This window comes from Tamandua tetradactyla, chromosome 1 (assembly GCF_023851605.1).
Source record: "Tamandua tetradactyla isolate mTamTet1 chromosome 1, mTamTet1.pri, whole genome shotgun sequence".
NCBI lineage: Eukaryota > Metazoa > Chordata > Mammalia > Pilosa > Myrmecophagidae > Tamandua > Tamandua tetradactyla.
The window spans coordinates 179655241-179910427 of NC_135327.1; the positions used below are offsets into that span (position 1 = coordinate 179655241).

Here is a 255187-nt window from a genome sequence, read left to right on the forward strand (position 1 = left end):
TCATGTATTTGTGTCAGTTAGTGGAATATTAGCTGATGTGCTTTTTCAAGTGGATTTGTCTATTCAGTAATTCTGGCATTTCTATAAAAAGAACATACCTTGGTTACCTGTTGACCCTCCAGCCTGGGTACCAGAGTGAGATATGTACAGTAGAAATGCCCAACCTTAATACAAATGTGCAACCTGAGGCAGAATCACCACAAGAAACCGCAGATGCATGAGCAAGAAATAAATGCTTACTATATACCACTGAGATTTTGTGAATGTTTGCTACACAAAACTGCTGACTGGTATAGAAGTTGGTATGAGAAATGGGGTAATGCTTTAACCATAAACCTGAAGTATGTAGCCTTGGTTTGGGGCACAGGGAGCAGACTTTAAAGAAATATTATGGGAGGCTATAAAAATTGTGATGTGGGTTATGTAACAACAAATATTTGGCAAAACCATAATCTGAGCAAACTTGGAAGTCAGAAAATGTTCCTAATAAATCTTGAATTATTCAAGTTGCAAGTTTTGAGGCAAAATACTGAAAGAACAGCTGGTTATAGCCAGTGAATTTATTAAGTTACTAAAAGGAAGAAATGAGCTTAGAAAGGAATTTGCCAGGTTGAAAGTGGAATTTAGAATATAAAGGGTCTAGAAATCACAGGATAAGAAAATGAAATTGTTTCTCACCAAATTAAAAGTATACACATTAAAATAAACTTCAGGAAAGTTTGGTCTTAGAATAAATGTCAAACCAAGCATGCTGCTGTAAAATCTTTTAAAAGATATTTGAAAAGAGTAAAGGGGTCTCTAGTATATTTTTTCAAATAGGTGAAAGCACTTTCAGAAAGCTTAAAGGCATGATCCTATAGAAGCCGGGCGTACCCAAATTACCCATAATTAAGTGTAAAGAGAAAGGCATATCTGGAAAATTGTAGGTGTAGCTTTTGCCACATGGTTTTGACTGAAATTAGTTACATAGAAAAGTTACAAAGTTCCTGAGCAAGATTTATTAGTAAGAGTGCTGCTAGCCTGGACTAAAATTGACCAGGACTCTGAGATGTAAAAATACCTTTGTGACCTTAAATTTTTAAACTTGGTACTGACAGAAGGAAGCTGAATAAGCAGCTCAGCCTCCATAAAGAACAGATTCTTCAGTGCTCTCTTCAGAAGTGGACAAGGAGGAAGATGAAAAGAAGTGAATCTCCAGTAGAAATGAGTCGTGAGGGACAATGTACTAGGGAGCTGCTTCTCAGGGGAGAGGAATAAGCCAACACTTGCCCCTCAGGGTTTCTGAGTTGCTGTGATCCTATGATGGTACATTGTCTCCTATTCCATTATTTTTGAAAGGGAGTGATTCCCGCAGCTCTCCTGTGTGTATTCCAACATTATATTTGGCTGTATGTCTGACAAAGATATTGTCCTTTTGGTTTACAGGTCTCTGTGTCAAAGGGACCAACATCCGGATCTGACGTAGCTAAGTAGATCCTTGATTGAGTTGATGCCATGATTGGATGAGAAGATTTTGAAGAGTTTGGGGATAAAGATCAGTGGATTTTGTATGTTCCTCCCATTTATGAATAATTTTGAACCAAAGGCCAGACTGTGATCAATTGAATTGTTGGTCCCAATTCTCTAGCCTGTGAGAATATCATGCATTTTGATATTTGTCTTCACCTCCTAGTGTTCCAGAGTACTCTCTTGCTCCATGACTTTGGGTTCAATGTATCAATTTCTTTGGCCAATGGTACTACAGCTGTCCATTTCTGAACCTTTAGAATCTACCATATTAGACATTCTATACTCCTTCAGTATCGATTGCCTAATCTCTACTCTCTTTTCTATGTCCTGACAAACTGTGCTCTCAAATGTAATTTCAGAGCCTGGTCATTATAGTTTGCTCATATTAGTAAGACTATACAGTAGCTATTCTTTTGTCTCTGTCTTATTTCATTCAACATAATTTCCTCAAGATTCATCCATGTTGTTGCAAGCATTATGATTTCATAAACTGCATAATATTCCATCGTATGTATATACAACAATTTTTAATCCATTTGTCAGTAGATGGACATATGGGTGGTTTCTATCTATTGACAATTGTAATGTTGCTATAAACACCAGTGTGCAAATGTCTATTAATGTCCATGCTTTCAGTTCTTCCACATATATACCTAATAATGGGATTGCCAGATTATATGACAGTTCTATTTTTAGCTTCCTGAGGAACTGTCAAATTCCCTTCCAGAGCAGCTGCACCATTCTACATCCCACCAACAGTGAATGAGTGTGCCCATTTCTCCATATCCTCTCCATCACTTGTAATTTTCTGTTTTTCTTGTTTTTCAGCACTAGTAGGTATGAAATGGTATCTCACTGTAGTTTTGATTTGCATTCCCTAATAGCTAATGAAGTTGAGCATCTTTCCATATGCTTTTAAGCCATTTATATTTCCTCTTAAGAAAAGTGTCTATCCATGTTTTTTGCCCATTTTCTAATTGGATTTGTCTTAAGGATTCTGTCTGTGGCTTTAAAAAGACACTTCTAAATCACTGCCCAGTTCTGGGTTTCTTTGGGGGAATCATTCCCAAAGAAAACCCTTCTCTGGGCTCCATGAGTACTACTCTCTTTCCTCTTATGGATATCTTTGAACCACAGGCATCTTCCTTCAACCAATGACAATTAAAGAACCTCCTTCATTTTTACTCTAATCATAGACCTTGGTATAATTTTTAGTTATATGTTACTTTTACATTATATACAATTCCAGTTTTATCTCCAAGACTTTAATTTTTTGCCTTTTGCTTGTCTATCACTTCCTCAGTTCTCTGGACTGAGAAATTATGCAAGTTCTTTAAAATTGGTAGATTAGACAAGACTACAACCCTGGTCGTCTGATTCCTAAAACCACTGATCTTCCCACAGCATGATGTTTCTGTAGGATGGCAACAATAAGAATAGGTCCAAATATTGTTTCAAACCAGTCTGTAGAGCATAGCGAGTACATCATTAAAAACATATCTCCAAATAGTTTCCTCTAATAAGGAATAATTCATGACACATAAGACTACTATGATTTATAAGCTCTTGAGATAATTGCCTTGTGCATCTTTCAGACATCTCAAACTGTGTCTAGTGAGCTGAAAAACTTCAAACTGAAATCCAATTCAGCTGGTCTTTTGGATTATGCCAGTGTCTGCAGAGGTTCAGTCTGCCTGATCAGCTGAGTGAAGATGAATTGCTGAGGATGCATATACATTTGCCTGGGACATAGGTTCACTTCTAGATGTGTTGTTCATGGTTGAAACAAGGTAACTGAAAAGTTTGAATTTAATCCAGAGATTCTCACTGATAATTCTCTTTGACAAACAAATAGAATATTCTGATAACTGTCAGTTGGAGAAGGGTATTTTTAATTCATCTGACACATCTCCTCACCCAGAATCCCTTTAAAAACAATTTGTTTTAGGATTTGTGAGGATACCAGATCAAACAGGTACTTCTTTGAATTCATCTTTTGTCTCATAACTAAAATGAGACAGAATAGCATATTGGAAGTAGAATGAACCTTTGTAGAACTAGATTGGTTCTCTTTTTTTTTACAGATGCAAATACTAAGACCCAAATAGATGACTTTCCTTAGAGCCCTCCAGCAATATGCACAGTCCAGATGAAGAGTCCTATCTCATAATCCCCAACAAAATGCTCTTTCCCCTATATTCTAATTGTTGGTCTGTTTCAAAAATTTCCCACAGATTAGAAAATAAATCAATTATATATATTTAGTCTTCTGACCTGTTCTAACATGATGTCTGAGTCAAACACAACAATATAACATCCAAAAATGACTGAACAGGTATTTAAAATTTAACTAGACTTTAAGTGAAATTCCTCTCCAGGGTTCTATTCATAGTACAGTGCAGTACTTCTTAATTCTTCTTTTTATTTATCCATTTTCCCAAATCACCTCTTTTGCTCCCTCTCTGTCCCTTAGAGACACTGTAAGACATTGTAAGACCTTCTCCAGTGTTACACCCAGCACACAAAGTCTCTTGCCTTTCTCATAATTTCCTTCTTATTTCCTCTTTCTTCTATAGCATTACTACATTTTTCCAATGTAAAGCAGTACAGCCAATCCACCCCATTGCTAATTCACATAGTTCAGGAATATTGCACAAAACAGAGGTACTCATTGTTTTTGTTTTGTTTTGATTTTGGTCTTCGGTTTTGGTTTTTGGTTTTACAGAGGAAAGGGATAAGGGTGTGAAAACAATGATGTTAATATTTTTTTCTTTCATAATCATTTTAATCTTTTCTTGGAATGAGACAAAGTATATATCCATATATAAATCATGATTCTATATTTTTGTGTTTCTAAATCTCTGTTTTTTCACCTATTAATTACTCACTATCAACACCTGTTCCTGGTAAATTTTGTGTGAAGAATTCAAGGCTTTAATGAATTCTATAGAACAAGGCAAGATATAAATTCATGTATAAAATAAATACAATTTATGCGTTTTGAGTTTCTATTTCTCTATTCTCAAATCTCTTTATCTTATATCTGTGCACCAAAAACCTGATTAAGAAAAGCAATAGAATAGATAAGGACTGTAAAAATAATCATACTGGGCAGACCACTGTGGCTCAGCAGGCAGAGTTGTAGGCTGCCATGCCAGAGACCAGGGTTCAATTCCCAGCGCCTGCCCACGCGAAAAAAAAAAAAAAATCATGCTGTGTATTTACACAAATGGCAACACTAAAACCATTTTCTGATATTATTTAAATGTAAAAAATACAATATAATTTATTCAAGTGCAAGATTCGAGAAAGACACACACAAAAAATGATTAATAATGCCGTTGATACAATTGGTTATACTGTTTTGACCACCACAAATTCATTCTCTTACATTTCAAAAATTCTTCTATTGCTAAAAAAGTTTTATTTCTTAAATTTGAAGTTCAGAATTATATTATTGCTGTCACTCTGTGTCAAGATGTATTTTCCTAAATGACAAAAAAAAAAAAAACACCTCCATCTTCTTTCCTTTTCTTAAGTAAGACTCCATCAATCTCCCCACTGAAAGGTAGGGTTTATTACTTCCTATTAAATTTGGGTAGGGGTCTGTGACTCCTCCAACCAACAGAATGATGAGGTAACACTATATGACGGCTGAGGGTAGGACATAAAAAGGATATAGCTTCCTCCATATTTTTTCTCTCTCTCTCTCAGGTCATACACCTTTGCATTCCTGAGGCACTGGGTTAAGAAGTCTGACTATTCTGAAACTACCATTCTGGAGAGACTATATGGAGATAGAGAGCCCCAGATGCTGCTTCAGATATTGAGTGTTTCCAGCTCAAGCATCTGGCGTATAAGAGAAGAGTCCTTCAAGATATACTCAGCCCCAGCTACCATCTGACTGCAAATGGTAGCTGGGGCTGAGTATATCTTGAAGGACTCATCATGACTGTTCATGAAATGTGAACCAAGAACAGAACCAATATCCAAGCCATTCCTAAAATACTGATACATGAGCTAACATAATAAATTACTGTTGTTGTTTAAGCCTCTAAATTTAGGGGTTATTTGTTGCTCAGCAATAGATAACTAATATACAGACCTTGGTGTGTGTGTGTGTGTATATCAAGGAGAAATGTTAGACTGTATAGAGTAACAGAATAAAATTTTTTAAAAAATCCATGGTATTATACTACGCAAATAGTGCAACCTAAGTTAAACCAAGGACTTTAGTTATTTGTACAACTATAAAAATGTGTTATCATCAAATTGTTATTGGTAGGGTGTTGTATGGGAATCTTGTATTTATGCATGATTGTTACATAACTTTTCTAATAAAGGAAGAAAAAAAATCCCATTCTTTAAGTCAGACCATTGTATGGTATTTATTGTCACAACCCTGGCAAACTAAAGCAGCTGTCTTTGGTGTCATGACAAATTCTACAATTTGACAATTACAGCAAATCCAAGAATACTTTCCATCTTTGTATACTTTTTCTATTGATTATTTTTTAAACTGAGACTTCCATTGTTAAATTACTTGTTCTTTTTACATTTGAATATTGGTATCATATTGTCCTATATTCTTGATCCTTTTAGTACCTTTCTGGTTCCCAATTTTTTTTAGTACTTTATATTTCATATAGTTTCTTTTTTGTCCTATATTGACAACTATTTTTCTATCTCAAGTCTATCTTCATCCTCATTTCTAATTTTTGATCATAAGTTTTTGTTTTTTTTTTTAATGGAAAGTGTTTTTTGTATAGTGTTTCTTACCTCTTTGTCTTGTACGTTTCCCAACAGACTTCTTTAATGTGATCTTGGATGGCTACTATTTCCACTGAAATTTCTTCATCTTCGATTTTTTGTCAATGTTCTCCATTAATTCATATATAGCTTTGACCCTTAAAATCTCTGACTTTATTCCTTCTTTTAGGAACTTCCTTCACAATTTGTCCTACTGTTCCTTTCATGAAAGGGAAATGTGCTGCCCCATCTGTTGATGATTTCTCTCAGCCTTTTAATTCTTCTTATTCTAAAAAGAATGTATTATACTACCAAAGTTTCAATCATTAAGAAATCAGTTTTAACAGCCATAGAATAAAAATGGTAACATCTTTATTTTAGTTTATTTTCCTATTTCTTTTCTCTTAAATGCAAAATATTTCAATTCTACCGGTAAATATTCTCACTTTCATAAATTTTTATTTAATTTTGAGCAAGATTTTTAAAAAGGCTTTTTCTATTATTTATTCCAGTGGAATCTATGACCTATTTGTATGTTAAGCCATATTCTCTAGTTCTCTGCAAAGATGACTAATTAATTTTCTATATAATTAAGTTAAACAAAAAGTGTGAGTTTTTTTCTAAAGATGCAAGGATGTCCTTTAGAACTCAAACATGGAACTCAATTCTCTCTCTTCATCTTTAAATTTACATATTTTTTCACATCTACTTTATGTTTCTCTCAGATTGCAGGCGGGATTTCTCCACTTCTCAAGTTACTTTGTGAAAAATGGATGGTGAAAATGAAAAAATTTCAAAATCATCTTCTAGCTGAGAGATCAGCAAAGTTGGCAATAAATTTCTTGGTTTTACTTCCAAAATATCCAGGTAAGACAAACATTGTGTCAGTTTGAATCAAATACTTACCCCTAAGTTAATTAATCATGATGAAGAGGCAGAGACATTTTACAATATGGCATCCAGAGAAACCAACTCTATAACCATGTGGACTATGTGGAGAGAATGATATTTTTTTGTCAATAAGGTCAATGTGTTCAATACATCTCTTTACCGGGATAGAGTTAAAGAAACTTCTCAGTAATTATTTCTTATATGTTAGGGTTTGCTACATTTAAATTAAGTTTCCTTTCATATATTTTGAAGAGCATATTTCTATCTTGTTATCTCTTTTTTATCCAAAAGACACACTTGTGATCATAGTTCTTCCATCTGATCAGGAAAACCAGATAGGATGTTTTTAGAAGTGATGAAAAGGTCAACTGGCTGTCATGCACATAAAGAAAATCATAATTGCAAAGAAAGAAGTGAATGGGATTGCTAAAAGAAAATATGAATAAAAGAAGAGAAGAAAAAGAAAAGTAGAACTTTAGGTGTGAATATCCACCTCAGAAAGGAGTATGAAGAAAAATGACAGAGAAAAAGATCATCAGATAATTGATATATTGCAATGTGAAATGAATGGGACTCTGGGATGCTAAAAACTAAGGGCAGGATATTAAATGTTTTAATTGAGACATATGAAACAATCTGTCAATTAAGAAAGTGATATATTTAATCAGTTGGTGATATATTTATAATAAAGGACATATTATAAAGGGTTAAATTATTATTTTTCCTTCTCAAGTATCAGGATAGAAAGGATCATTTTTAAAATAGTAAATACATAACTTATTAAGCATGATAAAAATCTAAGTTGTTAGAAAAGGTAAATATGCAGGAGAGGAGACAGTAGATAGGGCAAGTTCCCACCATAGTAAGATAGGGAACTATCAGAGTGGAAACATCCCTTTACCCAGAAAGATGGGTACTTACTTGAATCTGTAGTGAAGGTTGAAAAACTGAGGAAAAATACAGAAAAATTACTGAAATTAAAAAAGAAAAGTTGACCAAGATCCATGTGATTGTTTCAGTGTTCAAAGGAAAGTACAAACCTAGGCCATACACTAAGAATGAATAAGAGGAAGCAATGGTTAAAAGTTCAGAGCAAAAATAACAAAAAATAAACAAAACAAAAGTTCAGAGCAACAGGAGGTCAACAAACAATAAAGAGGGAAATGGATAATCATCAGTTAAGAATACAGCTGAAGTTGCTTAACATGAATTTTGCCCAAAATTAGTTGACAAATTCCTTTTAAAAAATATTTGGGTACCTGCTATTATCCGTCAGTTAGATCCGAGGCACACAAACTTGAATAAAATAGCCTTTGCTTTCCATGTCTTGGAGATGAGGAGACATATTTACTAAGATAAAATCTTTACATCAGTGTTTACAAAAATTTAGTGAGCTGCACATTCAGAGTTTCTGATACTGTTGGTCTGGAGTGGAGCCCAGAATTTGCATTTATAACAAGTACCCGCTGTGACGATGCTATGCTTCTGGTCCCTGTACCATACTTTAATAATTGCTTCACAATACAAACAGTAAGAAGTTGCCTCTTCTGGTGATACCCAAGCTCTCTTTTCCTCCATTTCTCTGTCATGTTCCTGTGCTATTTCTTACTCTCACTCACTCTACCACCTTTTATATTATCTGCTTGAAATGCAACACTCCTCTTCACCATGGATCTCTATAGAGCATTCTATTTTTTTCTTATGTGTACTTAATTGCACCTCTATGAGGGAGGAAAGGCAAATAAGGAAAATTTTGGTAGCTGCAAAGTTTAAGTGGCTTGCCCAAAATTACATCATTTGGTTATTGGCATCACTGGAATTCTCTGTACTTCCAGCCCCGAGTCCTTGCCAGTGTTACAATGCTGTGATGGCCCATAAGTCTTACTCAGCTGAAACTTTGGAAAGGTATAGATACAGAGAACGACGGAGAATGGAATTAGGGCTTTTGAGATTATTCTGATTTTTTCCTTAGGAGATTACTGGGTTCATTTTCTCCCCCATTTTATATCTTTCCATCATTCTTTCTTCCCATTTGCAATCCGATATTAAAATTCTCAGTGTAAGAACACAACTAAATGCCAAAGTGGGTAAAGTGTTGTTTTGCATCAAGACATCTGAAATTAGCAGCAGAAAGGGGCTGGGACTGGAGAAGCTGAGCAAACAACACTCCTTTGGAGGCTGTGGCAAATCAAGTTTCTGGAGAGAGGAAAACCATAAACAGTTTCAGATTATCCCTGAGAAAATTCTTCTTTTTACAGTTCAAAAACATACCTAGGTCCAGGATATTCCATCTCAGAGCAGAGTTCACTTAAGTTAAATTTATCTAGAGACTATATCTATCCACTAGTTCTTTAATTTTACATCTGTCTTGAAGGTTCTAATGACAATCAAGTTACTGTGATGTTAATTAAGAAGCAGCTGCTATCTCTTTTTCTTTCTCTCTTCCTCTTTCTCTCAACACATAGTATCTTTTGCTAGAAGGTAACTCTTATTTCGCATATAATTAATTTTAAAAATAGCTGTGATAATATCTGCAGCATAAGAGGAAAAATAGTATTCAATGCTAATGTACTTTTGGGAAAATACCAGAGGCCATAGATGTTTTTGTGTGTTTGCATGTTTTTGAGTTCTCAATAAAATTTAAGAAAACATGGGCTCTAAGAAATGAGAAAGGAAAAAGAAATTATAAGACTACAGTGTGATATGAAAAGAGTGTTGCAGTTGAGGTAAGAATAAATAGTTGGCTAAATGATATAGTCAGTTTTTAATAAAATTAAAAATGCAAGAACAGAAGGAAAATATACATTAGAACAAACAAAAAAGAGAATAGATACTTCAGAAAATTAAATTAGTGATGATTAAGATGAACTTGAAGTATTCTCAAAGAGGAAATGGAGGAGGTGAAACATAATAAAAATAGCTAAATGTCTTCCATCTTTAGTAGTATAACGAACCAGGTGCTCTGAGAAACTCCTGCTGCCCCTGAGTAATTAAATTCTGGGTCGGACGCATTTAAAGAATTATATTTGGATTCCTAATTTTACTTAGCCCATCAAAGAGCAAGGTGCCGAGGGTGAAGAGCAACAGGCATTCTGAGAGCCAGAATTTTCACTCACAGTTTCCTATGGCAGCATTGCCATCATGAAAGTGATCCTGAATTTAGATCAACAGAAGTCTCAGCGATTAGGATCAAACAGTGAAATCCAAAGATTTTAAAGTAAGACAGAATATCATATGCGAGAATCAGCAAAAACAAAAAACAACAGCTATAGAGCACAAGAATTGAAGATACTATACTTGTCAGGTATACATAGTAGAACAGTGATATAGGAAACATTTAAAGAAAAAAAGAGAAGAAATACAAATACATAAATAACAAAAGAAAAGCAAGGAAAAAATTTTAAAATGGAACTCCAAGAAATGAAAGATATTTGTGAAATCTAAACCTCAGTTGATGGTTTAAACATCAGATGCATGTATACACATTCATATACACACACACCTCTAAGAGGTTAAAACGAAATAGCATATGTGTGTGTAAAGATCAAATAAATAACAGTAAAGACAAGAAGAATATCTCAAAAGCAGCCAAAGAGAAATAATAACCCTCCAAGGAATGCCAATTAGACTGACAGCAGACTCAAAGGCATGATTAGACCCCAGATGACAGTTAATTAACAGGCTCATAGTGTTTAAAGAAAATGATTGTCAACTACAATTGCATACCTAGCAAGACAATCTTTCAAGAACAAGGAAGAAATAAAGATGTTCTAATTGAAACAAAAATGAAAGCGTTTACCAAGTAATGGAAATACTAAAAAGAAGCTTCTACCTATCAATAACAAAACAACAGTCCAACACAAGAATGGCCAAAAAACATTAACAGACAGTATACAGATGAGGATATATGAATAGAATATAAGCCTACAAAAAGATACTCATTGTTACCAAGTTACGTAAATTTAAACCAAAATGTGAGGTAATTTCAAACTAACTTAATTGTCCAAAATTGGAACTTCTGAAAATATCAAAAGAGGCTATGGATCAGCTTGAATTATAATAAACAGGTAGTGGAAGTATACATCTATATAATTAGATTGAAGATGATTTGGTATTTGTAAAGTTGAGTGTTCATATTACCTATGACGTAGCAATTCTATTCCTAGATGAAACTCTAGAGAACCCCTTGAAAGTACACAACACATGTGCAAAATGTTTATGAGAGCCCCTAGTCACAAAATCTGTAGGCAATACAATTGCCATTGTAAGCATAATGGAGAAATAAAAATAGCATATTCATACAGCAGCTTATCCTATCATTCAGCAAATAAAATGAATGAACTAGAGCTTCATGTAACTACCTGAAAAATTTTAGAAATGTAATATTAGATGGTTGGGGAAAACATAGGTATCAGAAAACTATAAGCAGTTTGATACCATTTTTATAAATCTCGAAATTAAGTAAGATTAACCAATGAACTTCCAGGAATATAGATGTATGATTAAAAAAAAACATTTTAAAATGCAGAGTGAAGAGGAAAATGAAATTAGAATGGCTCTTCCTAGAGGAGAGAGACAGGATGTGGTAAGAGAGCAGAGTATCACACAAGAAGATTCATGAGCATAGTAGTATTGGTTATGTTTTAGTTATGGATTCTGATATTTTGTATTATGCTTTAAAAGCTATGTTTATTTAATATATATTTTTGCATTTGCCAACTATTATATTAAAGCATAAAAGAAAATAAATATGAAAAAGAACAATTGGCAAATCTGTTTCATATTGTATATAAATAATTGATAGTCTAGCTTCTTAAAGAACAGACAATATGGAAGTGAGGCAATATCCGTAAATAGAAAATAAAATCTGGAACTGAAGAAAACTTGAGTCCATAAAAATAACTGAAAATAAAATATCATGATAATATTTTTTCACTTAAAAATGTACCAGGAAATAATCCTACAAATATCAACATTAAAAAAACACTCCAAATAGCTACAATGAAAATAAACAAAAGTAGCCCATTACTTACAAATAAAGAAGACTTAGATCCAGAATAGAAATCATTTTTTTTTCTTTCTGAGGTCACGTGGTAAGAGGGAGAGGGAGTTACACGTATAGTCCTGCATGCCAAGGTGAGAAGATGCATGAACAGGGACCGTAACAGTTTACTTACAAAGAAAGAAAATTAAATCGGGTTAAATTCAGATTTATCCTCTGCAGTAACAAAGTTGGGAGGACATTGGAGCAATTTTTTTGACAGAAATTAAAATTGTAATACTAAAAAACGGAAGGAATTAAAACAACCAATAAGGCAAATGTTAAACGAATGTGGATATATCATACCAGGAATATCATCTATCCTCTAAAAGTAAGTTTGTAACTTGACCAGTACTCTTTAAAATAATCAAGGTCATCAAAAAAAAAAAGGGAAGTCTGAGAGACCATCACAAGCAAAAGGAGCCTAAGGAGACATGACAACTAAGGTAATGAGACATCTTGAGTGGGACCTGGAACAGAGAAAGACATTATGTAAAACCTAAGAAAAGATGAATAAACTATATACTTTAGTTAATAAAAATGTATTAATATTGGTTCATTTATACTAACAAATATACCATATTAAGAGAAACTGTGTCCAGGGAATGCATAAGAATGCTCTACACTACTTGTTCAATTTTTCTGTAAATTTAAAATTGTTTTAATTACAGTTTTTAAATTAATTAATTAAAATCTAATTAAAAATTAAACTTATTTAATTACAAAAATAAGTAGAAGTATTCTTAATGATATGGAAACATTAATATGATTTGTGAAGTAAAAATTATCACTTGAGATGCCTTTGGTTAACAAGATAATAAATTAAATCAAAACACAAGAAAATGCAGATTGTGTTATAAAATAACCCATTACCAAGTAAAGCAATTGCACATAATATTAGGTAACAATAAGTGCTGTTAGAATAATTATTTCACGCAATTATTGAAAATCATACCTGAAAGAAAAGACAGATCATTTAAAAAAACAACATTAGCAAACTAAATCCCATTCCAGATTAAATTAATAAAAACTGAGGTATTATTGTAAGGGAAAATACTATGAAAATCATTTACTCAAACTGATTTAATCCCTGTAGATTAAAAGTTAACGATGGATGAATGAATAAATTGCAAAAGATGTAATACATGTGTAATAGAAATACCAGAAAGAGATGAGACAACAGCAGAAGAGATATTTGAAATAATAATGGATGAGAATTTTCCAAAATCAGCAACCACAGATCCATGAAGCTCAGAGAACACTAAGGATAAATACCAAAAACCTACACCTAAGCATACTGTTTTCAAACACCAAAATATTAGGTTAAGTCATTTGAAATTGCTATTTTAAGTAAAAAAAATGGTGTTAATTACAATTTCATGTGGTTTAGCCTATCAAATTAAAAATAGATAAAAGAACAAATCATAGTAATGGTAGTCGATACTTTACTGAGGAATTAATCCATTCCAGGCACTATCCTGAGTTTTATATCTTTTTGTTTGCATTTAATCCCAATGAAATGAGACTATTATGCTTATTTATATATGTGGTGAGTGAGGCTTAAAGATGGGTGACGGGGTGGACCACGTGGCTCAGCAGGCAAGAATGCTCGCCTGCCATGCCAGAGGACCCGGGTTCGATTCCGGGTGCCTGCCCATGTAAAAAAAAAAAGATGGGTGACGGGCCTATAGACACACTTTATAGATATTAAATATAAAAAATTACAATAAAATTAATTAGAATAAAAGATGGATTTTTCTAATCGCAGAATAAGAAAAAACTTTCCAAGGATAAAGGGAAAGATACAGCATGTTCAAAAATACTGATGCACTTGACTGTGTAATATTAAAATCTGAAAGTCAAAATACTATGAACCAAGTTTTTAAAACTGGGTGATATTTTCAATATAAAGGGCAGATCTAATGTTGACAATATTAATAATCTTAAAATATTAATAACTTTGCAAATAAGGGAAAAAGATGAACACCCAGAATTTTTTTTTAAATGACAATGATTACAGGGAGGCAATTCATGAAGACATACAAATTGCCGGAAGACATATAGTAAATTGTTTATTTTTGTCAGAGATCAAGGAAATCAACTCTCCCAGTCCCCCTTTTATTCTGCAACAAATACAACTTTTATTCAACAACAAATACACCTTTCAAATGTCAAAATCTTCTTCTTTTTAACTAATAGTATCTAATATGAAAACTTTGGTATAATGGGTACACATGCTGACATTGCTGGAAGTAGAAAATGGAAAAGCTTTAGATAAGCAAGGCAATATATATTGTGGGTAATTTTTAACGCATATGAATTTTATACCCTTACTCCCAAGCAATAATCCAAAATGTGAAAAAAGATTTTCAAATACAATTAAACAGAATTTCAACATTATTCATATAAAAATATGAGATCTAAAAATTTAGTAATAAAGTTGAAATATTGATATATGCCTACCATGAAGCACTATTCAGCTATTGCTAATCATGTTTTATGACATCAGCGAATTCTCATTTTTCACTTAGCATGAATCATTTTTATACCAACTGAAATGGCAGGCTACAAAACAATACATGGCATAGTTTTAGCACCAGTATGATCTCAAAATATTTGCCGTGCTTATGACTCCTATTTAAAGGTTTCTTTTTTCCCACACGAGTCTCCTAATGACCCGGATGTACCAGAGATGACCAGCCACCCTCCATGTCACCCAGGGGACTAGGGCGTGGTTGATATGAGGTTTGGCCTTTCAGGGGTAATGAACACTAATCAGATCAATTAGATTCACCTTGTTAGGGGATTTGGATTTTGAAACACAGAGTGAGTCGAGCAGTTTTTAGTAGATACATAAGTCAAAAAACACGTGGAAAACAGTCAAAATGAAGAAAACACCCAAACCATAGAGCTCTAGGTTAGGAAACTAAGAAATGTTGCTACTGAAACTTGATGGCTAGAACTACTTTACAGTCTGAATGAGCTTCCCATCCCCAATCCGTATTTTTTTTCTCCATAAGGATGAGTTACATTAATATTCTTGAGTTCCTGTGAAATCTGGCTTTATTTCCATGTATATATATATATATATCCTTGTACTAAGGCCTGCATTACCTGAAGCTATTCTGTTCCTTGTAACCAAAGAGCCCAACGGATGCAATACTGCCCCAATTTTGTAGTCATCTATTTTTTGGATTGTGTATGTCTGTATTGCTCCCCACCCCCCACCCCGCCACCATACACACATTGAAGGTAAACTGGAATGAAATCTTGACATATATTTATTCAAATATGTACTGAGTGCTTGCTATGTGTCTCACACTGACATAAGCACTAGGACTTCGCAGGGTTAATACCTGCCTTCCCTGAACTTACTTTGTGGGGTTATGACTGTGGTTGTTCTCTGAATGTTGGTCATCCGGTACATTTTTTTTTATTTTATTAATACACTTTATATATTTCTATTTTTTTCTACAATACAGTGTATTCTTTCTTTTTTCCATAAATCAACATTAACTTAAAATATCAGAAATATTTCTTCTCTGAGATTTGTTGCTGATTTTTCTCAGGAAAAACAAACCAAGAGGAAACAAAAACCAGAAGAATAATGTGTTTTTCTTTTTTTTTGCCTTGGATGGAATCAACAGAGAGAACAGCATCCTGTGAAGAAAATATTTTATTCCTCTGATACAAAAATATAATAAAAATTAGAACAACTGCATGAGTGAGCAGGCCTCTCAACTGCACGGATAGTCTAAGCACTAGTAGGCCATTGCAACAGCTTATGCTGGAAGAAATTTGCAGTTTTTAGAGGAATATTCCCTCTAAAATAGTTTTTAGAGGAATATTCTCTCTAAAATAGAGGAAGAATTTCCCTCTATTATTCTATTATTTCCTTCCTTTTCCACCAAGTTTGGAAGGCAGGCAGGCTAGCTACCATTATTTCTATTTTGTGGAGCCATTGGAGGTTAAGAGAGTTTAAGCCACTTCCCCCTAAGTTGCACAGTCCAGAGCCCAGACTGGAATCTTTTTTTTTCCTTAAAATTCTCTTTCCACCACACTGCATACGCCTTGTATTGTAAATGGTCTTTGTTACAAGTCATCTTGATTATACTACTTTGGTGAAAATTATAGTTATAATGCTTGGAATTATTTTCTAAATGAGTTTTGAGACTTCAAACAGGCTCTCAGAATCACTGTGCTTTGGTGGAATAGAATAGCCAGAATATTGAAAGAACAGAATTGGAAAGGGTACAACAAAATAAAACTTCGTTCTTTCCTGTCATCGTTCTTCTGAACCCAATATATGGGCTTATGTTTTTTTCACCGTCCTTGGGTGGATTGAATACTCTTTCATTCTCTCTTAGATATTAAAAAGTCTTCTAGTCTCATTAATGGCAAAAAAGTTTCAATTCCCGTAATTAAAATGGCTAAACTGATTTCAGCATCATGGACTCAAAGTTTTATTTAGGTTAAAGTTCCCCTCTCTCCCAGTTTAATATTGCTCCAAGCCTGGAAGCCTTCAATAAAGAAAGTATGTGCGCACAACACAACTTCTCTAATTCCTTGCCTTTTGCTTCTTCTAACCTACCACCGCCAGAGTGTTCCTGGGTTGAAGATGTAAGTGGAGTGGTATGGAGGAAAAATGGGGACAGAAAAGATATTACTTAATGTGTCATAGCAAGGTGTTCTCTCTCTTCTTTTTTGATTTTCAGGTGTTTAAAGCTGACTTTCCCGTGTAGTACTCTATGGGTACTTCAGAGCAGAACTTCCCCACTGGAAATATCTCGTTTTTTTCTTTCTCAATGTGGACGGTGATTCTCCTGTAGCCAGCCGCTAAGATGGGCACTGAGGACCGCCCTTTCTACCTCTTTATCTCAGGGTGCACTACAGCCTCATTCTGCTGAAAGAAGCTCTCCATGGAAGGAAGTCCTCTAGGATGAGATGCCTTTTTAAATAACCCACAAAACTGCTCCTTCCTGAAAGGCCCTCACAAGATCCTAAACAGACAATCTCTGCCTTGCTGCTAGGCAAGAAACTTTGCTGATTTCTACTGTAAACTTCTCTTTCCTTCTTGTGTCAGGCAATCAGCTCCAGCCATGATTTTTGCCTTTAAATTTCTACAATATGAAACTAAAATATATCCCTTGTATTTCCTCAAATTATAAGGGATGTATATGACAGGGCCCTCTTACAACCCCTCTCTCTTGGCTTGAAGTGAGGATGAAATGCCCTATTCTCTTTCCTCATGGGGAAATGAGGGAAAAGATCAGCCTTCTAAACTATGGACCCTCAAAAACTCCTTCTGAGAAGAATCATAACTGCTTTTTCATAGCCTGGAGGCGGGCAATAGATGAGAGTCAGTAAATCGTTTCTGTACCTCACTTGTTAAGTCCAGCATGGGTGGTTTAACACGTCTCTGGAATGGGCTAATTAATTGGTCCATATTGTTTCCTTTGAGGTTATAATAAACACATAGATATGAAGAGCTCACTTTTTTTTTTTTTAACATGGGCAGGCACCAGGAATCGAACCCAGGTCCTCGGGCTTGGCAGGCAAGCATTTCTTACCTGCTGAGCCACTGTGGCCCACCCTTTAGAGCCCACTTTTAACATCCTGATATTCAGGAATCCAAATGAAAACTTGAAGTAGCACCTGTACTTGTAACCGAGAGTTTTTAAAAGCTCTCCAAGGGAAAGCAGTGAATTCAGAGAAAACTCTCATAAAACTGAAATATAAATAATCTATATATACCTGATTCCTTTGGCATGAATTTGCCAAAATAACACTATTTGATATATTAAACATTTCAGCATTAGAATATGATCATCTTTTTAAAAGCATAAATAGACTTTTCCAACTTTCACACTTACACCCTACTGCCTCTCCACACATTTGCCTCTGCTCATTATATGCTGCCTATAAACCAGCGGTTCCCAAACCAAAGGGTGCAAAGGGGCTGTAGTGCACCCTTAGATAGAGGTGAATATATGACCTAAGGAGGTTTTTAAATACATCTGGCCCCATCCAAAACCAAGTACCTCAAAATCTCCTAGGATAGGAGCTGGTTTTCCACCGTTCTAAAATCTCCCTTGCTGATTCTAATAAGCATTTAGGTTTGAGAACTGTAACTTTAAGCTCTCAAAGCTTGGAAGCATTTTAGAATTAATCTTCATTCAATCTTTTAATATCCACATATAAGAATGGATACAGTGTATCTTTCAAAAGTGATTCTGGTTCTTTTCTTCACTTTCTCCACCCAGATGGGGTCATGCTTCAGTAAAATACAGAAACATGGATGGATAAGGAAAGATGTCTAGATACTTGGTCCCTGGTGCTTCTGCCTTTTCCCCTGGAGATTTGTCTTTGACCCAATTTGGAGAAGACGTGGATGGAAACTAGCTTTACTCTCTGAGTATTTGCCAATGGGATATGAATGTCTTTCACATCTGAGTTTTAAAAAGCACTAGTGTACTGGAGCCAACTCATAATGTCTCAGGAGAAAAAAAATGCTTAATTTTCAGGAATTTTGGAAGTCACTTGTCACACTAGTAGTTTGAAATTGTCCACGATGCGAATAGCAAATGCTATTTATAAATGCATCAGGGCTCCCCCTACCTACATAGAACCTGTTATCAAACAGATACCAGCAGAGCACTGGCTGTAAGTGTTGTAACGTTGCTTCTCAACTTTGTTATTAATTTTGAAGTTTGAAGCAAAGGAAGGTTTGCAGGTGTTTGGTTCCCTTTCCTCAATAAATCTGATAGAACTTAGCTCCTTGATAAGGTTTTATAGGACTGGAGAAGAGGTGAGCATAAACCAAAATTCACCCAATAAATTATATTCCACTTAGATTTACCAATGGGTGTTTTTTATAAAAAAGATAGAAATGTACCATAGGTGTTTCTCATCTTATTGAAGTTAGTTGGTGCCCTTAAAACAATTCAGCTTTACTAATTAGTGTCCTATTTCTGTGTTTTTCCAATCTATGCATGGGGAGACAATGGTTTTGTTTTTCTAAATGCCATATTTATTCCTTTATTATTCATGTGGAAACGTGTTTAGTTAATTTTAAAAATTGTTTCAGAAATTGTAGATAAATAGTATCTTTCCTCTGTGGAAGAAAGTTTCATTTTAAGGGGAAAATACTTTATGCAGCTTTGAAATACTTTGTAAGAACATGCCACTGTCACAAACAGAAAGTGAAACACAACAAACACTGTGGTAGAAGCATCCTGAGATAACTGTTTTTTTCTCCATTTTTTCCCATCTATTATCTCCCTCAGTCTTTTGTCTTCCATCAACTGGACTAAAAACATAAACTTATCTTAAATAACACAAAGTCTCAATAAGTCCAGGGTCTAGTGGTGTCAACTGTCTAACATGTAAGTAATGATAGCTATTGTGCACCCCAGAGACAGATCAAAAGAAAACATCCTTGACACTGACTTCATTAACCTTGAACACTCTGTTCCCCACTTCCTCAGCAGTTGCTCTGTCCTCCTGCCTTCATCTCCCTCTTTGCATGGAATTTCTTCTCCCTTTGTATTTGTATGTCTCACATGTTCACTTTTCAAAGGATTACATAAGGATTCCTATTTCACCAGCCCACTCTTCTTATAGTGCTCAATGATACCTTACCCTTATATCCCTTCCCTTTATTCTACTCTCCAGTCCCCATTAAAAGGTTTCATTTGTTATCCACTATCTCAAGGATTTATATAATGACATATCCATCAATTAAGATATAAATCCATTGCTTCACTCCGTCTACTTTAGTGCTTAACACTTGTAATAGAAGACTTCCTAAGTCAGCCAATGCCAAATCAAAACATCAATCTGAAGATTGAGAATTTCAAACAAAATCGTGGACAATGTTAAAAGAATTCGGAGGCAAAAAAATCATTTGTCAGATCACATGAAATTGCATTCAAAGTAGAGGACAGCTTCTTAACCTTTCTCTAAGAGAAATCTTTGGTTAACTCACAGCTTGATAGCAGGTTCTTTGGTAAGATTAACTGTTGCTGGTAAATATCTTTGCCAGTTTATCTAAACTGCTTTTCTAGCAGTATATCCAGGTCTTGAGCTTGATATATAACAGAAGAGTAGGGTTTATTAGGCCACCTCACCTGGTCACCACCCAATATACATATTGGGCTGTTGTTAGAAGCCTCTGAGAGGGCAGGCCATGGTGAATCAACAGGCAGCATTCTCACCTGCTATGCTGGAGATCCAGGTTTGATTCCCGGTGCCTGCCCATGTTAAAAAAAAAAAAAAAGCCTCTAAGAGATTTGAATCTTGTTATTATTTATTTATTTATTTTTATGACATATTGGGTATCAAATGCCACTTGATTTATTTTTATGCAATTCTATTGATATATACTCACATACCATATAATCGTCCAAACTTACAATCAATGGTTCACGGTATCATCATATAGTTGTGCATTCATCACCACAATCAATTTTTGAACATTTCATTCCTCCAAAACATAAAAAAAGAATAGAAATAAAACTAAAAAGGAATATCCCAAATATCCCATAGTCCTTATACCCACCCCATTATTTATTTATTTTTTGTCTTTATTTTCTTACACATTTGTCCATTCACTTGATAAAGGGACTGTCAGTCATAAGGTTTTCACAATCACACGGTCACACCATGGAAGCTATATAGTAATAAAATCATCGTCAAGCATCAAAGTTACTGGATCATAATTCAGCAGTTTCAAGTATTTCTTTTTATTGATTCTAATGCACTAAAAAGTGGCATCTACATAATGCCTAAGAATAACCTCCAGAATGATCTCTAGACTTTATTTGAAAGTTCAACTATCCTCCCCAATATCTCAAGGGGATTTTGCAAATACTTTTTTTTTCCTGTACAGATTACTCTGTAATGTACCAGAGTAACACTAACCTGTGCAAGCCAACAACATATCACTCCTTATTCAAGGTTCCATGTACTTATGGTGTTCAAATAAATTGAAAAATAAAGTTAAATTAAATAGTGTACTACAGAGAATATAAATTTTGTACCAAAGAAGCAGCACTTTCTTTGGTACGCACAGAAGTTGAAATTTTAAAATATGGTCAATATCATCTTTAACCCTTTAGTCTGATTGACCTTAGCCCTAACTAGCTGAGCTTCATTCATATCTCTAACTGAAGTCTGATCTCTTTTTCAGCTTTTTCTAACATTTACTGTAGGGGATAATGACTTTCATAGCCACAGAACTCCAGCTCTGAGTCTCAGATGTTCTACAGGTACTCGAAGTTCCAGGGAATGACCAATTTATACACATTTCCATTTCTTCTGCAAAGAAAGAAGAGGGAAAAAAAAAGAAGAGTAAATAGTAAAAAAAAAAAAAAAAAAAAGAAAAGAAAAAGAAAAACGAGAAACAACCATACCACCAAGAATCCCACACCCTTCCCTTAATCCCCTTTTATTGACATTTAGCTTTGGTATATTGTCTGTTTTGGTTTGTTAATGCTGTGGAATACAATATACTTGAAATAGAATGACTTTAAAAAAGGGAATTTATCAAGTTACAAGTTTACAGTTCTAAGGCCATAAAAATGTCTAAACTAAGGCAACCAAAAAAGATATCTTCACTCAAGGAAGACTGATTTGTGAAGGTACGTGGCTGATATCTGTTGGTCCTTATTCCTGGTTCTAGCTTCCAGCTTCTGATGTCGGTTGTTTCCTCTCCAAGTATCTGTGAGCCATCATTTAGTTTCTTGGGGACACAACTCTGGGTTCTAGTTTGCTTAGCATCTCATGGAAGGGCACATGGACTATCTGCTGGGCTCTGAATTTCCAAAAGTCCATGTCTAGGTATCTCAGTTAGTTCTGAAGCAACTATGTTTCTCCAAAATGTTTACTCCAGTAAACAAATAAAAAAACACCTTTATGGGGCTGAGTCACATCTCCATCTAATCAAAAGGCCACACCCACAATTCAGTGGGTCAATCTCCATGGAAACAATCTAAACAAAGGTTTCCACCCTACAATATTGAATCAGGATTAAAGGACATGGCTTTTCTGGGCTACACAAAACATTCAAACTAGCACATTGCCTTTGTTACATTTAAAGGAAGCATATTACAATGTTACTGTTAACTATGGACCCTAGTTTGCATTGATTGTATTTTTTCCTCTATAGCATCTAATTTTTAACACTTTGCAATGTTGATATTCATTGTTCTCACTCATGTAAAATATTTTTATATTTGAATATTTAATAAACATCATTGTCCACTCTAGCTTTGGCTAAGTTATATAGTCCTAGTCTTCATCTTCAATCTTTCCTCCTGGTCTCATACATGGCTCTAGCCTTCCCCTTTCAACCATACTCACCCTCAATTTTGTGCAGTGAACTTACAATATTGAACTACCATCAGATAGTATTGTGCTATCCATTTCTAGATCTTTACAGTCAATCCCATTGGACAGTCTGTATTTCTTCAGCATCAAATGTCCAATCTCTACCCTCCTTCTATCTCCTGATAACCTGTGTTCTCAACTTTAGCTCTCAAAGTTTGCTCATTTATGTTAGTTTGTATTAGTGAGATGATACAGTGTTTGCACTATTGTTTCTGGCTAATTTCACTCAACATAACATCCTCTAGGTTCATTCATGTTGTTGTGTGCATCATGACTTTATTCTGTACCTTTACTAATAGTCTTCATTTCTACACTCTTCTCCAAACCTCTCTCTCCTGTATTTCCAAACTGCCTATAGTGCTCCCTTCAGTATTTCCTGTAGAGCAGATTTCTTATTCACAAAACTCTCTCATTGCCTGTTTTTCTTTTTTAGATATGTTAAACTCTCCCTCATTTGTGAAGAACAGTTTAGCCAGATATAGAATTCTTGGTTGGCAGTTTTTCTCTTTCACAGTCTTAAATATATTATACCACTGCCTTCTTGCCTCCATGGTTTCTGCTGAGAAATCCATACATTAAGTTTCCCTTTAATGTGACATTCACTTTTTATCTGCTGCTTTCAGAATTCTCTCTTTGTCTTTGACATTCAACAATCTGATTAGTAAGTATCTTGGAATAGGTCTATGTGGATTTATCCTGTTTGGGGTATGCTGTACTTCGTTGATCTTTGATTTTATGTCTTTCATAAGAGATCAGAAATTTTTAGTGATTATTTTCTCCATGATTCTTTCTTCCCCTTTTCCCTTTCTCTTCTCTTGCTGGGACACCCATGACACATACATTCATGTAATGCATGTTGTGACTTAATTACCTGACACCCTGCTCATATTTTTCCATTCTTTTCTCTATCTGTTTTGGGGGGGGGGAGGGTAGAATTTCAGGTGCTATGTCCTTAGTTCACTAATCCTTTCTTTTGCCTCTTCAAATCTGTTGTATGTCTCCATTGTGTTTTTTCATTTCTACTACTGTGCCTTTCATTCCCATAATTTCTTGTTTTTTCAAGCTTTCAAGTTCTTTTTTATGGTCATCCAATGTCTTCTTTCTGCCCTTCATCTCTTTTGTCATATCTTCCTTCAACTCATTGATTTGATTTAGCATATTTGTTTGAACATCTTTAATTAGCTTTTTCCACTCCTGTATCTCATTTGAAATGTTAGTTTGTTCCTTTTACTGGGCTATATATTTATGCTTCATAGTATGACTTATTATTTTTCGCTGGTTTAGGCATCTGAATTTCTTGATTAGTTTATTCTGGAGGTTGTTTTCCCTATTTTAGCTAGGGCTTTGTTTTTGCATGTCTTTGATTCCTATCTGTTCTTTTGCATTCAGTTCAACTTATTCCAGACTTCTAGTCTAGCTTCTGTTTAACTGATCAGAATTTTTCACTCTTGTTTTCCTGGTTCTTGTCTGGCATTTATGGATTTTTTTTTTTTAGGAGGGTTTCCCCAGATATGATTGACCTCAATCAGATGTCCCCAGACCAGACAGGCCAAGGTCTCAGGAGGAGAGTGTAATCAGTATCAAGTTTCCCTGAGGTCGAGACCCAGCAGATTGTCAGACTTTTTTGTGAAGGCTCTTGGTTCAGTGTTTTTCCTATCCTGCCCAGCAGGTGGTTCTTTTCAACCTACAGCTCCCCATTGGCATAAAGTGGTGTGTTGCCTTTAATTCTAACAGACCATGTCCTTGCCAGGGCATGATTGAAACAGAGGCTAAGGCTGAGACATCTTGGGTCTGAATTTTCTGAGCGAGGCCCATTATTTGAGCTTGGCCTGTCCCCCTTTCCTTGGGGAAGATACACCCTTTAGGGAATTATCTCCTTCACTTGACTAGTTACTTTGTCTCTCAGACCTATCTTACTTATCACTACCTAAATCAGTGCTGATTATTGAAAGTGCCTGAGGCCTTCTCTAACAAGATACTTAGAATAGTTTTTAAAAAATGTATTCCCCAAGTTTTGCCAATCAAGAGCCAGAGTTGGTACCAGTTCTATGTGCCCCCTTTCTCTCCAAAATCTATTCTGAACTCACCTACTCCAAAAGCCTTCCTTTTATTTTTTCCATTAGCTCCTCTTCCTCTCGGTGACCAATTCTAGATGGTATATGATGCATTGTCTAGTCAAGGATGTCCTCCAAACAGTTCTTCCAGACAGTTTCCAGTTATTTAGCTGCTCTAGAGGACTAAATAATTTCCATACCTCTTTATGCCATTTTGCCCTGCCTCATTTCTATTTGATAGAAATATTATCAGTAGTATGAGAAGATGGTTAGAATATAATAGATGAAAAAAAAAAGGAGTTTTAAAAATTATGCACTAGGTTATAGCTACTAAAATATACAGGAGGAAGCAGGCATTTCTTTGAGTGGTGCATTTCCAAGTGAGTGATGTTTATTCTTCTCTCTGATTTCTTCCTGCATTTTCTAAAATAGAATGCATGCATAGATGTCATTTTGATTTTTGAAAATCATTATTTGAGAGAAATTTTATGAGATCTTGAAAATCCATTCAACTAATGATCATATGTAATTAAGTAGGTCATACAAGAAATGAGCTGAGCTTATACATCTGTGGTGTGTTATTCATGAGAGCATGGGAACATGAGTCACCCTAAATTTTTCCAATTAGCTCATTGATACCTGATATTCCTTAAGAAAGAAACAGTTATTTTTGTTCTATATTTAGAGCAGCTGAAGTCCAGTAACAATCTGTCAGAGGGACAAACAGATAAATTAACACTACAGTTTGGATACTGACAGAAACTAAATCAACATAGAGGCTTTTCATTTTCTTTGAGTTAACTGCATAATAAATAGCACTTCAAAATACAAAGTAAGAAAGAGTGAACATCGCCTTCTCCTTACATTACCCTATCTCCCAATTCCCTGGGTGCAGGTTTTCGTTTTAAACAGCTATCTTTCTAGTATATATTTTTGCCAGTGTGGCTGCAGTCTTGTCATCTTTCTGGAACTCATTTCATTGTTTCTCTTTTAAAAATTTTAACTATGATGTTCCATCTGCTGTCACTGAACTAGAATGTCCCCAAAATGTAAAGCCGGTCCCTTTGGGAATTGCCTGAAAGAATTTTTTGCCTGATAAACAGCAAATTGTAAAATGGGTTTTAACTTCTTTCAATTAACAACAAAAAAATTAAAAAAAAGGAAAAATAAGAAAGGAAAGAAAAAATAAAAAGAACAACGCCTAGGAGACAAAGGCTTGCTCAGCTTGCATCTTAGGCATGTCTGAATCTTTTATTCTTTATCCTATGAATGAGAGTAGCTGTTGAAGGAGCCAGAAAACTTCACGTCACATTTGGGCTTGCAGAATAGCTTGAATTTTTCCTGGGGAGGGGACTGAACATAATGGAGCTGCCATTTTTCTGCTTCATATGATGAAGAATCTAATTGAACCTAAATGCTCCCCTCTTTAAAGTTATGTCCCCATAAAATATTTATAACGAGGATGTTTTGCCTGCCAACATGTTTGACAAAAATGAAAGTGCCCTCCATCCCTGCCCATTTGTGGGAAAGTTGTAAAATGATTGCAGATACTTCAATTATGGAAGAGACTAGATCATTTATTCAACAAATATTTGTTGAATACCTACTTTGTGCCAGAGACTTAAGGAAGCATTGGTAAAGCGTATATAGCCCATGTCTTAATAGAATTTACCACTTGAGGAAAGAGACAATTAATAAATAATTATGCAAATGAACAACTGTAACTGTGATTTGGGCTGTCAAAGAGCCTAAAGTGATAAAAGTATATATCACTTCAGCTTCCCTTAGTGAGGGAGGGCTTTATCTGAGAATTGAAGGGTATGCAAGAGATTACTAATCTGGGAAGGGAGGCCAGAACTTTAACATCAAGGTAAATAGCGTATGGAAAAGCCTCATAATAAAGGAGAACATTCCAAGTTGTAAAGACTGAAAGACAATTGGGTTGGCTACGGCAAAGTGAGATGGGCTCAAGTAGATAGGGTCAGATTTTGCCATTATGAAAAGATTAAGGGGTTTTGGTTTTGCACCTTTTATTTTAAAATACTTTTGGATTTATAAAAGCCTTTTAAAGGTCATATAAAGAGTTACCATACACCTTTACCTAACTTACCCTAAAGTTAACATCTTTTATTAACAGGGTAACTTTATCAAAACTAAGAAACTAACATTGGTACAATAATATTAACCGAGCAGCCTTTATATAGATTTTACCAGCAGATCTACTAATATCCCTTTTCTTTTCCAGGTTCCAAACTGGGAAGCCCTGTTGCTTTTAATCTTAATGTATCCTTAGCCTCCTTTAATCTGTGACCTTTTCTCTGTGTTTCCCTGTCTTTAATGATCTTGACATTTTGAAGAGTACTAGTCAGGTATTTTCAAAATCATCCCCTTAATTTAGGTTTTATGATGTCTTCTGATAATTAGACTACTTTCATGGACTTGGGAAAGAATTCTACAGAGAGAAAGTACCCTTATCATTGTGTCATATAAAGAGATAAGTGATATTAACCCAACTTATTACTGATGCTATTAACTTGGATCACTTTACCGCAGTGCCTGGAAGGTTCTTCATGTAAAGTTACCATGTTTTTTCTCTCCATACTCTATTCATTAAAAGTGAGTTACTGAGTTCAGTGAAGAGGAGGAGAATTAAGATCCACCTCTTGGAGAGAGTATAGTGAATAGTTTGTGGTTCTCTATTAAAACCATCATGGCAGGGGGACTGCAGAGAAAGGAGGAAATATTCAACTTGGCCATCTGTAGAATTCCTGATATTCTTGCAAGCAGTGGGGACAACCAAATCAACAGGCTGAGCCCTTGATCTTGGGTTTTACCTCCTTTGAAACTTATTCCTGCAAAGGATAGGCTAAGCCTACTTATAATTATGTCTAAGAGTCAACCCCAGAGAACCTCTTTTGTTGATCAGATGTGTCCTCTCTCTCTAAGCCAACTGAGCAGGTGAACTTACTGCCCCCTACCCCCCCCCCCCCACACACACAGAGCACATGACTCTCAGCTGTGTAAATCTTCCTGGCAACATGGGTCAGAACTTCCAGGATGAACTGGGACCCAGTATTATGAGACTGAGTAAGCCTTCTTGACCAAAAGGGAGAAGAGAGAATGAGACAAAATAAAGTTTCGATGGCTGAAAGATTTCAAACAGAGTGGAAGGTTATTCTAGAGGTTGTTCTTATGCATTATATAGACATCCCTTTTTAGTTTGTGGTGTATTGGAGTGGCTGGAGGGAAGTACCTGAAATTGTTGAGCGATATTCCAGTAGCCTTGATTCTTGAAGATGATTGTGTAATGATATAGATTTTATAAAATGACTGAGTGATTGTGAAAACCTTGTGTATGTTGCTCCTTTTATCCAGGATATGGACAGGTGAATAAAAAAATATGGACATAAAATAAACAACAATAGGGAGAATAAGGAGTAAAGTAAATTGGGTATATTGAAATACTAGTGGTCAATGAGAGGTGGGGGGTATGGAATACATGAGTTTTTTCTTTTTTCTTTTCATTTCTTTTTCTGGAGTGATGCAATTGTTCTAAAAGATCATGGTAATGAATACACAACTTTGTGAAGATATTGTGAGTCACTGATTGTGCACCATATAAGAAATGTATGTATGTGAAGATTTGACAATTAAAAATTTAAAAAAACTTGGGGAAGAGAGAATAAATACAATGTAGGATAAATACAATGTAGAATAAAGGTCATGAAACTAGATCCTGTTAGATGTGAAAAAGTAAATTTAGCGAAGTCGACTACTCAGTATAAATTAATCAGTCATGTGTTTATAACTATGAATGCAATTAGAAAAAAAGAATTTGTAAATGACAACTTATAATGGTATCAGAAAACATCATATACCTAGGAACAGTTATAATTCAAGAAATCTTTAGATTCTCTAGAAATTGAAAGTCTTTTCTGAGAGAAATTAAAAATAACCTAAAAATAAGGGCAGTATAATCTCTCTGGAAGAGATTGGGTGGAATCTCCAATATGTTTTCATATTGGAAGACTCGATGTAATAAAGATTTCAATTTAAAAAAAAATCAAAACACATGGTAATTCAGACATATTTGGAAGAAGCACTTTCAGTCTGTGCATATATCTTGCTTCTTAAAGTTTCAGCCACTAATTTTTGCATGCATTACTGGACCTTGTCCAGATCGATTATTACTCTGGTGGATTTTTAAATTCCTATTCCTGCTATATTTATTATTTGGAATTATTCTGTAAGGAATGTTTGTCATTGCTCCCCAATTTATTTATGTATTCACTCATTTATTTTTTTTTTTTTTTTTTTTTTTTTTTTTTTTTTTTTAAAGACAGAGAGAAGGAAGGAAGGATAGAAGGAAGGAAGAGAGGAAGAAAGGGAAACATCTTTTAAACATTTTCTTGTTTTATTGTATTTTGTTTCTCCGTTTTCGTTACATGGGCTGGGGCCGGGAATCGAACCGAGGTCCTCCGGCATAGCAGGCAAGCACTTTGCCCGCTGAGCCACCGCGGCCCGCCCACACTCATTTATTTTTGATAGTATGACTCATGGATGTTTATTTTATTTGAGGGGTTATAATCCCACATTTTGATTATTTTGTTGCTTCAATTGATCCATCTTTGGTTATTGGGAGTGCTTTCAGATTACCTCCTTTGTTCTTTTGACTTGCTCTGATTTTTTTTGTTTTTTGTGTTTTTCTTTTTGAGCATGTCCTCACTATCTGGCACTAGAAATGTTGAATCAGTTTTGCATTTCTGTGAGATCCCCAACTCAGTTGCACCACATTAACTTTTTTAATGTATTGCTGTTCTAGTTTGCTAGCTACCAGAATGCAATATACCAGAAATGGAATGGCTTTTAAAAGGGGGAATTTAATAAGTTACAAGTTTATAGTTCTAAAGCTGAGAAAATGTCCCAATTAAAGCAAGTCTATAGAAATGTTCAATCAAAGGCATCCAAGGAAAGATACCTTGGTTCAAGAAGGCCAATGAAGTTCAGGGTCTCTCTCTCTCTCAAGTGAGAAGGCACATAGTGAACACAGTCACGGTTTCTCTCTCAAGTGAAAGACACATGGCGAACATAGGGCTTCTCTCTCATCTGGAAGGGCATATGGTGAACACAGCATCATCTGCTAGCTTCTTCTCCTGGCTTCCTGTTTCATGAAGCTCCCCAGGAGGCATTTTCTTTCTTCATCTCCAAAGGTCGCTAGCTGGTGGACTCTGCTTCTTGCGGCTAGGTCATTCTCTGCTCTCTCAGAAGTCTCTCTCTGAATCTCCCCAAATGTTTCCTGTTTAGCAGGACTTCAGAAATTAATCAAGACCCACCCAAATAGGAGGACACATGTCTCCCCTAATCCAGTTTAACAACCACTCTTGATTGGGTTACATCTCCAGGGAGATTATCTAATTACATGCAGTATTGAATAGGGATAGTCTACCTTTACGAAATGGGATTTAGATTAAAACATGGCTTTTTTAGGGGATGTACATCCTTTCAAACCAGCACAATTGCTGTATTTGATTTGCTAACATTTTGATTACTGTGAATATATGTTTATGAGATACAGTTTTCTTTCTTGTAATGCTTTTGTCTGGTTTTGGTATTTGTGTAATGTTGGACTCATCATGAGTTGTGATGTGTTCCTTCCTCTTCTATTTTCCGGAAGAGGTTGGATGGAATTGGAATTACTTCTTCCTTTGAAAGATATGTTCTAAAGACTTCAGCTTTTGTCCAAGATAGAGCAACAGGGACCTACTTTACCCTCTCACCTTAAGGAACAAATAAAGCAAATATGTGAAAAAATCATTTCAGATATTGGACAAGCATGGGATAGTGATTCCTGGGAAAAAAGGGAAAGGGATCAGATGAGCCTTATGATCGCTCCAATATACAGCTAAAGAATGGGAAACCCGAACACAGCTGAGTGGTCTCCCTGAAAGGATCAGACATAATCAGAGAGAAAAAAGCAAAGAGAGAAAGAGAATGACAGAGGTATTCAGAAGGAATCCATTATGATTTTTATTGAGTACTGGTTGGAGCATGCATGTGAGGAAATCACGTCACCTAAGGAAAAAGCCACTGGAAGGGAACAGGTGTAATAATCGCAAGCTCACACAAAAAGAGGAGTAATTTATTGTAGAATATCCAAAATATTCTATAAAAAAAACTACTAGAGCTAATAAGTGAGTTTAGCAGAGTCACAGGATACAAAATTAATATATGAAAAAAAAATCAATATAATTTGAAATACTATAATTGAAAATTGAAATGGAAAAAAGTTTAAAATAGCATAAAAATGAAACCCTTTGGAATTAATCTAACAAAATACTTGCAGAATTTGTATGCTTAAAGCTAAAAAATAGTGATTAAAAAACTAATAAAAGACCTATACCAAACTCTGAGATCTGTTCTATAACTACTTGTTACAATGTACTTTGAAATTTATTGCTTTTCTGTATATATGTTATATTTCACAATAAGACAAAACAAAATTAAACCTTAATAAAATTATTCAATTAAAGATAAAAAAGATCTAAATAAATGTTGAGTGAAATTTCAGACCAAAAGAGTACATACTGCATAATTCCATTTTTATAAAATTCTAGAAAATGAAACTAATCTATAATGACAGAAAACAAATAAGTGGTTTTCTAGGGGCAGAGATGGTGGTTGGAATGGATTCCAGACGGGCATGAGGAAAATTTGGAAGGTAATAGAAATGTGTGTCAACTCGATTGTGCTTATGATCCTATGAATTGGCATGTTTGTCAAAATTTGTCATATCGTACAATTTAAATATGTAGAATACAGTTCAGCATACATTAGCCCCCAATAATCTCATTTTAAAAAAGCCATGTTCTTGCATAGGTCAATGTGTAAATTAAAACTATATTGATCGCTGTTAGCCAGCAAATCTTGTGAATGTTGCATTTGCTTATAGACTTTGCAATGCAGAGTTAAGGAGACAAAAATCTAGCCTAAACATTCAATTTCAAGAACAATCTTTGACCCTACTGTATACAAAATTCAAAAGTCAAATAACAATGAATGATGGAGACAAGTAAATGAAAATTTTAAAAAAAAAGACTTCTGATTACAGAAAAGGTCAATCGCTGGGACGTAATACTGCTGACGCAAAGATTCTATGAAGTTAATTAATCTTCTGGCTTCTTCCCATAAAAGAAAACTTGCCAGAAGCCCATTGCTCAGTTACAACTGACTCAGAATTATAAGAAAACAACTTAATACCTTCTCTTTGATTTTTTTTTTTAGCAACATAAATCTTTTGTGTGTAGAGGAAGGGTTGCTTAACCTCAGCTGGCTATCATCAGTAGAGACTGTGGCATTTTTCAAAATTTTCCAAGATATACCCACAGATGTCCTAAATCAGTAGGACTGTCATCCTGCCGAAATAGCTGGAGTTTTAAAATACTCCTTAGAGATGGTGATGCCTTATCAGAGTTGGTAACTATTCTCCTTGAAATATCAAAGACCCACAGACTCACTAGAGTTATCCAAATCTGGCCATCCATATTGGAGCCTTCAAGGCACTCTAGAGAAATTTTGACTCTCCACAAGCTACTCAAGTATGGATGGAAAAATAGAAATGAATAAAATAATAGCTAACCCTTGAAGACTGAGGAAAAAGTAAAGAATTTCTGCTTGGCATATGTCAATTTTTATGTAAGTATTTCATCATTTCATCTTTTACTTCATGTTTATGCTTTGTTGTTGCTGAAGAGATTTTTAAAATTATAACCAAGCAGACATTCTTTCTTTTCTCTCTGTCCATCCCTTCCCTCTCCTCTTTTATTCCCTCCCTCCCTCCTTCTCTTTGTCTTTCATGATCTCCTGTGATGGTTAATTTTATGTGTCACCTTAGTTACACCACAGTACCCAGTTACAAAGTCAAATACTAATCTAGAGGTTATTTTGCAGCTATGGGTAGCATCTACAACTAGTTGACCTTAAGCAAAGGAGATAAACATCCATAATGTGGTGGGCTTCATCTAATTAGTCGAAGGCCTTAGGAACAAAAGACAGAGGTTTCCTGGAGAAGAAATTCTGCCTGAAGACTTCAACATATACACCTGCATGAGTTGCCAGCCTACCATCCAGCTGGTCTGCCTGAAAGATTTCAAACTTGTCAGTTGCCACAATTGTGTGAGTTAATCCCTCAAAATAAATCTCCTTATATTTATGTATTTGCATAATTTTTTGGTTTCTCTGAATATCCCTGATTGATATATCCCTTTGCTGCATACTCCAGACAACTGTTGCTTAATAACAAAACACATCAAAGGAAGTGTTATCATAATGGACAAAGAGGTAACTGCAAAAACATTACAAAAGCGTCACATTGCAACAACATCAATGTTGTCATTGAATTCTGAATTCAAACACGTGTATAAGATGAGAGCATGTTCTCCGTAAAAGTAGTTTTACCTTCTATGATTATAATTAAAAAATATTCATTGGAAAAATAAAGCCAAGGCAAACAAATTTCTATAAAGCAAAAACATTTGTTTTTGGTAGTTTCTTAAGAATAAGTATAATAAAGTCATCACCATCACACTATGAAACAATAATCACAGTCACCATTTTGGTATACATTCCCCACATTTTTCCCCATGCAATTATGAAAACATGTGTGGAATACTTCATAAAAATACAATCAAACATGCACAGACTTGGCCTAATTTTCACTTCTCATGGATGTCTTCTACATCCATAAAAATAAATTGATACTCTCATTTATAAAGGCTTTATGGTAGTCTATTGAATTGGTATTGTATGATTTATTTAATTGGCTATTCCCAATGTTTTGCTACTGCAGACAACATGTCTATAAACATTCTTGTAGGTGAATTATTTGTATACCTAACTTATTGCTTCCCTAGGCCAGCGTCCTAATAATGACGTATCTAGATCAACAGAAATACGTGTATTTTTAATAAATACTTCTAAAAGTGAAATTACACATCTCGAGTGTACTATTAGATGAGGTTGATAGACAGATATACCTATATTACACTCCCATCAGATTTAAAACATTTCCATCACCCTAGAATGTTCCCCAGTTCCCCTTTTTAAACAATAATTGCCTCCTTTTTCTCATTTTAAAATTTCATATAAATGAAGCAATATAATATATATATAATATAGATATACATATATACATTGTATATATATATATAAAAAATATATATATAATAGTGGTATACAGAGGAAAGGACAGTGGGAGCAGTGTGCTGGTTTGAAAGGATGTATGTACCCTAGAAAAGCCATGTTTTAATCCTAATCCCATTTTGTAAAGGCAGCCATTTCTTCTAGTCCCTATTCAGTACTGTATGTTTGAAACCTTAATTAGATCATCTACCTGGAGATGTGACTTATTCAAGAGTTGTTCTTAAAATGGATTAAATGGAGGTGTGTCTCCATCCATTCTGGGTGGGTCTTGATTACTTTACTGGGATCCTATAAAAGGGAGATTCTGACAGAGCAGAGAATGCCACCGCGCCATGAAGTGCAGAGTCCGCCAGCCAGCAACCTTTGGAGATGAAAAAGGAAAATGTCTTCAGGGGAGCTCCATGAAGCAGGAAGCCAGGAGAGAAAACTAGCAGATGATGTCATGTTCGCCATGTGCCCTTCCAGCTGAGAGAGAAACCTAAACTTCATCAGCTTTCTTGAATCAAAGTATCTTTCCCTGGATACCTTAGATTGGACATTTCTATAGATTTGTTTTAATTGGGACATTTTCTCAGCCTTAGAACTATAAACTAGCAACTTATTAAATTTCCCTTTTTAAAAGCCATTCCATTTCTGGTATATTGCATTTTAGCAGTTAGCAACTTAGAATAAGCAGTCTGTAAAATTGCTCTCAGTAAAGGAGTGCACTATCAGTAAGGAATTTAAGAACAATAATAAAACTGGCGAAAGTTTGGTTTGCTTTTTTTTTTACCAACACATGCTGCAAATCTAAACAAATACATGGTAAAATACTTATCTGTGAAAAAATCTTTTGTTGGTCTAACTTCTAAATAACTACTCTGGTCAGTGCTGAGTTTTCATAATAATAATAAAAATTTTTAAATATATGTATATAGTCTTCAAGCTTTTATTACTTTTCATTTAATAAACATTGTATTCTAATGAAAGTTAATTTGAAGAACTTCCATTCATACAGTTTGCTCTGGCACACGATACCCACAGATTAAACTGCGCCATCATTTCCAGAGTAAATTAGAAAAAGTTTGGAATTATTTGACCTTTCTTCTAGTACAGTTAGCATCTTCAAACTCAGTGGTACTACATTTCCCTGCATTAAAACAGTGAGGTTAAAAAAAACAAACTGCAAATTACATTTAGAAAAGATAAAGATAGAAAACAAATAATAATAGCATAGTGATTATAAATGCCAGAATTCTGTCATTCTGTGTGACTAGATATTTTTAATTTAATTTTTTTGACTTGCAGATATTTAAAAGCTGCTAGAAACGACGTGCTGGTTTGAAGCTGTTATGTACCCCATAAAAGGTCATGTTCTTTTAATCCATTCCTGTGGGTGCAGAGCTTTTATGGGTGAGACCTTTGGATTATGTTGCTTAAATTGAGATGTGACCCACCTGATTCAAGATGGATTTTAATCCTTTTTTATTGGAGTCCTTCATGAGAGGATAAAGGACAAAGAGAGCCCGGAGAGCTCAGAGAGAACCACTGAGAGAGAGAGCTTAGAGAGAAATGCTCCAGAGATGCTAAGAGAAGATTGGCAGATGCTCAGAAAGAGCTCACAGAGAAAGAGACACCCAAAGAGCTTGGAGAGAAAAAGGAGAAACAAGCAAAGACCCACAGAAACTGAAGGAACCAGAACCTGAAAGCAATGAAACCCGGCAGAGAAGGATCAGCAGATGCCAGCCATGCACCTTCCCATGTGACAGAGGTGCCCTAGATGCCATCGGCCTTTATTCAGAGAAGATTTCATCGTGTTAATGCCTTAATTGGGACATTTTCATAGCCTTAGAATGCAAATTTGTAAACTAATAAATCCAACTGGAAAGCCAACCCATTTCTGGTATATTGCATTCTGGCAGCTTTAGTAAACCAAAACACAACCCCAAAGAAATAAAGACTTTGCAGTAGTGGAATTTCTGGAAATTATTTCAAAATGGCATTTTTATGAATCACTGGAAAATTTGTCCTTACATTTAAACTTTTCTAAAATCTTTGCTTCACTTGAAAAAAAAATTTCAAAATTAAAATTAATAAAAATCTTCTTTGACTCACAAATTTGGCTCGATTAAATATTAATATGCAAAGGAGAACACTTTTGACAACACCATTGAAAACATTCACAGATTAATGTCTTTATTATAAATGTTATATTAATTACTTATAATATATTAATTATACATTAATTTGAAGAATAATGCTATTATTCATTACTGAGGTAGCTCCATATGTGGATTTGAGAGTTTTCAAAAAACTTATTATTTTAAAAAAATACAGTACTCAATATTTATTTTAAATTATTATTTTTTACTAACATGATTTTATTATTTATTTTTGCTGTTTGCCTTGTTCTTCCTCAGTCACAATACTTTTCACTTTATTTTTGGTTATTACTAAAATTGTATTTTCTTATAGAGGAGGAGATATGTTAAAAATAATCCACCCCAGTTTTCAAACATACCACCAACATTGAATGTATTCTCGATGTCTGGCTACTTTTGCTCAAAAGTAGTTCTGTGAGCTAAACTGTTGGATATCAAAGTTAATTTATTTTTATTGCTTAGTAGAATTCTGTTGTTGAATATAATAAAGAGTTTTCTTATTCTTACATTTAATATTTTAATAAATACTGTTAAAGGTGAGGAGGAAAATAGAGGAAATCATTAATACTTATTGAACACTTATATGCCAAGTGCTAGACTTTGCAATTTATATGCTTATGTCATTTCACCACCACTACAAACCTGAGAAGCAGACATTATCATTGTCCCCATTTTCAAATGAAATAATTGAAGCCAGAACACATTAAAAATGTTCTAATTAGTTACTGATCCTAGGTTTGACAATGTACTGTATTAGTTCAGTGCCCCAAATCTTGACAATCATGAAATACTGCTTCTTTACTCGCTGTTGTCCTAGGCTGCTGAAAACAGATTCCATGAAATGAGTTGGCTTTAAACATTGGGAATATATTAGCCTACAGGTTGAGGCCATGAAAATGTCCAAATCCAGGCATAATCACGGCGCTGCTTTCTTCCTGAAGACCCGCTGCTGGCGCTCCTTGGTTCCTCTGCCACACGGCAAGGCACATGGTGGCAACTGCTGGTCTCTTCCTTCTCTGCCAGGTTTCATTGCTTTCAGCATCTTGCACTCATGATTTTCTCTCTCTTTCTCTGAATTTCATTCTCTTATAAAGAAATCCAATAAGAGGATTAGGACCCACCATGGGCACACCTTAACTGTAAGGACTTCATCAAAAGATCCCACTCGCAATAGGTCTACACCTACAGGAATACATTAGCTTTAAGAACATGATTTTCTGGGGTACATTCAGTTCCAAACCACTGCATGCACCCTCCAAAAGTGTGTGACACTGTTTCCATAAAAAATCACTACCACTATGCTGAGAAATGGTAAAGAATTTTTAACTGCTAGACTTGGAAACTTTAACCTTACTTTGATAGCAAAAATCATAATTTCAATCTACAGAGTGTAGCCGTCTGCTTTGAACATATCCAAGGAACAATGAAATTATTTGTTATCATTTCCATAGTATTTCAGTATTCTCCCTTTCTTCTCTTTTCCTTTGTCTTTCTAACTGTTTGGAGCAGAAGCAGCCTGTTAGTCACAACTTCTCTAAAATTCCAGCAGCAGAGGAATATTAGTTCAATCCTAATATCTGAACTACAGATGCCATATGAAGCAAATGAGAATAGGATGCCTAGTTAAATTAACTTTAATTTCAAATAACCAATGAATACTTTTTTTTTAGAATAAGTATGTCCTATGCAATATTTGGGACAACATATAAAAACATTTTTTCTTTATCTGAAATAAAAAATTAGCTGGGTTTCCTGTATTTTATCTGGTAGAACTAATCTAAACAACAGCAATATGGCTTTAGAGACTGTCCCCTGACCCTGATGAGAAGTAATTCTGCATGTCCCAGATAAATGAAAATATAATTCATGTTCACAAATATTGCTTACCAAGTTTATTTGTATAAAAGGAAATCTAAAGTCTACACTTAAAAATATGCCCTCTCTTCCTCCAGAAACTTTACTTACTAAACTCCCTCCCAAATGCTTTGAAGGGAAAAAAAACAAAAATAAACAATGCACCTGTCATAGAACAAATAAGGTACCTTAAAGTAAAATGCTTATGTTTGGCTGAACAAAGGGTACCCTTATGAAAGTAAGTTCCCACAAATAGGGGCCAAACCTCTGTAAATGGACACAATATATAGGGGACAGACACTTCCCCCATCTTTTTCTATCCCCTTTTCCCACTATATTGCAATGATGGAAGAAATCTGGAGGCAAGTGCCTTGCAAGGCCAACCAAACTGCTTATAAGCACTGGGAAATTATAATGAACTATCCATAAAACTAGTAAAGAAGCTATTAAATGAAGGCAATTTGAGACTCCTTTTCTTCCTTCTTGGCTTAGGGCTAAGCAAGAATGCTGAGAAACATTTATTTCCCTCTGGTGCTAACCCCAAGCCCCCGCCTGGCAGGTTGATGATGAGGCTCTCCTGGATGGTGTAGTTATTCAAAGTTAGTATGCCATTTGATGCAGTCTATTTAAAACTTTATTAGGAGTTTGGGTGTTTCCTCCCCTATAATTTAGAATGCAGAACAGAGAGGCAGTTTGCTCTTAAAACAATGCGATTGTGAGCTCCTGAGCCCTTGTCAGACTGACTTTCCTTTCATGGAAAGTAACTCCCTTGATTTGTGCCAGAGCTCTATGTACCTATAGATTAATGAGAGAGGGTTCACACAGCTTATGCTTAACTTTGGACCTTTAAAAATGGTGAAGTGATTGTAGTGGAAGCACTGTGGAATAGAGGAAGGAATCTCTGTGACAAGCAGAAGACTTGGATCTGGTTCCTTTTATTCAATTTTAGTATACATTAGTGATGTGACCTTACAAAACTTACTTATCAACTTTGAGCTGCAGTATTCTCATCTATTAAATACTGAGACTGACCAGTTTATTGTAAAGATCCTTTTGAAACTAGAGGTCTATGGCATTTTAGATTAGCTTTTTGTTTCCCTTGAGATTCTTATGTTTTGCTTAATTCTTCCAGCTATGCCACTTCTTCAGTAATAGTTATAAATCACAGAGCTTGCTGGCTTTCTAACAACTCTTTTGTAAACCTTTATATAACCAACCAGCATACGAAATATCAAGGGCTGCTGCCTAAAGGGCCTTTGGGAAGAAAGACAAGGATGTATAATTCTTAAAAACTGCAACAACCATAGAACTGAACTATAAATGAGAAGAGGGAAGGGGAGGTATATCAGAGAGAACTATTCAGATAATTAGACCAAGGGATGAGTAGGAGAAAAAACGCAAAGGAAGGTTATAATAGTACATGATTAGAATGAGATGCTGTTGTTGCAAGACGCAGCAAAAGTATGACAGGGAAAGAGCGAAAAGATCTCAATGCAAAGGAATGGGACAAGTTCAGGCTACAGAGCTAGAACTGTATTTTGGTGAGCAGAAGGACTATAAACTTTCCCTAAATATTCTCAAGAAATAAAACATGTAGCATTAAATATACAAGTACCAATTTCTCCCCCTGGGATGGCTGGGGCTATATGACAGAAAAGGGACAGGAAGGCAAGGTAATGAGTGGGGTGGAATAATCGGGTAGCGATTCGTATTATGGAATGGAAGAAATTAGTCATGTGGGAGTGGGGATGAGGAGGAAATGATGGGGCAGAAGAGCAGTGATGTGTGTCTATAGTTCCTGGGAACACTGAGAAGCAGCAACCTACTCAGGAACTCTGACCGTGTTGGAGAGAACTCTGGATACTGAACACGTAAGGAAAGACTGAAATTTCTCCCAGCTCTACTCGTTGAAAGGTATGTAATTCAGTGACCAAACAGAAGGAAGATTCAATTTGACAGATATTTTGGTTAGATTTCATGGATTTCTTCCTTAGACAGCTGATTGGTAGCTGCTTGCTCAGTTGCATAAAGAAAAAGGTTTCCCCTGAGCTGCGGGGACAGCTGGCACAAAGAGACTAAGCCTCTCTTTGAGATGAGCAAGCTTCACATGGTTAGGGAAAGGATGCCAGTTATGCTTGCTCTGCTCATTCCACCCAGTAAGTTTATTTATTTTGTTTTATTTTTCATTATCTCGGTTGTAAAGAATGGGACATATTCTCATCTGATCAAAAGGAAAGGAAATAAATGGGGCTTGTGTCTATGAATATTACCAATGAGTGTTAAGATTCATAGTTCATGTTTTCTACCAAGAAAATACATGAATTGAAAACATGGGGACACTAAATAAGAGCTTTAAAATGTGCATGGATATGGAGTGGAGAAGGATCAAGGCAGTGGAATAGGACAATGAAGAAGTTTGTTGTTTTTTAAGCAACTATATCACACCTCCTTATAAGCCAGTTGTGTGTATAACCAAGTGTCCCAGTCAGTAGACTCTGCTCTCCTGGTTCTAGAGACACCAGGTTGGATCAGACAAACCCTTTGCTGCAGGTTTTCTCAGCCCCAGAACGCAAACTTACTTCCCTTGGTTATCGCTAATTTCTCTTCAATTTAGCTTTAAAAGTTGATAACTAAAAAATGAAATAAAATGCAAATTAAAAAGAACAAAAAATAAACAAAAAAATATTGATAGCTAAGCAATCTTCTAAAGAAAGCCCAGACAAGCCCTTTTATAAGCATGTGCTGAACAGCTGCTCTGCAAGTTCTATATTAAAAGCTCTTGGGGAAACGAAGGTGGAAAGATAGTTCCTACCTTGGGGACTCTCATTCTAGCTTTATGGGACACACATTTGACAAAGCTGATTCATAGCAAAATAGATAAGAGGAAGCTCACAAACAGAATGAGAGAAATGTTGATGTGGGTGAAATGATAGGATAATGCACAAAAAAACCCACATTGCCCATGAACAGATGAAAAGAGAAATGTATAAGTTAGTTTACAATGGGTTAGAACTTTTAACATATCAGATAGGTAAAAACTGGAACTACTCAGATTGGTGAGGATGAGAAAAACAAATACTCATGCATTTTGGTGAATTTTGGAGGGAAACTTGAAAAGCTATATCTAAAATTGATGAGTGCACATTTTATACAATTCCTCTTTGATAAATACCTCCTATAAATATTAGTTTGAGTTCTTTATATGACAGCAGAAATATTCATTAACAAATTCCTTGTCAGAGAAGAGCACTGGAAAAATATAGAAGTGTGTGTGTGTGTGTGTGTATTATTCATTCAAAAGAATGAAGAATTTTATAGGCACTCACTGGGAAGAGGTTCATGAGTAGTAATAATTGAAAATAAAAGCAAATGCGCACAAAAACGAGTTTCAGACTAATCTCTTTACTATGATCACATTAAAAATACATATATGTGTGTGTGTATTTGTACACACTTATGAGAGTAGAGCAAAAGAGAAAATGTGAACTCTATAAAGCAATGACTGGTTCTTTTTCCAGTACAACTGTTTATATGTCAGAGAAAAAAAGTCTGAACAAGAACAAACTTTCTTAGCAGTTGTTATTTGTGTGGGGGACATATAGGGAAGTTAGTGGTCTTTCCATTTTCCCTTTTTCCATTTCTGTACAGTTTGAACTTATTACAGCAAGCATGTACTACTTTTGTAATCTGCAAATCAATAAGAAACATCATAAAGCACCACATGGTTAATATTCCAGAGACTTACAGAGACAATATAAGTGCTAAAGAGATTCAGAAAAGATAGAACAAATTCCCAACTGGCTTAATCATGAAGGATTTATGAAAAGTGTCTCATATAAGCCAAGTCTCAAAGGATATGCGTTAGAAGCCATGGGCTTCTAGTTGCTAATGCACAGTGGGTCGTCCCCTACAGTGGAAATAGCACAGGCATCAGATATCTGAGATGTGGTTCTGAATTATGATGCTTTCACTTCTAACAACTGAAGCTGCCTAATCTTTCTGTAGCTCAGTTTAAAATAAAGGGTGTTATATTATATGCGTTGCTACAACAAAATGTATTTTTTTGAGTGGGGGCGGGGGGTGGGGAGAATACCTTGGCTGGATATCTCTCAAGACCACACCAGTTCAAGAATTAAAAGATATTTGAGGGAAAGAGCATTTTTGTGGGGAACAAGGAGGTGGAAAAATGCAGCCTAATTTCTGAAACTTTTAAGTAAACCATCATTTTTACTTAAATGATAAAGAGTGAAAGATAAAGATGGGTAATGGGAAATATTGCTGACAAGGTAAGTTTGAATCAGATTGTAGGATTGTAGACAGCTTAGGATGTCAGGTTAAAGAGGATGAGCTTTATCTAATGGGGAATCTGATGATTTCCAAGTAGGCAACTTATATTGCCAAAATGATGCTTTATGAAATGCATCTTGGCAGTTCTGTGAAGGTGGAAGGGACTAGAAGAAGATCTTCTATGAGGTCTTGTCAGTAGATAAGTGTTAGGTAAAAATAATGCATTCGATAGTGGCCATGGCTATAAAAAAAAAAAAAAGAAATCTTAGACCTGATGTTAGAACAGATAAGGAAAGTCAGGAGCATGAAAGATGTAACTTTGATGCTGATATTTCAGTTTGGGGAATGAAAAAATCAAGCAGAAATATGAATGTCACTATAGGATTCTGCTGAGGAGAAAAGGATCCGAATTTAAGCCTGTGCACTATTTATAAGTGCATTGGTCACTAACTTACAAAACTATTGGAGGTACATTTAAAAATCTATATTTTAGCCTGTAAATTGAAATGGGAATGATACACTTAACATTAGCTAACTCTCACACACTGCATTAAGAGTGAAAACAACAAAGGACTTGTGAAACACACAAGACAGATCTCAGAGAGCTGCCTCCCATGTTCAATTTGTGCAAATTTTGTTCTAATAAGTGAAATAATACTGGAAGGTTTAAATTTGCCAATTTTATGAAATAGAATTTTGTAAGAGAAAAAATATATTCTTGTACACCCTTTATAATCTACAAAGTACTTCTAAACACCTTGACTTCTTTGGTATATGCAGCGTTTTGAGGTAGATACGCTGGGTATAACATTTTTTTGCATGAAGGGACTTTAGCTAAAAAAGCCTGTGGTGACTTGTCCAAAGGCCCATCCATAGCTGGCTAATGGTGGAGCTTGGGTAATTGCCTCTGTCTCATGACTATTCCTCTTTCAATGTACTTATTCTGATAGCATGTCCCAAGATACAATACACATCAAAGAGTAGATCCTTTACTGGAACATCAGAATCAATGCAAAGGGTTTCCAGAAAAAAAATGGTTTATTCACCATTGAATTTTAAGGCTATATTGTAACTAGCTTTATATAAAAGTACAACTGCTGCATGTGTCCATCTCTGCAGATGCAGGCATTCACTCAGAAGATATATTCTTCTCTTCAGCATGCCCAGCAGGGGCATTTGTCTGGTAGTAATAATGATTTTCCTAGGCTGACATGGTGGACATGGCCTCACCATTCTCTCACATCTTTGTTTATTGATCTATAGCACAATATAAATTTTTCCTCTCAAAACTAAGAAAGATAATATTCCTTTTCTACATATAGATACACATCACCCAACAATCTCTATAAATCTCAACCCCAGTTATTTTTCCTATGACAACCATGCCAAATAATTGACCATGAAGCATTACAATATTAGAAGAAATATTCTCTTTCTATATCCTGAGGATGAATGTAGCAATGTGATGGTTGGGATTTCACCAGTGTGACTTCTGCATATCTCTTAGACACTTAATGAAGAACAATCAAACTTTTCTGTGTTTTTTGTTTTGTTTTTTTGTTTGTTTGTTTTTGGTTTTTTGAAGTGGTAGGATGGGGGTGAAACATGATGCAATATATATCGTCTTTATCATTTCATCAGTTTGGTTCTGTAGAGAGACAGATACAATGTAGGTTTAGAAGTATGAGATATTTACTGGGGTAGGGAGCAGGAAAAGATAGAGAGAGACTTTATATAGCAATGTAGGTCTAACATTTTTGGAAAGTGAGGGGAAGGATGATTGAGTAAAAATAATCTTGGACTATAGCACATTTCCAAGAAGAGTTCGGCCAGGTCACTAGGGAGTCCTGCAGTCAAAGTGATTAGTAGGAGCAGTCCCATGTCTCACCAGAATGGGTCTGCCTTGGCACCTCTGCCATATCCAGTCATTGGCTGGGAGCATTCTATGCGACATATGGCCTCAGTGGATCCAGAGGTACAGCAGCCTGGGCCATAAGCAACTGTGCTCATCACAGCAGTAGATCCTAATAGCATATTTTCAGGGCCACTACAACATTGATATTACTTGTTCCCCTATAAAGCTATGGTATCTTAATATTGTTAGTCATTCTCAGTCTGATTGGCCGTGAGATTCAAATCATCCATTATGAGGTCAAAACTACTGAGTCTATTTTTTAATTACTTAGCAAAAATTATACATGTCTTGGTTGAATGTATTTCTTGCTTTGTGTTTTTATGCATGGGTGCACAAAAACAGATCTCTCTATAAAACATAATCTTTGATAGAGTAAATATTTTGTATAATCATCTATTAAAATTAAAGCTTTCTAAGAAAGCCACATTGACAAGCTCTATTGAAATCTCTGTAGTAACCAGACTAATTGGTGACTCTCTGAGGGAAGACTTCTAAAGATCAATGACTTAGTGATTACTATTTCCTGCCATGTGTGCTAAAAAATTCACAAGTGAATCTTAGAAGCATTAGAAGCTGTTTAATTTTCCATTTTTTCAGCTCGAAAGAGGAATTTGTGAGTCCTAATCAAAGAGGACTCACCTAGTCACTTGAAACATGGGAATTAAGTTTTAAATAAAGCTTGGAAAAGCCAGATGTGGGTGTGTGTATGTGTGAGAGTGTGTGTATGTGTGAAGATATTTATATTTATATTTATATGAAGTTAATTAAGTCATTAATAATTGGGCTTGTCCATAATTTAAAAATTTAATGGAACATAGCACAAAAATTTAGAACACCTGAGTTTGTGTTCGTCCTATATGTCCTAATAAATGTTTTCAAGAAAGTCACTTTATTTTTTCATATAGAAGATAGGGATAATTGCACTTATGCCTTCTTCATAGGGTTGCTAAGAAGATCAGATGGGAGAATCACAATGGACTGAGTCCAAGTGTCTATGTGAAAACACAAAAAACTAGAGGGTGTGATATAAAAGGTAAATTACCCATGGAAATTGTTATATTGTGGCAGCATTCCTTCTTTAAAGGAGTTGAATAAATCTCCTGAAAGTTGCTACTTTCTGCCAATGAAAACATAGAAGTCATCCATGTCCATACATTGTCCTCTGGGAGGAGAGATGCCTGTCTTCTCATTCATTCATTTTTTTCAACAATTATTAACTGGATCCCTTTCAGGCACTGCTCTGGGCACCAGGGACACAAGAATGAATACGAATGAATCAGACAGACAAAGGCCTTGCTTTCATGGAGCTTATGCTACCTGAGAAAATAAATATGGTGTCTGAGCTTGTATTTCCAGCAAAATAGATTCTGAGATAGAGATTTCTGTGTGGAATATTGATTAGGGTTCAACACATGTTAGATAGTAAGTGAAGCAGGATTGGACAGAGGGAAAGCTTGAACGGAGATTCTTTTGCATCAAGGGCTCCAGTCAACCCCATAGGTAGCTCTGGAGATGGGATGATGATTACACACATCACGTATTTCATGGAGCTGCCCTTAGGGAAATGCTAAACCTTGGGTGAAGCTGCTTCCAAGAGTATTTCGAGTGGGGAGGATTTCTAAGCTGTGCCTGTCAGCAAGCAACACTTTTCATAGCTACAGGATTTTCAATCTCTAGTCCCTAAAGGAATATTTGGGTGGTGTGCAACATCTAATACAACAGGTAATTATATGCTATTTCAGTTGGTGTCTGGTGCTATGAAGAAAAATAAAGCAAAACAAGGCACTACAGATTCTCTTGAATAGGAGATACAGGATGTTAGAAAAAGTTACACGAAGTATTGAGAAGTGACTTGAAAGAAGCAAAGAAGTAAACCACACAGTGCTGTGGTAAGAAATTTCCAGTTAGAAAATAGGGGAAAGTAACAACACAAGCTCTAATGCAAGATGTGGTTGGTGTGTTTGAACAACAACAAGGAGAATGATGAGGTTTGAGTGGAATGGATACAGGGGAGGTTTGTGGCAGGTGAGGTCGGAGAGCTGGTACAGGGGGAGAAGGGGTGAATCATGTAGAACCTAACTCACCACATATAGATTGAGTTCTAATTATAGCCAGGCCAAATATAAAAGATCATTTCCAGTAGTGGTCAGCACTTAAGCTAGAAGTTTAAAACTAAAAGTTCTGAAAGGATAATAAGATAGATAGAGAATGAGGCAGAGAAATATCTTTAGATTGCTTGAAAAGAGAAGTTAGTTTTGAAAAGGTAATGTTAGAATTGAGATTCCAATCACCTAAAAAATGAATTCAGAATCTACCTGCAAGTTAATAAGCCATGTAGAAACTATATACAATTTACATATATTCCCATTCTCCTGTGAATAACTTCAATTGTGCCAATGTCACTAACTGAGTACCAGTGATACTAGACTGACTCTTGTAAAGAATTGGACCACCCAATGCTTGTGATCATATTTTTTATTCAGGGTCGAGGCCAGAGACCTGTTCTACAGAAGCATGTTAAAATCACTCCTGGCATGCAAAGCCAGTGAATGTGCAGAGAACAAGATAGATGGAATAAGTTTAATTGAGCCACCGTTTGTCAATTTTTCACTAGTTCATTTAATTAATTCTTGGTGAATGAGACTAAGGCAATCACCTATGTGAGTCAATTAACTTCTCCCAGTTCCGTGGTCATTGGGGGAATTTTTAATCTCAACTAACATTTCAATTTAATTCACTTCAAAAAATACTTATTAATGACTGATGATGTACAAATCACAATGCTAGGTGGAACAAATATGCCAAGATGATCGATATGCAGTCCTTGCCTCCAAGATTACAATACAATTAGAGTAGGTGATATATATATGAAAGAAGAGACTGCCACACAGGCTGTGATAACTCTTATGGAAGCACAGTGGCTAACCATTAATTATTAAACATTGCTTTTGATCATAAGGCAAAGAAGACAAGTGAATTTAAGGCAATCCATCAGCAACGTTAAAATAAAATTTAAAGAGCATGTTTTTAACCAAAATTTACAAAAGGCAGAAAACATAACATTTATTTATTTATTTACTTTGAATTTATTTCACATGGATAAAAAGTTTAAAAATGCTTCTGGCTAATGTGTTAAAGTAAGACTATTAGCTAATGCATTGCTTAGTCTGTGCTTATATATTTATCCCATTCACAAGAAAATGGTTTTCCAAAAAAGATTAATTTTCAAGATGTCTGAAGTTTACCCCTTCAAGTGCTGCAATGTTTTTCCTTAAAATAATCTAAAATACACGTAAAGTTTTCTGCCCACTTCCCCATTGTACTTAATACACTCAACCTCAGGGCCATCAGGATGACTCAAATTATTTCACCAATTTAAAATACAACAAAGACTTCAAGGGTCAGGAGGTCTTTGTGCTCTAGTGTGGCCCTAGGAAGCTCTACTTTCAGGTTTTGGGATGGTATTTTCTTTTCTTTCCTCTTCCCTTTTTTTTTTTTTTTCGCTTCCAGGTTTCTAGTCATCCATTCTCCTTACCACCTATATGCCTGATTCCAAGAGTCTTTAATCCTTACAACTGGGTGTATTTAATCTTCCATTGGTTGGGAAATCAGATAACTGTTCTGTAATTGCTTTATATAAAATTAAAAAAAAACAGATCTGTGTAAATGTCTGAGGCATTCCTCCAAAAATATATTTTCTGGTCTTTTTAAATCATCTATTATAAAAAGCTCAGGAGCTATCTGTTTGCCTGTTTGCTTTTCTGGGTTTATAAATATGTTCCAAGTGATGCATTTGCTGGATGTCTGTCTTCTGACTAAGTAGGGTATTGCTTTATTTCAGTTCTAAAATGAAGGTGAGCTGGTCTTCTGTTCCACCAGATATGTTGGCCTTGAATGCACTACAAGTTCGGGATGTCCATGTTCATAGAATAAGTCTCTGAGTCACTGACCTCAGTGCAACTTGTGAACAATAAAGCAATAGCAGCTTCTGAAGGATTTTGCCCTTTATTCCATAACTCAAATAATCTGGAAAGACTGATTTATGAAGTAAATTGTCTCATGGAGAACTTGTGTATTGGGGCACAAATTTTCGCAACCTTACTACAGACCATGGTGGGCAGAACCCAAACTTCCTGACTATTGTCCTGATTCAGCTCTAGTTCTAACCCCACCTGTTCTCCATTTGCTCTGCTGATTCCCCTTTATTCTCCCTGGCTTCCCGCCCTTGCTTCTCTTCACCCTGTGATCTCTCCCTAGGCAATCTCAGCCTTGCCCATGGTTTCAATTACCACCTAGGAGCAAATGACTCACAAGGTTATATATCTAGCTCACATCTTTATTTTGAGTCCCACATCTGTATTTTCAAATGTCTACTTGTTACCACCTCTTGTTTGTCTCAAAGGCCTTTCAAATTCAATGTGCCCAACCTGAAACCTCCTTTGAAAGCTTTGTTCTCTTCCAGTGTTTCCAGTTTTAGTGCTTGGCATCATCATCTCAAATTGTAGGTTGTCATCCTCAAAATATCTCTTTTCCCCCAAATATATCTAATATGCCACTGATTTCATAAAGTATATTGGAATTAATCACTTTTCTTTATTCCTACCATTATGTATCCAGTCAAAATTGCCATCATCTTTTAAGTGGACTTAAGTGGTTAAATGTGGTCAAGCTAGTCATACTAACTCCGAAAAAAATTTTATTCTACTCACCCTTCCCCACTTCATTTAAATATCCCAATGGTTTGCCACTATTTTCATTGTAAGGACAATGTTTTCAAGCATGTTGTACTGTGTTGTGCATAACCACATTTCTCCCTAGCCCTATGCTACCCCTGGTCCCCTTTCTCATTCCAGTCCAGCTCCATTTGTTGTCATGCAAAACACTCCATCACTCTCTTACTTCATCCATACTGGGGTATTTTAAAAATTCATTTTATTCTCCCAACTCCTTTTCACAATAGCCCTGATCTGCTGGTTAACCTTTCTAGCAAACATTTTTTGACATGTCTTTGAGATGTCCAGTCAGGCTCAAGAACACCTTTCTGACCTATCCAGCTGATTCAAATACTCCTATTATGTACTCTCAGAGAAACATGACCTTTATTCCAGTTCATTTAGCTTGGTTGGAATTTACTGTTAAAGATTTATTATTTGATTAATATCTGTCTCTTTAATTATACTAAAGGTTTTATTTTTTATCATTTTACCCAGTGTTTTGCCCACACTCTGGGATATTGTAGTTGCTTAATAAATATTTATTGAATTAATGAAAGAATGAATAAGTGAATGAATGAAAAATGATAGCATTGTGATTCAGAGATTATGAGAGTTGAGGCAGGGTAACAAAGAAATTATAAGAAGAACTTGGGCAAGCATGTAAAGATAGTGGCAAAAAGGTGTCGACACCTGATTGGAACAGTTGTATAGGTAAGAAATAAGTCAAGTCCTTAGCTGTATGCTCAGGGTTGGATTTATAAGAATTACAAGATACTAGTTTAAACACCTACATACCATATTTTTAAAGATAAATATTGCATGTGCAGAAATATGCATTATTAGCCAAGAAATAAATGTGGCATTGTTCAGAGTTATGATCCTTGTTCAAACCCAGAATTGGAAGCTAGGTTCAGGGTTGTGCCACACTTTGGTGGACCTGGCTTATTCCTATCTCAAATTCTTTACCTTAGCCATTTCCTCTGTCTGGTGTGCTCTTGCCCAAGAACCTCACATTCTTCCTTTTTTCCCCATCATTTACTTCTCTGCTCTAATTTCTACTCAGTGTCATGTCTTCCCAAACCATCTATGTAGGTCAAGATAAGATAGATTATGTTGTGGAAGAAAAGAGAAAACTTTTGTTGCTTGAAAACAGCGAAGTTTTATTTTACACTTCCACTACATATCCATTATGGGCTAGCTGGAGTCACTGGGGTATCCATACTGGTGGATTACTACCATTTTGAATATTGTTAGGTGCTACACCAGAAGAAAACTTGATAATGAGGCCAGAACTATTCCAAAATGGAAGCTCGCTTATTCTTCTTTCTCAGGTAATGATCAGCATAGTCCTTCCCCAAATCTCAAAGATCTTTATAGATGCAGACACCACAGAATAATTGATCATTTTAGTTTATCTTGATAAACTACAATGAAAAAAATGTGTCATGTCCTCTCTCCAAGGTACTGACACAGAACTGGTGAACTTGGCTGAACTGTCCCAAGTGCTGAATATTTAGTATTAATTTACTGCTTCCTCAAAATTTTCTGCACACTTGCTAGACCCCAAGATGGCTATTATAGCCACTTTAATTGACTGAGAATTTAGGGCACAATATTTGACACAATTAAATTGCTACTAATATAAGTCACCCTCCTGGAAACTTGCACAAGCTACATTAATGTTAACAGTAGAGTGCCTAAATTTTTCCTATGCTACTAGCAGAAACTAGGTATATTCATTTCCTATTGTTGCTATAACAGGTTGCTGCAAACTTGGTGGCTTAAAATAATGCACATTTAGTACTTACAGTTCTTTGGTTCAGAAGTCTGTAAACGGGTCTTGCCTATCTAAAATCGTGGTGTTGGAAGGCTCTGTCAGGTTCATGTGTCAACTTGGCAAAGTGGTGGTACCTGCTTGTCTGGTTGGGCAAGTGCTGGCCTGTCTGTTGCAATGAGGAAATTTCATAGAATTAAATCATGACCATGTCAACTATATCCACAGCTTATTCCATTTGTAATCAGCCAATGAGTGATTCTGCAATGAGTGATGCTCAGTCTAATCACTGGAAGCCTTTTAAGGAGGATTCAGTTGAGACAGGCTCTCTTCATGCTTCGGCTGGCAAGCCTCTTCTGTGGAGTTCATCCAGACCCTCCATCAGAATTGTCAGCTTCACAGCCTGTCCTGCAGATTTTGGACTCTGCATTCCCACTGTCATGTGGGACACTTTCATAAATTTTATATTTGCAAGTGTTCCCTGTTGATTCTGTTTCTCTAGAGAATCATAACTAATACAGACTTATTCCTTCTGTGATCTCTAGGGATAAATGTGTATTCTTACATTGTCCAGCTTCTAGAGGCTCTCTGCATTCCTTGGCTTATAACCTCCTTCCAAATACAAAGCCAGCAATGGCCACTCAAGGCCTTCTCATATCATATCACTCTGCCACTGACTCTTCTGCCTCAGTTTTCCACTATTAAGTACATTCGTGATTACATTGGGTACACCTGCATAAGGTAGGATAACCTCCCTAACTTAGAGCCACCAGACGAGCAACCTTAATTCCATTTTCATTATAATTTTTTTTCTATGTAAGATAACACATTCACAGATTACAGAATTAAGATGTGAACATTTGGGGAAGACCATTTTTATGCCTGCCAAACTTGGTGACTATAAGCATTGCAGATTATAAAACCTGTCTTAGAATTTACCCGTGAAGCATTATGAATAGTTCTTTTATATATTATATTGCAATAAATCTTGAAATATTAAAATATTTTTAAATGACATGAAATCATTTAAGATGAACATGTTACTTTATAGACAAAGAAAGTGAGGCATGCAATGAACACTAATGCAAACCATGGACTATTATTAATAGCACAATTATAAAATATTACTTCATCACTTGTAACAAATGTACCACTCTAATTCAAGGTGTTAATAATAGGAAGGTTTATGGGAACTTTGTATGATTTTTCTATAATCCTATAACTTCTCTAATAAAAAAGTGAGGCACGGATGAATTAAACTACTTACCCAAGGCCAGCCATATAACCCTCACAAATTTTGGAGAAGCATCCAGAGCACTTTCTATTACAACAGTGCTGTCATATTCTACTTAAGTAGCCAGCTATTTTGTAATACAATTTAGAAGAAATTTATCAAATAGTTCACATTTTTAATTATTAGTGTAATTTGAAAACACAGAATAAATGTATTCTTTGATATTGGACAATAAAACATTTGTCTAAGAACATCCTGTAAGGAGTATTCTGGTGCTCAAGTGGTCTAGTTACAAGACATTGATATGGCCAGATGATATTCACACAGTTTGTAACCATTGTAATAGGGTGACATTAAGTACAACATTCATAATTTCATTGAGAAGCTCAAGTTTGCCATTTGCTGATCTCATCAAAAAGAAGTGTACACATAAGTAGATAAATGTTTGGGAGGTTAGCTTTAAATGAGTCAGGATGATCACTATAGAGGGAAAATATAAACATTCATGGGGAGGGAGATTTGACAAAAGGTGAATGGAAACTTGTGACCTACCCAAGTACAAACATTCATCTACAAATCCATATTGTTTGGAAATTTCAGTTTTAGTTTTCAGAACTAAGTGAAAGCTAAACAAATACTCTGCATGATTATATGCAGTCAAACAAAATACTTCAAAAATACCATCTCCTTAGCACTGCTGTGTTTTGTAAAACTGGCAAAGAAGATGCTATTTGTACCCTTCATAAAGCATTTAGATTAATTTCTCCAGTTCACCACAGATCCATTTTGAGAGACACTGTGGCACACTGGTTTTAGATATTAGACACTGACTCTTATTCTTAGCAACTAGACTGCAATATATTTAAATTCTATCCTCCATTTCGTTAACCACATCCGTGGACTATTTTGAATAAACTGCATTAAAGAATCTGAGAGCTTTCAGCATAGTATGAGAGCTGTGCTGTAGTTTCTAGCAGTTCAGTGAAGGAGCCACAAAACAACAATGATTCATTGCCTTTTCCTAGTAGATTTTAGTTTTCCTTACTACTATGCATGTATTTTAGGGCAGACACAGGGCAGGGAGCTGTCTGTTAGTTGTCTTTTTTTGATTATGAGAGCTGACCCTGGTAGGATAAATAATTTCACCTAAATACATTTTTTCATGATTTCTTCTCTTTTTTCCTTCTTCCACTATAATCTCTTTACACATGCTGCTATCATTCTCCAACCTTTATTCTTACTATCTTCATTAGTGTTTTAATCCAATATTTTCCTTTTAGTTCACAAATAAAATTCACCAGAGGTATTTCCAGATTAGAAATAAGAATAACAATCAGAATTTCTTGAGGAGAGAGTACATAAGAAATTTTGCCAACTGTAACATAGAATAAATAAATCATCATCATCAAAAATTAATAGTAAAAGTTATTTTTAATATTATGGAATTATTTTAATTGTACACAAATAGCACACATATGTTAATATGTACATTAGTATCCTAGCCAAAAATAATAAATCCAGTGCCAAAGATAACTCATATGTTAATGTCAGTTTTAAAGTCTTCTATGAGAATTATCATGCTCTTGCAGGGGTATCTGAGAAATGCTCCCCAAGAGTTGTTCAAGATGTTAGCAATTACCAAAAGTAAAATAGAGTTGAGATAGAACATACTTAAACAAAATGGACATTGTGATTTGGGAAAGGGTTGGTTGTGCTTCAGTCCAGCTTCATCCTAAGTACTATAAGAAGTGTTACTAGGTACAAAAAATTAAAATAGCAGGAGCATGATTCAATCCAAAAATAACTTTTCCATTTAAGAGTGGGGAGTCTAGGTCTAAATTTACACAGAAGCACCAGAGAATAGAGACTTTAGGTCAAGATTATTCAGTGAATCACAAGCTAATCCCTAGGACATATAAAAACAGAGCAGCAATTGGACCTGAGAGAAGGTTTAGGGCAAAAAAGACTTGAAATGAGAGGACATTTCTGAATTAGGTGGGTCAGGAAGCTAATCTGAGGTTCTTCTATAAATGCATAGATTCATTGGGAGTTGGTCCCTATCATTGTGCTATCAGAGAAGACTTCTAGCTGAGAGATTTAGGAGCCAGTTCCTTTAGTTAATTGATATCACAACTCAAGGTTTTGGAAGTCAGAGCAAAGTAACTGTTAGAATTCTGCATTTGATATAGGGCAGAACAGGCCTTTTCGCTCTAGAGTAGAAGTTGCATGTTTCTTCACTGAGTGTCACATAAGGAAAAATGATATTTAGATTTGATATTCCTTACCAGAAGCTGATAAAGATGAGAAGATAAAGAGAAGGAGGCACCAATTATTCTTTCATCTTTCTCATAAGTTTATACATATATACTTTTCTGGTGTGGTTTGAGGGGACAAGAGTAACTCCCTGCCAAAAATGTTCCCTTTCCTGCCACATACACCCCTAAATAGATATTATTTTAATTAATATGGAAACAAGGATTAAAAGAATCAGTCACTTCTAACATGATTTAATCACACATTAACAGTCGATAATAATTCACAAATTTTTTTTCACAAATATGGTTAAATTTAATTTAATCCTCACAATAGTGGAGGGCCAAAATTTATGTTATTTATAAGTAAGGGAATTTAAAATTAAGGAGGTTAAGAATTTTGTCCAAGGCCACATATCTCAGCAGTGGTGGCTTGGCTGTGCCCCGTTTTGGAGCCCGTCGTTTCCATGTTTTGGCCCTAAAACAAGCCTACCATTTGTCCCTTAGTAATTTTTCATCTTTGTAAATCATGTACCCCACAACGAACATGTCCACTTCCTAATCTGTGTACCTGTGGATGTGAACCCATTTCTCAATAAAACTTTTGAAGATGTTATTATCAGTTAAGATGTGGCCAAACTGAAAAGGGTGTGTATTGATGTATATAATGGGAGGCCTTGTAAAGAAAGGAATTGCAGATACAGTCAGAGAAAGCCATAGGAGGCCATGGTACAGAGGCTCACCATCAACAGAATGCTACAGACCCTGGGAGAAAGCAAGCTTTAACAATTCCCTGATTTTGGACTTCTAGCCTCCCAAACCACGAGCCAATAAATTCCTGCTTTTAAGTCATACTGTATAGTATTTGTTGTAGCACCCGTGGAAAACTAAGACACCTTGTTTTTGAAATGCTAGCTCAGAAGCTTTCTTACCAGCACTACTCTTGTTAGAGACTGGTGGGTACATTTCCCCCTTTCTTCTTGAAAGTTTACATCCTTTCTCCATTTTCAGTCCCACTCATTGCTCTGGGCCAGCTCTGGAACAAGATGCACAGACACCTGAAAGAATATTCCCAGCAATAAACTTAGTATTATTCTGCAGACTGAAGGTATGAACTGTGGTAGTAAATGGTTTTCCATTGCTCTCAGTCCATCTTCTGAGTCCAAGTCTTAGCTACATCATCCTCATCCCCGGTGCCATTATATAATTAGAACAAGCTGTACCAGCCAGCCATAGCCAAGAATTTTCTTCTCAAGAAATTATAGAAATGTTCATGTGCCAGAAACACTCCTTCCTAAGTAGGTTCACAGTCAGCTTATTACTTCAAAAAACAAAACAGAAAAATGAATAAAAGAAAAGAAAGAGCTATAAGAATTTTGAAGTACATCTTGGAACATAACACCCTGGACAAAGACTGAGTAGGGGTGCCCCTGGCCTATTCCAGACTGCTATGTTAACTAAATTTGGAAGTTGGACATGTTGTTCAATGATTTTTTTATTTTGTTTGTCCATTCCAGTTACTGTGAAGTATGAGTCCAAAGTTATCACCACCAACACTTGTCTTTTGTTTTATTGGTACTTTTCTGGTGATGGCCTTAAATATTTTAAGAGTTCTTGCATCATCTACAGTATTTCACCACTGACTTCAAACTTGTCATCACTTCTGAATTCCAGGTAGATTGTAACGCAGCTAGAATCCAGTTCAAGACTAGTTTCCTGATAGAGACATGTTAAGACTTCTCCCTGAATCAACCATGGATTATGAATCAAAAGCTATATCAAAAGTGCCTAAGAATGACATTTCTGTTTAAGTTTGTCCTTTCCAATTTGGTCTAGCTTCTAGATGGCATCAATTGTGTATTTGTTTTCGTATACCTGATGTGATGAGAATTTTGAATAATAAATAAATAATTTTGAAAATTAAGTCATATTTGTTGAACCAATGTTAATGCTTCATACTCAGTCTATGGTAGGCTTCTGAAAAGCACTCAACTCCCAAAGAGAAGCAATCTGGCATCCTTGGAATTGTTATCTTCGCTGTAGAAGGAAGCAAAGCCATGGCAGTTTGTTTACATGAGACTTGGCAGTTGAACTGTTTAAGAAAGAAATATTTCCAGGGTATCAGTTCCCATAATGCGGGCAGTTCTGGTATCATCTGATATCAATAAAAGGAAAGCACGTTGCGTCAGTTGTGGCACTCTAAAGGTGAACTTTGAGTGATTGCTATTGAAGACACTGAGCAATTACCATTATGTGCTTGTGGACATTCTTTAAAAATTAACTCACTTTCTAGGAGAATGTTTGTCAATAAAAGCCTTGTAGGAATGTAGCACATATATTGATTTTTCCTGGGGCCTCTTCTCATTCCTTTCTGCAGAAATTTATAGGATAATGCCCAAGAATTTTTATAAATGAATCCTTTAAGCTAGATCAAATTTAGTGAGGAATCTATCCATGTCTTGGTAGCTTCCAGGATATGCTGCTTTGGAATGTGTTAGCATTTCCAGCTCTTCCTTGAAAGATCATTTTAGTTAAGATATTGGTAAGTGTGCGATCTAAGAAATTATGTGAATTCCCATGAATACATAATTAGTTCATTCTAAATTGTAAGTAAAATAGATCTCCCTACAAAGTAAAAATAAATTGTAGGTATCCCTAGACAACTTTTTTGAGCACAAGGAGTCACTGATTCAAATAATCTGGGGCCCCAAGTTTATAGAAACATCTGACAAAACTTTCACTTTGAACTTGGTAGGCCCTTATCTCTACCTCAGGGAGTCCAACATCTAACTTAGCCTTTGAGAAGGGAAAATTTAAGCTATCTGTCACAATACACTCTTAGGTAGCTGTTGCTGAAACTTTAAAGTTGACCTCATCCTATAGGTTCACTTTTGAAGTGAACTTTCCTCATAGCAGGTAGAATGCACATACACTACTTCTTTAAGTAAACAGGCACTCTGTGTGAGCTTTTCCTTAGGCATCTTAACACTGATTTATCTACATTGCAGCTGTTTAATATTTTGCAAGGCAGTGTCTTTTCTTTATACTCCCCCCCACCCTCATCTTCATATTCCCTGTTTGAAAGGGAGCTCTGTATTTTAAACATTTTAGACTCAACAGCAGTAAATGTTTTGAGGCTTCGGTTAACACCACCACTGCTAGGAAAAGAATAGTTTAAAACAGCTGTGATGCCAAACTTCAAGAAAACGGTAAAGAAAAAAAACAGAAAAGCATTGTTTGTTATGTCAGACTGTCACTAAACAGCATCCCTCAGAATCATTCCCATTTGTATATGAAAACCCCTATTGTAGGGTCTAAAAGATGAGCTTAGGATTTTCTAAGAGAAAAAAAAAGATACTCTTTTTTTATCTAAGGAATGAAGACTTTAAAATTATTCTCTGGGAAGGTTTGCAAGGAAAATAAATAACTCCGAGAAGAATAGCATGTCTATTGTGGTGCTCTTATTAGGACTTCAAAACAGTGAGGATACTGAAGTGAGGACACTGAAGAGCCCATTTTGATCAGTGATTGCCATTTAGTAGAGGTCCACTTTGACCCAGGAATGTTATATTTCAAAGAGAGGTCAAGGAAGAGAAAAAATTCCTTTGGCATACATCAGATAAATTAGCCCTCCTTTCCCAAACCTTAGGCTGATAAATGCTGTTTCTCTGATTCAATGCTTGAACAGTTTGTGTGAGAAGGAGACAAAGGGCAAGGGCAAGATCTCCTGCTCTTGGCTCATTTCCCCCTCATAGGCAAAGCCCTCAAGTTCATTTTCTAGGTTTCTTTGAAAATAGGGGAAACAATGTTATGACCACCATACCTGGTGAAAAATCACTTAAGTTGAACTTGTCACCCTCTTAATCCACTTCAGGATGACAGTAGTGCTGATTTGTGCATCTAATTGCTGAAGCGTAATTATTGCTGCACTGAAATCAACGTGGCACAATAAAATATGCACTGCATTCTCAGGAATGAGTCCTGTCATCCCTTTCACTGCACGTTAGTGGCGACCTTATTTACAGTCTTATTCAAAAGAAAGCTTTGTCAAAGATTCAAAGTCATCCCTTACAGGCATTTGGAGCTCTTCAGCACATGCCTAAAACCAGCCTTATGAGGTTGTAGGTAATGAAGTTTGACTTCACAAGTGGAAATTACTAATTTATTACAGTTCTTTGAGGTGCAAAGAAAGCATGTAGATAAAGGGAAATCCATAGACGCATTCTACAAAGTCTTTAAAAAGCATTTTTGAAAATGTTCCACACCAAAGGTTACTAATAAATGCAAAAGCTGTAGTGCTGGGATGGGAGAGTACACTTTAATCTTGGAAAATGAACTGGCTTAGGACATAAAAATAAAACGTTCAGAACATACATGATACTTTCTTATGTAGTAAAGGGAATTAGAAGGGGGAAAGGATGGGGTTTCCTGGGGTCAGTGGTATGATGTATTTCATTTAACATGCTTGTTGCATGATGTTTGCAAGCAGTGTCATTGATATTGGCAGGACTCCAGAATATGGGATTCAGTAGATCACAGGCATGGCCCAGGAGTCTGCATATTTAACCCTTTGCTGAGAAGTCTTAATTTGAGGTAATTTCCTACTTGCCAAGCACTCTTCTGTGAACTTCACATGAATTAACTCTACTATTCCACATAACAGCCCCTCTTAAGGGATATTATTATTACTATTGCTATCCCATTTTACATGCTGGGAGACTGAGGCACAAAACAGTTTAATAATTTCTCCTAAATCACAAAGCGAGTGGCACAGCTGCAAGTATGTACATAAAAATATTTTCAGTGATGACCAAGAAGAATAAAATTGACATCATTGCTGATCTTTTTGCTAAATATGCTTCTTCTGTTTGTTGTTCCTCTCCAAAAGGCTTTTTATATAGCGACTTCTAGTGAACAGATTATTTCACTTACCTATGGACTCTGTTTCATTAAGGCTAAGAAAATTGCTGTTAGTTTTCATTGACTAATTTATTGTTCTTTTATGGAATTACAGCTCTTGTCTTTAAAAAGGTATTAATAACATAAAAAGAACAAAATAGCAACAAAATGCTGGGTTTTGTGCTCTATTGCTGGTCAGAGGCCCATTTCCCTTCACCTTCTTCTTTGACGTGTGTGTGTGTGTGTGTGTGTATGCATGTTTTCAAAAAGATTCAAGCAACTACATGGATTTCTGCAAATTTAATGAACAGAAACAATAGAATAAGGAAGAAAAATATGAATTAATTTTCAAAAAATCCTCTAAGGGAGAAGAGATCATAAAATCAGATTTTTAATATAATGAACCAAATGCTGAGAGAGGCTGAGGATCAAGACTGGACAGAGCTGTCTCTTGATTTTCTAATGAGCATCTCATAATCTTCCAAAAGACTCTGGTGTATTTCATATGCCTACTTCCATTCAGGGCAATAGGGTTGGTGGGCTGTGACAGTGTGGAGGGCGAAAACTCAATGCTTGTATTTTAATGCTTTCTTTTAGGGTGATTTCAATCAAGCAGGACCAAGTGGGCATCATGTTCTACTCTGTGGTAGATATGAGTTCACAGAGAGGGCAGAAACTTTCAACTACAAAATTTCTATTCATGAATGGGATATATATTGCTTTTTAATCAATCACCTTGGTTGTCCATTGTTATATAGATGTTTCATATGTATGCCTTTCCTAGCCAATGAGACTGGAAATCATAAAGGAAAGGAGCAGTGGCTTTGCTATTCCGTATGGCCTTCAATGTCTAGTAAAAGACGGCGTGGAGAATTATATGGTATTGAATTGGACATATTAAATTAAATCGGTGGATCCTTAACTTGCTCTTTTCTGTGTCTGATACAAATTGGTGGATCCTTTACTTGCTCTTTTCTGTCTCTGATACAAGAGGCAATATATCTATTCAATTTAAAGTTCCAACTTATTGCAGAAGGTGGATGAGACAAAGTGCATATCACGTTATCATTTTTGCATACACATATACTTTCACAAAGCAAGTCTTCTCTGCAACTATACTTTAGAATCATATTATTGAACCTTTAAAATTAGAGAACTTAATCCAATTAATTAGAAGCAATTTGTGAAACAATGGGGTTAATACCTAAAAATAATGGATACTCTTCTAAGAAGGAATTTCCCTTAAAGAAATAAAGAAATAACAAATCCTAGGACTGGTGCAGACACAAAACGTTTGCATCCTGATTTTTTTTTTTCATGGAGCTCACAAGTTCCCTAAAGCACAATAAATACTCTGTACTCTAATACCTACTAATTGAAGAAAACATGAGCACTGACTCCTATGTAAAAGAAGAAAACATAATTACCTCTCCTTCTGACACCTTTGCCAATGTCCCAAAGAAACAATCCATGACTAGTTCAACCCGATTATATGTTTACAAAGCATAGTGGATTTATTCTAACATTTCCCCACCTGGAAAAACTAGGCTCAAATACCGTCCGCAATCAAAAAGCAACATCGAGTTCTTCCCGATAAGTCACGTCACCTTTCTAGCAAGCATTAACTTGCAGGAATGGGATTAGGTGGTGGTGGTAATTATACAGATTCTGAAGTAAAAATTGCAGATGGAGAATCGGTCTCTAGGATGGTCGTGGAGAGGGGCAGAAAGGAGCCTGGAGAAAAGGCCGTCATATTTGCTCAGAAGAACCGCCAAATCAGAGAGCAGAGAAGATTTCATTGGAGGAGCGCCTTCAACAGCAACTAATCCTGTCATATTGAAAGAAAATTGTAAATGTTCTCTCCAGAAATTGTCCGCCCCATTGCAGCTAATCGGACACACAAGCACGAACAACGACAGGCTCTCCTGCCATACCAAAGGCGCTTGGGCGCGGAGACCCGCTCCTGAGAGCGCGCGCGCGCGGTCACACACACACACACCCACACTCACACACTCATCCTGCGGGTTGGTCAGAGCCTTGAAATCGCACTTCCCACCTGGAAATAGCCAGGGGCGCCCGGAGAAGGTGTTGCCCCCCTCACTAATCACTACTTCCCCCAAGCACTTTGGCGAAGAAATGAATCCTGCCCAGCTCTTCGGTCCTTTCAGGTCTCGGGTCTATTTTGCTCTCCAGACTCATCTTCTACGTGAAAGCCAGGTTTGAAAGTCCGGTTGGCATCTCCTTCGGTGGTTTGGTGTGGAGGGCGGGGGCAGCGTCAATCTAACCCCAGTCATTAACCGCGAACGGGTTGCAGACTCGCCCAGTGGCTGAGACCGGAGTGGATAGCGCTACTTGCTGGCGCGCGCCCGAAACCCGCAGCTGCCCGTTTGAGCCTTTGGGTCGGTTTCCTCCCCGCCTCCCCCTGCCCCACCCCTCCGAGTGCCGCGGCACCAACTAATCTTTTCTTTTTCTCTTGCAAGATCAAGGGAGACGGCGAGCCGGCTGCTAGCTTCTGACTCCCGGCGGTGAGCCGTTCGCGCCCGACCCGGTGGGCTTTCTGCCCCTGGCAGCCTTTGCCAAAGAAATCGCAGCCAGTGGAGGCAACTAGAGCTTTAAATCTGCGGCAGGTAAGAGCAACCCTCTACCCAGTTCTCTTCTCGCTCGTGCCAGGAGCCCTGGCAGTAGCAGGGTCGCTCCCAATCCTCCTGACCGCGACGCGGAGGGGTCAGAGATTGGGGAAATTGAGGAATGTTTTTTTTTTTCAGGTGTAAATTCTCAAACGGAAACTTTGGCTCCTGGGGCTTGGTGGGCTAGAGCAGTGATGGCGGGTCTGGAAAGAAGGGGCAAATGAGGCAGTGCGCGCGGCTGGGGTCACTGCGTGCGGGCCGCGGGTCACTGAGTCCCGCGGAAAGTGGCGAAGGTTGCCTGGGAGCTGCCTCTGTCCAGATATTGCTCCCTCTTCCAGCCCGCCATCTGCTCCACCTTCACTGGACACCCTTCTACCCTCCCTCTTCCCCGAGATGCCGTCAAGGAAAAGACAAGCAGAGCTTCTCCCTCTCCCATAGCTCACGCTCCTTCCTGCCTGGGGTCTTGCTGTCCGCGTCTTGCGTGCGTTTGGGGTTGAGGCCGGGCTAGCTCCGGCTGCGCGCTGTTCCCCGGCTCCGCCTTTGGAGAAGCCCCTCGGGAGCCCTCTCTGGTTTGCTGAAGGGACGCTTGGTGCTGTGTCCCTTGAATCATGGCCAAGAGGAAGGGGTGATAAGACTAGGGAAAGGGTCCCAGGACAAGTGAGGGGGGAGTCTTCTGGAATCCAATCCCATTTTGGCCCAGCGCACGAGGTCGTGTCTACACTCAGGCTTTGGGGCAGGGTTTCAGCCCCGGAGCCCGCGAGATCTCGAACTGTGCCTGGGTTTCGCCATCCACCCCACGGTGAGCCTTGGGCCACATCCGCGGTGCCCGGTGCGGTAGATAAGGTCCCTGTGCACCCCGACTCTTCTCTGCCATCCACCTGCGGATCTGGGCGATCGCAGTTAACTTGTAGCTTGCGGAATTCGAGTCTGGCGCAGAAATCCACCTGTGCCTTCTGCCCGGAGCACTGGTGCACCCCCCCCCCCCCCACGAGTCAGAAGAAGGTTCACTTACAAGAGATCTCAGGAGGTGAAAATTTCCCCCAATTACTGACGGGGAGGTGGCAATGTATTTTCCGTCCCATTTCTGCACTCGCATCCCTTTCTCTGCCCTGGTGCCTGTTGCCGCCTTTGAGACTGCTCTGAGCCACAAAAGCCTCCAAGAGAGGGTCCCTGTGCCCCCTCCAGTGCCAGACAGTGAGAGCAAGGCACTTGCATATATGGAAATATCGGCGGGGATAGACTGTCAGTTCCCAGAGGCGGGAGGAGGGCAGAGAAATGGAAGCAAATGCTTAAAGCAAACAGAGCTTTACGCTCTCTCACCCATGACGCCCCCTGAACCCGTGTCCCTATGTCAGTTCACACCCACGGCATGGCTGTGACTGCGGCCCCAAAGGACTCCAAGTCTGTCCTCAGGCGCGGCGAGCCCAGCAAAAGCGCGGCGCCTCCAGGTCCTCAAGCTCCGGAATCCTCCACATTGACTTTCTATTTCGCGTTCTTCTTTTCTTTTCTTTTTTTTTCAGCTTTCCTTACTCTTTTTCTTAGCTCTCGGTGGCCGTGGGTAGGTGACAGTTGTGTGATTTCTCTGTTCCTCTGCTCCACGCAGCCAGGAACACAACACACATCCGCACGCTATGCTGTACTTCCCGGCTCCACGGCTGTTGGCGCCTTGTGTCGGTGGCCTCTTGGCTCCCCAGGGAGCAGCCCAGGAGACTAGGACGCCAAGTCCGGACTTAAGAAAAAAACCCTGGGTGACCAGAAAGGCCTGCGGCAAAACCTAAATTTGGGTTGGGGGTAGTCAAGAGGCTCTGGGGAAAACCGTCTGTGACACAGCAGACCTCCACCCCCACCCCCGCCATGCGGCCCTGCCAGACTTTACCCAGCGGCAAAGTCTGGATACCCTGGCCAGAGAGGAGGGGGGGGGGCGCCCTGCACTCCAATTGCGGCAATTCTGATGTCCCTGGATTAGGAGGGTTCTGAAAGTGGAGTTGCCTTGTAAACTCCCCAGTAATGAACCCGGGGTCCCGTGGCAAAGGCTGTGTATCGTATTTTACTGGCATTCGGTATATGTGAATACATTATATTGGTAAGCATATATATATATGTGTGTGTGTGTGTGTGTGTGTGTGTGTGTGTGTGTGTGTGTGTGTGTTTATATATATATACATATATAAATGAAAAGCATATATGGTAGTGTTTTGTATGTATTTATGTATATATAATACATTTTCATTGATAAACAAATTATAGGGATGACAATGCGCTTAAGTAGAAACCACAAATGATTAGGCATGCACTGTTGTTGGGGAGATAAGGGTCCTGATGATCATAGAAGTAAAACCAGTCATTTTGGCCGAGGAACAGTTTCTCCTTGGAAATAGTATTAAGCAAAATTTATAAAGTGGGCTTTTGAGACTCTTGTCAAGTGGAAGGAAAAATGTTGTGCCCCAAATGTCGCAGTGTAAAGGATTTGGCAGTTAAGGACTAGAGATACAATAAGTTAATGCTGGATGAATTTTTACTGTTATTACTATTATTAATTATGTGTTCCAGTTGTGGCAATGACAGTAGATAGCTCCCTATTTGCTTTACTTGATTAAACAATTATACCAATTAAAACTTAAAAAATAAAATTTGATCCTAAAAATATGTGAAAAATCCGGTCTAGTCAGCTTGCTGGCTTTTAGGTCTCTGACTGTGGTGGTGAGAGTGGGGAAAGGTCTTGGAACCCAATATGTGTGGGGTGGAGGGGGTTCAGTCTTCCGACAAAAGAAGGAGGCATATTTGTGTAGGTAAGTGTGCCTGAGGGTGTCTGGAAGGTGAGGGGAGGGTGGTGGCATGAGAAAATAGGTTTGGTTTTAATATTCTTTCCTAGTTCAAGTACAAGAGAATACAAAGAACATGTTTTCAGCCCTCTACTTTTGGGCTGAGACCCCAAAACAGTCTCAGAATTTGGGAGAAGGGGAGACAGAAACTGCCATCTTCACACAAACACATTGTTCTAAATGTGGCCCCATCCCTTTCTTTGCCCAGACCACCCCCAAAGCCAAGCAGCTGGGATTTATGTCCAGCTGCAATTCTACAATTCCAATTTCAAGGCAATCAGCCTCCAGGGCCAAAACCTGGAGGGAGGGGCAGTTTCAGAGGGCCCCAGCAAAGAGCATTTACAGCCTCTAGGCCAGCAGGGAAGGCATGGCTCTGCCTTCAGTGAACGAGAGGCTGGCTGGTTATCCCTGTGACTCACTGCAATGAACAAAGTTACAGCCAAGTGCATAAGTGGAAGAAGAGGGGAAAGTAGAAAAGGAAACAAAGAGGGAATGAGAGGAAGAAAAAAATAAAACAAAACGAGGACAAGAACCTGGGTGTGCATTAATAGCTGTCTTAAGTATTTGGTTGGCCCTCCATCACTGATGTCAGCCTTTCTTTGGCAGATACCTGTGAAAGAATGCCTGTCAACAAACGTCTTAACATGACCACCCGAACTCCATTTTTAATCTTGTCTTAATCTTTCTTGAATACGATCAAGAGACTGAGAGAAACATTTTGTTACATGGTTCCTTTTAAGAAGGTTTTCATTCGAACTTCTATTTGAGTTAACTTGGCATTTTATGACGTGGCTTCCCTTGTCCTTTTCCTTGGTGAACTCCTCTAGTCACATACTTTCAATATCCTCTTTGTGGCTATTATCAAGCAGCTTTCATTCTCTATCAACTGATCCCCACGTTGTCTGCCTTTTTTCACAGAGCAGGTGTTGGGGCTGCTTTCATTAAGGGGCCCTACAGCAAGTGCACTGATTGCATACCCCAAAGCTCATCTGGGTCACGTGTGGGGAGGGGTGGGGGAGGGGGGTTCTGCGAGGGAAACAGGTCAGTGTTCCCTGTTGCATTTTCATTGAGTGCTTTCTAAGTCCCTAACACTGTCCTAAGCACTTTCCATGTATAATTTTATCTGTTTTGTCAGTGCTTTATCCCCAGTATTTAAATCAGCACCTGGAAATTCCTAGGAGCTCATTAAATATTTGTCGAATGAGTGAACAGATGAATCAATTTTCTCATTGCAATGATCCCCAGTAGATGACATTGTCCCAAAATTACAGGTGAAGAAATCAGCATTCAGGAGAGTCAGGAAATGACCCAAGGTCACACAGCTATTAAGTAGTAGCACCTGGATTTAAGTACAGGTCTGTTAGACTCGAGAGCCTTTGCCCTTATGCTGTGCTGATTGACTGTAAGTTGTAGCCTTTGTTTTCTCTGTGTTTGGGGAAAGGAAAACTGTAGTGTTCAGGATTCAATGATATTCTCCCCATGTGTTAAATTCAACTCTGCATATCCTTGTTGGATCCCCTAAACCACGAGCACGGAAGATTTAGTACTGAGGAGATTCTTAGTTGGCACCACATGCTTGTTCTGCTTAATTCATGATGGTCACCAAAATGTGGTGACATTTTGGCAGATACCATTTCTATCAGCTACACAAACATCACTAAATGGATTTTCTTTTGTCTGATGCAAATGTATGCAAAAGAATTTTGATATTGTCCAGCTTAACTCATAATAGGTGTTGGAGTAGATGAAGGGACTTTTCTAGGTCAAGCAGCTAACCAAAAACTTGGATAAGAACACATCCATCCCAACTTGCAGTTGCTTCTTTATTTTGCCATGTTGAGTGGAGATTGTTGGCACTTTCTGGTTCTGAATTTCCATGGCAACTTTTAATTTTAATTAGAACGTATTACTGCTTTTGCTTTGGAAGGCATAATGTGACTTTTTGAAACTGATATAAGCAAAGGGTGAAGTAGATTCCAGCTGGTTTGTCTACTTCCAACTCTTCATATATTCTTGCCTTCTTTACTTTCTTTTTTCTTCCCCCCCACATGTTCAAACTTCTTTTATACTATGACCTAAATATACAATCATCTTAACTGGTACTGTTACCATGGCAATGCCTCCTGGTGGATAACAGTACACCCTAAAAATTCAGTTTCTTTCATTAGCAATGGAATCTCTCTCTCTCTTTTTCCCTCTTCCTCCCCCTCCCTCCCTCCCCCCCACCCTCTCACTCACCTCTCCCCTCCTGTCTCTCTCTAAACCAGTCTTTCACTGGAATGATGCCCTCTGGTGCTCAATAAGAGAAAGCACATTATTTTGGATGGGACAAGAACATTTTTTAAAGCTAAGAGGAAATTTCAATGTCAATTACAGTTTGAAATGGACATAAGCCAGAAAGACCTTTACTTAATCTATTTCTAAGCAAAGAGATTAATAGAAGCATTTGTTGTCTGGGCATAAGTGCTATTTTTGCCATGTAAAATTCTAGAAAGAAGAGAAGGGGGATATTTATACTCTTGTATGTTTAGCATTGTTGTGAAAACGTTTCAATGGGAGAGAAAGATGATACTGAGATTTCTCTGGGAGAAAAATCTACTAGACTATTCCATAGGTTTAGGCCGTTAAGACATCAAAATGGAAGTCTAGCTTTAGAATAGGAACAAGTTTCTTGCGGATCATATGTATTTTTTTCATTAGGTAAGAATCTTCAAAGTATTACTCTATATGATGATGTGAATGATACTAATCTGTACACTATTATTATTGGCAAAGTGTGCAGCACACTAGTAGTGAGGTTGATATGTTGTCCTTCTTCCTCTTTCCAGAATCTAACCCTGCACCACCATCTCTATACATCTAATCAGTCACCAAGTCAAATCAGTTCTATCTTTTGGGCATGTCTAGAATCCATGCCCTCTTCTCTATCCGCACATGTTTCTCAGACCTTTAGTATCTTGTGTATGTACTATTGCCAGAGCCATATGTTGCTAACTGGCCTCCACTCTCCAGCCTTTCTCTAGTACAATCTATCCCTCACACTGTCAGAGTGACCTTTTCAAAATGCAAATCTAAACGTGTCGTTCGCTTGTTAAAAATTCTTCAGTGTTTCTCAACTGTCTCGGAGAAACCCCAAATCAAACCCACATGAAATCCTTCATAACTCGCCTGTCTTCTTTGCCAGCCATAGCTCTAGTAACCATTCCTTCATTCCCCTCCTACACAAGAAAATGAGACATATAAATAACTTTAGTGTAATGACTGGTGCAGAGTAAATGCTGAATAATGAGTTAATATATGTCTTTCTTTTTGCTCTTCTTCCTTCTCTTCTTCTTCATCTCATTTATTATCGTTATTACCAAAACACTATGGTCTAGTCACTCCCAAATAATAAAAATAGCTAAGAAGAGCTATGATGTGACAGACATTTTTCTGAATATTTTATATCCTATATCTCATTTAATTCCCATAATATTTCCTTCCCTATTTCTAATACATTGCCTGGCACATATTGAGCTCTCAGTATATGTTCTTTTGATATGCATACCTAAAATAATAATAATGAGATTTTGTAAATTAGTATTTACAGCACAGCAATTGTGGAAGGTGAAAACGTGGTTTTCGTTTTCAATGAGCTGTGTGGGTTTGGTTGAATTATTTTGCTGGATACGAATCTGAACTATTTACAAAAGGGTTGAGGTGTAATAAAAATGCTAGGCAACTTGGATAATTGTATATGGTCCCCGTAGTAGAGCAACAGTTGGTACTTATTAGGGATACTGATGAGTTCTAAAATGGGAATAGAAGATGTGTTTTTATGAATTGCAGCAGTATAAATTTAAAATGTGTTAGCAATACAGAGAATTAGTTTTTAATGGTTAACTTTCTCTTTTTTCCCCAATATCCTGCATAAGTAATGTATAACCCTTTAAATATGATTAGCCCACCACCTATTTTATTGTATCAAACAGGTTCTAAGCATCTCCATCGTTTAAACACACTTTTATATTCAAGTTTCAAACTCATGGATAACATACAACAGCAAAAACTACAAAACTGAAGGACTATATTTTTACTATTCTAAAAATGAGTGACAAAAAGAGGGTGATATCGGGGAGTATTTAAAAGCTATCTATATTTATTGGATTCAGAAAATCAGGATGTTCTCTTTTCTGAGGCTGAGAATTCTATATTCCCTTGAATGTTGATCACATTTGACATATAGACCCACTTCTTTTGCAGTGTTTGCAGTCATCAGCTACAGTGCTTTGAATGATGAGATTCTGAGTGATTTAAATCACTACTGTCTTCTAAGAAGTCTTTTAAAAGAGATTAATTCACAGGTTAAGTACCTGCAATACTCTTTTCCTCCTGCAATTATTATGATTCATCAGGCTTAGGGGCAGATCCAGGAATCTACATTTTTATCAGGCACTTCAGATGGACACAGATGCAGATGATCACAGGACCACATTTCAAACAATTGCAGATTGAAGAGTTAGCAGCTAAAGGGCATCAAAGAAAAAAGGATACAAAACAACAGGAGGATGCCCAACACAAATGTTGCTGAGAACATCATCATATGATTTTTTCATTTTTATTCAAAGTCATCCATGCCCAAACTGAGCTTAGTAGTGGCCAAAGACTTTGGTTTCCTAAGCAAATTCTACTGTAGGTAATAAATAACAATTCCGGAGGCGAGATGATTGAATGTCTGTTTATTTAAATGGACCCAATCCCATCTGTTTATCTCATGCCCTTAGAGGTAAATTAGTCCTGGCCATTTCAGAAATAAGTATTTGGTTTCTTTTCTATACTTTGTTTTATTTTCCCCTCCATAATTATCCTTGTTTTCCCTGACATCTTCACAGAGCACATATATCTTCATGATCTCAAAGCTCCTTCTGTGTTCTCTTCTACCTGGCACTATGTCTAGGCTTCCATTACTAATCTAGTCTTATCAAGCACTTGACACTACCTCTTCCCTTCTCCCAACCCTAGTGGAGTAGTTAGCGAGAGTAAGCGAATTGGCTTAACTGTTAACAGGGATATGTTTCACTGTTGCAAAATGTTAGTGCACTGTGGCAATCCCAAATAAGAGCCTTTTATAATGCCTTTTCTAGGAATTGGAACACTGCAATGATTTTTCCTGATATTATTGTTCACTCTCGATCATTCAGATGATTATTCGCATGCGAATAAAGCAAAGAAGCTTTCCCCTACCTCCGTACTCAGGCCAAGTAAACAAGGTATACATAGGAAGAAGAGCCTATTATTTCTTCATAATTTAATTGATTACTATGGAGCTCTTTTAGAAGGAGTGAGCTGGGAAGTAAAGAGTTTCCTGAAGGCTAATTTTGTCCACTTTTGAATAAGAGCTAAGCATGGATACTTTGAGTGCTACAGAAAATAAATTTCACATGCAGTTTCATATTGTTGAACATGATGACGATTTTTGAATACACTATGCTTTCTTTGGCACCATTACAGAGCGAAGAGACTTCTCCCATAACCAGGGTGAACATAGGAAATGATATGAAAACTCTACTTAATTGTGTTCTCTGGAGAATATTAGGGCATTTTTTGTTCCATTTTATGGAGAAGATAAAGAATGACTCTCAGGCAAAATCATGTTTCCCAGATCTGCCCGTTGTTTTCTCGCTTTATCTTCAAAATTACTTTTCTATCAGATTTTATCAGTGCAGTGGGCAGCTGTGTTCTCACATGTAAACCTAAATATTCAACACTTCTCTTTGTGCCATGTACTGGGGTTACTAAGGCAAGCAGAAGAGAGGATGATGTAGGCTTATTTTCGGTCGTCTCTGGCAGCTGGGTATCATTTAAAAGGGTACAAGGAGTTGCAAACATGCTTTAATTTTATAATGAGCATGACTGGATATTTTCCCTGACTTTGACTATTAGGGTTAATTTCAAAATGTTGGACAAGATCCTTTTGTGTGAAAATAATAATGATTTTTGTGTGAAAATAATAATGACAAAAAACAATGAAGCAAAAGCTACTTTTTCTTGATTGTGTACCAAATTTTAGGACCTGTGCCCATTCTTTAAATACATTATTTCTCAACCTCACAACAACCCTATGTGGTGAATGTTTGTTATTCTTTCTTTGTGAGTCTAGTAACTGAGGCCCATTGATATTAAATAACTTAATTCTATGTCTAAGATTGAGTTAGTTACTTTGAATGTAAGTTCCATCTCTAACGTCAAAGATCAGTTTTTGTTTTGGCTTTGTGTGGTTTACTATAACATAAAAAGCTTCTTTAAGAGAATATCCCATTATATTATTTGGTATCTATTCCAAATAAAGCCAAGGAACATGAGAGAGGAAAGTGAAAAAAAAAAAAGGAAATAGTTGCAGGTCACACTTTAAATCAGGGTTCAGAAAGTGGAGTCATGAAAACAGTTTATGTTAGAGGAGTTGGTGGTGTCATGTGAGATTTAGAATGTTTTTCTTGGTCACTAACCTCCTTGCTTTGTCTAATTTACAGGTTTCACATTTCAGAGGGCCCCACTAGTTCCTTTTAGTCCTCTGGGGGCTCTTTTTTAGGCAAAAAGTGGGGAAAAGTCTCAGCAAGTCTTCTATTTGCATATATGTTGAGACATTTCTGTTGACTAGGAAAACACTAAGTGTTAGTAAAATATTATTTGATACTCTATTTCATACTTTTATTTCTATTCCCTTCTTCTGCAAAACAATAACTATAACTTAACGTTAGTCTCTGTATTACACATGCAGAAACAAAAGGCCAAAAGAGCTAATTGTTCTGAGGAATGAACCATCAGTGGATTAATTCTGTTCCTGTTTACATGTCAATGATCAACTCTAATCATTTGTTTATATGCCTCAAGTCTCCTGAGAATCATTAGTGTCTATTGGAAAATAATAATTCTAGCTAATTTTTTTTACAATTAATTGAAATTTTACATTCTTACATTTCAACATCAGTCAATATTTTGCACCTGACACTTTTAATCAAGGATTATTTTTCACAAGGGAGCTACAGCAGGGCCCTAATTAATTAAAGTGAGAATTTCTCCCTGCTTTTGTAGTTTGTTACTTACATAACACATTTCTCAGGAAATTCACATCCTAAGTATTCCTCTTTAAAATGCCATCATTTATAAAGAGACTCCTTAGTTACTATCTCTGAAAGAATTAACGAAAAGTTCACATTATTTTTATTTTCTAGAAGCAATATAGAAAGGAGGTCATATTTATCTTCCAGCAAGTTTCCATATTCAAACAAAATAACGTGACATGTTTCTACTATTGAAGCATTTGGATTGATGTCCCAGGGGTCATTTTCATGGAAGAAAGAAAGGTTGTCAAATGTCTCCTCTTTGATTTCACTAGCTTATTTTAGCTTCTTTATCACTGTGCAGTTTCCCCTGGTTCATTCCTCTCCAATCTTTTTTCCATTTCTCGGTCCCTGGCTACTTAATTACTCCTGACTCTCTTTAGCTTTTCCAGCGTAAAGTTTGTTATATTCTCCCTCTGGATGAGTCCCGTTATTTTAGTAGACATTAAATCTGGGTGTTGACTCTAACTGGCAGCCCTGCTCTCTTCTTTAATAGATATTGCTTCTCTTCCTATATTTTGACACCTTCTAGTGTGAGATGCATTTTCAGAAACAGTTGATGGTGATTCTAAATCTGTTAGCTGATTTACCTAAGATATGGAAATATAGACCGTTGAAATCACTAGCTATCTGCACCAGATATTGTTCAGATTTTCTAAAGGTTATCCTTGTTTACATCTTTTAAATTAAGAGAGTATGACATTCATTTCACTTGCAGTAAACATTTGACTACATTTTAAAAATTATTATTTCTCCCAAACTCTCATGTGCTCTTACTCTATTCTTCTGACATTATTGAAAATGAAACTTAATATCAATATTTCCATTATCTAAAATTCAAGTTCCTTTTATTTTCCATTACTCTGTATAATCATTGAAAGATACCGTTTCCTGTTAAACTAGTTTACCCCTTTGTACTTTATTAAATCAGTAAACATTTTCCTTTTCTCCTTTAAGACAAATTTTAACTATGCATTAGAGATTTTTTTCCTTTTCACCATGAATATTATATTATTTATTTTCTCTAATCTTATATTTCCTTGTTCTTAAACTCTGGAACTTTCCAATAATACCCACCAGAATTCATATCCTGAATATGTTTAGTCTCTTTTTTTTTTCCTTCTTCTTTTACTTTACCTTACCCACATTTCAACACTTAGTGAGAAAAGAGCATCATAACTTGGCATCATGTGGTTTTCAGTTAACTACATTTATTTTCCTTCTACTACCTCTTTTACAAGATGTGTTTGGTTCTTTTTGGTAATTCAGACAATAAAATTCTCTCACTTCTCTATTGAGGGATTTAAATAGTTTGTTTTCTCAATTCTTCTGCTTCCTTGAGACTACAAATACATGAAGATGGGAAGAAAGGACAGCGCAGAACTAATTTTCCATTTATTTTCCTTGATTGATCTTCCAAGCGTGGGCAGTCATGGTCATAAGGAAACTAAGTAAAAAAGACCTAACCAAGATGCTTTTACTGACCCCTAAGTGAAAGTCCATAAATTTTAATTTGTCATATAATAAAACACAGAATATTCTTATTCTATTTGAGAAGAGATAGAAGTCCTAAGAGGTATTTAGTATTCCTCTGAGTTATGCATTTTCTCTGTTCTCTGCCTCTGGGAAAATTGATACTTTGAATATATTGATCTAGTCATTCCAGTTATTTAGATGTGGACTTTGCATTAGGCAACTAATATTACCCACTTTTCTTACTTGTCTTTTAATGCCTTCACTTGGGCCCACCCTCTAACTTATGCTTATACATAAATTCAACTCATTTATACAATGAAATCCTTGTTGTGATTTGTGCATCTTTTTTTTTTTTTTGTAGTCTTGAATCTCTGATGCCTAACTCTATTCTTGCCATAAAACAGAGATCAATAAATATTGCTTTAATAATGATTTTATGCCACTACTCTGCTAAGAGTCCCAAGTTTACTACTACCCCTGTCTTGTTCTACTATTGGTTTCATAATAGCAAGTCATCTTTTTCTGAAATTACTCAAAGCAATTCTCTTTTTAGGTAAAATTTCCCTTTCAGAATAAATCTTCCCTTCTATAAATTCTTTTACTTTTGAAACAGACTTTTCATCTAAGCCTGAGCAAACTTTTCTCTGGCCTGCCCTTGTAAGCATATGATAGTATGGATTTCTTTAAGCTGAATTTATTTAATATCCAGCACATGAACTTTCTAAAGGGATCTGACTTCACTTCTTTTCATATACAACAAAAGTTAAAACAAATTAAGCTACAACAGAACACATGCAATTTAGAGAGGCTGTATTTTACCCCCACACTAGGGATGGTTTATAGTATCACTCGCTGTTTTTGCTGGACTTCATCTACAAGGTGGAGAACAGTTAATGCCATGAAACTAAGCATCTGTTAGATAACTTGGCCGACCGTATTCTTGGCCTTATTCATACAGCTAGATCATCATTCATTTGTTCTTGTGTTCATTCTTTCAACAAATATTTGCTAAACACTTATTTTGTTCATAACACTGTGCTTGTACCCCGACTGAAACCTCCTGCCTGGCCCCTCTCTTTTCATCACAAATGAGCATCAATAGAGGAAGGAGAGGTGCACTACACTCAAATGACCCATTTCACCCACCTCTCCTACACAGGGCTTAGTGTTCCTTCATAATACTTCTTCTGCAGCCAGGCAGGTGTAGTAGAACTGTGCTCCTTGGTAGGGAGAATCTTCTGCTGGCCTTTAGCAACTCCTAGGGAGCTTAGAGAGAGGTTTAGGCATCTTTTATTGTCTTAAGCCTCAGATGCAGCATACATAACACCACCAGAAATTATTAGCAGGAGTGGTTAAGAGAATGCACTTTGGAGATTATTTTACCATTGTCCATTTACCTGTCATTCCTTCACCTCTGCAGGACTTGCCATGGTGTTCAGTATTTTCTAGTCTGACACCTTTGTTTTACAATTGAAGTCTGGGGCCAAGAAACAAGAGTGGGTTGTCTTGTAGGTGACACTGATCAAAGGTGATAGAGCCAGAATTTGGCTCGCAACATCCTGACACCTAATCCTTTGTCAATTTCATCACCCCACCCTTACTACCCTTTATTTTTAATTACTACATATTTCATTTTAATTTTGAGCTTTAATTTCTTGAAAGAAACATCTGAGTTATAAAACCTCCTTGAAATTCTTGGCTTATTTATATGGAACTTCTGATTCTTTTTCTATCTCCCCTCTTCTATTTCCCTGCAGCTTTGCAAAGGCATCTTATGAGTTAGTGGTAAGATTTTGCATTAGAAAGGCTGGGGTTCAAACATGAATGATTATCAAAACTTTAAGAATATGGGCGGGCCGCGGTGGCTCAGCGGGCAAAGTGCTTGCCTGCTATGCCGGAGGACCTCGGTTCGATTCCCGGCCCCAGCCCATGTAACAAAAACGGAGAAACAGAATACAATAAAACAAGAAAATGTTTAAAAATGTTTCCCTTTCTTCCTTCCTTCCTTCCTTCTCTCTGTCTTTCCTTTAAAAAAAAAAAAAAAAAAAAAAAACTTTAAGAATAAGTATGACAGGGGTGCCAACCTCTCAGAACATGGGTAGACCGTTATGTCATTCTGCTGGGTGCCTGCCAATGATCATTCCTGGTTCAAAGAGCTACTCTAATCTTGACAGTATATACTCACCTACTTTCCAAAGGTTTTGGAGAACTTATTCAATAACTTGTGCATGTATTAGTGTAAATAATTAGGGTTTTCATTAATTTTTGAAACATCTATTTGGACCAACATTAAAAAAAATAATGTTGATACTTATAAAAAGAAATCAATTCAATCTGAGTACCAGGTGACTGTGAAGGCTCTATACAAACCTAAATTGTCAATCTTTAGCTTTTTGTGTGAAAGAAAAGTAAATTTAACTCACGTGTGAAAAATAAATAAACTCAGTCTTATAATTTGACATGATCAAGAATAATTGAAAACAAATTACCTGATGTATTTGTTCCCTAAAGATGTATGACAACTTTTAAAAAGTGGAAAAAAATGATGGGTGAAGCCATTTACAAAACAACATCAAAACCCACTTCTTCTACTTCTCCTTTCAATGAGGTCATTAGGAAATTCTGTTGTCACATCTACTGCCAAATTGGCAAAAATTTTTCATGCAGTGTCTTCAGAGACAAATTGGAAAGCTGTCTTTTGATGTCATCTCTCCTGATTCTGTCAATGTACTTTTCCTCCAAATAGCAGATTAATTCATCTTGTTAAGTACAAATGTGATCAGTCTTGCCGCTAATGTTTTCAAAATGAAATACCAATTTTTGTTTTCTTTTGCTGTGTTTTATATCAGGGGGAAGTGCTGAGAATGAGCAATTGGTGATGAGTTGAGGAATTGGTGTTGTTGGAGACCCTGGGCATTTCATGGTCCAGAGAAATTTGCAATGAGGTGATAGAATGCTCTCACAGACCACTGTCACTTACACTGAGAACCTGATGTGCTCCTGGGGAATGCTGGGAAGGCACTTGTAAAGCTATTTTAAGAGGCGTCTGGAACTGTGAGCGGACAAGGAAGTATAGGAGAACCTGCCAGAAACCTTGTTTGTAAATATTATATTCTTTGTAGTGGCAAAATCTAAACGGGTGTTTGCCAGAAAATAAAGCTGCTTATCTAGCCCCACTAGAACAGAATTCCACGATAAGTGAAAACCTCAAATTAACCTGAAACATTTCAAAATACTGGCAGGAAATCAGTTTTTTGTTTGTTTGTGTTTGTGTTTCTCCTATGTGAACTCCTTGAGCTTAGGGAAGATATATTGGTACCAGGAATTCATCAGAACCCAAATGAAATTATGGTTTCAGAAAAACTGGGTTTGATGAGGCTGAAGGCTATTTTCCCTCTCCCTTTTTAGAAAATCTAGTATTCATTTTCATAGAGATAACCCCCACCCGAAAAAGAAAAAGGATTTAGACAGGATTGGCAACCCTTCTTAGGAAGAGTATTCTTCTCTAACAATGGGAATGTGGATAAATAAAATGGACCCCAGATTTTATCCATATTCTCTGTCTATGGCACACCTATGGATTACAGAGAGCTGGAGCACAGCTTGCTCTCCAGGATGAGGAGGTCTAAGCTACACACTTCATTCACTTCCATCCCCCCTGGAAAAAATGACACAAATCTCAGAGAAATCATCTTTATATACCTATAATGAGGATATTATTCATATTTAAAACTCATAAAATCCATCACTAACTTTACTGTTATTGTGCATCTTAAAATCTCTATCTTCAGTAGTATTTGTTTTAGGGAGAGCACATATAAGTGCTTTTAAGGGATCACTAGTGTTACAACAGAAATATTTGGTTACTCATTTATTCTTTCAGTATTCATTGCTTGCAAAATTAGATACAGGGTGGTGTGAGAGTGGCTTAATGGCAGAATTCTCACCTGCCATGCCAGTGAACCAGGTTCGATTCCCAGTGGCCCTCACAGTCTAGCCAAGGAGATAAGGTGAAGAAAAAGAAATAATACACGATATGACAAGTACTATAATAAATGTGTTAGGACCTCTAAAATCATAGAAAAGAAAGGTAGGACACTAATCCAACTAACACTTGATTTTGTAGAGCATTAAAGGATGGGTAGAGTTTTACTGGGTTGATGGGGAGGAAAAAGGATGTTCCAGAAAAGGGAACAATATGTACCAAAGCTTAAGAATCAAAATATTTGGGGTCCTGCACTTTATCCACAGTGGCTATAGTTTTAGGGTGGGCATGGGAATAGTTGAAGAGATAGGTTGAGCCAACATAAGAAGTCAATATGCATTCCTAGTAGTCTAGACCTATCCTGTTGGCCGTAATGAGCAAAATCTTTCATCAAAGGGAAATTTTTCTTTTCTTTTCTTTTCTTTTTTTAATTTTATGCTCTACACCATGCTATTTCAGCCAACATTTACCTAAGTATGTGGTAGAAAAACTGATAAGCCCACAGCAGAGAAGAGGAATCATATTGGTCAAGTAGCAGCATCCATCTTATTATGTCTTCTAACACTTTAGTGTCTGTCTTAAGAGAGAATATATGTATTAAAATCAAGAGCAGCAGTTCTACCTCCCATTCAAAATCTCAATAGGTCTGGTTTGGGGTAGAAGAGTGGGTCTACTTCTACTAAAAGAAGCCATTAAAGACACTGAAGGAAGCATAAAATGCATCATATTTTAAAAATATATATTTTCTTGAAGGACCTGAAGGTATTCATTATTGCTAAGACTAAGACTCTAAGACCTTTTGGGTTAAGCAGTGGATAATTTAATTTTTCAAATACTTTCTTTCTGCTTGGCATTAAGCATCTAGTCTGGATTCCAAAGGGCTTGTTTATGGAGAGAGAAAAGAGATGACCCCGCTCTCGAGTCAGTCAAAGACAAGTTTATCTCAGACGGCAACCAATTAGAATATGTCAACATAACTAGGTGGCCCTTCCAAATACTTAAAATAGCAAATGGTTGATGGACTTATGTGCTTTTATCCTGGTTATTTGTTTCTGTTTGTTCTGGAGCAGGACCAGGCACCCACACTAAGATTGCAGGTTGGCTCCACACTGCATGAGAGAGGGGATAGGAGAGGAGCCAGCAAGGGTACCATGTGCCCTTTCTACCATTTTAAAATTGCCTTTTTCTTGCTTTGACACTCACTCTGCTACTACAACCCTTTAACTGTTTTCCAAAGTTCTGAGGAAGAAGGCTTTGCCAGTTTGTGTTAATTGTTCAAAGATTTTTTGGGGAAGCAGAACCTTGGAGTACCTCATGTTACCAGCCTGGTCAACTAGAAGTGTCTACTGGTTGTTTTGCTGTGCAGGCATGGCTATATAACTTGACATACGTAGTTCAATGAAATGAAACAAAAAACATTTGTTATTGATCTCGTGTCTTATTTGGTGGAATGAATAAATGAAAAATATCTAACTTAGATGAGGATAAACAATTCTTTATTAAATAAGACCAGATATTATGGAGATAGGCTCATACATGAACATCATCTCATTTAGTCCTCACAATTCATTGATGTACATAAGAGGAAGAGAGGTTCAAGAAGTCAAGTAATTTACTCAAGATCAAGCAGATAGATGGAAACGCTTGGTTTTGAATCAAGCTGAATTTAACTCAGAAACTACAAGTCCTTATAAAACAAGATCTTATAAGGTACAACAAGTAGGGTTTAATACAAGGTAATGCATTTTTTCTTTGTTGGCATTATAAGTGAGTGTTTATATACAAGATAATTTGACAATATAAAGATATATAAAACAATCCTATATGTGAGCATGTATGAGATATGAAGGAAATCTAACCACTTTGTTACAATTTTCAAACAATGGCATGAAGACATATCAGAAGATAAAAAGTATCAAAGTATATAAACTTAGGAGGTCAGAAAAAGAATAGTGTGGATTGGGTCTATTAACCCCTTATATTTGCATGCTGTTTAGAATTCCCAAAGCTCTTCATTGCACTATATTAGAGCATGAGTTGGGGGCAAATGCAGCCTTTGCCCTGTTTTTTGTTTTTGTTTTTTTTCAAATGGCTCTCTAGCTAAGAATGTTTTTGCACTGTTGAAGGTTTGTAAAAACAATGTGCAACAGAAATCAAATGTGGCCTTCAAATTCTGTGGTGTTTTCTTCCTATATGGCACCTTACAGAAAAAGTTTTCTTACTCCTTCTTTATAAAAAGCCTGCACTGATGCCTGCCGTGTACTTTAAAGTATAATTTCTTGTGTAACTAAGGCAAGGTGGATGAGGGAAAATGCCCCCAAAATCATGTGGAATGGATTAAGAAAACTGGATTTTCTACGGGTCCTCATAGACATGTCCTCATTGACAAATTCTTTGTCCCATTGTCCCATAAATGTGCCTAGTGGATCAGATGTCATGGTTTGGGTTTCAAAACACATGCCCAGCACTTCATTTTTATGCTTGATTCCTACTCTCTTGAAAAGTCTTATTTGTGGATTATTTCATGATGTTTACAAATAAACAATACTGGGTGGGCCATGGTGGCTCAGCAGGCAGAGTTCTTGCCTGCCATGCTGGAGACCAGGGTTTGATTCCTGGTGCCTGCCCATGCAAAAAAATAAATAAATAAAGTAGAATAAAAAATGAACAATGTCTTTTAAAAAAAACTTTACAACAAATTATCATATCCATCACCTAATTTAATTTTCACAAAAACCCAAAAAGATGAAAATTATAAATTGAGGAAATTCAGAATTAGTTACCTCAAGTGACTTGTCCAAGGTGACACAAATTGGATGAGAATTCAGATTGCCCATTCCTATACTATTGTGTTTTTCATCCTTCCTCATGGAAAAACTCATGTTTTAGTCTGCTAATGTCACCTGAATGCAGTATACCAGAAAGGCAATGGCTTTATTTTTTCATGGTTAGGCACCAGGAATCAGACCCAGGTCTCCAGCATGGAGGCAGGAATTCTGTCACTGAGCCAACATTACACAGCCCATGGAATGGCTTTTATAAAGGGGATCTATTAAGTCACAAGTTTACAGTTCTAAGGCCAAAAAATGTCCAAACTAAGGCATCCAGAAAAAGGTACCATGACTCAAGAAGAAAAGCTGATAGCATCTGGAACACCCTGTCACCTGGAAGGGCATATGGCTGTTCCTTTGGCTTCTGGTTCCGAACAGCTTCCCGGGGGATATTTTCTTTCTGCATCTCCAAATGCGTCTATCTGTGTTGGCTCTGAGCTTGTTCCAAAATGATTCCCTCTTAAAGGGCTCCAGTAAGCAGATTAAGACCCACCTTGAATGGGCAAAGACACATCTACATGGAAACCACCTACTCAAAAGGTCCCACCCACCATTGGGTGGGTCATATCTCCATGGAAACAACTTAATAAAAGATCCCACCCAAACAATACATCTGCCCTTACAATATTGGACTAGGAAAAACAACATGGCTTTTCTGTGGTACACAACAGCCTCAAACCCACACACCCCACTTTGTAAAAATGTCCTCAAGTCTACAACAAAAATCAACTGGAAACTCATATGTAATAAATCTTCTTGATGGGTATGCCAGTTTGAAACCATTATGTACTACAGAAAAACAATGTTTTAATCCTGATCCAAACTTGTGAGGCCAGACCTATTGTTAAGGGTGGGGAAACCTTGACTAGATTGTTTCCAGGGAAATGTGACATACATAGTTGTGGGTGTGAAGTTTTGATTAGATTACTTCCATGGAGATGTAACACACCCAATTGTGGGCATGGCCTTTTGATTAGATGGAGATGTCACTCCACCAGTTTGAAGTGGATCTTGATTAGTTTATTAGGGTCCTTTAAAGGGGAAACACTTTGAAGAAATGTCAGATGCAGATGCTTAGAGAATAATTGCTTCAGACCTGGTAGAGACATGGATGTTTGGAGATGTTTGGAGTTCAGATGAAGAGAACAGATGCCTAGGCACAGGCAGAGCCCAGCAGATGTCACTATGTGCCTTCCCATGAGATGCTAAGCTATGCAGAACCCAAAGTTGTGTTCTGGAGGAGCTAAATGAAGGCCCGCTGACCCTTAGAGAGGAACCCACTGGCATCAGAAGCTTGAAGCAACAGAACCAGGAAAAGAACCAGCAGATGCAAGCCATATGCCTTACAATGTGACAGACACTGGCCTTTCTTTGGAGTTATGGTATCTTTTCCTGCATGCCTTAGGTTGGCCTTTTTATGGACTTAGAACTGTAAACATGCAACTTATTAAATTCCATTTCTAAAAGTCATTCCATTCCAGGTATATTACATTCCAACAGCTTTCCAGAAAATCATAACATTGGGTTATAGGGAATTAAATTATGAATGATGAGATGAATCCAAACTTTTCTCTTCAATTGACTCACCCCCAAAGAACAGGGAACTCATTGTGGAACCCAAAACAACTTGGACCCTGCCTCAGGAATTATTTTGTCTCCCTCCTGAGGAAACTTATTGTCCATGTTGGGGATAAGGGAAAGAAGTTGAGGCTGCTTGATCTTAGAGAAGCAGTTTCTCTTTCTGCAGCACTTAGGAAATTTTTTTTTCATTTTACTTGAAAATATCTTGTGATCTGACTGTGGCCCCATTTTGCATGAGAAGAAACATAATTGGAGAGGGAAAATGCTTTTCTGGGAAAAGCATTTTTTTGTCTGGGAGGTCCTTTGATTCACTGAGGATGTCCAACTCCTAGAATCTTGGGGCAGCAATACAGAAGGAAAGTTACCTATAGGCTTCATAAATCCTCAGGTTGGAATTTAATGTTCCCCCAGGGAACCTGAGGATGGACTCCCTGGTCCAGAACAGGATTGACAATCCCCATTGTCTTTTTCTTCCTTGCTCAGGTTTGCTGAATATGTTGTTTTGCCCTGCTGCGTTTGAACAGGAGAATTTTAGCTATGTGTTGCCGTTCTTCAGAGAAAGCCAGAGCATCAGGGAATAGCTCAGTGCATGGGCTCCTAATATGAAACCAAAGAAAGGTACTTATTGTCTTAGAGTGGACGGGGCCTATTTACCCTCTTCCCTGTAAACGTACACATCCTTACCCATCTCTGTCTCGGTGTGGGACGCTATGGGAATGAAATATTTTAGCTGGTTTTCAGAAAGGAGTTACATTTATGAGTAGGAATAATTTTTCAATTCACACCAATCATCAGTCTTCAATCTTCAGGGAAAAGCCCCGTCTGTCACAGAATGAATTTTGAGAAATCAGGGATTAGCATTTCCCGCACAGTTTGTTTCTCAGTGAACCCCATGTCACACAGTTTCCCTTAATTTGACATGGGACTAGAATCTGTTTTATTTCCTCAATGGGAAAGTCATAAGAATAGTTTATTTCTTATTAATAAAGTGGCTTGGGAGCTCAGAGGAATGTTGCTGTGCAATTATTCTAATTAAAAATAGTCACCTATTCAAAAAAATAACTTTTAAAAATCAACCTAATCTGTAACTGTTTCAATTTCTATCTGAATTATTATTCTTGGATATTGGCACAAAATTCAATATTGGTGGATAAGTGTGTTCTGAAGAGAAAGGCTACCAAGGTGAGGTATGCTCAGCCATCACCGAACGCTGGCCCTATGCAAGTAGATTTGAGTACAGAGCAGGGCTGGGGAGTAGGGAATCATTCCTTCTTACGTAAAAGTGACTTGACTTTGAGGCATGCTTAGCCCTTCTTGGGCTAAGAAAGAGAATACTTACACCTGGTTAGCTTTTGCTGCTTTCACAGTTATTTTTGCATCTGTTTCCTTACAATCTGTGAGTACATGCTAGTACTCTGATTTTCAGGTGAAGAATATGAGTATGTTTAAGACTTTCTCCTATTTCTACTTCAAGATTATGACAGATGCAGAACACAAATCAATTTTTTCTAAATCAAGTACATCTCTTCCATAGAGGATTGAATCATAAAGATTGATTCCCAAGACAGCACTCAGTCCTGCAGATTCGTTTGTGTAATGGGTATTACCAATACCCATTCTCCCTGCCTCACAAGATTATTCAAGGATCAGAAGAAATGAGTTTGGAAGCATTTTATAAACACCTAAAAGGCTATACAAATTAAGTGTACTAAAACCACTATTATGATTTACAATAATTTAGATTCAGGTAAAACACTATAACTGCATTTATTTGATTTCTTTAGCTTTATAATACTGTCCCAGGGATCTTATTTTCTCTACATTTATGGTACTTTTAAATTATATTCTTTGTTTGTTAAACTTACTTTCCATTTTCCCAGAAATATGTCATAACCGTAAAGCACATGAACCTTGATTGCCTCCTCTGTCATCTAGGATTAACCAGAATGGAATAAACACTTCTCCTTATCCTAGCATACCTTACTATAATTAATTTTCTTGCAACTCTTTTTTTTCTGACTCGGGGTTATAGGTTAACATCATTGCCCTTATCAAAGAAATACCTCCAAAGCTGAGATAATATATTGTTAACCTTGGTAAAAGTTAAGAAGTTTTTAATTTGTATTTCAATATAATTTCTGGAAATGTCTATATCCTGCTGAGATGGATTAGAAAATGGGTAAGGGAAATGGAATTTAAGGAAAGGAATGGGTACATGGAATCAGAGCAATGATCTCAACACTCTTTTATGTCACTGCCTCTAATATAAGGCAAGGTACTTGTTTGTGTGCACAGCTAAGAAGAACCGATGATATTGACCATTCATTCTGTTATGATATTGACCATAACAAAGTATTCTGTGACCTGTGGCTACTATTCAAATTAAGTACTTTTCTTCTGTAGAATCCCCAAAGGATGTCAGTACTCAAAATAAAATTGCTGTGTTCTGCAGTAGAGAGAATTTGTGACTCAGAGGCAGATAGATCATGATTAGAAACAATCTGTTTACCAGCGGTGTTCTGGGGTAAGGTCCTAGAGGACAGTCTTCAACCCTATAGCCACAAGTCTAGAGTTCTGCGTTCTTCTCTAGTGAGTAGTAGAACCATGTCTGGAGGCTTCTGGCCTGAAGAGTGCACAGGGTTTGCCAGTCTGGCTTTGCCATATGAAGGACACTATGATGGATGATTCGATACGAAGATGCTGTTTAATGTAATTAGAGCTACCTTTTTTTGAGTATATGTTAGGGTTTTATATATATATATATAAATCATACAAAATTTCTCTTTGTCTTGTTTGTAAAGTTTTGGAGAAAGTTTGCTCGTGATGGTAACACAATATTTGAGTGTAATTAACAGCACTAAATTACATATGTGAATGTGTTTAAAGGGGAAATTTTAGGTCTCATATATGTTACTAGAATAAAAATTAAAAGATAAAATATGCATATATGTTCTTATTATATATATATATTCTTATTCAGTCTTCCCAAAGACTTGCAAGATATTATCTTCATTTTATAGACAAGGAAAAAGGCTCAGAAAAGTTGAATAACATAGCCAAGTTCTCACAGCCAGGAAGCACTAGAGCCACGGGATTTAAATGCAAGTCAGTGTCCTTGCCTTTAGGTGAAAATGTCACTTATAGGAGCAGTCTTAGAAGGACAAGCACTGTTTAGAGAAAGGAGGTCTATAAAGAGCACATAGGAGAGTCATCATTTCAGACATTCTCCTGGATCTTCTTTCTAGAATAAGTACCCATCTCAAACTTTTTGGTTCTTTTCAGCACTTTCTTGTGTCCTTCTCTGTTCTTTATTTTTAAGATTAAAATATATGATAAAGTTAATACTCCTTTCCCTGCCACTCAGAGCCCTTTATTTTGTAGTTCTCATCTAGACCTCTATTTCTACCTACCTGACATCTCCCTTTGGATCTTTCACCAACATCTCTAACTTAAGATACCCCAAAGTAAAAATCTTTCTTCTAATGGAGCTTTGTTACCCCTTCCTATTGCATTCACCTGGACTTTGCCTCTCTGTCATTCTCATCTTAGGAAATGGCAACATCATCCACCAATTTGTTAAGTCCAGTAACCTAGGACTCATTTCTTGCTTTAAAAAAAAAATTTTAATTAAGGAATTTGTAGGTTTACAGAAAAACAGTAAAAAATACAGTGTTTCCAAATACCTCCCTGCCCATTATTCACTCTTTGCATTAGTGTGGCTGCAATTGATGAAAAAATATTATAATTGTACTATTAACTATAGTCCATAGTTTACATTAGTATGCATTTTTCCCCATATGCCATCCCATTGTCAACACCTTGCATTAGTGTAGCGTATTTGTTATAATTCTTGAAAGAACATTTGTATAATTGTACTATTAACTATAGTCCATTATTTAAAACAGGGCTCATTGTGCTGTACAGTCATATGTTTTATCTTTTAATTTTTATTCTAGTAACATATACAAGACCTAAAATTTCTCATCTTAACCACATTCACATATATAATTCAAGGCTGTTAATTACACTCAAAATATTGTGCTTCCATTACCAACAACTATCTCCAAAACTTTTAAACAATGCAAATAGAAATTTTGTATAACTTAAACGTCTTATCCCCATTCCCTAACCCCAGTCCACCCCCTAGTTTATATCCTAGAGTCTAACTCTATTAATTTGCTTATTCTAATTATTTCATGTCAATGAGAAATACAATAGTTATCCTTTTGTGTCTGACTCAGTGTCTTCCAGGTTCATCCATATTGTTGCATGAATCTGCATTTCATTCTTTTTAATGCTGAATAATATCCCATTGTATGTGTATACCACATTTTGTTTGTCCATTCATGGGTTGAGGAACTCTTGAGTTACTTCCATCTTTTGGCAATTGTGACTAGTGCTGCTATGAAGATTGGCATGAAATATCTGTCTCAGTCCCTGCTTTCAATTATTGTGGGTATAAACCTAGCGCGGGGATTGCCAGGTCATATGGTAATTCTTTACTTAGCTTCCTGTGAAACTGCCAAACTGTCTTCCACGGCAGCTGCACTATTTTACATTCCTACTAATAATGAATTAGTATTACTATTTCTCCACATCTTCTCCAACACCTGTAATTTTTTTTTTAAATAGTAGCCATTCTAGTGGGTGTGAAGTAGTATCTCATTATGGTTTTAATTTGTATTTCCATAATAGCTAATGATGTTGAGCATCTAATTGTGTGTTTTTAAACAATTTATATATCCTTCCTGGAGGAATGCCTAGTCAAGCCTTTTACCAGGGTTGTTTTTTAAATTGGGTTGTTTGCCTTTTTATTGTTGGGTTGTGGGATTTCTTTATATATTCTTGATGTTAAACCCTTATCACATATGTGGTTTCCAAATATTTTCTCCCACTGAATAGGCTGTGTTTTTACTTTCATGATAAAGTCCTTTAATGTGCAAGCATTTTTCATTTTGATGTGGTCCCATTTATCTATTTTTTCTTTTGTTACTCGTGTTTTTGGGTGTAAAGTTTACGAAACCATTGCCTAACACAGGATCCTGGAGATGTTTCTTCTAGGTGTTCTATAGTCCTGGCTTCTATGTTTAAGACTTTGATCCATTCTGAGTTTTTGGGGTTTTTTGTTTGTTTGTTTGTTTTTTATGGTATGAGATAGAAGTCCTACTTCATTCCTTTACATATGGATACCCAATTCTTCCAACACCTTTTGTTGAAGATAATATTCTTTCTCAATTGAGTAAACTTGGCAGCCTTGTTAAAAATCATTTGGCCATAAAAGTGAGGGTTGATTTCTGAACTCTTAATTTGATTCCTTAGGTCTGTATAGCTCTCCTTGGCCCAGTGCCAGGCTATTTTGACCAGTATAGCTTTGTTATGAGATTTAAATCAGGAAGAGTGAGTCCTCCAATTTTGTTCCTCTTTGTTAAGATGGTTTTGACTATTTGGGAGCATCTTACCTGCCAAATAAATTTGATAATTGGCTTTTCCACGTCTGCAAAGTAGGCTGCTGGAATTTTGATTGGGATTGCATTGACTTTAAAAATTACTTTAGGTAGAATTTACATCTTAACAATATTAAGTTTTCCAATCATGAACATGGAATGCCCTTCCTTATATTTGTCTTCTTTGATTTCATTTAGCAAGGTTTTTTGTCTTCCTGTATAAATCCTTTACATTTTTGGTTAAATTTATTTGTAGATATTTGATCCTTTCAGTTGCTGTTGTAAATCAAATTTTGTTCTTGATTTCCTCCTCATTGCTCATTAGTAGTGTACAGAAAAGCTACTGATTTTTATGTATTGATCTTGTACCCCACCACTTTGTTGAATTCATTTATTAACTCTGGTAGCTTTGTTGTAGTTTTAGGAGGCTTTTTATATATAGGATCATGGCATCTGCAAATAGTTGAAGTTTTACTTCTCTCCCAATTTGGATGCCTTTTCCTTTCCTAAATGCTCTGGCTAGATTTTCCAGTATAATGTTAAAGAACAATAGGCATCCTTTTATCATTTCAAGTCCTAGAAGAAAAGTTTTCATTCTTTCACCACTGAGTATGCTTTTACCTAAGGATTTTTCATATATGCCCTTTATCATGTTGAGAAAGTTTCCTTCTATTTCTATATTGCAAAGTGCTTTTAAGAAAAGAGTATTTTGTATTTTGTCAAATGCTTTGTCTGCAGTAATTGAGATGATCATGTGTTTTTCCCCCTTCATTTTGTCAATATGGGTGTATTACATTAATTGATTTTCTTATATTGAACCTCTGTTACATACCTGTCATAAAACCTATTATATAATGTTGCATAATTCTTTTAATGTGCTGTTGGATTCACTTGCTAGTATTTTATTGAAGATTTTGCATTTGTATTAATAAGAGAAATTGGTCTGTAATTCCCTTTTCTTGTATTATCAATTTGACTTTGGTATTAGGGTGATGTTGGCTTCACAGAATGAGTAATGTAGTATTCCAACCTTTTCAGTTTTTTTAGAACAGTTTGAGTTAGGATTGGTATTCTTAGAATGATTACTTACTGTGAAGTAAGTAATCAAATTACTTACTGTGAAGTAATTTGATCCTGGGCTTTTCTTTGTTGGGAGGTTTTTTTTTTTTTTTCCTTTTTTGATGACTGACTTAGTCTCTTTGCTTGTATTTGTTCTGTTAAGATCTTCAATCTTTTAAAATCAGTGTTGTTTGTTTGTGTGTTTCTTATAATTTGTCCATTTCATCTAAGTTGTCTAATTTTTGACATATGGTATTGATAGTATCCTCTTATAATCCTTTTTATTTCTTTGGGGTCAGCAGTAATGTTCCCCCCTCATTTCTGATTATATTTATTTACATATTCTCTTTCATTCCTTATCCATCTATATAAGGGTTCCTCAATTGTATTGATCTTTTCAAAGAACCAACTTTTGGTTTTGTTAATGCTCCTTGTTGTTTTTATTCTCTATTTCATTTTTTTCTGCTCTAATCTTTGTTATTTATTTTCTTCTGTTTGCTTTGTATTTAGTTTGCTGCCCCCTTTTTTTTTTCTTGCCTGCATAGCAGGCAAGAATTCTGCCACTGACCCACCATCACACCACCCTGCTGCTCTTTTTTTAATTCCTCCAGGTGAGGGCTTAGGTCTTTGATTTTAGTCCTTCCTTCTTTTTTAATAGAAACATTTATGGCTCTTTCTTGCTGACTTTGCCGCAGCCCAAAGGTTTTGATATGTTCCAGATATTTACTAATTTCCCTTGTGATTTCTTCTTTGACCTATTGATTGTTTAAGAGTGTGTTATTTCTTTCACATATTTGTAGATTTTCTTGTTCTCTGCCTGTCATTGATTTCCAACTTCATTCTATTATGGTCAGAAAAGATACCTTGTATAACTTCAATCTTTAAAAATTTATTGATACTTGTTTTGTTACCCAACGTGTGGTCTATACTGGAGAACAATCCATGTTCACTTGAGGAGATTATATCCTGCTGTTTTGGGGTACAATGATCTGCGTATGTCTGCTAGGTCTGGCTCATTTATCATCTTATTCAGATTCTTTATTTCCTTGTTGATCTTCTGTCTGAATGCTCTTTCTGTTGACGAAATTAGTATATTATTGTAGATGTGCCTATTTCTCCCTTTAGTTTTGGCTCATGTATTTTGGGACACTGTGTTTAGGTGCATAAATACTTTTGATTGTTATTTCTTTTTGGTGGATTGACCATTTTATTAATATTTAGTGTTCTTTTTTGTCTTGTAAAGTTTTCACGTAAAGTATATTTTTCCCAATGTTAGCCTTTTATTGGTTGATTCTGAGAGGAGATTTTTCCAGGGGATATCTTGTATCACCCTATTGATGGCATCACAGGACTAATTTCTTTTTAAATGAACTTTTTATTTTAGCATAATTTTAGATACAAACAAAAGTTACAAAGGTAGTACAGAGAGCTCCCATGTATCCTTGTAATTAAGAACTTATATTAGGATGACACAGTTGGCACAACTAAGGAACAGGTATAGATAATTAACAGGTATAAATTTTATAATATATTTGAGTTTTCTTAGGTTTTAGCCAATGTCCTTTTTCTGTTCAAGGATCCCATTAGAGATACCACATTGCATTTAGTCAACTTTTCTCTTTAGGGTCCTCTAGACTGTGCCAGTTTCTCAGACTTTTCTTATTTTGGATGACTATGGCAGCTTTGAGGTATACTGGTCAGTTATTTTGTAGAATGACCCTCATTTTTGGCTTGTCTATAATTTTTATCATGGTTAGGCTTGGGTTTTGAAGTTCTAGGAGGAAGACCAAAAAAGATTAAGGGTACAGATATCAACATAACTAACCACTGATGATGTTAAGCATGATTACATGGCTGAAGTAATATTTGCTACTATGAATAAGTAATATTTGATAATAACCTCCCTTCCTTCAGCACACTGCTTATCATGGACCTCAAGGTATTACATGAGTTGGAACTTCTCACCTCTCTAGTTTCATCTTCAGCTGCTGCAGTTTGCCTTAATCAATTTTTAGCCACAGTTTGTGTTTCAGTTTCCTGAGCATGACCTGCTCTTTTATGTCTTAAGCCCTCTGCTAAAAAAACATGCAATATACTGCTCTCTTCATGTAGAATGTCCTGTATTTCCACATGCCCAGGTTTAGCATGGTGAGCATCTTCTCATTCCTCACTCTTCAGTCTGCTTATCTACTACCCCTCAGAAACCCTTTTTCTGTGAATACAATCTAAAATAGTGACCTTGCTTCCTAAGCCATTTTAGCCCTTTGTCTATTTCCTTCCTAGAATTTAATGCCATAATTTATCTAACTTCTACTTTATGTTTTCCGAATATCTCACTAGAAGGCAAGGACAACAGTTTTCTAATTTACCAGTGGATCACTTGGCCCTAACATGGTATTTGACACAAGTAAGTGTTCACACTTGTTGAATGAATCAATCATATTAAATTAGATAAAACCAAAGTTGGTTTTGAAATATGCATGGAAAGAGCATAGCATTGTATATTTCTGATGATAATTTATATTGAGGATAAATCCTTGGTTTAAAATATTGACAGTTGGTGGATGATGCTTCATTTAATTTATTTAATGCCACTTGTCTTCCTTGATTTGATTCATGAATTGAGAATATACCTGAAGAAGATAGAGCAAAATTTATTTTCTATAATAAATAAAGGAAATGCATTCTATAACTTTTTCAGTGATATGGCATTGGTCTTGTGAGACCATAGCCGGTGGCCCCAGAATATCAAGATATCAAGACAGCACAAACCCATGGATAAAGCCCAAGGGAAAGAAAAAAAAATCCATTCCATGGGCAGATTGAATAAGTTTGGCCCAAGCCTAAAACCAAACAAAACATACAAATAGGTATCAGTGAGTTCATTTGGGCCAAAATATGATGACGGTCTAAGCATCAAGGTAGAGAAAAGTTGTACATATTTAATTATGTCCAAACGTGATACCAAGGATGAAAAAATAATAAGGGATTCTTATTAAAACTTTTATTTTTTTAAGTGGAATTTGATTACAGGTTCATTTCTCTTCTGTCCTCTGTCCTATGAAGCAAATAAAAAGTTCATCTATGTTGATCTTCTTTCTTCTTAAGCTCCTTCTTGAATCATTCACTGAGTTCTTTTAACTTACCATCATATTTTTGTGAATAATCTTTTATTATTCTCACCATCCCCTTACTACCTGACCTCTGTCCTCCTCTATGCTATAGACGGTGGTACCTACATTTTCCCTAATCCGGTGGTCTTTCAAGGGCTGCATCCTTTTAGGTTGGGAGGGGAGCAGAAGTCTTACAAAGATTTATCTGCAAGGCAGGAACAGATGTCATCTCTCCATTATGCCCCAGAACTTTAAGGGCTCCTTGGAATAGTCAATTTCCTGAATTAAAGTAATCTTTCCATCAGTTGATCATAAAGACATGAATTTCAAGGTAATGGTCCAAACTCTTTCTTTCTTTCTACCACTGGCCCACCCTTTAAACCATGGAGTCATCCTTTAATGTTTACCTGGAGTGAACTTCTCCCTAGCTGGGAAGCCCCCTTTATGCATCCAGAGGATGCACCTCTCAGTTAGGGTCACTGAGGCCACTGCATATTATGGTTCCTGACTCCAAACTGAAGGGACAAGACTAATCTCTGCTGTCCTTCAATCTTCTATAGGAGAAAGACCTTTAAAATACTACTGAGAGGAGCATCAACAAAATAAATCAAACTTTTACCTGTTAATACAATGATCTCTCTCTCTCAGCTTAATTTCCAAAGTGTTATTATGTGATAGACCACGTTTCTACATGAGATAAACAAGGTATGGGCTGAGGGCTTGTTTAGATCTGGAAGCTTCATCATTCCTGAAAAGAAAGAAGATGGATAAGGGAAAAAGGAACTCATGGAAGCACAATGAAATGATTGCCATTGAATACTGGGCCTGAAATACTCATCTCCATAAACGGTGCTCTTATTTTATACTTCCTGTTTTATTTCACCTCCAACATTTTCCCTTCTTTCTTTCCTTCTTTAGCTTCTTCCTTTCTTTCTTTTTCTTTCCTTCCTTTCTTCCTTCTTTCCCTCTCTCTCTCTCCCTCTCCCTCTTCCCCCCTTCCCTCCCTCCTTCCCTCTCTCTCTTTCTTTCTTTTTTTCTTTTTTCTAACAATATGTTCCCACTGGTCTTTGCTTTTAGAACAATTCATTATACTTTTCTCCCATGCTAAAACAGACATATTCACCAAAGACCCTCCTTTTTCTTCTTGGTTCTATAATCATCAAACTATGATCAGCTTGGAGGCTATACCACTTTACATAAATCATTTTCTCAAAATTATAGGAAATTACAAAGTATTTTAGAATGATGAAAACAAATGCATCTGATCTCAAAATGTCTTCCCTGAGCACTCTGCGTATTGTATGTTACCATTTTTCGTAACCTGATCATCATCATGTAAAATGGTGGCATGTGAACAAAAACAATCCCAAAAGATATACAGAAAATGTAATATTGGTCATCTCTCAGGAGGAAATACAATGGATTTTAACTTTTTATTGTTTGGATTCCTATATACTCTAAAAACTTTTTACAATATGTATGCATTTATTTGGCAATTGGAAAAATAAAATACTCAATGTTTTTTAAACTAAGGCGTTATGTTCCAGGAGCATCCAACATTTAGCTGTGAATTTCCATAAATCTCCAAAACTTTTTCTCAATGGAAAGTGTTTCTTAAATAGGGCCCTGATTGTCACTGTTGTCAGGTAAGGGCATAACCTGACTAACTGAAGGCTATCATTCAATGAGATTTAAATTTCCACTTCAACTCATTTAAAATATTCTTTTGCCATGAGTCAGAATTCCATAATTCACATTGCTTTGGAATACCTATGAATCGTTTTGCATGCTGAGGTTGGACATTTTTCTAGGATCAGCAAAGGTAGGAGCAAAATATTTTATCTGTGGAGATTCAAATATTCCTGGAAATAATAATATATTTACAAAATGCTATATAGTTATATGAGCTCTTTTCAAAATATTTTTTTATTTGATCTTAACTGTTAGACTGTGGGTGGAAATACAAAGGTATCTGCTTAAATAAGCCTCATTTTCAATATAAATAATATTTTGTGTCCCAGACAGCATAATTTGGAGCATGTATGATGAAATATTAATTCCTAACATTAGTAGGCAGATTCAATGAAAATTTTTGATGTTTCTTGTCTTCTGGCCATGGCATTTCTATCTCTGACTTAGTTAATACTTCTTAGAATGTGTTCCCTAAAATTAAATTTAATAAATCACATAGTAAACAATTGGGGTTATAGCCTTAGCTTGCCCATTCTCCTCTGTTTGGACATGGTAGGAAAGCATCCTGTTTAATCTTTCCTGCTCCTTACTGTACCCTCCTCCTCATACCTCACACCCCTAAAATGATATTTTTTTGGAAATCATTTTCTCCATCACATAGCCATCACCATAGAAAGTATAGATTAAGTTTCAGTAATTTCAGATGTATGAAGTTCTGCTTCTGGCAATGCAAATCTTGAAGCTAGAACTTCAATGAGATTAATTAATTGGACGCTTCTGTCAGGAAGTTGGGAGAACATGTGATTAGTGTCAGGCTGAGAACATTTTGGTGGGCTGTTCTTGAAAACAACATTTTAATCTATTTCATGCTTTTTATAACCCCAGGGCTTCTTTGGTATAATAACTGATTTCTTGTATCTTAACAGATAATGCTAGAAGGAAAGAAAAACATTTGAGAAGTGGAAAAATTACCTCTAAATCTTTCTAAAAGAGAAAAAAACAAATGATAATCGACCTTTTTCCAGCCCCGCACTACCCTAAGATCAAAGAACAAACTAGACAGAAGATTACCAGTGAGTTCAATTAGGAGCTTATGGATAGAAGGAAGACTTTCCCGATGGTGGCCGGTTGGGAGAAGACAGTTTGCACTCCACCCAAAGCCAAGAGAGAAAGAGAGTGGCATGCTAGGGAATGGCTTATAAAGTTTACCAGTCTTGTGAGATTTGGTGACAGTAGAGTTTCAGCAGACTTTCAAGAGATTTGGTTATTAGGGGAGGGGGGCATTACATTATTTGAACTTTAACATCTGTCCCCGATCATGTAGGCACCTGTGTGCAGTGATTTGCTCTCAAAATGGAATAGGAGCCTGTGACCAGGGCCCTGGATCCTCACAGACCCATTTAAAGAGAGCATAATATTCATCTAGGCTTCAGTTTTCTTATCTGAAGATGGGAGGATAGAACTAGAAGACCTCTGTAAGATCTATGAGATGATATTGATCAGAGGCATTGGAAAGTCAGTCTCAGGTTTCCTTTATAAGCAAAATCCTGCATGACAAGTGTCTGAAAGTTGGGACACTATTTCTCAGTGACTGTGAGGTTCTGGAATATATGCTGCCTTCCTGAATATCCATGGCTCTAGGCAAGCATTATAATGAATCTTCCAATATATTTAGAGGTAATGTTATTCTCTTCACCTTGAGAGATTATTGTCCTATTGGAATGTGGTGCTGTTCAGGCTGGAAGAACATTCAGTAAGTTGTAAGCATATACAAGACAGACAGAAATAAAGCCTCATGGTGTTTAGATGGGGTAATTATGTATTGCCTGGGGTCTTAGTTTGCCAGAGCTGCTATGATAGATACTATAGGTCATCTTAAACAAGAGGAATTTATTGGCTCACAATTGGAAGTTAGAAGTCCAACAACATGCTTTCCCTCGGAGGCTAGAATTTTGATACCAGCTTGCCAAGTTCCTTGGGGTCCCTTGTAAGCATCTCTGCCTCTGTCATATGGCAATCTGCCTTATTCTATCTGACTGCATCCAAATTTCCTCTGATTATAGGGATTCCAGTCATACGGATTAAAGTCCACCCTGATTCAATTTGACGCCACTTAAATAAGATCTTTGAAGATCCTATTCACAAATGGTTGCACATCTTAACTAATATCTTCAAAAGACCTATTTAAAAATGGCTTCACATCACCATGGGTCCAAGCTGTAGGACTTGATGTCTTTTGTGGAGGACATGATTCAATCACCAATACACAGTGTGTGCATATGTGTGTGTCTGTATATTCAGAGTGGCTCTAGCTAAAAATGAGAACACAAAATTGTCCATAAGATCACTCAATCTCAAATGCATAGAAGATTCACCAGATAGGAGAACATGATATGTTTGCTAAGGTAAAGTAGTTGAACATACCTGTACATGTGGAGTGAGTTACCAAGTGGAGAATCATGAAAACACAGCTAACAACACTACAGAGACTTTTAGCAAATAATCTCTGTTACTTGCATAGCATAGAGTTCAGAAGGACAAATAACCTCTTTGTCACTTACATAGCACAAAAAGTCCAAAAGAACAGGGAAAGAAGTCCCATCACATTTGTCTCCAGGGGTGGCTGAAAACTGCTCCAGATCAGTGTTGATGGCTGGCAGCTGCACATGCACTGCTTTGCACAAGGGATGACAGGCCGATTTGTGTTGCGTGGTTTTTATACACCTCTAGATAAAATTCCTGTCTTGATTAGAATCTGGAGCTCTTGTTTCAGTTCCAGTTTTGGGTTTAAGGTCTGTCCAGGCTTTTCATTAGATTTACCATTCCCCTGTTGTGCAATGGCACAGAATGGAAAAGGAAGTAGGGGGTAGCTGAAGGCCAGACACACACTTAGAATGTGTTTGTAACTTTTCCAGAAGAGGAACTGGGAATAGGTGAGGTCTGGGCTATGACCACTTAACAGGTGCCTGTGATTCCCTAATAAAACTAAAGTATGATTGGGAAGTAAGTGGTCAAGTGCATAGGATAGCAGGGACAGATTATCAAGAGACTTTAATGCTACCTTAATAAGTTTGAATTTAGGGAAGCAGATTGTCATAAAGTGTTAATCAAGGAAGAGATATGTTTGATTTGTGTTTAAGAAAGATGACTCTGGTTGAGGAATGTAAAATGATTTGGAAAGAAAGAAAAGTGAAAGGAAGAAGGCTAAATAAGTAATTTAAGTGAGAGATAAGTAATTTAAATGATAGCCTCTGAACTAAGATTAGAGATATTAAAGAGCTATACATAGTTGGCCTGGTTGGTGTGGGCTGATGGTGGGAAAATCGGCCACAAAAAAAGGAGGTATCAAGGGCAGTTAGGTTTCTAATGTAAGGAATTGGGCAGGTAGATGGTGCAGGTCTCATAAAAAGGATGATTAATTCAGTTGTGAACATTTGAGTTTGATGAAACCAATGCATATCCAAGAGGAGTTGTTGGATTTGCATTCCAGTCTTAGTAGAGGGACTAAAGGTACACATTAATTAGTTATCCTAATGGTAATGGCAAGCTGATATCATCGTGTATGTCTATTCATGTATAACCAGTTTATTTGCAATGCATATTTGTTCCCAAGTAAAAAGCTTTCAAGTTTCATTGCTTTAGCAATAACATTGCCAAATAGTGACAAAGGCAGATTTGTAATAAATGAGCTCCTGAACTAGAAACAGTTAGGTCACTTTTCTTAATTGAAAATAGCTTTTCTTTTATTCCTTTCCCTGTTCTTTGTTTTTTCTGTTTGCCTTCCGTGCACCATAGGTGTAATTCAGAGTATAATTAAAGGGTCGTGAATTGCACTATTATTAGAGCCATTTTTAGCAAGCATTAATAATAGTCATGAAAAATTAAAACAACATGGCTTTTGTGGTCTTTCCAGAGGAGCACTCATATTTTCATATGTGTAAATCTTCATTTATATTTTTGTGTACACCTAATCATTATTTCTCCTCGTTTTTTTTCCCTTCATTTATGTCTCTCCTCAATTGTGTTTTTTAACAGTTTTTTTTTCTTAATAAAAGTGCTGGTCAAGAGGAAATAAAATTCTAAGTGCCATTTCTATTCAAAATACACATCGTTTAATATTTTTACTCATTTCTGTAGTGTAATTAGATTAGCCAGCTTACACGGAGGTACACATTCCTTTCTTAACAATTATGGATTGCCACTATGTCAGCAATGGCTTCACTTTTGTGGCAATAAATAAATTCCAAGTAACCTCATTTCTGGATATTTAAATATTTCAGCTGAAGTGTAGAAAATTAATGAAACAGAAGGCTATAATGTTCATTTAATGTTAAAATGGAAGAACATGAAATATATTTCTCAGGAATTATGTATTTCTCATAGCCCAACAAATAATTTCTGGAATGCTTGGCTGATAAGCTCATGTTAGCCTCATGTGCTTACAGAAATTATATATAGACATACATATGTATATGTATCATTTGCTAAGTGCTCTCACTGTGATATTAAAACTAGAAAATACTCAATTTGATGTAACCTCCATTGACAAGTACTAAAATTAACTAGAAGGGCTTATTTAAGCATTATCAATAACCAACTTTGGTACATGATTCTATAATTCAGGCAGTTAATTATTTCACATTGTTACATTTAGATTGAATATTCATTTGCATGTGTACATGTGTATTTATGTGCATGTGTTAATTGATTGATGGATTCAGTGAAAGCTTTTCTGTGACCCTCTGTTAGAATAGAGTGAGAATAATTGTTCCAGTGACTAGTTTACTTTCAATGTTAGAGGAAGAAGTAGCTGACTAGAAAGGATGACCCATACCCTGGAATGGTAAATGGAAGGCAGAATAAAGGAGTTACCCCACACAAATTGAATGAAGTAAATTCTAAAAGTATGCAAAGTGATGCTATGGAATGGCTACATGAACTGGTAAACTACAATGAGCACTGTTTTATTTTATTTGTTAAAGAAACCTAACACTGTTAACGACCTAGAAGGACACAGAAGTAACAGACATCCAAGGAGCTTCAAATCTCATAGCTAGTATAAAAGCATGTATAAAACAATTACAGAAGAACAGAAAATATTAAAGAAGGAATAATCAGGTACTAACATACCTGGAGCACATTTAAGTGATAACATTGAGCTGGTTAATTTGTGGTTTATGATGTATTGTACTACACAAATTCAAACCATGACAGTACTTTTTATTCTCAGAAATCAATTCCTAAAAATACATAATTCTCAGTTTCAATATTTTGATTACAATTCTACTTATTTCTTAGATCTACTTACCTGTTTAATTCCAGTAGTAGGCTGGTGGGCATCATCGATTGTTCTCAATGTCATTTTGGGAGGGTTCTTACACATATATTACACTTACTATTTAAACTGCATGAAATGTCATCATTTGGCAAACTGAAAATGTCTCTCAAATTGGGTACCCCAAGACAACTTCCTAATTAGAGCATAGACCACAGATGCTAACCATTGACTGCTCATTAATTTAGAAATGTGAATAATTTGCTTAGCCCCAAGAAGAATCTCAGCCAATGATTCAAAATGTAATGATTTCTTTGTAGGGGAACTTTCAGGATATTCTTACTAATTTTGCATGATCTCCAGCTCTCAATCCATTAGATAAACAATGTGAAACTTTGTCTGTTAAGCCATGCCACATTTTTGCATTTCTGTTGGCTAAGAAGTATGACTTTTAAGGGTATTTTATGTCACTTAGAAGCAGAATGAATGTCATTCAATCAAAATTAAGAAATTAAGAAGGCATTCATATAAGGCATTTGAGGAGTGTGCCACTACTCCCTTCAGAAACGATGCAGCTGAAGTATATTAAGAATATTAAATATTAAGAATATTACATTCTGTGTTCTCCTCTTTAATGGGTTGATGTGAATTCTAAAATATAAAATGTAGTCAAACATCTCTTATTTTACATTATTTCTTCCTTGAACTCAAAGACCTTTTTTGGAAGAAATCAGTATTTTCTCTAGAACTAATATCTGGAATGAAAGGTAGGATACAACACATCATTTTGGATTAGGTGACAAACAGTAGAGGTCATTGCACTTCAGGGTTTAAGGAGTTTGTTTCCATACAAATATCGTCAGCAAACTCCTGGAAGAAGATAAATACTGGAAATGATCTGATGTAGAAGAATAATTTTCTTTAAAAAAGAGTGTTTGGCTTTTATTATTGTCATTCTTTTTCCCTTTATTTTCCCAGGAGGCATTGACGACTATTTAAATCAACAGAAACACAGAAACCTAAGAGATTCCTGATTTTGTTTGCATTAATAAACAGGAGAAAAGTAATCTGACCATAACAAGAGGCCAGTTTGTTTCTGCTACCGTTGTCTCCATAGACATCAATACTACCCCCTTCCCTAGACTTTGAGAATATGAGACTAGCACAATGTGTCTATTAGAGATTCTGATGAAAAGAAACTGGACTGTTAAACATGTCTCAGGACTAACTTAATGTTTTGCTGCCAAGGTAACTTTTTTTTTGGGGGGGGGGGGGGGCGGGTATTATACCACATTGCTAGTATCCTAACCTATAGGGACAGGTAAAACAAGACTGATTTTTCTGTGTCAGAGATTGTGAGCAGATTGCCTTGTGAATCAGTAAAATGTGACTATACCTTGGGACATTAGTGTCTAAATGATTTTGTTTGTGCTTTCCTTTTAGTTTGAGTTCTCCCAGGAGCAAAACCCCATGTCTATTTGGGAAGTATAGGGAATTCTATAGTAACGTAGGGAAGTGAAATAGGGAACAGGAGGCAGACAATAGAAGATTTTCTATTAATCTGAGCACCACAGAAGGTGACTGGTGCTTAAACACATGGAAAACTCTGAAAAAATATGTGAAAACACTAGTCTCATATTTATTTTGCCTGAGGGTGGAAGGAGCTGGAGTATATATATGCCAAGAGCTGAGGGAATCATTATTTGAAGGCTGCTCCTGGAGTTGTAAATTCCTAGGGCAATTTAGGCTTGCAACATGGGGTAGGGAGAACAGCCAGCCTCCTAGGTTCCTGAAAAATCTCTTAGACAGAGAAACAGATCTGGAAGTGAGCAAAAGCATGCTGAAATACCCACGGGATATGGTTGAAGCATTGAAAATGTTTGCTGCATACCTCTAATCATGACAATATTTTGAACCCTGATTAATGAATGGATATTTTTTATAACTCACTAGGTAGAATATATATATATGTATATATGTATGTATATTATAGCAAATGGATTTTTTTTTTAAGAATGAGATAGAAATAAGTGAGAACAGGGCAGTGCGATGGTGGATCAGTCGCAGAATTCTCGCCTGCCGTGCCAGAGACCTGGGTTCGATTCATGGAGCCTGCCCATGCCAAAAAAAAAAAAAAAAAAAACCCTCACCCAAAAAACAAAAATAAATGAGAACAGGCTTTCTAATGTTTTCTTCCTTGCAACCAATGGATTATCTTGCACAGTTGCTGGAGTGTGGGCACTCCCATATGGAGACCCACTGCTCTGGGAAACTGAAAAAATCTCTTTAAAGAACCAGCCATTTATGAATTGCATGTAAATAAAAACCTAGACTGGTGACCTCTTGTCTTTGGAAAAGTAGAAAGGTAAAATGTGTTTGCATCTGCAATCAAGTGGTGGAAATGGATCAAGGATATTCAGATTCCCAGGCACCTGAGGGGCAGGTTACCAATTTTACCATGTTTTGCCATCTAGCCAGATTTGGAAATAGACACATTAAATACTGGCCAAAAGACAAGAAAGACATGCATTAATTCATCACTCAAGTACCTATTTTGCATCTATCATGTATTGGCTCTTGTACTAGCAGGAATCAAATAGACCAGCAGCTGCTCACATGGAGCTTGCAGTGCAGTCACATGAATATCAATGACCTTTTCAGTCTGATGAATCCAACTTTGGCCATTTGCTTCTGTCAATTTTTTTTCCTTCATCCCATTACTATTATTAGAAACATACCAACGCCTTTTGATCTATTAACTGTAAGAATTTAGCCTTGCTTTTTGATCAGTTGCATGTACTAAAATAACAACTTTAACAATTTCTTAAATGTCTATGCAGTGCAGCTTACAAATAACTTGTACACAGTCCTCACAAAAACTTCTATTCTTATTTCTGAATTATTTAGAAAGAAGTATATACTCTAAGTGACTTGCCAAGATGCCACTGCTTATAAATTATTAGAGCCCTGAAACGAAACTTAAATCTAGTTGTTGCAGGAGTGTGTGCACATCTTTGGTTTTGCTAATGTATTAAACAGTCATAGAGGACCTGTCAGGTTCTGATCAGTCTCTTCTCTTATAATAAAATGGCATAATTAGTTGAGCTACATGAGATAAATGGAGAGTCGTCTTTACCACGTCCAGCCTCCCCTAACAAGATCATTGTTCCTTCCCATGGCTTTCACCAGGCTCCAGGATCCTACCTTCACCATCAATACCTACCCTTTGATCAAAACCTGGTAATACTCATTTGCTGCTAAAATTCATGCTGTGATCTTTCTTTTAAACTTAACTATAGTTTTATACTTTTGAAATTGGCTTAGTTATTAAAATCATCCAAATCATTTTCAGATTTATGATTGGTAGTTTCAGAAGTCGGACTTAGATAGCAAATTCATCTAAAGTGAGAATAGAACTTATAGTATTTTCCGAAGGTATCTGCATCTTAATCTTTATCCATCTCTTTGTAATTCAAAAGATAAAAGACCTAGTCCTAGTTATATGCATCTAAAAATCAGAAGCAGGTGGTAGAAGTCTATTTTAAACACAACCCTTTCCAAGTCTTATGAACTCATGTCATATGTGCAGGCACTTTCTCCTACAGGGACTTTGCCTGTGAGAGAGATGACTGAGGGGCCAGAAGAAGTCAGGGTGCTCATTTGTGGGAAACTTCAGAGCAGAACAGAAACAGGTAGAGGACAGAAAAAGACTTTGAGTGTCCCATGCAATGTGACCCCCAAGGGACCAGAACAGGCCACGGCCAGGATACAGCAGCTTAGTTTGGGGGATTTAAATAGAGCCTGAATGTAGAAGGGCAAATCGTAATCACCAGGCCCTTGAACCTGATTACAGTCCCAAGTCTAGGTCAGCTTTTACACATGACTATTAGCTGGGCGGCACCATCTTTTTGTCTGTGTAGGTGTATACAACAATAGTCATTGATCTCTGAAAGTCCAAAGTATTGTAAATATTTGGCTACCAACAGTTTAATATGTTTGTTAGATGGCAACCATACGGTCCCAGATTTTGTACTCTCTGGACCTTTCTGGTAAGGTAGACGCAACCTGCTGTTTTTGGTGGTTCCCTTCTTTGTTCATTTTTCTTTATTAAAGGCACAGTTTTCAAGCATGAGATTAATCTGGAACCTGGGAAGAATACATCAGTGGCTGGGAGCTAAAACAATGGGCCAGGCCATGGGCAATGGATGGAGGAAATTCTGAAAGAGAAGACAGAGGAGAGAAGTTAATTTGGGCTAGAGTAGATGTAGGTTGTGTTTTCTCCTACCAACGATGGTGAAGAGGAGCTCCCCTCACTTTATGGAGACCTTACGGGTTTGGAAAGTTCATTGTTCGACACCATGGATCTCCAGGTGGGTCACGTTTAGAGATACACCAACCTGGAGGACTCCATGCTGTTGAGCTGTTCACAAGCAGCGGACACTTCTAAGCTCATCTTCCTGGGAATTAAATTCGTATCTTTCATAAATATCTATGTACATCCTTTTTAAAAGGAAATGCTAATCTTCCTTCATTCAATGATGGGGACAAACATCCAATGTATATATAAACTATATGCTATTTGTGTGGATAATATTAAAACTATTGTCACAATGTACTCTATTAGGATGAAAATAATTGCAAAAATTATCTTTAAAAAAGCTAATTAGAAATGACAGAGATATTAGTAAAATACCTACTTTTGTGAATTTTAATTGTGTATAGATATGGTTCATAATAGGTGAATTTAGCGTGTAAAAACAGAACTCATCTTTTAATTTGAATTTATTTCTAAAAAAGAAATGTAAGTACGTTATTCAAAAATAATGCAAACATGTCCCTTGATTAGCAATACATGTTTCTCTTATTTTCATTTAACATCTTTTTGAATTAGCTAGATGTTTTATATCAATGTTAAGTATGAATGTTGAAACGGATTTTGTTATGTTTTGATAAGAATTCGGCTGGTCTTTCACCATTAATTTGATTTTGATGTTTGGTTTAAAGTAGGCATTCTCTGTAATGTTAAGGACTTGAATTTTATCAAATGCTTTATTTTTAATGTATTTCAATTATATTTTTTTCTTTGAGGACTATTATATGATGTATCATATTATTTAACTAATATTAAAGTATTTCTAAATTCATGTGCTTTAATTTTCATGTTACATACTCTTTAAATGTACTGCTGAATTCCATTTGCTACCATTTTATAAAATATGCATAAGCATCTATATTCACAACTGAGATTGATTTCAAGTTGTTTTAAAACTTTTGTTTCATGTAGCACATATTTGTTTCAGAATCACTCTGACTATATAAAATTAATTGCATGGCTTTCCATTTTTCCTTATTACGTTGAAGAGTTTATGTAGTATGAAGATATCTTCAAATTTTTGAAAGTCTCCACTGGTAAAATGTTAAAATTCTTTATTTTTTAAAAATATTAAAATTGATTATCATTTATTTCAGATATTTGCTTTTCATATGTTCAATTTGTTCATTAGTTGACTTTGATAAATTTTGGCCTCTTTACCAATTTTTTTTGATAAACTACTTAAAAATGTTAGCAAATAACTTTGCATATGATTTTGTTAAGCTCAATTGTACTACACATCTATTATTATCTTTAATTTCTTCCTTGGGGATTTTTGTTTCCCTTCTTTTTATAATTGCTTGAGTTGAATGCTAAATTTCTTTATTTTTTATCCTTCTTGTTTAATAATGAGAACATTTGCAACTATAAATTTGTCTCTGATAACTTCTTTGGTTTTATCTCACAATTTTACAATATATTCCGGTTAATAAGAACATTTGCTTGGAATGAGGCAGACAGGTTTAAATTCTGACTAAGGAACACATAATGTGCAAGGGACCTGAACTCCATCAGCTTCAGTTTCCTTATTTGTAATTTAGCATAATAGAACTTACCATATAGTGCTCTGTGATGCTCAGAGATGACAGAGTATATTTCTGAGGGCTTTTTTTTTGTACAATGATAGCAAAATCAAATGTTGAATGGAAGCAGTAATGTATGTTGAACATTGTAGTTTGACTTTTTAAACTGAATATTAAATATTAATTATAACTAACTTTTTTCACTGAATAATCTAAAGTGTTTGTTATTTTTGTTCTAGTTTAACATTTTCTTACACATTTCCATTTCATTGCATTTTGGCCAGAGGTTGTGGCTTTTTAAAAAAAAATTTCTGACTCTTTCATTATTTTTGTTACTTGTTCACTTGAGAATATTGTCTTTTTTATTGAATAATGCCAAGTTACACACACACACTCATTTTATTTATAATGAAATCCCATGTTCATTACATTATTTATTTCCTTTTGTCCCCCAATTTTTTTTCACTTTCTTTTTTCTTTTGCATGGGCAGGCACTGGTAATCGAACCCGGGTCTCGGGCATGGCAGGAGAGAACTCTACCTGCTGAGCCACCCTGGCCCGCCCCAATTTTTTTAATTCTAATTGATTTGAAGCTGTATTTGCATTTGTTAAACCTTTACATTTTAATCAATTTCTCATATTTCTAGGACTTTTTCCTTTAAATGCTTTGTTTTTTGTGCATAATTATTATTTTCTCTGTTCTGCTTAATGCACTTTGTAATTTTAACTTCCTGAATCTCATATTACATCCTTCTATATCTTCTCTTTTATTTTGGCTGATAAACATTTACCATTCTTTTATTTTTATATTCTCTGTGCCATTTTATTCAAGGTTAGTCTCTTTTAAGTAATATATAATTGGATTTCATTTCTTTAATTTTTTGATCCTGCAGTCTTTGCTTTTAAATCAACTGTTTAATCCTTTCATATTTTCTCTTCTCCCATTTTTTATGTTTCCTTCATGTATCATATGTTCTCCATGTTTTGTTTTATGAACTTTCACTCTCTCTGTCAAAATAGTGATTTGGAGAGATACGTCATTTAAAAAATTTAGTTGGTTCGTAGTTTGCCTTTGCAAAAACATGTTTATCATCTTTTTTTCTAGCAATTATGAAAGTCAAAAATAAAATATTTTTGAATTAGAATTTATTATTTCACTCTAGAGTCAAATATTAAATTAAATATCTGTAATTATATTATTTTGTATATAAACCTACATATGCTTTCTTTTAATCTAGTCATTTCAATTGTACTTTACAATCATTACTTTAACTACCTGTCTTAGGTGGCTTTCTATGATTACAATTGTAGAGTTCTCTATTTTCAACATTTGTTTTGACTCAATCTCGTAGACAATTGTTTTAAATACTGTTGTTCTAACGAAATTAATATTTCTTGAACCAGTTCATATCTGTGCATATCTTTCTATTGCCTTCACATATGAATGTTATCTTAGGTGACTATAAGCATCTCAAATCCAAAACTTTCCATCTCTCAAGATTGTAAGTATTTCTTAACCAATTCATATGTGTGGAGTCAGGAATAATAATCACTTTGTCTTTTCTCTGGCCAAGAAATGTACTATATTCCTGGTGGCTCAGTGCATGTAGTTGGATCTCTTTTGTTTTTTTTTCCTTTGTGTTGCTTAAGTCAGCTTTATCGGTCCTGACATTTTTGAAGTTTCCTCCCAAATTCCTCCCAGAGTGATAGCTTATGTATGTGTGTGCACGCATTTTATTAGTGAGAAGTAGGAGCACAGTGCCGTTTACTCACTTACTGTTGTGGGTACAGCATTTTAAATCCCAGAGTATAATTTATTTAAAGAGCAGAATGGCAATGGTTTGGGGAATTATTACATGGATTTATTACAGGAACTAAAATTATTCATCCTAGGAAAAGAAAAAGATAGAGACAAAAGAATCTGTCAAAGCTCTGCTACAAATGAGGAAGGTCCTCTGGTCGAATGGTTTCTTTGTTCAGAGTGAAAGTATGACCAATAAAGAAAAATTTCAATTAGGCCTATTTTAGTCCAATTATACAAAAAGGCTTTCCATCAAATACATTTTCCAAAATAGAGTGGATGATTTGACAGAACCTGAGGACCCACCACTTTATTGAATGGACATTTTTGTGAAATACTCTATTTTGCCTGACAGATTATCAAATAGCATCAAACCAGGAGTTCTCTAGGACTATCAAAGTAATATTTTTATTCCTGGTCTCCAGCCTGAATCCCTAATTTTTCATGTCTGGGAAAATAATAGTACACTTTAAAAATGACATTCCAAGTGTCCCTTGGTGACTTGAACCTAGAGCCGGTCTGCTTATCATGCTTGTGTTTTCACACTCTGCTCCAGTCAAAGGTGCCTAAAAAAGAAGTACTACCCAGGCCAAAGAATAAAAGAGAAATGGGGAAGATCCAAAAGTTATAACAAAGTACCTCAGTCTTACATGTCCTCAAATTTTGCAAACCCTTAATTTTAAATTTGCCATCCCATAAATTTCTTCTCCCAGGTTGTGACGCTGCCACAGGGGAGTCATAAAAGGCGCAAAGCCCACCCTACTCTCACCTGAAATGAGTATATTTGATTTCTTATTTAGTTTTTCTTTTTCTGTTACCACTGCTCTTTTCCTTTTCTGTGGTTATGCTTCCTCATTTCTCCCTGAAGAATATCTTTCTGAATTCCTTGAAAACCTTGTGAAGGATATACAAGGGAATCGCTTGAATTAACACTCGAAGTAGAAATATAGGTTTCTGTTCTAGCTTACTAGCTGCCAAAATGCAATATACCAGAAAAGGAATGGCTTTTGAAAGGGGAATTTAATAAGTTGCTAGTTTACAGTTCTAAGGCTGAAAAAAATGTCTCAATTAAACAAGTATATAGGAATGTCCAATCACGGGCATCCAGGGAAAGATACCTTGGTTCAAGAAAGCCAATGAAGTTCAGGGCTTCTCTCTCAAGTGAGAAGGCACATGGTGAACACAGTCAGGGCTTCTCTCTCGGCTGGAAGGGCACATGGTGAACACGGCGTCATCTGCTAGCTTTCTCTCCTGGCTTCCAGTTTCATGAAGCTCCCCGGGAGGTGTAGTCCTTCTTCATCTCCAAAGGTCACTGGCTGGTGGACTCTCTGCTTTGTGGTGCAGCAGCATTCTCTGCTCTCTCCAAATCTCTTATTCTCCAAAATGTTTCCTCTTTTATAGAACTCCAGAAACTTATCAAGACCCACCCACATGGGTGGAGACATGTCCTCACCTAATCCAGTTAAACAACCACTCTTCATTGAGTTACATCTCCAGGGAGATGATCTAATTACAGATTCAAACATACAGTACTGAATAGGGATTATTCTGCCTTTACGAAATGGGATTTGTATTAAAACATGGCTTTTCTAGGGGACATACATCCTTTCATCCCAGCACAGTTTCCTAGCTGGACTTTGGAAAAGAGCATTCCAGGTATGGAGAATAATAAAGACAATAGCAATTAAATGTTTGAGAACTCAATATATGCTTAGAACTCTAAGGCCTTTATTTTCATCATCTTAATTCTCAAAACAACTGTCTGAAATTAAAGTTCCATCATCCCAATTAATGGGTCAAGACGGTTGAACCTTGAGTAATTCTTCTGAAGATTGAGCATTTAGGAAATGAAAAGGTAGAATTACAAGATGCATTTGATAAGATGCTTATCAAATAATGCCTCAATACTTTAGTATTTTTTAACTATAGACATGATTAGGATTGTCTTTCTAATACAGACTATAGTGAAGATTTTACAATCCTATAAATTAGAAAACTGAAACATATTGGTGGTAGATGTTATTTACTCTGATACATTAGGTAAGAAACAAGTATTCTGAGAATTAAGAATTATTGAATAATTTTAATTTTTTCTCTTTGACCATGATAGTATGCTTATGTGTATAGACTAAGTTTTGAATAATCAGGTTCACAATAAACGAGTTCAAGCTGTTTTAAAGGAACATTTTTGAAAGAATCAATTCTCAGAATCAATCTGAGAATTAAAGTTATTATTGAATGTCCTGTGAAAACATTAGCAAAAAATTTTTTTCAGTACCTATAAATCTCTGTGTTAGTGAAAGGAAGTAAAGGAGAGAAGTGAAATGCATATGAGAGAGTAAACTTGGAGGACCAAAGATAAATCTGCATCTCTAAAATATCTGTAAGACTGCTTTAATGCAGAATTTGAAATGCATGATAGACACATACACCAGCATTGAACGACAGGGAAAATTGAAAATTATTTTAAATTATGCCTTTTGGAGATTTATTTCCTAAGTATTTGAAAAATATTTGCTTTTATTTGCCACTTAATTTTGTAATTGTGTGCTAACCTGCTGATCAGCCAGGCATACACATGCTTCCCACTGGAATTTCATCTCATTGACTCGGGGATTATTCTGAGCTCAATGATTGCTTCTTACAATTACTCTATTCTCATGATGGAAAAGACATCAACATTTGTGGGAGGATAAAATGAGAAGATAATTCATACACCCAAGGTATTGACAGTCTTGTTCTCTAGCACATGCATGGCCTGTACAATTACATTTATCATATCATGTAACCTTTTATTTGGGAGATAATATAAAATTATACTTATTACTCTGTACCATGTCTAAGCATTTTAATCTTTATTAAAATTCTGCAAAGTGTTTTTATACCGACTGTTTTAGTTTGCTAAAACTGCCAGAATACCATATACCACAAATGGGTTGGCTTTTATAAAGGGGATTTATTAAGTTACAAGTTTATAGTTCTAAGATCAATAAAATGTCCAAAATAAGACAGCCAGAGAAAGGTAGATATCTATCACATGGGAAGGCATATGGCTGGCACTGCTGATTCTTGTTCCCAGTTTCATTGTTTCCAGTTTCTGATTATAGTGGCTTCCCCTCTAAGCCATCTGTGGGCCTTCAGTTAACTTCTCCTGGGCGAAACTCTGGGTTCTGCCTTGCTTAGCATCTCACAAGAAAGCACATAGTGAGATCTGTTGGGCTCTGCATCTCCAAACATCAGGTCCAAGCATCTGCTCTCTCTGGCAGCAAACTAAGCATCTCTAGAAATCTGCGTCTTTGTCAGCCCTGAGTTTTCCCCTAAATGTTTCTTCCTTTAAAGGACTCCAGTAAACAAATGGGCAGAGTCAAATCTCTATCTAATCAAAAGGTGACACCCACAAATGTGTGTGTCACCTCTCATAGAGACAACCTAATCAAGAATCTCCAATCTACAATTCTGAATCAGGATTAAAGGACATGGCTTTTCTGGGGTACACAACAATTTCAATTCAACACACCTACCATAGATGAGAAAACAGGCAGAAAGTCAAAATAACTTGGCCATGATCACACAGCTTACAAGTGGTTGTCCTGGTATTCGCATGAAGAAAATCCATCTGCAGAGTAGAGGTCCATAATTATGCTAAACTGTACCGCAAGGAGATACATTATATGTATATCTATACATCCACGTATACATACATACACAAGCAAAATAAACACACTCATGAAGCTCTTACTTAACAATTCCATTACATCTATGGAAAGGCTCATACGCAAATCTACCCATATGCTCCTTCAATATCTTTCCTTTTTCTCTTTTACAGACATACATTTATACTGTATCTCACATCACTTATACGGATATACATAAATATGCATGGATAACATTTGTAGCATGTCATTTTTTTTTTTTTGCCAGAGGGGGTTGATTTTAAGGCACTAAAATGATCTTGCACTAGGTCATTTGCAGAGAATAATCAATGAGTGGTGAAAGTAATTTTGTTGTTATTGAGTGGGTAATGGGAAATGTGGTGTTTAACTAAGTTGAGGGGTTGGATTGGGGTAGGGGTTGAGATAACAGACAAGAAAGAGAGTAATAACAACATAAATAATAGTGAAAATATATACATTGATCCCTTTAATAATATTCTATGTTTACATGACCCCAATGCCTCCTCTTTTGTACTGGAACCTAGAAATTATTGTTGCAATAAGACAGATTTTATGACAAGATTTTGAATCAAATCATCTCTTAGAACTTTAAGATCCTACTATGGAAGCACCAAATGATCTCTATCGACCCAACTACTACACCTGCCACCTTTGTAAGATGTAAAGTCTGTGGATCTCTTCTCATAAGGCTGTGGATCTCTTTTCCTGGCTGCGATTCCCAGAATAAAATTTCTCATATTTTCTGAAGTAGAACGTAAAAAGGATAATGATTGGAGGTGGGCAGATACTTATGCACCGCTAAGCACACTTTCAGCTTCTCTCTTATATTTCAACAGCATGTTGCCGTCTTTTAAAACTGGAACCTGGCTTTTTTTTTGTCACTGTGTTACTGTGTTACTCATGTTTTATTAGTGATGAATAGTTTATAATTCATGATTGAATCACCCTAAGGTTTTGGTGTGGTCAATTAAAAATTAAGTGGTGTGTGTGTGTGTTTGAGAGAGAAAGAGAGAGAGAATTTTCATGCCAATTAAACCATTCAAATCACAGTAACTCAGTTGCTATTTCAAGTGGCATGTTTTTAAATTACTCACTGCTTAATGATTTAGTTATTCCAATATACCATTTCTGTTCCTGACAACTTACTGAGAAGTGGAATTGGTGTTTCATAGTTTCTGTCATCTCTAGAGACTACTTTAGCTAATTCTGATAAATCCCATCCAAATAGCCTTGATTTAAGAGTAAGGGACAGGAATAACACCCTTACTATACTTTGATCCTAAGTTATTTGGGAATAAATTTGTTTTTATTCAGGAAATTAATAATGACATGGATAAAAAATCTAATATTTTGTCACTTTATATAACTAACGCCATAATGGAACATATGACATATGATAGAATAACTATAATTCAATAATACCCCTTCACTTCCTAAACATATTAACACCAAAAAAAAAAGGAAAGCTAAACTTGGTTTTGTGCTTGGGGTACATTTGGTATTTGGCTAAGTACCAAATAAATTAGATGCCATTATTTTTTTTTCCAATTTAATTTGAGGAAACTAAGGATCAGAATACTTCCTGAGTAACTTGGTCAAGGTCATACAACTAGTTTCTGACAGACTTGAGACTCAAAGTCGTCCTCCCTGCCACCACAGTAAGCTGACTCCAATTTATTTCGATCCTCAGCTATATCTTCACCATCACCTCCATACTGGTTTGGAGTGAGTGTTTGTACTTGGTAAAAAAAAAAAAACCCACCTGGTTCCTAGTTAAAACTTAGCTGTAAAATGTAAATTCAATTTATTTTCTTCAAACCGGTTTGTGTATTGAGTTATTTCATCCTTTTTTAATGTCGTGCTTATGATTTAGGCGACTCTGGATTTTTTTCTTTTCTCCTCTGTACAGATTATCATATTAGTAGCAATGTGGATTAGGACGAGTGTTAAGGCAGCTTAATAGATACAATGTAGATAAAGGATTCTGCTTTTTCAAGAGTCCACTCAATTTTCAAGTAGTTTTCTATAAAATTCTTCTATTTCTTCCACTTATTGCAACTGTATTAAAATATCTATCACTGTGGACAATGGTTTCAAAACGTAAATAAGAGTATAGGTTTATGGTGATTTTTTGTTTTTTTTTTCCCTTTGTATGCTATAAGGCATGGCGGGGTTTACATTTCATTCTTTTTTCCATGTTGTTATTCCCTTATTGCAGCACCATTTGTTGAAATTTTTTTTCCTTTTGTTTGCTTGTTTATTTGTTTGGGAAGTACATAGGCTGGGAATCGAACCTGAGTCTCCTGCATGGCAGGCACCGCACAACCCTCACACCCCCCCTCATTTTGTTTTTAATAACATCTTTGATTGCTGTCATAACTTCATGTTTGCAATAAAAATGTTTGCACTAAAACACAGATCTTAACGTTTATACCATCCTATAGGAGTCACTTTATATGTAAAGGAAAATTTTAAGATCATAAAAAAGTAGTAATAGTTTCTGACCCCTCTTCCCCAATACCTTTATAGTTATCTTTAAGCAAGATATGCTTACATATTTGCTTCTCTGATATCAGAAGCTGTCAAGAATCAAAGCAATGATTTTTTGCTTCTTTCCATTCTTGCAAATACATTCAATTAGGCAAATGTTTATTGAGTACATTCTAAATGTTATGTTAGATTCCCTCTTGTAGTTCTATCAATTTTGACATGTTTCACAAGTAATTTATTGACAATAATATTTGAAGGATAAATACCAGTGAATGATATCCTTTCTTAGTAAGATAGAGAGGATCTATTTTAACATTTGTCACTTATGATTTTGTTTACTTACTTGAGTGGGAGAAGAAGCAGAATTGTATTTATTGCTCTGTTAATTTCCAGGTACATCCATGGGAGTGCCCCTTCACTGACCCACGCTTATCATGGCAGGAAAAAATACTGTTCTGAGAGATATATAGGTAATAAGTCTTGTTCCCTTCTGTGAGGGAGCTCAGACCCTGTGCTCACTGCCCTTCCTTCCACTGCAATGCTGTCACCATGCTTAACAGTACTTTCACTCTATGCTGGTAAGAACAAATCTTGAGTATATTAAAAAGTCCTTGTTCTAGTCTGCCAAAGCTGCCAGGATGCAACACACCAGCGATGGATTGGCTTTTAATAAAAGGGTATTTATTTCGTTAAAACTGTATAGTTCTTCAGAGGAAAAGCAGCTAAATTTCATCTGAAGTTCTCTATTGCACGGGAAGGCACAGGGTGATCTCTGCTGGCCTTCTCTCCAGGCCTCTGGGTTCCAGCAGCTTTCACCTGAGTGATTCCTTTCTGCCTCTTCAAAGGCCAAAGCTAGCTGCGAGTGCTGAGATGAGGTATGCTGAGCTGCCTCGGCTGCGCTGCATTGAGCTCTCTATTTTAAGCTTCCTATGAATTAAATTAAACATCACTCACTGAGGAAGGCACTCCCATTAGAGACTGCAGACATTATCAGCCATAGTTGAGTTTCACAAGCTAATGATTCAAATCCTCAGTAACAGAACTTGGCACCATCGCCTGTCCAAGTCAAGACCTGAACCTAAATACCACAGTCCTTTTTCTCATCAGTGGCTTAGAAGAGCTGAGATTTGAGTTCAGAGCATCTGACTCTTAGCATAGCTTATTTAGTGGTAAAGATTTTACTATCATAATTTTTAAATGAACAGTAGGACTAGAGCCTAAGAAGTCCCATATTTGTTTTCCAGGATGCTATGACAAATAGCACACATTGGTCTGGCTTAAATAGCCGGGGTTTATTGGCTGACAGTTTCAGAGACAAAAGGCTTTCTTCCCCCTGGAGTAGGCAATGCACAGGCTCTGCAGCCATCCCTGGTGCTTGGGCGTTCCTGTCACAAGCCTATGTCCTCTCTCTTCTCTAGAGGGCTACATTGACATCTGGCTTCTCCTCATGGCTTTCTCTTAACTCTGGCTTCCAGTTTCTTTTTCTTTATAAGGCTTTTAGTAATCTGGATTAAGATCCAAGTTTATTCTGTTGGGCCACACCTTAATTAACAATCTTCGAGAGTTCCTATTAGAGATAGGTCCACAGGCAGAGAAATATAGATTAAAATTAAGAACATGTTTAAATTGGGGAACATAATTCAATCTACCACATTAATTATAAAGGATAATTAAAACAGACACGTTGGTAATTGCTACTACAAAGCAGTTTCAGTTGATTACTCATAAATTGAATGCCAGTATACGCAGAATAAATTTATTTAAGCCTCTAAGTTTTAGTTTCATTTTCTGTGAAAAGGGGCAATAATGGGAACTATCTCATAGGCTCATTGAGTGGGGCAGATAAAATAATCCAATAAAAAGCTTACTCTCATGTTTGGCACATGATACACTTCAATAAGTGGTATTATGTTACTGCTATTATTGTATTGTTAACATGTTATTATTATGTAAAAAAGAGGAGAAATACTTAGAATGCAAATGGGAACTGTTTTTATTTCTCACTTTATAATGAATAAAGTTGTAATTGATACATTTATAATACATGAAGTTTGAGACAAAGTGTCTTAATGAATTTTCAGCATCTATCCAAATTCTTTTCTAATGTAAGACAGACTGTTATATTAACTTATATGATAACTGTTTTTGAGCACCTATAAAAATAAAATAAAATAAATAATGGATTAGTTTACTGATTATTCTAGGTGGCAGAAAGCCAAATATCCATTTCTGCAAGTTGAGTTATAAAAAGAAATCTTTTCAGAAACAAAAATTCCTTGGAGATCTTGCTTAGGGAACCTTTTAGAGGATGTCTCCATAACACACATTTCTCAATTTTGAGGACATACTCCTTCCAAGTTTATCCCCACAAATATAGTTGAACTGTCTCAGTCCTACGAGACTGGACACCTGTTCTAATGTAACTTTGCTGAAGATCTGCTAATCAGCTACCATTTATAAGTACATACTAAGTGATCATCATTTTAGGAACCTTTAATTTTCAAAATAATGCTACAAAGTGGATATTATTTTTGAAAGATGATGAAGTCCAGAGAAGTGACAAAATGTGTAGATAGCAGATATGGGATTCTGACTTTAAAAATTCCTTCTTTTTCCATTACACTTTGCTACCCCACTTTAGGCTATTTCCCCAAACTTATTTCTGAATGCAGGAACTATAAGCATTGGGATTACATTGTACCAAGAACAGTGCCATGCATTTTCTGGTCACTTATTAGATGTCATTTAGTACACTGATGTTATTTTAAAAGACTGTGAACCCGACTTTGCCTCCTTTTCTTTCACACCTAATTCACTCTCCTATTTTTGCATCAGGATTCCAGAAATACAGAAGCAATTGCTTATCTCTGTTTCCTTTTATTTCATTTTATTATCGTTCCACTTGTTACTCTTGTTTCCTGGTTCCTGCAATTGTTCTCAATTGATTATGCAATCACTGAAGTAGCAATCTCAAACTCACCTACTCTCCAGCTGAATGCAAAGGATTCATAAAACCACATCAAAGGAAAGGTTATATTTGGAAGAAAAACAATTACGGTTTTCATTCCTTGTTGCATATTATAGTGGTTAGTAAAAGAACAGTGTCAACTTGATTATTTTGGAAAAGCAGTGCACAGTTCTGAGAGGGTGCTTCAGGACATCCAAGCTGAGTTCCTGCCTAGGAAGGATTTCACTTCTTTCTACTCCTGGAGATGAATAATATATGCGCATCATGAGTCTTTACCTGGCGTGGCACATGAATTGAATCAGAATAACCCCTTTTAAGATAGATAAAGAAACAAGGCAGCATTATATAAGAGAAGGAACATGGTGTTCAAGTGCTACTGGAGAATAGGTTTTTGCAACCTTTGATAAGCAAAGGAATTTCTGAGCCTCAGTTTCTTCATTTGTAAAACAGAGATATTAATCAAAACCATTTTTCTCCCATACAGATCTATTGTGGGGGAACAAATGAGATAATGCTAATAACAGGTTTTGGCAAATTGTAAGTTACATACTCATGTTTGTTTTTATAATGAAGTAGACTCTGCTGAGCAAATGGCAGATTAAGTTGTTGGGTATTTTTAGCTCTTTGTGGAGGCAGTAATTCTTTCAAATAATTGCTGACTTATTTTGGGAACAGAAAGCATTGAAATCCCATGTAATACCCTAGTAAGACTAGAGGGAAGGGTTTAAGGCACCCACCAGTGCAGCTATACCCAGTAAATGACTAACTGACTTTTAAGGAGTTAGCATCATTAATGAATTTATAGATTTCTGCTCCAATGCTTCCATCATTCTTATAAGAAATGTACTTGGAGATAAAAGAGATATATTTCGGAAGAGACATGTATGGATATTACAAGGCTCATTTTAATAGATTAGAGAGCAAAAAGCAAGGAGAGATGCCTTAGTATGACATATTACTTGCTTAAAGTCACAAAGTACAGTCATGCATTATCCATCTCAAATTCAAAGGGATTGATTAATTAAGGCTGTGAATGTTCACCATCAACTTAATTTACTGAATAATTCACTGAGAAAAGCCTGTTCAATTTTCAATTTCTGAGACTATAATGAATCATTGATGTGGCTAATTTCACATTCCCTGAATTGATTGATAGGTTTTAAATTGAAATGATCAGTAGTTTGGGCGTATTGATCCCATTTCATATCATGTATATTATTAAGAAATCCCTAGACTTTTGATGGGCTAGAACATGTTTTTCTTCTTATTAGGGAAGTTGCAGAATCTCACAAATTCTCGATTAGAATTTCTTCTCTAGACCCACATATGTCAACTTCTACCTTGAATTCCTGGTCACTGTTGCTAAATTGAGAGAGAGAGATTAGGTTGGTGGCAGTATGGAACATTCTTAGGAACTCTGGGAGGAAGACAACAGAGAAAAGCCTATTGTTACTTTTTGTGACAGAACTCCCATCTACGTTGCCAAAGTGCGAGTTCCAATGAATCCACACAGCTTGACGTCAAACAGTAGAAAACATGGCAAGTACAAATTAAGTTTTCCAAATCAGGAGACATATTGAAGAGGAGAAACTCATTTATTTTGGTTATGTGAAGTAGTCTAAAACATACTGGAGGCTCGTACTTATTTTACCAGAAACAGAAGGAGTCAGGGAGGAGCTCTCTATAACTTAAGGACTGCATCATATTCATATTGGTAGAAGTATGTCCCTTTGGAGTTGAGTAATGGAGTTACGGATGAACTAAGCCAGTGGTGGGGTTCTAACCACAGGTAAGACTACTGTATTATTCCCAACATTTCAGCTGAAGTCGGTACCTCTTGTCAGGGAGAAGGTTGTTCTAACTTTCCTCTTACATCATCACTAAAGTTGCGTTCTTAGTTTTTATATCAGAACCATTATTAGTGGGAGCAGTATAAGCATATAAATGAAATCTGGTCTACCTCTATTTAGTATGTCAATCTGGGAAACAGCTGCATAACTTTCAAGTCAGATTTAATCTTAGAAAGAAGAATAAATAAGGATTAGAATGAACACGTTTTGCTAGACTTTAGCTAGGGTTTCCTCATCTGTTTTCTAATACTCACTTTAGAGACTACATTATTCTTTAGAGAGAAGAAATCATTCTATATTAAATACATTGGAATTCACTGAAGAGCTATTTTTAAGTGTTTAAAAAATTCATTTTATCTATGCTGAATCATGGTATGGATTGTGGGGGCCACATTTTTAATTTAAAGATTTATTTCATATCTAATTTCTTTCTGTTCTCTTCTCTACATGGGTACTACAGTGAGCATTCTCACGAGAGTCTCTTCCATATTCTTCTGTTTTTTTATTCTTCTTTATTCCCATTCCATTTTGAAGTTTTATTTTTTCCTCCCAGTTTTCCCTTCATTTATTGTGATGGTTCAGTTCATATGTCATGTTGGCTAGGTTATGGTGTACAGTTTTATGGCTGAGCAAGTTTTGGTTTGATGATATTTCATGGATTTAAATGATTAGTCAGTTGATTGTGTCTATGGTAGATTATGTCTATATTCAACAAATGAGATTGTCTTCAGAAATGAGGGCAGTCTCATTCATCAGTGGAAGGCCTTAAAAGAAGTGATGATTTGAGCAGAAAGAAATGATTTCTATCTACTTTAGTTAGCCAGCTTTTCCTGGAGGGGTCATCAAGTTCACAACTTGTGGCCTGCCCTAAGGAATTCAGACTCACCAACCCCCATGGTTATGTGAGTCAATTCATATATATATATATATATATATACACACCATATATAATATATATATGGTATATATATCCTGTTGGTCTTATTTCTCTAGAGAACCCTGACTAATACAGATTTTGGCACTAGAAATAGGGTAACCACTGGGGATTGAATCATGTCCCCCAGAAAAGGTATGTTAAGGTCGTAAATGTTGATCCTGTGGGCGTGAACCCACTTGTACATATGCTTTTTAAAGATGTTATTTGTAGAGGTGTGCCCAACCTGAATGAAGGTGAGTTTTAATCCAATAAGGCTGAAGTCCTAATCAGCGAATGAAATTGGACACAAAGAAGAAGCCACAGAGAGAGAGCTAGCAGCTAGGAGTCCATGGAACCTAGAAGTGAAAGACAAGATGCTGAGTTATGGATTGTCTTATGACAGAAAAGTGAAGCACCGAGCAGCTAGCACCAAAATGCCATGGTCTTCATGAAGGAAGGCATGGCCTTGCTGCTGACTCAAATTAGACTTTGATTAGCCTCAGAACCATGAGTCAATAAATGACTATTGTTTAAGCCAACTCATGTATGGTATTTGTTTTAGCTGCTGGAAAACTAAACCATTTATTAATCCCCTCTTTCCTTTGTTTATTTTTAAACTTTTTGTGATTCCTAGTACTACATCATGTAATGTACCTGTGTTTTTGTAAGCAACCATTGAAAATATTGTAAACCATGTTATACGACGTTCTTCATATAAGGGTAGGTACATGAGCAAAATTCCTATGATAAGTCAAGACTAGGGGAAATTGGCAGCTTATCTCCCATCTTTGTTAGTGGAAGAGTGGGTATATGTGTGTGTGTTTGGGTGTGATTTCTTTAACTGTCTTGAAGCTCAAGCTTAGAGCCAAGGTTTTATTTCAGTTTTGGAAATTTTCCTTTGTCTGGACTTTTTAAAAACTGTATCAGTCTGCACTGTTCATGACTGCTGTTTCCTTGACACTTGTTTTAGTGTTCCTAGTATATGCTTTTAATTTATTATACAACCTCAACTCCTTTATAGAAACAGGTATGCTATTTAATTTGAAAATGGGATACCATCTACATTCACTATTTTTAATTTTCAGTATTTTTGTTTTGTTTTTCTTGATTTGTGAATTCATCCACCTTTCATCTCTTGTTTAACTCTTTCTTTATATCTTGCTTTTACTCTCTTCCTTCCTTAGATGTTCAGATCTCATTTCTGTTCATCATTAGTCCTGTCTGCTTCCATGATCTGAGTAGGGAAATTTTATGCATCTGTCTCCTATTGGCTTAAAAATGATGTGGTAACATATTATGCTTGATTTATTGAACAGAGGTTAGTTGCTGGCTTCCTGGAGTCTCAGAGTCATAAAGGAGTCCTGAGAATTGGTTGCATCCCATACAGCTCCATTCTGTCATACTAAACTCATAAAGGTATTTTGTACACATTGACTACTTGTCACAAAGAGAAAATGAGGTACAAAAGCATGGGTGGTGGATGGCTGCCAGCTTTCACCAGAGTTAGCACGCCATTTTAGACAGCAGCCCCAGTGGTAAATTACTGTCACCAACTTCCTAAAAAATATAGGACCAATCTAGGAAAAATATATAAGATTTTTTTTTAATCTTAATTTCCAACCTGTCCTCTCAATTAGAATCTTTCTTCCTTCATAACTAAGCAGTTAGCCAATTATCAGATCAGTGTTTTTAGAGAGAGAGAATGGGTAGGACCCAGCCTAGAAAAAGCAAGTAGAATCAGATAGGACATGGATTTGGCTAAAGAAAGCCAGTGAGGAGAGGCACATGCCAGGCTGGATTAAGAGTATTAAAGTCGTTTTCTCCACCGGCCCGTCGCGCGGCGCCCACGCCCCGCAGCAGCCGAGCCGCCCGCCCTCCTTCTCCCCTCTCCTCCCCCTCCTGCTCCGGCTGCTCTCCAACCACCACGGTGCCCTCTTCCCCCGCCTTCACCGTGCTCCTCTGCCACCAGCCTCGACAGCCTTGCCGCCCTCACCTTTCCTCCTCCAGAACAGCTACTGGGGGAGTGGAGATAATACAGAGCAGCTCCCGGAACCACGAGGGAGATCAAAGGGACAGCGTACCCCATCCTGGAACGGCTGACTATCTGGGAGAACCAGCTCCGGTGAGATCACCAAGGGGCACGGGCTTTCCTGGGTGGGACGGCAAGCGACCGGAGTCCCTCCCTTCCACCTTCCTGGGCCAGCTGGTAGAATTGGACAGGCGGTCCCTTTAGGCCACGGCAGCTGGTGCCCCCACCACACGAGGCCCCCTGGAACAACTGAGATAGTTGGGTCGGAAATCCCCAGACTGCGGAGAACAGTGACCGGGGGATCCCTTCCAAACACGTGACTCCCCCGTCGGCTGGGAACAGTGTACTCTCCCGGGCTGCGACAGCTGGCACCCTCCCGCCACGTTTGGTGCCCCGGGCCGACTGGCTAATTTGGCTGGACGCTCTCCTGTGCTGCGACGGCCGGCGACCCTCCCCGCGTTTGGAACCCCGGGCCGGCTGGCATTCTTCCAAGACGCTTCGGTTGCCGAACCTCCCCTACGGCGAGAGTTTTCCAGAGTTGAGGGACCCACAGCAACTTTCGCTGGTGGAACCCACAGACAGGCGTGTGCCACGAGCACCACCTACTGGGCAGGATAGGAAGAACAGAACCCAGAGATTGCACAGAAAAATCTTTCAACCTGTGGGGTCGAACACCCGGGGAAATCTGACTAAATGCCCAGACGCCAGCAGAAGATAACGGATCACGCTCAGAAAATTGAACATATGGCCCAGTCAAACGAAGAAACCAATAGTTCAAATGAGATACAGGAGCTGAAACAACTAATGCTGAATATACGAACAGAAATGGAAAACCTCTTCAAAAACGAAATCGATAAATTGAGGGAGGACATGAAGAAGACATGGGCTGAACATAAAGAAGAAATAGAAAAACTGAAAAAACAAATCACAGAACTTATGGAAGTGAAAGATAAAGTAGAAAAGATGGAAAAAACAATGGATACCTACAATGACAGATTTAAAGAAACAGAAGATAGAATTAGTGATTTGGAGGATGAAACATCTGAATTCCAAAAAGAAACAGAAACTATCCGGAAAAGAATGGAAAAATTTGAACAAGGTATCAGGGAACTCAAGGACAATGTGAACCGTACAAATATACATGTAGTGGGTATCCCAGAAGGAGAAGAGAAGGGAAAAGGAGGAGAAAAACTAATGGAAGAAATTATCACTGAAAATTTCCCAACTCTTATGAAAGACCTAAAATTACAGATCCAAGAAGTGCAGCGCACCCCAAAGAGATTAGACACAAATAGGCGTTCCCCAAGACACTTACTAGTTAGAATGTCAGAGGTCAAAGAGAAAGAGAGGATCTTGAAGGCAGCGAGAGAAAAACAATCCGTCACATACAAGGGAAACCCAATAAGACTATGTGTAGATTTCTCAGCAGAAACCATGGAAGCTAGAAGACAGTGGGATGATATATTTAAATTACTAAAAGAGAAAAACTGCCAGCCAAGACTCCTATATCCAGCAAAATTGTCCTTCAAAAATGAGGGAGAAATTAAAACATTCTCAGACAAAAAGTCACTGAGAGAATTTGTGACCAAGAGACCAGCTCTGCAAGAAATACTAAAGGAAGCACTAGAGTCAGATACAAAAAGACAGAAGAGAGAGACATGGAGAAAAGTGTAGAAAGAAGGAAAGTCAGATATGATATGTATAATACAAAAGGCAAAATGGTAGAGGAAAATATTATCCAAACAGTAATAACTCTAAATGTCAATGGACTGAATTCCCCAATTAAAAGACATAGACTGGCAGAATGGATTAAAAAACAGGATCCTTCTATATGCTGTCTACAGGAAACACATCTTAGACCCAAAGATAAATATAGGTTGAAAGTGAAAGGTTGGGAAAAGATATTTCATGCAAACAACAACCAGAAAAGAGCAGGAGTGGCTATACTAATATCCAACAAATTAGACTTCAAATGTAAAACAGTTAAAAGAGACAAAGAAGGACACTATATACTATTAAAAGGAACAATTAAGCAAGAAGACATAACAATCATAAATATTTACGCACCGAACCAGAATGCCCCAAAATACGTGAGGAATACACTGCAAACACTGAAGAGGGAAATAGACACATAGACCATAATAGTTGGAGACTTCAATTCACCACTCTCATCAATGGACAGAACATCTACACAGAGGATCAATAAAGAAATAGAGAACCTGAATATTACTATAAATGAACTTGACTCAACAGACATTTATAGGACATTACATCCCACAACAGCAGGATACACCTTTTTTTCAAGTGCTCATGGATCATTCTCAAAGATAGACCATATGCTGGGTCACAAAGCAAGTCTTAACAAATTTAAAAATATTGAAATCATACACAACACTTTCTCAGATCATAAAGGAATGAAGTTGGAAATCAATAATAGGCGGAGGGCCAGAAAATTCATAAATACATGGAGGCTCAACAACACACTCTTAAACAACAAGTGGGTCAAAGAAGAAATTGCAAGAGAAATTAGTAAATACCTAGAGGCAAATGAAAATGAAGACACAACATATCAAAACTTATGGGACGCAGCAAAGGCAGTGCTAAGAGGGAAATTTATTGCCCTAAATGCCTTTATCAGAAAAGAAGAAAAGGCAAAAATGCAGGAATTAACTGTCCACTTGGAAGAACTGGAGAAAGAACAGCAAACTAATCCCAAAGCAAGCAAAAGGAAAGAAATAACAAAGATTAGAGCAGAAATAAATGAAATTGAAAACATGAAAACAATAGAGAAAATCAATAAGACCAGAAGTTGGTTCTATGAGAAAATCAACAAGATTGATGGGCCCTTAGCAAGATTGACAAAAAGAAGAAGAGAGAGGATGCAAATAAATAAGATTAGAAATGGAAGAGGAGACATAACTACTGACCTCACAGAAATAAAGGAGGTAATAACAGGATACTATGAACAACTTTACGCTAATAAATACAACAATTTAGAAGAAATGGACAGGTTCCTGGAAAGACATGAACAACCAACTTTGACTCAAGAAGAAATAGACGACCTCAACAAACCAATCACAAGTAAAGAGATTGAATTAGTTATTCAAAAGCTCCCTAAAAAGAAAAGTCCAGGACCAGACGGCTTCACATGTGAATTCTATCAAACATTCCAGAAAGAATTAGTACCTACTCTCCTCAAACTCTTCAACATAGTCGAAGTGGAGGGAAAACTACCTAATTCATTCTATGAAGCAAACATCACCCTCATACCAAAACCAGGCAAAGATATTACAAAAAAAGAAAACTACAGACCAATCTCTCTAATGAATACAGATGCAAAAATCCTCAATAAAATTCTAGCAAATCGTATCCAACAACACATTAAAAGAATTATACATCATGACCAAGTAGGATTCATCCCAGGTATGCAAGGATGGTTCAACATAAGAAAATCAATTAATGTAATACACCATATCAACAAATCAAAGCAGAAAAATCACATGATCATCTCAATTGATGCAGAGAAGGCATTTGACAAGATTCAACATCCTTTCCTGCTGAAAACACTTCAAAAGATAGGAATACAAGGGAACTTCCTTAAAATGATAGAGGGAATATATGAAAAACCCACAGCTAATATCATCCTCAATGGGGAAAAATTGAAAACTTTCCCCCTAAGATCAGGAACAAGACAAGGATGTCCACTATCACCACTATTATTCAACATTGTGTTGGAAGTTCTAGCCAGAGCAATTAGGCAAGAAAAAGAAATACAAGGCATCAAAATTGGAAAGGAAGAAGTAAAACTATCACTGTTTGCAGACGATATGATACTATATGTAGAAAACCCAGAAAAATCCACAACAAAATTACTAGAGCTAATAAATGAGTACAGCAAAGTAGCAGGCTACAAGATCAACATTCAAAAATCTGTAGCTTTTCTATACACTAGTAATGAACAAGCTGAGGCGGAAATCAAGAAACGAATCCCATTTACAATCGCAACTAAAAGAATAAAATACCTAGGAATAAATTTAACCAAAGAGACAAAAAACCTATATAAAGAAAACTACAAAAAACTGTTAAAAGAAATCACAGAAGACCTAAATAGATGGAAGGGCATACCGTGTTCATGGATTGGAAGACTAAATATAGTTAAGATGTCAGTCCTACCTAAATTGATTTACAGATTCAATGCAATACCAATCAAAATCCCAACAACTTATTTTTCAGGAATAGAAAAACCAATAAGCAAATTTATCTGGAAGGGCAGGGTGCCCCAAATTGCTAAAAACATCTTGAGGAAAAAAAACGAAGCTGGAGGTCTCGTGCTGCCTGACTTTAAGGCATATTATGAAGCCACAGTGGTCAAAACAGCATGGTATTGGCATAAAGATAGATATATCGACCAATGGAATCGAATAGAGTGCTCAGATATAGACCCTCTCATCTATGGACATTTGATCTTTGATAAGGCAGTCAAGCCAACTCACCTGGGACAGAGCAGTCTCTTCAATAAATGGTGCCTAGAGAACTGGATATCCATATGCAAAAGAATGAAAAAAGACCCATCTCTCACACCCTATACAAAAGTTAACTCAAAATGGATCAAAGATCTAAACATTAGGTCTAAGACCATAAAACAGATAGAGGAAAATGTTGGGAGATATCTTATGGATCTTACAACTGGAGGTGGTTTTATGGACCTTAAACCTAAAGCAAGAACACTGAAGAAGGAAATAAATAAATGGGAGCTCCTCAAAATTAAACACTTTTGTGCATCAGAGAACTTCATCAAGAAAGTAGAAAGACAGCCTACACAATGGGAGACAATATTTGGAAACGACATATCAGATAAAGGTCTAGTATCCAGAATTTATAAAGAGATTATTCAACTCAACAACAAAAAGACGTCCAACCCAATTACAAAATGGGAAAAAGACTTAAACAGACACCTACCAGAAGAAGAAATACGGATGGCCAAGAGGCACATGAAGAGATGCTCAATGTCCCTGGCCATTAGAGAAATGCAAATCAAAACCACCATGAGATATCATCTCACACCCACCAGAATGGCCATTATCAACAAAACAGAAAATGACAAGTGCTGGAGAGGATGCGGAGAAAGAGGCACACTTATCCACTGTTGGTGGGAATGTCAAAGGGTGCAACCACTGTGGAAGGCAGTTTGGCGGTTCCTCAAAAAGCTGAATATAGAATTGCCATACGACCCAGCAATACCATTGCTAGGTATCTACTCAAAGGACTTAAGGGCAAAGACACAAACGGACATTTGCACACCAATGTTTATAGTAGCGTTATTTACAATTGCAAAGAGATGGAAACAGCCAAAATCTCCATCAACAGAAGAGTGGCTAAACAAACTGTGGTATATACATACGATGGAATATTATGCAGCTTTAAGACAAGATAAACTTATGAACCATGTAATAACATGGATGGACCTAGAGAATATTATGCTGAGTGAATCCAGCCAAAAACTAAAGGACAAATACTGTATGGTCCCACTGATGTGAACAGACATTCGAGAATAAACTTGAAATATGTCATTGGTAACAGAGTTCAGCAGGAGTTAGAAACAGGGTAAGACAATGGGTAATTGAAGCTGAAGGGATACAGACTGTGCAACAGGACTAGATACAAAAACTCAAAAATGGACAGCACAATAATACCTAATTGTAAAGTAATCATGTTAAAATACTGAATGAAGCTGCATCTGAGCTATAGGGTTTTTTTTTGTTTTTGTTTGCTTGTTGGTTTGTTTGTTGCTGTTGTTTTTTACTATTACTACTACTTTTATTTCTTTTCTTTATATTAACATTTTATATCTTTTTCTGTTGTGTTGCTAGTTCCTCTAAACCGATGCAAATGTACTAAGAAACAATGATCATGCATCTATGTGATGATGTTAAGAATTACTGAGTGCATATGTAGAATGGTATGATTTCTAAATGTTGTGTTAATTTCTTTTTTTTTTTCTTTCCGTTAATACAAAAAATAAAAATAAAATAAAAAAAAGAGTATTAAAGTCATTAGCAGTAAAAAATAGTGGTGCTTTCCCTCATCACACAGTTATTATGAAAGTCAAAATAAATTAGTGAAGTAGAGCTTATATATAGAGAAGGAAATGCCATAAAAGTTATTTTTGTGATATCTTCCTTAATACATCTTTGTGAGGAATCGAAATATTTTCTTCCATTCACGTGTGTGCGTGTGTGTGTGTGTGTGGTGTGTATGTGGCAGAGAAAGAGAGGAAAAGAGAGAGAGTAAGAGAGAGAGAGCCAGAGAAAGAGACAGAGAGAGAGAGATTTTGTTTCGTTTTCCTGGAATTTTAAACACATGCATAATCTACCTATTGGGTAATCCATCACAAAGTAGAAGTGGTAAACTTGAAAATTCTTTACCGGTAGACATATAACATATTAAAACCTTTGTTTTAGTGCTTATATGTGGATTCTGATGATAAAGAAGAAGGGAAATACTTTAAGATACAGGGGCAATAAATGGAGGAAATAGGAAAGAGCATGTGTGTACTGGGTTGAAAAGATGCCCCTCAAATTCATTTCCACCCTGAACCTCTGAATCAGACCTTATTAGGAAATAGGGTCTACGCAGATGTAATTAGTTAAAATAAGGTGTACTGACATATTCAGGGATTGTAACTGTTATTTTTAAATTCTGAGATACAGAGCTGTTTGTATAAAACCTATTTGTTCCCAGAAACCTTGGGTATTTATAGGACACCTGAGACACAGAGTTAGAGCTCTGAAGCTATGGAGGTCGGCAGTACCCCATACAGGAACTGTTTAAAAAGCTGAAAAAGTGATTAGACTTCAACTAGACACATGAATAACACTAATCTGAATAGGAATAAGGTAAATCTGAATATGGGGTAAAGGATGATATGGTCTATATTTTAAAGCTTCAACTTCTGTGTGAGGCTAAAGGAAGAGATGTTTATTTGGTGCAAAATTTTATATTTTGGGCAATGCATTACCTAATTTAACTTGTATGGTCAGTTTAATTGAACACCATAATACATAGAATCTTGAATAGGGTGTGAGATCCTGTTGGTTTGTACAGGTTAGTGTGATGTCCTGATGTATCCCAGAGTAATTTGGGCAGTGAATAAAATCCCCTTGGTGGACTGGGTAGAAAGAAGGAAATATTCAACTTCCCCATTTGGAGAATTGCTAATATTCTCACAAGCAGAGGTGACAGCCAAATCAACAGATTGAGCCCTTGATCTTGGGGTTTGCCCTTATGAAACTTATTCCTGCAAAGGAAAAGCTAAGCCTATTTATAATTATGCCTAAAAGACACCCCAAGAGAACCTCTGTTATTGCTCACATATGGCCTCTCTCTCTAAGCCAGCTCAGTTGGTGAACTCACTGCCCTCCCTCCTATGTGAGGCATGACTCCCAGGGGTATAAATCTACCTGGCAATGTGGGACAGAACTCCTGTAATGAGCCAGGACCTGGCATAATGGGATTGAGGAACCCTTCTTGACCAAAAGGAGGAAAAGAGAAATGATACAAAACAAAGTTTCAGTGACTGAGAGATTTCAAGAGTCTAGAGGTTATCCTGGAGGTTTTTCTTAGGCATTATATGGATATCCCTTTTTGATTTATGGTGTATTGGAGTGGCTGGTGGGAAGTACCTGAAACCATCGAACTGTGTTCCAGTCACCTTGATTCTTGAAGACAATTGTGCAACAATCTTCATAAAAGGCATAGCTTTTACAAAGTGACTGTGATTGTGAAAACCTATGTCTGATGCTCCTTTTATCCAGGGTATGGATAGATAAGGATAAACATAAGAATAAAAAGTAAATAAATAATATGAGGGGGATAAAGCGTAAAACATTTGGTAGATTGAAATACTGGTGACCAATACCCAGCGAGAGGGGTAAGGGGTATGGGATCTATAAGTTTGTTTGTTTTTTCCTGTTTTCATTTCATTGCTCCTTCTGAGTGAAACAAATATTCTAAAAATGATCATGGTGATGAACACACAATTATATGATGATATTGTGAGCCATTGATTGTACACCATCTATAGACTGTATGTGTGCAAAGATTTCTCAATAAAATATTTTTTTTTAAAAAGAGATGTACTGGATTAGGATAGTTCCTAATCTAATGAGTGGTGTCTTTGTAAGAGGAGAAAACAGAGACACATGGCATACGGAGAGTAGAATACATGTGAAGGCAGAGACACAGATTGGAGTGGCGCATCTACAAGTGAAGAAACACCAAGGACTCCCAAAATACACCAGAAGCGAGAAGAGAGGCATGAAGAGATTCTCTCTCAGAACCTTCTGAATGAATCTTCCCTGATAGCACCTTGACTTTGGGTGTCTACCCTTCAGAACTGTGAAAGAATAAATTTTTGTTGTTTTTGTTGTTTTAAGCAAACATGTTTCTGATGCTTTGTTACAGTCAGCTCTAGGAAATTAATACAATATCCTTATGAAACAACGCTTTCTCTTCCCTCCCAGATTATAAACCACTTGAAGTCAGGTGCAATATATCATAAAGCTTCACTTCCTGACAGAGCTTTGAAAGGAATAGGCACTCAAGCAGAATTTAGTGGGTGAATGAATTATATAAGGATAATTATATAAGGATAATTCTGTCACTCCTAGGAGAGAAGTTCACCACTTCTGCTCATACATCATGCCCTTGTGTTTATATATGGAGATTTGATGAAAGTTTGACCTAAACATTACTAGCTACCAGCAACTAGTATTTTGCTTCATCCTTTTAGATAATAAAAAACAGTGAAGAGTTAGGTTTTTTGTACTTTACTTTAAGATTATACTTAAAATTCTAAGATTCATATTCTGTCTGTGAGAATTCATGCCCCTAGTTTCATCCATCTCGGTGTTGTTACACTTAAGCTTTCATACTCATAAATCGGGGTCATAACCGTTTGGGGAAAATATTCCCCTGAGGTGAGAATTTTGACATCGTCAATGTTTTAGAGAAATATCCAGCATACCAATCATAGGTTATATTTCTGTGGGACCTTCATGGGCCTGTGCTTCATAAATAATCTGTAGGAAACTAACAGCACAGAGCAGATACCATGGAAAATTATCTTAGGCCATACTCACAGCACACTTCATTGGCGCTTCCTATTCAATGTTAGATAAATAGTTTTCATTGTTGTTGGTTCCCCAGCATGGAGGGGGGGCATGAGGGAATGGACACACACACACAACACTACTAAAGTCCCATGATATCACTGCATAATGAGATGTGAATCTGAGAGAATCCTATTGAATGGTGTTTTATCAATGTGGAAATCTGGATGTATCAGGAGATCAATGACCCAAATACACTGCCCAGGCTATAAACATTTATTACTTGTATGTAGTTAGCTATTTTTAAAGTGCAATGTGGCAGAAAACAGTTGGCCATTTCCTCTGTATTATGCTGAATGGACAACATTTTGAAGAGCCTAAGGCATTCCATATGATTTTATCTTGCCTGTTCTTTTTCAGTTTATTGTGCTAAAGCAATAACTTATCCAGCAGCTTTGTTGGGGACAGAAAGATGCTTATATAATTGAGTTTCCAAAAAATGGGTGTATATTCCTTTAAATATAAAATTTTTAAAAAGGACCATATTAGGATCAAGATTTTTTAAAAAATGTAATCAATTAGAGATACTCCTTTAAATGTTATGCATATCCATACTCTCCAAGGTTACAATCAATAGTATCCATTTACATTATTTTGGTCATTAATCTTTATTAGAATTATCAATTAATATTTAATAGATTGTTTTAAATCTCACATTCATATTCATAATGAAGCCAGGGTGCTTTTTCTAAATTGCAAATTCAGTCAAGTCATTCTCCCACTTAGAATTCTTCAATAATTCTTCATGACCTATAGAATATGGTTCCAATATCTAATACATTCCAATATGTTTTTCAAAATAATATTTCTACTCCTCACTCCCTATCTTTGTGTCTGTAATTTTACAAAAACAGTTTAAAGTTCCCCCAATGCATCACAGTGTTGTCCAGGTCTGTGCTTTGATTCTCCAGTTTCCCAGAGAGCCCTTTTTATCCATTTCTAGCTGGTAATCACCCACTCCACTTTCAACATTTTGTTTTGTATTGGTTCCTGGACTGTCTTTCCTGATCAATTACCTCTCTTTCCTCTAATTAGTTTGGCCCTTTGAGCCCTGTTGAGTCTTGTGTGCATTTCAGTCATAGTAGTAATCAATCATTGGGCTGCCTAATTGTCTAGATGTTTATCTCATGGTGACTTATTCTTTGTGCAACTGGGATTTCCTAATGCTCCAGACATGCTTATAGGATCAGGGACTGCGTCCTAATAATGTTCCCAGGAAATTCAGAGACATGTGGGAATCTCCTTTCTGTTAACTAAATGACCCTGGCTATCTGTCAGTGTGGGATTTTTTTTTTTTTTTGACTGATTTTTATGTTTGTTTGTTTTTCCATCTCTTCTCATTTTGCCAGGTCATTGTTAGTGCTTTAGGCAATTTATGTACTAAATGCATACTTTAAGATGCCAACAACTTCTGTACGTCAATTCTTTCATCTTACAGCTATTAGTAAAATAAGCAGGAGGAGCATAAAAAAGTGATTAAATGGTTGACCACCAATGTTTGCAAGTAATTCAGAATTGGATTTAAATGAGGGCCCACATCCATTTAGAGAAGTTGAGAAAATAGCATATGTGCCTCAATTCTATATTGTAAATTCACATATACCACATCTCTGAGGATCTTCATAGCATTTAAAAGCATTACAGCTTAGAAAATTTCTGGTGGAAATATGAAAGGGTTGCCCCCCAGGGGCTTTTGTTCTGACACTCTTTGCCCTTACAGACTAGGCCACACTCCTTCCACTCTCCCAACCCTGATCATGCATGAGCTAGATTTATGTATTAATCATTTTGTAAACATATATAGGCACCTAGGTCCACCACTCCTTACAACCCTAACTTTAATTCTTACACCCCAATCTGTTAAACCTTCTGTTGATTCAGCTTCCTCTGTAGTTAAAAACTCATAGTGCCCAGAGATTCATTTTCCCAGAGTTGAACTTCTTGTCATCCTACATCTGTCACAACTTTCCATCATCCCCTCCACATTTTTCATTTCTATCCTGAAAAAAATGTCTTATCCCACAGCTCCTTCCCAGAATATCCCCACTCCCTCCTGAACTTAACTGACAAAGCTGTGGTATGGGGTGCACCACTTTCTAAGATCTTTATTCTTTCACAATCTGAGGATCTCAGGATCTATATGTAGGCTTTGGAATCATTGGATCCCCCAGGTTAAGGCTTCCAGACCATTACTACTACACAGCAGTATGGAAATGTGGCTAATGCTGCTTCAGTGCCAACCCTGACTCTTCTAATCACTGCCACTTGCCAACCGCCGGATCATCTTGTTTCCTTCACTGAAGTTTCAGTTCCCAGTGTACTCTCTTTATCTCTACTTCAAGATGTCCACCCATCTAATAAGTTAGTCCCTCAGTCCACTCACCTCATTGTGTCCAGTGAGGTTACCTTCACCTCACTTCTATCACTTAAACTTAGAAGACTGTCATCATCTCAAACAGATCCATGCCCTCTTAAATTCCTAAATTCAAAAATTCTACTCTCTGACCACAATATTCCATTCTCATAGCTCTCTTATTCCAATTATACATGTGCCTCAATATAACAGGGAACTTCAGCAATGTTAACCATTTGACCTAACCAGATTATTAGCTTCCTTCTCTCTCACTGATTTAGATTCCACAACCAATCCCTTCAATACACTTATATTCATGCCCATTCAGAAAGCCCTGTTTCCTACCTTAAACCAGTACTCTGCTTTCTCTGATGCCATATTCTGTCTCACGATGGTACTGTAGAAATCGCTCATTCATGCAGATTGGTGCCACTACATAGACCTGGCCTCCAGTTTCAACTGGGCCCTTGGAGATACTCAGGAGTGTTGTTGCCACTGTAAGCATCATTATCTGTTCTATATTCTCCTAACTACCATTTTCTCCAGCAACAACCTTGGTGTCATCCTTCATTCTTTGCTTTCCTTCATGCAATATATCACATCAATCAAAAAGACTGTCATATTTTGACCTCAAAATCATTTCTCACATGTCTCTGAATTTGCAGTGTCGCTACCTTATTCCAGGCTCATATCATATTTCCCCTGGATTACTGCGATACTCTTTTTCACCATGCTACCTCCCTGGTCATGCTCTTCTCCACGTAGCAACTATTATGATGTCTTGAAAATGCAAATCTGTCCACTAGCCTAAAGCCTTTCTTCTTGTTCTTCTTAGTATAGAGGCAAAACTACTTTGTATACTATTCAACAACCTGCATGATTTCCTTCCATTTCTTCTGCTATGGTTTACTATCCCCATTGATGAATTTCAGGTCTCTACTATTTACATTTCTATGAATGCTCACCATCCTACCGTCGCTAAACTCTGCAGCCACCATGTCGTGGCTTTCCTCTGCAGCCTGGCTACTCCCTATCACTCCCTATAATTGACTTGTATAATATCGATTTATCTTTCAGTTGTTGAATTTGATGCCATTCCTCTGGGAAGCAATCCTTGACTTCCTTGACTAGGATCATTTATTGACATTCTGATATTATTACCAAACTTCATGTATATCAAGTTATAGATTCTTCTTTCTTTGCAATTTTCTGCTATGGGATATCTTGGGGGAAGACTAATATTTTTTTTTTCCAGAAGAAAATACATTTTACAAAGGATTGAGGAAGTGTCTCTGTTATATACTTGCAAAATTATATATTTTTATATATAGTATATAATTATATACTCTCTGAGCCTCAGTTTAAATATCTCCTGAATGGAAGTATAGTAAAACCTACACAAGAAGAGTGAACTACCACCTGTTAATTGCCCAACAAATATTAACCCTTAAATAATCTTACATACAATGTTGTTTCATGGACTTTGTATGGCAAAGCATTTTTAGATCGTTATCACAAATCTGATGTTAGATTTTATGGAAAACATTCCTTCTACATCATCTAGTCATACATTTAGCATCTAAGGGGAAAGTACTAATGCTCCATACAAAAATAGAGGTCACTTTTATCTAAGTGATAAAAACCATATGCTACCATGTTATCATTTTTTCCACTATGGTCAGTAAAGATGGAACTTTTCCAGATCAGATTTTGAGATCTGGGATCCACAATAGGTGTGGAGTGGACTGTGCATAGTCCTCAGGCTATCCCAGGAATGAGCTTCCCTGCCTCATCTACATAAACTGATTGGACAGGCCAGGGGTGAAAGTTCCTTATCACTGAAGCAATTGAAGAGTTATTACAAACAATCCATTGTTGACTCTAATTTAACCAAAGATAGGTAGGCACTGAAGGAAGAGTGACTTTTTAGAAAGAACTGGTCATGGCATGAGCATGACATGACAGAGACTTGCAGTGCATTAGGAACCCTAAAAGCTACAAAGTTGGATCTTTGGATCAATATCTCAATTAGCCCTTGCTTATATGGACTACACTAATGATATCTCCATTAGTGTTACAAGTGACCTTTATGTTTCTATAAAAATAAGACCTTAATGGTTTAAATAACAAAATGAAAAGACTTCCATTTTTTTTCTTATTCTCATTTCTACAAAGAGGCATATCACAAATAATTTCCCGTATGTTTACCTGAATACAAGCTTCTTAAAGGAAAAAGAGTGTGTTTGTGTATGTGTGTGTGTGTGTGTGTGTGTGTGTGTGTGTGTGTGTGAGAAACATTGTTTCTAAGATCCTGTGAAATTTTACCCATTGATATTCTGGCAAGAGGTCCTGGGTTTACAGCTACTTTTACATTTTGGAATCAGTGTTCATAAAATCATAGACTTGAGCCATTAAAACAACTCAAGCATTTATGTAGTCAGATTCTCATACGATGCGGAAATCCTCTCTGCTGACTTGGAACTATGGTCATTTGCACCCTGCTTGATCCCTCCAGTGCAGTGTTCACCACTGTCCATGCCAGACAATTCTTATAATTATGCAGCTCTTTTATGGTGAACCAAATGTGGTTCTTCATAACTTCCACCGGTTAGTCATGGTTCTGATTTCTCTAGTAACATATAATAATCAAGAAAAACTATTAATATTATACCTTATTCTTCTCTGAACCCAACATCTGTACCAATGCCTACTATGCCAGAGTTTTATGATCATTTATTTACTCGTCCATTCATTAAGGATTTATCAATCTTTTGCTAAATATAGGGCTTTGGGTTTGCTGCATTAAAGGATAGAAAAATAAATAAAGAGCTAATGCACGGCAATTTTTAAATGGTCTCTTAAGATGTGACATGCTGCATTGAACATAATGTACTTTTAAAAGAGCAAAATACAGTAAGACCACTATTTCTCATTATCAGAACTTTGTATTTCTATTAATGAAGCCTATGTTTGCATTGGTCATCACCATAGCTGATGAGACATGGTTTTGTAGATACATAGATACTCATGTTTCTGTATCTCAGATAGCTGCCAACTCCATACCATGTGTTCATAAATTGTATCTAATTCTCATAACTATCCTACTGTATGAGTCCCAGATTCTTTATTTAAGGCTCAGTAAAGTTGTGTAACATTCTCAAGGTCGCAGAACAATTCAATAGTAAGTAAAAGGAGGTCTTCCCAGTGAGTAAGTTAATTGACAGACTCTCATGTCCAAAAAAATAGAATAATGTGAAACTATAAGCAGCTTCAAAAATGTTCATGGATCATACATCAATATTAGGAATTAGGGATGTTTTGAGCTATGGCTTTTCGTAAGCCTCCAGCAAGTTCTAATTATGATCTTTGGTGGCTTAAACACTCATTCCATTGTTGGGTGTTGAGAAGCTAATCATTGGCACCTGCTATATCTTTATAAACATTTGGGGCTTTTTGCCTGAGACAGCTTTTGCTTACATTCAGGTCCCCTGGTCTTTGGCTCATTGCATCTCCTTTTCCTCCCTGATTGCATGTCTGACTTTGAATATTTCCTTGTCCTGACCGCAAGTTTAACAGAGTCATATCACACTGAATGCTTGCCAGATACGTATACACCGTTTGTTCATTTTCTAGGAGGAAATTTCCTGCACTTCTTAGATTCTTATTCCTGGCTTTGATCCGATTCTCCTAACCTCTACTTGTAATACAACTTATTCAAATGTATTCAACATGTATCTCTGAGTATCTAGTATGTGTCTGGCAGAGAAAAACTGCTGTCAAGGGTAGGTGAATTTATATACACCTTGTTGCCAGCATCTAAGACGTTATATTGAGCATTATCTGCCCCAGCGTGGAAATTCGTATCCTATTCCATTGTGTAGATCTACCTTTATGATGTTCAGATCTTGGACTTTACACAATGGAGTTCTTCTAACAAAATATTAAAGTAAAGGAGATGATATGTAGGAAAAGCCTTATGTATGCAGTGGAGTTTACATCGCTTATGAAAAGTCATAGCATGAAATGTTTCAAAGGTGAAAGAAATTGATTGTATGAAAGATATTATCTATTTGTGGAAGAAAATTGAATCCCAGGAGACTGTAGTATCTACCTGCCTTCCTCTGTAGTCTTTAGTTTGCACTCCACAGTGAGTGTCTAAGAACAAGGCACTTACTGTGTTTGCAATGCCTCCTGATGGTGCTCCTGCTGCAGCTGTCAGATGCATGGAGACATAATTGATGAAATTCTATTTATACCCAGGGATAAACTTAGAAAACCAAGCTATGCTGCCTAAACTAGCATATTTAGTAGATCCCCTTGTTGTAGCCTCTATCATCCAAGTGACGATATCTAGAATATATATATTTATTTTTTGCTTTAAAGTCACTAATCGGTCCACATCTTGGGATATACTAATACAGTAATGGGTAAAAGTATAGCTTCTGGAGCCAGATGACCTAGGTTCAAATTCTGGCCTTATTCACTAGTGATTTGATCTTGATCAACTTTATCAACTGCTTCCTCAGTAAAATGAGTATTGTAATAGCCCTCACCTTTTAGTGTTGCTGTTAGAATAAAACAAGGCGTATCATATAAAGCTCAGAACAGTGGCTGGTACATATATATAGTAAGCACTCAATACATATTGGTTGCTATTTTCATTCTCATTATTATTATTTTGTCTCTAGTTCAGACAGGTGAATGAGTGGTGCACAGGCAAGTATTCTGGACTAGAAGAAAAATCACCTGGGTTACAATCCCAAATTTGCTACTAGCAAGCCATGTGATTATGTGACCTTGGATAAGTCATTGAACTCGTCCAAGCTTCAGTTTCTTCTTGTGTAAAATGGTGGAGTTGGGGAGAGGGAAGCATATAGTATTTTAAATGCTAAGGATTGTTTTCATCACAAAAACTAATCATCACCATCAGTTGATGTGTCTCTAGATTATACAATTTATGAAAAGAAGAGATATATAACTGAGAAAATCATATTTTAAAGACCACATAAGGAAGCACTAAGGCCCACAGGAAATTCTTTCTTTCTTTCTTTCTTTCTTTTTTTTTTTTTTGCATGAGCAGGCACTGGGAATTGAACCTGGGTCTCTGGCATAACAGGCGAGAACTCTGCCTGCTGAGCTACCATGGCCCGCCCCATAGGAAATTCTTATGCCAGAATATCCAAATTACAGAAGACATAGTCCTATAACTAAGCAGTTATGAACAGTATTTCCAAATTAATGTTTTTACTCAATTGACAAGCTGCTTGAGGTCAGTGCGGGAACAAGATCAGTAGAATTCTCTCCTTGGAGGAATCAGGTACAACCCTCATTACCATTCTCAACATTACTAACAAATTTGAATATAGGTACTGGGGTGGGGAGGGACCTTAAATTTTCTGTAGGGAATTTCATCATGTCACAAGGATCTTATTTTAAGCTAGTTATTCCTAGGAAGGAGGCTTATGATATGAAGACTGAAAAAAAGGATTTTGAAGTTCAAGGCATTTATCTGATATGCTTAAGAGTCTGCAATAGAAAGGATTTTCATTAGCTTGAATAGAAATCAAAGTTTGTATATGATATCTCCAATCTTTTCTGAGAAACATAATTATTTCTTGCTCTACACATTTTTAGAGAGAACTGTATACCGTGAAATGAGAGTAGATCAGGAAAAGAAAAAGCAAATGTGTAAGAACAAGAAAACAAGTTCTAAAAAAGAAGAAGAAGAAAGAAAAAGTTGCTATAACAATTAAAAGCTGATATCAATTTCCCATTCTTCATCGCTGGCTTTGTGACCTTGGGCTATTTAGCTAACCTCTCTGAACCTCATGGTTCCTATGAGTTGGTTAAGGGTAATAATATCTGCTTTATTGGATAGTCACCTAAAGTAAATGAAATATGCTAGGAAAGCATCTAGCATGGAGCCTGGAAAGTGGTAGATGTTCAATAACTTCTAGGATTATTTTCTGAATGTTAAGGGGGAAAGTTTGCACATCCTATACTGTGTTGATCCTGGAGCATAGTCACAGGCTTCATAATCCTTCCAAACATCCAAGGAAACAATGTTTTTAATATTCACCCACTTTACTTGTATTCATTGTAAATAATGGAACTGATTGACTGAGTTAGCAGTGAGGCTGTTCCAGCTGCTGTTTCTTTCTAAATGAGATTATTCAGTAAATATTCTTCAGAGAATAATTCACTGATGATTTCAAGACTGTGGAGCAAAGACTGCAGCTATACCATTCTTGACAGTGTGATGTATTGAAAAGATGCTATCATTTTGAATCAGATATCCAATCTGAAGATCCACTGAATCACCTACTGGCTTCTGTTTCATGGGTAAAGCATTTAACCTTTGAAAAGAAGATTCTGTAACTTGAGGTGGAAATGAAAACAAAAATATCCTCTATATCAAAGGGCCGCTATGAGGATTAAATAGGAAGATAGGAGTAGATGCATTTAGTGAGTATGTAGATACTATAAATATTGTCAATATCACCTTCTTTGATCCAGAAGCACAAGTAAAAAGGTGTCCGCTCCTCATAGACTGCTGAGTGCGTGGAATCTGGGATGAGATGAAAGATGTGCTTTCTTCTTTTCCCAAGACCAATGCATCGAGGTATATAACTTTTAGTTGTTTCATTTTAACCTTATCCACTTGTTCTCTGAAAGCAGCTCCAAATTTACTAACTAAAATTAAGTCAAATTTCTTAATTTTGGTCAAAACTTTGAAATGTTCTTGCCTCTGTAATCATGATAGCTCTCCTGAGCAGACCAAGAAGAAGAAATGTGAACCTCATCCCTCAAGTTTTGTGAATTCAGTCATTCATCTATGATGGCGGTTTTATATTTGGTCTCAGACAACCCAAGTTTTTAATGCCAACACAGAAAGCTGAAGGAATTGAAGAGGAGTGGCTATTCACTGCTCCCAGTTTCACAGAAGGTCTCCAGGAAGCCCAGGCTCAGGCAAGAAGATAGAGGTCTCCTTTGATGGATCTTGCTCTTTCTATTCCATTTCCTCCCTTTTACTTCCCACACTCACACTTACTTTCCCCCAGACCATAGCTGTCAATAAGATGTCAGCATGAAGTAGAACAGTGTAGTGGATGGGATATGGTAAACTGTGGGTTAATTGAACAAGAAACCTTGAATAATAGAAAGAAGAAAGTACTTATTAGAAACTGTGGAAGATTGTGTAACTAAGAAAGAGAGCAAACTGGGGAGGGGGAATTAGTTGATATTCAAATTACAGCCGGAAACTATGTGTCTTTTATCCAGGAAAAAAGAATATAACTAATTAGATAGGTAAAGAATCTCCAAATTCACAAAGTGAAAAATGGAATGAATAGAAACTTGATCAAGCCAGCAAAAATAAGAAAGGGGAAAAAAGAAGAAGTCACAAAGCAGAATACACAATAAACAAAATGGAAGGATTAATATCAAATCTATTAGTCATCATACTAGGTTTGAATGGACTGAATTTTCCATTATGATAGAGATTGTAAAATGTATTTAAAAAGGAAAGCCTAATATACGCTATATATTAAAACAGTGTAAAACAAAGAAATAAAATTGTTAATAAAGAATTGGTAATAGTGGCACTGATAATATAGTTACATTTCCTTAAAAATTAATTCTGTTCATATAACAGAGGTTGAAAGGAGTACAATCACAGATTACCTGATCTATAGACTTTCTGGACTATATGTTTGATATTTTGCATCCATTCTTTTATTCTTTTATTGAACAAATAAATAGTGACTCCCACTTTGCAGTGAAATAACTGCATATTGTAACCCTCTGAGAGGCTTAATTTGTTAACCTAACTCATATTTATGATTCACTCAAATTACTGCTCCTTCACTCTTTGTCCATACCTCTCACTGATATGTGAAAATGCAATCTATTCATGTGAACTGATGTAATATTTTATGTGCCATTCCTATAGTCTGCTCTTTTTTTGTACTAACCATATTTGAAAATCTTATGTCAAACGTATGTTAAAAACCTTAATTGCATTTTGAATAGGGAAGGACATTATTAATATATTAATTAAAATTCTAAATCATTTGCTATTTGCTTTCTTTTTTATCATATTTAATTTTATGGCTAAACAAAATTTGCTGTATTGTGTTTTGCTGAACTGCTTGCTAATCTGGGTGTTTTAGCAAGGGATCTCATCGGTTCAAAAGCAATGCCTCAGTTGCATCCGGAATCTTGCTGGGAATGCACTTGTGCAGGCTACAGACCCCCTGAGTCATAGCTTACATGTTAATAAGACCTTCAGGTGATTTGTTTCCACATTAAAATTTAATAAACACTTTTTAAGTAGATTTTTTTGGCTTATGTAATAATTATGTAACTAATATTATCAGTGATTACATGGTAGAAAAGAAAATGGCCAAAAATGTCTTTTGCTTCATTTTCTATCATTGCTTTATCTGCAGGAGTCTTGCAGTCTACTAGTGTGTTCTGTCATAGCAATTATCTTATCCTAAGTTTTCTGGTACAATTATCTCTTTATTTACATTACTAGGATCCTATGAACTCATTCTGGCTTTCAATGGCTTAGACATTATTCAAACCTTTTGGGGAGTGGATAAATAGCAGAAAAATTTTCAAAAATGTCTCTTTTCTCATAAGAGATTTTAGGCATGTTGGAAGAGCTTTCAATTCAGTTGAACTACTTTGGATACAAAGACAGAAAAGTATTGTTGTTCTTGCATAGCAGGAAAAACTAAAACCCAGGAAGAGATAATGCATTCAGTATAGCAGTTAAGTGACAAAGATTTTAATTCCTAAAGTGGCAAGCCCCAAACCTCAAAGCAGCAGGAACAGCTTAAGACAGCCAAGAGAAATGGCAAGGATCTCCCAAAGCTGTGATGATGCCTTTGGACATTATAAGAAAGGAGGGGGAAGAAGGTAAATACTCAAGGGACAGATAATTATGATTGTAGACTATTGACTGTAGATCATACAAAGCACCGTATTATATTCAGTCCCCAGTGTCTCCCTAGTCACCAGACCTAATAGTTTTTGAAATTATTTCCTGTTATCTCTTTAATGTTGTGTGCTCCTAGCCCCTCCACTTTGCATTTTTATTTTTGCTGATCAGTCTTACACTGTCTTAGCCAGCCTCTTTGATCTGACCCTTCAAAGACTACATTTCATCTTCTTGACCATTTAAATATGTTCCTTCAATTTTTAGTCCTAGAACGGTGATTGAAAGATTGATCTTGAGTACAGAGCCAGATCCAAAAACAAGAATATCTCATACACATGCATACACACAAAATTCAGTAGGTTGAGGGGGTACAAGAGTAGTTTGGTGGTTGAATTCTTGCCTACCATGCAGGAGACGTGGGTTTAATTCCAGGCCCATGCACTTGCCCCTGACCCCCCATTCCACCCCCCAAAAATCATAAATGGTGCTGCAATAATGGGATACTCGCATGGAAAAAGAATGAAATGTGACTCCACCCACACAGCAAATAAAGTAAAATTCAGTAGGTTGATCAAACACAAAAAAAATCAGATTTATAATGATTAGCCATGCATACAGCACTTTGAATTGTGTTCTTTGGAGTCACAGGATTTCTTAGGGGTGCTTAAGAAGTAACCACAGAGGGAAGAGAGGACCAGCCACCTCAGGTTTATGGAGAAGGTCCACTTCCATCTATTTTCTAGATTGGTGAACTTGGTAAGATTGCATTTGTTATAATAATCATAATTATAATCATACTAATATGCTTTGCAAAATTTGTAGAATTACATTGCCTTTGTTAGAAAAATGAAAAGGGTTATGAAAAATACTATGGACAACTCTACGCCCACAGGTTAGATAACATAGATAAAAGGAACAAAATCTTAGACACACACAAAGTAGTGAAACTAACTCAGGAAGAAATAGAAAATCTGCATAGACACAGAATTAATAAAAATATTGAATTAGTAATTCAAAACTACCTATTCCCAAAGAAAACCTCAAGCTCAGACGGCTTCACTGGTGAATTCTAATAAATACTTAAAAGAATGAATAATACCAAGTGATGTCATCAACATGGTGAAATAAGCCATCCCCTGGAAAACACTCCCCTCAGAATAAACTAAATAAAGGACAAATCCCACTTGCTTGGAACTCTGGAGTATGATAGGGTCTGAAAAAGGACTCCAAAAATTCTGAATTGAAGAAAAAGGGTAAAAATAAAAAATAAAACTAGGTAGGAGATTTAAAACCCAGACCCACTAGTCTGGGTCCCTCCCACTGCCTCAGTCTTGCACAGCTTAAAACTCACATAAAGACAGAAGGGCCCATATCCCTCCTGCCATGAATGAATATCATAAAGCCACTCACAACAGTGAGTTAGAACCCCCTTACATATCTAGGACACCGGGACCCAAGTCCACAGACATCCAGGTGGAATACAAGCAGCTGAGGAGAGCTGCATTCAATAGGGGCCCAAAACATAAAAGAGACTGTTCCAGAACTGTTGGCAAGAAGTGCACACACTCAGTCTAGTCTCTCCTGGACCGCCTAAATGTAAAAACAAATGTTTTTGGATTGATCCCTTCTGGCTCCCCAGGGAGAGATGCCTTAACAGGGAAGAAACTGGAAGTGGAAAAACCTTACAGAAAAAGAAAAAGTGGGAGTAGGGGTAGGGGACCTGAGCTGCTAAAAGACAGGATGGGTCCCAGAAGTGAAAAGTGTAATGAAAAGGGGATACAGACTGAGGGAGAGTATTATGCAAATCATAGGAACTGGGAAGAAAATTGTGTACAAAAACAAAAGGAATGAGTTGATTCCAGAGAAAGTTCAGAGGAAAGGAAATATTCTCTTGGAAGTGAAACAACTGCAGATGAAAAGATACCCACATCCAAGGGCAAAAATCAGGTTAACAAGAGCTGAGAAAATCTGAACAGTTAAAGATGGGCTACACTAAAGCTCCAAAATTAACACATAGCCAGTCACAATACAACTCTAGGCAAGAGAAAGAAACTGTCCTTCAGCATTAGTGCATCAAAATAATCAGATGCCCAGACATCAGCAAAAAATTATAAATGATGCTAAGAAACAGAAAAATGCATCTTAGTCAAATTAAAACATTAAAACTTAAGAGAAGACACAGAATTTGGAACAATAAAAGATGTTCAAACAAATCTCCTAAATCAATGCAAGGAGATAAAGGAAAATATGGATAGAAATGAACTAAACATGGATATTAAGAAAAGAATATGTGAGCAAAAATAAGTACTTAGAAGTTAAAAAAGAAATACAACAGAAATTATATGGATGAAAGTCACAATAATGGAGATTAAAAATACACTAGAAGCATAGAACTGCAGATTTGAACAGTAAGAAGAAAGAATCAGTGAATTAGAAATGAGGACAGTCTAAATCATATAGTCAGAAGGACAGATGGAGAAAAGAATCGAAATATTTGAACAGTGTGTCAGGGAATTGAGTGAAAGCATGAGGATTATAAACCTATGCATTATGAGTGTCCCAGAAGGAGAAGAGAAGGGAAAAGGGACAGAGAGAATATGTGAGGAAATAATGGCTGTTCATTTCCCAGCTTTTATGAGAAATGTAAATATACATGTCCAAAAAGCAAATCATACTCCAAGTGGAATAAACCCCAATAGACCTACATTGAGATACATACTAATCAGAATGTCAAAAGCCAAAGATAAAGAGAGAATTCTGAGAGCAGCAAGAGAAAAGTGATTCATCATATACACAAGATGCTCAATATGATGAACTGCCAATTTCTCATCAGATACCATGGAGGTGAGAAGGAAGTGGTATGATATATTTAAAGTACTGGAAACAGAAAAACTGTCAGCCAAAATTCTTTATTCAGCATGATTATCCTCTGAAAATGAAGGACAGTTCAAAATATTCACAGATAAACAGAAATTGACAGAGTTCATCAACAAAAGACCTGCCCTATAAGAATTAGTAAAGGTAATTCTGCAGATTAGATGAAAAGACAGGGGAGAGTGGCTTGGAGCGCTGCGAAGAATGAAGCTCTTTAGTAAAGGTAACTGAGGGTAAATGCAAACTCAGTGGTGAAAGACTGAACGCTCTCCCTCGAAGTAGTCAAGACAGTGTGGTACAAGGATGGAAATACAGATTAAGACAAGTGAATTGAGAGCCTAAAACTTTTATATTTGTGGTCACTTGACTTTGACAAGGGTGTCAAGAGACTTCCATGGAAGAAAGCATAATCTTTTTGACAAACAGTGCTGGGAAAACTGGATATTCAAAAGCAGCAGAAAGAATTGGAACCACTCCCTTACACCATACATGGAAAGTCACACAAATATATGATGGGCCTAATTATGAAAGCTAAAACTATTAACTCTTAGAAAAAACATAGGTGTACATCTTTATGATCTAGGGTTTAGACAGTGGTTTCTTAGATATGAGGCAAAAAGTAACAGAATAAAAAATATACATTGACTTTCATCACAATTTTAAATTTTTGTTTCAAAAGACAAAAATATTAATAAACCCACAGAATAGGAGAAAATAAACACAAAAACAAATATTTGATAACATATTCAGAAGATGTAGAGAACTGTTTACAACTCAATAATAAAAAAGATAAATAATCCACTTACATAATGGGCAAAGATCTGAACAGACACTTCTCCGAAGAAAATATGCACGTGTTCAAAACATTGCAATAATAATAAGCAACCATGATGCTTAATATCGTTAGCCATAAGGGAAATGCAAATCAAAACCACAAGCAGCCACTTTAGGAGTGTGACCATAATTAGAAAGACAGGTAATGCCAAGTGTTGTCAAGAATGTGAAGAAATTTGAACGTTCGTACATTTTTGGTGGGAATGTAAAAAGGTGCAGCTTCTCTGGAAAGCAATTTGGCATTTCCTAAAAAATTAAGATACAATTATCACATGACTCAGCAATTCTACTCCTAGCAAAATTGAAATATGCATCCATGCAAAAACTTGAAAGTGTTCTTAGACGCATTGTTCATAAAAGTAAAAAAATATCCGAATGTCCATTAGTTTTTATCCAACTGATGACTGGATAAAAAATGCAGGACATCTATACAATGGGAGGATGCTATTAAACAATAAATAAGGATGAAGTACTAATACAGGCTACAACATGGACGAACCTCTGAAAGCATGCTAGATGAAAGAAGCCAGTCACAAAAGATCATACACCATATATTTCCTTTTATATGAACTGTCTAGAATAGGTGAATCAAAAGAGACAGAACCTAGGGTTAGTTGGGGATGGGGAGACGCAAGGAGATATTGAGTAAATGCTAATGTGCATGGGTTTTCTCTTGGGGGTGATGGAGGTAAAAATGTTCAAAAATTGATTGTGGGATGATTGCGCAACTCTACAAATATACAAAAATAGCATTGAAGTATACACTTTCAATGGGAAAATTATGTGGTATACAAATTATATTTCAATAAGCTATTTAAAAATATATATATAAGTTGGAAAACAAAGTCCTAAACCCTTATGGTTCTTTATTTTTTCTGTTGATATCATTATTCTCCAAGTCACTAAACCTTGGAAGTATGGAGTATTTTTCAGTTCTTTCCTCTATTTTCATTTTCTAGTTTCATATTTTTTTTCCTAAGCCCATAGCAGCACCTCATACCACTATCACTTGTCATCTGGATGGCTGAAATGATCTCCTAACTAGACATTGCCATTTCCCTCTTTAATTAGCCCTATACTCCATTTAGCACTTCCAGCATGTCTTTCATCTCAAAAGTTTTTAGTAGTTTCCCACTGGAATATGGTCCAAATCTATGTTTTTGTTTTTAAAAGTCACTTTAACCTAGTCTTATTTTATCTTTTTCCAGCTCTTTTAAATGATACTGCTCTCTGGTCAAACTCATCTAAAATTTTCCTGCCCAAGCAATCCAATTCACCATTTTTTTAAAGTCCAGTTCTTCATTTCTTGTATTTACCATCAACTGGCGTTTAAGTTGCACAATCTAGAATTCTTTTTGTCTATATGCCCAGACTCCCTGACTCTGTAATTTTCAGTTTTGCCTACATATTGAAATCACTGGAGGAGCTTCAGACAATCCTTTCTAGGTCTCGTAGTCTTCTGATCCAACTCGTCTGAGGTGCAGTCTGTGCAAAAAAAAAATAAAAATTCTAAAAGATCCCCCATGTGATTTTAATACACAATCAAGGTTGTGAACATTTCCTTAACTAAATAGTGAATCCTTGTAACTGTAATTCACTCTATAATTCATTTTATTTTCAGCCCTGAACTAATCATTGCTGAGCAAGAACTTTTTATTATGTTTTTTCTATTTTATTCCTACATTTATTTCTTAAATAAAAATCATCAGACTCAGAATTTTGAAAAAGTTATGATAAAACCTAAACAAAAAGTCATTTATGAAAGTAAGGTCAAGCACATTCACTTTCTGTTACTGTCCCGAATCCATTAAACAGGAAGAACAGAGCAGACACAGTTCAGTCAATATTGGAGGCTACAATCTGGGTTGGTGGCATCATCATTCCTCATGATCATTACTGGTTTAAAGGTCATTCCTGGTTCTATAAACTTATTTTCCTATGCTATGCAATGCATAAATAAGAACATGCAAGAAATACCACTGGTCTTCTACTAGCTTGCAGTCTAGTAGAGGAGATGGAATGCAATGAGTCAGGTGCAGCTTCTGGTGGCAATGTATTTCAGTAATGCTAAAACTAACACTAGAGGTGCCTTCCCATGCTAAAAACGAAACAAACAAACAAACAAATAAAACCAACACTAGTAGCATGTTTTACATTTTTTGTTTCTTTTTCTTCTAAATCAGGAATGAGATAAGGATTCCCACCATCACAATATTCCCTTTGACATTGTATGGAGATCCTAACCAGCATTATAAAACAAGAGAGAGATATTGGAAGGATAAGGTTTGGAAATGCTGGGTCATGCGTTCTATATAAATCTGTTCAGTCTAGTTAGTTCAGAGTTTCAGTCAAGTCTTGTACTTCCTTATTGATCTTCTGTCTAGATATTCTTACTGTTATTAAAAGTGGTGTAATCTTAGGATGGATTGTATGGTGTGTGACTAAAGCTGTTAAAAAAAAAAAGACAAAAGATTATAAGTGCTTGAGAAGAGGTGAAGAGAGAGATATGCCTATTCACTATCCGTAGGGAAGTTGAACAATGCAGCCCTTCTGCAAGGTAGCACGTTGCTTCCACAAGAGGCTAGGTATAAGTTTACCACATAATCCTGAAAACCCATTTTCAGACAAAGACTTGGAAGAATTAAAATCAGTAATTTCACAGTGGTATTTATGGCAGCATTATGCAGAATTGCAGCTCGTGGAGGAAGCCTAAAGTTACTTCTACTGATGACCAGAAGGGCAAACTGTGGAGTAATCATACCATGGGATGTTGAGTAGCTGCAGGAAGGAATGAAATCATGTGGCATGCAACTAGATAAGTGAATCTTGAGGCTATTATGATGAGTGAAATAAGCCAGAAACGAAAGGACAAACAATGTATGGTCTCACTAATATAAACTAACTATAATGGACAAATGCAGAGAATTGAGCTTAGTGCATAGGTTATCAGGGAGTTGAAAGTGCGCAAAGATTGGGCAATTGATGATTAAGGAGCACAGAATGTTCAAATAAGGCCCAGTGTACAGGTTAGATTGTAAGCTCTTACAGCAGTCACATCTATTCCTGAGTTTTAACTGCTATTTCTAACTTTCAAGATGCTGTGCTCTTTGTCTATAACCTGGTAATTCCCTAGAACATTGAGTATCTGTGTGACCCTGAGACTCAGTGTTAGAGTACTGCAGCTCTGAAAGTCAGCATTACTTCACAAAGCAACAATTAAAGAAACTGAAAAAGAGATCAGACTTCAATTAGATATACACATAAAATGGACCTGGTTAGGATTAAGGTAAATCAGAATACAGGGTAAAGGATAATATTGTCTGTGTTTTAAAACTTCAACTTCTGTGTGAGACCAAAGGAAGAGATTTTCTTTTTGTCCAAAATTTAAATTTTCTGTGGTATACTATCTAACTTAATCTGTCTGGTCGGTATATTTAAACAACCTAATTGCATGGAACCTAGAATAGAGAATGAGATATGATTCTGTACAGGTTAATATAATACCCGGATACATTCCAGAGTATTGCATGCGGAAAATAAAAATATTTGCATAATCCTATTGACATCCTGGGGAAAAATGTAGAACTATTAAACTTCCCCACCTGGGGAATCCTTGATACGCTCTCAAGCATTAGGGCTCCCAATTTAATAAGCCAAACCCTGAACCTTGATTTTTGCCCTTATAAAACTTATTTCTGCAATGGCAAAGCTAGGCCTGCTTTCAATTATGCCTAAGAATCATGAGAGAGCCTCTTTTGTTGCTCAGATGAGGCCTCTCTCTTTAAGCCAACTCTGCAAACTCATCACTCACACCCCTTACCTGGGATGTGATGCCCAGGGATATTAGTCTTCCCGGCAATGTGGGACATGACTTCCAGGGATTAGCCTGGCCCTGGCATCATGGGATTTACAATGCCTTCTTGACCAAAGGAGGAAAAGAAGTGGAACAAAATAAAGTTTTACAATCATTTTCAAAGACCACGGCTACTGGATTACAGTTCCACAACTTCAGGTATTTCCTTCTGGCGATTCCTAAACACTAGAATGAAATGCCTATGGAATGTCAGTAGTTAGAGTCATTTCTTAATGCTAATTTCTCAGTTACACCTCCCACCTCTCATTTGATCATTCTCTCAGTTTTCAGTGATATCTTGACCATGACCATTTTAACCTCTTTGTGCTGGAAAGGAGTGTTGGCATTATGGAGTAGAGGATAGAAACTGGTTGATGTTTCTTGGAAATTGCAGGGCTTATCTGGCATAGGATCAGTTTGGAGGACTGAGGTTTCTAAAAAGATAAACTTATTAAGAAATATCTTTATACAGAACTAGATAAAGTCTAGGGCACTCCCTAGGGTTTTCAGGAATACTGTTGGTTGAGGCTTGGCATACTGTGATAGTTTGTAATATCTGACTCAAGTTGCATAAAAATAACCTCCAGAATGCCCTCTCAGCTCTATAGGAAATCTCCTAGCCACTGAATTTTTTTCTTTTTTCTATTCTGCCCATCTCTGCCTTTTGTCTGAGACATTCAATACATTTACATTTAAAATAATTACTGAAAGGCAGGATTTTCTTCTTCCATTTTAATATTTAGTCTTTGTAAATCATTACTTTTTGCCCCTCACTTATTCCATTAATGCCTACTCTCATATCTTTATTTTTTGTATTGTTCCATATTAAGTCCATTCTTATTTCTATCTGGATGTATTTTTCATGTATTTTCCTTGTGGCTACTATGGGATTAAAATTTGCTATCCTAAATATATAACAGTGGCTTGATTTAATACCAACTTAACTTAAATAGCATACACATACACAGTTTGTAAACTCCTCTGTCCTGCCACCATTTTTATAGTTGTTATATATTATATTTTTGTACACTGTGTATCCAAAACCATAAATTCATCATTAATTTATATGCATTTGCATGTAGGAGGTAAGAAGTGGAATAACATACAAAAAATACAATACAATGGTACTGACATTTATATTTATTGAAATTATTACCTTTCCTGATATTCTTTATTTCTTTATGTTTCTTTGAACCACTGTCTAGTGTCCTTTGCCCTCAGTCTGAAGAACTCCCTTTTATTTATCTGGGAATGTTTTAATCTTTCCCTCGAATGAAAGGTTCATCAGATATACGATTCTTGGTTGGCAATTGTTTTATTTCAGCACTTTAAGTATTTCCACCCACTGCCTTCTTGGTTTCTGATGATAAATCAACACTCCATCTAATTGGGACACCCTTGTACTTAGCACACTGTTTTTCTCTTACAGCTTTCAGAACCCTTTCTTTGTCCTTTGTATTTGACAGTTTGATCAGTATGTGACGGGCATATTTTCCTTCAAATTTATTCTGTTTGGTGCTCTCTGGGCTTCTTGGATGTGCATAGTCACATCACCAGCTAAATTTGGGAAGCTTTTCTGTCATTATTTCTTTGTAGATTCCTTCTGCTCCTTTCTCTCTTTTTTCTCCTTCTTGGACTCCCATAGTGTGTATATTGGTATGCTTCACAGGTGTCTTAGGCTATTTACACTTTTGATAATCATTTCTTCTTTCTGATCCTCAATTCAATTTTTTTTGTCTTCATGTTCACTGTATCTCTCTGCTGCCAGCTCTCATCTGTTGTTGAAATCCTTCTGGCAGTTTTTCATTTCAATTACATGGTCTTTAATTCCAATAGTTCTTTTTGGTTTCATTAAAAAAATTATTACTCTTAATTGAGATTCTCATATTGTCTATTCATTGTTTTTCTGAAATCCTTCAGTTCTTTCTCTGTATTTTCCTTTTAATTCTTGCACATATTGAAGATCTTTCCTTTTTAAATCTCTGTCCAGTTTGTCCACGGTCTGGTCTGCTTCAGTGATGTTTTCTGAATTTTTATCCTCTTCCTTTAGATGGACCATGATTTCTTATTTCTTTTTCATCTTATGATCTTTGGTTGTACACTGTACATTTTAATGTTTTAAATTGTTAGATTTCTCAGACTCCCATAGTGTGTATATTGGTATATTTCACAGGTATCTTAGGCTATTTACACTTTTGATAATCATTTCTTATTTCTGGTATTTATTCCCTGAAATATTGGTTTCTTGAATTTGTAACCAGCTGGTAATATAACAGAGATTTTATTAAGTGTCAAGAAGCCCAGAAAACCAAGCAAACCTAAGCAAAAGCAAATTTCATTGTCTTTGCAAATTGGTTGTGTGTTGGCTGGTGCTTTTTGTCAGGATTCAACCCTACTATCAAGAAGGTCATTCCCTACGTAAATACAGTGTGTGATTCTTTCTATCTTTTCTGGGCCTGTCTTATCTAGGGCATGTGCTTGCCAGTGGCCTTCAGAGTTGCCTAGTTTATAGGCATTTGAATGCCCCCTCTACTTCATAGAAAACAGACTTTTTCACTGAAAGTGGTGTTCCACTGCCAGACTTAAAGCAGTTAAAACTTTGCCTCTTGCCATTCACCTCAGTTGTTTCTTACAGTGCTTTTGTTATCTCAAGCTGATTTTTCAGGGCTGGGAGCCTCAGAGGGGGCAATTCTGGAAGTAAGAATTCTCCAGAGAGGAGTTTCCAAGTCAATCTTTCCCAGCCATAACAAGGCGAGTGACCTACAAAGTGAGCTCCAGGTGGTTCCAAACTGCCCTGGGGAAAGACAAGGAAGGGTGCCAGGAGCTTCTTCCAAGACTCCCCAAACCGTGCCTTCTTGGTTTATGCCCTACTCTGCAAATGCAGCCTTTCAACTGTTCCCCAGAGCTCTGAGGGAACATAACCTCTTTAAGTCTCCTGTGCTTTCAGAGCCAGGATCCTGGCAACCAAAAGTAGCTAATCAAAAGCAGTAATCAGTGATAGGCCCTCATCCCTCCCCCAATCTTGAGGAAGTGGATTTTTATGTCCCTCTCTGGCACCAGGAAGCTACCCCAAGTGCCGGACCCCAGTGCCACCTGGCTGTAAGGATGGGGGATGGGCACCAGTATCCACTGCACAGAGAGCAATTTACTGGTATTTACCATAATTTAAAGCTTCTGTCTCCTACTCTTCCCTGGATGCCTTTCAGTATTCTAATGGACCTCTGGAGTTTTGAAGTAGTTAATTCAGACAGTTTCTGCTCTTCTGGTGGAGCTACTTAATCTTTCACCTTCCCACAATCCTCCATCTCTAATAGCAATTTTCATGGAACTTGAAAAGCAAATTCAAAAATGTAATGGAAGCATAAGGGCCAGGGAAACCAAAGATTTGTGTGACAGCTGCCTTATAATCTGCTATATTTTGAACAGGTCAAAGTCACACAATACCTTCAAGTCCCAAGATCAAACCACTTCTATCGAGCCGGTCAATATGAATAGAGTTTCTTATAAGCACAATGATTTAAACTAAGAATACATCGCACTTCATTACATTCAGAATGCTAATATAGTGAAGCTTATACCATCTTTTTTGGACGCAGATTTTTTGACTGGAATGAAAACAGGTAGTTTCAATATTTTTCTTATTTACTCAGTGATCTTTGAAAGAATGATCAAAATATTCAGTGCAGACATAAATGAAATTATCACCCTCATTGACTCTAACATACCATCTCAGAATAGTTAGAAGAAATTTAGAATTAGGGAGAATTTTAGGTCACTAAGAAAGAGTCATTTCCTTTTTTTTTTGTGACTCTTTTTCCTATTTGTGAACAATAAACCAATCTGAGCATAAGAATTCATTTCAATTAATTTCATATGATTATAATTGTCTTTCTCAATGATTTTTTTCAGATCTATCTTATATCATAGTATAATTATCACTTGGTTGCCCCTTTTATTTAATAAAGTAAAAATAAGAGATGAGTCGTTGATTGTGATTGCATTGTACTTTAGTTTCCAGGGTAGATTCCAAGCAGTTTAAATTAACATTTGTGTCATTGTCAAAGCCAACAGCTTCCCACATCCATTGGCATTAAATATAACAACTGGTTCAGTATAACTGGGTTTTCAAATAAGTTGATGAATGAGTGAGCCTTATACACTTACCCATAAAAGCAGTGTAAAGGCTTTTCTTTCCGTTGATATAAATATGTGCTATGAGGTTAAATAAAATGGAGAATGAGATCTTGAGAAGATATCTATAAACATTTTTCACATCAAGCATGACCATCCATATCAAATAGGAAGGTAAAATAGTACCCACATTTTCCTTCATCACCAAACACGTGTTCGACGGCTTGGTTACCGGCATGAAGTGTAACAAGGAGAGTGTCTCCCATGGTGATTCTTCCCAGAAATAAAGAGGAATTGAATCTGATGGTTTACTGATTGTGAGTACAAAAGCATCGATATTGTTGCAAGCAGGGATATGGATGGTCCTCCTTCTCCCTGGAGAAGTGAAGGACCATTGGACTTCAATTTTTATGAGAGAGTGGAGGGCATTTCTGGAGTTGGGGGAAAAGCCAGTGAGGTGGTGTGGAGTTAGATGACCTGGCCCTTTTGCCTCCTCTCCTTGCCGGGATCTGAATGCTATCTCTGTGCATACTATTCTTGAAACGTCCATTACATAGAAAGTTGCTTCTCCCTAAGAATAACTATAATTGGGACTTTGGTTAAAGGTTTTAGAAGTTTTTGAAAAAAGAGCACTTGTTAAGCAGTTTAATGTTTAAATCATTGCAATTATAAGAGTTAATTTATGAAAACGTCTTTGCTGGTCTCGCTTTACAACTTCAGAATGAAGCTATCTCCCAATTTCAGCTCCACATGGTCATCTCCGACATCAGCCTGCTTGTTCCCACGAAACACCTGCTGCCGAATGGAAACTTCCCCACAGGCCTTTCTATAAGAGAACATGAATCCCATGACTCTTTTCCCTTCTAGGAAAAGTCATTTGTTTTGTTTTAGAAATAATTCACTATTTTATCTCTCCTTTTATAGGCTTCCAGAGGTATGGAGCCTGTAAAACTTGTAATTTCATTCAGGACTTAATTGGTTTAAATAATAATAATGTGTACTTCAGGTAAATAGATGATCTCAAGTTCTAGTTGTTCACCTTCTAGCAATGTGGATTTGGGAAATTCACCTCTTGCGCTTAAGTATTTTTCTGTAAAATAAGGATAACATGATTTACTTCACCAAACTAATGAGTTGGTGGGAGGATTAAATGAGAAAAAAAATACACAAAAGAACGTTTCATGTTAGCATCCTATACAAATGTTATTGTGTTTTCCTCTTTAAAATAAGACTGTCGGTTTGAAATGTCAAAGAAATAGTTTAGATGTTCTTTAATTTGACCCTAACACAAATTTTTAAGGTAAGGAAGCAGAGTTTCATTTAAATTAAATGAATTAAGTAAAGTTTATACAACTGGTAGAATGGAGTATAACACACCTTTAGTATATTTTGAATGGGCATTCAGTGAAGTTCAACAGGAGAAAGTATAATTGCAGTGAAAATTAAGTACTGTGAAATGTAAGATAATTTATTTAAATAAATTCATAGGCAGTCTAACAGTTTTATCTGGTGACCAGTGATTTTGCATCTGTGATTGTCTAGGACTAGGTTTCTAGTTGCGATTTTGTTCTTTACTTGGTTCCTATGTTTTGTAATAAATTGATTAATGACTTAGATGAAACCCAGAAACTCCAACTTAATATATTTGTGGATAAAAATAACTGACAGGATAATTTGAAGATTTAGAATTTAGAATCAGAAAGCTAAGTGACTTCAGCAGGTTCAAATAATGAGCCAAAGCCAGCTAGATGATATTTAAGAGAATAAATTCAATATTATGTACCATGCTCTTTAATTTTTTTTTAAACATAACATACAAACACCAACATTCTTACCATATGATCATTCCATTCTTGGTATATAATAAGTAACTCACAATAACATCACATAGCTGTATATTCTTCACCATGGTCATTTCTTAGAACATTTGCATCAATTCAGAAAAAGAAATATAAAGAAAAAAGAAAAAATCTCACACCTACCATACCCTTTACCCCTCCCTCTCACTGACTGCTACTATTTCCATCCACCCAATACATTTTAGTCTTTGTTTTCCCTATTTTTTTATACTCCTTACCACTCCTTTTCATTGATTACTAGCATTTCAATTCACTAAATTTATTTTAACATTTCTTCCCCTTATTATTTATTTGTTTTTAATCCATTATTTGTTTTACTTATCTGTCCACACCATAGATAAAAGGAGCATCAGACATGAGGTTTTTGTAATCACACAGTCAGGTTGTGAAAGCTATATCATTATGCAATCATTTCTAAGAAACATAGCACTGGAACGCAGCTCTACATTTTCAGGCATTTTCTTCCAGTCTTTTAACTGAAAAGGTGATATCTATATAATGCATAAGAATAACCTCCAGAATAACTTCTCAACTCTGAAATCTCTCAGCCATTGACACTTTATTTTGTCTCATTTCTCTCTTCCCCATTTTGGTCGAGAAGTTTTTCTCAATCCTTTGATGCTGAGTCCCAGCTCATTCTCGGATTTCTGTCCCACATTGCCAAGAAAGTTTATAGCCCTGGGAGTCATGTCCCACCTAGAGATGGGAGAGGGTAGTGAGTTTGCTTGTCGTGTTGGCTTGGAGAGAAAGGCCACATCTGAAGAACAAAAGAGGTTCTCTGGGGGTGACGCAGGCCTAATTTTAAGTAGGCTTAACTAATCCTTTGCAGAGATAAGTTTCATATGATCAAACCTCAAGATTGAGGGCTCAGCCTATTGCTTTGGTTGTCCCCACTGCTTGTGAGAATATCAAGAATTCTCCACATAGGGAAGTTGAATTTTCCCCCTTTCTCACCATCCCCCCAAGGGGACTTTGCAAATACCTTTTTATTCACTATTCAAATCACTCTGGGATTTATCAGGGCATTTTGTAGGACAAACCTACAAAATCTCATGCCCTACTCAAGGTTCCATGTACTTATGTTGTTCAATTAAACTATCCACATAAGTTATATTAGAAAATGCAGTAGTCAAAATATAAATTTTGTACCAAATAAACATTGTTTGCTTTAGTCTCACACATAAGCTAAAGTTTTAAAATATGAATTACCATCTATTTTCAGCTCCCTGCACTATTAACATTCCTTTGTTCTTCCTCATGCAAAAAGATTTTTTAATTTGTACATTTAGTCACTATCATTATACACTCCAGGCATTCCTAGATTATACCATCTCAGTCTTTGTCATCTATCTTTTCTTCTGATTTCATCTGTGTTCCCAGCCTTCCTTTTTCTATCATTCTCATATTCAGCTACATTCAGTGTACTAATATTATTGTATTACAGTTAGGTAGTATTGTGCTATCCATTTCTGAATTTTTACAATCAGTCCTGTTGCACAATCTGTATCCCTTCAGCTCCAATTTATGTACCATGCTTTGAAATATTAACCAAATGGGTAAAGGATATAATAATTTGTATGAAAAAAATCACTTAAGGCAATGACAAAAGTCCATAGTGTGATTCAGTGCTATGAATCCATGAATTCTAGCTTAACTGGTAACCTGAATAAATATCAGCAACAGTACCACTCTCTTTTACAGACCGTGCATTGAGAGGAAGCCTAGTAGAGTGGTTAAAAACATAAACCTTAAAATCAGACACTCTTGTTAAAGTCTGGTTTTGTGACCATCCTTCAGTTGTGTGACCTTGGGAAAGTTACTTAATCTTTTGGCACTTTAGTTTCCTCAATTGCAGTATGGAATTAACAACAATAGTACATGGTTTGTAGAGTTGTTAGAAGGTTTAAAAGAGAAGCCCGGTGCTCACATGGGGTCTGGTACACCATTTAAACATTAGCCATTATGATTATCAGTGTTAATTCTGAACCACAAACTAAGAAAGACAAACTATAATGAGATAATTGATTAATAATAATAATGAATCACCTTTAACTGAACATTTATTAAGCTCCAAACCCTGAGCTAAAGCATTTGATTTCGATCTTTTAAAGAAACACTGGGTGGGCGGTGTGACAATGGCTCAGTGACAGAATTCTCACCTGCCACACTGGAGACCCAGGTTCATTTCCAGTACCTGCCCATGCAAAAAAAATTTTTTTAAAAACCCTGGGTGTTAAGTACTATTAACTTCATTTTGCACACAAAGAAATGGAGAAATGGGTAGGTTATTTCATACAACCAATAAGTATTTCTACTTGACTTTAAAGTACTTTTACCCATTAAGTTATGTTCATTTGAAGATGAACTGACAAAATTGAAGAGTTTGATCTGTACGTGCCGGGACTAAATAGAAATATATTGTCTCCTAATATTTGAAAGATTGTCAACAAGTTCTTGACCTTGCCTAGCTAATAATATAGTTTTACTCAAGGATTCGAGGACAGAGCTCTAGTTCATCCTTCCATCTATTCAGGCCTGAGTTTACTGCATTAACCTCTTATCTAAACTTCATAAAACTAAGCTTTTCTTGGAATAATTCGTCCTGCCTCCTATTATGAGGTCAATCTTCCAAAAATACTACTACTATTATATCAGCCTCTGGCTGAAAACCCTTTATTGCTTCCCACATGGTATGCAGGATAAAGTCCAGATACCTTAACTTGGCCTTCACAATCTTTCATGACCTGGCTACAACCAACATTGAGAATCAATTACTTTTAGCACTGGAAGTTATCTGAGATATAATGTAGCCCTTTCCTATCATCATCAAATAAGGAAAATGAAGTCTCAAAACTATTATGATTAACAAAAACCTAAAGCTAGTTAAGAGAAGAGCTTAGATGAATCTGCAGGTCTCTATACCATAATTGCAGATAAGACATTCCAACCAACAGCAATAAATGAAGTAAAGCACATGAAGTATGTTATTCTGGACAGCAAGGTAGGACGCCTACAGCCATTTCTTCTAGAGAAACCAGAGAGAGGTTTGTCTTTTTATAGTCCTTTCTTATTGCTTTTTTGTTGTTTTCTTTGAACCCCTAAATGTGTCTGGACTGATTTGATGAAACATACATGTATACTCCAGGAAACTTCAAGCAAATTACCATATTATAGTCTCTGAGATATTTTTGCTTTTTGTTTTCATTTATCTTTTGTCTGAGTCTGCTATAAGGAAGAAGAATATCCCAGTGGTAGTAGACTGCTTCTGGGTAGTTTCCAAACTATGTTTGTGGTTTAGAGGGCAAAGCACAAATTTTGGAGTCAAAGAAACCAGTTTTTACACCTTGGCTCTGTCCATTTCTACCCCCATGACCTTGAGCTAGTAACTGCACCTTACCGAGCTTGAGTTTCCTAGGCTTAAATAGGGACCTTTGCATCTGACTTTTAGATGTGTGTAGTGTTTTATTAAATTAATGAGTTGAAAACACCTGCTCAACCTTTAAAGTGTACCAGGTCTCAAGAGGAAGTGAGGGAACAAAAATTCAGCTATTCTCAGTAGCAGTCTTTCGAACATCCAGAGCAGATCTTTGCACATTGACCTAGTAGGATAAAGACATTAAAATTGCAATTTTTAAGGTCTTTTGCCTTTTTCTGGCACCTCCCTGAAAGTCTGCAACCACTGAAGTAAGGGGAAGCTTATATGAGAAGGCACCTATTCAATCAAATCACAGAAAGTGATTTCTCAATTTCTTCTTTGTACACGGGGAAAAGCAAGGGTTTGTGTCCCAGCAGCTTCCAGGAGCACACCCCACCCCTTCCCTTAGGAAGTGTTCCTGACCACTGGTCCCAAAGGATCAGTGCTAGTCCTGTAACTAAAGCCCAATAGCAAACTGGGTGACCCTGCAGGACTCAGTTTTTAGAGAGCCTATTTCGAAAGATAAAACATATTTTTTGTCAGGGGCCCAATGTGCTATTCTCTCATTCTTTTGGAACTCACATACTTTCTTTATGATGTCTGGCATTTTCAGTTCTCCTCTTGTCCCTTTACCCTTTCATTTAACATGTCACACTTTGACAGAGGCTAACCTTCACTGTCGGGGAAGAATAACCCCAGGGCAGGCTGTTTTCTCATCATACTCTGTACCCAAGAGGAATTCAGAGAAATAATTTAGTTTTTCCTAAATCTCTTTATCCTCTTTGATTTTTCTCATGCTTTGCTGGTTTGCAGACACTCACTGGGGCACACATAGACAATGCACGAGAGAATTTTTTTATTTAGTTCTTTTCCTCTCCCTTCTTTTTGTTCCTCAAAATTGGTTTTTGTACTTTAAATCATTTTCTAACCTTTTATTGTCAGTCTCCACTCCCTGCTAGCAGTTTCATATGTATTCACATTTCCATTTTAATCATAGCCTCTGAGAATTGAAAAGAAACTTAGAGGTCACTTATCCCAGCTTGCACAGGGGCACTTTTTCCAGCTAACCTAATGGGCAGCTATTCAGCCTGGTTGGACACTTGTAGTGTTGGCAAGCTCACTGTTCTTCGTTTGGTACAGCCCACCCCGTTAAGGGAACACTCCCATCATCTTTCTTATTTTTAGCCATTACTATCTCATGCTGACCTTCAACCATTGTTGAGTTTCTTTCTAGAGCCATACAGAATAAATGTGTCAACATTTGTGCATGTTCTCTCTTCTCATGTGCTCCTTTTATTCTGTGCCTCTGTTTCTCATAGAGTGTGGCATCCTAACTTGTTTCTTTAATTTTTGGAATTTAGCTTATAATTGCTGTTTCCCCCCAACAATTGTCAACAGAGAACTACAATAGGAATATAACTTTCAGTTACTAGAATAGTATTTTTTAAATTAAGCAACCTGTGAGTCTTTATATTATGATATAGATTCTCCAATTAAGTTAACCTATACATGTATACAGGTGTTTCTATTAGGCTAATGACAGACTCCAAGGTGATATTACTTTGACCAATAGCCTCTTCTTGAATCCATGATTCCTGAAAATGATATTATCTCCTGGGAACATTTTGAGGCAAGACAAAAAGAGGTTCTTATAAAGATCTTATAAACACAGAAAAGAAACACAAAGACTTTCAACGTAGGACTATGCTTTAAATTGAAATAGTTCCAGATGATCTCACAAGAACTTAGTGGAAGAATGAAATAGAGACTAAGAAACTCCAAGAGAAAGTTTTTTGCACAAAGTGGAAAGTACAAGAAGTAGTGTGTGTAAATAGCTAGAGGGAACTGGATTAGAGAGAGGACAACTGAAAGATGCAAAGAACAGAGAACTTTCCTGGAGACTTTTTTTTTTTTTTTTTTTTTTTTTTTAAAGGAAAGACAGAGAGAAGGAAGGAAGGATAGAAGGAAGGAAGGAAGGAAGAAAGGGAAACATCTTTAAACATTTTCTTGTTTTATTGTATTCTGTTTCTCCGTTTTTGTTACATGGGCTGGGGCCGGGAATCGAACCGAGGTCCTCCGGCATAGCAGGCAAGCACTTTGCCCGCTGAGCCACCGCGGCCCGCCCACCTGGAGACTTTTTATCCTTGATATTCTTAAATACGATTTCTTACTTTTATTAATATTAACTCATTACTCTTCAAAGACTATTTATTGATCTCTTACTACATGCCTAGCAAAATGCTAAACACGTACCATAGTGTCTTGGTTAAACTTCACAACTTGATAAAATAGAAATTATTATTGATTTGCTACTGAAGAAGAAACCAAAGATCAGAAAGGTAAAATATGTATCCAAGATTACACTTCTCACAATTCACAATTCAAACCCAGCTAGGTAGAAGTCTAAAGTATTTAAATTTAAGCACCAAAACATGATAGTATGTGGCTGTTATTCCACATTGTCACAAACGACCTCCAAGATTCAGATAGATTATTCTGATCTTGCATATATTGTATTACATGCAATGAATAAATCAAAGTGTTGGGACAGAAAAGAACCAAACTGAGAATGTTAAGGCAGAGAATGTTATCCCAGTTTTGTGCCTAGCTAAATTTATGTTGCAAAAATCATTCAGCTCTTCTTAGGCTTTAGTATCTTCAATGGCAAATGGGAACAGCAACCTATCTCATGGGTTACTCTATAAATCAAGTTATCTAATGCCTGTAAGTGTATCATGTCATCAGAGACCCTTCAAAGACTTTGATACTGTTTGTAATATCAATAGCCATGATATAAGCTAATTAAATTATAGTAAACCATTCATAGATTAATTTGAAAAGCACTTATTTAGTGCCTACAGGAGTATATACAAAGATACATAAAATATAGCTCTTACCCTCAAAAGGTTTGCAATCTAAAAGGCTTATGCTAGCATTAGTTGCTATACATCAGAGATGCAATTTCATTGCCAGCATATATTTATTCTTGTAGCAATAAACTATACTACTCTTTTTGGATTTCTTGATAAAGAAAGCACAGAGGAGGAAATTGAGATTTTTGTTTTTATCCACTCCCAATAGAGAATGTATATTCTAATTTGGTACCCCTAGTTTCTATGACAGATAATATTCAAACTTACTATGAGTAGCATGATGATACTCACTTATAAATACCTTTATAAATCACCTGACTATGGAAAGGCATAGTAATTTTAAACTATTCATATAATAATCGGTCTCCAAAGTCAGAAATGTATGAAAATGTCTGAGTCTAAATAGCCCTTCCTTGTGATTCACTTTATCCTTAGATACAAACATAGAGAATGGTGATCCGTAAAAATAATTCAATTACTTTCCAAGATGGATAATATACCCAGGTAGTAACAAGTTTCATCACTGCATTCATTCTATTGAAATTTCTGATCAAACAAAATCCTCCATTTTATGTTAGCCAATTCGTTTTCACTCCTCATCACCAATTATACAGTCAGGCAAATCATGATTATGTCAGTAGCTTGAGGAATGATTTCAGCACCTTATGTCCAAGGCCAGTAAATGATTGACAACACAATGAAAATATCAACTATGAAAGCATTTTAGGATTTTTTTTTAAGTGGAGAGGTTGGCTTCAAATGAAAACATAAAAAGAGACAGTTATTTGATCTAGAAAAAATGTGTGTGTGTATCTTCCTTGAAGTTCTATTTCCTTAAGGTCTAGGGATGGAGAGTATTAGAAAGGTAAAAATGAGGTAACAAATCGACTGTGAAATTGAGGATTACCAATGCAGTAATTGAGGCATTTCTTCTTTCTACTTTAATAATTACAAAAGTTAATGTAGAAAATCAATGTAGTGATTATGCCTTTTCATCTATGCAGAGAAGCTATGAAGTCTTCTTCTCCATCATTGTTGATTTACCGTGTGCCTAGGAGTCCTCTTCAGCAACAGTAGGTACCTGTTCACCTGATAGGGATTCTTCCTATCTGAGGTCGCTGCTAAAATGCTCTGTTTCTTTAAAGGAAATCAGTGGCCCCCGGTAATGTTATTACCATTTATAATTTACAGAACAGGAAATAGAAATTAAGGACCTCAAGGAAGCTGGAATTAGTGGGACCTGGTGGTGGGGTTAAGTACAGATAAGAGAAGTTGCCTTCCACAAGCGTCAGGAGAAAAGAATGGGGACAATTGGGGGAAAATCAATAGGTGGAAAGTGTTGATGGTTGCGGTTTTCTCTCTTGAGAGCCTCATTTTTTCCTAATGATGTAGGAGGTAGGAGACAGTTATGAGAAATGTGGAAATTTGGGAATAGTGAAGGGTTGAAGTAACTGAAGGAGTTTGGAGGCAAGATGACTAAGAAGGACCCTTGTGAGGTTAGAATCCTGTCTTAGTCATATTTCAGTCTCATGGCTGTATATTTTTCTATAGTAGCAGGCTACAGTTAACTCTGTCACTGGGGCATCTGCTCACAAGATGGAGTCGGCAGAATAACAGTGGGTGAGTGATTCAAGTTTACCAATTGAAGAGGTCTGGGGAATATTATTAGCCTTGGACATTAAATGGATCAACTGTGAGGATATCACCCAGGCAGTAAGTAGGATCAGAAGTACAGAAGAATAGCATGAGTCAAGAAGGAAAAGTTTCTGCAAAAGTGATTGGTTAGTCATGGATTTGGCTAAGGGGAGGGCAGCAGAGATAAGATTAAATGACAAGGAACCTCAAGTGGTTTTTATTTTTTGAGGAGGAAATAGTTTGATCTATTTCAAGAAGCAAGTGGAGTCGCCCACAGATGACTTTCTGTGGTGCACAGAGAGTGAGAAAATGAGAAGTCTCCAATTGATAAGCTAGGGGAGGCAGCATTCAGCCCTAGGAAGGGAGGCAAGTCCATTCAGTGGATCCATGGTTGTTGCAGGGCAAGAAAGGGAGGGAATAGCAGTGAGAAGCAACCATGGTGGAATAAAAGAAAGCTGTAATCAGAGCAGCTTGGATGTGATGCAGTGATGAAGGATGGTAAGGCAGAATTAGCTGACTGGAACACTGAATTAAAAATGTGTCTGGGCCAAGGCACAGAGACACTGGGTGGTGTCTAGGAACGATGACCTTTGTTGTCTGTTGCTCATTGCAAAGAGGCCTACCTTAGAGAAGGAAGGTAAGTCAGAAGCTAATATATATCATACTGTAAATAAATATTCTCATTTAATCTTCATAACAACTCCAGAATATAGATTTAATTATCTCATTTTTCAAGAAATGAAGAAACAAACTCAGAGAGGTGAAAGAAACTTCCAAGGTTGTTAAAGCCAGTAAATGCTTAGTACTAAGATCCAGACCCAAGTTTGTCTGAATATTCTTTCCTGTATATCAGTTTAGAAGAATTGTTATTTAGCTCCAGATTGGCACTTGCTCTGAGTCAATTTTTAACCAAGATTCTTTATCCTGGGAAATTAATAATAACATTGACTTTGTCTATATAGTATTAATTGACTTTTTAAGTGATCAAATGAGATATTTGTAAAAACAGTTTGACATGAACAAAGTATAAATGCATATATTAACTCCATTCATGAGTATATTCTTTACCCTACCCTTAAATCTTTACATATACAAGTAAATACACTTACTCTTTCATTTATTAATTTATAATGTAGTGATCTTTCTACAGTATAAACTTATCCTCTGAGAAATTGCTAGGTTCAGAATATGGAAATATTTACATTTATAAGATACAGTTAGATAATTTTCCATAAAGGAACATTTCTCCTTTGTAGAGAAATGTTTCATGCTGATTCACATTCTCTTCACTACTTGTCATTGTCATATTTCTTAGTCATTGCTAAGTCCAGTGAGTATAAAATGATATCTCATCATGGTTTTAACTTGCATTTCCTTGATTAATTATTAGACTGGGAATCTATTTGTTTACTGGTCACCAGTATTTCTGCTTCTGTGGAATGTCTGTTCATGCATTTTGCCTATTTTTCTACTGGGGTGGTTGCTCTTTTCAATTGAATCCCTCTCCTTTTATAATTGTAGAGTTTTCATGAAGAGGATGAAATATTGTACCCAAAGTCACGCAGTAAATTGGTTTAAGAGCCTGAATTAGGACTGACCTAGTCCAGTGCTTTAACACTGTCATGACCTCCTTTTTACCAAGACTTCTCTTTCTTAAACTTAAGGAGTACCTGGGCAAAGTCATTTGCACAGGACTATGTGGAATTTCGAGGTTGAATGGCTCTTATTACCTCAACTTCATATCCTTGCAACAGAAAAGAAGCAAACTGTGCCAGGCACATCAATTATAAGGGAACCAGGTCAATTTGATAATGCATGAAATTTGTTGTAGCACAACCACTAACATAGATCTTTTAGTCTGGAGAGAGGTGAGGTTACATGTAGATTTGATTTGAAACCTTGTGTAAGATATATGACAGGCATTAGAAATATGACACTTGGAAGAGAAAATAATAAAGAGTGACTTGTTGGAGAAGCTGACTGGCCAGCCAGCTTTGTGAGATTTTATTACTGCAGTATACTTCCCCTTTGTTTCATGGTAATAATAATGTTCTTGTCAGTTTGTCATTCTTCCCTGTCTGACAGTATTTGAGAAAAGAGAAAGTGGGGACTAGCGTATCAGAATACAGAAAAGAATACAGGGAGATATTTTCTGTCATTTCCTAATGATATCCTCAGAGAATAATTTTGGATCAGCCATGAAAAAATAAATGTACAAGTAAAATATTTCAGTGAATTCGTTCATTTCTTCATTCTCTCATTTCTTTGCATCCCCTCATTCATCATTTCAAGTACAAAACATTTTCTTCAAACCACATGCTGAGTAAAACTAGTGAAGAAATTCACCTTTTTCTAGTGAAATGGCATCCTGTGGTCTACACGCATTCTTTGTCTTTCCTTGTTATCAGCTTCCCAGTTTCTAACACCAGTCTTTCCTCTTTGCTCTTTCCTTTCTCTACTTCGTTCAGTGTCTCTACGATTGAGGAGAAACTCACGTCTCTGGAGGTGCTCTTACTTGTATGCATCCTCAGATTATTCACCTACCAGATGCAGCAAGTTTGACTCTCTAGTCCCGAAAGTACTAAACTAAAACCACAGGTCTTCATGGAGGGCAAGAGCGGAACCCTGATCATTAACCCCACCAAGTTCCCTATGAAATGAATTCAATGGCCAGGACAAAGGCAGAAATAGATGGGAGGTCTTGGGAGAATATGAGAATGAGAAAGGGGCAGATAACCCAGTAACAAACCTTAGAAGACAGCCCATAATCTCTTTCCAGTATTTGACGTGGGACAAATAGTTATTTGTTTCAAACATCACAATAGAAAAAATTATATTTGTAACTGTGCCATGTCTTATCATTACAGAGTGGAAAATATTCTGCCAAAAGCCTTAATTTAATTCCCTTCTTCATTACCTCCCTCAATTGTTTCTCCTCCTTCCTAGCGTTTTTCTCATATTTGCTTTAATTGTAGAGTTAATTGAGCCATTATTAAAGCTCTTATAATCCAATCCTGCTGTTTTACACATAAGGAATTGTTGCCCAAGGGGCATTGTGGAGCTTGTCCAAGTTCTTAAAACCTGAAACTCTGGTTTATTGACTTCTCGACTGGTGTGTTCTACCAATTATGACCAGAGTTTCTATTCTTGGAATCTACTTCTGAAATACCTTCTGACAGCATTATAGACTGGCTCTTTCCATTTTTCTATTTCATTTTAGTGAATTTAAGATATAACTTTAATATTCAGAAATTGAGCATCCAGAGGTCCCACATTTTGTAGATTAATTGTCAAACTAACAAATATCCTACAGAGAAGAGCTGGTTTTTCAGGATTGATAAATGGGCCTTGTAGAGGCCTCAGAAGAGTCAAGTTATGCTCTGCTGACAGTTTAACAAAATGCAAATGGTAAATAAGTATATAAATACTTTTTCTGGTGGACTTGTTTCCTGGGATTCTCCAAGAACACAAAAATGTTGGTTATATAAAGAGTAGAATTTATTTCATTATCCTAAGAAACCCATATTTAGCAAAATTTCACATAAAATGTGACATTTAGTTATGTCATAGGAACAATCATTCATTCAACAAACATTCATTGAATACCTGCCACTTGCAGAGATGAGTAACAGGCAAAGAAAATATAGAGGACAGATACAATTCTTGCCTTCAGGGAGTTCGCAGGGCAGAAGCAGGTATGCAAGCCAGCAATTAAAATCCTCTGTCAGAGTAGACACCATATGCCCGAAGATTTAAAGAATGAGCCGAGCTTTTTCAGACAGTCAAAGCAAGCTAGGAGAAGGCATTGGCAGCATCAGAAAAGCAGTGTGCATGGACTCCTACTTTTACCTCTCCTTCTCCCTTAGAGAAGATTCCTCAGCACTGAAGACTGATAACAGTGGCAGGAAGACTAATCTAAGCAGCAAGATACTGCCTAGACACTCTCTGCCATTTTCTTAACCAAAATCCCTTTTATCCTTTCCCCAACATGATGAGGGAGTAGTTTGGGCCAGAGTTGGATACACAATGGAAAGCACTCCACAAGAAGGACAAACTTTTGCCATGCTGATTTACATATTCATAGCAGAGTTTGGCATGGAAGCAGGAAACCTTTAGTCAACAAGAGTTTGTAACAAGGAGTGAATCTTGATGGAGAAATGGCCTTTTAATCTTTTTTTTGGGGGGGGTGTTGGTGAGGGCTGCTCCAGAGTTCAGTCACTTCCATCAGTGAGAAACTTTGTGTTCTTCCTTCAAGTTCACCCAGACCCATGAGCTGGCCCCTTAATACACTACCAAAAAGGAAGAGGAAATGATCCTTCAATGCCAACCAGATTTATCTCTCCTTGTTCTTTACTTTATTACATCTATGTTGTCCCCACAGTTTGTTTGTTGCTTTTTTTTTTTAATGTTGGTGACCTGTTCTTGGAGCAAATAAATGAGATACACATATTTAGCTTTGGTGAGATCTTAAATTTTCGCTTTTACATCTTGTTCATGTTACTTTCAATGTCAAAAAATGTAAATCATTTTATAATTCCACAGCTTCTTCCTATATATTGCCTGTCTTTCTACAATGTGCCGCTGATATATACATGACCTTCTAAATATATTAGTTTAGCTTACTTTTTTTTAACTAACCCTCAAACATTTTCCTCTTCATGTTCAATAGATTCTCTATCTGAACTCCCTTTCTGATTATCCGTACCCAATGAACAGGAACCAGAAGCAATATAGGGAAACCAAAATATAGGGGGGGAAATGAAACCTTTGAACAAAGTTAGGTGTGCTGGATATATTTCATTTGATATACTTTTCACCATTCTTAGTGACCTAGGAAACTGACCCATGTGGACTTAATCATTGGGTTCTCTTGCTGTTTGGCTGCCAGCTGGGTTCACCCCATGGAAGATACCAGAAGATGATTAGAAAAAAAGAGAAGAGCTATATTAAGGTGTTTATCCTCATTTTTCCTTCTGCCAGGTCATCACTGGTTGCTGTATTCATGTACTGTCAACCACAGCTCTTGTCAGGCAACCTTCTCTAGAGAGCTACAATCCTACCTCTGGGAATCACTTTTTTCCCCTTGGCACTTAGGCCCTAAGGACATTAATAACCTGCTGTTGGTATTAGCCCCAGGGTATTGCACTTTCCTTTCTTGGTTCCTCAAGGCATTCTTACAGTGCTCCGTGGCAGGTGGTCAAATATATCTGGGGCTTAGGATAGACATTCTAGGATAAAAATATAGATTTCATAGTTGAAGTCAGAGACAAAATGCAAAGCAAGAAGGGAACATGCCTGAAGAGAGAAGACTAGAAAGAGAGTTAGTGGGATTCCATATCTTCTTCTTCCCTTAGCTTTATCCATGGATTTTAGCTCTATTATTACCCCCTCATTTCATCATTTATTCAAGTTCTTGTATAGCTTTACTACTGTCTAGAATATACAATGGATAAATGATAGTAATGAAAAAGAAAAGAGTGATTCTTTAATGGGCAAAAATGTAACTAAATTTAGTGTTTAATTCTGTTAAGTAAAAATAAGTCATGGCATATTTGAATCTTTATTATAACAAGTTACATATAAATGAGAACCTTCTTTAATATGTGTTAACTATTTGCTCTATGAAAAGAAACACTTCAGCCTGAGTTCTTTTTTCTTTACCAACATTTCTCACAGGCTGCTTCAATTGTTTTTTTTGTTTTTATCCTCTTTATGGAACATTAATTTAAATGGAGCAGATCTTCATCTCTATGGTAATTTTCACTTAGTTCGATGTTAATTATTTTCACAGGTAGAGGAACCGTAGGATAAACCATTTTTCACAGCTCCCCTTATTGCTCCTGTAGTCCCAACTTCCATTTAGCTATAAAAGAGTTTTAAACATTTACATTTTCATTATCTCTGGACAATTCATTTTGAATGGAGAGCAGTCACCTTTTCTCCCAGTTTCTCATGACTGAATTCTAAAATGTGTCCTGGCTGCTTCCTTTCTAGCCAAGTTATTTTATACTGCATTCATATCTCCACATTAATTAATTCAGGTCTTATAAATCATGTTGCTGATCCAAATAATAATAGGACTGAAATGGAACATTTTAAAACTCTTCCTTTGAAGTCTCAGCTTGTTATTTGTTTACTCCCTTAGAATATTCCTGTCTTCAGCTTCTCACTTCCTACACAACTTTTTATTACTTCCCAAATGGTAAAGTCTTAAATTCAATAGGAGAAAAAAAATAGAATACATTATACTTTGTACACTATCACCATATTACTTAGCAAATTCCAACCATGAATTGTATATCCCTTGCCATGATCAAATGGGATTTTGCTTGACTCTTTTGTCCCTTCTTTGGTGTCCTAGTGTTTTTCTCTCTATGTTCGTAAGAAGGAATGTTTCACCCTATAAAGCCGGTGGAGTCTTAAAGACATGGTCCTGAACTGAGCAGTTGGCTGGGCACCCTCACACAGTGAAGTGAGGGAATTCTCTATGCCCTTTGGTACTAACTTGTCACTATTTTCACAAAACTAAGATGGTAACAATTAATGGGAACATGTTCTCTGGGTACCTGAATTTCAACTTGACACATAAAACATGTCATCTAATGCAAAGAATTATAAATTACTATATGACCACTAACTACATTTGCTGTTAGTGTTGTATAAATATATAATATTTATCTTAATTTATTTTTCACACATTTTTATTTTCCTTTAAATCTACTAAATGAGAGTAATTTATCAGCTGACGTTTATGGTTACCTTCTCTCATCCTTATATCCCCTTGGTATTAAAGTAACACATACGCACAAAAAAACAGACTCCCAGTTCACCCTGATGTAGATTTTTGTTCGAGAAAGTGGAGATACTACCATTTTTATCATTTTATTTTTGCACCCTAGAGAGTAAAATTTAAAAAGAGTTTTGAATGAACAAGGAGGGTGATCTGAGGAAAGATGGAGTCTATTTCAGGACTCTGGGATGGCATAGAAAATAGCACATGACCTTTATGATAGAAGACAGGGAAAGAACAGTTTGCTATTGGCCTTTTTGTTTTGATTCTTCCTTGGTTTTTTATAGTTTGTTTTTTATGTACAATTTACTTTCTTTTTGAACTGTTTTGTAGATGAGCCTTAATATAAATGTACTGTGTAAGGGGAAATGCCAGCTCTTAGTCATCTAGAAAAAAATGCTTCGCTCTGACCTAAGATTAATAGGTATAGATAGTAACAGGGGGCCCAGATTGGAAATAGATCTGATTTCTGAGTCTTCCAGTATGGGATACCAATATGTAAAATAAATACAAGTGGTGCTTCTCAGTTGTGAAAGGAGATGGGAAACTTGCACAATATTCCTGTCACCCACTGCCAGAGGGTTTGAAAACTACTGGCATAATTCTTTTCTGTTCTTAGAGCATCATACTATTACCCTTCATTATTAAATAAATGGGGACTGCTGACACATTAGCTATAACTCAAGTCCTTTTGCCTGTGGCTGTGAAGTCTGTTGCCAAGAGGGTTGTTTTATATAAATTGAAGTAGCAAATCAATGCAGACAGGGAATAGGGAGAGAGACTGGTATCATATGAAGTTTACTTTATTGTTTATAACCATTTTACCAAAGGATGCGTTTAAGCAATAGAATAATGGCCTCTGTTTCCACTGATCCCTTCAGCAAACACTTAGTATACACTATCTGGAGGCCACATTTGAAGTGAGGTTAGTCCTAGGAATGCTGAGGGAAATGCTTCCTTCTTCAAGAACCCTCAGGAAAGCATAATGGAGGAAACAGGTACTTTGGCCTGATGTGACAACCATCTTGGCTGGCCCAAGTGCCAAAACTCCACTAGTTTGTGCTCGGTAGGCAGTACAATAAGTCAGGAAGTCACCCAGGGCAGGGATTCTTAGCTTTTAAGTGACTCTGTCTATGCCATACCCAACATGTCTTTTTTATGTTTTTTTGTTTGTTTGTTTTGTTTTTTTGGCATGGGCAGACTCCAGGAAACAAACCTGGGTCTCTGGCATGGCAGTTGAGAACTCTGCCACTGAGCCACTGTTGCCCGCCCCCATATGTCTTTTAAACACAGAAACTGTCCAGTGTTTTTCTTTAAAGTATCTCTGTAAACTAAGGAACCACATAGATTCATTATTGGCAAAGCATTCAGTGGGTTCTGATCTCCAGGTTGTTGATTTACTCACCTACTCATCTACCGATTTGATGTTTATACAAATGAACCAGACGTATTAGAGTTAAAAACAAACTGATGCATACAAAAGTAAGGGAAAGAAAATGAATATATTTACATGCTGTACAACGCCATTCTTAATACTATGAAAATATTGCATTTTCTCATTGAGTAATATTTACTGATACCTGAGAGGTGGTTTAGACTCTCTAGCAAATGGAGAGCAGCCACGAGAAGACCAATGCATCTGAAAAAGCACGACACATATACACATTCACTGTATATTTTATTAAGACCTCTAGTATCTAGTCACCCCTTAGTCAATTGAAAAGTTTTTTTGAAGACATAAAATGTTTCATAGAATTCTGAAAGTAATTGTAAAAAATTATGACCTTTCAGTGGCTTTGATTACTGCATGAGAAATCTTCAGACCTAGACTCAAATATGCAAAATATTATCGAATCCACCTTCCTAATTAGTCAAAACGTTTTGTAAAATCAAGAAAGTTTTATTCATTCACTAAGAAATTCAAATTGATTTTTCACATTTTATGAATCAGCAACATGTTTAATAACCAAGTATTTTACTATGTGATTACCTGATTTGGAAACAGTGCACTCCTTGTGACTGTTTGATATTGATCAGTCCTTTTGCTATTTTACTTTGTGTACATATTTTGAAACTGTCTACTCTGTGTCATTTTTAAATTTCTTACATTTTTCAAAGGAGAATTTGGCAAGTTATTAACATTTTTAGGCTAATTGAGCCCATTTTTAAGCCAATTAAGAGGAAAGTAAAGAATGGCCAAAGAAACTTCTTCATGTAGTATGAGAAGATGGAATGTAGTGACAAGGAAAGAGGTTGTCCATAGCTTGGACATAGAGACTTCATCCATTGTGGCAGGAGGGAGGGCAGTATTTGGGTCCTGGTCTTTTGTTCTGTGTAAATGACATTATGAAAGTCTTTGGATCTTTTCTTACATTCACTATTATCTCTGTGAAGAGGAAGGAGCAGGGTCATCTGCTAAGAAGAATGGGTAAGCAAGTGCTGGGGATTGGAAGAAAAGTAAAATTATATGAAATCATTGCTTAATGGCACTTCAAGATGCCAGTGATATAGTTCCTGCCTGTGATGGGAGAGGTCTTAAAATAGAGTGGACTAAATTATAGTAATTGAAAATGGCTGGAGTATCCTTAAAATAATCTCAAAGAGAGATTTGAACAAGCATGATAGAAGGTAATGATTAATAAAATATTTATGATTTAAAGTTATAGCTCACTACTTTGAGAGTCAATTAAACAATCACACATCTATAGAAAGAACTTATCTTGGAAGCAAACCTTCAAATAACTGTATTATAAAAGATTAAACTAAGATAATTTGCAAACAACACATATTCAACCAAATTCCCCCTGCTAAAATTTTTTTTTAATGTTTTAGTTAAAAACTATTAATTTTATTGAAAACAGAGAGCTTTCTGTTCAATGAATAAATAAAATAATATTATAATATATATATTATTTTATAATATTTTATATTATTATTCTTTTCTCATTCTTTAACATTTATACTTTGTAGTATATTTTAATATAAAAATGAGTATAGTAGTAGATGTACCTTCATAAATTAAAAGTTATATAAATTTATTGATGAGAACATTCTCAAACTTTCTTAACCAAAAGGTGTGTCTAGAGAACATTTTATTAGAGGAGAGAGGTAAGAAAACAAGTCTGGAAAAGGAAGGCAGGAAGAAGGTAGAAGGAATGGAATTTAAGAGAAGGGAGGAAAAGGACCACAGAGAAGAACAGTCATTTGTGAGTTGAAAAGAGAAGTGGGGAATGGAGAGTAAAAGGAAAATGGGAAAGAGGGGGAGAGACTTGAGGATGGCTTGGGTTACTTACCTTTGCATGACACCAGTGCTTATTCCTGAAGAAGTTCAGGGTCTCTAGGGCACAAACATATAAAGAGCCTCTGAGCCACTTTTCCCAGACAACTTAAAAGGGAAGGGGACAATTGGAGGGCCTGAGACACTGAGGAGCATATAGCCAAATTTTTAGAACTGGGTTAGCAGTATTACCTTCAACTAAAGAGGCAATCCATGGTGTCAATGACAGAACTGGTGGCAGGGGTGGGTGGATATCAGGGAGAGAGGAAATTAGGTAAACTCTAAATAAGAGCAGATAGTACTGCTCTATTCTCTAAGGTCGTCACTTAGGCATTTTATATTAACGTGAAAATATCCATTTCTCTCTCTGGAGAAATGTTAATTTTGGGAAAGACTAAGAATTTCATTTACTTATAATCAGTTTGAAAAATCCAGTATAAACTTTAAAAAAATATGCTTCACCTGCTAGAGAATTACATCATATGGAGAAAAAACAGCAGCAACCACATTTCAAAAGCCAGAAAAAGGTCTAATGAAAATACACATTTATGCAAAGTACTTTCTGTGCTGCCTAAAAACCGCCTCAAAATGACTCAGAGTTCACTCACAGAAAAATAATTAAGCCCCTGAAAGTCAACAAGTATTTATTAAGGGCTTAAAATATGTTCTACACTGTAGGAATTAGGTTGGATATAAGATAAAATTTTTGCTTTCAAAGAACTTATCTACTTTCTAGAAGTTAGAACTTGCAATGTAAGTTTGAGATAGTTGTCAATAGTGATTGCATTCGTATTTACAAAGAGGGAATGCTAACCAAATTTAAACAGAAAAGGGTTTGTGATGTTGCATGAAAGAATGAGAGGGAAACAGAGCAGAAAGGGGAAGAAAGAGAAAAAAAAATTACCCTGAGGCAAAACAGTGTGAAAGATTTCAAGATAAGCAAAATAAAAGAGAACAGAGAGTAAGAGACAGTAGGAAGCATGGATAGGAAGAAAGGAAGTAGAAAGAGAAGTGAGAATAGTCAGAATAGTCAATACAGTGTTGCCTGAATGTCCATTCCCCTTTTATTTTCTTTGTTTAATACATTTATTTAACAAGCATTTATCTCATATGTACAAGGTACAGTGCGGGTCAATGATGATATAGAGTTAAAGAAGCCATGATCTCTGATCAAGAGAAACTCACAATTTAGGGGGGTCAAAGCAACAAAACATTGAATAAATTGCAGTGGGTCATGGATGCTTTGGCAGAAGGAGAGGGTGCTCATGGGAGCTCAGGAAGAAGTTAACATACCTCCAAGATCTAAGGGCTCCAGGGTCTCAGATGCTTTGTTTCCGAATTTGAAACTGAAGAGTAGGCTGAAGTAATGGTAATTTTTCTGTATTCAAGATACATTTCCCTAGTAATCTAGTTTAGTTGGTTCAACTGTGGTTCCACTCTTCCCACCTGGAGACATAGTACTGCTAACCAGGAGTCTCAGCCCTAACTTCGTGTTAGAATCCCATGGGAAAGCTAAAAAGAATACAGATGTTAGAACGATTAAATAAAATCTCTTCAGTGGACACTGGGTGTTGGCATTATTTAAAAATCATCTCCAAATGAGTCTAATTTGCCTCCAGAATTGAGAACCACCAGCCTATCCATAGACTTGGACTGACTCCTGCCATAGCAGAAGTTTATCAAAAGCTTCTGGGTTGGTTCCAATTTTATAAACAGAAACAACCTCTTGTTTTGGTGGCACTACGTCCTCTCACTGCACTGCCCTTCTTAAGACTGCATTATCTGGTTGAGGCCATACGACATTTGGCTGCTGATGAAATAAATTTTATTTGAAGAACGTCCTCGTCTTGAAATTTTTGTTATTTCTTGCAGGTCAATTTATTTTGGCTAAAAGGTGGCCAGCAAAATAATTTTTTAACTGGTTATCTAGTGATAATTGCAAATTCTCCCAGTATGTGTTCATGTGAAAATAATTTTCAAAAAAGTACTAGTGCTAGTCAATTGCTCTAAGAACTAGGCAAATATATCTAAAACAATATATATTTTAAAGATAGTGAAGAAAAAAATAAAGAACTTTTATATGAAGTAAACATATATTAATGCTATTTAGCAGGAAATTTCTACTTCAGCTTATTCCAGTACAGATTTTAACTTTTACTATCCAATAGGTTTTGTAGACTGTTATAGGTTGAATCTGGTTCTCCAAAATTGTTGAAGTCCCAAACTGTGCTACCTGTGAATGTGACCTTATTTGGAAATATGGTCTTTGTAGATGTACTCATGTTAAGATGAGGTCCTACTGAATTAGATTGGGCCTTCATCCAGTTTGACTATTGTCCTATAAGAAGAGGAAAAGAGACACAGACAAGACACCAACACATATAGAAGAAGGTCATGTGAAGATGGGGTCAGAGAACGGGGTTTTATGCCCCTACAAGCTACAGAATTCCAAGGGTTGCTGGGTACCACCAGAAGCTAGGAAGAGGCAAAGGACTGCTCTCCTAGAAATTTCAGAAAGAGTATGGCTCTGCCAACAAATTGATTTTGGACTTTTAGCCTTCATAAGTGTGAGAGAATGAATTTCTGTTATTTCAAACCACCAACTTTGGGATGTCTTGATACAGCATCCCTAAGAAATAATACATAGGCAATGAAAAATAATCCAAGTCAAACTCTCTATCTAAGCCTTTTGAATTTTGCCTGGAAACTTTGTATCATGGTTCTCAGACTGTCATGACAATTTAATTTTTCTCTGCCAGAAAAATACCAGAAATATTTTGAGACTATGCAGCATAGCTGAAATACTTCTTCCTTTGTTCAGATGCCCAAAGGAAATATTAGATCCTTCCTTCTTTTTCCTTTTGCAGTAAGAATAAAAGAAGGACAAGGGCCATTACGGTAGAATCCCCCTGCCTTCACAGGCTCTCAGAATATCCTGTGCACAGAAGTCTGTAGCACAGGTAGCAATGAAACTATTCTTTCTTTTGATATCTACTCAATTTTCTTACCTCTCTTTTCTGATCAGTGGAACAGCTAAATTTAATAAAATTATTAAAACCAGTTTATTTGATGTGACTGAAACTAACCACAACTCTCTACATACCTTAAAAGAATCAAGTTTTTTTCCCATCTGAAAATTTTTATTTTCCAGGTACTACACAGTCTTACAGACATTGCAAAAACTGTTGAATAGGACTCATGAGGGATAAATAAAATGGGTGTAATATTCATGGTGGAATTTCTATGTTAAGAATTATATTAAAGTGTAAAAATCTGTGAATTAGTGGAGGGGGCGCTGTGATGTGCTTTTAAGTTATAATAAAAGAGAGGGTGGTGTGATGGTTGTTCAACTGGCAGAGTTCTCGCCTGCCATGCCGGAGACCCGGGTTAGATTCCCAGTGCCTGCCCATTCCCACAACAACAACAAAAAAGAGAAACAGAGGTGATGGTGTTCTGGGTAATGTTTATAGATTGCCTAGTCTAATACTTTCTAATACTTTCTTAAACCAACCAGGCTGGTGGAGGAAAAAAAGTTTATTAATGCTGATGGAATTATAATATCTCCAATATTGATTAGGAGCCAGTTTTTGCTACATAGAGACTATCTGAAATCAGAAAGGAAACGTATCTTTTTTTGCTGTTGTTTCCACATTTAAGAATTTGAGGACACAATGAATAGAATCACCACTATGTATTTATTTCTCACTGACAAAAATAAATTTAAATATAAGCAAAGAGAAATTGTCAGAGTGCCCAAGCCATCTTTATGTGCATAAAAGTAATAACACTGTGCAGAAGAAATTTCAAGGAAGATGATAAGGAAAATTTCATCTCCAGATACTCAAAAAGAGGAAATAACTGAAAATAACAATAAGTGGAAAGTCCCAAAATGAAACGATGAAAATATAATTATAAACAATACAAATGAAGAAAAAACACCTATAGAAATAAAAATGATTCAAGAAGAGCTTTTACCCAAATTGATATCCTCATGCTATCCTCTAAAATTAATCTCCCAAGGGTTAGTTACAGGAGCTACTATGATGAACTCGATATTAAAACTATACATATAAAAATCAGGATATGAAACACATAGACAAAGGAAAGTACAAAGGAATGATATGTTAGAATGACTCAAATAAAATTTGGATGGAAAATACCTAAAGGAGACAAAGCATTTTTTTAAAAAGGCTAAAGTTACGGAAAAAAATAACCTTAAACATTTACTTGTAGAAAAAGCACAAAGAAAAATCTGAGTCCCCTGCCATTAGAATATGATATAATGTTAAAATATTAGCAAAGAGAAAGATAACTAAAATATTATTTTGCTTACACTCTATTCCATGTAGGAGAATACACTGTAAACTAAAAATAGAAGAGTTATATTTGATGCCAAAAAAGGGAAAGTTATTATAAAAGGATCTTTTAGTAGTTTGAATTATTGGTTCCTACGTGTTTATTTTCTACAAAACAAGAAAAATAAAAACAATTGGGTGAATTTATTTAATAAAACTATTTAATTTAAAAGAATGTCTTTTCTTTTGATATTTTCTTCATTTACTTTCGTGGATGTCACAAAATATTGCATACAAAATATATATATATATTCTAGAGTCAAACTTCTGCTTTTTGAAAAATTGGGTGAATGTTTACATCTCTCCTGAGTTATGACACCACTTTCATCCCATAGGATTCCTCAAGGATTGTCAGCACTGATTCCAAAAGCATATTAATAAATTATTTTTAATATCTATATTTAATTTTAACTTAAAAGACATTAAAGTAGTCAGGTTCTCATGTCCTGGGATATAGACTCAGTTTCAAGATATACAGTTCTACATGAAAAACAATGTTATAAATCAGTTCTGTCTACTACTTTTTGTATAGAAAATACAGGGAACTTTTACACAAATTCCTCTATGTGCAGAATTTATTACAGTTGCTTTATGGAGGGAAACTGGCTGGAGGACAAAAGTGGAAAAAACACTGAATGACTATATACACTTTTTCTATTTTGCATCATGTATCTACTGCTTATTCAAAATACATTTTTAGGTTGAAAAATAATTTCAGTTGCTTCCAGTTTGTTGTATTTTGTCAACCAGTAAAACTCAAAATTGAAACTAACTAAATTTTGCCAACTTTTAATTTCATCATAAAAGGCATTACAACTAACTTATACCTACCATCAACACTATTTCATTAACAAAATAAAAGAAACTTAGAGCCAAAAGACAGGCTAAAGGAGCATCCCATGTTCCTTCCAGGTTACAGGATTATTCAAATCTGCATATTTCCTGTTAATTTCTAAAGGAATAGGCAGTGGTAAAATCTCTCACCTTCCTGACAGTGGTTCAACCAAAACAAATATTTGAAAACTGTCACTTTAGTTACATGATTCCAAAAGAAGCAAAATGGTTTGGTGCTCCTATTACTGATAGATCGTTGGACATTGTGCACATAGAAAAGCAATCATTTGGGGGGATGTTAGCATGACTCTTTTCCCTCCTGGCTCTCAATAGAGGTCATCTTTCATGATCCCATAAATCTACTTACAGAAAAGAACAAAGTAAAGATTTATTTTCTTTATATGAAAGTAAAGTACTCATTTCTTAAAAGTCTCCTCTACCTTCCACCTTGGGGAAAGCTTCTGGTATCTGTGTTCATTTTGAGCCTGTCTCATCTGTCCTCCTTTGACTTTTGCCTTGTTTTGTCCAATCTGGAGGATAACAGCATCTATTGCTTTATACATCTTCTTTCCAGAAACAATGGCCTGTGGCACTTCTATTATTTATTCTTTCTCTTTCTGTCAGTGACACAGCAGTCAGCGGCTCTGCTGCTTGCCAAGAATTCTGCTTTTCCAGGCCAGTGATTCCATTCCCTCTAGCATTTTCTCTGATTTAATTTTTTTGTGAACGAAAATAGACGTAGTAAATAAGATGGTGAATAATTCTGCCAAATGGTGAACAAGATTTCAGTTGTTGATGACATTGGTGTTGATGGTCCTGATGGTGATGGAGGGAATGGTGGTGATGCTAGGGGCATGATGGTTGTGCGATGGTGATGGCGCTAACGGGGGTGATGGTAGTGATGGCAGTGGTGGCACTAACGGGGGTGACGGCGGTGATGGCGGTGATGGCTCTAATGGGGGTGATGGTGGTGATGGCGGTGATGGCGCTAATGGGAGTGTCGGTGGTATGGATGGTGGTGATTGTGATGATGGCGATTGTAGCTATTTGTTTTTGGTCAGGGTATATTTCCTTTTGAAGAGTCAAATGGTTTATAGGATATTTGATCATGTTGTCGAATAATAGGGAAAATAGAACATAATTTATTGATCTAAAATGATGGAAAATAATTTATAAGTATTGTACTCTATGTCCAATTCTCAAGAACGAAAAATAGTTAAATTGCCTTTCTGGAGAATAGAATATTTTGCATATTTGGTCACTTTTATTTTCTGCCTTGGATGAAGTCTCTTGACTTTGTTAGCTTCTGGTATTGAACATCCCATCATAACTATAAGCGTTAAAATTGTAGAGTGTTTTCTGTTTAAATCAGCTTATTTAATAGTAGGTACTTAATAAGCCTCTGCCAAGCCCTCGATACTATTTTTAGCACTGAAGGGTTTTCATGGTCTTTGTTTTCAAGTGGATATATTTTAAGTGAGAAACTAAAATTATTTATTTATTCTATAAATATTTATTGAGCACCTTCTCTGTGCTAGATGCTGTGCTAAGTCAGTGGAGATGTAATGCTTGCCCTCAAGTTCAAACTGATCACAAAGAATTGCAAACACTGTAGCATAGCAAGATATTTGTTACAACAGGAACACAGGAATGTACTGGGAATTAGAGGACTGATCATCTAAGTTTCCCTGTAGTGGTCAGGGAAAGCTTACTTGAAGAGGGAGCTTGTTAGCCAAGATTCAGAGGGAGTATTTTATCAGCTAGGCATTTCAAATGGAAGAAACAGAATGTGTAAAAACACACCAGTTTCAGCGCATATGGCTTATAATGATATCTGTAGCTAATTCAGTGGAGTTATATTATTCATATAAGAGTACACTGTAGGAGAATAAAGTACTGATTTGAGGTGAGGCTTGGCAATTAGGCAGGAGCCGTTGTATGAAAGTTCTGGTAGGTTATGTCATGCTGGGATTTCCTTCTCTGTGAAGGAAATTTCCACAGCTGAATGACACATTCAAGTTTGTAGGTTAGAAGATGTATTAGAGTGAGTAAAGCTGCAGGCAGGGAGAATAGTTGGGTGGGCTTTGAGAAGAAGAACTGATGAGATCCTGAACTAACATAGCTATGATAAGAATGCAAAGGTGGTGACTGATACACAGATAAAAAAGAAATAGTATTTACAGAGGAAAAAAGTTAAGAATTTTAGGAGGATTTGAGGATGATTTCCTATTTTCTGGCTTAGGATAGGAAACAGAACAATGCAAGGCAGTGTGTAATTAGTTGCTAACCTATGCAGTTTCAAAAATAAGTGCTTTAGAACTCAGGAATGAGCAATATTTGAAGACAACTCCTTACAGAAGGTGTCAGAATGTAAGCTACGAAGTGATGCATACTTAGTTTTTATTAACCACTCTCTTATTTCCTGTTTATATTTTGGAGTATCACCTGACCCCCATGGGAGAAAACATTCCTCCCCCTCTCTTCTGAAATTTTAGGATAAATGGATTTAGACATGGTCCACAGCCTTTTCCCAAATAAATTTATATTTCTAATTGGAGATTATATAACTTGAAGAGTTATATTAATGATAATATAATAAATATAATTAATTATATTTCTATTGAAGAGTCAAATGGTTTATAGGATATTTGATCACGTTGTTGAATAATAGGGAAAATAGAATCCTCCAGAAAGGCAATTTACTCAGACCCCAACAAAGAAGGGCAGAACAAGAAGAAAGGAAGAGTAAATGATCTAAATTAGTAATTATTCTAGTAATTATTCCCCATATCTAGAAGAAGGAGAACAGTCAGAGAGTAAGATTTTACTTTTTTAGGTTGGGAAAAACTAACCTACCATTCTCCCAATAAAACAAAACTCCACAATGATAAAATCACTTTGGCATTCTCAAATATTGAAGTCATTTGGTACTGACTTCCAACACAGTTTCTAATATCTAGGGGCAGATCTTTGGTAGTTTATTAGGAATGCTATAATATTCTCATTTATTTTATCTTATTCTATTAACTTCAGTTTCTCTAGTTGGTGTAATGTTTGGGAAAATGCCTGTAAGATTATTGTCTATAACAAAACAGCAGTCGGGCAAAAACAAATCAGGAAAAGATAATAGGGCAGTTCATCACTTTCTCAAATCACATTGTGGATAGATCAGGATAATTCCAGGTCTCCCAAGGATAACTGTGCTGATATATTTTTAAGAAGAAAGCATGAAATTATGCCTATGTGAAATACATATCAACACCTGTGTGTGACACAGTGCTCAATTTTGTTTGGTTTGGAAAATAAAGTATTGTGGTTATAGAGACAAAAGAATGATCTATCAAAGTTCTATTAGAGCTCAATCCTGAAGAATGATTAGAAATTGGCTAGTTAGAAAGAAGAGAGCGATAAGAGGTAACTTCAGGTTTGGGCTAGGGTTAAGAACGCTTGAGAAATGTTTAGGAAATCTCTTGGCTGACCTATAGGCTGAATATTAAGGCATAGTGGGATATAAAGTCATTATATGAGCTGCAAGACTTCCAATGCTAAGGTTAGGAATTCAGACTTAGGAAGTTTTTGCAAGATTTTGAATAAGAGCAGGAGTTAGTATAGTGATTGCTTTATGAATGATAAAATAACTACATTTTTATTAATAATGAAGTTACTAATAGCTAACACTTAGTGAGTACCAGACAGGTATTAGCTCGTTTAATCCTAAAGTCAACTCTATCATGTAAATAATACTATTCTCATTACTGTTTCGAGATTTGTAAATTGAAAAGTAAAGTCGCTAGGGGATTTGCCCAAGTAAAACATTTAGCACATGATGGGGTAGGTTAGTGAACCAGGCACAGCCTGGGCTCTTAACCTCTGCACATGTGTGATATTTGTATGACAAAAATGGAGGGGAAAAGAAAACCTGAGAAACTACTTAGGTGTCTATTCATGTATCCGGTCTGGGATTGTGAGTTACTGGGCCCTAGTGACTACAGAGGTGGACTTTATGTGAATCGCTGTTTTTTCTCAGAGCAAGATCGTTATTCAGCTGAAATAAATTTAAGATTATTTTAAAAGAGAAGCTCATTCTCTGTTATAGAAATGGGTCTTACAACCAGGCCTAAATCAATTTAGTGCCTACAATGATACCTTAATTCTCTAACTGCAGCACTAGGGATATTTTCTTTCCCTCAGGGACAGTCATTTTGATAATTCCACTCCTAGTGTTTTGGTTCTGGAAATGTTGCAGTCTACTGACTATGTAAATGGTGTAGCTGCCTTTCCATGAAAATGCATAAAATTCCTACTGCAATATGTATACTACTATTGGCTCTTAGGGAAAAGAAATGTAAGTGCTCTGCACCAATGTGGGAGAAAGAGCATCTGTTTGCTTTAGGATCCAAGAGAATCTCTCTTCACATGGCTTCCCTTTAAAGCAGATTAGTAAGCAACTTGTGAATGCAATTATCTCAAAGACTTTCTTGTCCTCATTTTCTCTGAAATAGATTTCTTATAGTGCAGGAAAGCTGCGAATTCCCAAACTTTTATCTTATGTCTAATTAGGATATGCTTTCCCAGAATCTCTTTTTATTTCCCACTGATCTTTACCAAATATCTGTTTATCATCTCCCACGCACCAGGTACTATAGTGGGCAGTAGTCTACAATAGGGAATAAGACACTAGTAAGAGAAAAGTGAAATGATTTGTTAGTGCTGTTTGTAGAGCGAGTACACAGTATTATGAAATGTCAGGGTCAGGAAGGGCATCCAATGAAGTCTTGAGGTGTCAGGAAAGATTTCCCACAGGAAATTTCTTCTAAGCTGAAAGTTGAAAGATATATAGATCTTGTCCAACATAAGGGCAGGGCAGGGGAATGAGTGTATTGCTAGTGATAGACTATAATTTTAGGAAGATGGAGTAGTTATGTGCAAATTTAAGGAGGTAAAATAATTACTAGATTGTTCAGAGAACTTGAAGTTCTCTTTTAAGGAGAACTAAATTTCTTGATTCATTGAAAATAGTATTCCCAAACTGTGTTCCACGGAATATTGGGTCTGCGAGATATTAATATGTATTCTGTGACAATAATATCCTTTGCTCAAATAAGTTTGTGAAATCCTAAATGATCAATGTTAAATGATTCTTTTCCTTTAGCATCTTTAATACACTAATGTAGATGTATTTTTCTCAAACTTATTTGAAGATGGAATATTTTATACTACAGAACATCTTTTAGCAATTTTCGGAACTAGTGTTTGGAACTAAATTTGGAAATGCTGGTCTAGTATCAAGATAAGTTGTTGGAAAACCTTCAGCCGAATTTTAAATATACAGCATTGAGGTGAAATATGTAGTTGTGAGAACATGTGCATGTCAACCATGTTATTTTTACCAGGCCACTAGGATTTTAGAGATTGCTAGAATCAAGTTTGAAAACCACTTCTAATATTTGCTCTATCTAGAGTCATGATAAAGAGAAACCAGTGGTGCTGTTAGCAATCTAAGACAGTATTACATTTCAGATACCGAGAGTATTTCCAAGAAAGTACCTAGGTAGGCATTTTAGGGTCAGTTCCACTGTAACCTAAATTTTTTTATCTATATATTGTAACATATTGTAACTTGGGCATTTCCTTAAGATTCCTGTGTAGTATTCCACTAGAGAGCAACAATCAAGATAGAGTCAATGAGTTACATGGAACTCATACGCAGAACATGTATGGCTGCATTGCTATTTTCCATACTCATTTGGCAAAGACCAGCCATCACATTTCACACTGCTGCGATTTTTTTTTTTTTTTTAATATATATAAGCAGGCACCAGGAATTGAACCCGGATCTCTGGCACTGCCGGCAAGAACGCTGCCTGCTGAACCATCGTGGCCTGCCCTACTGTGATTTTTAAGCCAGAGATTGAGACAACAAATTATACTAACAGCTTTTCCATAACACAAAGGTTATAATTAGGGAATTGAGGAGATAGGAGGATTTTGAGGAAAAATGACGTTCTTTAGTTGTTCTCTTTAATATAAACAGATGTATTATCAATAATGACATCAATGGCCCATCCCTCCACCATCCTGGAAGTACTAAAGATGAAATCAGTCAATTTATGACTCACATTAATGTAGTAATGGAAATGGAGAGGATTTTTCTTTCTAGGAAGCCCTGAACCCACCCCTCAGCTGTCTTTTAAGTTGAATCCATAGCTATAGAAACAACTTCCCTATTTTGTTATTTTTTAAAAAATTAAATATCTTTCTCCTTTTATCGCTCTAGATACTCCATTTTTTTCTTCAAAGACTAAATTATCTTTAGTGATAGACTAAATTATCTTTAGTGATACTTTCCTTCTCCCTAATTCATTCTTCAAAAAACTGAATTTCCAAGAAATGTTTGCCCATTTGCCCATTTTCAATAGATTCTAAGCTATGGGCTCTAACTACAATATAAGAGCAAAGGAAAGCCGATTGTACATGCTGATGCTTTAACATCCTGTGGACAGATTAGGTAGATTCATTGTACATTTCTCAACTATCTACCAGACAGGTCTCCTGGCACTGTGTTTCTTTCCTTCATCAACTAAGGTATATTTGCCCTTTAATAACTGGCCTGACCATGACCATAATTTTTGACAATGTTTATCTTTTAAAAAATTGGCTCGGAGTGTGTTATGGATTCCTAGGGAAATGTCAAAACAAACAGAAAAAATAGCAGTGGTTTTCCTCAATTTCTGATGCAGGCCAGTTGTTGAGCAGGGTCAGTCAGGAGCACTTGCATCATATATGCTTTTCCCAGGCCCCCTTGTCTTCTATAGGGGCTCTTCCTCTTAGGGTTCTAGGTCGAATAGATGATTTTTGTCTGTTTAAAATCGCTGAAAAGTGGGCGGGCCACGGTGGCTCAGCAGGTAAGAATGCTCGCCTGCCATGCCCGAGGACCCGGGTTTGATTCCGGGTGCCTACCCATGTGAAAAAAAAAAAAGAAATCCCAGAAAAGCTTCTTTCAAAGACACGTGTCCAGAAAAATTCAGATGTAATCAGTTACCATGGGTCTCAATACAAAGAAAAGAAAGGGAAGAAGAGGGACAAGAAAGAAAGGAAACAGAAAGGAAGAGGAGGGAAGGGAAGGGAAGTAAAAAAGGAGTTGCATGACAGAAAATGTAACTTGGGCATCTGTAGAAAATAGAATTTAGAATTTGTTAAGTGAATAATTAATACTTTATTGTACTAATAGCTAATATTTTTGATGCTTACTATTTGTTGCCGTACATGCTATACACTCTACAAACATTATCTCACTTAATATTCATAATAACTTTATAATTTCTACATTCAGAGAAGAGGGAACTGAGGTTGAGAGAGGTTAAGAGAGCTTTTCCAAGTTTGCAGAGCTGAGTTGTGATCCAATGATACTGTCTGCTTCAGCCTGCATTCTTCACTCCATTTCTTACAAGTGTATCAAATAGTGGAAGATAAATCATTTAGTAGTCAATGAATTTAACTCAGCTCTGAAGCCATTGCTTGTCTGCCTTCATCAAAAAAGGGATAAGAAAGTCACTAAATACAAATTTATATATATTAGGTCAAACTATAAGAAATTGCCATATTTCTAAGTCAAAAACTGTTGAATATTGGCAATTTCATGTAGTTCAGCCTCATATATATGCCTAAATGCATACATATATTTTATATACGTATGTACATAAATTTGTGAATTCACAATAATAGTAAACATTTATTCAGTGCATTTGAAATTTATGGAAATATTCTACATGTTTGACATTTATCACTTCACGTGATCTTACAACCAACCCTATGAGGTTTAATGTTACTTTTTAAAAGTCACACAATTTAGAAAATGATAGAGTCAGGATCCATTTTTTATTGTTCTAATTTTAGACCCCTTCTCATGCTACACTGACTCCATATTTTATGTATATATTTCTAAACATGTTTTAGGAAACTCTATGCTAAGGTAAATGATTATTAAACCATCTTAATACTTGTCTACTCAATTTTTTTTGTATCTTGCCTTCACATCTCTCTTTCCATTTAATATATCTTCCTTATTTGTGTTTAGCAAGACGAAAGTTATACTTGTTTCCCAGGGCTGCCATAACAAATTACCACAAACTGCATGGCTTAAAACCACAGGAATTTATTCTCTCAGTTTTGGAGACTAGAAGTCTAAAATCAAGGTTCATAGCAGGGACATAGTTCTTTTGAAGGTTGTAGGGGAAGAAATCTTCCTTGTTTCTTCTAGTTTCTGGTCATTGCAGGCAATTCTTGTTGATCTTTGGCTTTTGGCAACATAACTACAATCTCTGCTTCTTTCTTCATGTGGCTGTCCTTCTTCTGTGTGTTTTTTCTATGTCTCTTTTTCTCTTCTTAAATAGACACCTTTCATATTGGATCAAATATAATCTCAATTTAAGACCATACTACATATTACATAAGGTCATACTGTATTTTATGGCTGCAAAAACTCCATTTTCAAATAAGATCACATCCTGGGGTGGCCCATAGACATGAATTTTGGGGGAGCACTATTCAACCCAGTACAATCCATGTTATTCTCCCTCACCCAAATGTACGTCTTTCCCATGTACAAAATGCGTTCTCCCCATCCCAACATCCCCAAAAGTCTTAACCCAATCTAGCATCAGATCTATGTCCCAACTGTTTTCTAAATATCAACTCAAAAAGGTCATATGTCATCTAAATAATCTATGGATAAATAATCTAAATCAGGTATAATAAAACTGTGTATATGGTTCTTTCTGGGGCAAAATTCCTGTCCACCCATAGACCTGTGAAACCAGGGAAAAAATTATCAGCCTCCACAACACAACGGTGGAACAGACATAGGATAGGCATTCCCAATCCAAAAGGGAGAAAGTGGAAATAATAAAGGGGTTATTGGTTTAAAGCAAATTCAAAAACCTGCAAGGTAAATCCCAGTATATTCCACCTTCTGAGAGTAAAATCTTCAGTAATCCTTGCTGTGCTCTCTGGGCCTTCTGGGACAGTGATCCTACCCTCTCCAATCTCTGTCTCTGTCTCTGTCTTTTCTGTGTATCTCTGTAACTCTGTTTTTCCTTCTAATATGGGCAGGAGTCACTAGATTAAGGACCACCCTAATCTGGTATGATCTCATTTTAGTTTAACTCATTTTATCTGCAAAGACCCTATTTCCAAATAAGATCACAATGTAAGATTCTTGGTGAATTTTGGGGAACACTATTCACCCAGTACAAAGGGTCAAAGCAATTAACATATTCAAGGTCACACAATGACTGTGAATTTAGATCATTCAACTCTAAAAGCTCTTTCTATTTTGGAGTGTGATGCCTGGTAAACACAAACCTCAGAAAAACTAGAAGCTTAACTGAGAAGCAGTTAATACTGAGTGAGAGTAAATTCCTAAATCATTCCCCTTGCCCACTGCTAAAGGTTTGCATCAGTGACATCTACTGTGGTCTCAATAATAGCCTTGTGTAAGGTACTCAAGTCCTTAGTAGCAGACCTACCTTCTGCCCTCTGAGGGTTCTCACTAAAGATAGAAATGTGGATGCCATGTTTGACTACTTCTCCCTCACCTCCTACATTCATTCACCCATGTAAAACCTATCCTCTTCTTTCCATCCCTAGCATTTCTACTCTAGAACTGCTGTCCCTGTTTTTGACCTTGTCCCTCCAGATTCATCACCTTCATAATTATTTCAGACACCTAGTTATGGTTGCATCCTTTTTTAAGAATCCTTCATCAACTCCCTATTTGTCGTCAGGACATATAGGGTAAAATTTGAGTTTCTTAAGCAGGTGTAAGTATAAGAACTCATGAGTATTTATTGAATAATTCTTTCAAACTTCAACCAACTCCTTTCATCTTTCTTAGTCTCAATTACACACTCCAGCAACACTGAACTTACATGTTCTACAGTTTCTTTGTTTTCCAAATTTGCTCAGACTACTCTCTATCATATTGTGTTATAATCATATTTAATTTCTACAAGTCAGTGAGCTAGGTACCATAAAGCTCCCATCCCAGAACACTGACAGGCTTGGGTTATATTTCTGTGGTTAGGGATGAGGAGGAAAATATGCTTTTTCAGAGATATTTATACAGATTTGAAATTTTCTCCTGGTACTTTTTCTCTCGTGGAAATCCTTCCTTTCTCATGTAAACCACCTAATAATTTACATGTATAGTCAGTCTTCAGTGTTTCTCAATGAAGGAAATTGGCAAATACACACCATATCTTGGAGGCAAACCATGTATTCAGATGCTCACTACTAAATTAGAGCCAAGATTACAATGTCCCTCATTACCACACCCCTTTGAGGCTGCAGGTCTTTTCTCAAGTCATGTTTCTCAATTTCATTTCTTTTTAATACACATGATTCTATCCCTATGCCTAGGTGAACTGCCAGCCTGCCATACCTGGAGAAATAAAGGTTTGTCTTAGTGAATTTCAAACACACATACTTTAGGTTTTAGTTTCTAATTGGAGCTCCAGAAGGCTTATCTCCTGATAAATCCAGGGCAGGTTCTATCTTCATGAAGACTGAAATGCTCCATTTTCCTGTCTATGGGCAAATTGTAATTACTTTTATTGCCTTCCATGCCTTTCTTGTCTCTGCTTTCCCATCAGGTCATTAGCATCATGAATGCAGGGTATGGAACTTATCTGCTTGAGAATGTAGCTCCAGCACCCAAGGTCTGGTATACCGTAAGTGCTCAATAAAGTTTTTAAAAATAAATACCGTAGTACATTTTATAGACACAGCTTTAAGTTGTTATGAAGTCATAATAATTCTTTGGGAAGGCAAATTTATAGGGTCAGATTGGACATCAAATACTGCTTACCATAAAAAATGTAACTGAAACTAGCAATGAACTCATGTTATAACGTGAGGACAATTTTGTTAACTTTGACCTAAAGAGGCCCAGTGAAGACCATAGATACGCTATTCATTAAGATGTGCTTGCTATTCCAAATCACGATAATTCAACTTCTCAGGAAGATGGTGCACACACTAAATTTTCTGAATTTGGGCATTCCTTCTGTGCTAGTTAGATTCAGTTGTCATCTTGGCCAGATGAGCATACCTAGTTTTGTTGCTGTGGACATAAGCAAATGGTACGTGAACCTCATCTGTTGCTAATTACATCTGCAGTCAGGTAGGAGGCGTGTCTGCTGCAATGAGTGACGTTTGACTTAATTGGCTGGTGCTTAAATGAGAGAACGCGATGTAGCACAATCTAAGCAGCTTGGCATTCCTCATCTCAGCACTTGCAGCTCAGCCCAGGCCTTTGGAGATGCAGAAAGAAGTCACCCCGGGGAAAGTTGTTGGAACTCAGGGGCCTGGAGAGAAGACCAGCAGAGACCATCCTGTGCCTCCCACGTAAGAAAGAGCCTCAGTGGAAAGTTAGCTGCCTTTCCTCTGAAGAACTAACAAAATAAATCCCCTTTTATTAAAAGTCAATCCATCTCTGGTATGTTGCATTCTGGCAGCTGGCAAACTAGAACACCTTCTTAGATCCCCAAAATGTAATTCTATTCTGATAACTTCAAAGTCTCCTGGCCCTTAAATGCCATCTGCTTAAGAAATAAACTTTATTTCAGCCTTTAAGAAGGAGGCATTGTGGGAGAAAGGGAGACCGGAAGAACCTATAGCACAGAATATCTCATTTATAAGGAAAAGATAAAGAGAAAAGGGAATGAAGATGTGGGTAAGATTGACATTGAGGAAATATCATTTTAAACATTTTACTTTAGGTTGCAAAAGTTTTAAATGACTGCTATATAATATTGTGCATATTTTAAGTTTTCCTTTATGTATTACAGTAATGTCAGTGCAACCCCATATCTAAAGCACAAGTGTATACTCACCTTACATGAAATACATAATTGAAAATAGAGCTAACAAGAATGACTGAAGCAATGCAAATTAGTTTATCCAGGGCACAAACCAGTTCAAGTACAGTTAACATACTGAAAAATAAAATCAGCCTGTGATTTTGAACTTACATTTTACAAATAACTTAAATATTTTCCTCATCTGATTAGATCAACATATGATAGCCATAAGAATAACCTGTCTATATAGTGACAATTCAAGTGCACACTTGGCAATTATTTAACTAATTCTATTAAGCTCTACTCGTAAATTAGGCAGAATATTGATATTTTTCATTGGCCTCTGGATTTATTTTCTATTTTGTCTCAATAACTCATAATACAAACAAAATGTTTTAAAAAGATATTTATTTGGGATTGGGTTGATGTGGCCATGGCAGATATTATTGATGTTGAAGAGAAACCAGTTCATTGAGTGATGTTTTTATTTATAGGAATGCAGAACAGCTATCTCTTCACACATACTGGCTTCAAGTCAAAGCTCTATGACTTACTAACCATCACTTGAAAATTTACTTAACCAATATAAGCCTTAGTTTCCTCATCTATAAAAGTGAGTTTGTTAATAGTTCTACGATATTTAAATGAAATAATGTCCATAAATCCCTTGCCATGTCATCTATTCTTTGTAGATATTTAAAACTTATTAGCTCTTCCAAGTACTAGATAACTTGGGGATGTGTAGAGAGATATGAGGCAGTTCAGGCAAACAAAATCCTTTCAAGGTAAAGCCTTTGGGACATGTAGAGACGTGTCAGAGATGGCCATAGATGGGAAACAGCCAAATTTAGCCCAGTGGCTTTGGCTTGTCACCAAACTAAGCTCAGTTTAGGAACAGTATAGTAACAGGGCAGGGGAAAGCTTTTGACCCCACTTCTACAATAGAAACACTTTCATATAGGTTTGCCATAGAACCCTTATTCCAAAATCCTAGGGTCAAGGAAATCCAAGCCCAGGCAGGGAGTAACAGGAAACACAGGAGAGGGGAAACAAGGAGGGACAAGTCCATGCTTAATTTCTTTTTAAGAAGAGGAAAATACTCACAAAATCAGTTGACCTAGAAGAGTAGAAGTCATGGCAAACAATTGAAAACTTAAAAAAGAAATCTATTACCAATGCTAAAAACTGGGGTGACCATGTTTCCATTATTTTGTTTAAAGGCTGCTCACTTGCGTGTGGTTGTTGTGATCCATGTATTATAAATGCAGAAGATTTTATGGTAAAAGGTCGACATCATGACTTTGCTATTCTAAATGCCTGTCTCCCTTTCTGAGATTACCTGCTCCCATGCTCCAACCCCTCCCTGACCTTCCCATCACAAAATGACAACCTCAAGGAGAATGAAGGGACACTTTAAAACAAAAATAAACCTGTCATTTTTATAGTGAAAAGTGTCAGAGCTCAAACATCAATGGTAACTCAGAAGAGCCAGTAATGTATTTTGTCTTCTTACTTATTGACAGTTAGTGGTTATTCCATATGAAAGTTATTCTCAAATTACTCTTGGATTGTAATCCAATTACCAGTGTATTTGACTTGAAAAATATTGTTTAAATCTCTTATTTTCCTTGCTGGGCCATTGTGTATAAGTCATATCAACTCCTTATTTAATACAGAGGTATTTGTTTACTTAGACAATACTTACTTTGTAAAGGGTCATCTCTTTTTTACAAAGAAACATGTGTAGCATTATTGTCTTTACTCAAATAATTTTCACAATTATTTGACTATTATTAAAGTCATATGTGATTAAGACAAATATAAATATTTTGGAGCTGATATTTTAATTTAAGAGTATCCAAAATTTTATGATAAAAAATTACTTATGAACAGAATGTCTTTGTCTGTTTTGAAATTTATCTACCTAGAAATAAAGCCTTAATATATGAGGTTAAATTTTAACTAGAAGGAAAGTTGAATAGGTGAAAAGTCTAAAGGATAGATTTTTTTTAAGTAAAATTTTATTATATTAAAAATGATATATGTAATTATTGGAGCTAGAATATGGCAGTGTTGAATAACATGGATTCTTTTTTTTTCAAAAAAATGCTTTAGGTAATCAGTAAATAAGCAGAGTAGTATTTGGGGACCTGTTTTATACTAAATGTTGTGCTGTGAATTGTATAGTGTGAAGGCTGGAGAAGGGCAGTGTCATCTATAAAAGGGAATGAGTTATATTGGATATTGTCTCAACCTAAAAATCACATGGGGGATGTAATGTATGGATGAGAGAAATAAGAGAATAAAACAGTGCTAATTGAATTATATATGACATGGATAACCATAAATTCGTTGGGAAACATGGAAAAACACAGGGGAGACAACTTTCACTAGTACAGTGTTCATGAGAGTTCCTGGTGGAAGAGATAGTGAGGAGATGGGAATTAGAAAGTGGGATGGCATCCTGTATGATCTGAGTTGATTAAAGATTGAGACCATTAGTTTAATAGGAAAAAGAGACTGTGCAAATTTATGTGTTCTATTTATCATTTTGGAACAATTACATTTCTATACTGGATAGAATTAGAGACAAGTTACTGCAACAATCTGCATTCAGAAGTGAGCAGGCTGTGGAATAGGCTGAAGCTCAACAAATAGAAGAACATGACTTTTAATTACTATATCAATTATTTATACATGCAGCCAAAGTAAAATAATAGTTTTCCTAGGGGAATACATCCTATATACATTCTGAAAAAGTAGCCAAATACAAAACTAATAATTTTGCTAACACATTCTACACAGGGTTATGAATTATGTACACATGTACACCACAGTTAGAAATATCATGTTAAAAAAGTATTCCATTCATAGTGCAACTAAAAATAAGTAACGTAAATTTAGCAAGATATGCACAAACACACATACATAACCATATATCTATAAATATTTCACGTTAGATGTATGCTTTAGTTTGAAAATCTTCCAGAATGTAAGATACCAGAAACAGAATGACTTTTTAAAAAGAAAATTTATTAAGTTGCAAGTTTAAAGTTCTAAGGCCATGAAAGTGTCCAAATTAAGGCAAGACTATAAAAATGTCCAAACTAAGGCATCCAATAAAAGATACCTTGGCTCAAGAAGGCCAACAATGTTCAGGGTTTCTCTCTCCGCTGGAAAGACACATGGTGAGGTCTGCTAGCTTTCTTACAGGCTTCTTCAAAAGCTGCCCCAGGGGCATTTTCTTTCTTCATCTCCAATGGTCTCTCGCTTTGTGGATTCTGTTGGTTCTGTTGGCTCTGTCATTTCTGATGTTTCTCCAAAATGTTTGTCCTTTTAAAGACTTTAGTAAACTAATCCGGACCTACATGGAATGGGGCGGGGGGGTCACATCTCCATCTAATTAAAAGGTCACACCCACAATCGGGTGCATCACATCTCTGTGGAGATAATCTAATCATAGGTTTCCAATATATGGTATTGAATCAGGATTAAAAGAAATAGCTGTCACCACAAGATTCGGTCAAGATTAAAACATGGCATTTCTGGAGTACAAAATAGATTCAAATTAGCACAACGTATTTGAAGAAAACTACCAGACGTCACAGAGGGGAAAATGGGAAAAGTTGAGTGAATGGAAAATATTTCTGAAAAGGAGGGGTCAATATTAGAAAGATGCCAATTCTTTTCCAATTGAGTTTCTAACAGTTCCAATAGAAAGTCCATAAAAATGAAGAGGTGCAAAAAAGACTGTAACGTTTATGCAAAAATAGCATGAAAATAAAATAAAGACAATTTAAAACAGAACACTCATAAATGAGACTTATAATTAGAACCCTTCCTAACCGGGGCTTATTTTGTTTGCAAGCAGCAAGCCACTAAGCTAGAGTTGGCTGCTAGATCTGAATAGTGAAGTAGCTGCCAGCTACTCCAGTTCTCACTATGCCACAGCTCACCAGCCTGTCAGTGCACACATGTTCACTTGTATCCAACCTGCTTCTCTCACCCTTCTCCACTCCCTATCTGGCCCCAGTGAGCTGATGAGTTGCTGTACACAGATGATTTAAAAGTTTTGAAGAGTATACTACATGTGTTTTAGGGTATATACAACACATACTTATAAATGTGTGTAGAAAGGTATACAACTAGATTTCAATAGCAGTAAAAATTCACAGGTGCCTCCAACCATGCTGTAAAGTCTTTGACAACAGAAAACATGACAACAGTGTTCATTGTTGCATCCCCTCAATTTAGCCAGGAGAAAATTATCTGTTAAATGATCAAGTAAAGCAAATAAGGTCTTGTGGGTCAGGTGTAAATGATTCAGAAAAGAAAATTCACAATAATTTTTACTTTTCAATGTTCAAAAGCAGAGAGAACTTTGGAAGCAGAAAAGAAAAAAATATATGTTTTTCTTTTTAATTAAAAAACAAAACAAACCATTCTCATTTGAAGTCTAATGCAGAAATCCCTTTTATTGAATTTTGAGTTATAGCTAAAACCATAAGACAAGAGGCCATCTATTCTTGTCTGATCTTTGCAATTCTGCTTAGGTTTTTGTCCTCCAATGGAAAGTGTCAAAAAGCAAAACAAAACAAAAGGAAAATCTTTCTTAACCTTTGCAAATCATTGCATATCTCAATCACATCCTCTCCAGGGGCTCTCCCTTCATTTCCCTCCCTTCTAGCAGGGATACTTAGGCCGTGATTATACTGATGCCATAAAAGCAGCATGTAAGTCACAGGATGACTATTTCTAGTCTGTCCACTAAATAAGTCCAGGATGAAATCACCAGCAGAGAGGTGCCAGTTAATTGTGGAATCAAACAGTCAGAGAGACCAGCGTGGGTGAAAAAAAATGCCCTTCTCCCAAGGACAGACCTCTGCTATGACATTCTAGAGAAGACACAAATGATCTGCCTTCTCTATCTCTTGCTCCAGGGGTAAAATCATGTTTTAATGAGTTGGTAGGTAAATATGGAGCTAGATTGAGAGAATTAGTTCATGGTTGTAAGCTTTCAATACTAAGAGTTAAATGAAGATACAGATAGCAATTTGCAACTAATTTTCAAGCTTGCATGGATGAAGGGTCACAGAGGGAAGCTGAGATGTACCAGGATTTGAGGGTAGGAGAAATGGAGATGATGACAAAAAAAAAAAAAAAAAAAAAAAAAAAACAGATGCACAAAGCAGACATCTATTCAACAGGGCCAGTAGGACCCAAATGGTAAGAATTCAAGAGAAGACAGCAGTGACAGTCATTTCTCTCTCTGACCTCTCATATAGATCCTAAGAGAATTAAAGCAAAATCTGAATCCTAGAATGCTTTTAGAGCTGAAAGAGACTTTAGAGTTGAACGTCCTCGCTAACCACTGAGGACACACAAAAAAAGAAAATTTAGACAGACTAAATAACGTCTACATGAGAATGCAGATATATTATGATCACAGACCCCGGATCTTTCCATGAATTTCAACCCACACTACTGTTTAAAAACAAACAGATCAATATGAGAAATTGAATGCTTATGTGAGTGGACAATGTGTCTACTGTCCATCTGCTTGTATTCTGGAAAATGGTACCATCTTACATGATTAAAAATTTTATTTTTAAGATAAACTATATTTAATATAAAAGAAACCCTCCAGGGCAGTGTGATGGTGGCTCAGTGGCAGAGTTCTCCCCTGCCGTGCTGGAGACGGTTCGATTCCCGGTGCCTGCCCAGGCAAAAAAAAAAAAAAAAGGAATAAAAGAAACCCTCCAGATAGTGTCATCAAATTTCTAAATTAAAAAACAAAACAAAACATACACATTGTGGCTCAGGAAAAGAATAGGACAAAATATCAGTTAAAGAGGATCAAATAGGTAGCTTGCACGGAAGTGAGAGGGTCAGTAAACCCCTTCAGATTCATGCAGCTGCCAATATCAGGCAGTATCAAGCCCTGAAATTATAGGAAAACCCTCATTTAGAAAACCTGGTATTTTGGGCCTGAGGTTTATTTCACATGCATGTTTGCTTAACTTAGGTGTTAAGATTTCCCATGAACTGAATCACCGATTAATAACTGCCTTTTTCACCCAGTTTTTTCACCATATAGCCTGAAGATGAAAACCACTTGAGTCAACATTAATAATGCTGTTTACAATTTATCATCCTTTGCAAATGTATTAATAGCTGAGCAGAAGTCACACGTGACACATTTTTGCTCTTGATATTCATAACCTGCCACCGTTTGTTCTACATACAGGATGTGTAAACTGGAGAGATAGCACGTGTTGCCTTCCCAATACATGCACTGCCTCTATCTGACAGCTAAGGGTCAGTTTCCAGACATTGTTAATAAGCAGGAAACAATCATTAGCATATTTATCTCAAACAGCCCTATTGCACAGTTGACCATTTTACAAACTGTAAATCATTCTCTTTCCCCTCTTCTGCCAAACTAGCCACAGTCAACTTCATGTCTTTACTCATATCAGCAAAAGTTATCTAGTCTGGACTGTGAGTTATTAAAGTCCCTTTGTAAGTTTCAACACATTTAATTCTTGAATTGGGTCTGCTGGGCAGATATTATCACTACATAAGCAATGAGAAATCTTGGAGAATTTAAGAGACTTACTAAAATTATGGAGTTTAATGTTGTCAAAAAAGGGTTAGTACAGACAAAGAAGTCATAGAAGACTGGGTAAGCCAGGACTGAAACAGAGAGAGAGAGAGAGAAAAACATGATTCAGGTAATGAACATGGGGGATTGGAAATTGAAATCTATTCGAATATTCTGATCCTGGTCAATGAAATGGCTCTTGATATCATTTCGATCAATGATATCAATAGTTCATTTTAATTGCTGACTTTAAGTGGCCGTCACCACCATGGCCATCCCAACTTCTATGACTACTGAAGTCCTCTACCTTAACCTTCCCACCTCATGATCAACAAATGACCTTTGGGAAATTTCCCAACAGCCCTATTCCTTAATACTTCCAAAACTAATTAAATTTGCTCTCATCCTTAACCTCTTTCCTTTGATTTGCAAGGAAGACATTAACTCTAGGCCATTCTCTGCCCCTGTCCTCCAGATATCAGATATCTTTCTCTTTGGCTTCCTTAATCTCTTGCCTTACCAATGATACCTACTGCTCCTCAATCTGTAGTTCAGAAATCACCAGGATTTCCTGGTCGCAGCCTAAGATTTTCATGACTCACTGTTATCTTTAACAAAATAAAAAGCCAATAAATCAAATCTTTTAAAGGGCTCCCACAACCTACCTTCCTCTTAATCACTTTTCTTTTTCTACTTTGCCTTGCCCATGAATTACAATATAGGATTTGTCGGCCCACCTTGTTTTGTTATCTATCCCAAATTCCGAGCATTATAATGGCATGTGACCACAACTGCATTTAATGAGTCCATATTCACTGACTTTTATATCCTTGTGTGTATTTTATTGAGGGTAATTCACAATTTTCCAATTCATTTAACTCAATGAATGAAAATATTCTTCTGTAAATCCATTAAGTCTTTTAAAATAACCATTTAAGGGTTTTGCTTTTGTTTGAGAAGGAATGTGTAGTTCATACTAAGAATAAAGGAGCTAGCCTCTATAGTTTATAAAACTTAGAATGATATCTAAAGGGAAACTAAACTTGATTAAAGTGGCTTTCAAACTGTATTTTAAAGCACAGTTTGGAAATTTCAAGATATCCTGGGCATTATGCCAAACATAATGAGATATCACCCCACCTCACTTCATAATCCCTGCCCCTGACAATACCTGTTTTTAGTGTTTCTGTAGCCTCGTTTCTTCCTCCTCCTCCTCCCTTAGACAGGGCTGTACCACTGTAACTTACTAGTTTATCCCTTGTTTAGAGAAGTCAGTTTTATGCACAAAGTCATTTATTTTACTAACAATATGAAAGCCAAAAAACAAAATGTGAAACAAAGAAGGCCAGGCTTTCAGTTTTACAGTGGGCTATGAAAATAACCAAACAAGACAGAGACAGGAAAGACTGCTCTGAAGTTACATTTCTAAATTCAGGCACAGAGCTGAGGGTGTTTTGTCATGAAGAGGGACTAAGGGGCAACCTAAAAAGGAGTCTGTCTTTGGAACACATTAACTAAGTACTCCCATCACAATAGCCACACATGAACCATAATGAAAATTGACTTCAGGGCTGTTAAGATCTCATATCAGGCTTAGGATGAGAATGGACCATAGCATATGCAAGAGGGCCTGCTCGGGAAGTCGTGGTGTACCATCTTATTCCCTAAGGACTGTCAATACAGTAAGTCTGTATCTCTCATCTTGCTGTTAAAAGTCAACTCCAACTTAGTTATGATGCTTTGTCTGCTATCTATGGAATAATATTGCAAGATAAATATTTTGTAGTCACCATCTGTTTTATTTATATTGCACCAGAATGCAATATACCAGAAATGAGATGACTTTTGTAAAGGGACCTTATTAAGTTACAAGTCTACAGTGCTAAGGGATTAAGAATGTCCAACCTGAGACATTCTGAGGAAGATACCTTGACTAAAGAAAGGGCTGATGACATTCGGAGTTGCTGTGTCAGCAGGGAAGGCACATGGTGACATCTGCTAGTTTTCTCTTCTGACTTCTTGTTTCATAACAGCTTCCCCAGGGGCTTTTTCTTTCTACACTCCAAAGGTCTCTCTGTTTGCTCTGAAGCTTTTTCCAAAATGGTTCCCTCTTAAAGGACTCCAGTAAGCAACCCTTACTTGAAAAAGTGGAGACATCTCCATGGAAACCACCTAATCAAAAGGTCCCACCCACAATTAGGTGGGTCACATCTCCATGGAAACAACTTAATCAAAAAGATCCCATCTAACAATATTGAATCAGGATTATAGAACATGGCTTTTCTTGGGTACACAACAGTTTCAAACTAGCATACCATCTCATAAATAAAGTTATGTTTCTTGCTTCTAGACAGTCATGGTAGAAGAGTACTATAATATGAGATATTGGGAATTTGGCCTCTTGTGGTAATTCTTTAGACAACGTTTCTATCTTCTACATGATATACTCACTGGATCAGTGATGAAATGTGTAGATGATGCAGACTTACATAAATAATTGGAAAGTCAAGAGAAATAAACCTGGGTAATAAAGAAAAAGCATGAAATAAGCCACACACAAAAAAACTAGTTTTTTGCAGAATTATTATTCTTTATCTTCATTACAAGATGTTTTCTTTCAATTGCAGAACTGCTAAAATTTAATTTTAAAAGAGTTGTTTCTTTGAAAACATTGCTTAGGGTGATATGGTAAATGTAAATCACTAATTTTATGCATATTCATAGACCATGCTACCATGTTGCTCTAAGCATTCATAATGTGTTCTAAGCATTCATAATTTGACATATAATGGAATTTTGCTATTTTTATATTTGTCAACAACAAATCTCTCTTTTAGCTTCATGATTTGTTCTAAATTTGCATAGAGGCAGAAATTTGTCTCAGTCCTTCAGAAAGATCTTATCTTTCTACAAAATAAATGGAGATATTTTCACCTTAAATTTAAATTCAGAATTACTAAAAAAAAAAAAAAAACTTGAATATACAGTGAGAATTTTAAATAGAGATTAACTTGTCTCTGACCTTCAGTCCTTTTGTTTAGGAAGATAATTAGCTACTAATTTTTAGATTGAAGGGATCATCTCAGGGTAAGAATCAGGATACCATAGAATGATAATAGAATTTATAGTATCCTTGAGAAGCATGGAAGTAAATAATAAACATGGCATAGAACAGATTGATATAAAATAAAATGTTGCTTCCAACTACTTTATTTTGGGGGGAGAAATATAGAGCACACGTTTCTGTCCCTTTTCTTTCCTTTTGTTTTTTTAAAATGCTCTACTTCTTGGTTAGAGCCACTTGTTAAATTATTATGAGCTTAATATTAGTTACAGTTAATGAGCACCTGCTAGGAATCTGGTACATTGTGTACATTTTAGATTTGAAAAGGGGTTCCACAGAGTTAAATTCAGACAATCAGCAAATAATAAAGCCAGGATTCAGTCCCAAGTTTAACTCCAAATTTCTATCCATTGCATCCTGAAATCCAACATAGCTATCTGTGCGAAAAGTTTACAAATAGAAGAGCTAGACTTCTCTTACAGAGCAGGGAGGCTTGCCCTTCTGCTATCATATCTCTCAGAAGGATATCTCTATCCAGTGGGTCTTTGCTGTTCTCTGGCTCAGTAAGAGTGTGCAAGTGATAAAATACCATTTTACAGGCTTTTGATGATGGCTTATGGCAGTCCAGTTTTTCAAATTGCAAGTTCCTTTTGCACAGCATGTTATCACATTGCACAGTGATACCTCATTGCAAATTTTCCCGAGACTATAAGCTTTACAAGAGCAGAGACATTGTTTCCTTCTTTAGTTTCCTCTCCCCTCAACTACCACACTTGGCACACATTCACATGCACAATGGTTAGTTGAAAGAAACTAGGGCAAATTCTCTTGGGTTTCTCTTTCTTTTCATTTTGAAGTGTTCCAAAGATTAGATAACCATTCACATAATCCTACTTCAACATGTTCTCTTAGACATCTAGTTATGTATATTCATGCTGAAACTGCATGGCTGATGGTAGAGAAATGAGTTGTGTTTAAAGGAAATAACATCTTCACTATACATCTGTGCACAAAACCCAATCTGCTTATAGGTTTTTAATGTGAACTACTCAAAGTAAAATTTAAGTTGTCATTAGTACATGGCATGCTGGAGGTGAGACATACCAATTGTGCTGGGGATATTCACTACAGTTCAAGAATGGTTGTGCCTTTTGCGTGAGAGCTTCCATGTCTGGGTCCAGTCAGCAAGAAACCTACTCCTAGTAGAATGGAAAGGTAACGGTTAGCACTTAGTGGTCATTAATAACCCAGTCTGAATGAGAGATTTGGCTTTTCAAAGTGTTTGGAGAATTTGGAGGTGAGGAGGAGTTGGGGGATTTAAACATTCAAATAAGTTTGAATTAATTTTATTAGAAGAGAAGTAGAGGAGGGAGTATGAGAAAGAGAAAGCTGTGGCAGAAGTTTATGGCATCTATTGAGTTATGTTGTGCATCCCCCATGGTTCTCACCAAGAAAGTATTTTTATTTCAAGCTAGTTGGAAAGTTGACTATCCTGATTTACCCCTTAAAGCCCTTCATTCTTCCAAACAACTTGCTTTACTTTAACTCTAATTTGTGCTTTAGATACAAAAATCTTTGCTGAATTGCTGCAGCTTTTTATGTTTCCTCATCTCAATTGCCCTTGGATCATTTAGTAAAGACTTTAATCTTCTCCATGCTCTCATTTTTCAAATTTTAGTGGGATAGCACTGTGGTCATTTTGCTCAGTTCTATAAATAGGCTGCAATCAGACTCTGAGGAAACAATCATTTGATCTTGCGATTGGACACAATAAAAATAGTTGCTGCCCATTACTCTCTACACTTCATTACTATTTTATTTTTATAGCTTCATTGAATCTGGGGTATGAATCATAAGTATATGAGGCCTGTGTCATTTCTGTCATTGACAAATTAAAGTACCAAAAACTTAACCCTATGGAGGGGAATTATTTTCTCTGGACTCTACAATTACTCTCTAAGTAGCTGCTACCCGAGGAATAGTGGTGTCTGTTAAGCTTACACTTGTGAGTGCATCTGTTTTAAGATGTGATAACTGAGATGCTTATGTTGTAAAATACAATCCACTTATCTTTGTCTTTCTTTTAAAAATGCAATTTTTTATGAAAAGAGCAACACATTATATGTATAAAACACATTAACTTTTCCTGTCTCTCTAGGCAATCTAACCTTAAGTAAAGAATGCTTAAAAGAAACATAAATCCCTAAGTACAGTTATGTGTACTTTACTTAACTGTTATAAAATAGCTTTACCTAAATTTGTATTTTCTTTATGCTCAGAAGGATGAATTTCACTTCTGTGCACCTCCTAATCTTTTCACAACTTCTGACTCCATTTATTCTTATCTATTCTGATGGAAAGATTAGCTTCTTCTCTTTAGCTTTTCTCTAAGCCTAAGCTGATTTTCATTCCGTTCTTCAATGCTGTCCTTGACTTAACATCTAAACTCCATTTTGCCATGTGCTCATCTCAGTCTCCAATGGAAGGCATGGGCACCACGGAAAAAATTCCAGAAAGGGATGTATTGTTTGGAAATGCTCAGCTTCTCTAGAAGAAGTTTTCATTTTAGACTTTTTGATGAAAGTCATAACCATCCTCAATCCCCATGCAAATGTGATTCACATATTTTATGCAAAGCAATAAATTAACTAATTTGCAATTATTAAATGAGCAGCATGCAGACTTTTAGAAAAAGAAAACAAAACAAAATATTAAAAAGCAGACTGTAAATTTTTATCTTTGCAAGAGAGTTAAGAAAGAAACAGACATCGATCCAAGTACATTTCCCTAACAATCTACAACTTTCAGTAGTCCTGCAAAGATTGTCTCCATTTTCCTTTTATTCTTCTTCTTTGTGAAGATATAACAACCTTTAGACAAAGAAATTTCTGCATTGTTGATGCTATTCCCTAAAGGGAACACTATTTAGTCAGCACCATTTACTAGACTATATTTATCATCAATATTTGAATTCTGTCAAATTCTTGCTATACAAAAGGAAAAAAAATGCCACAGTCCTTTCTGAGATGGAATTTTAATTTAAAAAGTCAAAAGAATGGTTTATTCTAGTTTTGTCTTCTTTTTAATTTTACAGACTCCTTTTCCATTTTTGACAGGTGGTACATTATATGAATAAATAACTAAGATGTTCTTACAAACATGGAGTTTGTAAGAAAGATAAAGCTACTAATTAAATTACTTCTAGTTCTCTTTTCCCCTTAGTCATAAAATTTTTCTAGAGTAGGTGGTGTATGGTATATGTTTTGAGGAAGGGAAAAGATAGCTTGGCCGGCATGGAATGGAAGTTTGTCCCAGTGTCACTAAGAATAGTACTATGTTTGACTGGCAGCCAAAACTGTGAGCATGTTTACACCATAATAAAGGCTTGTATTTTACACATTGGAAAATTCATGAATTCTCTTCTATTACTGATGTGGGGACCAGTTTGTTATTTAATTACTTTCATTCTTTTCTATCATATTTTTATATCTCAACTTAGTGTAATAAATATTCATTGGAGTTTATCGTTATTTTTACATTTTTATTGTGAAATACAACATATATACAAAAAAGTCAATTAATCTTAAGTAAATTGTAACAAGTAGTTATAAAAGATATTTCAGAGTTTGATATGGGCTACATTTTCACAATTTTAGGTTTCTCCTTCTAGCTGCTCCAAGACACTGGAGACTGAAAGAAGTATCAATATAATGACTCAGTAGTTATAGTCATTTGTTAAATTCTATCTTCTCTGTTATAACTCCTCTGTCTCCTTTGATCCTTCTTCCAATCTTCAGAGGTATTTGGACTATGACCATTTTAACTTTTTCATGTTGGAAAGGGGTGTTGATAATAAGAGACAGGGGAATGAAACTAGTTGATATTCTTGGAGAGGCTGGCACTTCTGGGTTTTAGGACTTATCTGGCCTAAGAACCTATCTGGAGGTTGTAGGTTTCTGGAGAGTAATCTCAGTGCATAAAACTTTAGTAGAATCTCAGATCGAGCCCTAGGTGTTCTTTAGGGTTAACAGGAATGGTTTTGGTTGGGGGTTGGCAAACCATGGTAATTAGCAATATCTAGTCGAACTTTGCATAAGAGTAGCCTCCGGTTTAGTCCCTCAACTCAATTTGACCTCTCTTAGCCACTGATACCTTAGTTTGTTCTATTTCTTTTCCCCCTTTTGGTCAGGAAGGTTATCCCATGGTGCCAGAGCCAGGCTCATCCTTTGGAGTCAAGTCCCACATTGCCAGGGAGAATTTCACACCTGGGTGTCATGCTCCATTTTTGAGAGAGGGCAATGATTTTACTTGCAGAATTGGACTTAGAGAGAAAGAGACCACATATGAGCAACAAAAGAGGTCTTCTGGAAGCAAGTCTTAGGCATAACAATAGGTAGGCTTAGTTTCCATGCTACAGAAATAAGCTTCACAAAAGCAAGTCTCAAGATTAAGGACTTGGCTTATTGACTTGGGAATTGTAATATTTGAGACAGTATCAGGGATTTTCCCAGTTATGAAGCTTAATAGTTTCATATTTTTTCTCCCATTCCAAAGTCAAGGGACTTTGCCAATACATTAAAATTATCTGCTCATTGAGGTTTATTTTTACATTTTTTTCTTTTTTATAGAAGTGCACAAAGTTTAAGTGTACAGCTTTTTAAATGGAATGTGTTTTAAGAGTGACTTTTTCCAAAAATTTTACATAATTCATATCTAAGTCTGTAGCACTATTTTCCAATTTTCCAAATGAGAAAAATCCCACACATTGCTTCTAGAACACTTCAACGCAGCTTTCCAGGTATAATTAAAAACTCAGTGGAGGTAAGTAAATGCTGTTTCATCCCATGTCTCTGAACCTACCATTGTTAGATTTAGTGCACTGGAGCAGACAGCCACCATTACCAACCTCTTTTCCTGAGGAGAGGTTTAATGCAGACTCTTGAGAACAAAGTTAAAAGATAAATAAATAAAAGATACAAAAATGTTCGATACAATAATTTGTAAGGGTGAAGAAAAAAACAGGAAAAAAGGAGAGAAAAAGAGAGATATATTTGGGTAAAGGTGTTCAGGAAGCCCCACTCTCGCTTGTCTTCCTCTATAGATTCTTAGCCTTGACATTTGTCATTCTATTGGTCCAGAGCTGTTTCAGTTAGCTGGAAATTTTCCAGCAATATTTGTCTCCTTTGGGTTATATGCCACTTATCTACAGGCACCATGTGTCCTGTTTCACTGGTCCCCTATTACTCCTAAATCTCCCCACACGCCTTGATGGCAGATGAGGAGCTGCTCAGAGCAGTAATACATTGTAATGTGTCGGGATGACAATGAATGGCGAAAGCCCTGATTTCCAAGCAGGCTGTAAGAATGCCCCATCCCCACAACTTCCTGTGGCTGCCAGGACCACCCCGACCAGCATTACCACCCCCACCAGTGTCACCACCCCCACCAGTGCACCACCAACACCAGCAGCAGCAGCATCACCACCACCACCAGGATCACCACCCCCACCAGCGTCACCACCACCACCAGTGTCACCACTGCCACCACCACCACCAGCGTCACCACCCCCACCAGTGTCACCACCACCACCACTACCAGCATCACCACCACTACCAGTGTCGTCACCACCACCACCAGTGTCACCAACACCAGCATCACCACCACCAGCGTCACCACCCCCACCAGCGTCACCACCCCACCAGTGTCACCACCCCACCAGTGTCACCACCCCCACCACTACCAGCATCACCACCACTACCAGTGTCACCACCACCACCACCAGCGTCACCAACACCACCAGTGTCACCAACACCAGCATCACCACCACCAGCGTTACCACCCCCACCAGCGTCACCACCCCACCAGTGTCACCACCCCCACCAGCGTCACCACCCCACCAGTGTCACCACCCCCACCAGTGCACCACCAACACCAGCAGCAGCAGCATCACCACCACCAGGATCACCACCCCCACCAGTGTCACCACCACCACCAGTGTCACCACCACCACCACCACCAGCGTCACCACCCCCACCAGTGTCACCACCCCCACCAGTGCACCACCAACACCAGCAGCAGCAGCATCACCACCACCACCAGGATCACCGCCACCACCAGCATCACCACCCCCACCAGTGTCACCACCACCACCAGTGTCACCTCCACCACTACCAGCATCACCACTACCAGCGTCACCACCCCCACCAGTGTCACCACCACCACCACCAGCATCACCACCACCAGCGTCACCACCACCACCAGCGTCATCACCCCACCAGTGTCACCACCGCCACCACCACCACCACCACCACCAGCGTCACCACCCCCACCAGTGTCACCACCACCCCCACCAGCATCACCCCCACCAGCATCACTGTTAGAACCATCACTTTATCATTGTCACTCCCATTGCTCTGAGGTTCAGGTGCTCATTAAAAGCTCTAAATATGAACACTGACTCACAAAGTGTTGCTTAGCACAAAGGGAATATCTTATTAAAGGAAAATAGGTGGCAATTTACTCCATTTCCAACCAATATTGTCAAAGTACTGAGAGGCAGAATGTCAATTTTCTCAGCTCTCAGAACCAGACTGCCACCTAAGTCCCAGTCCCAACCCCTTTTTGAGTACAATTAAATGAGTACAATTTAAACACATTCAAGATGTGTAAGTTTCATTCTAATATAAGAAAACTATGTTATCATCAAATAGCATCAGTATCAAAGCTGTGTCCCTTGATATATTTATCTGGAGAACCAGGACTTTGTGCCCTAAGAATTCCTTAAATAAATCTCACCCCCATTCTCTATGTTTTTTCCTCTCCAGCGTCTGGATGGCAGGAATGATTGATCACTGATTTAGGAACAATCTCAAAGCTTATTAAATACCTGTATGAATGTTATTTATAAATTAGTGGGATTAATGAATCCTTAAAATACCTATAACAGAACATGGGTTTTATACTTCATTGGTGGTCTGTCCCATGTCAGAAAAGATGTAGGGGCATTATTAATCAGATTATTATATGAAACATTATATTTATATATAAATATATTACATAAGGATTAAAAATAAACCAGTTTCTCTCCATTTGATGATAAAACAGTGTAAGATCAATACGTATCATTTTTTAGGCAGTGAGGAGGTAATGGCTTACGGCTCCTATACAATAATCTTTTGGGTCCTCTGTAGGCGAAGTCATTTCTCTAATGATAGTCTGATCTTCTACTGTAATGTCATCTTACATCATCCTTATAGTTTCATGTTTTCTCTAATAAGAAGTAGTATTTTGTATGAAATTTAGGGATCTAGGTATAATATTGACAAAGTAAACTTTCAATTATTTCAGGACATTCTGTGGTATTTAGCCCTTGCACATATAATTTAAAAGCTGACAGAGGCCTTGTTAGTCTCTAAATTGAGGACATTTAAGGCAACCCTGGCAAGGCTGATGATTTTATCCCTTGTGTTTGTTCAGTGAATATGCTGCTTCTGGATATCAGATGGACAAGGAGTATCCAAACACCCTGCCATTTTTAGTAAAGTGCTCAAATAGCAGCAGATATTAGAAATTTATGAGTAAATAAGCTATGTTTACATCTTACAAACACAAGTTAAAGAAATATTATCAACATCACATTCAATTTAATGTGAATTCCTCTTGGTTTCCAAACTTCCTTCTTGATCTGAAATTCTGTATACAATTCCATATCTTTTCTCTCTGGTTATTACCAAACATGGATTTACTTTGCCCTGAGTGCTCTTATTCTTCCAGAAAATGATTTTGGTAAATCAGATTTTGAGTTACAGTGCAGCACAGTGTAAAAATGTGACCGTAGGAGTCAAACAGACCTGAGCTTGAGTTATGGTACCAGTGCTTTATGGTTTTCTGACCGTTGTCAACTGAAAAATGGAAAATATAATAATTATATTCAAGGTTATTGTGAGAATTAAATTAAAAAGCAATAAAAACAAGTCTAGCACTTAGATTGCTCACATATTCATAACTTCCTTATTATCTTATTTCATTATAGATGGACCTGTGAAAGTGATCATGTATCAGGCATGCCACTGACCTGAGCAGTGCATAGTAAATCCTAGTTTTTTTGTATGCTTTATGGCAGGGTCACATTTCATTATTTTTCTGTGTGAGTATCCTGTTATTATAGCATCATTTGTTGAATTTTTATTTGTTTTTTGTGTTCGTTTGTTTTGTTTTGGGGGAAGTACATGGACCGGGAATCGAACCCAATTCTCCCGCATGGCAGGCGAGAACCTGCCACTGACCTACCCTTGCATCCCCAATCCTATTTTTTTATTTGATTTTCCACTATACATCTAACTATATATCAGAATTTTGTTTTACAGATCATTTTTAACCAGCATTCTCTCTTTGGAAATTCAGAAGCATAGGTTATCTATTGTCATTATTTAGAATTTCTACATCATTTATATAAATAACTTCTGAGAGGTTATATTTCAATTGACATTTAGTGATATATTTTTACGATGATGGCTTTGGGAAAAATGTTTTATATAGTAAATGCCACCTGTTCCCATGGGCAGCACCTCACCCTGGACCTCATTTATTTTGCTGCGAACATTTCCTGCCCAAAGCCACAATTCTAGAATGGACACAATGATCCTTAATCTGTTGTTTAAACCAAGGATCCAGATTGAAGCGAAGGCTTGGGGATTATTCATGGCAGGTCAGAGGTGGAATATTTGAGGCAAGCAGTTGCTATTGTTAAGGTTCTTTCTTGACACGTAATAAATCCTTTAGCAGTGGTCCACAGTGGTGAGCAACCTGTTGTTCTGGAGTTGGGCATCCCAGGTTTGAATGTCAAGTAATTTAATTCTTTGATCTCTAGTCCAACATTTATAAAAAGTGAATAATAAAATACTAATTACCTCAAGAGGTTGCTGCAAAGAGTAATTGTGCTCAATACCTGTTAATTATTATCAATCTTAATTACTACCACCACCACTACCACTACACCACACGCCTCTCCACTCTTAAGCTATTTCACACATACACGTGCATGGGCGCGCACATGCATATGCAAACCTGTATTTGTTAACCATTAAGAAAGGTGATTAATTTATACCCATTACATAAATATGAAAATAAATATAGAGCATCCTTCAAAGATATTATTTCAGTTTCATCCTCACCACACCTCTAAAAAAAAAGAAAAAGATCATTATTCCTGTTTGAGAAAAAAGGACATTAAAATTCATTGGTTAATGAAGTTAAGTGACTTGCCACAAGTTAAGTGACTTGCCTGGAGCCCCACAGCTAAACATTAAGAGCAGAGATTAGCATTCACAACTTTTCAAGAATAATATTTAACCTGGCACACTCTTCACTGCTATCTATAGGGACTTAGCTAGTGAAGAAACAGAAAATTTATCTTCTAAATTTCCATAGAGCTTCCAGGACTAGGTCATAAGCTAACATTGTAAACTAGCAAACGGATTATTACACAATTGCCATATTAAGACTTTGAATCCTTTGAAGGTCATCTTCACTGTTTAGTCTGTGGTGATTACGTTATTTCATCAGTGATGTAACTGTTATTGCTTTAATAGCACCCTGAGATGCCACACCAGAAGTAAAAACTTTTACAGAAATGTAAACAGCTGAAGCGGCAAGAGTTTGACAGAAGGGAGCTGCTTACTTTAATGGGAGAGGAACAGTCCTCGCATAGCCTGGACATCAAGCTGGGAGAAAGAAATGGCAGCCTTCAAACATTGGTGTTTGCTTCTAAGAGAAATGTTTTTCACTTTTACATACAACATTAATATAGCTAAGCAATTACTGTAACTCTAAAAATCAGGAGATATGGTGACAACTAAGAATTTTAATACTATATAAATTTACTGTGTTGAACATGGGTTAGAGTTCCAGGTCTCCCAAAATAGAATCTTTAGCAACTTCCAGGTGTCACTCATCATTATGTAGGTCCCTAACAATTTCACAGACTATTGGATCAAGTACAATTCTCCAAACAGGAAGGAAAAGGAAAAGAATACCAAGTGAAATGTAAGTATGTTGGCTTTAGTGACACATCATTTATTTACTAGCATTATGGTGAAGGACATGTTACTTAACCTATCCCAAAGCCCTAGTTTCCTTCTTTGTTAAAAGATGAAAAAAACAGTGTGGTGTTTTTGTTTTTTTTTCCAGAGTGATTAAGAATAAGTGAAATAACACATGCTTGAGAGATCTAGAATTGTATTTTCTTTTAGTTATTTTTTAACTGGAAAGGTAATGCAAGCCCATGGTAAACAAGAAGATGGTAGGGGAGGAGATGGGTGAATAAATAAAAATGAAAGTGAAAGTGGGGAGAATAAGATTCATACAGCTCTATGTTAATGTGAAATATATATTAGTAATATTTATTATTATTATTATTGTTATCACCAGTTATGACAAGAACCAATTGACCCCAGAAAAATTACTCATTTTCTCCTATGGTTTCTTAATCTACAAAATGAGATTAAGAATAACTGATTACAAAGGACTGTTTTTAAACGTAAATATTTATTCATTATCTTCCAGAGGAAATTACTAAAATTCTTTTTTCAACTAGAATAAATAAATGGTCCAGTATTTTATCAAAAACAATGCGCTGAACAAATTGAAATGCCAAATAAGTCTTTTAAGAAATAAAGTTTTGGACTTTTTCAATCAAAGCCCACTAAAATGAAATAACATATACATATAAGCTTACATATACAAGCTTGTGAAACATCTTATATGTATAACACAAAAGCTTATACATGTAACTCAACTTAATCATATACACAAATGTCCATGAGTTTATCTAATGAATAGATAAAAGTGCTGCTTACAAGCAAATCAGAATTCTTAGAGTTACCTGAGCTAATAATGAATAATTGGAGCAAATTAGTGAAATCATTTTATTCAAATAAATTACATGAGTGAACGACTACATTAACAATGACAAAGAAAGTGTTGTTAAAAAGAAGAGCACAGCAGTCACGTTGGCTCAGCAGGCACAGTTCTCACCTGGCAAGCCAGAGAGCCGGGTTCGATTTCTGGTGTCTGTCCATGTAAAAAAAAAGAAGAGCACGTAAAGCCATTTCACTGATTAAGTAAACAAGGTTTGAATTAATTGTTGATTCTACATTGATTCAACAAATATTTTGAGAACCAGTTATATTTGAGGCAGTGAACTGGATGGATGGTAGAGCTACAGAAGCAAAATCAAAATTCACTGCTTTTGTGGACAAGGAGGAAAACACATAAACAGAAGTATCAGTCAGGACCCTGTGGATCAAAGGTTTGAACAAGGATTCACAAAACCGGAAACTGGAAAGGCTAATAACAATGTGGGAAAAAAAATGTTCAGCCTCTCTACAAATCAAAGAAATGCAAATTAAAACAAAATGTTATACTTTGCCTCTATCAGACTGACAAATATTAAGGAGTTACATAATACCAATTGTTTAAAAGTGGATGTGAGGGTGGGCCACGGTGGCCATGCCAGAGGACCCGGGTTCGATTCCTGGTGCCTGCCCATGTTAAAAAAAAAAAAAAAGGTGGACGTGAGACAGGACTCACCTGGTTAGGGTGAGATCTATTGGTAAGAGAGGCAATTGTCCAGGAGTCACTTCTGGTTATAAATGATGGCAAAACTCAAACTCCAGTCTATAATGCAATATGGAAAATTGCATTTCAGCATCATTTGAGGCAACCCACATGTCCATCAGTAGGAAAATGTATTTTTAAAAGGTCAGGAATTTCACTATGTATTAGAGATAATAAATTTGAAATAACTAGAGCAACATAACTTCTAAACCTAGGTTGTTGAATGAAAACCAAAACAACAACAGAACAAGATCTAGAGCACAGTATCATTTAGTAAATTAAAGTCATAAAACAAACCTTTTATTTTCCAGAGTTACATGTGTAACCAAAGAATAGTTCAAGCACATTAAAGCTAATCCTAAAAAGAGGAGGCATAATGGAATATGAAGGAAAAGAAAGTATTAGTAAACCGAAAATAAGAATGTTTTTGCAAGACTGAGAAGGATGTTAGTTATAGCATGAGGAGTGTGATTAACTAGGATTTCCACTTGAGATTTTAAAATCCCCAATCCCCCAAAACCAAGCAATTAAGAAAGTCTTTTCCCCCTCGTGATACAAAAGATACTGGGTTTATATATTTATAGATGGATGAGGACTGAACCAAAAGAGAGAGGTTGGGGCATAAAATGGAGCAATAAATGATGAATCACTTTTGAATGAAATTAAAGAGGAGAAGCTTTAGAAGTCTTTCTTGACATGGCTTAGGGATTTTGAACCAGGAGGTCTGGAGTGAACCTGAGAATCTGCATTTTGTTAAATTATAAAAGAGCATGTTCATAATTAAATGATATCATGAAGGGTGTAATGTTAAAAGTAAAAGACCTTTTTTTCAGCCTCTTTTCCTTGGCCCAACCACTGATACCTCATTTATACTCCAGATAACAGTACAAACAGTTAGACAATTTTCTAAGTTAAAATGGAGTATTTCATTCCATCAATATCTCTCTCCGAATTCAATTCTTCAATATTGCCGCGTGACCTACAGGCTAAATCGTTTTATTGCAATATTGTCTTCTGAAGAGGTTATCTCAATATATACTCCCACCAGTAGTGAATAATAGCATTACCTATAACACAGTGGATGGAAAAATGTTTTGTTTGCATTTGCTTTTTTAAAATTGAGTGAGGTGTAGTGTCTTTTCATATGTTTACAAGTTGTTAATATTTAGTTTTATTTTGATATCACTAATATGTCAAAGTTCTTGATTGTTAAACTTCCATGTTTCTCTTCAAAACTGTTTAGATTGAGGAAATTAGTTCATTATCTATCAGGTACTTTAAAAATATAGTTTCATAATTTTTATTTTGTTTTTTTTTTTTGCTTTCTTTTGCTGTGCACAAATTTTAAATGCTTATTTTCTGAGTTTGGGTCTTATTTATTAAGGACACTCTTAATATTATTAAGAGTTATTTTTTTGTTATTTTGTTATTACAAAATAACACTCTTTTGTTATTAAGTTGCATTTTACAATGCTCGAAGATATTTGCTTTCTAATGCAGAATAAACCATTTCTTTAAATTTTATTTATGCTGTGAAGGTGCTTAGCTAATTGTTTTCTACAGGGAGTTCAATGGCAAACTACTGCCCCATTTTTATCTGATAGCATTACTTTGTAATTAGTGGGGTCTGAATTAATACAGACGTCTGACTTTTTAATTATCAACAAATGATTTCTGAGCATTGTTTACTGTCTGCCCTACAACCATCAGCTCTTTAGTCGAGGCAGGGTGAAGCTTGGAGTGGCTTTTCCTTCAAATGCTGTGACTCCAGAAATGTGTCAAAACTCATATGATGAGCTCCTAATTTTCTTTCCTAAATCCCAGCATTCTTTTTTTCTTTATTAAAGGTCACTCAAATATCACCAGACCTCAGTGTCATTATCTGAAAATGAAGATGTTGTGCTTTTTAAACACAACAGGGCAGGGCAGCAGAAAGGACACCGGCATTGAGTAATTGCATCTTTCCCAGCCCATCTCTGCCACCAGGGCAAGTGCCTCTCATGGGCAGGGGCCTCGTGCTCATCATCACTGCACTCCCCACATGGATCAGTAGGCCCAACAAAGAGACGTTGTTCAACAGATATGTCAGGACAAAGTAAATGAAGAATAAATGATGAATGAATGACTGAGCAAACAGGTTGCTCGTCTCTACAACTGACTTGATAAGTGACCCTGTGACCTTTTTGAGCCTGGATTCCCTGATCTGCAAAGCAAATATCATTCCTACCCTACTTTCCCAAAGGTTTGGGCTTGGCATGAAGCTAATGGATTTGATAGTGATTTGAAAAATAAAACACACAGAAAAATTGTACAATCATATTTATGTGCATTTAATAAGTAACTATTCTTTTCCAGATAAGGAATATTTGAAGTGCTAATTATGTGATACTGACTATAACTGCAAAAAGGAGGTCACCGAAAAATAGTGCTAATTAGAGGGAGTGTGATGGTGAATAAAGTATTATTATGTTGTCTTTATTATTATCATCATCATTATGATGATGAAAAAGGCTTAGCACTCCCAAAAGAAAAGATGCTATTCTCTATAAAAGTCACACACATTCAATATGCGAAGTTTTATGCTTTCTCTCATAGTTTTGTCCCCTCGTTGGTTTATTCATTTTTATGTCCATTCCAGAAGCCTCTTCATGCTTTGGAAAGTTTTCTGTATAATTTTAATTTATTTTGTTCAATTGCACCAATATTATGCTCAGCTTAATTGATTGATGAGGTAGATAGAGGATGATAGAGATGATGATGATGATGATGATGATGGGAGGAAGAGATCTAATGCATTTTAAAGTAATGTTTATATTCTATTTGTTAATTTTATTCTATTTCCTTACAGGTTTAAATGTTTATTTGGCTACTTGGCACTGATTAGAGAACACAAAATGAATAACTCAACGAACTCCTCTAACAATGGCCTGGTCCTGACCAGCCCTTATAAGACATTTGAAGTGGTGTTCATTGTCCTGGTGGCAGGATCCCTCAGTTTGGTGACCATTATTGGGAACATCCTGGTCATGGTTTCCATTAAAGTCAACCGCCACCTGCAGACGGTCAATAACTACTTTTTGTTCAGCTTGGCCTGTGCTGACCTTATTATAGGAGTTTTCTCCATGAACTTATATACCCTCTACACTGTGATCGGCTACTGGCCTTTGGGACCTGTGGTGTGTGACCTTTGGCTAGCCCTGGATTATGTGGTCAGCAATGCCTCAGTTATGAATCTGCTCATCATTAGCTTTGACAGGTACTTCTGTGTCACCAAACCTCTGACCTACCCAGTTAAGCGGACCACGAAAATGGCAGGAATGATGATTGCAGCTGCCTGGGTCCTCTCCTTCATCCTCTGGGCTCCAGCCATTCTCTTCTGGCAGTTCATCGTAGGAGTGAGGACTGTGAAGGATGGGGAATGCTACATTCAGTTTTTTTCCAACGCAGCCGTCACCTTTGGCACTGCCATTGCAGCCTTCTATTTGCCGGTGATTATCATGACTGTGCTATATTGGCACATATCCCGAGCCAGCAAGAGCAGGATTAAGAAAGATAAAAAGGAGCCTGTGGCCAACCAAGATCCAGTTTCTCCAAGTCTGGTGCAAGGAAGGATAGTGAAGCCAAACAACAACAACATGCCCAGCAGTGATGATGGTCTGGAGCACAACAAAATCCAGAATGGCAAAGCCCCCAGAGATGCTGGGACAGAAAACTGTGTCCAAGGGGAGGAGAAAGAGAGTTCCAATGACTCCACCTCGGTCAGTGCTGTCGCCTCTAATATGAGAGATGATGAAATAACTCAGGATGAAAATACAGTTTCCACTTCTCTGGGTCATTCTAAAGAAGAGAACTCTAAACAAACATGTATCAAAATTGTCACCAAGACCCAGAAAGGTGACTTATGTATTCCAACTAACACCACCGTGGAACTAGTTGGTTCTTCAGGTCAAAATGGGGATGAAAAACAGAATATTGTAGCTCGCAAGATTGTGAAGATGACAAAGCAGCCTGAAAAAAAGAAGCCTCCTCCTTCTCGGGAAAAAAAAGTGACCAGGACAATCTTGGCTATTCTTTTGGCTTTCATCATCACCTGGGCCCCATATAATGTCATGGTGCTCATTAATACTTTCTGTGCACCCTGTATCCCCAATACAGTGTGGACAATTGGCTATTGGCTCTGTTATATCAACAGTACTATCAATCCTGCCTGCTATGCGCTTTGTAATGCCACCTTCAAGAAGACCTTTAAACACCTTCTCATGTGTCATTACAAGAACATAGGCGCGACAAGGTAAAACATCTTTGAAAAGAAGGAAATTAGTCAAGGGGAGCTTGGGAAGAATAGGAGATAAAATAGCTCCTAATTTTAAAATCTCAGCCATTGCACTTTGCAGTCTTATTATGGAATGTGCAGTTAAGGAATCCAACAGTGACACTCTTATCACACCTATGCTCCAGTTTGATAAACTTGCACCTTATAAACCTTGTCAGTTTAGAATCAATGAGACAATGGAAGGGACATATTGGAATTGTGGATTTAAGGAATATTCTATGCGTTATTGTCCTGTCTTGAAGAAGGGCTTCTGAATCTACAGTTTTATCAGTCTCTGCACAAGAAGAATAAACTTGTTCCACTTTTTTTATGTTTTGTTATGAACCCATGTGTCTATATGAGGATAAAGTGCCAGAATTGCAAACTAGCATGGAGACTTGAACCATAAAGAAATAGATAACATGTGATGGGGAGGTAAAGAAAAAAAAAATCAAAGCCAAAAATTTGCAGAAATGGTCTCAGGAGTGTTAAGTCTAGATTATTCTTTTGCCGTGATATTGTTTGTAGGATTGTAATGTAATAAATGTTCATTTTTCACCTTTTCCTTTTCCCACCAACAAAAAGAAACACACAAACAACAACAAGTAGGCCACATCTTTTTTGTTTGTTTGTTTTAGTTTTTGAATTTCCCTTGTATATTGTGTATGAGCAGAACCTGCAGGACTTTCACTCAATGCAGCCAAGCAGCCATGAAAGTAGGTCCTTCAACTTTGCCCACTGTGTCCATTGCATTTTTGGGGGTACAGAAGCTTATGGGGATTAAGTTCGTTTATGATCCTTTATGTGAAATATGTTCACCAATTTGGTTTTATCCTAAACTAGCTTTTAATTTTTAATAGAATAGCGTACCTAAAATATAAATGTGCTTGAGAAACCAAAGTCCTTTGTAAAATCAAAATCATCATCAAATGAAATAATGGTCAGGGTTGTAGGAAAAAGTTTACTAAGGTCAGATGAATTTTGAGATGAGAAAATAGCGGATTAGAAGGGCATACTGTTTCAAACCTGAATCCACCGGATCCATTTATGAAATATTAACTTGTGAAATGTGAACTGCTGTCCTTTGTCAGATGCTATTTATTCATTTGGAATCCTAAACAAGATTAATATACTCGTGAGGTACCAGTGACTTCTGGGTCAGTCCCCCAAAATAAGACTGTGTCTTCAATGCTGTGTTAAAGGATGATATTCAATTTATAAAGTCAGATGCAGTTGTCTTTAAGCATTTGATGACCAAATTGGGGAAATTGGGGTGGGGGTTAAGTAAAAACAAGTTACTGAAACTATGTGTTCCATATTCCTCAAATTGTCAAATCTCTCTAAGATTATTTAATTTCAAAATTCTCTTGTGAATCAGAATTACAGTAATTTCTACAATAGAAATGTAGTGGAGAACTTAAAAGAGGTCATTTGAGCTTAGAGGGATATAATACACGGTGGCTGCATCTGTGCCACTTCTCACTACATTCCTAATTCCAGACTACCAAAAAAAACATGTCAGGAACTATTATCTAAGTGATGGCTTTATATAGAATTTCATCCATGTAGAGACCTTTTATTTGGTTGTCCAATAAAATAGGGTATCTTAATTCACATTTAACTAGTTATTTTTGGCCTTCATCTTTTTTTTCTATGTTTGATATAATCTTCCAGTACGATTTTCTAAAGGTACCCCAACCAATTGAAAACGAATTCATAAAACACCTACTCAAATTTTGCATTTTGAAGGTTAGATTTATGGGCCTTATGATATTTTGTCCAGTAATAATGATATGAGTTGCATGCTGAATTCATGAGTACTAGAACTTAGCACCTATTAGAATTACTTTGTGTGACTTACCTCACTGCTGGCATCTCCACAATTTGGAAAGAAACAACAATAAAAAAGAACAGGTAGTAGGAAGCAAATTGCCAATACTATTTTGTAATCAGTTTACTTTTTATTAAAATAACTTGCTTGAATAATTTCAGCCATTTTTGCCCCAACTCTCCTATATAAACAAAGAACATTAACTCATATAGAGTCATTTTATTCTAAAATTACTTCAGTGCAAATTTTTGCATTTTAAATCTATATTTACTTTTGTTTTGTTTCTGCAAACCAAACTAGTCAAGTGAGTGGACAGAAAGAACATCAAGTCAATGGGTCCTTTGGTTTCCTGAAAACAGAACAATTGTCTGGCCAAATATTTCACTTTTATTTGGTTGTACTACTGTGATGCACATTCCATTTAAGGTGGGATGAGGTCTTTAGATTCAAGATTTGGGTCTTTTGGGGTTTGCTCTAAAGACCAAACCCAGCATGAGTTAAACTCCCTCTTGGTCTCCAGTGTCACTGCTTCCTTCTTATTCTTCCTTCTCTCCTTGATCTTCACCACAGCCACCATCATTTTATGGAAAGGGTAGTTGTCAAACATTAAGGAAAAGAACTGAAGATAAAATGACATGTCAGGGAAATTTTGTCAACCATAATCAGAAAAAACGGAAAGAATACTGAAAGTGGTACATGAATAGAAATGGATGAGAACTGTATTCAAAGATTTTTCCATTAACTATTGATGGATTTTTCTCAATCAGGTTTGATTTAGCCCCCCCCCAGGAAATATTTTGCAATGTATGAAGACATATTTGATTGCCACAATTAGGGGCAGCTACAAGCATCTGGTGGGAAGAGTCCAGGGATGTTACTGAGCAACCCACAAGGCACAGGACAGCCCCCTATTTATTAGTATTAGCGAGCGCCCAAAGTAAAAAGTGTGTAGGTTGCAACTTCTGCTCTATTTTAAAGGGGATTTCTAGAACTTGCTTCCCTTAAGTGGGAAAATAATCCTGCATAACTATCAGAATATCAAAGCAAATTGCTCACTTGTTTGAAAAAGGTATGCTCACCAATTTTCTGTCAGAAACATTGTCATCCATTGAGTCTAGTGTATTTTTAATTCACAGATTGGAAACATAGGCCACATCTATATATCCAAAATAGCCAGACCAGGCACATAAGCACATGGTTTCATCTTGATGATCAAATATGAGAGCCACAAAGTCCAGTCAATTGAGATAGCACTAGTTGGCCATTAAAATGGTGGCATTTAATATTGTTGGTTTCTTGTGGAGTTGCCATTTTTCTTTTCAAAGATTTCAGGGCTCCTTTCAAAAACATTATGGTACATTGCCTTCTTTTTCTCAAGAAAAGTGAATATCTGTCAAGTCTTTTTTTCTTCTCTCCTCATAGCAATAATGTAAATATCCCAGAGTGGTCTTATAAGAAGAGAAGATTAAGAATGTGAAAACATTCTGTTCATTTCCTGGAGAAAAAAATGATTGCCCTTTCACCAATTCATCATTAATTAAATACCATCACTCAAGTGGTAAGACAAAATCACCAATACAATAAGTCAGATGGGATAAGCTTTCCAGTGTGAAATGTGAATCTGAAGTTTCCCCCATATTCTTGCTGTTTGTCCATTCCTTCTATCTTGATCATGAAGATCTGACATTAGGGAAGATTGGAGTTCAAAATAATGACATTACTCAAAAATGCAGTCTACTTCTATTTTTTCCTACTTAATTCATTGGTAGTTGCCTTCCCCCAAGCTTAATAATACCCCTTTCAACAACCATAGCACTGATGTTGCAAGTAGATTAGGAAAGCACCCAAAGCTGGATGAAATTGTGCAAAATGTACTTTCAGCATGTTTATACAATACCATGCCTCTTAAATATGCTTCTCTTAAAAGGGTGCACGCTGCAGCATGAACTGTGTGCATATTTAATATATCTTCCTGGAATATGCTGTATGCTTAATATACATATATATTCTATAAATAAAGTTTAAAATGTACAATAGAAATACATATTTCTGTATGCAAATAAATATATTATACACAAAATCTCATATGTAATATGATCTATGTTGCTTCAGTAACAGGAGTAGATTTTATGTGCTCTACTTAAAAATAAAGTAGTATTGGCTTTTGAAGGAACAGATATATAATCCGTCAAAATCCTACCCTTGTTAATATTAAAATTGTTTTACAACCTTTGAGAGTATAACATTGATTTGAAATATCTCTTGGAGGAATGAGTCAATAAATCTTTGCTGGCGTTGCCCAGGTGACAATGCTTTATGCTCCTGGGCTCCTGACAAGACTTTGACTTGCATCTTCCTGACTGGCACTGTTGGAACAGCTGTGTTGATCTGATGTCTGATTGCATGATGAGGTTGCAACCAACCTATTCTCATCGAGTTTCACTCTCCTCCAAAATTAACTGATTGTTGTCCCATGTAAAACAGTCATGCTGTGAGAAAAGGATGACCTTCAGAATGTTTTTCAGTCTGACAAACCAGGTAAAATTTGTATAAGCACTGTGTTTCATAAACCACTCTTTTCAATTTGGGTCCAGCATATCAGCCTACATATTATTGGCCAAATATTTTAATGTAGTTTGATCAGGCAAGCTTCCGCAAGCAATTAGGAAATAGATGGCTTGTTCTGAGGCGTCCCACACTTTCTCTGTAGTGATTCTCTTCCTTGCCTTGTTGCCTACTCAACTATCCACATTACCCAGAAAATTTTATTTGGTCCATTAGTACAAGTCCTTACCATTAGCAAGTTTCCCACCAATATTGTTAGATTAGTTTATTCTTGTCTTGCAGTCCTAACAGATGCTTTCATTTTAATAGAAAGTTAAGCACTGAACATCTTTGAAAGATTCCATTTCAGTAGTAAGGTATGCAGTCTGAGAGACAGTTTCAGTGAATTCTAGGTCCCTTCAAATTTTATGACATTGGATGTCTAGTCACTTCTTTAATTTTACTTTTTATAATACAATCTACCCATGTCTTTAGGTGTCTTTTGTCTGTTGCAAAGTCATTTCATTCCAGAAAAAAATGAGAAAAAAAACCAACATTGGAATTTGGACCTATTCATATGTTTTATATGGTCCCATTGAAATGTTCTCACTTCATTTTTAAGAATGTGAATTGAATTCTGCATCAATGAGTTATCAAATGCTACTCTTAACTGGATGGCTGCAAATACTGAGACAGGAGAAACACACTTTTTAAACTAATAGTGGAAGAAGCAGAATGCGGTAAGTAGTGGGACTGAGACACTTATTAAATAGGTGATATTCTGGAAAATTTGCCCTTTGACTTCTTAAACACACACTGACATAATGAGTCATGGGAAAAAATGCAAAGAAAAGAAAAGGCATTCATCTTCTGTACTTGCACCGTACACCTAACAGCTCATTTTAATGCCTCCTATATAGCTTTACTGAAAATATAGAGACCTTTGGAGGTTTTGTTGAAATATTGAAAAAAAAATAAACGTGGTTTTCAAGTTATATTATAAAATAAGGGATGGCTTTAATGAATAAAGAGTGTGCCTCTGTCCAGAAAGAATTACAATGAATTGAAGAGATGCTAATGTAAATCTAAACAACATTTTGGCCATTTGTACGAAAAAAAGAAACGTAATTCACCAAACCCTTAAGTCAATCTTTATGACATGGTAAGTCTTGCTCTCCTTACTGCCCATGTACATAAAGTAGGTGCTAAGATTTGTGATAAAATATGTATCTTTATGAGGGTCATATTATATTACAAGTCAGTCGTTCTCAAACTTAACCCTGCAGTGATTATTGAAACACAGTGTTGAACCTCACACCTAGACTTTCTATTCTAGTAGGTCTGAGTTTAGGTCCGTAAATTTGTGTCCCCAGCTTATCCTGATACAGATCACACTTTGAAAACCACTGACTTTAATAGTCTAATGAAAAATTTCACCAAAGCATCATAATTAGCAAAACATCTATTACTGATGATAAAACTTCCCTTTTAAAACACTAACACAGGAAAGGAAATTTTTTCTTAGACTTAAATTTCAGCACTTACTTACAAATAGGTTGCTCATGTTTTCTTTCTTGGGAAACTTTTACTGCCATGGTCTTAACACCAGAGATTTAAAAATAGCCATACTTGTAAATTCTCCTGAAAAATGTCAAAGTTTAAAGACAACAATAGAAGATGTTTGAACTCTGTCTGTGATATCTCTTACTAAGAAGATAACTTATGCACATATTTTTATATGGTCTTCTCCATCATATATTTTTGTATAGATCATGTATGAAAACACATTCCCCTATATGAGTGTGAAGAATAAATCACTCAGTTATTTTTTTGTTTAGAATTACTGTCAAGTAAAATGTATTGGTATTATAGGTTCATCAGCCTGTTAACACACACTCACACACAGACACATACACAACCATATCTCCTCAGGCACACACACACATTAGCACATTCATATGCACAGGCATATACAGATACACACAATCACACATGCATGTGGACACATGCAAGTCTCACCTTGTATACATTGACAGTGTCTGGAGGTACAAACTTTCAACCACTACAAAAAACATTTTTTTTGAAACTTTGCTGGAGAAGACATTGAACTCTCAGTTTCAGCCAAGTAGTGTTGAAGAAAAAGCTCTACCATTTCTTCTTTGCACTCTGGTCAATTCACTGCAGAATTTTCCCACAACTATTAGGATCCTGTAAGTTTTAGCCCTGTGTCAGAGCCAACAGCATTCCAGGCACCTGAAAGCCATCTCGCCTCTGCAGACCGGTGATAACATGGAGTCATGGTGAGAAAACATGCCGAGATCTGATAAATACATCATAACACTTGGAAGACACATCCAGAAATGCATACCCTCCAAATGGGCACCCCCAAGTACTAAACAATAGTACAATATGACAAAAATGTTTGCATGATGATCAACAGAGCTGATGAGAGGACAAAATGGATGATTTCTCAGCACATTTCTTCCAAAACCTCTCCCAGACATTCTTTTCAGGCTTTTATCCCTTTACTGAAGGATAGTATAGAAATTTGGGAGTGATATTTACTTCTGAGTATGGAATAGATGGTCAAATAGTCAAAATGTTCCTGCTATCATGAATTAATAATGAAGGAAGACAATCATATATTTCCATCTTGCAAAAAATCTAAGATTTTTTCAAGAAAACTCATTTTGCTTTTCTTGAGATCTCACTATTTCCATTTCTTTTTATTTTTGAACATTTTTAAATGTGAAATATAGCATATACACAAAAAAGCAATAAATTTCAAAGTAAGTTTGAAACAAGTAGTTACAGAACAGATTTTAGAGTTTGGTATGGGTTGCAGCTCCACAATTTAAGGTTTTCCTTCTAACTGCTACAAGACATTGGGGACTAAAAGAAATATCAATATAATGATTCAGCAGTCATACTCATTAGTTAAATCCTATCTTCTTAGTATGACTCCTCCTTCTCCTGCGATTCCTTTTCCAATCTTTAGGGGCATTTGGGCTATGCCCATTCTAACTTTTTCATGTTGGAAAGGAGTTTCAATAATATGGGGTTGGGGGATAAAAGCAGTTGATGTTCTGGAGAGATTGGCCCCTCTGTGTTTCAGGATTTATCTGCCTATGAACACATCCGGAGATTGTAGGTTTTTAGAAAATAATCTTAGTGTATGAAACTTTTATAGAATATCAGATGAGCCATGGGTATTCTTTAGAGCTAACAGAAATAGTTTGGATCAGGGTTTGGCAAACTGTTGTCATTAGCAATATCTAGTTGAAGCCTGCATAATAATAGCCTTCGGATTAGCCTCTAGACTCTATCTGAAATCTCTTAGTCATTGATATCTTATTTTGTTACATTTCTTTTCCCCTTTTTGATCAGGAAGGTATTGGCAATCCCACCATGCCAAGGCCAGGCTCATTCCTGGGAGTCATGTTCCATATTGCCAGGGAGATTTTCACCCCTGGATGTCATGTCCCATGTATGAGGGAGAGCAATGATTTTACTTGCAGAGTTGGACTTAGAGAGAGAGAGAGAGGCCACATCTGAGCAACAAAAGAGGTCCTCTGGAAGTAACTCTTTTTTTTTTTTTTTCACATGGGCAGGCACCGGGAATCAAACCCGGGTCCTCGGGCATGGCAGGTAAGCACTCTTACCTGCTAAGCCACCATGGCCTGCCCTGGAAGTAACTCTTAAGCATAACTATAGGTAGGCATAGCTTCCATGCTACAGAAATAGCTTTATAAGAGCAAGCCTCAAGATCAAGGACTTGGCCTATTGATTTGGGAGTCCCTAATATTTGAGACAGTATCAGGGGGTTCCCCAGTGGTAAGACTTAATAGTTCCATATTTTTTCTCCTATCTTTCAAGAGACTATGCCAGTATTTTTTAATTATCTCCCTAACATACTCTGTTTATAAACAAAACAATAATAGCAATAATGCCCATGAGTAATAAAATTAAGAATAAAGCAGAAGTAATAAAAAATGAAAACCCAATAAGGGGGATGGGGGGGAAACACAAAAACATTTTCCCAAAGATCTCTAAAAGGAAAAACAATTAGTAGCTTTTGCCAGTTCTTTCTTTTCTTTCTTTTCTGTTATGTTCACTTTCTTCATCTCTTTCTAGTATTTTTGCTAAAGAAGGTTTTTATTAATGTTTTTTAAAGGTAATTTTTATAAATGTTTTGAGAGGCAAATTCAAAAAGTGAAGTTTATTTGGAGCTTGCTTCTTTTTTGTTGTTGTATTGGGCATTACGACTCCAGAAAGCAAAAGGAATTAAATTAAAAACAAGGAAGAAAAGCAAAAATAACAATAATATTTTAAAACTTTGACTTACATATGAGACTAAAGCAAAACATGATTATTTGGTACAAAATTTATATTTTGACTAGTGCATTTCCTAATAAACTTATGTATAACTTGTGTGGACAGCTTAATTGAACACCGTAGTCCATGGAACCTTGAGTAGGGCATGAGAGAAAAAAACGTAAGTACTGATAATGGGACAGATGCTTTAAACATCAAAACAAAATAGCACAGCTAAAGTCTGCATGAAGGGCAAAAGTTGTCACTTTAAATGAGAAAAATCATTCTGTAAACATGATGGCTTTCACATGTAATTCTTTCTAAACAACATGGTGCTGATTTCCTATGCTGCGTTTGGGGCCTGCTCACAGTTTGTTCCCAGTGTGGCGGATGCTGTCCCACTGCACTACTGTGGAGAGCTCACACAGCGACGTGATGTTAAATCAGACCTATCAGACCCCCTGAGGACCCAGTGTGTACGATGCTGGGAACTTCACATGATTAAATATTGCATCTAAATTAAGAAGTTAGAATTTGCCAAGCCCATTGTTAAACATGGAGCATTTATGAGAAACTCCACACTTTCACCAGCTTTAGAGGATCAAGGGAGAACAAATTTATTTAAAGTAATAAGCATGGCAAACAAGAGAGTTAAAGTCAATATTCCTAAGGTAGCAAAAGCTAACAGACACATGTTATTCCTTGGCTATGTACAGATGAAATATATTAATGTATTTTTGCCATATTAGGATTATATGATCACATTAGCAATAATTATTCCTAAAAACCTCAGTCATGATAAAGGAAACTATTTTTCCTTTTTAAAAAATTTTCCATTGCTTTGTTTTCTGTTTTAGAGTAAGAAGTATACAGTGATTACAGAGAAATACATACACAGTATAGAGCAAGTTTGCTTTCTTTTTAATGCTAGAGTAAAAGCATTTTAAGTTTATCTAAATGTATGTGAATTCCAAATTACATAGTGATGGTATATAATAAAATATATGTACACACTGGAATAATTGAAGATTGTATTGCTAAACATTTGATATATAAATTGCATAAGCATAATTTGTGATAGGTTCTCTAAAGTCTCTCTATATAGTATTGCTATAAATCATCTGTATTTATATGTCTATATAATTATGCATTTTAATTATAAAAGAAAAAAAACACGTTCAAAGAGATGGTATTAGGAATTTAATGGAAAATGATTCATGAATATAAACAGTGTGGTATGTACCAATGGAAAATATTCAACATACCAAAGGAGAGTTGCTTAAGTTTTGACAGTGCACGTATGAAAAGACATTCCAACTTCCAAAATCAGTGCTAAGGAAACAGGTACCCAGCCCTAGAAATAGTTGGAAGATGAGAACAATTACATGCCATATCCTTGGATATGTTTCTGCTGAGCTGTATTCCTAAATGAAGCATTACATCAGTAAGAAAATAGAACAATAAAAATATTTGCCTTCTTTAAAATATAATTCATCATGTTCAGAACTTGTTTATAAATACATTGGATGTCAGAGTCTGGTTACTCTTTACAAACAGTATTATAACCGCTCTAAGTCTCTCACTTACTAAAGTACTAATTTCAATGCAATTAAGTGGGAGCTTGGCTCTGAAAGATTTCATTTTATATTCTCAACCCAGCAGATGAAAACTGCTTCAGAGTACTCTTTGTATGTCCCTTTTCCATTTCCCCAAATCCCTAAAGTAGTGGATGATGGGTGGGAGGGTGTTGCTTCCTGTGAAATGGAGCTCGAAGGATATTAAGGAATGATAAGAAGGAAAGAAAGAATGAAAGAAAGAATAAAAGAAAGACAAAGATGGGTTCAGGGGGTCTGAAGCTCAGCGATAACAGACCAGAGACATCAGACAACTTTATTCTTAATTGGTTCCTGCTTATATACTGCAGGATTCACGTGACAAAGAGTATGCATGCACCTGGTGAGAATACAGAGGGCTTACTTAAGATGACCACAAAGAACCTGGGGCTAAGACAAAACAAACTTTCTCTCTTTCCCCCAGACTGTTCTCCATTAAGCAAATTACTATCTCCTCAATTTCTTGCTGCCACTTTGACGCCAGCTACTCCCAACAAATTCGGCAGGTCTTGTTTAAACCCTTGGCTCCTACGGGAGGGTGTCCGGATTTGGGAAGCTGCTCAGATTTCTAAACTGTACTTGATGGACTTGGTGTGTAGGACAGCTCTCCTATTTTTGTGTGCATTTTCCCTGAATAATTGATTTTAGGGCATAGGCCTCGAATTCCTTTTCTCTTTCCAAACAAGGAGAAGCAAATGAAAACCCATGCAAAACAATACCAGGGGGCTCCCAGTTACACATGGGCCAAGTAAGCGGTGACCAGGCTTAGTGCTGACTGTGTTCTTGTCAGTGAGGCGACACTAACTTCAGCCCCAGGAAAGGATTCATTCAGACATACTCAGACACTCAGAGTTATGGTAAACTTAGAGTCTTAGACTCTTGGCATTGGTTAAAACCTCATTCGTCACTTATTCTCATCTCCATCTTAAAAGAGGAACTCCCTATAACTACCTATTGGTCATAAAGACTGCTTCAACTTTTCCAGCAAAGTTCAGTTTGAGATTAGTTGTAGGCTGTCTTCTCATCATGCTATTCTCTCCTGAAATGATCTCATCTGCAACCTCAGCTTTTATTACCATCTTAAAAGTAATCTGACATATATATTATCTACATCACAGCCTTCTTTCCTGAGCCCCAGACCTGTCTAACCTACCGCCCATCTACCTCGGCACTCCCCAGGGAGATCTCAGACGTACCACAAACTCACCATGTTCAAACTTGCAGTCATGATATCACTTACAAAATTGGCTTTATTCTGCTGTTCCCTGACAATTGCAGAAAACAGAAACCAAGGCAGCACCCTTGACATTCACCTCTAATGACCTCGTCAGACCTTCCAACCTTGCCTCATAAATGCCTATCAAATGTATCTCCTTATCCTATTTTCACTAATGTCACTCCCAACAACAAGCTGTCACAATTGACGCTGACCCCCATCCCCATCCACCTCAGCGTTGCAGCAAAGTGACCTTTTCTAAAGGAAAATATGAACATGTCATTCCCCTTCTTAAAACCTGTTGGCGATTCCCTCTCTGACAAAGTCCAGACTCCTTTATCTGGCCCACAAGTTTGACATGGGCTGAGTCACACCCTCCTCCTCCCCATCCTCACCTCGCACCACCTTCCCATGTGATTTCTTCGCTCTTGTCCCACTGCTTTCTTTCAGTCACACTTGTCCCTGTCATGCCCCCTCCTGCCAAAGGATCTTTGTACATGTGCTTTATATCATTTTGCCTAATAAGCTGTAGTCAGGCCTCTTTACCTGGCTAACTCTTAGCCATCCTTCAGCTCTCAGCTTGTGAATACCATCTTCAGGGGTGCTTCACCTGACCCTTCTGATTAGATCAACCCCTTCCCCTATAGCTCCTATATAAATTTTCATTGTTGCAACTTAATTTATGCTTTTGGGATTGTTTGAAAAATGTTTGTTTGACCCAAGAAAGTCATTAAATTTCTGCATCTGTGAAGATAATCTGCATGTATATGTATAAAGTATTGCTATAAATTGTATATATTTATCAAGCAATATTTTGAAGATTAAAAGTAACTGTGCAAAAAAGAAAAAAAAAAAGGAACTGTGCAGAGTTTGAAAAATTCCTAGCAGAATGCCTGAGAGAAGAGCACTCAATAAAGTTTATACGTCTATAACATTTTTATAGTTGAAGACTATAATAGAGACTAAAGATTCCAGGGATTTTCCAGCTGCTCCTTGGAGAGTCCTAGGTGTCCAATGAGCCCAGCACATGCTTCACTAAAACAAATATGACTTCTGGACCCTCGGGACTATGTATTTTTTTGTTGTTGTTGTTCCAATGAGGGTGTATTTTAAACCAATAATCTTAGATGAAAGCCAACATCTAAGAGACCTCCCAGAAACCTCACCAAAAATGGGGAACAGGGTGAGGAAAGGAAGTATAAATAAACAGCAAACTGCCAGCCCAGCCTGTAGCAGATGGGGCGGCCAGTGCTCCTCAATCCCAAAGAAGCAAACTTCAAAATAACATAAAATTAAAAAATATATGTTTTGTATGTAAGTTATTCAAGAGTTCTCCAGTGCTAGTTGATGCAAAGCATGAGATGGCTCTTTTACAGACAGTAGCTTCAGACCCAGAAAAGGTTCATGAGACGTTTCAGATGGCTAAATCAGTGGCCAAAAAAAACCCACATAAGTTTCTTTTCACTACTTTTTAAAAAAGAGGCAAAAAGTACATCAGTGGTCACCCCAACATAAGAGGCACTTGATCAATTCTGTAGCAGTTGGGAAGGGGATAGAGGAAGGCTGAGTCAAAGATTCGGTCTCAGTCAGAGGTCTCACCATATTCAGTTGGTCACTTCTGATGAGAAAAAATAATAATAATAAACTTGCCCTAACACATCTTAAAGCTGAAAGCCTGAACAGTACTTTTTTTTTTTATTTCAGGCTAACTCCCGGAATCACCTTTCTCGTTTGGCTGGTACTTTGTTTAGAGAAATGAGGTTTCCCACAATAGAGCTATGTTCAGGCCACAGTAAGGCTTCGTTCCCTCCTCTATGAAGAGAATGCAACATATTAAGCTGAAGAGTAACCTTCCAGAAAAGAGAATGGGATTAGATTGCTGCTTCAGAGCTGTGGGATTATTTGGACTGTTTTACAGATGGTTGCTATAACAACAAAATGGGGGTAATTACAAAACATGTATATCACAACATGCTAGTAAAGGTGCTTACATTGTGCTAACATTCCTTTAGACGTTGTCCCCAAAGGTGCTCATCCACTAGCCCAGCTGCATCTCTGGGAAAGAAGTAACAGTTTGGTGAAAAAGACATGTGGCCAGGGATGGGTAGCTGGCTATGTGGAGATATGGTGAGAAGAAAACATAGCCTTCCAGTTAAAGATCAGCTCTCGGGTAGAGTCAGAGTCAAAGGGAAGAGCAGTGGCAGGGCGGGACTGCGGTGTTCTATATCTAGACCACTTCCTTGGAAAAGACAACTAATTCTGAGACATCTAGGGTGCAAGTATTTTTTTCTTTTGAGACATAGCTCAAACTTTTAATTTTGTTTTTTTCTTGAATAATCTATAAATAATTGCTGTACTCATATCATCCACATCACACAAATAAATAATATTAGTGATATTGTACATTGTGATCTAGCTCATTTTACATGCCAGAAAATGCCTGTCTTAATTCTTGCTATATCATATAAGATGATATCAATTTATAGATGAGGTAATCAAGGTTCAGTAGGATCAGGTAATTTTCCAATGTCATAGCTGGTGAGTGGAACAGCCAAGACTCAAATCCTAAAAATGGGTAATCCCAAGCAAGAAGCACATGAGAAATAGCTTGACTAGGTTTCCCAGGGCCAGTCCTGGTTTATATGAGCTGGCCTGAATTATTAATAGTGTGGCACCTTGGATAATAGTTACAGGTCATCCTTAGTTTCTGGTCCTGATTCTGTCATTTCTTAGCTGTAAGACATCAGGGATTCTTGTGCTTTTTTTAACCAACATACTACATTACTCTTAATACTTTAAAGATTAAATGAATGACTATCCAAAAAATTTTATAAGATTGGAATTATGACTAGGGGTTGGAAATCAAATCTGTGATCTATGGATGCTTTAAGTAGCTGCCTAAAGCTCATCTGCTTTGAGGATTTCAGATTGATCTGTGTGTCTGGGAGTGGGAAATCACAGTGCTAAGTAGTGATTTCAGATCATTCATGCTGTGCTGGATTTTATTTGTGTATTAAATTGAAAGATGCAATAAATTTAGGAGATTAAATGGAATACCTCTCAGAGTAAGCTGATTCATCCATTTTCTTGTGTGTAAAAATGTAATGTAGCATAAACCTAAATGATCTCAGAAAAAGATCAATGAAAGAAACCTGAGAAATTCAACTAAACAAACTAAAAAGGGTTAGAAATGAAGGTAAACTCATTTTATATTATATAAATAAGGAAAACCTGTGCAAAATTCTTGTTTTAATGAAGACGTAATTTCAGCCTCTTAAATTTCATCTTTTTGGTTGTTTTAGTCTTTAAAAAAAATTAGAGAACAACAACAGCATCAACAATGAAACCATAGGAGTCGGAACAAAATGCTTCTACATAAAAGGCTCCCCATATATATATGTGAACTTAAGCTATTTTACCCAAAATAATCCTTACACTTCCTTACGAAGTAGGCACGATCATTCCTTTTTTCAGATGAAGAAGCTGTGATTTAAGAAGTTCAATGTTTTCGCTTACACCAGTTGGATAGCCTGTCATTACAGAAGTAACTTTCTCTTTCACACTGAAAAGAGCACGCTTCAGGCAGTAGAAAATTATTCGGACAAAACATAGAATTCATCTGTGCTTATAGCAGAGGATAGTATTTTCCATCTCTAAAGAGTTTGAGTTTGTGAGGCAAGATTATTAGGGAATATTCTCAGGTAGTAATTAAGAATTTCAGGATATTATCACAAGGTAAGCAAATGCTACTTGGGTTTATGTTAGTTCAGATCAGTTGGCTATGTTTTTCTATGCGTGGCTAGGTGGGAAGGTCAATGGACCCAATGATTTAAATAATTTTATTCATGTCAAAAAGAGTATATACATTTAGCTAACTATCATATTTTCTTTTCAAAATAGTTCAAGAATTTCTGAGACGTTATGTTATTTTCTCTAACTAGAATTAACTTGCAAAAATTAACTTACTTCCTCCTCATTTTTCTTTTTTGGAGGTCAGGAAGGAGTAGTCAAGCAAATCAAATTCATCTTTAGATATCTTCTAGGATAAATTCTGATGTAGCTGCTTTAAGGTTTTAAATTAATTTATTGAACATAAAATTTGAGGTGTCAGTTTCCTATTTTCCTTGTCTATCCCCAAGAGTTCAGTCATATTTTTACACCTGCCTTAAGGGTCATAAATATTTTTTACAATTCTAGATAAAGTCAGACTTGTAAAGAAAATCATATTGAAAGGATGGATTTGGGCTAAGGACTACAGAAGATTATTAAAGAGTTCTCATTAATGGATGGCATGGAGCTAAGAACAGAGAGTTGAAATGAGCAACAGATGAAGCAATTGAGTAAAAGACTAACTTAGTCTTTTACAATAAATTTTTACAATAAAAAGAGAGTTTATTGGGCCATTAGTCAGAGTTCTGCCATCTGAGCTCCTTCCAGTATGCAGTAGGATTTGGTGGATCATTTCCTTTAGCCCCTCCCTCTCTTCTCACCTTATCCATCCTGTTGTGTGGGATCCTGGAAAGCTGATCTGTGTGCATTGCATTAACCATTCCTTTGACCTCTAGTTTCCAATTGGGATCAGTCAAGGAATGTTGATAAAATATCAGAAGATAGAGGAAAATGACATCAGAATATTCATTCACCCTTTCTTTTTGGTTCATCTGAACTTAACTGTATTCTTTTACAAGCGGGACTGGCTTCTGTCAGGTAGTTCTCTCTGGGTTTCCGTAGCTTCCCCTCCCTTGTCTTCTCAGGCCTTGGGTGGTGATGGCCCTTTACTATTACTAGCCCCAGGTTAGCACTACTCTGTCAGACTCCTTAAACTCTGCCCTCACCTTTGTACATAGTACCTTTATTAAACTCTCTGTAAATTATCTATTTGGGTAGACTGTTCCTTACTGTGACTCCAAGTGTTAAACAAGGTTGTTAATTAAACTATTAAGCATGACATCTCCAGTTTCCATGAAGTACTTAAAAAAGTAATTTAGAACTCCAGTTGTAAACAATGGATTCAAAAGGCAGAATATTGATAAAGGGACTAAGGAATAAGAAAAGAGACAGTCTTTGTTCTCAAACTATGGTCTTATTTGAAGGATTGGTCAAATAAAACTAAAGGCAATTATTAATGCTTCTTTCATTTATTCAGCAAATACTTATTAAGTGGAAATTTAATGTGTGGCTCTGGGCCCGATGTTTGAGATCCGGTATTGCAAGAGGGAAGTGGTTGGGTATACAGGTCTCTCCATCATGGAGTCCGTATGGCTGAAGCAGAGTGAGTAGATGGAAGAGAACGAGAGCTCAGGCAATGGAAGCTATGGGCAAGTGATTGGAAGATTTTGAACTTTATTCCAAGCCTAGATGAGTTTAAAAGAGGATAGCCTATACAAAAACCAACTCAAAGTAGATAAAAGACCTACATAAAAGAGCTAGCACCATAAAACTCCTAGAAAAAAATATAGGGAAACCTCTTCAAGACATAGTAATAGGAGATATCTTCTTAGACCCTACACCCAAAACACAAACAATGAAAGAAAAAAATGGGTAACTAGAAACTCCTCAAGATTGAACACTTTAGTGCCTCCAAGGACTTGGTCAAAAAAGTGAAGAAGCAGGCAACTCAATGGGAAAGAATATTTGATAACCATTTATCTGATAAGGATTTGATATCCAGTATATAGATAAAGAAATCATACAACTCAACAACACAAGGCCAAACAACGCAATTATAAAGTAGGCAAAGGATATGCATAGACATTTTTTTCCAAAGTGGAAAGTCAAATGGCTAAAAAAGCAAATGAAAAGCTGTTCATTAGCTCTTAGAGAAATGCAAATCAAAACCACAATGATATATATCCTCATACCTATAAAAATGGCCACTATTAAACAAACTGGAAACTAGAAATGTTGAAGAATATATGGAGAAATAGGAGCACTTATTCAATGCAAGTAGGAATGTGAAATGGCATGGCCACTGTGGAAGACAGTTTGGCCGTTTCTCAGAAAACTAAATATTGAGTTGCCCTATGATCCAACAATTCCACTGCTTGGTATATACAGAAGATCTGAAAGCAGGGATATGAGCAGTTTATTCACAATAACCAAAAGATGGAAACAATCCAACAGTCCATCAACAGATAAGTGGATAAACAAAATGTAGTATATACATACAATGGAATATTATGCAGCAATAAGAAGCAATGAGGTCCTGAAGTATGTGACCACACAGATGAACCTTGAGGACATAATGTTGAGTAAAATAAGCCAGACACAAAAGGACAGATATTGTATAATTTCACTAATATGCCTCAACATGTAAACTCAGTTTTAAAATGTAGAATATAGGGTGCCTAAAAATAGACAGAAGCTAAAGAAGGGTGAGCAGTTACCTAATATGTACAAAATTGTTAATGAGGCTCAACTTATATGTTTGGGAATGGGTAGAGGTGATAGTACCTTGTTATTGGGATTATAAGTAATAATATCATACTGTAGGTGAATTTGAAAGTTGTTTAAAGTCATGTATGTCACCAATTAACACTATAAATATAAATAATTTCTTGCATGAACAACTACATACAAGTAGTTACCAGATACATGCAAGCTATGTATATGGGAAAATACATAGCTATTGCAAACTATGAACTATAGTTATTAATATTTTAATATTCTTTCATCAACAGTAATAAATTTACTGCACCAGTATTATAGGTCAACAATAGCAGAGGATAAGAGATATGGGAGGAGTTGGGTTTTATTTTTTATTCTTTTTTCTGTTCTGGAGTAATGAAAATGTTCTAAAATTGATTATGAAGGTGTATGCAAAACTATATGATGATACTTTGAGCCAGCAACTAAACATTTTGGGTGGTTTGTGTATGTGTTAATATATCTTAATATATATATTTTATCTCAATAAAATTCAAGAAAAAAGAGAAGGAAAGAGATCACTTCTACAGTGTGATTTTGTGGCTTCAAAGCCACATAGTACAGAGGAGATATACAAAAATAATTTGCATGTTTGGATAGCACTATGTGATTGTAAAATCACTTTCCCACATGTTATATAATATTATTTACATAGGGTTAATTAACCCTCTTCTGTATAACAGATAGATTAAATACCATTGTCACAGATTCTGACAGCATTATGATGTCCAGTGTATTATGGTAAAACAAGAGGGTTCAAAATGATTTACCCAATGTCATAGAGTAATTAGTAGCAGCCTCTATTAAAATGTGAACCTTATAAGGGCTGCATCTCTGGTACCTGGACCAGTGCCTAGTATAGAGTAGATGCTAAATTAATACTTGTTAAAGAATGGACCAAGTAATACTGATTCCAAAGCCTTCACTCTTTCTACAATATCACCTGCTACTCTGTACAATAGCAGGATACATTTTGAAGGATCCAGAAAAATTATTACATGTTTTTACACCCTAGAGGAACTGAGCCGGGGAGATGAAGCTAGTAAGAGTGATTGAGCCATGGCTAGAACTCAAGATTCCAGATTCCTAGTAGAATATTCTTTTGGCAACTCTGCACGGAGGCCATGAGGCAGACACAAATTGTGACCCATTCTCTTTCTTAGGAAAGTCCAGGGGACCTGACCTGGAGAGAAATATTTTAGAATTACATTAGAGTTGGGAGTTATACCCATGACTTTTCTCCTAGAAATCAGAAGGCAGCAAGGTATTGGTAGAAAGATATGTTGTCCCCCTCCCCCCTCAAAAAAAAAGAGGGTGGCATATATCAAATCTGAGATTTTGAAATCACTTAGAATGGCAAACATATGAATAGTGGTGGGCACAAGCTGATTGCATTAGTTAAGATGCCTGCCTTGAACAACTGAGTGACCAAAAGTGCCATTTACTGACCCAGCTAATCCTCTTTCTCATGAATATTTGATTTTCACAGAAACATCTTAAATTAAATCACTAACCATGGTGACTTTGATTCTCTCAAGCTTCTGCCAGAAATGTATTATTTAAAAGAAATGAAATATCTGTTTAATTTTTGGTTGTTTCTCTTATCATTTCTGTGCACACACTTTCAGAAAATATAAGGAAGAATAAACTTTTAAACAAAATATTAAAGTGGTTATTTATGGGACTGTTTTGAAATATTCACTTACCACTATAGTAGGAATATACTCCATAAGCAGAAGATAATGAATGCATTCGTTTTACATAAATGATATGTAATAATGAATGAAATGAACAAACACATGAACTATCACTTAAATATGCCTAAAATCTTTCCTGGTGATCTAAAAACTCATGGTATGTGCTCTTTGACTGGAAGGAAGAAAGAACAATGAAACCATCAGAAGGAATATTAAGAAATTCACATTTCTGGTTGCTACACTATAAAGGCAGCAGAACTGGTTCTTACCCTTGGCAAGGTTGCATTTACTTTCCTTCCCTGAGGGCATGGATAATAATTCTAATGTTATGAAGTACTTAGAAATATTTCCCTAAATTTGGGGACATCTCAAATTATTTAGATATCTGTGAGACAATCTTAAGTATCCTTATATTCTTGGATTTTTCCTTACCTCCACCTTCTGCTGTTTTTTGGCCTCCTTGTTAGAGTTGAAAAGTGTCATTTTAATACTGCTTTGTCTCTAAATCAAAACTAATAATGTGTCTGGTTTATTTTATATCTTACTCAATTTGGTTAGAAATTCTCAAAGGACAGAAGCTAAAAACATGTTACAATGTCCATTTATCCAAAAAAAAGATAAAGTTCTTTACAGACATTACCATTTACAGAATAACCTGTGAAGTGAGTGGCTATTGTTAAATTCCATTTTTTGATCTTGCATATCCAAGTAGCATGCTTTAGAAACTCAGCTCTTTGATATCAAAAGCAGAGACCATAAGGGAATAAAGATTCTCACATTTGATTTTGAAAATGAAAAAAAAAATCTATGGTTTATAAAAACCCACACAGACAAGGCTACAAGACAAATTGGAAAATTGCTTGCTCCCCTCCACACCACAGGGGTTAGGGGTGTGGTGTCCCCACAATCTGGAAAATCTGCAATTTTTTTCAGGGTTTCAGGAAACTCCCTAGCTGTCTCTTGACTGGCAGACATTGCCACTCTTGTGACTTTTACATTGCATAGGCTAAACCTTTTTAAAAAACTTTTAAACCATCCTTTGCTGGCCTGAAAGTCCAGTAAAGGTAGACCCTTCACCTTCACTTTCCTTTAGGTAATCATATAAGGACTTAGCCTTTTTTCCTATGATGCCAGAGTCTACCAGAATGCCTTTTGTATAACAATCCTGCAAAAGAAGTTTTTTTTATAACAATTCTCCAAAGATTGTTGCACTTTCTAAGTGAGATGTGCATCTTGCAGTTTATGCAAATGTTTTGCTGTTGTTGGTGTAGCTGCAGCAACAGCTTCATGGATTTCCTTCTCTTTGTTCTTGATAGGCCTTCTTTCTGGTCCACTCATTAATGCAAAAATGGTGGCTATGCAGACCTGCTGTATTTGGAAACCACAATGGGGGAAGTCACAATGTGGAAGGGATTACTATATATATATGAATGTAACAGAGAAAAACATTAACATCCTTAATATAGAAACAGCTTTTGCAAAACAGTAGTGAAAAGAAAAGCCCCACAAAAGAAAGGATCAGTAAAACATGAAAAGGCAACCAATCAAAATAGAAATATAAGTTAAATAATATTAAATATGCCATCAATCATTAATAAAAATGTAAATTAAAAATGAAGGGATTATATTTTTATATAGCAAATTATCAAATACCTAAAAAAAGTCAATATCTAGTCTTGGCAAAAGCATAAGTTACTTCCATGCTGTTGATGGACTTCTCAATGAATTTTGATTTTCAAGAGTGGTTTAACAATTTGCAATAAAACTCTAAAAATGAACACATCTCTTTTATCCAGCACTTAGTCTGTTAAGAATTTAACATTAGAAAATAAAAATGAATAAAAAGCAATGCATACTTTAAAAATCATAAATGATGCATCAATAATAAATTATTTGTTAAATCAATGGTGATTTCTAATTTTAAGATAGCAGACTGAGCACAGGCTAGAGTTTTCCACTTCCATATCATTTCCACCAAAGCATAGAAAATATATGAAAAATAAGTAAGGAAATATACAACCATTTTAGAAAATAAAAAATTGAAGCCTTTGTGGATTTGAAGCTATACGACATCTCTGGAAGAAAAATGCAGCTTTGAAGGAATGATGGTATATCAAGTCCTCATGAAATGAAAAAGATGTCCCAGGATGAAAAACTGTGGGCAATATGCTGGAAAGCCAATGAATCATGTACCCAATTTAGATGTGTTCTTCATTTTAATCCATATTCCTAAGGATGTGAACCCATTTTAATTAGGATCTCTTGAAGATGTTAATTTAAGCTAAGATACAGTCTAAATGAATGAGGCTGGGTCTTCATCCAGATTACTGAAGGCCTTATAAGAAGAAAGAAACTAGAAGCCAGGGTTAGAGAAGACCACAGAGAGAAGCTAGAAGTCAGTAGAGACCTGGAAGGAAGTCTTGCTGATGCCTCACCTTTGTACGTCTCAAAATTTTATAAGGAACATTTACAAAGACCTTACAACTGACATTAAATTTAATGATGAAGACTGAATGCTTTCTCTATAAGGTAGAGAAGAAGAAGACAAGAATATCCATTGCTAACACTCTTAACATAGTATTGGAAATACGAGTCAGTGCAATAATGCAAGAGGATATAAAGATGGCAAGTAAGTAAAAGAAAAAATTCCAACATCATTAGCCATTAGGGAAATGCAAAATAAAATCACAATGAGTCATCACTGCATTCCTATCAAAATGGCAAAAAAAATTAATGATAACATCAAATACTGATGAAGAAATGGAGAAGCTGGATCACTCAAACACTGTTGATGAAAATGTAAAATGGTATAGCAATTCTGGAAAACAGACAGGCACCTTCTTTAAAACAATGTGTAATTACTGTATGATCCAGAAATTGCACTCTTGGGCAATCATCCCTGAAAAAAATGTAGAATTGTGTTCATTCAAAACCCATACATAAATTTTTATAGCATATTTATTCAAAGTAACCAAAAACTTGTGGCATATTTCTCAGGGACTGGAGCCTAGCCATGCTTAAAATTTTTTAATCCTTCTCTCCCTCTCTACATTCACTCTCTGCCCTCCGTACCTGTAACCCCCCTCTCTGTTTCCCCCTTCCCCCTCTTGTTGTAGACTGCCCATTTCCATAGCTCACCACTAAACCGCAAGCCTTCCTGTTATTCTCTTCACTCCTCTATACCTAACCTAAGCCCTCAGCCTAGCAACTGCGTCCTGCCTTGTGTGATTGGCTGTCTCCCCCTGACGTGTGCGCCCAAGACTCCACCCCTCCCCGAGAGTACTTAAGCCCCACGCTTACCCCGCTCTGGGTCGTCCGAGCCCCGGGGTCTTCAGACCCTAGACGTCTCACTCCTCGGGTTCCCGGGTGGCCCATCCCGGGGTGTAACAATAAAAGCTTAAAACCCACATCTGGCCTGAGTGATGACTTCTCGCGACCGCCGGCTGGGGAAAGCGCCGGCTCCAGCTTACCCAGGTTAATTCCCGCGAGCTCGCCCCAAACCCACCCAGTGTACCGGTCGCGCGGCCCGGCTGAAGCTATCAGCGGCAATTGGTGCCCGAACAGGGACCCTCTACACTTCCGTCGCTGACTGGACACTGGAGATCCTAGGACCTCTCTTCTGAACCAAGGTAAGCCTACTAGACTCTCCTGCTAAATAAACGCAGTCCTAGGTTCTACAAGCAGTGAGTAGTCCCCTCTAAATTTTGTTATGGGTCAATCTCTCTCTAAAAGCCAGGTCCCCCAGGTGCGCGCCCTAGCCGCACTCTTGCATAACAGTTAGAGGAGCGACTCGAGAGGCACCCGCCCTTGCGGGACCATGGCAAACATACTAATGGCGGACAAACAAATTCCACCCTTCCGCCTTCTTCTCCACTACCTAAACCGGAAGACAGCCACAACCTTTACCCCGCCCTCCCTAAGAGCGCGGAGGCAAAACATCCTAAGCCCTCCCCTGCCCCTTCAGCCCCTCCCTCCGCTACCCCCCCTTCTTCCTTTAGCTGCACTAACCCTTTTGTCCCGGAGGCGCAGCCGCCATCTTATGTTCCCCCACCGCCATCTTACGCAGAGCCGTGCCCAGGGCAACCGCCATCTTGCCCACCCTGGCCGCCCTGCTACAATCCCACTAACAATAACCCCTCCCCGGGACCTAAACAGCTCTGGCCCTCGGTCCGACCGCTGCCGCCGACACAGGCAGCGCTCTTCCCCATTAATCTCACCCCATCCCCGCAGCGCCCATTCCCGTGGGTTCCCCACAGTGAGGAAGATATAAAGCGGCTACGCAAAGCAGTCAAAGAGGATGGGCTTACCGGTCCCTACGCTACCCAGCAACAGTTGCTCCAAAGGATTGGAGCCTCTTCGAAAAAATCCTACTTGCCATAATTTTCCTGTGCATCATTGCGTGTTTTAACCTGCTCATTTTCTTCCTCTAGGTGCTAACCTGCTTATTATTTTCAATAAAAATGTTCTCCCCAGCACGCCCCTCCAGACTTCCCACCTGGCGACTCCTCCCTGTAACACTTCTAATTTTCTCCACAGCCACTTCTGCAAAACCTACCGAAAGCGAAGTGTGGGCCGCAGTCCAATATCCCCCAGGATTACTGTTCCTCACCCCCAATTCCCCCACATTCCCACAACTTTTTGTTGATACCTTAATACCTCTTTCTCAGTAGTTTTCATAGTGCTTCAACCTAAACTCCTTTGGATCCCAATCAACGCGACCAGGTGGGTCGCCCCCCAGATACCCTTGGACAGCGCCACCGCTCAGCTTAGCCAACGTGCAAAACGAGACTTCGGCACCACCACCGCCATCTCTGCAGCCATCATTGCCTCAGTTGCAGCTTCGGTCACAGCAGCCGTCGCGCTCACCCAGACCTCCACCTCCACTTCTGTCATAAATAACCTTACCAGTTCCACTGCCTCAGCCCTGTCCTTACAGGCAAGACTCAATTCCCTAACCCACCAAGCCCTGTTTAACCTACAGCAGCTAATTGACCTGCTAGCCTTAAATATTGAAGCCCTGTTTATGAAGTAGCCACCGCCATGGACGCTACCCTTTCTCTCGTCTCTGTGTCACCCCTGTACTTGTCAACACCTCTCATCCTCGCCTCACCCTGCGCGATTGGACGTTTTCTGCTTACAATGACTCATTCTGAAACTATACTCATAGCCTTCAAACTCAAATCCTAGCTATAGAAAATTTATCTGTACCTAAACTCTCTAGCTCTCTCCTTTCGGACCTCCTCCATAAATTCTCTTCCCTTTTCCAACCTTCCAGCCTTATCTTCTACGGTGTCCTCCTACTAATTTTAATTGTTATCCTTTTCTTACTTAAGTGCCTCTTTTCAAAAATCTCTCATCACAAACGAAATACAAAACTCTTAGCTCTTGCCATGCTAGAGCTCCAAAATCCCTTCGCCAACGCAGACAACCGTCGGCAGGCTCAGGTATGGCTCGCTAGTGTTGCTCACCCCCAGGACTGATCACCCTGAGGTTAGTGTCGCTCTCAAGACTGGCCATCTTGTGCAGTCGGCACTGCGCTACTGCGGCTCTAGCCTTGCCTGCCTATGCCTGCGCCACTCCCTGCCTCTCTCCATTCCCCCACGGGGGCTGCACGTTACCAGAGTACGTGCATCTGGGGCCGCTGCACGGCTACCAGATGGGTACCACTGGGTGCGACACAAAGTAGTCGCAGAAGAGGGTCTCTCTAACAGACCTCCTCTGGCTCTTCTGGGGCACATGGGATTTGCATAAGGGTCGGCTCAGCACATACCCTTCCCCTGAAATTCTGAGCCTCAGGTGCAAGGGGAATCTCATCCCTACCCCTCCCAGCAAAGGTTAATGCCCACCACCTGTCACACAGGTGAGCCTTTAAAAGAAAAAGGAGAGGAATTGTGGCATATTTCTCAGGGACTGGAGCCTAGCCATGCTTAAAATTTTTTAATCCTTCTCTCCCTCTCTACATTCACTCTCTGCCCTCCGTACCTGTAACCCCCCTCTCTGTTTCCCCCTTCCCCCTCTTGTTGTAGACCGCCCATTTCCGTAGCTCACCACTAAACCACAAGCCTTCCTGTTATTCTCTTCACTCCTCTATACCTAACCTAAGCCCTCAGCCTAGCAACTGCGTCCTGCCTTGTGTGATTGGCTGTCTCCCCCTGACGTGTGCGCCCAAGACTCCACCCCTCCCCGAGAGTACTTAAGCCCCCACGCTTAACCCGCTCTGGGTCGTCCGAGCCCCAGGGTCTTCAGACCCTAGACGTCTCACTCCTCATTTCCGTAGCTCACCACTAAACCACAAGCCTTCCTGTTATTCTCTTCACTCCTCTATACCTAACCTAAGCCCTCAGCCTAGCAACTGCGTCCTGCCTTGTGTGATTGGCTGTCTCCCCCTGACGTGTGCGCCCAAGACTCCACCCCTCCCCGAGAGTACTTAAGCCCCCACGCTTAACCCACTCTGGGTCGTCCGAGCCCCAGGGTCTTCAGACCCTAGACGTCTCACTCCTCGGGTTCCCGGGTGGCCCATCCCGGGGTGTAACAATAAAAGCTTAAAACCCACATCTGGCCTGAGTGACGACTTCTCGCGACCGCCGGCTGGGGAAAGCGCCGGCTCCAGCTTACCCAGGTTAATTCCCGCGAGCTCGCCCCAAACCCACCCAGTGTACCGGTCGCGTGGCCCGGCTGAAGCTATCAGCGGCAAAACTGAAAACAATGCAGATAGCCTTCAAGGGGTGAATGGTTAAATTGTGGTACATCCATACCATGGGTTGCAATTCACCAATAAAATGAAGGAACTATAAACATACACACACACACACACCTTGGATGAATCCCCAGAGAATTAAAAGGGCAACATGAGGGATCCTTGAGCTGATGAAAATGTTCCATCTTTCCCGTATCAGTGTGATATTCTGGTTGTGATATCGTACTACAGTTTTGCAAGATGCTGTCATTGGGGGAAACTTGCTAGAGGGTACATGGGATTTCTCTACATTATATCTTCTCTGTCTATAAATGTGCAATTATCTCAAAATAGAAAGTTTAGAGAAGCAGACAAACCTATCAATTCCATAAGTGTGAAAATCACTAAGCTTTCTCTCTAGAAAGAAAGAACACAGTGGTAAATATCTAGCCATCTCATCTAAAATCTATCTTATCATTTGATAATCCTCTTTCCTTTTCCTCCTTAAAATATACTACATTCATCCCCAGGTAGGACAACCATCCCTTCAGTGCAATCACCATCCAAGATCTCTGTGTGAGAGGTGGTTCTTTCCTCTTTATCTGGCAACCTAAGATCTAAAAAAAATATATGCACCCACACTACTTTATTCCCCCTCCCTGCAACACACACCCCAGGGACAATGGTGAAAAGAGACAGGATAACCACAATAAATATATGCATTACCAATGGCGAAGAATATTATGTGCTCAGTATAACTAGTCAACAATTCTACAGTCCCCTTGGGCAGTTAAAATGTCCCATATCTTGGGAGTGCAAAAATTTCCTAGATTCTGTTTTATAGAAAAATTCCTTAGGGCACTGTTTGCTACAGACACTAATTCCATCTTCAGGAATGTGCATCCTTCTCTATTATTTACCTGGCCTCATTTAAAATGTAAATAATCTTGCAGAGCTTGCCCTCATAGGAGCCTGTCTTCTCCTTCTAAAATAGAGAGCTAAAGTTCCTTTTGTTTCTATTTTTGTAATTCTGCCTTTATCTTGACATAGTATAAACTGAAAATTTGCAGAATAAATACATGACCAAAAAACTTCTGAAAGGGAATTTGACCTCTTCAATAACCAGAAAAATAAAAACACAGACAGACTTTTTGGTCTTGACTCACAGTCTCTTTGGAAGAGATTTAGAAATACAATTTCCTCAAACAATTAGAAAGTTTCTGCTCCATAGGTCAGCCGTTTCCAAGTCACCATAACCATGCCTGACGTTCTTTTTGAAACATAGTAATAAATCTGTTCTTCCCCCCACCCCTTTTCATTCTAACCCCATGCTTTTTTCTTTCACTATTAAGTTGTAGCTAATTTTAAATTCTCTGGAAAGGTAGGTGAAAAGATCACATGTGATCTTTGTCCTGAGTTACTTTATACAGATGACACATTTTACTGGGGCTTCATTGTTCAAAGCTTTTGAAAATTTATTTCTTACTATTTGGGGCTTTAAAAGCAGTCAACTTTTCAATCCTGCATTCCCTGAACTTCTATTTTTTTTCCCTTTCATTTTGGTTACACACTGGCCAACTCTTTTTGTGAATCATCTCTTTCTTGCCTCACCAATAACTGCCATCACACTATCTTTCCACTCTTCCCCTAAACCTACCAACACAAAAGATGTGTGGTTTACCTCCAAAGTTATTGCAGGCAGCCATTCTGTCATTGCATAACCTCCTTTCTTAGCCCCTTATATCAGTTTTCCAGCCACCAATATCATCCACTTTAGGCTATTGACATGGCTGCACTTTGTTTCAAGGTCCAAATCTCTTTGTAAGTTAACACTGGTTTCTATAAATCTCAGTAGCTAACACAGCAAATTCAAGTCAGGCACTTACCTTAGTTATTTCACTTCCAAAGAGTGACTGGGATATCCAGGTCAGCCAAGCATCTGATAGATTTTAAGAATAGACATAAAAGAGGTCTACACGGAGGCATCTCAAATATTAATATGCTTAAGAATCCCCCTTTTCCATTGGCCCAAATATTAGTTGTCCACAATCCAATATGAAAAGAGACTTGGAAATTTAATTTTCCAGTATTCCTGGGAATGGGTTTCAGATTGATGGGTAACTGAAAATTTCTGAATTGATGGGTAACTGACAATTTCTGAATACACATACCCCACCTAATATCAAGATTTATTTTAAAGTCAAAGTGACTAAAACATTGTGGTATGTGAATAGAAAATGACAGATTAATGCATGGAGTATAGTAAAGAACCCAAAACAGATCCATGCACAAAAGTAATATAATATGATACTAAGGGTATATCAAATTTTAGATGAAGAGACTGTGGATACAGTTGACATGATCATGATCCAATTTTATGAAATGTACTCATTGTAATAGACAGGCCAGCACTTGCCCAACCAGACAAACAGGTACCACAACTTGGCCAAGTTGACACAGGAACATGACCATGACAGTCCGCCCCTTGGTTCCTGGACCCATGATCCTGGCTATGGGAGAAACAGCACCATATAGCGGATGCTGATTCAGAGCATATACTGCTTCCTGGAGAACTCCTGAGTGCCCAGCCTTTCAAGATATTGGCACCTAGTTGGCACCGTAATTGAGTTTTCAAAAGGTCATTCAACTGTTCTATCAATCCAACTGCTTCTGGATGATGGGGAACATGGTAAGAACAGAGAATTCCATGAGCATGTGCCCATTCCTGCACTTCATTTGGTGTGAAGGGTGTTCCTTGATCAGAAGCAATGCTATGTGGAATACCACAATGGTGGATAAGGCATTCTGTAAGCCCATGGATGGTAGTTTTGGCAGAAGCATTCCGTGTGGGGAAAGCATACCCATATCCAGAGTATCTGTCTATTCCAGTTAGAACAAATAGCTGCCCCTTCCATGAAGGGAGTGGTCCAATGTAATCAACCTGCCACCATGTAGCTGGCTGGTCGCCTCGGGGAATGGTGCCATATCAGGGGCTGAGTGTAGGCCTCTGCTGCTGGCAGATTGGGCACTCAGGAGTGGCTGTAGCCAGGTCAGCCTTGGTGAGTGGAAGTCCATGTTGCTGAGCCCATGCATAACCTCCATCCCTACCACCATGACCACTTTGTTCATGAGCCCATTGGGCAATGACGCAAGTTGCTGGGGAAAGAGGCTGACTGGTATTCACAGAATGGGTCACCTTATCCATGTGATTATTAAAACCTTCCTCTGCTGAAGTCACCCTCTGGTGGGCATTCACATGGGACACAAATATCTTCATGTCTTTAGCCCACTCAGAAAGGTCTATCCACATACTTCTTCCCCAGACCTCTTTGTCACCAATTTTCCAATTATGGTCTTCCAAATCCCTGACCATCCAGCCAAACCATTAGCAACAGCCCATGAGTCAGTATACAAACACACCTCTGGTCGGTTTTCCTTCCAAACAAAATGAAAAACTAAGTGCACTTCTCGAAGTTCTGCCTAATGGGAGGATTTCCCCTCACCACTGTCCTTCAATGACACCCCAGGAAGGGGTTGTAATGCTGCAGCTGTCTACTTTCAGGTGGAACCTGCATATTGTGCTGAATCATCTGTAAACCAGGCCTGAGTTTTCTCTTCCTCAATTAATTCACTGTAATAACTCCCCAAGAGGCCATAGTTCTGGTCTGGGAAAGAGAAGGTAATGTGGCAGGAGTGGAGACCATGGACATTTGGGCCACTTCTTCATGTAACTTACTTGTTCCTTCAGGACCTGCTCTGTCCCTATCTCATATATACCATTTCCATTTTACAATAGAGTGCTGTTGTGCATGCCCAACTTCATGGCTTGGTGGGTCAGACAACACCCAGCTCATGATAGGCAACTCAGGTCTCATGCTAACTTGGTGGCTCATGTTTAAGCATTCAGTCTGTACTAAGACCCAGTAGCAGACCAAAAGCAGATGGTAAGGCTTTGCTACAAAATCCTAAGGATTTGCATTGTGATTCTCCTATAGGGGCCTTCCAAAGTCTCCAGACAGCATCTCTATTTGCCACTGACACTTCCAGCACCATTGGATCTGCTGGATCATATGGCCCAAGTGGCAGAGCAGCTTGTACAGCAGCCTGGACCTATTGCAGAGCCTCCTCTTGTTCAGGTCCCCACTGAAAATTAGCAGCTTTTCTGGTCACTTGATAAATGGGCTGGAGTAGCACACCTAAATGAGGAATATGTTGTCTCCAAAATCCAAAAAGACCAACTAGGCATTGAGCCTATTTTTTGGTCTTAGGAGGGGCCAGATGCAGCAACTTCTCCTTCACTTTAGAAGGGATATCTTGACATGCCCCACACCACTGGACACCTAGAAATTTCACTGAGGTGGAAGGCCCCTGTATTTTTGTTGGATTTATCTCCCATCCTCTGACACGCAAATGCCTTACCAGTAAGTCTAGAGTAGTTGCTACTTCTTGCTCACTAGTTCCAATCAACATGATATCATCAATATAATGGACCAGTGTGATGTCTTGTGGGAGGGAGAAACAATCAAGTTCCCTGCGGACAAGATTACGACATAGGGCTGAAGAGTTGAAATACCCCTGAGGTAGGACAGTGAAAGTATATTGCTGACCTTGCCAGCTGAAAGCAAACTGTTTCTGGTGGTCCTTACTAATATCTATTGAGAAAAAAGCATTTGCCAGATTAATAGCTGCATACCAGGTACCAGGGGATGTATTGATTTGCTCAAGCAATGATACCACATCTGGAACAGCAGCTGCAATTGGAGTTACCACCTGGTTGAGCTTATGATAATCCACTGTCATCCTCCAGGACCCAGTGTTTTCTGCACAGGCCAAATAGGAGAGTTGAATGGGGATGTGGTGGGAATTACTACCCCTGCATCCTTCAAGTCCTTAAGAGTGGCAGTAATCTTTGCAATCCCTCCAGGAATCTGGTATTGCTTCTGATTTACTATTTTGCTCAGTAGGGGCAGTTCTAGTGGCTTCCACTTGACCTTTCCCACCATAATAGCCCTCACTGCACGAGTTAGAGAGCCATTGGTAGTCCTGCCTGGATTGGGTTGTTGCAGTTTTCCATTGATTTTAATCACAGGGCATGGTAACACTAAAAGATGCCCTAGGAGATCTCCTATATTCCAAGAAAACTCTTCTTTACCTCCATTATGTAGTTGCAGTCCTACTTCCCCCTGATAGTCAGGGTCAATCACCCCAGACAATAATGTAATCCCCTTCTTGGCTTGTTGATTCAGTGGCATAAGTAGACCAAAGTAACCAAATAGCAGTCTTAGATTCCAGTTCAATAGAATCATTGTTGTTTCTCCTGGTGGAAGCACTCCCCCTTTTGGAACTAAAACCTGTAGACCAGCAGGGCTCAGGGTCGCAGAGACAGGAAGCAAAAATTTTCGTAGTGGATCACTAGGGGTGATAGTGAGTATACCACTCCTATTTTTCAGGGTCCCACTCCTTTCCAATCAAAGCCCTCACTTTAATGGCAGACACCATGCAAGATTGAGATTTCAGTTTACATTGTAAAGTTGCTACTCTAACAATAAGATTCTGAGTCTGATTTTCAGAGATCTCAAGTTATGACTACAGGAAATTAGATTTTCCTTCAGGATACTCATAGAAACATCTACATCTGTCAGACGGTGCTTAAACTTCTTGTTTGAAGCCTTAAGCCCATTTTTTTCACTTCTTAATGTACCCAGGGTATCTAACAACAATCAACCAACATCTCTATACCTCTTATTTCTACAAAACTTTGTAAAGGTGTCAAAAACATTATCCCCCAGAGCCTGGCTTCATACAAACGAAGCATTAGGAGAATTGAATGGTGATATTTTGACTATCTCTTTTGCCAACTCACACCATGGATTGGAAGTGTCATTCTGATTATGGGAATCAGAGCCCTTAGTGTCTCTGAGTCCAGTCAGAGTAGAAAACCGTTCATAAAAAAACATTTTTAAGATTTTGTTTCTTAAGAACCACTCCTGGTACCAAGATGTATTAATTAGGGTTCTCTGGAGAAACAAAATCAACAGGGAGCACTCGCAAATATAAAATTTATAAAATTGTCTCGCATGACCGCAGGAACACAGAGTCCAAAATCCACAGGGCAGGCTGTGAAGCTGACAATTCTGATGGAGGGTCTGGACAAACTCCATAGGAGAGGCTCACAGGCAAAGCAGGAAGAAAAGAGTCTGTCTCTTCTGAATCCTCCTTAAAAGGCTTCCTGTGATTAGATTAAGCATCAGTCATTGCAGAAGACATTCCCCTTTGGCTGATTTCAAATGGAATCAGCTGTGGATACAGTTGATGTGATCATGATCTAATTCTATGAAATGTCCTCATTGCAACAGACAGGCCAGAACTTCCCCAACCAGACAAACAGGTACCACAACTTGGCCAAGTTGACACATGAACCTAACCATGACACAGGCTATTTTCAATGAATATGTGATGCTGTATGAAAAAAATTTGGCACCTTGTATAACACAAAAATAATTCTAAATTAAATGAAAAATTTTTAAAAATGAAATTATAAAATTGGCAGGAAATGTAGAGAATATCTTTATGACATTAAGGTAAAGAACATTTTAAATAAGTCTTAAAAGCATAAGTCAGAATGAAAAATATTAGAAGACAAGCTACATAAAGGAAAAATTGGAAGACAAGCCCCTGACTGGAAAAATGTATTTGCAACAAATATAAACAGCAAGGATTAGAATCCAGAGCACTACTTAAAGTTTCTTAGAAATAATTAAGAAAAATACAAGTGGTTAAGTAGAGAAATAGATATGACATAAATTGGCAATTTACAGGATAAGTAAATGATCAAGAAACTTTTTCAAAAACATTCAATCCCTTTAGTACTCAGAAAATTAGAAAAAAAAGCATAATGTGTCATATTCTGCTATTCTGCATCTTACATTGGACAAAGCTGTAAATGTTCAAAATCTAAAGCACTGATGAGATGTAGGAAATTTGTACACTCATCCACTGCTGGGGATGTGAATTTTTACAGCTCTATGGGGAAAGCAATTTTATTGTGGTTATTAAAACTAAAAATATGTTTAAGATCCATTTTAATTGTATATGAGACTAACACATATAAAGATGCATGTATGAGAAATTTCATTACTGTGTTATTTGTAATTGTGAAAAAAAATTAAAAACCTAAACATCTCTTAATAGAGGAAGGCAATATTTACTATGTAAGTATGGAATGTGGGGAAAATATTTTAAAGAAATGAACTAAATATATGGGAAAAGCAGGCTATAAACTAATACACATAGAATGAGAAAACATACTTACAAATATAAATTGTAAAGCCACACTGGCAAAATATTTTAGAGTTTTCATTAGTACAGTTAAATGTATGTAAATATATGGCAAAGTTCTGGAAGTTAAGAGACCAAACTAAAAACAGGCTCTTTCCAATGATTGAAAAATAAGGATTGGTAGTGATTGTCATTGTAGACTTTAATACTTTTGATACTATTTTAACTGTGAAGCAGAAGAAAATATATTATTTTTGGAGATTAAAATAAATGAAATAAACAATGATAATAGCAATTGAAGTAGATATACACCAACATGTTACTAATGGACACTGGATGGTCAAATTAAGCATGAGCTTTATTTTCTTCACTCTATTTAGTATTTCCCTTATGTTTTTTAGGAACATATTTTCCTATTTAAAATGATAAATCACGAAAAACATTTTAACGAAAATAAACTATAATGTACATGTGGAAAATTGTTCACTCTTGTTAAATAAGAAACAGGTTATGGAATAGAATGTTATCTTGTTTATAGAAGATCATTTATTTTCAAGAAACAGAAATTCCCTTGAGTGAGCTTAAGTGATAGGGAATTTATTATAAGAATCAAGAAAATTTTACAGATACAAGCAAGAAGCAGAAGTAAGCCTTGTGGGATGCAGAGATGAACAATATGAAGTTTATGAGGAATCAAAGCAGTTATTCTCTTTCTCATAAAAAGAGAGAGAGAGAGAAGGGAAGGAAACGGGGAAGGATGGACTGACAAAAGCAGTCATTTATTGTCTAAGTTTAACAAGAAGACAACAACAATACCACAGGAAAACCAGGGATAAATAATTGGGGGGAAAGGGATTTGATTTTCTACTTGGTGAGGATGTGTTTATTAGCCATTTTTCTCTTGGGAGAAATAAAAATTGTCTAAAATTGAGAGTGTTGATGACTGTACAACTAAGCTAGGATAATGTGAGACATAGATTCTTGACTTTGGAAATTATACATGATGCTCAATGGATGAAGGTGGCTGAAGAATACACTGACTATGAAGTAAAATGGCAAACTGTGGTGCATACATACAATTTAATATTGTGCAGCTACAGAAATGAAAGAAATCATGAGGCATGCAACCAAGTGAATGAACTTGAGGGACTTTATGTGATACAAAATAAGCCAGAAACAAAAGAGCAAATATTGTATGTTATCTTTTATAAAATAATTATAAGAAAACTGGGGCCTAGATTGTAAACTCTTACAGCAATCACATTTAGTATGGAGCTGTAATTGTTATTTCTAGAGTTTGAGAAGCTGTGCTACATGAGTATAACCTGGTATTTCCTTGAAATTGGATGGCTTGTGACACCTAAGACTCAGAGTTGGAGTTCCAGGTCTGAAAATCAGCATTACCAAATACAGCAATTGCTAAAGAAACTGAAAAAGAGATCAGGATTCAATTAGAGATAAGAACAAAACCAAAAAGTTTGAGACTAAGGTAAATCAGAATACAGGGGTATTGTATACAGGCATTGTCTGTATTTTAGAACTTTGCCTACCCAATGAGACCAAAGGAAGAGAAATTTGTTTTGTCCAAAACCTAAATTTTCTGTAGCACATAATCTAACTCCACCTGTCTGGATAGATCATTTAAGCAACCCAAACACAGGAACCCCAGAATGGGAAAGAGGGCTTGTAATTCTGTACAGCTTAATGTAATACCTGAATACATCTCAGAGCATAGTGAGCAGATAATTTAAAAAGTATTGGCAAAGTCCCTTGAGGGATGGAGGAAAAATATGTAACTAGTAAGCTTTACCGCAGGGGAATTCCCTGATACTGTCTCAAATATTAGGGACTCCTAAGTCAGTAGGCCAACCGCCCGTTCTTAAGACTTGCTCTTGTGAAGCTTATTTCTGTAGCAGAGAAGCTAAGCCTACCTATAGTTATGCCTTAGAGTTACTTCCAGAGGATCTCTATTGTTGCTCAGATGTGGCCTTTCTCTCTCTAAGCCCAACTCTGCAAGTAAAAATCATTACCCTCCTTCCTATATGGTACATGATTTTCAAGGGTGAAAGTTTCTCTGGCAATATGGGATATGAATCCCAGGGATAAGCCTGGCCCTGGAATGCTGGGATTGACAATGCCTACCTGACCAAATGGAGGAAAAGGATTGTAACAAAATAAGGTATCAATGGCTAAGAGAGTTCAAATAGAGTTGAGAAGTTATTCTGGTGGCTAGTCTCATGCAAGTTTTAACGAGATATTGTTATTTACCATGGTTTACCAAACCCCAACCAAAACCTTTCATTCCAACCCTAAAGAACACCTAGGGTTCTACTGAGCTTATACAAAAGTTTGACACACTGTGTTAACTTTCCAGAAACATACAGCCTCCAGATGGTTCCTAGACCAGATAAGTCCTGACAGTCAGAGATGCCAGCCTCTTAAGAACATCAATCTTTCCCATCTCTGTATTCCGTATTACTTACAACCCTCTGCAATGTGAAGAAGTTAGAATGGGCATAGTCCAAATACCCCTAAAGATTGGGAGAAAGATCAAAAGAGGAAGAGTTACAACAGAGTAGATAAACTTTAACAAATGAGCATGACTCCTAAATCATTATATTGATACTTCTTTTAGTCTCCAGTGTCTTGGAGCAGCTAGAAGGAAAAACCTAAAATTATGGAACAGTAACCACAACAAACTCTGAAATTTGTTCTATAACTACTTATTACAATGTACTTTTAAATTTATTGTTTTGTGCATATATGCTATATTTCACAATAAAAAATTTAAAAATGCATTCACTTAATCATTCATGAAAAATAATACACAAAGGAAGGAACTAAGAGTTAAAGCAATGATGAGTTATTGGTGAACATTGTTTCTCTTTTCAAAATAAAAATCTTTAAATTTATTTCAGGACCGTAAGACATAGAATGAATTAATAAGATGTGTTACGGTTCCCCCTGAAGATTTCAGAAAACAAGAACACTCTTCTGAATTATTTTACATGCATCCCTGGAAGGAAAAGAAGGGCTTAATGAGACAGCCTCAGGGCTTATATCCATTTCCAATGATGTACAGTTTCCCTCAAAACCACTCACTATATACTCTACCCAAGGAAGGGCATTCTAGGATTTAAGCTCTGAATCAGGTAGCTGTAACTAATTGCCTCTTCTTGGAGTTATTACTTTTACTGGGTATATGTATGCAAGGTCCATAGTCCCAGACTGAAGTCATCCAGGAGATACCATTTGAGTTGTAATATCTAAGACTGCTTAGAGATACATGACAAAATTTTAAGTGGTGTCTTTTTTTTTTTTTCCATTTCACTACTTTATGACTCTCAAGTCTGTTTTCTCATGAATTAACTTTATGACTTTAGCTAGTTGGAACCCACCATGTTCAGTGATGTCAAAGAGTTTGGGATGTATCATTCATGTCAGAATCCTCTCTAGTACTTTAGTAATAGATACAGAATATATTTTTATTAAAATAACCTCAAATGCTCAGTTTTCACGAATAATTCAGAAGCATAATTCCCTGGAAATATGGTTATGTACTTAAACATGAAAATTTCAATAGTTTTTGGATTTAATGGAAAGTAGACCTCAACAAATTTATTCTGAGGAAGTTTACTCCAAACAGAAGAGTAGCTGGTAAATACCTCTTTCAACATTTTACTATGAAATGTGTAAAGAATCAAGCAAATATATAATTTCCCCATTTCCCCAACCTCTACACTAACAGTGGGCTTATGTGTGCAAAATTTTTTAAAGTTTTTTTTCTTATAGATTTCAATATTTTCTTGTAAATTTTACTCAGGTCCTTCTAACAAATGCCATAAGATCTAATTGGATAATCCTATGTTTTAGGCAGTTTAGTTAGGGTGTGATAGTAAATTTTTCAGGTATAAATGAAATTTCAGAGTTTGTAAATGACTTTATTCTTTAAAAAACAAAATGGTATCATACTGTAATTAGGCACCCTACCTTTAAATTCTTAAAAATATCCATTGTTAAAATCACAGGTTCTTATTACATGGGGCTTTTCATATCTCATTTTCCTTTGAGATGGTAGATGTAAATAAAAATCATTTTATTTAATGTATCCATTGCATTTTACAACTATCCACCAAATACTTGTTGAGCATATCTGCCAAGACCAATTCTAAGTTTAAGGTGTTCAACAGTTGTTATCATTGGTTCTGATAATCAGTAGTTATTTACAGTTATGACCAAAACCAACTAAAACTGAAACAATTAGCTCACATAATGGTTATCAGAAATTTCAGAGATAATGCCCATCTTTCATTATCAATCATTTCAATCCAGAAGGAAGGAAAATGATTTTTCAATGTTTTTTTCTATAAAGTCTCAAGAAAAAAAAAAACAATGACAACAACAAACAAATCAAAGCATACTACAATCTGTTATTCTCATTATATAAACTATAAATTATTTATTTTTAAAATTCCCCCTAAAGTGCAACAACTGTTATCTTTCATAGACTCTGGGATAATTCCCTGGGGTTATTTGAAAATACTATGGCATACACACACACACAAAATACTAGGGAGAAATACAGATTCCCACCAGAAGGCGAGAGACGAAAACTAAAAAACACAAAACAATTAGCTGAAGCTAGTCACCCAAACGTCAAATAGAAGCAGGAACCCTTCTATTTGTTAATCCAATCTAGTGTGTAGCAAATATTCAATCTCTATATATTTACTCAGCCTCTACCATATTCAAAACATCATTTCAGACAATGGGGTAGAAAGAAAAATATAGCACACTCTATGCTCTCATAAAGCTTTCCTTCTACTGGTATATGCTCCATAAATAGTTGCTGAACATAAAATTATCTATAAAAAAGGAATGGATAAGTGAATGAGTGAATAGGATTTATTCATAAAGTGATAATTGAAACATTCATTGTAAAGAGCAAAGAAGTAAATAGTATCTCTGAAATTTTTTTTTTTTTTGGAGGAGTGCATGGTCCGGGAATTGAACCCAGGTCTCCCACATGAAAGATGGGCATTATCTCTGAAATTTCTGATAACCATTATGTGAGCTAATTGTTTCAGTTTTAGTTGGTTTTGGTCATAACTGTAAATAACTACTGATTATCAGAACCAATGATAACAACTGTTGAACACTTTAAACTTAGAATTGGTCTTGGCAGATATGCTCAACAAGTATTTGGTGGATAGTTGTAAAATACAATGGGTACATTAAATAAAATGATTTTTAAAAATACCCTATCATTAAACTCTAAGTCATCAAATCAATGGTAAAAACCAGAGTATTTTTTGAGCCGTAAGGGTTCCCAATCCCTATTGACCAAATGAATAAATTTATTATAACTATAAAATTACAAGGAGAGCAAAGTTGTCCTATTAAAAAACCCATCAAAGCTAACGCCATTGTTTAGGATTAGGAAGTATGACAGATGAGATTTTTTTTTTTTGCTCTATACCTGTTTCCCCAGTCCCTACAGAAACCATTTTTCTTTCTTTTTCTATCTCACTCTTACTCTCCCAGTCCTTCCCTCTCTTTCTCTCTCTTCTCCTTGACATTCAGATACACTAGGAAATCATCCAGAAATGGCAGGAACTCAAGTGCAAATTCTTTATGTCTTTAATACTTTCCATCACTGTGAATTAATATGCATACTATCTAATAAGGTATGAAAGTCACTTACCCATAACAATACAATCTATGAATATTAATCTGAAAGGATACCAACCATAAAGGAAAGGCTGCTATTCTCATTGGATAAGGTTAATAAGAGAGCCTTGGAAAAATAAGTGTCAATTCCTCATTTCCATGCATCTCCTCTGTCCCACTTCAACTCACCTCTCCCGCTTTATATTTGACTGAAAGTAGAAAAATCACCATCCAATTGATTTTATAGTCAATCTTGTTATTTCTGCTGCTTCCCATATGAATTATGAAATTTTATATAATTAGTCTCTTGGTATAACAATCATATTCGACTTCTCCCCCCAAGAGATTTCCTAAAGGCTCTTTTAGGGTTTTAAAAGAAGTTTCAGTAGATCTTTTGTTTTTCCCATTTTCTTGGAGTCTCAATTTCAACATACCTCAGTAGATTAGATACAGTGTGTTTAAAACTTGGCTGCATGTTAGAATCATTTAGGAAGATCTTAAAATAATACTGATGCTTTGGTTACACTCTAGAACAATTGAATCCAAACTTCTCAGACCGTGGTCTCGGCTTCTGTATTTTTTGAGTACTCTAAGTGATCTTTGTTCACAGGGAGGTTTGAGAATCATTGGCAAGTATCACAGTTCATCTCTTGTAGAATAATTATATTTGTGATCCTTTCTCAGATCTCAAGCATCAGTCTTGTCCTTGAAATACATGTCTTCCCACATATGGAGAGAGTACAAATAACAATTATTGGATGAAGCAAAATATGTTCTCAGTTTCTAGCTCAAGCTCTTACTCTAACATTTGGATCAACAGTATGATCTTTGTATAAGGATAATATGTTAAGTGTTTTTAAAATTTTATTTTGGAATACTTTAAGACTAACAAAACCTTATAAAGAGATTTTTCAAATATTTGCCAGCCAGTTTCCCCTAAGGTTAAATCTTATATGACATGGTACAATTTTCAAAAATATTGTTACAATATCATTAAATAAAACATGGTTAAAATAGCATTAATTAATCTACAAACTTACTTTGGACTTTGCTAATTTTTACATTGGTGCCCTTTTTCTGGTCCAGGGTCCAATCTAGGTACCATGTTGTATTTATTTATTAGTTTGCAGTGATCTTTGAAGAGTTTCTGCCTTTCCTTGTTTTGCATGTCTTTGACACTTTTGAATAGTACTCAAGGGTTTCACAGACTGTCCCTTGGTTTAGGTTTGATGTTTCCTCATAAAGAGACTGAGATTATGGGCTTTGCAGAAGAACAGCACAGAGGTGAAGTGTTCTGTCTTTGCATCTAATCAGAGGATATATGAGAGCAGCATGGCTAATCATTGGTGATATAAATCTTGATCACTCAATTATGGTAGCTTGGGCCACGTTTCTCCACTGTACAGTTAGTGCTTATTTTTCCTTTCCATTCAGAAGTGAACAACTAAGTATAGCTCATACTCAAGGGGAGGTAAATTAAACTCAGCCTCCTGGGGGGGACGTTTCTACACATATTTTTTGAAATTCTTTTGTAAGAACAATTTGTCCCTTCTCCACCAGTTATTTATTTATTCAATCGTTTTTTATGTCAGTATGAACTCATGAATATTTATTTTATTCTTTGTATTATAATTCAATGCTATCATTATTTATTTTATTGTTCAAATTGTTTCAGCTTTGGTCATTGGTAACTCTTTGAACTTGGCTCCCACATATTTTTGACATGCCCCTATCC

The 255187-nt window shown here is 36.6% G+C and overlaps 1 protein-coding gene across 4 annotated transcripts; it reads left to right on the top strand.

The window, feature by feature from the left end:
* Positions 1-60771: 60771 nt before the first annotated feature.
* On the top strand, positions 60772-218549 carry CHRM2 (cholinergic receptor muscarinic 2). 4 transcript variants are annotated; one of them, XM_077143087.1, is made up of 4 exons: positions 60772-61119; positions 61383-61529; positions 160844-160912; positions 212724-218549. In XM_077143087.1, exons 3-4 carry the CDS (start codon positions 160851-160853, stop codon positions 214168-214170), a joined length of 1509 nt encoding a protein of 502 aa, XP_076999202.1. In that variant the 5' UTR covers positions 60772-61119; positions 61383-61529; positions 160844-160850; the 3' UTR covers positions 214171-218549. The 4 variants fall into 4 exon arrangements, with proteins under 4 accessions (XP_076999202.1, XP_076999334.1, XP_076999283.1 ...); XM_077143168.1 differs by lacking the exon at positions 60772-61119 and adding an exon at positions 61234-61301; XM_077143219.1 differs by lacking the exon at positions 160844-160912.
* Positions 218550-255187: the final 36638 nt, after the last annotated feature.

What these genes read in the sequence shown, in the direction of transcription:
- CHRM2 (XM_077143087.1), top strand. Translation starts at nt 160,851, where the DNA reads ATGAAGTCTTCTTCTCCATCATTGTTGATTTACCGTGTGCCTAGGAGT. An exon ending in AGGAGTCCTCTTCAGCAACA is followed by an intron (nt 160,913 to 212,723) that starts GTAGGTACCTGT and finishes ATTTCCTTACAG; the next exon opens with GTTTAAATGTTTATTTGGCT.